The sequence below is a fragment of the Lepisosteus platostomus genome, chromosome 12 (genome assembly GCF_059453375.1).
Source record: "Lepisosteus platostomus isolate fLepPlt1 chromosome 12, fLepPlt1.hap1, whole genome shotgun sequence".
Lineage (NCBI taxonomy): Eukaryota > Metazoa > Chordata > Actinopteri > Semionotiformes > Lepisosteidae > Lepisosteus > Lepisosteus platostomus.
The window spans coordinates 42,097,437-42,321,033 of NC_142622.1; the positions used below are offsets into that span (position 1 = coordinate 42,097,437).

The 223,597-nt window shown below is 38.1% G+C and overlaps 3 protein-coding genes across 6 annotated transcripts; 2 read left to right on the forward strand and 1 right to left on the reverse strand.

Moving 5' to 3' along the window:
• The first annotated feature begins 846 nt into the window (after positions 1-846).
• Positions 847-151,144, forward strand: bbs9 (Bardet-Biedl syndrome 9). Of its 4 annotated transcripts, XM_088602053.1 has the most exons (24): positions 848-1,500; positions 1,714-1,876; positions 3,566-3,683; positions 5,117-5,267; positions 11,819-11,883; positions 12,209-12,322; positions 16,972-17,146; positions 18,903-18,987; positions 19,841-20,024; positions 23,895-24,024; positions 29,913-30,094; positions 31,891-31,967; positions 33,929-33,982; positions 34,447-34,549; positions 40,984-41,088; positions 45,294-45,308; positions 47,928-48,068; positions 48,806-48,901; positions 49,843-50,015; positions 51,303-51,455; positions 72,110-72,292; positions 80,066-80,291; positions 93,333-93,443; positions 146,516-151,144. In XM_088602053.1, exons 3-24 carry the CDS (start codon positions 3,572-3,574, stop codon positions 146,566-146,568), a joined length of 2,688 nt encoding a protein of 895 aa, XP_088458179.1. In that variant the 5' UTR covers positions 848-1,500; positions 1,714-1,876; positions 3,566-3,571; the 3' UTR covers positions 146,569-151,144. The 4 variants fall into 4 exon arrangements, with proteins under 4 accessions (XP_088458180.1, XP_088458179.1, XP_088458178.1 ...); XM_088602054.1 differs by lacking the exon at positions 1,714-1,876 and having other exon boundaries at positions 847-1,500; XM_088602052.1 differs by having other exon boundaries at positions 848-1,876.
• Positions 151,145-152,850: 1,706 nt separating this feature from the next.
• Positions 152,851-188,212, forward strand: bmper (BMP binding endothelial regulator). The gene is made up of 15 exons (XM_088602057.1): positions 152,851-154,294; positions 157,339-157,424; positions 161,195-161,294; positions 165,689-165,771; positions 170,689-170,779; positions 171,462-171,544; positions 175,262-175,361; positions 175,982-176,091; positions 177,930-178,070; positions 178,806-178,910; positions 179,688-179,733; positions 180,953-181,279; positions 181,914-182,250; positions 185,488-185,618; positions 186,985-188,212. The coding sequence occupies exons 1-15, from the start codon at positions 154,117-154,119 to the stop codon at positions 187,164-187,166; spliced, it is 2,100 nt and encodes a 699-aa protein (XP_088458183.1). The 5' UTR covers positions 152,851-154,116; the 3' UTR covers positions 187,167-188,212.
• Positions 188,213-188,739: 527 nt separating this feature from the next.
• On the reverse strand, positions 188,740-210,797 carry dpy19l1l (dpy-19-like 1, like (H. sapiens)). The gene is made up of 22 exons (XM_088602056.1): positions 210,320-210,797; positions 208,356-208,380; positions 207,878-207,965; positions 206,171-206,308; positions 205,097-205,217; positions 204,009-204,102; positions 203,634-203,691; positions 202,974-203,065; positions 202,571-202,670; positions 202,133-202,210; positions 200,822-200,908; positions 200,467-200,526; positions 200,156-200,236; positions 199,386-199,487; positions 199,072-199,143; positions 198,017-198,096; positions 197,684-197,708; positions 197,156-197,275; positions 196,492-196,666; positions 194,703-194,802; positions 193,798-193,923; positions 188,740-192,706 (listed from the first exon to the last, which is right to left on the reverse strand). Exons 1-22 carry the CDS (start codon positions 210,585-210,587, stop codon positions 192,538-192,540), a joined length of 2,259 nt encoding a protein of 752 aa, XP_088458182.1. The 5' UTR covers positions 210,588-210,797; the 3' UTR covers positions 188,740-192,537.
• Between the last annotated feature and the right edge of the window lie 12,800 nt (positions 210,798-223,597).

Here is a 223,597-nt window from a genome sequence, read left to right on the forward strand (position 1 = left end):
ACACCTGCTGAGCTTCAGTGGGTTCCCAGTTGTGAGTTGCAGGGTGATAAGGCTGCTGGCAAAATGAATGAACCACTTGGGTGCCTCTTTGGAACCTGAAACGCCCTACAAGGAAATCCACTTGCAGACCACTGCTGTTTCTGTTTCTTGTTCAGAGTAATGCGTACCTGATCAATGTGTGTATCCCGAAATCTTCGTGCACCACTATATAAACATATTCATCATTCCAGCAGGCAGAAGTCAAAATATTGCACTTAGATTCAGCCTTGTGAAGCAGTGAGCGGACGAGCAACACTACAGAGTGAATTGTAATGTAAAATAATCATTCAAATTCTGGAGATTTTAAAATCTCCAAACAAAAAGAAATAAAAAGCACAAGTTGAAATGTAAATTTAAACTGAAATAATAGACAACACATATTTTGAACAAGAGGCTACATTCTGCAGATATGAAATTAAAAAATAAATGTCGGTCCTTGAATATCAAAATCATTATTAATTATCGGTACCATTTACTAATCGCGCCCTCGGCTGTTGATTACTCAGCCTTGAACAGCCGCAATGCGGTTGTGTCACATAAACCACAGCAATATTGTTGTGTTCTGACACTAAATTGCGTTTTAAAACGAACTGACTTAAAATGAAATTCTTGGAACATACAGATATTTTTATTAATTTTTAAAAGGTTAGTGTTAAATGTTTCATAGATATTTTATTATTGGAAACATCTTGTATTTATATGTATGTAATTTGTAATAAATTGGGTTTCCCCTTAACAAATGCTACCATCTAGTGGCGAGTTCTGTTTCATGCTACAGTACGACATTCACAACATAATCTGTACTTGATTGCATACATTTTTAGTTTGAAATGTAAAATTCTCTCTGTTTGGAGCTCCATTATAGTTCACACATTTTTCACTCATCAGCGTTTGTCACTGTTTCAGGGAACCGCTTAAAAAATACGCCGTAGTTTTGCTGGGAAACGTTGCACTGGACGCTACAAAAGTCAAAACCACACGAAATCACAGGCGAAGGCGAAAACTCTCAATCATTCTAGCGGCTCGTAGCATAGGAAGAGTACCATTAGGCCTCCCGGAGACGCAGAAGACATTCACAGTGCGGCGCAAACCCTCATCCCAACTCTGAACTCCATCTCCCAGGAACCCCAGCGGCGCCAGGCGGCAACATCCGGACCTGCGCGTTGACAGCGCCCAGTTCGTTGGTGGCAGTGCCATGACAACAGCAAGATGGTCTCGCGTCCGGAGCGAAATGTGAATTTTCGTGAACGGCGTTCGTGAAACCGGAGCTGCATGCACTGTGCTTTTATACTGTACCTACCCGGATACGCAGTTTGGTTTGGGAGATCTTGCGTGCACGCCGCGTGTAGCGTTTGCTTTTGCCGAGGGCAAGAGGAGAGGAAGGACGGGCGAGAGCCTGTGGTGCTGTTGGAAGTCGGGTCCTCATTGATTCCTGGCCTCGTCCAGGTGCCCTGCTAGCAGGTAGACAGTCCCTGCCCGCTGCCATTCACTGCCGCCGCCTTGTCCTGGGTGCTGCAAAACACGTTCATTTACGGCCGAAAGACACCCGAGCGAGAGCAAACAAAAAAAAAATAAAGAAGGAGACTTTTAAACGCCGGAGTTCTGGTGCTTCTGAATAAAAAAAAAAAACACAATAAGGCGAAGATCCGACCCCCAGCATTTTTTCTTTCCCAGTGTTTTTTGTGGGCTTGCACCGTCCGGCTCGATCGCAGCTGGCTTGAGAGTTTCGTTTTGGTCTCATTTTGATGCCTGTTGGCACTTCCCAGCTGGGCACTGGTGCTGAGCCTGGCGGAGAGACGATCCTGCCCGCGGGAGAGCTGGGGTTTTCGCCGGGCAGGTATGTTGAGCTGAGAGGTACACGTTTCGTCGATTGGCTCGGACTAATGCAGATCTCGGAGGTGATCGGGCTCACCGGCAGTTTGGAAACTGAACTCAGTGTCTCAGATCATTTTAATTACTCGCGGTATAACAAGGATACGTTTCCGGCGGCAGATGCTGTTGTAAAGATGTCAGTTAATGTAGCTCACTCCGGGGTGCAGTTTAATCATATTCCTGTTATGTAACATCGCAAGCGTGTCAGATCGGGCTCTTCCTTTATTTGAGCGTCCAAAACGAATCATCAATTGCTCGTCTGAGGGGAAACGCGTTAAATCAAGTTTGATCGCTCGTTTTTTCCCCATACAGAAACTCTCAATACAGTACAGTTGATCGTGCAGCTCCGTACAGCAGTCTGCATGAAAAGTTCCTGTGTATTAATGAACATTTATGTCGTTTGTGCGGGCTTGTCACGGGCATGGAGCTGATCTGAGCGAGTCTAGACAGACTGTCGAGTAAGATTATCTTGAGAGCCCCAGGGGTGATTAAATTGACCATTTGGAAGATGGGATATTGCTCGCAGGCCAGTCTGGCTTGTTTCATCACCTGTATAGTTGGACGATGAATGCGGTTACATTTGCACCTATTCGAAATGTAACCACTGAAACCAAAGGGACTTAGCACACCGAGAGTTTAGGGAAGCCAGGTTTCTTTTTGTACAGGGGATTAGCTGTCTATTCTGCACTCGCAGCAGGAGGTATTAAGACAGAGGATGTTCTGAAACAGAACACAATCCCCAGTCACATGATACGTCTAATCACTGCGGAGATTATTCAAGATACGGGCACAGCCCATAGCGATCTGCTGCTCAGAAAGTTCTGCTGGTATAAGGCAGCGCCCGCTTTAAAAAAAAAGGCATTGGTTTCGCCGAGTAAATCGTGTGCTCAGACTGTTGATATCCAGATTCGACCCTCTCCATCGGCCGATTTCATTGGCATGCTTAGCACACGTGTTTGTCTGAAAATGTATCTGAATCATTCTATTTCTATCATGATTGCTTTCTTAATTCGGGGTTTCGCTCAGCGTGATGAACAACCACCACACCACCCAAAAGCGTTTCCGAACACTTGCACAAAAAGAACACAATCGTAGGTTCTTCCTTTCGCGGAAAAGCAGTTGTATATAGATTTTTTGGTTAATGGGCAGAGTCTTGCACTAAAACCATAGGGCTCCGGGCATGGAGAGATCATCGACTGCCTTTCTGTGTGCATTCTCCCAGGGCAGGCATTGAGCAAAACTGTAGGCAACCTGTTGAAGCCCCTGGGATGCGTTTTACCCGGGACTCTGATGTAGAAATCTGCAGTCCCAATCCCACAGGTGGTTCCTCCACAGCACAGGCACTTAGTGCTTGGTCCTGCGCTTTTACAGTATGTAAAGATAGCAGGTTCCAGCAGGATGAGGTGTGCATGATGGTGTTTTATCCTCTTCCTAGTCTTGTAGTGAAGTGATTGTGTGTAAGGTGGCATTCTCTTCATAGGTGATCGCTAGCGAGGTTCACTCACTGCCCTGCGGGAAGGTTTTCTTCTGTTGTTTTCTCCTCGCAGGTTTCCAGTTCCTTACTGTGCCCCCTGGCTGAATATTGTTGCCCTGCGATGGGAGCATCACTAGTAGTGCTGCTTCGCTGAATGAACCCTGTTTTGCCTTTAAACAGAGAAGCATGTCCCTGTTTAAAGCTCGGGAGTGGTGGTCCGCTACGCTGGGCGATGGGGACGAGTTTGACCAGGGATGTTTGTGTGTCGGAGACGTTGACAATAGTGGCAGTGGACAAGGTAAGTTCTGAAGTTCCCGTGTCTCTGAAACTCGTTTTCTCACCCATAACCGAATTTTTAGTTAAATTGGAGCAAAAACGATGCATGGCATCTTTTTGGTTTTTACCTAAAATTGAGTTTTGCTAGAGTGGTGCATAGTAAAGACCATTTTAATGGGAAATCTCCTCATCCTGACTAGCGGTAGGTGAAAACAAAAAGGGTCTGCTATGGTATTTGGAAGCCTTCTTTTACCTAGTTAAACGAAATCACTTGTTCTATGTGAGTAACACAGTGAGTTTTAAAAAAATATTCTGAAACGGAAGGTTTTGTTAAAATGCAGTCCAGCTATCGTCAAGGATGTTTTGCATTCTTTCTACTTTCTACTGTTAAAGACTGTAAGAGCACTTTTATTGAGGTACAAATATTTTCCTCTGAGATTGCAGAGAATAATTATCCAAGTATCAGCACTTATTATGAGGGGAATTGTAAACACTGATCTGGCACTGCTTTGGGTGCCTTATTCTCCTGGAGGACTTTTACTATGGAAACTCCAGACTCTGTCTCTGGAGTATTTCTTTCTACTGCTTTGAAGCTGCCTTTGTTTTACACACTAATAACTCAACTGGAGCTTGTTTATATGACAACATACGGGATATATGATCAAGGCACAATGCAAGCATAGTATTTATACTGGCATTGCTTTTTAGTATTTTAAGCCTCTTAATTACAGTCAAATTTGCTGAAAAACTTCTGTTTAATTGGCTTCTTCACTGCACAAATAGATTTAATGACATGAATTTCAAGTACAGGAACTTTAAATGGAATCATATTGCCTGAATTTTATTTTTGTGCAAGAGCAAGTTGTTGATTTTCTGTTTGAATGTTTTCTCTTTATTACACCTTTATAAATTGTTGATGTTGATTTATTTTCCTATTTTTGTAGAGGTGCCCGTTGTCTTTTGTGGAAATGACATGGGACATTTCCACAAGTAAATAGTAATAATTTCAACTAATAAAGTGCATGCACATACATATTATTTTAAAAGAAGAGAGCGTTATGGGGAATATTGTCTCATTACTGTTGCTGACAACACACAGACTGGGGCAGTGTAGTAGGGGAACTCCATCACCTGCTACTGTAAACCTTGACACTGTCACAAATCTATTGCAGTGCTGCGCTTATTGATGTGTTACAGCAGGTATTTCAGTTAATGCATTACACTACAATTGATATTACGTGTTTGTAATTATTTTATTTTAGTACATAATTACTTTGAAAATGAGCTCAAAACAACCACAAATTGCCATAGCACGCTGTCTTTGGGGGCAGTGATCAGTGTCACTTCTTATGTTACTTGGAAGGCAGTTCACTTGAAATGAATTCTCACATTTTGGTGGTAGTTGGATTCGTCCGTACGGGTTGCTCAGCGGACCTGCTGCTGTTTTCTGCACAGATAAGATTGTGGTGGGGAGCTACATGGGACTGCTGCGCGTTTTCTCCCCTCGCCCGTCCAAGCCTGGAGGAACCCTGGAGCCCGAAGAGCAGCTTCTGGAGGTGCAGCTCAGAGATCCTGTGATACAGGTGGAAGTGGGCAAATTCGTTTCGTAAGTGTTATACTGCTCCCTTTGCAAAGAAGAGAGAACTGCAGGCACATAGCGTGCAGCAGCTTTCATTGAAAGAGTATGTTCCGTAAATGCTGCTCATTTTAATATGCGTCTGCTTTTAAAATCTGATTTATTTTAAATACAATGTCTGAAAATATGTGGGGCAGCAGAGCGTAGGTGACAGATTTGTCGTGGTTACCTTCCAGCTGTTTTTGAGGAAAACGACTTTTAAACTGGGATGAGAGAGAAATTGAGGCTGTGCATATGGCCTGTTTCAGTGTTATGACTGTCACAAAATACTCTTTATAAATCCTGTGTGTAATGCTGTGCAATCTGATTGTAGAACAGCTGACAGTCGCGCAAGCAAGCAGATTATTCTCTATTTGGATCATGCTAGGTCACTGAATATTGAATGCTCACTACTACCGATTACATGTGCACTAAATATTCCATAGTAAAGATACGGAACCCCCCCAAAACAAAATTACATGGATATATTTTATTGTTTTATTCTTCAGTAATCCAGAATGTTCTGATGTTACCCATTTAGCTAATTTGTTTCATTCACATTTCAAATTCAACAGTAACCTTAAACCTCTCTAGCCTTAACAAGGTCAGACGAGTCTGAACTTTGGAAATAGTATTCCCACCTCTGAGCATGTCTGTGATTGTTCGCAGCAGAGGCATTATTGGGAAGCAATCCTCTGGGATAGGCGGAACTGTCAGGTGGCAGGATTCTGTTCCATTCCTCTTACTGGGACTGGGCAAACATGCGCCTGGCCTAGACAGAGCACGTCATCCAACACTGTGGCATAAAGGTTCAGCTTGGATAAATAGGGCATAACTGTCACATTCTCCCCTCGCAAGAAGGCTGTTGTTATATGGGTAGTATGTGTAGGGGCAGTATAAACTGGCAGCACAAAAGCATTCATGAAAATCAAGCATGAGATATTGACCTTTATGTGGTATCATGACTCGGTTCCCAGATCATGTCCTTTCATTGACTGTGTCTGGTTGTCACGTTAGAATCAAAATGGCTTTTACTGCTAAAAGTTATTTCCTGTTTCCACCAAATCATCCTCAAGATGGTGATAGAGTTGTGCTGCTTTTGTTGTTATTTCTTCTGGCCAAGGAAGTGAGCCAGTTGCAAGCACTGTAGTTTTTCAGGACACAGTAGCAGCACAGGCCTAAAGTAGTGTTTTGTTGTGCCCATACAACCAGATGCGATTAAAGGCTTTGCAGGCTCATTTCACAAATAAATGAGCAGATACATGGGTATGATCATTTTTTCCCCTGGGAAACATATAGCATTACAGATCAGATATAGTCAGGAAATTATTTTAGATGAGTATTTATAATATTTTCTTTGTTTCTTTATGAGAGTTTAAAAGCCATGCATTGCCTGCTTTGCATTCGTAGTTGACTGTGCTTGACAGTATTATGTTCTCAACAGTTTACGTACAGTACAACATATTTTTGATTCACAGTTTCTGGCCCATGTAAGACTACTTGTACTGTATGTACTCGTTATAGGGGAATACTTTAATTTTTAATTCGGCAACAGCTCACCCCTTCAACAAGGACGCCCTTATCTCTTTGTTTGTCCTCTAAATGGTTCCAAACCTTAGCACAATGTTTAATATTTGTGATGCTTAGCAATTGTGAAATAATGATTTGACCTTTTTCTCATGTAGATGCAAACAGAAAGCAAATTATGATTGGCTTCAGAAAGCATGTTTTATTCCTGTTACCCCTGTATCTGTTAATGGAACTGATATTGAAACAGTCAATGAATATAAATACTTTGGCGCTATTATTGACTTGGACTGCCAATAAGGAAGCAGAGAACCTGAGGATGCAACAAAGGTTGTATTTACTAAGGATTGTTAATGTATAAAGCATACTGTTGATGCTTTTTTTTCTAAGAGTTTTATTCATAGCTTTCTCACGTTTTGTATTCAGAGCCTTGTCCTTGCACAACAAAAATAAGTTGAACAAAATGATCAGGACTGGCGCATTCTTGGAGTTAATAACGTGTAATGGAGTGACATATTATTAATCTTGCACATAAAATCCTAGACGACCCCTCTCATTCACTCTTTTTAGAATATACTCTTCTATCCCCTGGAAGGAGGTACCAGACACCTCGTATAGAGACAAAGAGAGCATTTACTTGTTTATACATACAAGCATTAAATTGTTGAAAACTGAAAAAAATGTCTTACTGTTTTTAGACTTTTTTACAAGCTAATTAAAAACAGATAATCTCATGGTGCTGGAAAGGTTCTGATTGAGTCGTTGAGTGTTGTTTTGTATTATGGTATTGTAATGTTGTTGAATTATTGTCATATATGTAAAATGATTATGAGTTCTTGATGTGCAAGGCAAATTCCCCTAGGGGCAGTAAAGATGAATTCAGTTCAATTTAAAATGTAATCTTCCATTTTGTTCCTCCATCTCCTGCTGTAAATTACCACCACAGACCGTTTTTCCAGTCCTCTTATCTGATGATTTCCTAGTTTCGACGTTTACTGTGGTTCCAGGAATGGCTTACCCTAAATTACTGGCATTTTACCTTTTACCTCAGATAGAGACCCTCTTAAAATGTCTTTTTGAAGATTTTAAAAGAATGTTTAGTAATTGTGCCGCTGAAGCAGTTAGAGAATGTGTGAATGGATTATTAGTAATTCTGTATTTGTATGTTTTTTGTCTTCGGTTTCCCTTGTTAAAGTGAGGAGCCTGTCTTTAGATGTCCTTGGGTTTCCTTACTATTAATTTGTGGGAACTGAGACATCACAATGCAAAAATAAAGCATTAGACGAAACCTTTTTCTTTTTTACACCTTTCTGTGGCTAATTAAAAGCAAACGTTAACCTCAATCTTGTAAGAAACCTTACCTGACTGAAAAGAGCATGTGCTCTAAATGACAGTCCTATCTGTATATGTGTTAAACACTCACACGTACACACAATGATGACAAATTCACAATATCAAACAGTGCAATTCTTTTTCACTGTACTAATCTGTAATATTTACTTCTTAAGGAAGGCTTAGGTTTTGCCCTAAAGCTTTTGCCCTAGTTTGGGCATCTTCTATTCATTTGACCTTTTTCCATCTCTGAGAATAATGCTACAGCTTCCATAAATAGAAAATAATTACTCTTGAGGTACCGGTTGTATTTAAAAGTAATTTATATGATAAATAACCAATTACATCTACTGTATAACTGATATACTGAACATGTTTCCCTTCACGTTAATGGCCTGTAATTACTGAGCTTTATTAAAAAAAATAAATCTTACATTGATTTAAGATAAGCACAATAAGAGATATATAGAGAAAGGCATACAGTAAATCACCCTGATAAATTAAAGACTAGTTTCAGTCATGTATTACAATTATGGAAATGAATGCAATTTTTAACCTAATCCAAAGATCACAATCCATTGTAAGATCTAAAGCCTCATAGCTAATTCTGTTTCTTTTCTTTGGAAGTAGTCTGTCATAGTGTTCAGCCCAGTGTTTTCTGGTGAACAGGTATTTGTAAGAGTTCTGTGATTGCATAGCTGCAGTATAAAAAATAGGTGAAGACATCATAACACTTCAAATGTTGTGAAATTTCATCTAGATGTTTGTTAATTGAGCCTAAACTGGGTTGAGAATCATTAATTTTATATAAAGAAGCTTGTCCTAGTCTGCATCCTTGATTAAATCCCTTTTTAGTTTTCAGTAGAGGACCCCTTCCTTTGTTTCACTTGTTTCAGTAGTCCTCTGTGTTCACCCTATCTAAACCCTTTAGGATTGTATGTACTGAGGTCAGATGTTCCTTCAGTCTCCTTCCTCCTGGACTGAAGAGGTTTGTCCAGCTTCTTTAACCTGTCTGTATATTCCCGTTGTTCTTTTTTGAACTGCTATGTGTATGTTATCCTGAACACATGTATAATAATTTGAAGTAGGTGGGGAGCTGTGTCAGCATGCGTAGTCTGCAAAGGAACAAGTAATAGGTTTATTCCATGCTGAAAAGAGAAGAGAGAAAACGCAACGTTTTGGCCATAGAGCCTCCTTCAGGTGTGTGAACACAGAATAACCTGAACAGATCGTTCTAAAAGGAGTGTTACTAGTGCTTTGTAAACCTTGAGTACACTATAACTTCCTCTGGTATTTGAGGCTAATGTTCTTCTGTGTGCGGATCACTTCAAACTTATCGACAGAAAATTTCATTTGCCCACCTTCTTACTGCTTGATTGTCTTTCAGTAATTCCCTTACTACTCTTTGGGTTTGTTTTTCTATCACATGCAACTTAACTTTTTTACTGTCATAATCTTAATTATTGTTATAGCAGCGGGAACAGCAACAGACCTCACTCCATGGTACACCACCTCTTACCTCTTAGCACCTCTTGAGAGTTCACGCCATTTAAGATGAAGTGTTGTTTTCTGTTAACCAGTTCCTGATCCATCACTATGGATGCCTGTGTCTTTTCATATGAAAATTATGCTTTTATGATGCTCCTTCACGGCCATTGTAGCCATCTGCTCCCTTTTGTGGGGTGGTCTTCCTAGAGCCAGCAGAGAGTACCTTTTTTAAAGCAGTTTTTGTATTGTTTTGTATTTTCTTTTTTGTCTGTCTGTTAAATGTTTTTGATTGCAGTCTTAGTTTAACGCATGAATTGCATGGAAATGGAGGTAGCATTTCTTCAAAGAAGCAGACATCTTTCAATAAGGATTTCCTAAACTTTTTAAAACAAGGTGCTGTATTGTACATTTTCAAACCCAGGTCCGACATTTTCTGAGCCGGTTTAAATTTCCTTGTAACCAAAGACTAGAATGCCTTCAAAGTGATAGACGTGTGGCAAGAAACCTTCATTTTAAAAGTGCCAAACCTATGTGGAAACAGCGGATATCATGCATCTGCCAAAGTGCTTTCTGGCTTTTCCGTTTCAGAACTTTGAAAGGGCCCACTTTGACAAGGGCTTTGTCACCTAGGACAGCAGGCTGGAAAAGACATTGCAAGACGTGTTAGCGAAAGGCAAGCTTTAGTAAGCCAGGGAAATTCCAGAGCCATTAGCATAAGCGATATTTAAGAAAACAGGAAAATAGGAATTCGTACTACTAACGATATTTTCGTTTTGGAACTTGTACAGGATGTACTATGTAGTTCAGGTGGGTTCACACACCTGAAGAAGGCTCCACGGCCGAAACGTTGTGTTCTTTCTTCTTTTTTTTTCAGCATGGAATAAACCTATTACTTGTTCCTTTGCAGTATGTACTATACCATGTGGAATGTTTTTTAATTGAATGATCCTGCAGGATGGTGCTGTTTCTCTGTCACTGCTACAGAGGTTCCCCTGAAGTAAGGGGCAGTAGAGCAGGTACAGAATGTTGCTTTCATGATAAACATTGAATATATCATTAGTACAGTACTAAAGTTATTCCCTATATGAAGTTTTAATATATGAAGAAAGAAGTATTGTATTTTAAAGGTGAGGACCTTTGAAAGATTTGCACCTAAAAAGTGAATTATTTTATTTGAAGATATGTACCTACTGTAAATATTTTGATGAAAAACGATGCTACCCATTTTGTAGAACTGCTAAATTCATTTGTTGGGTCTTTTGACCAGCCTAGGTGAGCACTCAATTATAATTGTAATCATTCTAACGATAATTGGGGCTGGAGGCAGGGATGTTCCTGATGGTATACTGTAGGTTACAGATTGTCTTGAATTTCCTCTGTCTTTACTTTTCTGCGTAATAAGAATGTTTAAATAGCCTTTTAAGACAAATCTTTCTGTTAACATGGATGCTATTGAAGTCCACGTGCATCTGGCTGTTTTACAGAGATTTAATATATATACTATAACCTAGTGCTCTCATTCTAAAATAATGACAGTTAAGACTTAAGGTCTTTAGGCATTTTGACAGTGAATGTTTTTTTTTTCAATGCATTTTTGGATTGTTGTGGATTGCCAAATATCTCTTGGATTTCTGTTTGTTTGGGACTGCTTTGCAATTAAATGTTTTTAGATTTCTATGCAAAATAAAAATAAATAAAAGAAAGGTAATAGATCTTTTCACAAAGAATCCATCCTTTCTAATTGTGCTATCAAGGATATGGGGTAGACTTTACCACTGCTGTGCACTTCAGACAAAAACATGAATTGCATAAAAATAGAAATGGAAAATGAAAAAATGCAACTGATGCACATATTATTTTATTGTATCATTAAAAAATATTTTGTTGAAAAATGATTTTTTCCGTATTATACCATAAGATGGAATTCAAAAGGATGTGTACCGTCTGCACCTACACTTTGAAATTGTATGTAGAAAATGAATATAAAATAAAAATCAATAGTATAAAAAGTGTAGTAATTGCAATTTAAATCTTTACACTGAATGATTATTTTAAAGCATATGTGTAAACTGGCGTTTTATAACAATGACTTGATTTGTTGTATTGAATTATAGGGTGTGAATATCAGTAATGTGAAGGAACTCTCTTGATTCTGGTGTAGTGACCTGGACTTAAATGTGCTTTATTCTCCCCAGATGTTCAGACCTGCTTCATCTGGCTGTGTTACACCCTAGAAAATTGTCAGTCTGTGCTATTGCAGGTAAGAGCCATATAGCTCATTCTTAATAAAAATGTGTTCCTTGAAGAATCACATTTGTTTTACATGCATTCTGATTCAAATTCACTATTTCAGGCATGTCTGTATAAAAAAATCAATACGTATGTCATTGTGAGCAGATTTTGGAACCAGTTGACAGACATTTCTGACAATTTTTCAAAAACTTTAATTTGATACACAGTTTTTTAAATGTCAGCTTATTTATATAGAATATAAATTATATACTGTACCTCATTTTTAAAAATATGAATTGATATTTATCCTTTTTAAACTGTTTCATTTTTTTCTTTTCAATATGCAATTGTAGCAACTGCGGGCAATGTAGAACATGGAATCCAGTACCAGTTAAGACTTGTGTATGAACACAATCTTCAGAGAATTGCCTGCAACATGACATATGGTCCCTTTGGTGGAGTTACAGGTATGTTCATTAATAATTAATAATTGCTTACACTTATATAGCGCTTTTCTGGACACTCCACTCAAAGGGCTTTACAGGTAATGGGGATCCCCTCCACCACCACCAATGTGCAGCCCCACCTGGATGATGCAACGGCAGCCATAGTGCGCCAGAATGCTCACCACACATCAGCTCTCAGTGGGGAGGAGAGCAATGAAGCCAATTCATAGATGGGGATTATTAGGAGGCCATGATTAGTAAGGGCCAATTGGAAATTTGGCCAGGACGCCGGGGTTACACCCCTACTCTTTTCGAGAAACGCCCTGGGATTTTTAATGACCACAGAGAGTCAGGACCTCGGTTTTACGTCTCATCCGAAGGACGGCGCCTGTTTACAGTATAGTGTCCCCGTCACTATACTGGGGCATTAGGACCCACATGGACCGCAGGGTGAGCGCCCCCTGCTGGCCCCACTAACACCTCTTCCAGCAGCAACCTCAGTTTTTCCCAGGAGGTCTCCCATCCAGGTACTGTCCAGGCTCACACCTGCTGAGCTCCAGTAGGCTGCCAGTTGTGAGTTGCAGGGTGATATGGCTGCTGGCTCATAATTTCAAGCAATAGAACAGTGAGCTAAGACTTCTCAGACGCCAGTGTTTTGAAAAGGGGTCATGCATCTCCCAGTGAGGTCCTGGGAAGAGAGAAACACAACATAAACTATTTTTGACTCAAGCTGAAGACACGTTTAACACCTAAAGGTAATGCAAATACATACATGTAATAAAACATTTTTGTCTGTATTGGTATATAGTTCAATTAGTTAAATGTTAACACTCAAGACCTTGATATTAAATGGAGCTATTAGGTCTAAAGATACCACTCAATTGCATGATTTTCAGTGTACCTTCAGTGTACCAACTTTTGTGCTCAGTTTCTGGCTTTTTGTGCACCATATGCTGATACATGAATGTGAGGCAAGCAAGGGGAAATATTCCAACCCGAAGAAAGAAAACATTGCAATTTTTATAGTCAACTGCTCATTTCCAGTAACCCAGAGACATGCCGGTTTGCGTATTTATAATTTCACTTCTTTTACATGAGAATGAGGGTTTTTTGTGGAAGGTTTGTATTTTTCTGTCAGGCATGACGGGAACATGGTTTTCTGCCTGTAAGTTGAATATTTCAACAATAAAGCCTTTATTTTATGTCCTGTGCCATTTGAGTGTCAAACAGATTTTCTTTAAATAGGCTGATCTTAGTTTTGATATTACTTTTTTATTAGAAAGGATTTTAGGACTAAAGTCATTGCTTTTCTTGGATTCCAGTTACCACTCATGACAATTTTATCCTGCTAAATGATCACAGAAAAGTGGTAGATAGTAAAACTAAAGCGAAATTAATTCCAGAAATCGCAGGGCTTGAAATTAGAAACAGGTTATTATACTGTTCCATGGCCAGCTTGTTCTAAAATAAGTACAAGCTATAAATATGAAGGAAAATATTATCTCTTACTTAGCCCACACACACAGTTTGTTTAAAATGTATTGAGACGCTTAGAAAAGTTGGAACGCAGAAATAATCTTTACTGCAATTTACTAAAGTGTTCTTGAGCATTTTAATCTCAGTAGATTTTCTTTACATGAACTTTTAAATTGTCTTTCAGATGATATTTTTTACAAAATCTAATATACATGGAATTTGACTATGGAACTACCTAACATAAATTACCCATTTCTAAACAGCCTGTTATTTTGGTAGCTTTTGCGTTGACAGTATAATCCTGCTTTTATTAAATATAAAAAAAATATTATGTCAGAATGAAAGTTAAAATTGTTGTCCATTATATTTAATCATAAATTCTAAAGCGTGTTTAATGTTATACAGAATACACATCCATTTGTTATTTGCATATACAATTGAGGTTCAACACATCTCATCTTAAAAATAGCATCATTAAAATGATTGAAAACTGACATGAATTGTACTGTGTTTAAACGTACAGTAATTAAATGTACTGTACATTGTACCTAAAGTATCCAATGTAAACACAAAGAACCACAAGGTGGCAGTGTGAGCACTGCTGTGTGTAGGAATTTCTCTTGCAAAATGCTTTTGGTTACTTTTAAAATACAGTACTGTATATGCTGTATGTGAAGACAGCAAGGACGTATTCTTATACTACACAAAAACATGTATAATTCTTGTAATTATCATTTAGTGTGTAGTCACATTTAATTGATTATAATGTTTGAATTATCACTGTTGTGTTTTTAAGGATGTCACATAGGGGAGATTAGCACTTCGTAGGATGTGTAAGAGGTGGTCAGTAGACCAGGGTGTTGCAGTTGTAAGCATTATGTATAAGAGGAGACAATTAGTAAGGCGTAGTAAGACTTGTGGAGGTTAAGGTAACTACCGTCTTTGAAGCCTTTGTTATTGTTTTGTGATTTGGGGCTGCAGTCTTATTGTGGAATAACAGCTGAGCTGTCCTGACTGTTATAAAGAGGGCAGTCACAAGTTTAACTAGAGTTCAGCAGGGCCAGGGTTTGTGTTCCTTCATTGGCAGCATCTTGAATCTGGAAAACTCTTCATTATTGCCCGGTAACCACCTGGACTTCTGCGTAGTGTAACACTAGTTGGATTGGAGCTTGTGTGAAGGTCTCCTGAGCCATACTACCTCAGCTGGTGATCTTTCAGAAGTAATGCAGTTACTCTGCAATTGCAAAGTATGTGTTATATTGTAAAGTACGTTATTAACCCTGCGTATCATTATTAAATTGTTAAAAACGAAAAAGCCAAAAAAAGACCTTCTAAGGTTAAGTAAGAACAGCTCAGAAATTAGAAAATTAACAGTATTATACAGACCAATTTTTTCATTTGTTAAAGCACTGTAGAATAGCATAAAGCAGGAAAGAAATGAATTCATATGGAAAAGTGCATGTGAGGAACTACTTCATTTTAAGCACTTTAGATACTCGTTGGTTTGAAAGTATTGCTTTTTTGAAAATATTGGTTTAATATTCACAATTGGTATGAAAATAAGAAATGTTATCTTTACTTTGTTCAGTTTGTCTCATTTTGGTATTTGGCTGTTTTACTGCCACATCGATTATTAATACAGTGTATACTAATTATTAGTAGCTTTTAACTTTCCTGTGCTTTTGTGTGAGGTGAGGAAACTTAGTTAGGTTTAAGTTTCACGTGAAATGATAGTTCATAAGGGCTTGCTTAGCTACAGGGTGGCCCAGTCCAAGTCCTGATATAGCAGTGTTCTTTGTTTTAGAGGGGTTGCTGGTGGAATGCCACGACACACATTGAATGAAATCTGTCTGGTGTAATATTACATTCAATGTTATAGAATAGGGCGTTACACCATAATCAGAAGCTAGGAACGGCTGATCCCAGGGAGAGGTATCTAAGGAACCACAGATCTGTTTGATTTTGAACAAAATATCTGACCATAGGTGGCACTGATAAAAGAAGTGGATGCAGACATCTTTTAGGCCCGTCCTGTAGACAAATAAACTACCAAAACAAACTTGCAAGACCACCAATAAATAACCTGTATTTAAGGATAGGCTTTTAGAAAATTGTTTCATTCTGGACTGTGTGGCTAACTGACTTGTACTTTGCCGTTTTTCTTCTGGGATACTTTAGTACATGTGGATTAAAATACTGCTTAACATACATGTATGTTGGTTTTTAAAGGGGCATATACCTTTTTTAATTCTATTTTTTTTGTGCAATTAGCACAGCACATGAATGGGAGCTGTTCTTACAGTCAAATAGTTGGCAGTCACCTACATAGCTGAGGAAGGAAGTTTTGTGAAACATGTAAGCTTATTTGCTTTAGCTTTGTTGATGTTCAGTTTCCTTATTCAGAACCACATATCTGTGTTAACACTTAAAACCAAGAACTTTTCCTTAAATAACATTAACATGCTCATTAAGCAATAGAATCCATCTGTTATTGAACCGTCTAGAATGTATTTATGTGCACTATTGATTTTTGTACATTATTTTTATTCATCAGGCCACTCTACTTCAGTAGCATTTAGATCTAGAAACGGAATAAGAAAATATATATGTTTTATATTTTTGCATGCAAAAATACAGAAAGTATAACTCAGGACAGCAGCAAATAGTGTGATTAAAATGTGCTTGCTTTGAAAATGTTATTAGAGTGGAAATTCTTTTACAACTCTGCAAAAACACTTTTTAATGGAGTTTGATATTCATGATGCTTTCGGCATTTCGTGCATGATATCTGTGACTAGAAATATTTCTGACTGGCTCCCTGATATTCATGGCAGGGGACATTTACAGACTCCCATGTCACTTGATCTCAATCCCGCTAAAAGTGTGTTTGATTTTTACCTGTTGGGATACCAGAAATATCAATTATTCTAGGACGAGCTTTGCCTTTTTTGAGGAAGTAAAAGCATAAATTGATCAACACTAATTTGCCTGTCATGTTTCAGAGGGCATGGCATAATGTAACTTTTTCTCCTGTGCAATACTGTAAGACAAGAAAGCAGTTTCAAAGGCCCACTGAAACATTCTTTGTTCAATTTAGTCATTGGGAGCTCATTTGGAAACGATTGGGCAGCTAGGCATCTAAGAAATCACAAATCAGTATAATAAGTCAAATAAATGTGTTTTTTTTTCTTGAGGTCACCACTTTATTTGCATACAGTCCATGGATGGGATGCTGATGTTCTTCGAGCAGGAAAGCTATGTGTTTGGCAGGCTCTTGCCCGGTTTCCTTCTGCCAGGTCCGCTGAGCTACTGTGCTCGCACTGACACCTTCATCACGGTTTCCTCCACAAGACAAGTTGAGAGCTACAAGTACGTATATTCAATAGGTATTAAGAGAAAAATAAACATGATTTAAAAATATCAGAGAGCATTTGTCAGTTAATCCTTACATCATGTTTGAGGTATGTTGGTTGGGGTTTCCTTTCGTCTGTGGGACTCTGACAAGTTGCCTTTCAGTACTTTACCATCAATAGTTCTTTTTTTGTACTGTGTGGGAAACTGGTCCGAAGACTATATATTATATCATTTAATATAGCGGGACTTAGAGAGAGAGCAAAGAGGTTATTATGTCCAGTGTTATTTCCTTGCTACTTACTGTAGTAGGATCAGTTTCTTAAGATCATGTCTTTAAATACTTATGTGGTGAAGAAAATGGTTTGCCATTTTCATTTTTTAGCCAAGAACCACATCCGCAATATTTAAGATTAAACAGAAAGCAAGAAGCTAAGACGGGTAAAAATAGCGATATTGCATACTGCATAATGCAAACTCACTGTTATCATATCCTTGGATATTTCTACAGCTGAGCTTCATTAGAGACATGATAAGGGGAAAGTTTTCACTTTCTAATTAAAATTCCACTCTGATGCTTGTGTTCTCAAATTGTTTATTTTCGGAGTTGTAAATCATTGTTTTAACAATAATAAAGGTAGCGTTTTATTTAAAACACGTGGGATATCAAGATCTGTCTACCCAGATCAATATGAGGCAGCAAATCCTTAGGCTGCAATTTAAATAAGCACCATAAGATTGCTTATATAGGAACTCTGACTTGTTTTAGCCATAGATTGGCTGATCATTTAAATTCTTGGTGGATCTGCACGGCTACATCTTGAAATGGATATAGTGCAAGCAAGGGGAAGTCCAGTCCTTGGAGCATGAGGATATTCTGGTTTTCATTCCACCTCCATTTATTTTATTTTTTAAATCTGGAGCTGTTTTGATGAGTGCGTTCTTCAAGGTACATATTTCAATAAATGTACAGTGTGTAAAATTGTCTCACGTCAAAAGAAATGTGGAAAGTCTTGTTATTTATGTAACAACGGGTAACAATTATTTAAAATAAGCCATATTCTAATAAGGATATGTACACATACTGTATTTCTTACGATTAACAACATTTTTTTCTGCTGAACATTTTGAATGTAATCTCTTTAATGTGAGGTAATATGGAGTTGTAATGTATGAATGCACTGTTTCATTTATATACCTTCCATACAAATAGGGTTCTTCTGTTTCTTCTAGCAGGAAGTATTAACAGTGTTGAGTGATACTCCATTCCTATTCATACCATCCGCCATGGCACCCATCCAGTTAAATTACTTCCTGATTATGATTGTTGAAATGAAATTAAATTGCAATTTCGGTAATCATTCTATGCCTGACGTTTGAAAATCTATCCTGTGTCGAATATTTTAAGAATCCAGTTTGCACAGTATGTGCGGTGTAGCGTGGGCAAGGTGGCATGATAGTTGTGCTGCTGTCTAACAGCTCTTGTGTCCTGGGCTCATAAGAAACGAGGTTAAAAACAAGAAGAAGCCAAATGGCCCATTTCAGCCATTTGGTATTTAGTAGCTTATTAATCCTATGACCTCGTCTAGCTGTTTCCTAAATACAGAATTCTAGGATTATAAAACAGAATTTAAGCCCTTACCATCAGCCTGTTTTATATTAGCCTACTCCCACCGTTTATTATAAAGTCACAATTGTTTTGAAATGTAATTGTTATGGAGGAAACGCATTTTAAGAGTTTTGGTATTTAGAAACACATTTTTGTTCGGCACAGGTACCAAACACTTGCTGTTGCCACAGATGCTGATACCAGGAAAGAATCGGAACAGCAAAAAGTTGGCTCAGGGAAAAGACTGGTGGTAAGTGTGGCTTATAAATCTGATCAGACACTCGGGCAGGACAGCAAAGCTTTTGGCACGGAAACCTTTTATCAATGTTCTCCAGAACGTGTCTGATGCACAAATAGGAATTGTACTATAATATTTAAGATGATTTTATTAATGATTAAAATAATAACTCCTTATGGGCACTTTTAATGCAACATTATCAGCTTGTCTCCATGGATTTTTGCACTCATTTAGAAATATGCAGGTATGTGTAGCTTTGGTTCTTTATGTAAGGTACTCCCTCAGCATTTGTCCTCCAAATCAAAGATGGAATTCTTGAAAAATGTATATCGCGTACAGTGTCTACCAGATTTCCAGATGTAGTCATTTCCGCCCGTGAAAAAAGAATAAACATCAGAAAAACACCCGAGAAAGAAATGATTGGATATTGTTCTGAAGAAAAAAAACAAAAATGTCATCCTGTAATCTTTATGGAACACAGTGAAGTTATGTGTGTTATAATTGAAATTCACTTAGAATGCAAATATCACATTTAACTACATCCCCACAGTTAGTGTTATATAAATCCTCCTCTGACAGGAATTACAAGACGGCTAAAGAATTGGGCTAGGTCCTTCGGACCCTATGGTTTTCATACGCGCTGCCTGCTTGCAAGTATAATAGGCCTCTTGTGCGGCCACATTTATCAGTCTTCTTTCCTGTAGTACAGGACAGCCAGAAGGCGCCTGTTTAAATACAGTCTTCTGGAATCTCTTCTGGATCTCACCCTCTTGTGGTATTTTGGTTGGGCAATATAGATATTGCCATATATGACATATATGTAGTTAAATGCTATTTTTATTGAACCCCTTTTGTTTTTCAATAGGCAGACTGGACTCTAATGATTGGAGAACAGGCTCTGGATATATGCATTCCTTCCTTTAATCACTCAGCTTCCACAATATTTGTCTTGGGAGAGAGGAACTTATACTGTTTGAAGGACAATGGTCAGATCCTCTTCATGAAGAAACTGGAGTACAATCCAAGTTGCTTCCTTCCATATGCGTCAGGTGTGTAACACTGCATGTATTTTCAGGTGCAAGTGAAAAAAAAAACTGTTTATATCATCCTTTTCAGGTGATATAAATAAACCCAAAGAGTGTTTATTTATGAAAATGTAGGTTTTGAACTTTTCACTGTTGTTTTTAACCTCATTGAGTTGTTTATTCATTGTGCTGTGGCTCCTATTTATTTTACATTTTTGTTCCAGATTTTCTTTTCTCAGTTTGGAGTGTTCGGATTCATATTTAAGCATATCATTGATGGTAAACACATTAAAGCAAAGAGATAACAGAAATGAGAACTATTTATTACTCTTCTAATTAAGTCAGGCACTGTGCGGTAACCGTCAATAATTAACATAAATTTGAAGATCCCCTGTTATTGACTTGAATTGCTGTATGATTTTCAGCTCACAGTTTTCCATTTTAAGCCTAATAAGGTCCAGAGTTCAGTTTAAAATACCATTTTAGCCCTAATCTAGGGCTCTCTACAAAATTGTAATATTTAATTTATTAAATATCATCTATATGTTCTCTATATTGTAAGATGCCAAAGACACATCTTACATTTTTTATATACTGGGCATCAAAAAAGAAGTTGAGCACTCTATGCATGTACCTTTTTTAGCAAGATTACATTCATCAAGCAAGTTTGATCATTCATGACTGGCTATGATAAGCTGATTGATAACTGATTTTGCACGAACACTGAATCACTTCATTAGTGACAGATTTGATTGAGCGTACTGTAGGTGGTGAGATTTTTTTTTTAACTTGCTGAATGTCAAGTCTGTTAAAAATCGAGAAAAAAAGGCAGAAATATAACCATTATGCCCTGCTTATTGGGATAATACTTTTGTGTCATCGGTATGTTGGAGGCAAGACTGATTCATTGTGCCGGTGCTCACTGTCTGCATTGTTAACAGCCAGCAATTTCTAACTGCGCAAGATATTTACAGCCAAATGCCATCTGTCCATGAGAGGCCACAATCTGGGAGACCATGAGCCATTACACTTTGCTAAGTTCTGCATATAATTATGCTTCATTTTCATGATTTTCACACTGCGTTCAAAAGGGCCAGAACAACTTGCTCATGAGCAGTTTGACTGCGAGGAGGCAGCTGAACTGTCATTGTCGGTAGGTCAGGCTGAGGCATAGTGTTCTCCAATGTTCATTGCTGCATCAGAATGAGGTGGTGTGGGCAACTCTTAGTTTAATCAAGTCCCCTTCGGCGATGTTTAGGTTTCAGGCCTGTATGCTAGTTGTTGTGAACATCCATCTGTCCATTTTCTAGCGGCTACGTCTAACCAGGGTTATGGAGGAGCCCTGGCAAGCATTAGGAGCAAGGCAGGATACACCCTGGATTGGGATGCCAGACCATCGCAGGGCGCACATAAGCACAAACACGCGCACACTCACAGTAGGCCTAATTTTCTCAGAAGCCAGTTAATCCAGGTGGATCTTTAGCCCCAGAGCCACAATAATGCTCACCATTATGCCACCATGCTGCCTGTACTGCAGAATGTCCCAGTTGAGATTGAGGCAGGAGTCTGGTTTCTGCACTGCTTGTGGTTAGTTGATGGCAACCTGACTGCATGGTGCTACAGGATATTGAGTGCTTTCTGGGACATCCCTAGCTATCCTTCCTGTAGGCTTATCGTGACCTGACAAAGGTTTAGCAGGGCAACACGTGCTCACGCTGCATTTGTCACAATGGCTTTCTTCTGAGATAAGAATGTGATAGTTATGCTACAGCCAACCTCTCGCCAGACTTGAGCACCTTTGAACTTTTGCAAGATGAACTGGGACAACATATGGCATTTGAGTATTCAGAGACCGGGGAACAGGACTTGCTCATCTGGTTTCTGTGAGAGGAGTGGGCCAGAATTTCACAAGACAGCATTTTTGTATTGCCTCCAGTGGTGGTCACACGGTATTAACTTGTGACTTACACAGCAGACACCTGTTGATGACAAATGTTTATCAGCATAATAAATTTACCTATGTGATGCCTGCTCGATACAATGTCAGTATTCTTGCTACAAACAAGACAGTCCTTTTTCTGATATCCTGATACCTGTGCTTCTTATGTAGTTATATGTGCAAAGTGTATCTGATGCTCCCCATATACAGTATACTCTCACACAACAACCATTATTATTCACACCTGTTCTTGAAGGACAGTCTTTGGTTGCTGAGATTACAGAACCAATATGTGATTTTTAAAGTTTTGTTTTCAGATATACTCCTTTTTTAAAAATAATGATAAACAAATTGATTCAGACAGCTGTCCTTTTTAGCAAAATTAAAGTGAACCCTATAGAATCCAGCTATAGAATAACAAAACTGTGAAAACCATAAAGTTTAGGTTTTAATCACAGAGTATTTTAATGGTTTTAAAGTGATTTGTAACATGTGTGAATACAGGCAGTGTGATGGATTGCTTCTTCTTAGCCGTCCTTCCCCATTCATAACAGAAAACATTACGTGCAAATATTTGGAGCAAAAAAAGTAATTATTTTAGTTATAGACTTTGGTCATTGAAAGCATATTTAGAAATTGAAATGAGAAATCCCCTTCCCATAACCACAATCTGGAGGTTGCTTTAAGCGTTTTTGAGCCGCTCATGTTTGCTAAGTGCAAGTGTATTTTTACTAGTCATTCTGCGGCATTCATAATATTTAGCAGGTTCCTACAATCCCAAAAGAATGTCGCTTGCATGTCTGTCTTAGTTCTTTACAGTGAGTGATAATGACTAAGTTTATCCGCGCTTTATAATCAGGCATGTTTCTGGCAAGATCTTCTTAAGGTGCAGTGGAATTGTCAAACCTATACCATATGTCAGATAGATATTATTACCGTTTGACCACAGAAGTAGAATCAAACAAAAGATGGTGGCTCTGTAATTCCATTTTAGGCGACTTTAAAAAGTACGCTGTTCTTTTAAGTGGTATGAACAGCGGCTACCACCTGTCATTTAAAGTCACGTCAGTGTGAGCTTGCACACCAGGCCTTTAGATCTAACCACAATTGCAGGCTTTGATAACAGTACATTCGGTATCAGGTTCATGGTCTTCATTATGACGGATTGTGAAAATGTAGTTCGTTCGTGTTCCAGTGTGTCAAGCCTTACTAGAATCTGCATTAATCAACAGTACTAGACTGGGAAGGGTTTATTGGCGTGATGTATAGGTTTGTAAATGTGTGCATCACGCACACTACCAGTGGATAGCAGATAACCAAGGGCATTTCATTATTTCGTCTTTTTAAGGCTTTATACATGCTGTCTTTTTATTTTTTTAAACCTATTTGTGGGTTTTTAACTGCTTGCAAGAAGGAGGGGAGTGTAGTGTCTGATTTCCCATCATTTAACAGTGAAGGCTGACATGTACTGTACCTATCTCATGCATTTTACTTCAGTGTTTTTTTCATGGTTGTATTAAATTAATGATATCACAATGAAACAGTTTAGACTAATTAACGAGCATGGATTAACAGTAATAGACAAAATTGTGTACAAATATTTAAATCATGATATTGTTTTGCAGACTTCTTTCTCCTAACCCCCTTAATTCCCTACTGAATCAGTGGTTATTATACCGAGAGTTTTCATAACGCAGAGCTCTTCAGGAACACATCTAACTTGTCATAGCAGAATTGAATGTACAAATAAAATTACCAAGTTGGGCAGCATCATGAAGGAACTCTTTTGTAACTAAAAAAGACAAAAAAAATTATTATCTTGAGCTGCACGTGTTTTTCTCAGACATATTAATTCCATATATTGAGAACAAAGCTGATAATGCACCTCCTGTAAATATAAATGTCAGAGTTAGCAGAATTAACGCGTGTTAAGCCTGTTTGTTTTTGTGCTCCAGTCTCCGAAGGAACGACAAACAGCCTGGTTGGTAACCACAACAACATGCTGCTGGTGTATCAGGATGTGACTCTGAAATGGGCGGCCCAGCTCTCTCATGTGCCTGTAGCCATCCGAGTGGCCAACTTCCAGTGAGTAGAACACACGGCAGCCAAAATAAGTGTCACCTTGGCTGCCTACCAACTGCACTTGAGCTGCTCGTCTTTGCGAACACGCTGTAGGCCTAATTCCCTTTTGCTGCCAGGATGGAGATTAAAGGGTTATATTTCTTTTCCATGTGTCATCCAGCAGCAATCTCGATGGGACCAGGTTAGACCAAGTTTGTCTTTCCAGTAAAGGTGAAAGCATAAACTTTCAAACATATCTGGCGACTTTAGAAGTAGATTACTTGCAGTTTAGGCCGTGGAAATACCTAATCCATAAATTTGAATTTAAATTCTTTGTAAATCATCCACATGTGGATTTGTGGCTGCGTATTATAATGTACTCAGAATTACATAGTTTATGAAATACAGACTGTCCTCTGTTTGCTGCTGTTAGCTGTAGTAACGGTACTGAAGAGTTGCTTGTGCAAAATTTTCAATAACTAAAAAAGGAATTAACAGAATTTAAGCATTGCTATATGTTTAAACTGCTAACAGAGGTAGCAACATTTAGATAATGTTCAAAATTGTCAGTGCCAGCCAAGTCTTTTTATGGCCCAATTGAGGAAAATTAAAAACAAAGCAGTACTTATACTGAAGTGTATAGAAATGTGAAATAAATGTGACGTAATGCATTCACATCTTTTATGTTGCAGAATTTACTCTAAGAAACAATTATCTTAAGTATTACCTTTGTTGTTTTAAAAAATCTAATGTCAGAAATACCTCAATTCAAACCTTTTTTAAAATTGATCTCGGTGATGGTCAGTGACTTTCTCTGGTATTGATGAGACTTTAGACCACAGAACATTGAGTGCCATTCTATACAAGGTCCCAACACGCACATGGTTTTTATACCCTTCAAATGGACTGTTTATTTAGATTCTTTCTGATCTGATAACACTTACAACTAAAGGATTGGGGAAGCGAAAATTGTCTGAAGGAGATTTCTCCATTCTTGTTCTTCATGGATGAGCTATTCCTTTTCCCAGCTCTGTTTACCTTTACCCGTAATATTACTTACACTTTAAAGAGCAAATCTGTCATCGCTGGCTAAATGAGGTTTTTGTTATAGTTCAGGACGCCTTCCATTGAGCAGAGCCTGCAACTTCATCAGTTTACATCTCTTGCGAATTCCCGTCTGCCAAAACGCGACTGAAAACACAATGCTGAAAAACTGAGCATTCTGCTCCAGCCTGCATTATCTGATAGCCCTGTCGTCTCTTCATCCACGGCAAGATTAACTTAAAAACAGAGTAAGCACCTTTAGTGCTCTTGCCTTGTTTTGCTTTCAGGTACATCCCTTCTTGTGGTAAAGGAAAGCCGTGTAGGTAGTTAAACTGATGGCACCTCAGATGACCTTTCGCTAGAGACGTTTTGTGATCTTAAGCTGAAAGGGAGTTTATTTTATCACTTTTTGGTGTGAGGTTAGGTTAAACCCTTTTTTTTCATTTGTAGTTTCCAGTTTCCTTTCAGTACAGAATCCACTCCTCCAATGTAGAAAGCTCTTTTTTTTTCCAGTGATGATGATCTGAAACCTAATTCCAGGGCTCAGATTTCTTTTTCTTTTCGCCGTTATACTTACCTTGATGCTTGTCTGTATCATAGGCCTACAATACAGAAATTCATTTTAACAGCTTTAAGAAAAAATAGGAATTATGCTTATTTATACTGTTTAATAAGATTCAGTGTTGGCCCACTTATTAATAAAACCTGAAAGCCGAAAATAATGAAGTTATAATGAAGAAAGCAGAAAATACACTTTTTTTATTTTGCGTAATTTGAAAGAAAAGTAGGTTATTGTTGAATCTTCAAACAAGACTTGCAGCTTGGATATGTGAGGAACTGTAAGGCTGTGCTGCAGATAAGGATAGTCAGGGAACAGCGTGAAAATTAAGAGGAGAAATAATTGTCCATATGCAGCAGTGCAGGAAGAGGAAAGGGATAAAGAAAGGAAAGAATGTAATGTAAACTTTGGTGTGATAAGGCAAATGAAGCTCCAAACAGCTCCAGAGTGCAGCATTGGTTTATAGATTATTATGTAGTTTTATAAATGATTTACTGCACTTCTTTACAAGATTTGTCCTGGCTGGATACATGCTTTTGTTTTGCAGTCCCTGATCAGCCTTTAGTGAGGTCCTGGGGTTTGACTTAATTTCAGATCAGGGATTTATGATGTTTTTGTCAGTTTTACTTCTGTGTTTCATTGTTTGTTTGTTTTTCCAGTTTCCACTCTGCTGGGGCGCCCAGAGCCTATCCTGGCAAGCATAGTAAATTATGAATACATTAAATGTTCTCAGTTAAAACAGCTTAATTTTCATGTGGAGGGCCGGAATAGGTTTGTGTATAACAGATAAGAACACCTTTGTATAAATCATCACACAAATTCGCTGAGCAGCTATCATCATTCAGCACCAGGTTTACCACCAGAAATCAGACTCTTTGGTCTAACTATATGAAATTGGCCCAGATGGTATAGGTGACAGCACACTGAGAAAAAAGATCATGATTATTGAAATACAAGCGTGTGTTAAAGACTGTTATGAGCTGGCGCAGACTATAATAATAATAATAATAATCATATTGATATTAATATTAATATTAATAATAATAATATAATAATAATTGCTTACACTTATATAGCGCTTTTCTGGACACTCCACTCAAAGCGCTTTACAGGTAATGGGGATCCCCTCCACCACCACCAATGTGCAATGTGCATAATGTTTTTTTTAATTGATGTCCTTTTTGTTAGTAATTCCTCCAATAATGGGTACATTTAAAACATTGAATCCACGCCTCCATAATCATGGCAAATTTCTGATTAAATGGAAAACTATAAAACAAACAAACAGTAACACCTTTAGTAACAGTAACAGTTTTGCCCTTTTAATGTGGAATTTGCAGGAAAGGTAATCTGCAGTGTAACAGTGGTCAGAACTCTCAGCGGACGTTAGGACATGACTTCCACTGACACCACTGCACCTCGCAGGTAGCCATGCTAACGCATGACACTAAATTAACTCAAAATATTGGAAAAATAAATCCTGAGATACAAAAAGTAGTTGCATACAAAGTAGTTGTATGTAGTTGTACAAAGTGGTTATGACGTATTGCCGTTTATTGTTTTTGTCGGAAAGACCCAGAATGCCGTCAGTAACAACTCTCTATCCCTGACAATATTATGCCCTCTCTGGTGATAATGGCTAAAACAGCCCAGGTTTAGTCTTCAGTCATCTGGAATCAAGGCAGGGCTGACTCTTTTACACGAGGCTTTGAAACAAGGCCCACCATTCACAGCTCTCATCATGGTTTCTGCTGTAGATATCCACTGTCGTACCCATCCTCATACTCATCTGCCCTCGCGGGTGTTCATAATTCAGTTCTGCATATGGGAGTATAAGGTTGAGTGTAAAGTTGGAAAGTTACATTTATTGCAGCTTGGTGGCAGCAGTAAGTGGTTTTCAGTTTCCCATTTTGATTTCAGCCTGGTTGGAGTCCACATTTCTTGTAATTAAATATTGGGTATATGAACTGCTGGACAAGAATATAGCACATTTATTTCCCTGTTGAGTGTTAAGTTTGCTGAGAAACACTGGAGAATATTGTGTGAAAAGGCTGCCTAGATAGATGGCCAGTTGGCCAGATGGACAAGACATCTGGACTGCCTGTGTCTAGTCCCAGAAGAGAGCAGCCAGGAGCAGTGTGTAGGGCTGCCTGGTCACTCTTTTTATGACAGCAAATAAAAGTAACAGATTGATTAGTTCTGGGGGCCACAGTGTAGGAATTTGTAAGACTATAAAATTCCTTACATCTAGGGGAAAGGAAAAAAAAGGTATTTTGTAAGATACCCATATTCTGATCTGTCATAATGCATTTGCTAAAATCATCCAAGGAATTCCTCTATAGTCATAGCTATGGTTACCATACAACATCAGAGCGAAAATGTCTTTATTACTGTCACTATAGCTTTCCCTTCAATGCTATTTGATTTCAAATTTATTTGGCTTTTTCGGCTAGGACTATACCATCAGATGTTGTTTGACCCAGCTGTATAAGCAGATACAGTGTAGACCTAGATTATACTAACACGCTGCCAACAACTTTTGCCAAGTTAAATAAAAAGTAGATTGGAGGAAAGTGTGCACGCAACATACTGTAAGTTTTATAAAATACTGAAAGGAAGTCGCTTCCTAATAATACATTTGTAAGCACTTTTTGAAAACATAAAAAAAGACTTTGCAAAGATACACTCCTCACAAATTTTATAGAAAAATCATAGATTATACTAACCTATTAAGAAGATCTACTTAAGCCTTCTTAGAGTAATAAAAATTAAATGTTAAATTTTACACAGTTAAATAATATAGTAAGATTTACCTAAATTGCTGTTAAATGTTGGGTATATGGAGGTATATGGAAGATTCTAGGAGTAACAGTTACAATTGCGGACATAAGAATTTCTTTATTTAACCATCAGAATCTCAGCAATCAACTAGCCAGTGACCTAGATTCAAAGATTTTTATTATTAAAAATCTGTTATTAATACAAAGATATTACCTTTTAGAGAAATACATAGGCATTGCAACATGATGTTGATTTCTGCTGAAATACCAATTGTATATGGTCATCCATACAAGTTATTGAAAGCATCGGGAAAGTTATTGCATATAAATACCCTAAGATATGGCAGTATGGATGCTTAAAAGATGGAATGTTTTAGTGTTAAATGGAGTTCAGTCTTGCATAATGACAAATGTGACCAACACAAAATTTGTGTTGATGGATATTAATATTTCAGTACTGCCGGGGCCCACTGCTTTGTATATTTTGTGATTTTCTGACTTCCTGACGTATAAAAAAAAGTAGTAAATGAAACATAATATTCCCTATTGTGAAGAGGCCATTTAAAAAACTGATTTCTTGGGAAGGCAGTGAGCTAGCTTGTGCAGTCGTAAAAAAAAAATAATTCTGTTTTAGATTTTCGTCCACAGGTGTTTTGGTCAGCGGTATAAAAGCCCACTGCTGCTTTGGGGTCTTTGTGATGGAATTATTGCTTCTACACTCTAAGAAGACGTGGCATCTGAAGCCAATTAAAATTTTCACAGGCTTACATTGCAGTTTTTCAATGTCTTAAGCTAGTTGGTTTCAAGAGAAACCTTTATTTGAAATTTTGAAATATCTTTACTTGATACCCATGCCTAATGCGTGGCAATTAAACCTGTCCCTCACTCATTTACGATTTCATAGCAGTGTGAGTCATGCATTTGATAAATTATGGTCTTATCAGCAGTTGACTAGGTTTGAATTTAACCATTTATATCATACCAGGAAGTGGGTGATCTTTATCTTTAGATGGGCATCATTAGTTTAGACCTGAACATTCCCAAGTAAAATAAAAGAAATCCAACAAGATTAAATTGAACTACAAATAGCATGTTTAGATGGTTCTTTAGATCTTAGAGATAAGTTGTACATCACCTTACCTTAACCTCCTTATTGGCACTCTTCTTCCTGCTTTGCCGAAGTAACGAGGAACCTGAAATAAGCTGCAGCTATCACTGCTTTGCCATTTCAACCAGTTAATTATGGCTAAAAAGGGAAGACTTATAAATCTTAACATGTAATAGGTTTATTCCATGCTGAAAAAAAAGAAGAAAGAGAACACAACGTTTCGGCCGTGGAGCCTTCTTCAGGTGTCTCACACCTGAAGAAGGCTCCACGGCCGAAACGTTGTGTTCTCTTTCTTCTTTTTTTTCAGCATGGAATAAACCTATTACTTGTTCCTTTGCAGCCTACGCATGCTGACGCAGCTCCCCACCTAAATCTTAACATGGCTACTTAATCTGATGTGATTGTATCTGCTTTCTTGCAGGGACCTGAAGGGTGTGGTGGTTACCCTGAGTTCTGAAGGTCAGCTGCAGTGCTCCTACTTAGGGACAGACCCTGCTCTTTACCAGGCTCCGAAAGTGGAGGCCAGGGAAATAAACTATGAAGAAATGGATTCCGAGATGAAAGAGCTGCAAAAGATAATCAAAGAGACATCTAAGGTGCAAGGTAATTGACTTCATCCGTGGCGGTCTATCAGCATGTTTAATTTTGTAGAATTCACAGTATTCATCCACAAGTGGATTGCTAAAGGTTGTCCTAACAGAATTGCACACAACTTAGTGTTCACTTTATTTGCTTAATTAACTAGAACTGTATCTGATCTAATGGTCCTGAGAAAGGCTTTTCAGCAGGCAGAACATCTGTAGTGTTTCAGACTTTTATAAGGGCTAGCTTTCTAATACCTTTTTTGATTATTGATTAGTTCAGCCACTAATGAAATCCTAACTACAGATGCTGCATAATTAACTATTAACCTTAACTTCTCAGAAAGACTGTGTTAAAACAAATGATATCTATTCAGTAAAACTAAACTCCAAGACCTGACATATTTTCTCAACATAACATTGAGGAATTTCGTGACTAAAATTATTTCCCCTAGTTTTTCATAAACCGTTGGGATTATATTGCTGCGATACACTTTCCTGCAAAATATAACAAAATAAACCTCCCAGATGGATGGTTTTCTGTGATAATAAATCTGATACTGTGGCCCATTTATCCCATGACCATTGCCCCAGTTACACTCACTATAAGTCTGTTGACTTCACCTGTTCTGAAGCTGCAAGGTAATCCCTGTGGGGTTAAACTGTGCTAAGTATCCCAAGAAAATATTAATCACTGGTTGGTGTTAGTGTTTGGAAAAGATATTTCAAACTTCAAAGAGTGCCTAGAATAACAACTGAAATGCTGATTTGCAGCTTTGTGAACCTTGCACTGATGGTACATTACATTCGTACGAAGAATTTATTTACTCATCTGATACACAGGATGAAAGTGACTCGCTCTGTGAGAGCTGTTACAGCAGTAAGTTGTTGACTATGGAATTCTTACAGCATCGTCTTACCAGAATTACATTGTTAACAAGGCAAAACGCATTCTAGACCTCTAAAACTGTACCAGTTAGAGGTTACGATACACTCTGTTTTATTAATAAGGCATCGTCCTTCATGTGGATATGCACAATTGAAATAATGAATAGTACGGTTTACCAGAACACAGTTTTAAGGGTTGTAATATAGTGTAAGCATTGTATACAGATTGTTACATAATTATGTATTTCCCAAAATAAATGTAAATGAATGCGTATAAAGAAAGGAAACGAACTTTTGGTAATCTTCAAAGCAGTAGCTCCCATGATCGGATGTAAAACATGCACTGCTTGCTGTGGATTGCGTACGTTTTTATGGTTAATTTGATGTATCCTTATTTCTGTATGTTTTTAGAAGAGTGAGGTTTATTTCTTTTGAAACCGTACAGGGTGATGACATAAGGTTTTTGCGTCCTCTCTGCTGCTGGCTGGAGGGGAAGAATCCTTAACCATTCAGAGGGCTGAAGGATTTAATATCTGTTTTTGTAAAAAAAAAACTTGCGTAGCTCTTGAGCTTTTGCATTAAAATATGGATAGAACCTATGTCAGGTCTAGTCTTATTCATGGGTTGTTGTCCAGATGCTTCAAAATGTATTTTGCAGTCCTTCAGTTTCTACAGTATATCTCTCCCTTACTTGGATGCACTGCCTTTTCCCAGCATCCCCTTTTTATCCGCGTCTAATGCTCTAGAACTAGTGTGAAATTAGACCAAAACGTTCAGCAATAATTGCTTTGTAGTTGGGGAAGGTCCCCAGTGGTAATATTGCAGAGAGTGTAAGAGTAACAAGAAGTAACCGAAGAAAGAGTATATTCAAAATATTGTCTGGATGCACCTGAGTGCTTGTACATTATCACTTTTGCCTTTTTTTTGCAGACATTTTGCCTAAGGCTGACAAAGAAGATGATTTGACAATAACACCCTCCATCTCTATTAACATGGACACGGTGTCTGTAAGTGAACTCATTAATATCGCCGTATAAACGTGTAGAAAATTAACTTACTCACACCTGTGTTTAATTTAGAGTTCATTTTTCCAGTTCAGCTTAATTTAAAGTGAGTAAAGAATTAAAACGTGGTTTCTTTTTTTGAAAAGATTGATAGTTTTTTTCTGAAATCTGTTGTCCAAAAGGGCTGAGCTATGTAATATTTCCAAAATCAAGTTTTTCTAAGTGCATATTAACATACTACTTGTTTCAATCCCGAAATTGCCACCGTCGTGTGAAATGAATCTGTTTTTTAGGCAGATCATCATTGTTGATTTCTCTTTACTTACTGTAAAGCAAATTATACACTACAGTGTCTGCCATACGTGAGTCATAGTTTCAAGTATTTTTAATTAAATGCGGTTTATTTTAGCCTTTGGCAGACATCCAAAATCAGTTCAAACGTGTATTGGTGACATGGTTCTTTGTTTTTTAATTAAAACAACCAGACTAGTCAAACACATCCAATGTAAACTACCAGTCACAATAATATACTTTTGTGAATGTCTTACAAAGATATAATATCCCCTTAATAAATAAAAAAACATTGCCCCTTTTTCCAGATATTTCATTTTACTGGTGCACATTATATACTGGATATCAGTTTAGCGTGATCTATACTGTATATATGCAACTATATAATTGTCAAAACGTTCTTTAAAAGTAGTGTAAATTGGTGGCATGTACTGTATTTCTGCTACTCCATTCTTAGATCCACATTTGATGCATAACAGTCTAAGTGATGCTTAAGAGCCACATTTGTGCTTGACTGGCTTGTGGTATTTGAAATGTGTGCCAGCAAAATAATAAAACGTGATATAAAAATAAAAACAGGTGGCTATATGACCTACTGATGAGGTTTATACTGTATACACCTATTGATATAAATCTAGATACATTTTTTTTATTTCCTTACTTCTTACTTGATAGGGTCTGCAATAGTTTAATATAATTTGATTTCTGGAGAACAATTCTAAACACAGTTGATCCTCCTGAGAGACCAAACCACATCTTAGAACACGATCTTGTTACAATACCTCCAGCATAGGTAGCAGCCTGTTTAGTTGTACAGCCATTTAGAAAAATATGTATTCTAAATAAAGAAAATGAGCAACAACAGAATATTGATCTGTATACAGAGTTGAAATCTGACATTTTTGTAAAGAAATCTAATCATATTAAATCATTCAAATCCAGATCCCGACAAAGGTATTTAACATGACTTTGATATGTCGGTGTGAGCCCTTTAAGGCTGCGGATTTTTTCATTTCCTAGTTTGCTTGGCATTGCTTATTTTTATTCAGCTTTTATCTATTTCGAATTATCACTGCCCTGCTGTTTCAGTCAGATTAGTCTTTGAAAAGGCATTCTGATTTTCACCTGGAATACGCATTTTAAGCAGAAGCAGATTTAAGCTACACACATGCAGTATTAAGGGGCAGTGTGCCATGTAGTTGTTCTTAAATAGCCGATTTTGGTATTTGTTTTTGTAATCATCAGGACACACAAAGGTAACATGCACCCACACAATAGAATATACAAAAGAAAAACAACAGGAATACATCACATGGTGCTCTCAGGAAACTTAGGAACATAAAATTTTACGAAACAGTGCGTAACTTTGTTTCTTTTTTTATTTTGTAGCTGATTGATGGTTAGTTAATTGTCTTGGTTACCAAAACAATTGTCATTGCTTTGTCTGCTTTCCAACTTCAAATATTACCTGTAATTAGTAGTGTTCAGTACAAAGTTAGGCTTGATTGTAATAAGTTTAGAACTGTTGAAAAGTTCATACTGTAAAACATAAAGGAGTGCCAGCATAACAATGTATTCTTATTTTTTCACTGTGCAGAATATAAGAACAGGACACTGGTTTTGTGTAAGTTGTGGTTTTGCGGTTTTTGTAATGGTCATGGTTTCTTTTGCAGCAAGCTGCCATCTCTGAAATAGGAGGATTAACTGTCCCTTCTATCACAGTAAAGGTACTGTTTGTTTTTTCCTGAAAGGATTTACAGAAAGATGATTTCACATTTTCAATGGTATCACTGGTATCAGGATTTTGTTATGGTGTGAAACCCTACACATGACAAATAACACAAGCCAAAGAGCAGTGATTCTTTTTTAGATAGACATGCAGTCAAAGTATTTTAAGTCGTGGAATTACTAGTGAAAACAGAATGGCCTGCTTTCTTAGGCAAAAATGTGAATGATTAATTTATGAAAGGGAAGTCAAGCTATTAATCTTGTGCTCTGACTCTGAAATTGTTACTTTTAAAAAGTGAAAGTAGAATTGAACCACCTGTATTTCACATTTTGAAAAACAGTACCTTGCAAATCTATATGTGTAGCCAGAGCAGCTTTTTATATGACTAATTTGTGCCTAGGCGTTTGAAAATGCACAGTGTTATGTGGTAATATTTGATCCTTTTTCTTTGTGTGTGATCAGATCAAAGCGAAAAGCAGAGTGACAGTGCTGAATCCCAAACTGACAGTGTGTGTTCAGCCTCCTTTGGCAGTCACTCGGGAGCAGTTTGTTTTAGATTCAATGGGTAAGTGTTAAGTGACATGTGTCAGGGCTGTAGTACCTGCTGCAAAGCACAGAACTAAATAAGACATGTCAAAGCAATTTGAAATGCAAAATGTAATGATAGAACAGAAAGTACAGGTATTTCATATTCATCTTCTCATGCTTTTTCATTAAACTTTACTCAAAATAAGGTACAGTGCTCTGATAGTTCATGTACTGATGTACCTGAAACAGAGCAAATGAATATGTAGTGGATATGTTTCTCTGTACAAATACAGTAGATTTGTATTCTTATGGAGATAAATATATATTTAATTTTGTATATGAGAAAACACATACTGTAGTAGCTGGTTTTAGTGTGAACCTCAGTGAATTAATTTATTCCGAAAAAATTCTTAGCCTGTAAATGTATTGTTACATTATATTTGTATTGGCTACACTATTAATTAAATTAACGTGAAATTAATATCAAAGATGTGCTTATTAGATGAATGCAAGAGTTTTCAGGCCCCAGTCTTTTACCAGGACAAACCTGTCAACAGGCTAAAGCCTGTCGCAGAACAAACAAGCATTACTTTTTTTTTTTGACAATGATATATTGCTTTTTTCCTTAATAACTGGAGTCTAGATAAAGTAACAGTTGTAAATGCTCATAACATACATTTACATTTTTGTTACACAGAACTATTTATTTGAAAGTAAAGTCATATTTGTATCTTTTGGTGTTTATTTTTTCACAAAATTATTTCTCACTCTGAGTCTGCCCTGGATTGGGTTTGAGTGAACTTGTTTCTTCATGAATGCTGTCTATCAGTAGGTTGTCCAAACAACCTACTCTTTATTGGTTAGTGGAAGTACTGGTGTATTTTTCTGTGAAAACTGACTCAACACCCTCCAGAGTAAGTGCAGAATTATATTAGTTACAAGCCAAATTTTTTAAATTAACACCTAATGTTCACAAATGTTAATTTATGTTTCACTTGAGTTGAGAATATCAACTTGTTTTACAGCCTTTTAAACAAACTTTGAAGTGATTAGAATTTGGCAGACCCTCATGCACCTAACAGACACACTCTATTGCAGTGGCCAACTAAAATGGGATGTTTATTGGTTTTGTGTGCCCTCTCTTAGCTTCATACATGGCCTTCATTAGTATTAAAAAATAAAATAAAAAGTGTACATGTAAATTGTCAGAGTTCTTCAAAGAACACTATTGTACAACTTGACTAAAAAGTTTGACAAGTGTGTGGCCAGGTGTCGGTAGCAGTATCTTAGAAAGTAATTTTGATCTTCAACTGTTTATGCATTTTATCTGAAGCACAGAATATATCGTACTAGTTCAGTGAATCAGCCAGAAATCTGGCTTCGATATTTGCATCTAAAAGAAATAATCAAGTGTTCCAGCGTTTCCCTTTCCTCTGGCTTGAAATGATTTCATATCCAAGGGTTTGGAAAAGTGAGTGTGAAGTTACTAAGCCAGCTGTTTAGTAATAAACATGTTTTAAAATGCAAAGTGATCTCTCTATGCTTCTACTTAAGTAACTCAGCAGCTCAACTAAAATTAAAACTTGTAGAGATTAAAAAAATAAATAAATTTATAACCTCATTGTCTGTTTATTATAATCTGTGTCTAAATGTCCTGCCTTTCAGTAAAATCAGTTATCACAGTAACAGTAATCTACATTTTGCAAACTGGTACACATTTTCACAGGGCAAAGAATTATGTACTATATACCTCTTAAATGAGCAAAGTTGAAGATCTTTCCAATTAAAACATTTAGTTAACAACCATGTGCCTTGTTTTTTTATTTTCTTTTTTTTTTGCTTTATTGTTTAAATAGTTCAGATATATTAAAACGTCATCTCAAATAAAGCTTTTAGCTGGGAAAAGTCGCTGTTTTAAATTAGGGTTTTCTTCTTTTCAGATGGTGCCTAAACTCTTACATTCTAGATTCTGCAGTGTGTTTTTTGAGAAGGACTCATACAGGGTTGTTCATTTGAAAGACTTAATTAGTAATGCTAGAAGAAACCACAGTATGTCTGGTACCAAGTTCCATCTATCCATCTGTCTTCATCAGTGGCACATATAATACAATACTTTGTAAGATGTGCCTGAGAAAACACTTCATTCTGTCTATATTTAAACCTACATATAAACAGTTCTCACATTTACAGGTCAGGGGCCTCTTACTTATTCATAGTCATGTATGAGCAGATGTGGAGGAGAAATTGCACTTTATATACCTTTATTTTATAATCAAATATATATTTGTCTGAATATGCGTAATGTATGTGGAGGGAGTAATGTTTTTATAGACCGCTATGGTGTTAGAGACCTAAAATAAAAAAAACATTTAAGCAGATGCCAACAGCATTCATTCCTGTCTTGCCTTGAAGGTGTCATTCTCTACAGAGGTGGTTTTTTTAGTGCCACCATGTGGTTAAGCAGGAATGTTGCACTTTTTAAAGGGAGTTTCGGTGCTTCACACCCCATTACCTGAAATGATGATAAACAGTACTAGAATTACACTCAGAGCTTGGTTTATTTGTTCTGTTATATATCTGGCCTGTGGAATGTGATTCTGAAGTTCATCCTAAAGTACTAGGCATACTTCTACTGACTTGAGAGGCTGACATTAATATTGAAGAAGGTTAAAAGAGGTTGGAGACAAAGTGTTTCGTTTACGTGGGCAAAGAAAAGGAGCTTGGAAAAAGAGCTTATATTCTTTGTTTTTCTTCATTTAATGGTGTCAACCTTCAGTCCGGCTCCCAGTGAAAAAAACACGTTTCACACTGTTTATAAATGTGTAGAGGTATAAAGGTTAAAAGCTCGTTTTTATGCTTAATGTAGCTTCTATTGAAAATATGTGTCATCATGTCAGTTGAGTTGATGCAGCACAGGGAAAGGGCTGCAGGCAGTGTTGGATAGTGCTGTGCTGATATAGAAACTGACTGCCGCTGACTGTGATGAACAATTGAAGTTCACATACTTTGCTGTTAGAAACTTGCTGCACTATCATGGTTATTTGTGGGAAAAGTTGCCACAAATGCAGAAAGAACAAAATGTAAAGTGCTATCGTTTTTGTTTACTAATGTGCTGCTTTTGACTTCTCAGAGCTCTACTAGAATATAAACAGATGATCATTCTTTTCGTAGAAGTTTGTTTTTCTGAAGAACAGCGTTCATAAATATCTTTTTTTTTTCTATTTTGACCTGCTAATCTCCACTGTTTTTATTTTCAGATAAGAGTGTCTCCCCTTGGCATACTGAGGTTTTATCACTTATTTGATGAAATGTGGTTTTTCCCTTACAACTCTGCACACTAGGAGAAAAAAAATATTGGATTTAAATCAATGTTTTTTGGATGTACTCCAGAAAGCAAAGAAATTTCATGCACTATTCTTTGAGGCTCTTATTAAATTGGTTTTCTTATCCACTAATACCCATATAAACTATAAAGTATCTAACATATATATATATATTAGATAAAATCATCTCTAATGTCTGTGGTTTATTAGCAAAGTAATGTGTTAATTTGTGCAATATTATGTTTAAACAATTTTGAAAGAGCAGCCATTTACCCCTCTATAATATTCACAATCAATCAATCACAATCAATAAAAGATTACTCGTGATATACATGTATGTTTAAATTATAATTATTGATAAACTCTGTTTTCTTTGATAGCTTCTGTAAGTCTTACAGTCCTTACTCTCATGAAACTGAGAATGGAACAACACGTGTACAGAAAAATTATATTAAAACGTTAGTCTGAAGGTAGGGACTTATTGAATTGCAATGTGTATTGCTAGGAATTCTGTACAACAGTCTCTTTTGTTGTCCTTTCTGGTATTAGTTGTGATCAATAAACTGTTAATCTGAGCTAATTAAAATGTCTATTTAATTGATTGAATTATAGAAATTTGGTTCTTATCGAATGTTCTTCATAAAATTGATACACAGTTACAAAAGGTTATACCACAATATTTCTTCCATCAAATAAAGTGTTTAAAAATGTGTGCCATTTTACCATCGCAGTCCTTTAATGTGCACACGGATACAGACTGCAGATGAAAGATGAAGGTATAGCTGAAAAAGAGATGGCTATTGTCTTCTCTCTTTTAAGTGTAGAATATTGGAGGTTTTGTTATTATCTGAATTCTAAGGAGGAAAACATCACAAAGGAATCCTTCTTCTGTGTAAATTAAATGCTGGAAGTTTCTTAAGCTTGCTCCCTTCCTTGATGCTTAAACAGGGATCAATATAGCTGTGAAATCTGAAATTATTTAAATCCTGCAGAAAGATCCTCTCTCAAGACTGTACCTTAACACACTGCAACCTGCCGGCTAATCACTGGATGAACATTTCCCAGATGATATCTCATTAGGATCTGACCTTTATAGAAACCTGTACTTACTCCTCATCATTTTTACTTACATAGTTTCTTTTGGAGGGATGAGAAGCATGTCTTATTTATGGAAAACCTTTCCCCATCTGCCTTAAAAAGGATAGTGTGCATTTTAATTTGTCCTGAAATGCTTTTAAAATGACAGATGGTATGTCAGAAAACAAAATACTAAATGCAGTATAATTACCTATGGAAGCTCAGCGTCAGCACTGGTATGTCCTCTGAGATCTATGATATCTACACAGTGCCGTAGGTATTCCTTAACATTTCCTCAGGTGAAATGTGATCATAACTCATTCCCATTTGATTTAAGACAAAAGCTGGATGCACATTTTACCTTCATTGATGAGTAAATGGCATACTTCAACTCTGGGGTCAAGTCATGTGTCGTAGTGAGGCTCTTATGGTTTGTTTCACATCAATTCATTGGGTAATTTAAAGAATTTCAAACATTTATAACAAGAAGGTTAATATTAAAAGGCTCCTGAAAACTATCATAAAATCTTTTAGAAAAATCATTGTGTTTGCTTTATTTAGCATTGACAATGTGTATTTTTTGTGGCAATTAGTCTTTTTTTTCCTTTATTGTATTTTGTAACTTGGTTTTTAATGAGTAAGTTGTAGAAAAATGTCTTGACAAAGACAACACATTCAGGTTGCTCAGAGTAGAGGTCGGTGTGGTAAGTTTAACTATTTGGATTTGTGATCATGAGGTTAATATGAATGATAAGTGCAATAGTTACGAATATCTATTTGATCATCTCAACAAAAACATGCTGTTGTTCAATCCATTCATACTAAGTCATCGGGACATATTTCCTATATGTAAATTTGAGGGTGAATCTTGGTATTTGATTTCATTATTCATTAATGGCAAACACTGCAACCCATTTAACTTACCAAACTTTGTGTAAAGTTAAAGTCTCGTCTGGTAATTATAACCGTGGTTACTTCCTTCTTTATTATATTTCATTTATATGGTATAAATCGAAATGGTTGATTTGACTATTTCCATTTTCTGTGCTGTGGTTCTGATTGAGGTTTTCCTTCAGCTTCAGAATTGGCTGCTTTTCTTGAACAAAAGTGCTACGGTTTCCACTTTGACTTTTGACTCCAGACTCCAGACACTGAAGTCGAAGTGAGACGGGTTGATAGGATGTTCACAGCTCTTTTATGAGTGCAATCGGCAGCGGTTAAACACCCGAACAACATGAGACACCTATCAGCCAACTGTCCTAATAACTTTGCTTCTTCAACAGAGAAGTTTAAGCCTATCAATTTCTTTAATTGACCCAGGAGGTTAGAGCTGAATTGTTGAGCTGAGTTGTCAGTTCGTGTTTTGTTCATTATGAAATTCCCACATTAGACTTCACTGTTCCAATACTATTGGAGGGCACAGTATTGACTTCTCTCTGTAGTTTCATAACTTGTATGGAAGTCAGAAATTTCTGTCAGACCTTAAAACAATTACCCTGCCATCCCAGATCCTAGAAAATATACAACTTTGGCCGTTTTTACTAATTAAAGGAAGATTGCTCATTTTCTGATGTCTGAACTCATATTATTTAAAAATATCATTGGTTGCAAATGCTAGAAATATTTAGAGTATAATTTGCTTTGCTTTAGGATTTGTTGATTTTGTTTGAGAGTTAGATGTTATTGTGGAGGAAACCATACTTTTAACAACACCATTAAGGGGGTGGTAGTGGAAACTCTTTTGGTCTATTTGAAGCTTTTTTTAAATATATTTAAACAGTGCATTATTTCTTAAAACACAGCATGCACAGCTTTGTTGCAAGTTCCCCTTTTTATTTGTGAGAATAGGAATGGCCATCTTAATGAGAGACAGGCGTGCATGGCCATACGGGCAACAGCAGTGTTGATATGTTGAACTATGACCAGAACTCTTATGTCTGATTTTTTTAAAAAAGCTTTGGAAATATCTTAGTAATATAATTTCCATTATACAAACTATGAATACAGAATAAACTACTGTGTCTTATTGCTTTAAATGTGTCCTATAGATCACTTTACCACTGTTTTATAGGACCGGGATCATCTATTTTGGTGGTGTTTTCTGCTTTTCTGAATGGGGAGTACCCACCAGCTGATTTAGGAGGAGATGTGGCAGTTTCCTACAGCACACCTACAGGTCAGTCATGTCAAACCAACCAAATTGTTCCAGAAAATTTGTATTTTTAATGTCTTTTGCTTTTTGTTTAACCCTGGAACTTTGTCGTAGAATTCGTTTTTTTTTATACCAAGTGTAGCAATGTGTTACCCTTGAGTCCGTGGAAAATACAGAGTATGTGCGTTTTGTAATGTTTAAACCTCATTTGTTTGTCACAAAGTTTTCTGTCTGGAATTCAGGAGAATTTCACCAGTCTGCACAGCAAGTCCAGATATCAGTAGACTGAAGTAAAATTATTGGTCCCAAGGACAGCATTTGTGATGCAGCAAATCATTTTCATGGAAATCTGGTACTCATTCAACTATTACCTCAAGCTGAGCAGCACATTCTGCTTACAGTACATAAAACATTTCATGATGAACTACATACATTACAATGTGCTTAATTGGACTGGTGTACAGTATCCCCATTCAGGGCTTGGTATAGGAAACGGGAATAATACTGTTTTCAGAATGGTATACCATTAAGGTCTTTAACCCTTTAATGACAAGCACTGACTTCTTAGATAATCAGGGAAATATTGATCAACCTTATAAATGTATAACGTTCACTCAAGCAAAGCGCAAGAGATCTCATTTAAAACATGCAGTTATATGCACGGCACCATCAAGTTGGCTTTTGGAGCTCTTGGAACGTTCTGTGTTGCTGGGATGACTTACAGCCTCCTAGTACAAAGTCTTTTTTAAAATGTAAATTGAAGCATTTGTGCTATTGATTCCTTTGGAAAGTTTTAAGTGGAAATGATCCTAAATGACGTTAAATTTGGAATGTCGAAGAGTTTTTAGGCAGTGTTGTTGTTTCTCTACTCATAAGGCAAAAATGTCAAAGGGCCATTATTTTAAAATCTTTTCCCAGGTTTTAGTGCAAGGCTTCAAATTATAAAACCTTTCATATATTATATTGCACTAGTGAAGCTAAATTTATAATATTGTGTGCCATTGTGATCAACATGTTATGGAAAAGCTTTTGCTGCTCTGGGATCACACTAGAGAAGAGCAATGAGATGCATTCTGGGACTAATGGGAAAGTCCTACACTGACAGGCTCAAGGAACTGAACCTTTTTAGTGTTTTGAACAGATGAGATGATGACATGAGTATCTGAGTATTCTGAATGATCAAAGCCATTGACAAATTAATCCCTGCAGACTTCGTAAGAATGGACAGTGAAACACAAACGGAAACTGTCTAGAAGTTCATAGAAGATCTACATAGATGTAGAAGAGCATTTATAAACCTGGAACAAGAGGCACTTCTTTATCCTGCATGGGAGAGGGGAGCAAGCGGCCCAGCCAGGCTGTTGAAGCTGATACCCTGATTACCTTTGGATGAGATCCTTGGTTTGAGTAGCTGCTAACTACCAACTGGAATAGATGGGCTGAATGACCTCCTCTGGGCTGAATATAACCTTTCTGACGTTCTTAATCTAAACAAATCCGAGTCCCTCTAATTATTATACCATCGTGTGTGTAACATGAAATACAAGACAGTACAGTTTACTTGTCATTTTAATTCAGTGCTTCCTTGTATATCCTATTTTAAGTAATGACTTTGTGAGGGAAAAAAAAAAACAGAAGCACTGTTTGTATCGCCCCAGTTAATTTACTGCCTGGAAAAAAGCAAAGTGGCTTGAACAATTTAAGCTTCATTTCAAAGATATTTGGTTTGGCTTAGTGCTGAGCAGGAGACTTGAAAGAATTCCAAATTACTGACAGGTTGCTCATTATACATTTTGTTTAAAGGCAGATATAGAAATAAGTGTCAGATCTTAAGACAAGGGTGTTCAGTTGTTGTTTTTTAAAATAGTTTATTGTATTGTATTTTTACATTTTTCTGTTTCTTCCACATTCGGCTATTTCAAGTCAAGAGCCTCCTAGCTGAGATTGAATCTATAAACAACAGAAGCTAAAGGCTCATTTGTTTCTTTGCATCTAATCTCATAAAGAAGGCCTTTTTTCAACTGGTGAATATAATCAGTCATATTGACAGACTTCGAGGGTTGTGGGAGTCTGAAACAAGCTTACCCAGCCGTGTTGTTGAAGCTGATACTCTGGTTTCTTTCAAGAAACAGCTGGATGGTCTCCTTTCATTTGTATATTTTATTATGTTACGTCCTGCCTGCTCTTTCAAATGTACCCTCCCTTTCCCTAGGAATAAGGAATGATTGGTCTTTATTCCTGTAGCTGAAGGACTGGCACATAAAATTTTAACCATGGGGGTTTGGGATCAGGTTGCTTTCCTGTGATCTAGAACCAACCATAGATATTCCCACTCACGCCATTTTGTCATCCAGTGTGACGGTGTCACAGGAGTCAGTATATAAAAGATGCCTCACTGACAAATAAGTGTTGCCTAGCAAAGACTATTTTGTCTAAAATAATTTTGTAAATAACCTGGTTTCAGATACCCAGTGCTAACTCTCATACTACATTCAACCAAGCCCCTGATGTGTTGCAAAATGCACAGTCAAAACTAAGTTTAGAGGGGAAATGTCATTGGGCACTTTTGACTTTTGTACATATTGTTGATTTAGTGTTTGCTGCATTGAAGGAGACTCTCAGAAAAGGAATACGGACAATTCCTTGTTGTATATTCATGTGAGTGTCTGTATTTACACTTATCACAGGGATGAATGTAAAATGAGTAATGTTTCTACGCCATGCTGCCCGTAAACCCACTCTCTCTCTCTCCCGGATCTCTCAGCTACACTGCAGTTGACGGGAAGGGTTTTAAATCTAGGTTCTTACTGCATTTTTAATGAGGTACAGTAGTACATTGTGGGAGGAGAGGCAACCAACAGGAAAAACAAACACCTGCAGTTACAGGGGACAAGGGAATTTACACTTGATGCTTCTTTCAGATTTGATCATGGATTATTGTTAACTAGGGACATGAGGACATATTGATAAAAGTATCCATTGTGCTAAATTTTATGAGGAATGGAAATCATATATTATCATACTAATATGTACTAACTAACTTAAAAATATATTAAAGGTTTTTTACTTTTGTTTTTAACATTGAATTTGCATTTTTTGTTTCAAAAACAGGTGGGGAGATTAACTTTATGTGAATGTTTCATGAATATGACCCTATGTTTAAAACGTTGTTGGAAACAATTGTAACCCGAATTTTCCTTATTTTCTGTGTTGTTTTTATTTTATTGTGAAATTAATTTGGTGATTTAACAACAGTGAAACTTGTGTATACCATCCTCCCAGTTATTTGTACTGCAGAATTATGATACAGGTAAATTAATCACAAAGTCATATTTAAGTAGCTATGTGAGTTGATATCTGTAACCTAGAGTTTATTTTTTCAGTTACGTTTTTGCTGTAAAACACAGTCCTTTGTAATGCTTGCAAAGATTTTTGGATATGGACTTTTCGCTTATAATTGTAGATTCAACACATTCCCATAGGAGCACCGGAGTAAAATTTCCTGGAAGTCTTTAAACATAAATTTAACTGTTGTCCGAAAGTAAAGTAGTTCTTAGTCATCTTTAAGAAAGCACAGCTCACTCTCAGTTGCATTCCAGCATTAATGTGAATATATGATAACATGACTCAGTCAATATAATTTTTGGTAATTTCTCCATAATTTATTGTCCTTAAACCAATTACCATTATCATTATCACTAAGTATCATAATTCGATGAATGTTAATGAGTAACCCTCTATTTCATTTGTAGTGCAACTAGTACTCTCTGGAGGAATAATGTTAGGAGTGCAACATTTTCCATTATCTGAGTGATACTAGTTATTGTGTTTGTTTTTTTAATTCTTGAGCTTAAGTCTAACATCCAGTTAGTCTATTAAAAAAAAGCTTTGATTATCCTGTGAAGCCTACCTTCTCCTGTGATGTAGCAAGAATTGAGTAGACCATAGTGTTCAACCATTAACAACTTTTGATCTACTCTTTTAATGTTGAATCTTCTGTGAGATTACTATTTTGTCTACGTAGTAAATGTTTATAGATTCCTGGGGGCTAACGTGTAGAAGCGTAGTCAGATTTTGATTTTATATCAAAGGTCTTGAATGAAATGTGATTTAGAAACGGTACTCTTAAATAAACAGGGACAAGGGAGGAAAACTACTTTTCTTGTCCTCCTTAAGATGTTTTAATTTGACAATTTTTTGTTTCTCTTTGCACTGCTTTCATTTAACAGAGCTAAACCCCGCAGGTGAGTATGATATTATTTAACTGGTGAGAGCAGAACATTCAGAAGGGGCAGGAAGGCTGTTAAATAGGAATATTTATGTTTTATAGAAATCTGATATGTATGTAGAAAACAGATCCGAAGTGGAAGTAAAGCATTCCAGCATGCTGGCTTGCTACCAAACATCGTTGTCTGCTTCAGTTTTTAAAGATTTACTGATGCTCTGTGCAACAGGTGTCTCCTTCATGTTTTTAAAACAAACGACTCTGATACAGAAGTTAGCACATAATGTGCTTTAAAGAACATTGCAACCTAGTGATGTTACATTTAACCTAAAGAAGTTGTAACCAAGAAAATAGTGAAAGAAATAACCCATGTGCATCAGACTAATATAACTAAAACTTGTTATTTCATGTGAATTCTTGAAGTTTTGTGATTACATTTCCTTATCCTACCTCATAACTGGTGAAGGTATCACCCCTATCAGCACCACCTTAATTCTTGGACCAACTCTGATAAAAACGGGAGACTTGCTGTCTAGATAACACACTTCTGTATGCTTTTCTCAAAATAAAGGAAGAGACAGACATCTGCAGGGGTGAGCAATACTTAAAGAAAATAGTCACAGGTCACAAGTCTGGCATGTCACTGGCTAAGGAAGTCTGTCAGTATCTACAGTACTGTCAAATCATTGCAGCTGCACAGTGAGAGAGAAAAAAGGCTTTTAAAAGTGAGACCTTAATGCTAATTCTTATATAGTTGATGAGGAAAAAGAAATTTAAATTGCCATAAACCTTCAGTACTGTTATATGTCCTGGATGTAATTGCACTTCAAATGTATTTACTCTGCAGTGCACTTAGATTCTTGTGAATCCAATTGGTACAGATGTTTTACACTATTTATCATTTAGAGAAAATAAACACAAAACTTAAAATCTTAAAATGTGAGCCTTTTGTTTCTATCATTTACATATAAAACATTGTTATTTCATTTGTAGGAAATGTATAGGACAGTCCAAGTGAAAGATTTATAGCAGACCTTATCAATTCAGTCAATTCATCAAACCACCAGCTCATATAATAGAGGAGCAGCCAGGGAAATGTCTGGACAGCAGATTTATTAACAGGTTTTGTTTTCTGAAAGTGGTGCAGAAGATGCTAGGTAAAACGTTCGCCAGCTGAAAAACCTCATTCTGCATTCCAAAGATTTATTATATGACTGCTTTAATATTGTAACCCAAAGTTATTGTTGGGACATCGACAGATGGTGACATAAACCCTAGAAAGATAAAGGCTTTAGAATAGTGTTCTGTCAAAGTCTTCTTTTGTTTGGCCATGGTTATGGATTGTCTACAAGATATTTAATATTTTCTCTGTGGTACAGCTAATTTTCTTCTCTTCCTAGTTTAGGTTTAAATGACTTTATCCGTATGTTATCAACAAGGGAATCCTTCTTCACTTTGGAATTGAATAATTGAATAAGAGCACCCTCTCTTGAGCAAGTGTGTTTTGACCTAATGTGTGGTAACTGCACTAGAACTGAAAAAAAAAGTACTGTAAAACATTTGTGGCGTATCTTGTTTCTGAATATCCAATGGTGAACAGAGAGAATACAGACCTGATGATCTTTTTATGCTCAACATGTTCTGTTTCACCATTGAAGCCATATGTACACCAGAGCTGTGCTTCCGCTTGTTCTCACTGGTGACTCTAAAAACAAAAGAATACAAGAACGGCACAATTAAACACTTGTACTCTCTAAAAAAAAATAAGCACTGGCAGGTGCAGGTAGAATTTTTAATTGCTCAATTTTTCAAATTGAACCATTTTATTTTTTGGAGGGGGGTGGGGATTGTCCGCAAGGTCTTTATGATATATTTGCAACAGAGAAGCTTTGATTTTTATACACTATCATTCTTCCATGAGCCTCTCTTCTCCTTTCATATTTTTAAAAAATCGGATATGAGCTTGGCAAAGCAAACCCCTATAGTAAACGGGTTAAATTACCTAGCCAGACATAACAGGAAAGAATTAAGGAAGTGCTGGCGACCAGTACTTGCTACTGGAATAGGTCTCCTTTTTTCTTCCCGAAATGACTCTAGCAGGCCGAAAGAAGTGTATAAACCAAAGCAAAGTTGTGTTTTTCCAGTGGTCTTTTAGCAAGTTCGCCACTGTGAATCTCAGTTACTGAACCTCCTAGATAGGGTCTGGTAAAACTCCTGGAGAGCGTATTTGAGGCTCACCAGCTGAAAGGAGAGCTTTGCATGTAAAGCAGAAATGGACAATAAAACTATTAAATTATGTATCTCCAAAGCGAAAATATTCAGAGGGATGGGAATGTCTGTGTGTTTGAAATAGCTAATTGCTGTTATTAATGAGCAAAATTATGAAATCCATGCTATTTTCCTGAAATTCACCACATTCTCATTTGTTTATACATTTAATTTTAATTGTTTATGTACATTGTGACAATTTGAAAGCTTAGGTGGTCCCTTTGTCTACAATTTTTTTATCGAGTTACATTAGATGTTGTACACGATGATGTATGACATTGTAACAGTCTCTTTTGAAGGTGTGTTTTTAGATAATTAGGTTTCTCCGTTGACTTCAGTTTAGTCATTTCATTTTCTTTCCCTGTTTTAGGAGTTCCTCGGGTTGCCCAGTGTCAGTTTTCTTTGCCACTAAGGCTAGTTTCCTACCCAGCTTCTCCTTCCAAGAATGCAAATTACAAAATCACCATTGACACAAACAAGCCTCCAGTCAACCTCTCAGAAATCTTCCCAGGTAGTGTTGATTTGAATTATATGCTCAGTTTCCTTGTTACCTTCTTTTTTTATTTGATATTTTTACAAGCATTGCATTTCAATAATTAGTTTGTAATTTTAGTAGACTAAACATATAGGATGTGTACTGACATTCTTAAGCCAGTATTTGTTGCTACGTGGTGTTATTTAGGATTTAGAACAAATGGTCGTTTCTTTTAAAAAAAGAAAAGTTATATGATAGTTTGGCAACTGTGAATTTATCCATTGTTTACAGTGTGATTTTTTAAAAAAATAATTGGACATTCAAAAATGTGTTTTGATTTCTTTGGTTATTCTGTGTGTCAGCAAATATCAGGCTTAAACTCTTTCCAGATGTTGTTTTGTGAAACATTCCCATCCCTTAAAACTAATGTTAGACCTGTCCTCCAGGATTCTGTCTTTTCTGGGTTGATGATCGGGAACTGGGGATCACGTCTCGGAAAAATCTTTTGCTTGCACTTAAAAAACAAAATAGATCTGCAGCCTACACTTGTGTGGCGAGCAGTCTTAGATAAGGAGCAAAGTTGTTGTGCAGCAGTTCATTCATCGGCGTCCTTTGCCTGATGATAAATCTGAGACCGTATCTCTGTCTGACATTCTTCTTTTGAAGAAGTCTTAAAATAACATTGCAAGTGTATATCTTTTATTGTTCAGCTGTGAGTGACTGGTATGCGACTTCTAACTTGCATCTCCTGTTTTTGTTACTATATCTGAAAGATTTGGTAGAGAAATCTGACGAGGAACATGTAAATGCTCTTGGCCTCCAGTTAATAGCCGGGTCCAGAGTCACTCTGCTAGCCTCAAAAACATCTCGTGAGTATATACATATCATCATACATTTTTTTTCTCCAGAATATTGAAATCCATTTCAGGTTTTAAGGAATCATTTAGACATGATTTTAAAAATGGCCGAGTTGGAATGTGGATTGTGCAGGTGTGAAATGCATTTCCACATTATTTGGGAACAACTTAATCAACAACATTGCTAGCAGAATTTGCACAATGCACTGCAGCCTCAGTTAGCAGTCTGAAAAGGGGGAAGGGGTGTCTTTTATTACTGAATATCCATTACATTACAAATGATGTTTTTTACAGCCCTGAAACACTCTTATTATATGAGAAAAATAAATATATACACTATATATATGCTTTCCGATTGATCAATCGATTGATCAGTTCCAATCAACGTGGTCACTGGCAATTGTTCCTTTGTTTTTATTACAAATATACAAGCTCCTTATCTGATGTAACAAAAATATACTGTAAAAAAATTGCTAATTGCTAATGCAGCACCCACTGTAAGCAACAGACCTACCCCTATAAGGCACCTTTTGATATTCCTGAACTTTAATCCTATGAAGTATTTATTTTTATTTTATTTTTGTTTGTATTTGGACCAGCGTTACATCAGCTGTCTGTTACACACGTTTATTTTATGCTATGTTATTTCATATTTTTCATCTAACAGAAGTTAAAATGTTCTCTACCACTTTGGCATTGGGCACACTTGTGATCTATTCTATGCAATTAAAACATAGGAAAAGTTCATTTAATCGTGTTTGTCTTTTTCTCTGCTATGGAAAGGCACAGCATTTAAATACCTGAAATAGTTTTATTAAATTGTAGTGATACGCATTTTTAATTGTATATAGATTTAGTTTAATATGTTTTTATTTAGAATAATCACAAATAATGGTATGCAGACAATATATCTACAGTATATGCATATTTTGTTTATCTCTCATTTCCCTTAGAGCGGTACCGAATTCAGAGCGAAGCCTTTGAAGACCTCTGGCTGGTAACTAAAGATCTGGTTCGGCGCTTTGAAAAGCATTTTGCCAAGCATGGAATCAGAGACTATCGGTGTAGTTTCACTGGACCCATTCCTCTGCTGGAGTATTTTGAGACAGTAGATCGTCATTTCGAGGTTAGTGCTGCAAAAGTGTTGCAAGTTGAATTAAACTTTACTGCTGGGACCAGAGGCTTGGTTTCATCACATTGTAAACGTCCGTTTACAAAATTAGCTGAAATGTTTGCACTTTCTTTGTATACAAGATCTGCGACAAATTAATTTTGTTGACAATTGTCTGAAGAGACTTACATTTGTACCCTTGTATATAGTTTGAAATTTTACTGAAACAGTCTGAATGAAGTGTCGTGCACCAGAACAGTGCTCCATCTAGCATTTGAACCAACCCATAGCCTTTCAATTACAACTCCAGAGCCCCAGCCACTACTGTACACTGCTGCCAGTGTAATTGATAAAATCAAGGAATTAATAAAAGCAGAGATTGTTTTATGAATATAGAGCTTCACTGAAAGAACAAGTATCAATCACTTTTTTTTAGTAAGCTTGCTTCACAGAAAGGTCTGCAGTGAAATCAATATGTAAGCAATGTATAAAATATCTTTTTATGTAATTATTAAGCATGTGTGTGTAATATTTTGAAATATCTTTATATGCTGAAATATTTCAATAATCTTGTTTTTTTAAATCTCCTGTTGACTTCTTGCAGAAAGAAAGCCGCCCCCACTTTGTTTTTCACTCTTCTGATGGCCTTCTTGCTATCTTTGAATGTTTTCATACAGTTATCATAGGAATTCCTGCTTTACCAGATGTTAGATCATTGTTTTAATATTTATTTTGCAAAATAGCTACATTTTGCCTTGAGGGTCTGTGGTGGTTTTTAAAAAACCAGAGCAATGTCTTGTGATGGTTTAATCATTTTTAAGAAATGATGGTCTTTCACAGTGACATATTTCTATAACACTTTCATTTCATTTTCTGTTCCACCATTCTTCGTACACGTTTTAAAAAATCCACACAGAAGGCTTGGTATGGCATATTTCTCATTTTCTTAATCATACTTGTCCGCGAGGTGATTTAATTAACTGACGTTTCAGACACCACTGGTGAGTGAAAGAACGATGGCTGTGTATGGGCAGTTAACTCGCATGACATTACAGTGAAGGGGCCCTGACTAACGCTCTCTTCAACATGCCCCTCGCTTGTTGGCATGTCTGTGTGTGGAGGTGAAACTGAGGTGAAATTGTAATCAGACATTCCAGCTGTGGGGGAAAAAAACAACAGAAAGTCTGACTGAACTTTCTAATGAGAACGTAACTAGCCCCTTTGGTAATAAGAAGATTCACATTAGCTTCAAAAGCGATGCCTTGTTGCGTTGCTAACCCAATGAATGGCGTGCCTTTACAGTTGCGTGTGAATGCAGAGAAATATCAGGACCTCCTGGCGGAGAGAGCAGTGCAGTTCCGAGCAATTCAGCGCAGATTATTAACGCGCTTCAAGGACAAAACCCCAGCGCCCCTGCAAAACCTGGACACCTTGATGGAAGGCACCTACAGACAGGTTGGTTTCTTTCTTTCCATGTCGGAAAAGTAGCCACGCATACCTTGCTGCGCTGCATCGAGCAGGGCAGACCTGAACTTCTGAGTACTGGAGATATATTCAGCAAAAGGAGCTCATACTGATCCAAGCATCCCCCACCCAACACCAGTGCACCTGGCTTTTGTTATAAAGAATTCAGTGCCATCTCTGGATATTGTAGATTAGTCAGTGAGTGGAATGACTCACTTATGATGTACTTCAGGGTCTGATTCTTAGAATATATTATCATTATACTATAATTATACTATTATGCACTCAAAATAAAACTCTTACGTTATGTTGCTAATGGTTTTTCCCAGTGCAAGCTTTTGTAACAGAAAATCATGTGGTTAAAGCTAAAGAAAATTCATACATGCTCAGAATAATTGTTTGGACACTTAGGGCCTCATTCACTCAAAAACAAAATCAGAGTTCCATTGTGGTGTGAGGGAGATGTACAAGATAATGTGCCCTAATTAATTATGTACCACCCAGTTCATTAAGATAAAGATATTTAAAACTGACAAGAAGCTGAATACGTGATCAATGTGTGGCATAACAAGTGGGATTTAACTTGCAGTCGCTTGATAGAACAAGTTGGAAGTTGATTGAATACTGGGGTGTGTTTAAGGCATCAGCATCTGCATCTGCTAAAGTAGTCCTAAAGCAGAGACATGGAGTTCACAAGATAAACATGTTACCATAAAAGAATCTAATGCTTTAATTCAATAGGTGTCCCACTTTATTATTGTGTATAGTGTAATGTCTTGCAGAATCTGAGGAATTGGTGATATGATATGTATCATAAATAAGGTCGCTTAGCATACATAGCACAGAGTAGCAGAGCAGCGCACATGACCCAAACAATACAAAGAGCCCTGTTCACATGCATGTTTCCATCCTCTGCTTCTGTTCAGAAGAATGTACCTTCTCAACCCTCATCCTTAGGGACTGCTGTGTCTGCTGGCTTTCTTTCCAACTGGGCCTTTAATCACCAGTGCTAACTGATGCATGTAATTGATCTCCTTGCTTGTTTAGACTTTTTTCTGCATTCGGTCCTTGGTTTCAGAAGTCCTACATACAGAACATCAGACAGTCTCTCGTAAATGTGCTACTTATTTGCTCTCTTAATGCAAGATAAAAGCTCTTATTAGGTGATCGCATTATGATGAACAGTTACAGATGAGAAGGACAATGCATCAAAGACTCCCACAATGAGTGTTTTTTTTTCCTTTTGCTGAACTTCAGATTTATTATATTTCAGTTAATGTCTCAGGTATCGGAAGAGAGTCATACCAATTACAAACCAATGCTATACAATACAGCCACAACATTTTAAGAACTCAAAGAATAATTATAAACACACTTAAAACAGGTCTTTTAAGGAACCTAATTTAATTTGCCTTTGATTAAGATCTTGACTGCAGCATGCCTCAGATAATACTGTAGTTCCCTATGACCAATGTTGAGATGTGCTGACTTGGAGAATAACTTTGCCAGTAGGCTAGCAGGTCTTTGGAGCTTTGTTTGAGAGAAGCAAAAAATAGCTATGCACCTATTGAAACAATTCTGTGCTCATGTCTATGTCCTCCATCTGTTTATTGTTTAATTTGCTTTATTTGTACTTTTAATTTGAAGATTTGTAGTAACGTTCTAGATTTCTCACATTCCTGCGTATTGTGTTTGCTTCATTGGTCTAGGGGTAAGACTGTCTAGCAGATTTCTGGCTTGTAAATTGTGGATTTCTGTTTTGTGCTTCTAGTTAAGAGCTGATGTAATATTCCTATTATCAGGGTTGACTCGTGCCTGTGCCAAACTTTCTTGTATTTCACATGGTTGCTAAAACATTGGTTACCTACACATACCTAAGGAATTAATCATTTGGACCTCGTATCTGCTTTCACCTGTGCTCTCTACAACTTTGTCTAATAGCCCTCTCCTGTTTTGTAACCTTTTTTACATCTGCACATTCTTGGGACTCTTGAGTACTTTGAGTCCAAAACTCAAATTCAGAATGTCTTTAACATACAAATGTAATGTTTAGTTGTAAGAAAGCACATCTGTGAGGATTATGATTCCAGTTGTGTAGTGGTATTTTCACTGGAAATACTTCTCAATCAATGAAGAGTAATGGGATCTTCTTTGAAGTCTTCTTTTGTAAATAACTCGTTCAATATTGGACATGGATCATAAATCAACCCATTTACACTGTTAGAAAGCAAGTCAGTTTGTCTCACTCACCCATTACAGTCATTGAATCTCCTCAATTACCAGCTTGTTACCCATTTAGATGTGTGAGAAAAACCAGAGAAGTAAAGCGATCATGAGAGGCAGGATGAATTTTTTAAACAACTTATGGATTCAAATGGATTTTTTGTTTGGAACACAGTCATTTTATAGGTGTTTAATACCGTATGCATAATTTTTTATAGTTCACACATTTAGCAAAAATGTGAGGTTCTTAGCATTAGCTGCTATATCTTGAATTCTGCTTGACAGAGTCACTTAAAAGAGGCATTAACTCTCCACACATTATAAATGCAAGTACTTAACCTGCAGGTAATGGAATTTCTTCCCGAGTATTTTGTGGCTGCACCACTTTGTCAGTTCGAAGCCTTGAACATTAAAGAGCTTTCAGGGTGTTTGCATTTACTGTTGCACCAAAAAACATGATACAGTAACTTTCAAATGGTTTAACTCCGTTTGCAATTCATCGATTTAGAAGGTTTATCTCTGAAAGCAGCGTGACGGGTTCCAAGATGTGCCTTACAATTACAGGCTTCAAACTGTCCTTATCCAGCACTGCTTAACTCTGCACACATTGTTGCCACATTTTGTTTACCAATCCCTATAAAGTATTGAGTTGTAGGCTCTTACTGTTTTTCGGAGATTAAGTGTATTTTGTTACCATGTTTTTTTTTTGGTGGATGCATCTTCAGTTGTTGTCTCATGTTTGATTTAAAAAAAAAATGTTTTCATTGTCAACCTCAAATAGATTCTTGGGAGTTGACTGCTATCCTACGTACAGTGCAGAGAACTGATTACATTTTTGGAAAAAGCACTGCATTTGGGTATTGTGACTTTATTGCTAAGTCTACAGATCAGAGAAAATGGATAAGTCACAGAAAACAAATAAGATGTCACTTTGTGGTACTGGCAAATCGCTACTTGTGACTGGGGAAGATACATGCAACACCTGTTGTTCTTTGGGGACAAACTTGAGTGGTTATTGCTAACTTGTCATACAATCTGACCAGTGCGACAAAAGAAGGGAAAAGCTCTCTCTCTCTGTTCCTGTGCCATTGTCACTCTTTCTAAGTCTGTCTCTTTCTCTCTGCTACTGTGAAAGCACTGGGTAATTATTGTCAGCCACAATGGGCGGATTTAAGGGTCTGTTCATTCCACTGGACAAGTGGTTTTTGTAAAAACTAGATTCAGCAGAATGTAATTTTAGCCATCGCTTGTGGAGAAGAATAAAGATTAGGAATAGGAATGCAAAGAGAGAGTCATGTGTAACATGTCCTGTTATTAACTGGTATAACAGTAATACCACCAAAAGTTCCTCTCCCCTTTACAGATAATAGACATTATTGTTATGAAATATGATATACAGTAGTTTTGTATTGTGTCCAACTGTGTTTGTTTTACAACATTAAAACAAAAGTAATAAAGCAGAAATAATGCTAATTAATTTCGTAGTAGTTGAGTAAATCGCCAAGAAATATAACTTCATGCTAATATATAGACCAGAAATGTAAACTCAACTCAATTATTTTTTTACAGTACGCTTTTCTGAGAAAGCAGTTGTAGTATTTCTAGTGTCTGTCTGGACAAACAGAATTATAATAATGAAATCCTTTTGAATTAATGGATGTTGAGGAGTCATTTAGAAGTCTGTTTCAGAAGCAACGTAAAATACTTTTAAATGCATGACTTACACAATACCGTATAATGTATTTTGCAAAAGGTTTTCATAATGTATTGATGAATGTAATTTTAAAAGAAAGTTGTAAATATTGCATCTTTTCCAGCCATGAGCCTTGACTCATTTTAAACCTGTCAGATTAAGTTCTAGTAAATGTGTAAATTTAAAATAACTGCTAATAGTATGATCATCAGGTTACAATTGCCTAAACTCCATTTCTAACTAGAAGTGGACTAATAGGAGCCACAAGAGTTGTAGACATTATAGTTGAAAATGCCAGCATTAGATTCCCCCACATATTTCACTCTTAATTACTCATATTTCTGGCAGAACGTTAAGCAGAAATCTGGACTCTGTGTCAGACAGGAAAATCAAGTGTACTTTGTGATAATTACTGTATCTGACATAATCCCAGGGCAGTCAACTGAATGTATGAAGTTGGTCATTGAAAACTGTAAACTGGCAAAATATTAATGGATGAAGCAATATTTCATCTTCTTTATTTCCAATACATAGTATGGATTTACCTTCTGTTTTGAGTCAAAATGCTTAGGTGTTCATATTGTCTTTGAAATACAGAAATTGTATTGTAAGAAATCTTATCATGGAAGTCATCGTTTAAATGACTTAGTTTAAATGAACAATTACACCAAAACATGAATGTTGGATTGATCATTTTAAGAACTGATTGCGCAGTGTCCGTGAACTGAAGATGATGTGTTTGATTATTTCTAAAATAATATGCACTGTGCTGTTAAAGTTAATTTATAATCTCTCTTTATATTAAATATTTAATTAATATTGAAATGAGCCTTTTCTCTGCAAGTCGATTAATCTTTTTGCAATGAAAGCCTAGCCTTGAAATTAAACAAAATATTTTCAAGCTTTAGAGATTGTGCTTTTTTTGTTTAATCAGCAATGATTTTAATTTCCACCAGTATACCTCTCTCGTTACTTTTATACAGCTGTGTCGTAAGATTTCAATGCTTGACATATCAGTTCATGTAAAACAAGAATGATTTAATTATTAATTAATATTATTTAATTAATATAATTCCATTACACAATTAATAGAATTTAATTAATCATTTAGTGATCGATAATTACTGTGGGCACGAATAATGCTTTGTTTGGCAGTGAACTGCTGTGGCATTCAGGAGCTGGGGAGCATCATACTTTCATTGTACCAGCGCACAAGCTTGATTTAATTATTTAATTTCCCAACAGAAAAAGAATCTGACAGTTTTGCAGTTATTAATCATATGTCTGTTTGATGGCTGGTACAATATCTGGCACCCTTTGGAATGGCGCTGGTTTTATAATTCCCTTCTGCAGTTGTGATGCAAAATTCACATGAACAAACTTCATGCCAAGCTGCAGTCTGTGCAAGTAGTGTTGATTTTATTACTGGCCACAGCAGATTTGGTGTCAGATAAAATGCTGATTTATGATGCTTGTTGCTTGTAATTATTGACTTGATGATACTGGAATCTGTACAAGTACTTATACTGAATGCCACATTAAACTCCCATTTGTGTGAAGCCATTATAGGTAAGTCCTTATAGAAAAAAGTCAAACAAGTCATGTGATCATTCCTTTAATTTATAAATCTGTTGAGATCTAAAATGAAATTTCCCATAACAGCACTTTTAGCCAGTTATGTGCCGCTTCCCAGTTTGGTTCAAATTGGAAGTTTCTGATATTTTATTTCAGCTAAAAGTGAAGCAATAATGCTTTTATTGTTATGGTAAGGTATCCCTAGATTTTTGAGGACGTTAATTATGTACACTTTTCAACCTCAGGGTGTTTTAGGCTTATTTAAAAGAAGCAGTATTTAATTGCATTTGTATAGTTATGGCTTTGTGACTTATAATGCTTAAAAGGGAAACAATTATTCAATAAGAGGACAAAAAATGTCTGATCCATGCTTAGATTTTGCTTGATCTTTTTCTGGTTAAAGCTCACCCAAGGTTATGAATACTGAAAGTTTTCAGGTAACTAAGTCCCTTCTGTCTAAAGGTCTCTTTGATGTCCTTTAACATATTTGAACATACTTAAGAATAAATATATAATATAAAGGATGTAAGATAACAATAAATTGTCCAAATTAAGGGAATAATTATTATGAATATTGATAATATTGCATTTTAATCTAGGTAGTCAAAATGCTAGCGCAGATGGAAGGATCTCAGACTGCACAAGGGGTGGTCATGACAGTCAGTGATTAGTCAATAATTATATTGGCCTTCTGCACTGTTTGTTTGACGTTGATGTCTGACAGCTGTATCTGTTGTGCACCAATAATTTTGCTGGCTAACTTCACTACCCTGCTCAGTCTGTATTTTATTCTGTGTATTAAGGTTAGCAATCCAGCCTACAACAGGGAATGTTTGGACAGATTCAGTAAATGTTGTATAGAATAAAGTCATCGTCGTAGTACACGCATAAGGAGCAGCTTTTTCTCAAGAAAAATATGGCAAATATTTTGTTTTCCTCAAAGTTTATCTTGTAATCAACAATAATGCCAAGATCATTTCAGTTTCTTGCTCCTCAATTTGGTTTTGCATCCAACATCATTCACCTGCTTCAATCTCATTTTGGAAAATCACTGATTTCCCTATTGAAAGGATTAGAAACTGGCTTGATCAGTTTACCTCTAGTTCACATCTTTTGTTTCTTGATCATCTGTTTGTGATACCTTTACACAAAGGAAATGAACACTTTCTTTCAGCAGTAATGTCATGGGAAAGCACTAAAGCATAATACTGGTTACCATTAACCAGTAATACGGTACGTGAATTGCTTAATTATACTTATCTGTAGTATCAAATTAAGGATGAATGAGAAGGTCTTGTATATAAGCATGTGTCTTTTGTTTTGCTTTGTTTTGATTACAGTCCCACAAGATCTGTTTAGAAAATGATTTACCTTTGATCTGTAAATAGTCCGTTCACCTCATGCTGTGTATGTAAAGTCCTGTGCAAATTGTCAAAATACATATTACAAAGTTAGTTGTGTGCTCTTCTGTCAGATCTACTTGTTTTATTTCTGCACTGAATGTATAAGCTTAAGAAAGAAATGGGTCTATAAGGAAACACTGTTCTTTGACAACTTAGTCTGATGTTGCTTACTGAAAGGCTACACTGTGCTGAAAAAGGCAAGTCCTCTAACAGCTAATCAGGACTGACTGTCTTCACTGTGCTGTTCTCATCGTGTGTAGCATGGTGATAGATCAAAAGAAAAGGTTGGCTGGGGTTAACCTTAGTCATTAGGATCTTGCAGTAACTGATTTTACCAAAAATGAAAAGAAAAGATGTGAACTGGAATTGTGTAAAAACTGTTATGAAAACATGGCTATTTGACAGCATTTAGAGATCTGCTTTAAATTTCGTTTGCATGGAAGACGTGCATTAGTAATTTTAGTAACTTCGGGCTGCATTCAGTACATATTTTATTGGCACAACAAGAACAGGACACATTAAAGTGGGGAAGGTTAAATAAATCTTTCAGGATTTTAATTACTGAGGCGTAGTAGTATGGTAAGCTTAGCTTTATCGGAAATAGGCTTGTGAATATGGTCTGTTCTGTACATGGCTACATGACACATCACCAAATAATACAGTCGATGTAAAAAATGAAGTGCAGATTGATCAGCTTTTTCTCCATCTCCTGTATGAGTCACTTTTGATTCAAATCCAAGTGGTTACTATTAAGAAACAAAACAAAGGATATTAAAGATGTCGGCCCTAAGTTGACAGTCTGTGCTCAGTACTACGGTATATTAGTTGACAGGATGGTAATTTTCTTCCTTAGTTTGTGCCCTTTAACAGCTTCACTCCCAGCTGTCTGCAGGCCTTAATTTCACATGTTTTAGCAGTAGCTCCAGGGCTTCTTTTCAGTGGCTGATAATAAGGTTTGGAAGGGCGTGACATTTAATGCATCATGTAGCTGAAGAGGGGTATTTGTGTGTTAGAGAGGTCTTAGGGTTTCATTAACCTGTTTTATGCCCATTTCAGTTCCATCTGATTTCTAATGTGTCTTGGGAGGGAAATCTAAAACTAAGAAAATATTTTTTTTTTCGTTTTTGCTTTTTTTTTTTCAAACCATATATTGATTTAATGGTCCAGTAAGTCAAGTACAGTACTGCCTGTGTGATCCCTAACTCTAATTTTTTTCATTTTATATTGGTTCAAAAAATGCAAAAACGTCTTTTTTTTTTTTTACAACTTTTCGTTTTTATTGCAGATGACAATTAGCCCAGCATGGTAATTTTTGTAAATGTCAGCATTATTTAAGTAGTATAGTAGAACAGAATCACTGAAGAGTTTGCTAATTGAGAGACAACAGTTCAAGTTTCACAAAATCAAAAATAACTCTAGATGCAAATGCCTTATAGTTGAAAAACGCCCTTCAGAAGATTGTTTAGTTTAATAACTGCATATGAAGTGAAATATACATCCTGGGAAAATGAACTTCATGTCCCCTTTTTATTTATTTCATGGTGTGATAACTCCAATATAACTCTTTGTGTTAGTGTAGTTGTTGGACAATGAATTGTGGCTGCAGACAGATGTTCACTGTTGTTCATGTGTGTAACAATGGAGTCACATTTGTAGCTTGAATTGAGCATGAAATCCAACATATAGATGTGATATTTTGGGAAGTTAAACTGATTTGCCATTCATCCCAATAAACATTAATATTCTACAGAAAAAAATATAGTTTGAGAAAGCCTGATTAATCTCACTGTTGATACTGCTTAAGCTACATAAGCATTATAGGCTCATTAAATTTTTTTTAAGGTCAGTACACTCCTTATGAATTCTCATTCACGAAATAAGTTATTCACATGAAAACCTCCTTCACAGCAGCGTCAGTGATGTTCCAAATTAACTGGGCGTAGGAGGAGATGGCTTTAAATACCCTGATCGAGTTCGTTAATGGCAAATTATTACAGATTCTTTATTTGATTGACAATACCCATCCCACTCTTTAATTATGTTCCTGACCACTTTCACTGTTTTCATGTGGAGGGACAACTTGTCTTAACTGCTGGACTTCCTGTTCCATCTGCACTTGCCAGTGAACATACTGGGAAACAGTGAATTATAATACAGGTTTGCTTACCTTTACAGATTTAAAAGGCATTCTTTTCATATAGTTTTATACTGTATCTATAATGATATGTAGTTTCAGGAGAAGCCAACACTGTAGAAGCCATAAAGGAGATTGAAAGAGACATGGCCCACAATTCAAGACTGGCAAATACCTGGGCAAACTTACATTTAATGTAGACCAGTGCAGAGTGTTACTAGCAGGTAGCAGAAACATTCAGTAAACTGTAAATAAGGAAATCAAGAAGAAGATATGTATGACAATGATTTAGCCTTTTATATTGCTATAACAATTTAGTCTTACAGTAGATATTCTGGGGAAGCAACTAAAAAGGCAGAACTGCACATTGTTTGTCTTGACCAAGGATGACCAAGTATTCAAAATCCTCAAACACTCTGACACAGGCCAGAGCTTACAAATGGAAACCAAGGAAAAGTGTGTTAAAAAACTTATATTAGGAGGCTATTTTTACAGAGGAAATAAACAAGCTATCCAGCCATTTAATTGACAGTTATACTCTGGTTTCTTCCAAGAAATGGCTGAACATGGTTCTCGGATCATTTAGGGGTCTGAATGCCCTCCACAGTCATTGTACCAGAAAGATTAAACAGGATTTATTAACATCTGACATAACCAGTTTAATCTTGCCTTCCAGTATGACCTTTTTTTCCCCATCATTTCTTCATTTTCAGCTTCGGTTAAATTTAACATTTGATATGTCTACTTAAGAGATACGTTCCGTGAAGATAACATGATTAAGTTCTTTTAAGTCTCCAATTTATTAAGGATTCTATTATAAAATGGTGAATGAATTCCTCAAGTGACCTTTTGTTAAAACCTTTAAGCTCTTAAGGAAAAACCAATAGGGTTATGTTGGGCATCAATTAAAGTCACGCAGTAGCATTCTTTCAAATGTAATGTTTCACTTTATTGTGTTAAATTCCCACCAGCTATGTAGCCACAGGCAGTGTCCTCCCACTGGGGTGATTGTCGTCCTAAGGATTATCTCATTACCGGTAGCCTGTGTCCGTGAGCTTCAAGCAGCTCGGCATTTGTTGTGAGGATAATCGGAGCACAGCAGAAAGGTTGCACTGTGGGCTTATCCCATCAGGGTTCATTAATCATTTAATTAAAACCTGAAAAGGACCTTTATTGGATTCAGGGCTTCTCAGAGAGCATTTTTCAAGATATGCGTACTGAAATTTTGGTTGCGATTGTGATTTTTGTCTGCTTCCTTGAACGTTTAGAATAGTTACATCATTGTGTGAATGGGTTGGTGAAGAAGTTCTGTTTACGATTCATTTATTTCTGTTGTCAAAATAGAAACTGGTCAGTAGACTCTAAGTAAAATCCATTATTTTTGTATAAATATTGCTAGTGTAGTTTGCAACTAGTATTAGTGTTACTGTTGCCAACTTAAAGTTCCTAGTTGACAGATTTGTCTCATGCAGTGATTAAATGAAAGTGTACACTGACTCTTCAAATGAGACTTTACATTAAATTGATATTGAGTAACAATGTGTCTTTTATAGATTCATAAACAGATTCACCAACACGTTTGTATACAACAGGACATCTTTCACATAGATTACATATTTGTCACTTGTGAAGAATCATTTAGCTAGTTGATAAATATTCACAGATATTTGACTTTTAAGTGATTTCTAGTTTCACTTCAAACTAAGTTATTCTACATTTGAGTACAATTATTAAAGAAGAATGTTTTTTTTTATTAATTTCCATGATTTTTAAATGTAGTAGCGCATCAAAGGTCTTACGGTGTATAGTAAAAGATTCCTGATTTTTTTATTTTGAAAAATAATTGAGGGGGAAGAGTTTCACTACAGATTATATGTTGATTTACAGTTGGTAACTACGAATGGAAATGTATGTTCTAGATACAGTACAAGGGTGTAGGCATTGTGTTCTCCTGTAACAGAATTTACAGATTCAAAGCGAGATAATATTACATGCTTTAGAACCGATATTAATACTGAAAGCATAAGCATAGACTGTATGCACACCTGAGAAGGATCGTTCATGGGATTGAGAAAATTGTGACAGAAAATATTATAATATATAGAAATAGTGCTTCTAGTGTCAACACAGTGTGTAGTTAAACACCAGGGCAGTGGCTCTGTGGCTAAGGCCCTGAACCCCAACTGCTCCAGGGGTGCTGTACAATGGCTGACCCTGCACTATAATCCCAAGCTTCTCTCCCTGTCTGTGTGTCTCATGGAGAGCAAGCTGGGGTTTGCGAAAAGACAGATTCCTAATACAAGAAATAGTATATGGCCAATAAAGTGATCTTATCTATCTTATCTAAATTTAACTTTGAGAAATGCTATTTATTAAGCATTCCTTTCCATATATGGAATTTAATGATCATGTTCGTAGTTAGTATTCAAGAAATGTCAGTTTGGGAGAAAAAAGGCGTTCTACTTTATCATTGTTGTCAGCTCAAAATAAATTGGCTTCCAGCTGTAATAATAAATCATGACTTTTTCAAGTAATCTTTAAGTCAACATATTTTTTGCTGTAACTTTTGCAGTATAAACAAAAACATCTATGAAAAAAGAGAACAATAGATGTTTTATATACGGTTATATCTGTTTGCTATCTATAATCTCTGTATGACAAAGGTTAGGTCCTTCAGTGTGAAATGGGGTATTTTGTACTGTAACTTCTAGTTTTTTGTTCTTGTGTTCAAAGAGAACATTGAGCCTTTTCGATAAATCTATACATGTCTTGTATAATCAAATGCTTGTTTCCCATAATGGTCCATCAGTTATGAAACAATAAGGGCACTGTGCGACTCTTACAGGGTGTGATGGATTAGCATCTAAGTGTTTGTCTTGAGATCATAAGTTAAAGCTAGTGGTTAGAGAGATCATGGGCAGAACAAAGATAAACAGTAGAAGCTACTTAGTGAGCACTGTTAGTTGTGTTTGAAAAGAATGGAGTGGAAATGATAGAATTCAGGTCAGTACGTAAACACACCAATTCTGAATCCCTGTTAAACAAAATGTCAAGGACTGCTTTGTTAGGTTTACACTTTGAGTAGTCTATTAAATCGTTATATACACATACAAAATAGGCCAGAATGAGGAAGGGATTTTTCACCTAGGTTTTAGCAATTAAAGACATTCCATGGCAAATTGTTGTATGTTGTGGTTAGAAAAAACAAGTCTTTCTCCGTGTTCTAAACAGTGCTAGTTTTAAGTAGCAATAATAGGTTCATCACTGGATATTTTAACAGGTTAAACCAAACTATCCATATTTTAGCAGTAATAATAGATGCATAATTCTATTGAATCTATTTTCATCCAGTCTGGAAGTAGCCTGCTTTTTGAATTACGATAGGTTGGGAGGTGAATTAAAAATGTAGTGGCACAGTAAATTAAAGGAACTCTGTACGTTTGCTAAATTAGTAGAGGAAGCTCATATTAATTAGAGGGCTCAGGACAGAACCAGCTACTAAATATAGTAGTAGGACTACAACGTGAAATATAAATACAGTCTTTTCTTCTATCATGTAAATAGTACATATTTTATTTGTCCATTAAAGTAAAAATACAGAAATAGCTTTGTTCAATGTCTCAAAAGCATAGTATGTTAGTATCATTTACTTGCTAACAAATTGTTCCTACTACTGTTACTGTCAGTCTAAAGCATTTAACATATCTAAACAATCGTCAGATTAAAGGTTTCACAAAAGTAAGTGTATAAATAGTGAAATCGGATCCTTGCATGTGGATTTCGATCCCATTTCACCCTTCATTATTTTCCGTCATTGACTCCTTTTTTAAATTAAATAAATGTCTTTTAAGCAAGGATTTTAAAATAAGCAGAAAAAAGTAAAAAAAATAAAAATGTTGAAAGTGCTTTTTAGCAAGTTGGAAGGTTTTAAACATAATCACAAAGTATTTTTTTAAATCAGCTTTCTCTTTGTCTTTTAATTAAGCATGTATGAATAAAACTAACAAATTAGTTGGTGTTGTCCTTTAGATGAGATATTAAGCCAAGGTCCATATTAATTTGTCATTGAAGCAAAGGTACAGTATACTGATAATAGACTAAAAATATTTAACTGTTGGAGACGATTCAGCTCAAGTGACCTAAACAGCGTTGGTTTCCAAAAGCACACAAAAGAATTAAGAATTTAAATTGAATAAAATCCTAAATTAAGTTACTTATTCCATACTTGTTCTAACTTTTATGGTTAGATGTACACTAACGTGATCGAGCCCATTTGTAAAAGCTAGTTTTTGTATACAATATATTTTAATGTTTTAAAACCCTGTAGGTCACTAGAGGCATCAGCTAAAATACTACATAATAATGTTTTCATAGTTGCTTATCTTGCTTGTTTAACGTAAGAGAGTTTTATTCTAAATAGTATTACTTTGTATTTAAATAATACTTCAGGTTCTACATGATATTCTGATGATATATTTTTTGTAAAAGCCATGTAAAAAGGGTATTAAATTTTGCAGGATACTTTGTTTCAGGTCCTGGTTATGTTTGGAATCCATCAAACCCAGAAAACTTGACAAAAATGACATTGAGAGAACATATATTGTGTAATATTAAATCAGATTAAGATGCATGATTAATTTAGATGAGAAATTTAATGTTTGAATGTGGTTAGTTGATTCGTTGATACTGCTTATAAAGTATTGTTTTTAAAATGATCTGGGATATATAGCTGAGGATATTTATCTAGCATATAACCTAGTTTTTTTTTTAATTCATCACCAGCTTCCAGTTGGAAATCAGCCCTTTGTAAATCATTTTACAGTACATATGATTCTATTTTTGTTATGTGTCAATGTTATTGTGTAGTAGTTCAGGTGGGTAGCTGCGTCAGCATGCGTAGGCTGCAAAGGAACAAGTAATAGGTTTATTCCATGCCGAGAAAAAGAAGAAAGAGAACACAACGTTTCGGCCGTGGAGCCTTCTTCAGGTGTGAGGGTGTGTTATTGTGTGTCCATTAGATAAACAAATGCAAGAAAGAAAAGTTAGTTATTTTCTGATGCGTCGTAAAAAAATATGCTCTTGGAGGTTGTCTGCTGTTGCATACAAGTTGAAGCAACTTACGGTAGTTGCCAGCAATTCTGTTGTTACTGGGAAAAGTTGCCACATGTTACATTGGCTTCATGCAGTGACCTCTGTGAAGAGATTTCTGTGTTGATAATCGTCAGAACTTCTGGCTTCAGCAGTCATTTTCAGTTACTCTTTCCACAGTTTCATTTTATGCAACATTTGGTAAAAATTAGCTTTCCTGGCCCTTCTGTAATGAGCTTTTGAGTCACAAAGTCTGTCGTCACCTGTCCCTAGCTAATTTTCAATGCACTAGTGTGTTTCCACTGTGGGCAGTGGAATTGTGAGATGAAAACGTTTCATTATTGCATTAGAAACTTTTGGTACCACAGGCCAACTATTTTGGCTCTGAGGGAACAAATGGGTTGATTCTTATATTGTTTCAATAATCTTTCTGGAAACCAGGCCCACAGATGTTCAGTTCCAGCCATTGTTTTAATTTACGTAGCTTAATTGTAAACACACATCCCAGGTGGCAAGCCTCACTGGAGCTCCTCCAGGTCCAATCATAGCTGTCACATAGAAATAATTTGTAAAGAGAGCTCTCCAACAATACCACCTTGTACTTGTTATCTATAGCCATTGTTTTTGGGAGCCCCTGGATGCAAGCAGAGCTGAATTTGTAAATAACATCTGTGCCGCATGCGTCGTATCTGGGATGTATAGTGCGTGATCATTTCCACTACGGTGGAAACAGTTAGTGATCAACTGCTGATTTTATATTTGAAAGCCATTTGATGCAGATTTCGCTGACGTGTGGACACATCAAAAAGTCACTAAATTTCATTTTTTTAGGATGGTTGTTTGAGAGATCCATCTCTACTAATTGGTAGGTAGGGATGCTTGCTTTCATAGTTTGTTTTTGCTGCGCGAGACATATTAGTAGGCTAATTTTGAGATGTCATTTGCTCAGAGCTTCACATATTCTATAATGTATCTTGGTCTGTGTTGGTCATTTAGAAAAAGCACCTCCTTACAAGGCTGTTGATCATCTAATCAATCTGTATTTACTTATAAATATTTTAAGGATTGTTAAGATTCATCAGAGCTTATGACCGGTCAAAATCAACTTATGTTTTCTACGGTTTACTCCATTTTATTTACAATTGGGCTTAAGCCTATGGTTCTTTGACTAAATCTTAAGATTTTTGGAAGGTTTGCTTTAACAGGTCAGACTGCAGATCCATAAGACTCTAGTCCATCACATGGCATGCACACACACACACACACACACACACACACACACACACACACACTCACAGACTCACACCAGGGCCACGTTTCCCAGAAGCCAATTAACCTCGCAGCATGTCTTTGGACTGTGGGAGGAAACCCATACGAACACAGGGAGAATGCACAAACTCCACTAATACTGTATAGCACTCCAGGAACAGAGCCCAGGGCCCCAGTGCTGCGTGGCAGCAATGCTCAGACTGCAAATTATTTCTATAAAAATGATCAAACCAGTAACCTGGTGACTCTTTATGAAGTTGAGTTACAGTACCTTGTGTTTTATTCTTTCAGTCCCTGCTTTTTTTGGAAGCCATTTGCGAACAAACTCCAAACCTTTGATGATGCTTTTTTCCAAACTGAAGTTACAAATGTTCTGGGGGGAAAAGCACATTGTAGTTGTAAACGCACGAGCATTATACAACAGTGCATTTCTCATTCAGAGTTTTGCATGGAGTCTTAGAAAAATAGTTCACTTTCCTTAGGAAAGTTTCTTCATTGTATCGGCCTTAAAACACATTGCATTCACCTTCCACTAAGTAGTACTGTAGTATGTGAGTGAAGGCATTTTATTTGCCTTGGAAATTTCCTACACTGTCGGGCAAAAAATCAAAAGAAAAATCTTAAAACAGGAACATAGTTTATTTATCTGATGGTGTGGTTTGGAGCCTTCCACTGACTAAGATAAGTAATCACACATTGCTTATACAGGCTGCCAGATGCTATCATGACTTCACATTTTTCTGGCTTTCTCAGCATGATGGGTGATATTATAAACAGAATTGTTTCTGCCAAGCACCATCTCTTATCAGGACTTGTGGTATCTCTGCGCCTTGGGTAGAGACAAAGGCAGTTACTGTCTAGGATCACTTGCTTGGTATGGCACTGATCGTCCCCTTTGTAGTCTTCGCTGAGATACTGTTTTGCTATTTCAATATTGTCTCCACTCTGGAATGAGATAGTACAGCCTGTGATATAAGAGAACGCCACTGTCTGCCTGAGCTGATTTTCGGTAAATAAAGCAACATACTGTCAGTACAGTATAGTTGTGAGGGGCGCCTTTACTCCTGAATCTATGCCTGCTCACAGGCACTTAATTACCTACAGCACGATTCTCCACTCCAGCTACCGTTTGAACAGTGCAATATCTTAAGTTTATCTGGGAGGAAAATTGATTAATTGCAGAAATATTTAGTTGTATTATCTTATTACAATTTGGACAGAAGCCTGGACACAGGGAATTGCTTTTCAGATAAAGGAGATAAATAACGCACACTCTTTAAAACTGTTAGTAAATGCGTCAAATTTGTGTTATACCATGTTAAAACAGAGCTCCTTTTTATTCTTTTTCTGAACCGCTTAAAAGGTCAGTGTCTTTATTTAAATAAAGATTTCCCTAAAAAAAAACCAAAAGAAATGTTAAATATTTGCCAATAGGCTTGTTTTGAAGCTGTTTTTAACTATGATTCATTGATTAGGTAGAAATAATGCCTTATTTTGATTGAGAACAAAACTCATAACCTCATTCATAAGGGTACTCCCATATTCTTTTAAAGCTACAATAAATATCTACATTTAGAATCACCAGTTAAATCCTGTTAATTTACAATAACTAGTTCTTTCTTAACTCAGCTCCTTAGTGCGATAACCTTTTACTACATGGTGGGGGGATACAGACCTGTGAACAAGCTGTCTCGACACACCTGCCCGTGGAAGCAGTTCATCTTTCAATCCACACAGGCTCCACTGTGCCTTGCTGGAGAGATAATGCGAGTTTAGGAGAAGCATATCTCTCATTGACATCAAGCGCAGAGTTGCCTGATGCCGTTGTGCCAAAAACTGAAGGCTCCCTAGCCAAAAGAGCCCTATACATACCCCTAGTGGTGCTTGTCCAATTTTATGCTGCAGCTTGAAGGGTTCAGGCTACAGAGAACTAAGGGCAAGGCCCAAGCATTCTCTAGATCATAGGGCTCAGACTGTGCTCTTTACTGCTCCACCACTTTGGAGCCCACATGTCACAAAGTCTTCTGAAAGAAAAGCAGCATTTCATTCTTGCAGTCTTCTAAAACTAGCAACCTTGAATAATAATTTACAGCACTCAGCATACAAACACACATATTATAAGCACACCCCCATAAAATATTCTCAGAATTTCTTTTTATGTTTTATATAAATTTGTGATCTAGCATATGCTATGTTTCAGAAGTTAGGCTTGTAGCGATCAGTCAGAGGATTGCTTATCTTTCTCATTGTAAATGTGTCCAGGAAAGTCAAGTCAAGATCACAAGGTTAAAAATACTTTTATAGAAATAATTGTTTTATTGGAATGTGACTTATTTCATCTACTGTGATTGTATAATGGCAGTTCTCTTTGAGTGTTTATACAGCTAATGTGTTTTTGGGGAGCTTCCAGAAGCCCTGTGGTAGTAATCAGCTCTATTCACATAAACACGGTTCTTGATAAAAGTTCATGTATCATGTTGTCACCACTGAACATAGCAATGACTTTCGCAATTTTGAACACATGGACACTCGGCTCAACTTCCTGAGGGAACAAAAAGTTGTCATTTTTGCATCCATAGCTCTATTTGAAATAATGGCTTCATTTACTGCTTTCTCCATAAGTGTGTGTATTAATTCACAGTGAATTGTTAATAAAGTGTTAGTGACGGTGTAGTGTAGGACCTCAGGTGACCTGGCCTAAGTGCGTTTCAAATTTTCCAGATACATGGGACATAGCAGGAGTAGCTGAAAGGCAGGGATAACTTAACCAGAAGTAGCCATCATGCCCTGTGGAAATATTTTGTTCTACAGTATATAGAGTGGGTCTAAGGCAAGTGCAGTGACCGCTCCTCAACACCATTCATGGCAGTAACAGAGGGTGACCGGAACTGTGCTCAAGCAGAAAACATCCTGCAACGGTGGGAACTAAACGACATGCTTTTTTGTTTTGATTCTGAAATCTGAATCAGTCATTCAAAAAAGGCAGATGTAACACCGTTACTGTGTGACATATGTTATGTGATCATAAGTTAGATCTCAAATGTAATAGACATTTTAGACAGTTAGGCTTATTTATTGCTTATTGAGGGGTTATGACTGGAAAGAAAGGTGGAATTTTTTATGTTAAAGTGCCTTTGCAAAAATATCCGTCCTCTTCCAATGATGCTCTGTTTTGTTGATTTTCAAAACATTTATACAGCATTCTTAAAAATGAGTGTTTTTAATCAAAGCGTCACTGCTCAAACTGAATAATTTTGTGGGTTAAAGAAGTTATTAATGAGTTATTTAGTATTAATTGCACCAGTGTTTGATAACAGAAAAGCTGCTCTTTGCTATTTATTAATGTATACGTTTTATACTTGGTTTTCCAGGGTTCAGCTTTTAAAACAGTACGGTAACCTCAGCATATTCTTGCAGGCAGTATATTGTTGATTCAACTGAATGTGTCTTGGGAGTCTCCACCCGGGTCAGAAGAATTTCACATTAATTGGTGCCTCTCAGCCACCTTCCTTCTATCACAGTCCCCACCCTTTCTGTCAGCTTTTCCCAATTACTTCTTCCCTGTATCAGTCTGCAGGAGCCACAGAATGACGGCTTTGGGTAGACTCTTGGAACCAACTTTGAAGACATATTCTTTGGCAGCGCTAAAGAATATGGGAAGCTTTTTACACCGATTTGAATAAACATGACACAAAGTTGGGTCTGTTCCTCCATTCCTGCTAAATGTGCCTTTGTTCCTCACCTGGCATCAATCAGTCGTGTACTTATATTCATAAAAGGTCTTTTAGTGCTCTCCATTTAGTTTGGTAAACTCAGGGCTTTTATCAGTATAGAGTAGTCTTTACTAATGAATTTCTTTAGAAAATCTTAGCTTCTTCTTGGCTGTTCAGAAATTTCTGATCTATAACGTCAAGCGATTGCTTTAAGTGGCATTTATTCTCGCAATGGGTGCTGTGTCTCTCTACAGACATGGTAAGCCATGTAAGTACCTACTGAAATCTTACTAGTTATCGATCAGATATTTAATCTAGCTATGTTTATGACATTGCCACAGAGGTGTTCCCCTTTGTTTGCTTTATGATGACATCTAAACCTGCAGTCGTTGCAATTTCAAATGGGAAGTTTGAGTTTACACAATTCTAGCAAAAACAAGTTAAAAATATGTAAATCAGTTCAATTTGTAACACTTTAAAAGAAAATTCTCAATTACAGTACATACATATTCAGTCTGTTTGCTACAGCATTCTTAAATCAGGTCAGGTGTAAAAGATTACCTTTGAAAGGTCACAAAATATATAGAATGGTCAATCAAAGTGGTTTAAGTTGATTTCAGAGTAAATGCATCTGTCTTTTTAAGTTCCCACAGTCAGATATTGAATTTCAAGCCAAGCATGAAGACCAAGGAGATTTCGAAACAACGCGGGGATAAAGTGGTAGGAAAGCTCAGATCAAGAGAAGGTTACAAAAACATTTCAAAGTTTCTGATCATCATTAATAAGCGTCATGTGTGTCACACCACCTAGATACTACCTGCTTCGAGCCACCCTTCCAGTCCATCAGAAGTTGTTAGAACTGGAGCAGTTTTGCCAAGAAGAATGGGCAAAAATTACTTCATCCCACTATACAAAGCTGGCTGAATTGTATCCAGAAAAACTCAGAGCAGTAATTGCTGCCAAAGGTTCTCCCACCAAGCACTGATATAGGGCGCTGAATACTTATACAAAGTGAAACTTTATGATTGTGTGTTTTCTTTCTAGACTTTACTGAGTTTCAAAATCCTTTGTTTAGATCACTGTTTAGCTTGATCATTACAGTTTTGTATCAAGCTTATTTTAAAAAAATAATGTGTTAGAACTCTGCAAAATCTGACAGGAGGTGAAAACATTTACAAGGCACTGCAATCTGTCTTTTTCAGAAAATCGCAACAGGGTTTTTTAAAAAGGCTTTTTTTTCCATCATTGTATCGTGTCTTTTCCTGTTGATTTTTTAAATAATGGATTTTTGTCCTGGGTGATACTGCATGCTTTCTAAAAAAAAATGTTGCTAATATATTTTACAAATGAGCTGTGTGATGATGTGAATGACTTGCTGACAATGCATTGCTTGTGCTACCTTCAGAGCGTCGGAAAATCATTTTCCCTTCTGGTTACCGCCGCATAGCAAAGTTCCCCTGGGCATGTTCTCCAGATCGGGCTCCTCTTTTAGTTTGCAAAACACTGTTTTTCTTCTTGACCTGTGTATAAACATTTTATTTCTACAGGTCGTAGCCCTTGCAGATGCTACTGAAGAGAACCGAGCTGCACTCTGTCAAGCATTCACCCGGCTCAGAAGTGCCACCCACCTCATAATACTGTTGATTGGCCTGTGGCAGAATCTGGGCAAGGATCAAACAGCCATTCTGGAGTCAACCTTATTACCTCTGCTACAGGACACCCCACAACTGGTAAATGTTTTCACTGTGTTTCTCATCGAATAAACAGAAAGACAGCTACAACTAAGAGGCAGGGCTTGAATTGGACTGGTGTCTGGTACTGTTTGATTTTTGCGTAATGGCACGTCTTGTTGAGTCCCAGTACCTTTAAAACAAAAGTGATTGCCCAGTATCCTAGCTATCCTGTGGCTAAGGATCTGCGCCTGTGGCTGGAAGGTTGCCGGTTCGTATCCCGCGGCCGGCAGAGGAATCCTACTCCGTTGGGCCCCTGAGTAAAGGCCCTTAACCCCAACTGCTCCAGGGGCCCTGTATAAATGGCTGACCCTGCGCTCTGACCCCCAGCTTCTCTCTCTGTCTGTTTGTCTCAAGGAGAGCAAGTTGAGGTATTATAAAAGCACCTCCACCTGAAGAAGGCTCCACGGCCAAAACGATGTTTCTCTTTTCTTTTCCTTTTAGCATGGAATAAACCTCTACCATAATGTTCCTAATTATGATCTGTAATACTTAAAACATAAGTGTTAAAACTCAATACTAAAATATAGCTGCTATTTAATTCTGTATGTTAATACTTTGAGCTGGGTTTCTAAAGAGTTCCTGAGCTTGTTTTCCATCCAATTATTCTGGCGTTCCCGAGGTGAATTTTGAACCATTCTGAGTATGGGGATCAGTTTTTTTTTAAAGGATAAATTCATGACAAGGTGTGACAAAATTCTGTCTTCACAGTTCATAACCAGACATAGCTTCCTGTTATTTTTACCCAGCATTATAATTAATAAACAGGCCTGTTATTGTCTAAATATTTGACAAGCGTTACATTTTCTTTTAGGTTCAGTGTAAAGCACATGTTCTAGAATAATGTACAGTATTCAGTCATAAAATGTGTCACTGTTTGTATCCCTTATCTATAAAGCTAAAATTTTAGATAAGATCAGAATTTTACAGTCTCATACATTTTCTACATTTTCCTTTTAATGTTAGGCTTTTAATATAGTGCATGCAGGCTTATGCTAGGCTGTAGCTGCAAAGACTGTCATGGCATATTTAAATCCTACAGATATCCAGATTTTTGGAAGAGTTTATTTAAGAATATATCTGGTTACCTTTCTCAGAACTGGTTCCAGAGAAGCCCTATCTTTCTAGTATCTTGGTTGCCAAAGGGCCCTGGTATTAACCCTTAATGAATGGAGCCATTAGAGACTGGGCTATGTAAATAGCTGTCTGTGATTGGAGTTCCCAATTGGTGGCCCACCTTTGACCTTTGACCTAGAGCCACCTGGGCTGGGTGACCATGTCACAGCAGCGCCCCCTCCCAGTGAGTTTCTGGTATTGCAAGTGAGAACCAAACTATTTCTCAAGTTGAAGGTAAGCTCTGCACTAGGGACCTCGGAAGCATGCAGAGAACTGAAAGGCAGTGCACATGTGCCGTAAGAAGTGTGAATCCTCCTTCATCCTGTGCCATTTAATCCTAGAAGTAATGCCAATGTGATTAAAAAATGGTCATTCCTCATTGGAGGTGAGTGAAACGGGGACTATAAATATGAATTAAAATAAAATTGTATTCTAAAAGAATAACAACATACTAAAAGAATATAAAATGAACTTTTTTCAAACTTTTTTGGGTACCACCCTTTCAGTGTACAACTTTGACCTGCTGGGTTATTTCCTTGGAATGCTGAACAGAACTAGGAGAACAGATGTGTATTTATTCAGTCGGTACCAGTTAGTTCCTCTGTGGTTCTAAGGTTTCTGCTGTGATGAGCAGTGGAGCTTCTTCCCTCAGTAATGATTCATAGGGTTGCTGTGGCTCGTTGGCGGTAGGAATTACCTGCTTACCCTGACACAAAACACTTCATTTACGATCATGGATGTGGGCTCAGCTCTTGGCCTCTTGGCCTTGCCCTAACACCCTTTCCATTTGGTAATGTAAATATACAGCCAGTTCCTAATCCCCTGAAAAGCCTCTAAGTGTTTTTCTCTTTAAGAAAACTTTCTCCAGCTGGTCAGTGACAGATGAGAATCTCGGCATAACAGCTTTTCCTTTCATGCGACAGCATGATTTATTTATAAATTACCAAGGAATCCCTCTGCTTCTGTCATGTTCTGTGCTGAGTTGCACTGTGACCTCCTTGTCCAGTCAGTGAGACCCCCTTGTTAGTAATCAGCACTTTAGCTGTGGAGCAACTGTTTTGATATCCTCCTGACATGCTTGTGGACTGCAGACATTTCCAGCTCTCTTGTTCTCTAAACTGTGATGAAATATAAGCAAGTGTTCAGGAAAATGGGTGCATTCAAAGGTTCCATTTTTCCTCGATATGATTTTTTATTTTATTTCTGCTTAACTGCTGTGTTTAATTATATACAGAATATATAGTACCTACTGTACCAGATCACTGCACACATTTTCCTTTTCTGCTTTGCCTCTGAAATATCCGTGTGGCAAGCCAGTAACATTCCCCTGTTCATGTGATTATGTTTACCTGTCTTTTGAGCCTTGGATGGTACCATACCAGTCTAATCAAAAATTAGAAATGAACTAATGGGCAGTTATGATAAATATTTAAAAATTGGTTGTAGCCTTTAAATGCTGGTATTAGCAGAAATTAAATGAATGTTATCATAGAAGGACAAAAGGGAGCCTTTGAAGTTTATCTCAGGTCTAAAAAAACCCTATAGTACAAGATATCTACAGTAGGCTTGACGTTGGCATTGCTTTATTCTGTCTCATCTTTAGATACATTTTGAGGAACGTTTTTGATGCAGGCTGATACTCAGTACAGTGCGTTAATAAATAGTGACATCCCTTTTGTGACAGGTGATAAATTAGTTGGTATGAATCACAAACAGATATTATATGTAAAAAAATAAATGAAACAATCTCTATGCCTTATGAAATGTGCCTGGGGTTTGGTTTTATTTTTTGTCAGGTTAACATAACTGCCTTTTGTAGTGCTGATCCAGTGAGCAAACACTTGTGGTTGCAGAAAATCAAAAGGAATTGCACGTGACATTGCAGAGGGATCCTGTGAATTTCCCCTTCTGTCTGAGTTCTCTTTTCCCTTAGACTTTCAGGAGACAGCATTCACTTCAGCCCCCACAAACAAATAGATCCGTTTGTCTTATCCCTAGTTCCCTAGTAGCCAACAATGTAACTTTCTCAGACTCTGCAAACTGTAAAGTCATTTATCTTCCTTCAAATACTGTTTTTGACACTTTATGTTCTTACCTTTGCTAATCTCCCAAACTAAATAATTACATTTCCTTGATGGAATGTAACTCATTTAATGTTTTTTATCTGTGTCCTTGAGTCTAGGAGGAGTTTATCTTGATTATTCAAAAGTCCTTTTTCTTTTTTTTCTCCTCACCATTTTGTGTAAAACTAGCTCCAGCGTTATTTTTGATAAAGAACACAAACACCACTGTGGCTCATGTAACTCTGCATTTAATGTTTGTGAAAAAGTCAGTTTCACTGCATGATTCATATGTTAAAGAGCATGATCTATAACCTCGATTGTGTTATATGTGTGTAAAGTACTGCATCTGGCTGCAAGAAACATGTTTTAATCACATGGATTGAGATAATAGAAGTCACATGGGGACTGGTAGCACAAGTTCACAAGGCAGGTGTTTCTGTGCACAAGACCGCACACATTACTGATGAATCATAAGCAACAGTTGAGACTACAATGACAACACCCTGTCAAAAAATCTGAAAAACAGTGAAGTTCAGTTTTGTGTCATGAAGAAAGTAAACAGAGTGATGGATTTATATAAAAGTGTATTTGAGTAAATGAAGCTGGCTTGCAAGGATAATGTATTTTTACATGGTTTTACAGCTCGAGTGTTGCTATATTTTTGGTAGGGGGGTGAAGTCCTTCTTCACCCTATCCTTCTTTTTAAAAATAAAGGTTATTTCGAAGGATAGTACATTTTGGCCTACAATGTCTTGGCTTGGCTAGCCAATAGTTCCAATTTACAAAAGAAAATAATGCATATTTTGTCATAAATTTAGTAAGCACTTATCACTGGTTGTTCTGGCCAAATGTGTCCTCTAGTAAGGTGTGAGAGAGAGACATCCTGCTTTTCTTCTACCCCGAAAGGTCACACAAGCCAAGTTTACAGAGCAGGTCTGGCTACTGTCGCTGTTGCCCTGGTGAAGCTCATTAATCTACACACATGCAGAGCAGGCAAGACCACGCTTTCCTGTGTAATGTGAAGGTTGGCAGCTCTTCCCAGTCCAGCAGCTTTTAGAGTAAACAGTGTGGCATCGGGCTTAGTGGTTTCTGGTCTGTTCCCCAATAATACTGAAAGGAAGTGTCTCTTCCACCGCTGAATTCCTGTTCTCCCAGAGCCTATTTCAGTTGGATATCCTAATAACTGAATGTGGCAGACCATACGCAGTTGTACCTTTGAAAGCTGGGCCTACATTTATTTTTGTTACCTTGAGGCAATAAGACAACACTTGAAACACCCGCTGCATCTAACAGAATCTCTGATGGTAAGGAGGTGAAATGTCTGCGTCATTATCCTGTTAGAACTATTAGTGCGGAACATGATATGTCATTAATCTTTGGAAGGGGGGGGACTGAAAATACCATGAAAAGACTGTAATTAGTTTAGAACCATGCCTTTAAAATACATATATTTTGAGTCTCATTTAGCTTCCACTCCCCATTGCTTTACCTTTTCCCTATGTTCAATTACAGAATGTTTTTTTGCTGTTATGCTTTGTAGAGCTGAAGTAAGGTATTTGTGGAGAAGCAGAAAAAAACCCACTGGCGACTGCAAACTAAAAAAATTGAGGTCTTAGCTTTCCGCACTTGATAAAAGGGATTTTTTCTGAATAATCTTGTTTTTCCTAAATGTCTTCTGTCGATGTGTATCTTGTAATCTACATAAGTAACATCCTGAAAAAAACGTGCAAATAGGTGTGCGCTTTGTGTTTAGTGTAACAGCAAGTAGTGGCACGTACTCCTTTGCATTAGTTCAGTGTTTTAATGATGTCTAGTGTTACTCTCAATCTCTAATGTAAAAAAAAAAGAAACAAAAAAACAAAACAAAATAAGAGAACATAACATAATAGAGAAGATGACCAGAAAAAAATTCAAAAGGCTTTCTTGTCAGGGCTCTGGCAGAACTGTTCCAATACACAAAAACACATAGCCGGTTTTGCTGAAATTTGAGACAAAAATCCAATTGCTTTTCTCATTACTAAGGTGAAATGCTGGGCAACTTTGTTGCAGTTCTCTGTGCAGTAAAAAACACATGCCTAGCATCACCTTTTGGTGTGAAAACTGATTGTAGTCAGTTAAGGTTTGAGGAAATGAAAAAAACTTCTTTGATATGTCTCGTCTAAGTTAAGTTGAACAGAATAGTGAATTTGTGGAGAAAATTAAGGGGATACTGAATCGGATCACTGCGTACTTCAAAATGTGTGAAGGACATGCAGAACTAGTTTTTAGCTGAGTTTTAGCCTCTTATGAAGGTTAAAAGTGCATACATGTAGAGTAAGCTGTGGAAAAGTTACATTTGTTATCAAAATCTGATATGTTATAGCAATTTGAATTTTTCTCTGTTGTAAAGTTTCACAGTGGCCTCGCACCAGCCAACAAAATTCCAAAAGAATTTCTTATTCTAATGGTCACTGGGTTACCTTGGCATTTCATTGCTCTTAATATAAATGGAAATTGTTCAGGTATCTTAATTGCCAAGCAAATAGCTTCCTTTAAAATGAACTTTAGCTTTGCCAGGTATACTACACAAGTTGAATGAGCATACGTATATTGAAGAATGTGTAGTGCTGCAGTTGTATGTTTTTCAGGTGGTAGAAATGAGCTACCATGTGCGAGTAACAGATCTTTACTGTCATCGCTCAGTGTCTGTCTCCTTCTCTCTGTAAAATAATTCAGCCTCTCTTTCCTTTCCGGTAGTAAACCTTTAGAAGGTAAAGTAAGCTGCGAAAGCCGTATCATGTTGTTTTGCTTCACTCATGCTCTTGGAAGTAAAGCTCCAGTGTTTATTTAACAATACTGCAGCTCTGAGCCCACCTGCAAGAATGTATGTATGTTTTTTTGTCCTGTTTAATTGAGGAGGAGAAACACTATAAATTCCATGGATAACAGGGTGTTCTTATCAGCATCATTACCAGCTTGATTACCTGTCATTAAAGCTCGTTAAGGGCTATCTGTATGGCGGCAGGGACAGCCGTGTAGCCTGTGGTCAAATCACCTGTCAGACAGTCACGCAGCAGAGTTCAGAAGGATCCCCTTTTCGCTTCTTGTTAGCATTGTCCTCAAGCAATGCGAGACAGAATTTACTGCTCTGTGGGCTAATGTCTGGGGTGCTTTTTTTCAGAAATAAACCCTGAAGTTCAGATGTGGAGCATGTGTTACCTGTAGACCAGCAAAGTTTGAAAACCAAAAACTGTAACAGATGCAGATAAGCTTCAGCTGATCCCGTCAGAATTCCAGCCACCATTGTTTTTCATTTACAGCAATGCAGTTGAATTCTGGGCAGAAGCCCTGTATCGTTCTGTTGTCTAAAGCTGTAATATTCATATGAACAGTAATAAAAATAAGAGTGAAAGCTGGATGGAACAAGTGGAGAGAAATAACTGGAATAATCTGTGACAGGAAAATTCCTAGAAAGTTAAAATGCAAAATGTATAAGACTGTGATTAGACCTGTACTACTATATGGAGCTGAATGCTTGGCAGTTGGAAAGAGGGAAGAGAACTTGATGAGAAGAACTGAAATGAGGATGTCGAGATGGATTCTGCAGATTTCAATGAAGGATAAGATCAGAAATGAAGAAATCCGTAGACGACGTAGGGTGGTGGATGTGGTTGAGAAGATGCGAGAGGCGAGGTTACGGTGGTATGGACATATCATGAGGAGGGACGTTGAGGAAGTAACAAAGAGGGTAATGGAATCTGAGGTGGAAGGTAACAGGGGAAGAGGCAGGCCTAGAAAGAGATGGATAGATTGTGTGAGAAAAGATATGGAGGTATGTGAAGTGAGTGAGAAAGATGTGCTCGACAGAGACAAGTGGAGAAGAGCAACCAAAGCAGCTGACCCCAGGACAGTCTGGGACTAAGGCTGTGAAAAAGAAGAAGAAGAAGTAATAAAAATAAGACACAGACAACATTAGAAATGAAAGCTTTTTCTCTAGATTATTCATGCAATCATATAAATACCCTGAAGCATAGGTATATTTCTCTGTTGCTGCCTTACCTTGACCTTCTGGAAATCCTTTCTTTTTTTCCCCGTTTTTGAATTATGTAGTCAAATGTAATACTCAGACTTTACTTTTGTAGCAACTGTAATTTGCAACAGTAGTGTGGACATTAACAGGGCCGGCTCACCCTTGTCTTGGAGTGCCTCAGTTTAGCAGGTCGTATAGGTTCCCCCAAGTCATTGCACAAATTACCTGCTTAAGTGATCAAAATGAAATGTCTGTCCGTGCTACTTTTTTGTACAAGACTAAGGCTAACCTGGCTTAAAGATAGCGTTGGTTTTGAAAATATTACTAGGTCGATCCCCCAGGTTAAGGTCTGTTTCTCTAACATGCCTGTGAAGTGTTTTTTGTTGTGTTGGTGGTCTGGAAAGTGCAGTCAGCCTGGGAGGGGGCAACGTTTCGGCATACAAGTGATTTTTCCGAAACTTTTTTGCGAAACGCAGTGGTATCTGGGCTGCAGTGAAAGCTGTAGCTGTTGTGGAGAGATGCCGATCAATGACGGGATGTAGCAGGTGAGCTGATGGTTGGCTCTTCTCTCTCTGTGTTGAGCAGGGCTGGGAGGAGAGCGTGGACGCAGCGGTCTCCCACCTTCTGAGGACGTGTTTGTCCCGGAGCTCAAAGGATCAGGCTCTGAACCTTACAACTAGCCAGCTGTCCATGCCCAAAGACACCAGCAGGCTGAAGAAACACATCACACTCCTTTGTGACCGAATAGGCAAAGGTGGACGCCTCTCCCTGTCTGCTGAGTCCAATGCACAGACACCCATCGTGATGCCAGGTACGAGATAAACATGCAGTACTGTTCTCTTTTGGTTTTATTACTGAGGAGGCCTCTGTTGGCTTTTCCACCACTCACCTTTATTTTGTCTTGCATAAACAGTACTTAATCAAGGCCAGTGATATCGGGGGGGAACGGGAACCCATAAGGCACTTGTGATCCCTCGGCTTATCTGGGGAGCAGTGTTACCGCATGTCTTTGTAGATGTATTGGCCCTACCATGCACCTACTCCCATCTGAAGTGAAAAGTGGTTAAGGGACACCCCCAGGAATAAAAAAATGGATACAAATACCTCCAAGTGATACTGCAAACAGCAAAACCTGAATGTAAGTATAGTGTATATGAGGAGGGTATAATGATTGTATAATGCTCTGTGTTTTGTAACAGTAAGTTGTATTAATAGTAGAATGTGCATATTCTTTCCTTGTTAATAGTTGGTCTTTTCTCAAATGTTTGAGAGCTTCGTGAAATGATTGTACTCTAAAGATGAGGCTGAAAACGCTCTGGTAGCTTGCCTATACAAGCTTGGGCTGTAACGACCAAATGCATTTTTAGTGAAATGTTACAGTACTATGTTAGCTTAAAAACTAGCATTTAAAAAAAAAAATGTATATATTGTGCACAAGCTGTATTAAGGATCTCAACCTGAGTAGTCAACCGAACTGTTAGAAATTTATAGCATTTTGCTTTAGGTATTTTACAGTTGATTACACAAAACATTAATTTAATTGAATTTATAGTTATCTATAAACCACCTCAGAGCTTTGTTAGAATTGCCATGTGGATATTTAAATTATACAAGTGTGCAAGTAATTAAAAAAAAACACACCAACAAAGTAACTGATATTATGGAAAGAACAAAAACCAATAGACACTAGATCCTCTTTACTATCTCTAGAATTGAGTTTAAGACCCACACTTTATTTGCACCTTTCCTCATAGACATGTCTTTTCTGATTGTTGCATGAGGATTTTTTTTTCCCTGCACAAATATCTTGCTAGCAGGACCTCCTTGGCTTGGGAAAAGAAAACAAGATTAAATGACCTTGAGGACAAGTTGGCCTTAATTACTGATACACAGACTTCACTGGTGGTGCAGGGTTACACCATTTAAAATATTTGCAGTTAATGGCCTGTGACAGGGTTCACCGTTCTCTTGGGCATATAAAACGTTCTTTTTGTTTGCAGTAGGACACCTGGAGCTTTGGCGTCCAGCAGCCATTGGTGTGATGTGGAAGTCTGAGTGGTGTTAAAGATATTGCTGAAAAAATATCTCGATCCCCCTTCTCCTTAAGGGAAAAAAAACAAAGCTTTCAGGCTTCCAGACTCTGTGAGTCTCTGGCCACATGGAGATTATTTGTGAAACCCTGGGACAGCACACAGGATGCTGTGAGTCTGGGTTGTGTAATAATCTGAAGAATAAACAATGTGTGTCTAGTCCGGCAGCTGTTTGTTGCACTAGAGGGCCCTGCCTTAGTGCTTTTGTTTCTAATAACTAGAGACAGGCGTTTGATGTTTATTTTATTATACTGGATTCAATTCAAGTAAGAAGGTAATGACTGAGGTCTGGGCAGGCCGAGACTCTTTTTTTTGTTTTACTCTGAAGCCTGGAACGTTTGGAAGATTGCTGATCTTGCGCAATGAATCGGTGGGCTCTGGCTGCTGCCTCTCGGTCCAGTAGCTTGTCAGTACAACATGTCATTAGGAGATTGTGAGTCCCCAGACTACTTCCTTGACAGGACAGCGCATTGTTCTGCCGTCCCGACTAATGTGGAGAAGCGATGATTAGTGTAGTCTGAAACTCCGGCCTGTAGAGAAGAGATTTGCCGGGTGATGTCTGTGGTCACTTTGATCCGACATTTTGGTCCTTTTGAGGTCCTGACACAGCTACAAAGTGATAACATTGTACAAATAGTGAGCATCAAAAGAATTGTAACCTTGACATAATTGTCAAGAAAATTACAATCTTTTTTTGGTGGGTGCACTGACTTTCTACTGAGCCGGCATTAAATAATTATTTTTTTTATTCTAATTAATTATTTGTCATCATCAATAGGGTTGATTAACGTGGGGGGGGGTCTACTGTAAAAGCATACTACTAGAATCTAAGGCCACCTTAAGAAGCAATGCAAGTTTTACTGCAGTGCTTGCCTTGCATTGGTTTGCCAGTCATTTCTTGTTGAATTCTGTCCCCGTCATGTCATAGAGTGAGAACAAGATCGTGCCTGTTCACTTTTCTTTGAGCCGTAGATGCCATCCAAAGGCTCCTGACTCACCTCACAAATGTTCACTGGGGCTCAGATCAAGGGAATAGGGCCTTTACTGCATGGTTGGCACACTGCCATCTTGCGAGAACCCTGTTGTTACGAGAGGAACTTGTAGACATGCATTGTTCTGCTGGAATCAGGGTAAGCCCACTGTAAGGACAGCAAGTGAGGTCTCAGGAATTGATCATTCTACCTCCTTCAAGTCAGGCTGCCATCACTCTTTACAAATGAATCATTATTGGCTTGATTAGACGGGATAATTAGCTTCTCCCAGCTCTCTAGTGTCGGTGTATTGAAGAGAGCTGGAATATTTCCAGACTCCCCATGACCTGGACTGGGGATTCCTGACCTAACTGAGCGATCAGTCAGTAAAATTGAAGGCAAAACGTTCAATCAGTATCAAAGATCTTTGCATACTATTTTTATTTAAAAAATACTTGCATAGAGTGATGTTTCTGCAAGTGCTGGACATGAATAACAAAATGTGCTTATTGTTTGAGAATTGGGATGGGAGAAGGGATTTACCACTCTATTTCCATTATTTTTTAGTTTAACTTGTGCATGTGGTTTGCCAGCAATATGCACTTTTATTAAATGAAGATTTTTAAATATAAACTTTATCTGCATATAGTTTCTCTTCATTAAAGTTTCTCTTTATCTGCATAATTATGTAGAATACATTTATTTTCGGCCAGCAGCCATATCACCCTGCAGCTCTCAACTGACTACCCACTGAAACTAATCAGGATTGGGCCTGGTCAGTACCTGGATGGGAGACCTCCTGGGAAGCTAAGGTTGCTGCTGGAAGAGGTGTTAGTGGGACCAGTGGGGGGTACCCACCCTGCGGTCTGTGTGGGTCCTAATGCCCCAGTATAGTGGTGGAAACACTGTACTGCAGTGGGTGCCGTCTTTTGGATGAGACGTTAAGCCAAGGTCCTGACTCTCAGTGGTCATTAAAGATCCCCGGGTATTTCTCGATAAGAGTAGGGAGTTATCCCGGTGTCTGGGCCAAATTTCCCCCCTCGGCCTTTACCGTGGCCTCCAAATTGTCCCCTTGTATGATCAGCTTGCACCTCCTCTACGATGGACAAGCGCCCTCTCCCTGCCTTATAATAAGAAGAAACTTTATTTTATATAGCGCCTTTAAAGGTGGCTTCTCAAAGCGCTTTACAGGATGACAATAACAATAAATAAGAAGATTTCACAAGACAGGACACAATTATAATTACAACAATACAACCATAACAATAGAGGAGACCGTGGAAGGTGGTATTAAGAAGAGCAGAGGGGTGAAGAATGGAACCAGTTCAGTAAAGGCTCTTCTGAAGAAGAAGGTTTTGAGTCTGGATTTGAAGGAGTTTAGAGAAGGTGACTCTCTGATATCCTTGGGCAGAGAGTCCCAGAGTTCCTTGTGCTCGTTGCTTGCCCGGTAGGCTCCGGCTTCCCGCCACACCGTATGGTATAAAGCAGTTTGGCAAATGACCTGACACATGACATGTGACATTTGTTTTCATCATTCTGATACATTAAAACTTATCGCAAATGTTTTTATATGACCAGTTACCACATTTTTCGAATGGACATGAAGTGTTTTGGTTGGACACCAATCTATGATTATTATTTTGAAGCTGACTTTGACTAAAAGACTGCAGTCTTATGGTTTTCTCACATCAATAAGTGAGACTAACGTTTTGTTTCAAGACTCTGTATAACCACTCGTGTATGTTTTCTGAGTGCCATTCTTTTCCTTATTAAAAGATTGTGTAGAAGGTGTTGACTACGATCTTTAAGATTTTGGTCCTAGTTTAAATGATTTCAGGAATCCTCATGTTGGTCAAGGAGGGCTTGCCGTAAATAAATTACAATTATCTAAAAAATATTTAGTGCAGCACAATATAGAATAAATAAATTAGGCTAATACCTAAAGAATTACATTTTCCATTGTAGAAAAGTAGCATTCAGATATAGGACCTCAGTCACAAAATGTTCTATGCGAATAGAAGCTTATAAGCAGTAGCTAAAGGGCACATAATGAAATGCTGTATTCACACACCAGGAAGAGAAGCACCTGAAAGCCCTGCACAGGCATGCATATTCAAGTGTGAAAACACAGATGTTGAAAATCATGTTTTTTTTATATTCTTAATGCATAGTAATGTATGCAAATGATGTGAAAGCACAGAAGTAACAAGGGAACTGATTTAAACACTGTATTCACAAAATCTTTAGCAGATTCCTTACTTGCAAGCACATTTTTGTTTTTAAAAAAATCTAGTTTAATGAACTCAGATCCATATTTTAAACATCTGCTGTGCGGCATCAGTGAATGTTTTATCTGAAAATGGAGGCCCTTCTTGCACACCAGGCTTTATGAAAGGAGAGTGGGGGAAGAAAGTCCCAGAGCCCAAAGCTTGTGTACCCAGAATATTATTTTACATAAATATTAAATACCGTCCTCGTGCTCTCTTTCCAAACCTTATAGTTTATGGTACCACTGATGCCCTTTATCTTTAGGTGCTCCTTAAGATACTTAACTTCGATTATAAGCTACTGTAATGATTTTTACATGCATCTAATGGATTATCAATTATCCATTTCTATCATAGTTATTTACTTGAATGAGAGTTATTGAGCTATTTTAATAGTGATTTTTTTGTTTTCACTCTGCCATAATCATGACATCCTCTTATAGCCTTTTCTTGTCACTTTTCAGAAGCTAAACAGGACTGTGCCTGTTCAGTCCTGGGATTGGAGGCATGTAAGGAGGTTCAGGTTACTGCTAAAAATGGTGTTGATGGGCCAAGTGGTGGTACTATGGACCAGAATTTACAAACCAGTGCCCCAGTATGGTAACTGGTGACACTGTACTCTGTCCTGTCCTGTATTACCCCTCCTATGTGTAAGGAGTTTTGCGATTAAAAGTGCTGTACAAATGCCAGGCATTGTTAGAAATTGGTATATATTTATATTTATTTATTTGGTTGCTTTGCTGTCTCTGTGCTTACACCTGTCTCAGTCTTAGTTTCTTTAGATCGGTCAATAGATATTATGTAACAACATAAATTAAATACAATCGTGTTATTTAAAATTAAGGACGTTTTGAAATAAGTATAATTATCCAGGCTTGAGGATTGCTTTTATAGGATCTGGTTGCCGTGCGCATTTTTTGGTGATCATTTAATGAGTCTTTACAGTGGTAAAAGGTCTCTTTCCTATAAAAACATTTTAAGACCTATAAAAGGAATGTCTTGTATCCAAAGTGACTTTACAGGCAGTGCAGTGTTGATGAACTGCTAACCTCTGACATTATTGTGTGTCTGCTGCTTTAATAACTTTGGTTCCAGAGTTTTAAACTAGAATCAAGTGTCTGAATGGGTCATTAAGTCCTAACAAAAGAAAGAACTTGTAGGGGAGTCTGTGGATTGTGTTCTGCTTTTTCAGGTGTTTACCGTGAACTAAGCATTCCAGTTGTGGAATTCTCCTCATTCCTGTTCTTATTCCACATCTTAAAACTGGCAGTTTCTTTGTCTTTTTTATTAACACTAGCCCAAGTCCCTGTAGTGCTAAATTGAGTTGTTAATCTAGTTCATTCTTTTCAGCAATAAACATTTACAATGTGGTGCAACATTATATTTACAGCCAATGTTTTGTTGAACAATTCAGCTCTTTCTAATGTACATTGGAGATGTTTCAGCTATTCCTCACTCAACTCAATCAACTTGTACTTCAACTCATAGATGTACAGTACAGAAACATAATAATCACGTGCTTATCCCAATTATTGTACTGTGAATTCTGTGCAGCTTTATACGTCTAGACAGAATAGAAATTCTCGTTGGATTTTTTTAAAAGAGATGGCAGCAATGATATTTTAAAAACCTATGATTACACATATCTATGCATGCATCTGTTATCACAGAGCAACTTAGACCTGTGAAGGTACAAAACATAAACTACACCCTGGATAAGGTCAGCATCATTCCATTTCAGGGCACAAACAGACACACTTAAGCACACAGAGACTTTATAGAGACATCAGTTAATCTAGCCAGCATGTCGTCATGAGGTGGAGGAACCTGGAAAACAAGAAAATCCCACACGGATGCAAAGAGAACATGAAACTCCTCAGAAGGTGCCTAGACTGGAATTGAGCCCGGGACACAAGAGCAGTGAGGCAGATGCACTAGAACTGCCGCCTTCCCATGACACCCGTAATTAAATGTGTGTGTTTTTAAATCAGATCAACATTTCTGTTTATCAATGCCTGTCAGGACGGTGTCAATAAAAGTCGTGTTTGCTGTGAAAATATGTGGGTTATTAAAAAGCAATTCAACACTCAGGAATAAAGTGAAAGTAGAATTTTCTTTAACTATTGTTAAACCTTTTTAGTAATGATCTTTTCATTTCACAGCAAGCATTTGTGGAGCTATGAATATTGAATGAATTGAATGAATATTAAACACCATTTTTAAAAAAGTTTATAAATAAGACCTTCTTGTGTCCATCTTGTTGGATTTCTCCAAAGACAAGATTCTTGCATTCCTTTTTTCTCCTGATTTCTGGTGCAGCGCCAAGGTATATAGCAAATTGTATATAACGAAAGTGCTGTCAGTTTTTATGTAAACATTAATTTATTATGTACCCAATGATGTTGCTTTTTCAAGCGGGTGTAAATACAAAGTATTTATGTTTCCAACATCATGGCGGCAGATTTTTTTTTTCACAAAGTCTGTGCTGACATACAGCAGGCTCGCTTCATAAACTGTATTTTCTTTTTTAAAAAAAGGCTTGTGTGTATTTGTAGCTTTTCTTGATCTAAGGACCTATCGAGGTAAAAAAAAAAATAATTACAGGGAAACTGATCATTTTAGAGCGTCTTAGACTCCATCTTGTCCCCTCATGCTTTTTTCTTTTCAGCTTAGGCTCGGTATTTATGTGGCAGGATCCTTCACGAAACGGTTCCCTTTCAGGATGGAGAAACACAGGCTCCTTGTTTCTTGTAGGACACACTTAAGCACACTGACGGCTTAGAATATGCAGGAAAGTAATTTGGGCAGCGTTGTTCACCCAGTCCTATATGTCTCATCTATCTCGGACTTCCAAACAGTTTGTGAACTTTTATGAACTGTGAAAAAGACAGACCATGCTGTTGTTCGTTCATTAAAAACAAAACAAAACAAAACTACTGGTTAAACTAACACCATGGGACTTGCATTAGGTTATTAGACGAGACAATGTCAACAAATCACATTGTGTGTAACAGTAGCTTGGGCTTTGTATTCTTATTAAAATCTTTAAAAGTGTGTAAAACTTTATGGAACAGTACAAAAGCTTTAAGTTCTGTTCAGCTCTGTTGGAACAAAATATAACAAGTTAATTAAAAAAAACATGAAAGGATCTGATCCATCATTGTCTTCAAGGACGTCAGTCCTTAGCTGGATAACTTATTCCATTCTCTAACAACTCCTGTGTGTAAGGACGTGCCTCCTGTTCCTTGTTCTAAATGCAGTTCTACTTTATAAAGGTGAAGAAGCTTTATTAAGAATCACGAATAAGTAAAGAATACACCTTGTCTGAATTTATCAATTCACAATGTCTGAAAAGAGCAGTATCTATCAAATCCAGTTGACAAAAAATAATGATAATGACAAATCTGACTAAAAAATAACCAAAATAACCAAAAATAATAAACCCTCACACCTGAAGAAGGTTTCACAGCCGAAATGTTGTGTTTTCTCTCTTCTCTTTTCAGCATGGAATAAATCTTTACTTGTTCCTTTGCAGAATATGCATGCTGACCCAGCTTCCCACTTAAAATAATGATTACAAGAAAAATTAGATTTTTTTTTCCTTCAGGTAAAAATAAAAAGTCTTCTCATTATTTGTCTTTAATAATCAGAAATGTAAAGGAAGCAGTGGATTATCAGATGTAATTTTGTTGAAAGGACAAAGTTTGAAAGAGTGGCTAAGGTACAGTAGAAAACTATGTTCTCCTTACGTTGGTTGTCCACTTGAAATAGGACTTCAATTCATCTCTTTATCTAAAACCAGGATAACAAGTCTTGGGGATTATTACATATCATTTTGTGACCTTGTACACGCCCTGATAGCTGGTGCAGTCAAATACATCTAAACCTAGCACAGGAGTCTGTTATCATGATTGCACTTGTTTCCTGATGCAGTAATCCCACTTTATGAACCCATAGCCCTGGTCTGTTTGCCTTCCTCTTGTTTATCAGTAAATGTATGGCTGCTATTGATAATATTGTGGAAGCTGTTATGGTCTTTAATGGTGTTGAAAGGAAATGTGCTGTAAATTGAAGTAAGGCTTTTGTAAACACTGGCGAGAAAGGTTGTTTTTTTTGCAACTGCTTCCAGTGACTTTTTGAAGCACATGAATATGTAAAAGGCTATGTTCAGTGTGTTGATCAATGAAACAAACAAATATTACATTAAAATTTGCACATTGTTGGAGAGGACTTTTATCATCATCCTTCCTCCCCTGGTACAATTCCCCAGTCAGTTTCTAACAGCTGTGATCTGTACATAGAAGATGATATCATACTTGTCCCAGTGTTTCATTTGGGGGTAATACAATGGATAGGACTAGTTCTGCTGTGTAAGGTGACCTCAGCTATCTGTTAGAGGGTTGCCTATTAAAGTTAATCTTGATTGCCTTTATGATTAAGCACACTGCATTCTTTCATTTATTTCTGCGCATGACATCACTGTGAACCGATGAGAATCTTGTCTTTGTTCAATGACTTTATGAAGCTCTTTGGATTTAAAAAAAAATGCTTTCCATTCATTCCATTCCATTCATTTATGAAATGGCAGACAAAACTCTCACCGTGGCATAAAAGGTGGGTATGAATCGTGGAAGTTTGTAAATCGCTCATCATAAATCTCTCATAATTCATAATAATTGATACCACTGTATGTTTTCTGCATTTATTGTGATCCGGTTTTCTGCTTTAATACAGGATTATAACATTAATAGTTGTTACACTTGAAGTCTAAAACACGGTTTTAGAATTTTGATTAAGATGCATCTTATTAATCAAAGGATGTTAATTAACCTTTTCTTTTCTTTGTGTAATATCTATTAAATATTTTTTACTAAATTCGTAAGTAAAATATAAACCCTTTAAGCCAAGGATGTCAGGTATATCAGCCTCACATGGTTTTCATTTAAATATTTACTGAACTTCGAGTGTTTCATTTTCAGTTCTGAATGCATTTGGGAATCCAGTGTCTTACACGTTTTCAGCTGTTTCTTTTATTTGGAGAATGTGAATGCTTGAAAGGGATATATGTAATCAACTTGTCCTTTTTGCACAAATAGAGCTTGAAATTGAGAAATATAGAGAGTGTGCCACTTAAATTGTTGAAGATTTTTTTTTGTAGTTTCTCGATTGTTTTCTTTTTTATATGTAAGCATTTCCCCTCAGAGCCTCTGAGAATGACGACCGTGAGTTACAGTTGTTTTGCCTGTATGTGCGTTATTTCCTTTTGGAATTCTCACTGGATGTAGCCACTTCTGCAAATGGATCACATAGGTGTGATGACCCTGAGTCTGTCTGGTGACCCTGTCTCTTCCGGGACATGAGCTGAGGCTCCTCAGGACTAGTCCGATGAAGCATCTCATCCTCCAGGCAACTTCTCACACAGGATAAACAGGATAAGTCAAGCCACCTTGAATGATGCTTGTCCATTGCTCAAGGGGAGCGTGGTCACATCTTTCCTTGCTTTTGTTTTCAATCGGAATGTGTTTTTGAATGCAGATTTTTAGTTCTCTCCGAATGCAAACCACTGGCCATGTTTTTAATAAAGTATTTTGGTTAGATCAAGGAACAATACATTACTACTCAATCACCGAACCTGTCTTCTTACTTAAAATGTAAGTAATGCTATCTCTATGCCCTGTGACTGGTTGATGTAAACAGTTACAAGGTTGTGTTTTCATTGTGATTCAGTATATACAGCAAATGCCAAATGATTTGATTTGATATTTTTGGAATATTTCTTCTATTAAGTTGCTTATAATATTATTGTGATTAAAGTAAGGTCATCTTTTAAAAAGGAAAACAGAAAGGCCCTGAAAGCTTTTGATGTCAAGTGGGAGTGACCTGGGAATTGTCAAGAACCAGTTTTTTTGTTTTGCTCTGTTAGAATTTGGGGAATATGGGAGTTGGTTCTCTTTTTGCCCTCCAGTCTTTGTGTACTTTGGCCAGGAATGTAATGACTGTAACATTGCTTGTCCTTGGTATGGAAAGGTTGTAGATATGGCAGTGCAAGCTCCCTTAGGAATAAATATTTATGGGGCTAAAGCTTTTATTATACTTTCTGAGTGAACTACCTCGGTATTATTTTCTTTCTACTCGTGTGTAGAATGTTTTCTCTGAACGTTAATGGACCTTTAGCAGTGTAATTAGCTGTATAATAGAATAACATTTAAAATATTGCAATTTCAAATGCTTTTATTTTTTTCAGTATTTTCTGCTGTTATGCTGCAAAGATCTGTAGCCCAAGAGCACAGCCATCCTAAAATAACATAAAACAGTGTTTGATATTTTATTAGAATGGCAATAACTTTTTTATTGAAAATAGTTTGAATTTATATATGAATTGGTTTATTTACATACATGATACCACACTATAGCATGTGGAACTTTTAGTTTGCTCAGAGTGCATTTTACCTTATAAAATCCAAATGTTTTTTGTGAACAGCACTTTAGTGCAACTGTCTCTTTCTGTACTGCATCTTCCTTGATTTCTGAGCTCTTGAACAGTTTTCTCTCAGATCAGGAGAACGATAGAACTCCCTTCTCATTTTCATTCATTAAATTGGCAGCAGTGTTTTTCCCTATGTCCTGTAATTGTTTGTTTTTTTACAAATCATTTCCAATGGAATTTAATGACTGCAGTTCCCCAACCTCGGATTGCATTTTACTAAAACTAATAGGAGCTGTGTTCTGCTATGGATACATTTGCACTTTTAACCCTCTACCTACTGTACCGTAAAAAAGACCCTGAAATCTGTAAATGGAAATTCCTTCACATACTTTACCCGGCCACTATCTAATATCATTTCTGAAGCTATTTGCCATTTAGTGTACTGTGTAGATTATGATCGGTTTATCTGGGTTTTTGGAAAGAAATGCAGACTATTACTTTTTGAAGTCCCAGAGAAGCCTTGATAGGAGCTCTGCTGTTGGTGGTGTTGGTGGCCTTGCAGCGTGAGAAGAAAGTGGATGCCCTTACTTTTGGAATATTTTAGAAGTCGTATCTCCATTTTTCGTTTGCTTATCTAAAGGTTGTGGTGAACGTTTGATTGATTAGGAACTGGCAGTTCCAGAATATATGTCTGGAGAGGAGTCCCGACCCATCTTCATGAGTCCAGAGGCTACTAATTACTAATTAACTGTTGCACAATTAAAAAGGATGAGTGAGTTACTTAAACGAATTGTTGCTTGCAAATTTACGTGTAATATTTATTTTTCCTCCGCCCGCTATATATATATATTTTTATTTAGCAGAGAGAAAAAAGACTTTAATTGATAGTGATTACAGCAGAAAATCACTAACTTGGCACTGCTGATGATTTCAAGGAAAGATCAGGTATCTGTTTGATTCCTCTGCTTTTTAACATCAAAGGAACAGAAATACATCTCTGCTTTCCTCCAGTTATTTACTAAAACCAGATAATTATTGCATTTGAATATTACTGTCATCCATCGGCATTATTTATTTAACGCTTAAAATACATGCTTGTAAACTTTTGTATCATGCTGGTATCCTTTCAGAGCTGTCACAGCAGCAGTATGTTGGAGTTGGGATATATGGCTTCACTGTTGCAGTACATTCTTTAGAGCGTGGATTTGGACTGGGAACTCTGTCTACAGAAACTTCAACATTCATATACAGTCATGTGAATTTGATGTTTTATTTTGTATTTTGATAACAGAAAACTAATTAAAAATAATTTAAAAATATTTAAAACCACAACTGGATACTTAAGACCTTTTATAAAGCAAGTATTGAGTGACGTCACATTTACTTAAGATACAGTTTCCATTTTTTGGGGGGAAAAATAAACAACATTAGGGTAAATTGTGGCTCTCAAGGTCTCTCAAAGCAGAAACGGTTTTGTTTGTTTGACCTTGACACAGAAATGCTTTAAAAGGCAGTAGTTTATAAAGAGCTAACAGCATTTTCAATGAATTTCAAGAACAAGAAGTTCCTGTGCTTATGCATAGGACACCATCCACCTCTTTCCTGTCTTGCTGGTTTCTTGTACTTTTATGTTCTGAGGACTTCACCAACAAAACAAGAAAGGATCAATAATTAGACCAGTAGAAATATGTCCATTTGATCACCAATCTCCAGTGTGAGTGGCTGTATTTGGTATTTCTGGATGAATTGAAGACATAAAACACACATAGACAAGACATAAAATACACTGTCTCGATTTAAGTAGTTCCTTTCATTGGCCACTCACAGCTGAACTCTGTATCACAGCTTTCCATAACTATGTATCTTACCTTTGTTTGGATTATTAGAGGAAGGGAGAGTACAGTTGATATTTAAGAAAAAATCTTTAATTACACTAAAATATTAGGCCTGCATTTTGACATTGGCAGAATAACCTGTACCTTCAATTGTTTTTTTTTCCCCCAGAAGAAAAAGGAGTGAATGTCTCGTACAATCCAGAGTGTGGGGCTCCGTGTTCGAGATTTTAATCCTGTAACGATTGGCTGTCCCTTTCTTCAGGAGGCTGTGAACCCATCCCTGAATCTGATCTGGAGGAGGGCGCTGCAGATCAGGAGTCTGTTGCCACGTTCCCTAAACAGAGACATCTCACGAGGAAGAAAGGCAGGCAAGGTATGTCGGAGGAAATGGTAGTTATGTTATACGAGTCCTGCCATGACACCTTTCTGCGCACAGGTACTGCTAAAGCATTCCCAGCGGAGCTAGATTTGGTCAGACATCCCAAAGGAACTTTATTAACAAATGAATTGCAATATAAGAAAAATGTTGTCATATTTTGTAGGACAGATTGTTTCTACGACATGGGAAAAAAAACAATCGTAGATTGTTGATTTTGCATACTTTTAAAGGAAATAGACAACTACCTTTTAAATGAACCCATGAAATGTTTTTATTTTTTATATATATTGAGATGTTTGTCATCACCGTCACTCTCTAGCACGTTGGATTGGAGTAGTTGATGAGGTGTTGGTAACTTGTCATCTGGCATGGAAACAGGCAGGTATTCAGAGTGAAGTTTCCTGTGTCTAGATTCCAGCGGTCTAACAGGAAAGTAGGCTCACTGCTACACACAGCCACCAGGCAGCAGCCAAGGAGTTTTCTCTTTCTGTTATTATCTTCACATTTGTGCCATTTTTAAAAGACATTGAATTTTTGTTTCTGTTTTTTTCTGAGGAGTGATTGCAATTAGAGTAAGGCCCTACTTAGCTGGACACGACTCAACAGAGTGGTGGCTCTGTGGCTCAGGATCTGCGCCTGTGACTGGAAGGTTGCCGGTTCAAATCCCGCGGCCGGCAGAGGAATCCTACTCCGTTGGGCCCCTGAGCAAGGCCCTTAACCCCAACTGTTCCAGGGGCGCCGCACAATGGCAGACCCTGCGCTCTGACCCCCAGCTTCTCTCCCTGTTTGTGTGTCTGTGTCTCCATGGAGAAAAGCTGGGGTATGCGAAAGGACGAATTCCTAATGCAAGAAAATATATAGGGCTAATAAAGAAACATTATTATTATTATTATTATTATTACATTCTAAAAAAATGTTTTTCAGATGCCAATGACTTGTAAGATCTGACTTGTATTTGAAGGCACGTATGAAAGTTATAAATTGTGGGAAAAGACGCTATAGACAGTTTGTTGGTGTGAATTTCAAGTTTTTTCTCCGCGCTGGTAAAATCATCCAGGGTTTCCCAAGCAGCTCCAGTTTCACCGTTACTTTAATTTTTCTTTGTCACTCAGCTATTTGTAGAAAACGCAGACCTAATCCCCAGCCCACTTTAATTTAGCAGGTGTCCGTGTTTGTATTCCCCTCTTTTTTTTTTGTTTCTCTTTATCTTTGCAATCCTGTGTTTTCCTTTGTGGAGTTTTATCAGGGTGATTTCCATGTGGTCGTTTTAGCAGCCTCAGATTCTAGGATTAGAGCCGATCTGGAAGGAAAGATGGGGGGTTGGTATTTCTTGGTTTTTGACTTCTGGGTAAGTGAAATGCACCTGAAGTCAGACTTAAGCTGTTCCCCCTGTATTTACTTGTCTTTTAGTGTACAACAAAGCTGTGATTGACCGCTAACTAATATTGTGTGACTGAGTCCTGTGTCCTGTAATGAGACAGGTAGCAGATTGCACTTTCTCTTTTCAGTGCCATAACCATTGTTTTTGCACTTGAGCCCTGTGCTTTCGAAACATCTGTTTCTACTCTTTGAACAAGTTTCCCCTCCTCTTGCTGATTGGATCTAATAGCTAGTGAATTGCAATTTTTCCGGTCATTATCAACTGAGATTTTGGTGGAGCACTTCAAATTATTTTTAATCAAATATATTAAAAAACTGTATCCCTAAAAGGTTTGACGGTCTTGGAAAAAAGGACCCAGGCTACTTTCTTCTATAGTGACCCTTCTATTAAATTCAGAGTCGGAGAGAAATTTATTTTACAGTGTTTTAGAAAGTATGTAACTGTAGTGCTCATTCAGTTTTATTCCCAATCAATATTTGTCCTTTTTATTCACTCATATTTTTAATGTCCGTGACTAATCTCTGGTTTACGACAAATATTCATGTGTTTTTCCATCTGTCCGCTCTGTTACAGATAGCTCTTTGGTGTAAATTGAAGTTATTGCTCCAGTTTATAAATTGTTGATGGTTGATCTAGTCAGTTTCTCAGGGTACTAGCTTTTGAGAGCACTGTTGTTTTTCATCACCCTTTTTGCTAATATGCATGGCAAATTTCTGATGTATTATTTGTAAGTATCTGCCAATTTATTGGCAGATATATCCTCTGCTCTGTGGTTTCTCTACAGATTCACTGGTTGTTTGCTAATTTTGTTTGTTTCTCTTTTTATGCATAGTACAAGCACCACAGTGTATTTCACAAAATGGAGCTAAAATGTGCAGCAGCAAAAGAAAGGGTCAGCATCCTTTTGTATTCAGTAGAAGTATTATATTGCCATTGCGAAAGATGCGTGATCTCCAAACATGAGGTGTTTCTGTGGTGTATTAAAGGGCACATGCAGTATAAACCCCGCAATCTTATGTAATTGTTATCAAATGGTGTTCTCACCATTTGCCAACAGTGGAATACCAATATACCTGTGAACAATATACAGTTACGAGGCATGGCTACTCTGTGCTTAAGCGTTTGCCAGCAGGATACAACTAAAGGATTGTAGCATTCTGGTCTGCGCGATGATGCTGCATGCCAAGCAGGGCATTGGTCCAGATCACTATGCACTGTGCTGTCCAAAAGAGTCATTTCAAATTGAGACTGTTTCAAGAGTCAGGAGAAAGCAAATTGTCCCTTTTTATGATAAAGAGTTCTGCCTAGAAAATATGAAACGAATCAAATCAACAATAGCTAAAAGCATCGAAACAGCTGATCTAATACACAGTTACTCACTCTTGTTTCTTATTTCGCATCTCAGATCAGTTTGATTTGTATCTTTCTATGCCGAAGAAAAATATTCATTTAAAAAAGCTTATCATACTTCATATAACTTATCTGTATGTTTTTCACAAGAAGAAAACCCATGATGTATACTCTGTTGCTTCAGAATTAAAACTAATGTATAATGGTCACTATAACTTGGATCCTTGTGATAACACTAAGCCACTGACAAAAACATTCCACCATATCCATTATAGCAAGCAAGAAATATGGTTTGTTCAAGAATGTTGGTACATAGGGACTTAAGAAAAAGCTACAAATTAGAGGTCAGTTGGCCCATGTGGTCCCTTTGATAGGTAAGTGATCTACCTGTATGAAACTCATCCAGTCGTTTCTTAAAAAAAGACATGGATTTGGTTCCAACAGCAATGTGGGGTCGTTGGTTCCATATTCCTGCACCCCTTTGTGAAAAGAAGTGCTTCCTGTTCTTAGATTTAAATACATTTCTACACAGTCTCCACTTGTGGCCCCTGGTTCATGTGTCATTATTGATACTAAAGAAGTTTGCTGGGATGACTAAGAAGAATGTGAATACTTCAGGTCCCTTCTTAGTAGTACAAATTAGTAAGTACAGAGGTACTTAAAAGTAATAACAGTATATTGCCAGAATTTTATTTGCATGAATGCCCACATTTATGCTCAATGTGAACGGTGTATTGAGACTGAAAATATACCAAGATTCTTTGCTCTTGTTCTGTTGATGCTTCAGCATCTAGAGTTTGGCACGCTGACTGGTCCAGCAAAAATTACATTTTGCAAAGAGTTCCCAGGGCTGAATACAAGGATCTTTTGTTTGGCTTAAACGGGGGAAAAAAAAAACAACATTCAGCATCTTTCAGTGGTAGTGAGATTAGTAAATACTGAAAGTAAACCAAAAATAACTTACAAATGATGTTTGTGCAGGGAAAGTGTCAACTGAGCAGTTGTCAGTTCTTTTGACCAGACTGCTTCTCGTTCTCTTTCTAATTGCTTCCCATCCTGCCTGTGGTTTTGACAAGACTCCATTCCCCACGTGGGTCAAGATCTCTCTTTAAGTCCAAATGAAAATCATAAGACACCTAATTTGGAATGTACGTTTTGCTAGGCTTTGTGAAGGCAGCCTTGGGACACATTTTGTAGTTGTTATGAATCCCCACATGGAATAAAGAGGCCTACATCTGTTCCTGAACACTGGATACCATTGCAGAACTCCAGCACTGCCAGAGGCTCTGAAACAAAGCCCTTGGACAAGGAGATTTCAGCTGCCTCAGAGCAGATTGAAAAATTAGCACTGAATGATTGCACCCAAGATCTTTTTTCAAGTAAGTGATTAAAAGCCCTTTTGTGGAATCGTTCTCCCGCATCATAAAAAAAACACAGTTTTCTTTAAAGGCTAAGTTTTGGAAAAAACAGGATGTAGCCTTGTCAATCACAGACGTACAAAGCACATCAGACTTGCAGCTATTGTGCCTTTGGCATAAGTCCAAAAAATACACTTTGTAGTTTGTGTAGGACAGGATATATATGTTGAGTTTCCAACATATATATCATCCATTTTCAACATGAGTATATATATTGTGAACTAAGAATTCTTTTATGGGATTTCTACCGTAGCCCTTACAGTAAATATATACATTTATAAACACACATTAAATAAACAAATATTGATCACTGTATTTTCAGATTACGATTCTTAAATTGTGTTTTCTACAAAACTACATTTGGGAGTAGTCATGGTCTTGTGGGTGAAGGTAGCATATAAATATAACCGTTTCTTTGGGATAGACTGGAAAGTGCTGTACAGCTCCCCTTCTCACAGTTGACGATGTGTTGAGGACCCACCAGGTGGAATTGTTTCCTGTGAGCTGAAAGATTACAGGTTCTAATTCTGCCTTGGGTAACATCTCACACCCCTTTCATCCTGGCACCAGTGTGTACTGGGGATTGGTCTTCACTTGAGGTCCTCAGGTTAGACTGCGTTTTTCTTTGAAGATCTCTTTCTTAGTGTATTTTTTTCTTTATAATGATATCCTGTCCCATGAAAGCCTAGGTTTAGTGTAGCATTGCTATTTTTTAACTTAATATTGACATCTCTTTTATTTGGCGAGAATGTTTTCTTATGAACCAAATTCTTCTCAGAGCTTTTGATTCCTCCTTCCCCAAATAAATGCCATTGTTTGTAAACTTCCTCGGTCTGAAAAATGTCCTTTTCATTTTTAATCTGGATTCTCAGACATGGGATTGAAACTCAGTGGCTCTCTTCAGATCTCGCTCGAGCTATTTTCATTGCATCCACTTAACCTAATCGAACAAACTGTGGATCCCAGCAGGGAGGAGCTCAGTCTGCAGCAGAAGAGACAATGTGACACACTGAGGCACACCAAGGTGATTTGCACATCATAGTCTTTTTGGAAGCGCCAAGGGTAATGTGTCATTTCCCAAGATGTAATTGACAGTTTGGCTTGGTTCACACAAAAACAGGTGATGTCATGGAGATACTTGACAGCCCATCACTGTGATGACTAATGGAGCCAGAATAGTACATCCAGCCTTGCATGACAAAAATACAAACCTGATCGAGCAGCATCAACACATTGTTTTTTAAAGTTAGGGCTTAAAGAAACAAAAACAAAATGAAGGTCACCTGTCGTTCACCTTACCTACTTCATGTAGGTGAGGTGAACGACAGCTGACCTTCATTTTGTTTTGAACAATTCATTTTGAACAATAGGACAAAAGTGGCAACTTCGTGGACGTGCATTTAAAACTGAGAACATGCAGCACTTTTTTACCTTAAAAGCCTGTGAAATTATGGAATAAACTGCCCAGCCATGCTGTTGCTGCCCTGACTTCTTTCAAGAAGTGGCTGGATGAGAGCCTTGGATCAATTAACTACTACTAATTAGCTGCCTTCTGAGAGAGAATGAGGGAGAGTCAAGTGCAGTATGTGTAGATTTTTTATTCCCAGTGCAGAGATCCAGATGACCAAGTGATAGTAGATATGCAAAAAGAAAACAATTAAAATCGAGTGGCAAAGAAAATGGATTTGGGCACATCAGAGGAAATAAATAATCCTTATTATCCCAAATCATTAACCTCTCTTTAACACTTTTCCATTGTTTCACATGTAGTGAATACCTGAATACTCAATTAAAATTCAGATCAAGAAATACGTTAATGCCTTCTGTAAAATAAACGTCATAACACGTTTATTTATAGAAATGAAATCTAAAATTTCTGGTTTGCCTGTGCTTTCCTCATAGCCACGCTAACTAATTGTGTTTAAGACATGAATCTTATGTTAACTGACTAACCTTAAAGGGGTTTAAGGTCAAGGTTGCAATTTATCTTTTAAAAGCTCTCATAAAATTGTTTCTTAAGTGAATTATTGACTGATGTGTTTTTCTGGAAGACCAGCCTCTGTGAATATTGTGATAAACTGTTTATTGTCCTATAGAGGACTTTCTTAACATAAATGTCCAGTATCTTGTTAACTTTATTGTAGCAGTACCTGAGACTAACAGATGTGCCTTTTCTATATATCATGTCTATGAGAGCCTGCTATTAAATTATAAACAGGAGTTTCTTATTAATACTATCTTACTGATCTAAAATAGCTTTCAAGCAGCATAGGTCTTTACAAACTGTAATTTCATTGAAAAGCATTACTGCAGTTTAGTTCATGTGCTGCTCATGTGAAGATTAACCTATTAAAAATAAAAATACAGGGTTAGGCGGAGCAGCATTTGCTCTATAAAATGGCTTGTTTTATGTGTTTTCTTGAGTCATAATAAAAACAAGACAATACAGTAAGTGCTGGTCAGAGCTGGGAGTGAATGAAGAACTGAATGTGAGTAAACTTGAGCCTTTCTATTTTAAATTATTTGCTGTGAAGTCTATCCCTAAGTGTTAAAGCCTAGACATCAGAAATATTAGCTGCTGTTTAGTTATTTAAATGAGGACTGTCTCTGAGCAGCATTCCGTATACAGTCATCTAAACATCATCTAAAGATTTTAACCTATGAAAGAAAAGGAAACAATCCACAATTAATTATGTGTAGCAGATGACTTAAGAAGAATCAGAACTGTTTCCTTCTGTGGGATGGGTTTCAGTCTGTCTCAACATGCTTGACAGCAGCGAGTGCACTTGAAGTGGAAATTCAATAATGAATGAAAAAAGAAAAAAACATTTTATACACACCTCCCCAACATAAAAAATAATTTGGAAGGAATAACCACAAATCTGGGAGTGTAAAAGATCTTGAGCTCAGGAAGCATCTTTAATGCAGTTGAAAGGCTTCAAAAGATTCCTTGGTTGTTTACTTGTGTGCTATATCGGCAATTAAGATAAAAGCAAAAACTTTTCTTTTAGTACAGTAACTCACCACAGGCCTTTATAGATCATAGGTTTAAGTGGCTTGTCAATTTTATTTCTGTTTTTGTGGGATCTCCACTCGCAAAGTATGCCCACAGGAGCTTCAACGTGGTATTGTCTCTCAGAGGAAATAACTTGCACAGAGAACTTCCGATAGGTCTGCAAATCAACCCTTTTTTCCCCCCAAACAGCTCTGTCTATATAAAGCACTTAGTTTTTTCACTTTGTGATACATTTTTAATGATCATAAAAGTGCTCAAAAGCATGAAGTTAATTCAGCATTATTATTTTCAAAACCACCAGATAAAAGCAGAGACACGCAAGACAAGTATCATTATTATTATTATTGTTGTTGTTGTTATTGTTGATTAAGAGATGCCCTTATCCAGTGCAAGTTACAGTGTATACAGTGTTTACATTAATCTTCCTATCATACTCCCTCGTTCAAGCTAAACCAAAACCTTTGTGAAATGTAACGGTAAGGTTGTCTAATCAAATTAATGTAGATCATCAGACGTCTTTGTGCTAAAAGAGAGTTGTATTTTTGATGTTTAACTATATAATCTGGATGTTGAATTGTATGTTGGAAAATGCGAAGCTATGACAACACACTGGAATACAGTGCCTGTTATTAGGGGCCTACATTCAATTAACCAAACCCAGGCCACGTAAGGCTTTTTTTAAAAGGAAAGAAAGCAAAGTAATGCAATATCTAAAAGTCATTAGAAATTATTTTTGTAATACAGAAATAGAGAATTTTTTGTGTATCCTATTTTAGAGTCTTCTTGACATTTATATGACCTTTCTGCATATTGTACAGCAATACATATATAGTTTATCAGTAATGTATTTTGCATTTGGTCAGTAAGTTAAGAAAGATGAAAGAATTGGGGGAAATTGCTTTAAATTTAGCAAAACAAAAGAGACAATAATAGTATGAAAGGCAAAATTACAGTATGCCGTGTTTGAGAATGGTGCATGACTTTTAGCCTCATCACATTTATACATTTTATATGTAATATTTGAATATTTTTAAAATAGTCTGGACACACATGACAAATTCAGCATATATGTGTAAGAAATGTTAATTTATGCTTTTTAACAATGCTCAAATCCTTAAGTACGTCCTTTCATTTTTACAAACTTCTCACTGTGACTCTGTTCTGATGTTAATCCATCATTTTCTTCTCAGTCATTGGCAGTCTGCTTTTGCTTTTTCAAGCATGTTTGGCATCATCTTACCTTTGAAAGGAAATGTCAGAGAGATTATATCCGAGGCTCAGTACACCCCCCTTGTTTAACTCAGACCCTAGGTTTCCTGTTATTTCTCATGTAATCAATGGCCGGGACTGGTGTTAAGTGTTGAAGCAACCCTCTGGCAAGTAAGGTTGTAAGACAAGATATAATGGAGAATGTAATATTAACTTTTCCTTACAAGCTCATGTCTATCTTGAATCCTTCAGCATGTCTCCCTAGGGTATAGCTTAGATATATGAAACTGACACAGAACATTTCAGCAGACATCTTTGGTTAAAACCTTCTATTTTTAAATTTATGTACACCTTGGACTGTAAGACAATACTAATTCTGTAGGGACTTGCTAATGAGGCAAATGTAACATTACGACATCGGTGTGTTGAAACGGCTTTTTTCAAATCATAATTTAATGTGCATTTTGTTTGTAGGGAGCAGCATCAGAGCTTGTCCCTTGGGGAGATTCTGTCAGATTTCCAGACATGTCTGGAGAGTGCTGCTTATCCACTCATTTCTCTGCTTCACCTCGCCAAGAGTTGAGCCATGGGTCCTCTTTGTCAAAAAACAGTGTCTTATTGAAGAGCACACATAGTAGGTCAAAGAGTGAATGCTTGGACTGAAGAGAAAATAGTATATGGTAATGCTATCACTATCTCATTGAGCACACAGTTACATTAACTCCCAGATGACATGGTAGGCATGTGTTCCGTGTGTGTCCACTTCTCTCAGCCCACCAAACGGTAGAAAATTGCACCAGACACATTGTGGTTTTCTTCATAGAAACATGCCATAAATTTAATTATATGAATAAAGGGATTTTAGATTCAGCAAATTCCGATTGTGTTATAATTTATGAATGCTTATTTCAAGGATAGTTTTCAAGTTGTTTTTTATCACTGTAGTGATGTGCCTTTGTGATGACATAGAGACAATGAGTACAGGAATGGATGTTTATAAGTAATATAGTGGTTTTCATCGCATTAAGGATCATTATTTCATTGAGAAGTTCTCAATGAAAGCAGCCAATGTAGAATGAATTCCTACCACAGAGCTATGCAAAAGCTAGACCATTTAACTTGAACAATTGCACAACTGAACCTTCCAAAAATTCCAGTTTGTGTCATCTTGTCGTGTTGGTCTTGGTGAGGTTTTGCCTCAGTGCACATTAGACGGGAGTATGTCTAGAAATGAGAGTTTTTCGCTTCTTCTCGTTTCCTGCCTGTTCTATATGCTGCCTTTGGTAACCACATCCCAGGTGCCCTGGGGGCAGTTTGTACAGTAGGCAGGATGTCCAGAGGATGGGGTTGGATCTTTTTTCATTTTGCTTTGTCTTTAAACTGTCAAGAATGCTGGCTTTCATAAAAAAAAATCTAGCGTAACTCTCACTGATGTTTGTATATGCTCTGGTTCTTTCGTCAGGGTTTTATGTACTTGCAAATATGTGCGTATCAGACTAATGTAGGATAGAAATATGAAGGAAATGTTCCTCCTTTTATTATTGTGATGGGAAATATTTATAATGATAGATTACGATTACCAGACATGAATCAAATTATTTAAAAGTAGTAGAACTATGACGAAACACCATTGCACATTGACAGTGAATACTCTGATTTCCGTTTTTAAGCTGCCATTTTTAGAAAATTGTTTCGTGAATGCCATCTGAGGATATGATTTAAAACCCCACCAGTTAAAATTAGCACAACTGTTCTAACTAGAACACAAGAGATCCCGAGATCCCATTAGAATCAAACATTCCTGGGAACTTTGTTGTACTGAGAGAAGACTGGAAGGGAAAGTACAAGCAGCAATCTCAGTTTTTAATCTCCTGTTATTATAGAGATAAGAATAGGAGGTTTAGACATTAAAACGTATGCAAAAGGGAAACTAAGAGCTGTAATGTATTCATAATTAAAACCAGAAAGTTTTGCTTTTATAGATTATTAGATTATTTGGAATATTGATCCCTAATGCAATATTTGTATTGCTTTTATAGTTGAGGGATTAGTCTGCAACCAAATAGAAGTGTATGGTTTAAGTATTGCAATATTTCCAATAACTAAATTCTTCTTGTTTGTTCCCAAAATGTCAGCTGAGCTACAAATACATATTAATATTTTATTTGAATAAGAAATAAATGTCAGGACTTTTGAGACATTATCAATCACAGCATGATGTAACAGGCAGATAATGGTCAAACATTAAGTCTTTATCATTTTTGTCACGGATGCAAGTCTTCTTTTTCTTTTTACATAGTGTTTTTCCTCAGTTAAAAAGACATATTGGAAGAGGGGCCCTATGGAGGCAGGGATTTTTTTCCCCCCTCCAATAAAAGCCGCTTTCATTTGACAATTTTGCTTTTAACAAGAGACCTTTAATTTTGCAAGAAGGAAGTAATGAATTGTAAAGTATACTTTTTCTTCTGCTGACTGTTAACTGCGCTCTTTAAGCAGGAACATGCAGGATCTAATGTACTTAAGATGACTAACACATGTGTAACGGGAAGTTCATGGTTGACATTATTTTTCTGGAGCTGTTTATATAAAACCTTATTGACCTGGAAACTCCTGAAATTTGCATCTCATTTTAAACTGACACCTTCTGTGGTGCCGTGTCCTTTACTTTGTGCTTTCTCCCCGACACTAGTGGCTTTGTGTAGAGCAGTATTCTCTAGACACGTAGGAGGAATTTTAAAAAGTTAAATAGCCTTCAGAAAGTAATATTTTCTCATCGGGATGACCCTACTTTTAACATTTTTGGTTCGTTTATATAATGTATTGAATTTGCAAGTAATCAGATACATAAGTAGACTTCCTCCCTGCACGCCCAGTGATTTTAAACACAGCAAATTACTAGGTGTGGTGAGTTAGCTGTGATGTCATTGACTTAGAGTACCTAGATGAGCACTATCACTTTTTGTAAAACGACTTCATAGTGGTCTGTTTAATGGAATAAGTCCATAAATAAATGGAGTACTGTGACAGGTCATCTTAAGTTTGATGATTCAAGAAGGTGTTAGTTGCTGCTGAGGTGATCTGAAATGATTAACAGAAATACTGTTAAGTGCATCGTAAGGATATTCTCATAAGTGTTTCCAAAGTGTCTTCCAAAATTGTACTGATGTTTTTGCTTAATACGGACACCCTGATTTAGTGAAAGCCACTTGAGATACTTGTGTATATAACCGCAGAGTGCATCTACATAGAGCAACTGAAAAATGTTGGTTTGGCCACTACAAATCTCACATTTCTGTCACCTTTCAATTTCAGTCAAGGTCTTGTATATTGTGGATAAATAATGGTGAAAGGAGGCAAAATTGTGAATTTATCGGGGTAGGGAGAAGTCTAAATAAAAGTAAATACCTTTACAGCAGCTCATTGTGGACCATTTTAATCAGGTAAGTGATGCTTCTCCAGTGTCTGAAAACTGTGGTGTAGGCAGGTCTGAGGATCATGGTGGGTCTTGCTCATTAGGTGCAGTATACCAGTTGGTTAGGTGTGTATCAATTAAAAAATACAATCAACGTGGTTGTTGAATGAAAATCTGCAACCTTATATATACTCCTTAGCTCCCTATCCAAAAATTAAAAAATAATAGAGTCATATTACATTATTAATCATGTCATGCTTTGTATTTGAATTCAGAAGTTATCAGATTTATTTTTTCATAAATAATATATACAGTAATAAAGATGTACAGTATTTCTTGTCTATTAAAAGCATTAGCATTGATTTTCCAAACCTGAGAAATAGCATTATTCCAATGAGGTCACTTTTTCTGTACCCTGTAACTCATTCTCGCAAGGGAAGGAGCAATTCATGAGAATTCAAAGTGAATCTTGTTCAACAGATAGGATTAGATCATGCCGGCTTTTTCTGATAAATCAAATCCAGGAAGAATATTTGTTGCTGTATAAGATTGTAACCTGGCACAGATATGATACTGTATATTTCTTTTTAGTTTTCTCAAGACACCTGGAAACTAAAATGGAACAAAGGAGGGATGTATCAACTGTTTATAAACATTCTAATCTTGTCAAAACTGAACATGACAGAATATTTTGCTCTGTCGTACACAGTGTTCAGAAAAAATGAGAGGCACACTTACAATATTCACATCCCTGTAGTCTGTAAGTCCTCCTCTGGAATGGATTATACAGGCGCTGCTGCTGATGGGGGACTTTTGCCCATTCCTGCAGGCAGGCTTGTTCTAGGTTCTGTGGACACTTTGGGTTCAGCTGCCCTGATTACGTTCAAACCACAAACATTCGCTTGAGAAGACGAGAGCGTGTATTTTGCGTGCAGTGTACCATTTATTTGTCCGTTACGGTACATGCTTTGGATCATTGTCATGCCTGAATGTGAATTTTCAGCCAGGCTTGGGCTCCTTGGCAGATAGAGCCACAACCAACCAGAAGCATGTGGAGGACAGTTGCTAGTGTGCCATTCACAAAGATCTGCGATGCCGTGACGTAATGTCAGATGAAGCTGGATATAATGACTCGGCTTGTTCGAAGAGGTCGAGGGCAGGTTTGCCCATGCTCGGCCTAACCACAGCAAATGACCATTTTGAATGTAAGAAATTGAACACGTGCTTCAATTCTGGAACACTTGCTGGCCTTCTCATTTTTCATTTAAAAGTGAGAAAATCTGATGACCATTTTTTTATATTACACCTTTATATATGCTGCTTTCAAAGCCAGAGGGTATAGGTATTGTTGTTTCCTTTGCGCTCTCTTTTGCCAGTTGAGCCTTAAGGGTGGAACTGTAGTTGTTTTGAAGTGTCTTTAAAATATTAACAGCAACATTCAAATTGCTGCAACATGGAAAAAATGCATTACGCTTCCACTCACTCTTCATAGTTCATAGTTATTAGCGTCTGATTCAGCTACAAAATGGAAGTGCTCCTACACAAGTCACGAATTGTGATATTTAAATGTGTGTGCTCTTTTTTCTTTTTTCCATTTAAATTTATAGTCGCACACCTTTGGATGCTGTATTTCAAGCTTTGAGTGTTTGTTAAAAGGACAGTTACACTTGAATGCACATCAGTGCTGAAATGTATAATTGTCGTTGTCATAACTTAGAGAGATTTTTAGTTTCTAGGAGCAAGGTCTGCTAATAACTTGACGAAGCAGCAGTGCCATGAATGAGTAAATGGATTTCAGCTTCATTTACGTATGAGCAAATTGTGAATGGCAATAACCCCTACGCAAGGACGTTTTTTTTTGTCCGGAAAATGCCATGGGGTCGGAGGGGAGCAATGAGAAAATGAACACAAGACAGCTTCACTGTGAGTCGCATGGGATCCTTTAAGTGTCTTGTTCTCACAAACCTCAAATATATCCTTACGGTTTGTGTTTGGCAAAGATGATTTAAATCTGGCTTATTCTCGAAAAAACATGTCAGTAATTACTGTGGACTTGATTAGTTTCCTTCATTAGTTAATAAATCTGGGAATGGGTCCATGCAAAATACTGCACTGGAAATTAAATGGATCTGCAGGTACAAAAAAGCCTTGATAACAGTGTTGTTAGCAGATGTTTTTAATTGTGCTAATTCATTAAGGTTGATTTATACCAACTTAAATACTCCCAGAAAGGTATTCTCAACTCCTGAAGCATGCTGTTGAAACACCTTAAAAAACAACAGAAACTGAATACATGTAGCATTAAGCTAAAAATAGTGGTCTTTTTCCAGTGTAGCATCTCACACACACTAACATACAAAGGATTCAAAGATCGAAATTCAGAGGGGTTACTGTATCTTTATTTTGTTGATAGAATTTGGTCATTGAGAGACAGTATGGAGTGAAGGAATGTTTAGACTGGAAGTTATAGTAAGGAATTTTGAGGCTGCAGTAGTAGTAGATTTTATTTTAGCCCTCAGTTTTATTAATTGTAATTCATACGATATCATTTCTAGAAATAAAGTGTTTTATTTTTATTTTAAAACAGAACAATCTTTTAAATGTTCTAATTTTAAAAATGTTATTTAATTTCAGTGGCAAGTACTTTCCTGCAGTATGCATACAGAGTAATACTCAACAAAATATTTAAAGAAAACCATACATCCTTATGCACAATCTGATTCAGGTTATCACCATATCGAATATCTAATAACCTTCAGTAACTAAACAAGAACTGATCTGCTGATTCACAGGAAATGTAGCATTGATGTTTAATTGAAGTTTTCTAGTTTTTATAGGTGGAATTTTTAATGTTTTATAACTTAAATTGCTGAATTGATTTGGAACAACTTACAAATTGCCGTTCAGTACAAAAAAAGTTCATTTATTTTCTCTGTTTCTCCGTCTCTCTCTTTTTCTTTTGCCAAAGCCGTACAATCTATTACAAATCTCCTGGATGCAAAATTATAGTTTGTTTTCAAAGCTATTTGTGTGGTTGGCTTAATTGAGCTTTCTCTGCTGTTTGTAATTTTGGCTAGCCAAGATATTGCACCCCAGGTATCTCTGTCAAAGCCAGCAGCTCACTGTGGCATACATAAACACAGCTGTTCTGTTAGCCGTGAAAGATGTGCTATTTCTTTTGCCTAATGTAGGCAGATTACTATTTATAAATCCATTATTTATGATCATTCTGGGCAGTAGAAATCTTTGATCAAGAGATTCAAAAAATGAAAAGTCTTTGATACACAGGCTGTAAAACTACTGTAAAAAAGGCCACAGAAACATTTGTTATGGTGATGAAAATAGTAATTGTAATTTAATATTAATGAAGGTTTTAGTTTTGCAGCTATGCACATAATTAATGTTGATATTAAAATCCTTACTCTAATCATAACACAAAACTAATGCTACTTTCTTATTGATTTTATTGGTTGGTTTTTTAATTAGTGTGAAGGTCTTGCTTCATATGTAATTATATACCCCTGGAACATAGATACTGAAATGTCATGTACTTGACAGGCTTTTTTCCTACTAACCATCTAGACATGCTGTTGTCTTTCTGTTAACCTCAGTATGGAAGCTTTGTCTTTTGAATCATTAATCATTTTTAATTTATTTATGTAAGTCTTGTTGATTTACACTTAGTGTTTGAATTTAATTTGTATTACAAATACACAGTATACAGTATATATATATATGTTCAGGTGGGGAGCTGCGTCAGCATGTGTAGGCTGCAAAGGAACAAGTAATAGGTTTATTCCATGCTGAAAAGAGAAGAAAGAAAACACAACGTTTCGGCCGTGGAGGAGAAAGGTGAAGAAGGCTCCACGGCCGAAACGTTGTGTTTTCTTTCTTCTCTTTTCAGCATGGAATAAACCTATTACTTGTTCCTTTGCAGTATATATATATATCCTACTTAAACAAAAGTGACTGCTGGTAGGAACACAGATACTCTAACAGAGTGTGCAGTTCCTCCAAACAATGATTTCCTGCCATGACCTCTCTTGCTTTGTTTGTTAAATCCTATTTTCCTTCCTACTTTCCTGTTGACTGCAGCAGAAGCATTTTGAGGCTGTCATTGAGTGGGTCAGCAGTTCTGTGCAGGCTAAAAAGTCTTAAAGTTAACCCTTTAAGCTCCTCCAATCCCCTGTGCTCTTAGATGTGCTATTTTAGGCAGCATACCTGAGATATAAGGTACTTGACAGTTACCTAAAGTAGTTTTGTTAGTAGAGAGAGAAGTTGCATTTAGCTATCGCTGTCTTTTTGTGCGTTGTAGATCTTGCCACCTCACCTGAGAATTCCTAGCCGCTGTCTTCTGAAAAAGACCCCTACATGTCTATGAAGAAGCTTTTTTCTTATATAGTTTTTTTAATGTGTCAGATTCTCCAAGACCTATTTCACCTTTAATGAAATGAGGCACAGGGTTTATCACTTAAAACGCATAGTATCCTGTTAAGAAATAATCTGCCTTGTTTTCACATCTTTAAGAAACAGGAATAAATCATCCTTCCAACATAAGGGTCATCTTAAAATGTTATTGTACCATAGTATAAATTAGCTTTAAAGTTAATGCAGGTGTATTGCTTAGTTTGCTTTATTTTACTTTAAGACATACAGTCTAGTCAAAGACCATACTGAATAAATACACTGGAGTTCTAAATAAGTTTATTCTGTTGTCCATTATAAAGGTTAGGCACTAGTCTGACAAAAAAAGTGCCTGAAATAACTGGATTGTATCGGTTATTGTTTTTTATATATTTTTTGCTGATTTGTACGCTGGGTTTTTACAGTTGATTATACAGAGTAGTATTTTCTATTAATTGCATTAGGCGAATCTGATAATTTTATATACACAATCTTTGCTAAGAGTTGCATTTGTGCAGCGCAGTGGCATCAAATGGTTTTTTAGGAATTTTAAACAAGTTCACTGGCCTACAGTTTGGGAGTGGCTGGCTCTGAAAACCAGAGATTCTAGTGGGTGGTAATATAAATAACATAGCTTGCTTCTTTTGTGTGTTTATGTCTTTTAAACACAGCCATGGGTGCCAGAAAATACACTTGCTGACAGAGAGCAGGAAAAAGGGTTTTGGTAAAGATGTGAACGTGAAGACAACGCAGCTATTTCAGTCTGAATTGGTGTTTAATAGGAAGCTCTAAGGATGTGGTAAATAGCTCTTTTAACACATGAAGGTCGGTTTTGTTTTTTAAGGAAAAACAGTGTGTGACAGAAATAAGTATTGATTGATTTTGAAACATCTAAGCCTGGATATGTTTACAAAAGTGCCAGATTTTATTTAACTTGTAGAATTTTAGTAAGTAAAGTAGAAGTGCTGGCTTACTCTTTTAGTCCCTCAGAAACTGCATCAGTTGCATTCACTAATGTTCAATAACGACACTGTGGATCCTGCCAGAGTTTTCTGTTTGTCTTATTTCTTTGCCCATTGGTGCCTTTGGCAGCCTTAAGTCTTGGCTTTGCTGGTTCAGTGATTTCCCACCCAGGCTTGCTGTTGCAGTCAGGGTGGGGTTAAAGGATCTACTGCGGAGAGCAAGGTGACCTCAGTGCACCCTTGATTAGTTGTCTTCTTGCTCCCTGGGCTCTCAACATATACGTTAATTTGTAGAACCAGACCAATAAAGAAAAAAAAAAACAGATGACTTCCTGGTGCTAACTGAACGGATAAGTTTGAGTGGCTCAGTTTGAAGGCAGTTTCAATAACCCTTCAACAATTAACAATTGGAAAAAATGAAAATATTTGCAAAAGCACAACGTAAGTTATTATGTGCTTTTTAGGGGATGAAGGCATTCATGACAGATGAATTGGATCTCGTAGAATCCTCCACAATCACATCTAGTGAAACTTGAAGATGTTCGCCCTGACTTTGTGTCAGCCCCAACCAACGTAAGATCACGAGGGGAAAAAAATATTCAAACCTTGTGTGGTGTACTTATAATGTGGGGGCAGACTATTAGAGGTGATTGTTATCTTACCAGTGCGTAAAAGCATCGCATAATAGCTCACTTGTGACAACCTGCAGTATGGGAATAAATTAATAGGGTCTCGCAAGATTAGCCACCGGAAAACCTGACACCATGTCCCTTTCCTGAGTGTAAACATTATTTTACTGTATTTCTATAAGAAGTGTATAAAAATGCACAGACAGCTGTGAAATACCATCCACCTTCAGTGGCTTGTCGGCCGACACTACGCGGGGATCACAGCGATACACAAGATTTTTCCGTCTGTCACTCTGCCTCACATGCTCGACCTGACTGTACCATTACCTCCTGCATGATCGCGGCTGATCGCAGTCCCACTAGGCCCTTAACTGCAGTTGCCTGCTTGTGCTCTGTTACTGTATGGAACAGTATGATCTAACTTTGATGTTATGCCTTGACATTGAAGCAGCATGACATCTGCTCCCCTGTAACACAGTAGGCGAGATCCTGTGTAAATGTCAGCAAGTTAAAGGGCAGTTTAACTTAGCAAATCAGTTCATCTTAAATCAACAAGGATCTAGGCTTGGCTGAGATTTCAAACAAAAACAGTGAAGTGCCCTTGACCCCCTCTGCTACAGCCAAAAGTCATTATTGTTGCAGAAGTGAAAAAAGAAATGCAGTGCTGGTGAGTTCCGTTGTTATTGTACCGCAGTTGGTTTTAGGATTATCACATTCCACATATTGAAAAGTGAGTCAATGTCATCATTTTGTAGTATTTGCTTCTTGATATAATCTCTGGAGGACGGTGTATATTGAGCAGGGGCTCTTCCCTGTTTGAGGCTTTCAAAGGCACGTGTAAAGTGAAGCCAAATAATTGGTGTAATAATTAAGATGGAGATCGTGATTTCCTAATGATAGAAACTGTGCCCCTCAGAACAGAAGACTGACATTGTGTACTGAGCAGTATTCAAGTGTGTGTCTGGCAAAAACAAAATCCGTATGTAGATAACTATATATTGTTTCCTATATATTTTGCAGTCAGACCTGTTTCCTAGGTGTGGCTGCACATCATTTTGACAATTCTTTGCTTAAGCAATGTTAACGCAGAAACCAATCCTTTATTGCTGAATTTGAGAAAGGGCTGATTGTAAACCGGCCCAAGACAGGATGTTTAACGCAGGTGTGACATGAGCAGACTTGAATCCTCCAGGTGCAAACCCAGATTTAAGGGACTCATCGATGAGAACAGCAAAAATGAGACAGCGAGCTGAAATGCTAGATTGGAATAGAGTTGTGCGAACAGGGTCTCAAACGCAGAACATAAAAGAAGAGAAATATTTACAAAGAAACCGTTTTGCTCATACAGCTTATTTGGTTTTTAGAGCATCTGCCCATCTTAAGGGGCAACCTGACAGGACTGTTGATGTTCGTAAGTCTTTAAATAAACAGCCAGCTCAACCTTCCTCCACAAGAGCTGCATAAAGCAATGTCTGTAGCTCTGAAAATCTCCCTCACGCAGAAACATGGTAGCCTTTTCAGGGGACAATGAGCAAAACTACAAACAAAGGCTGAGATTTTGTATCAAAATTGAAACAGAAACTCTATTTAGACCAGATAAATGAACGCAGAATCACCTCCCAGATGTATTTCAATACAGTCATAGTATTGGAAGTAAACACATTCAACAGCAAATTCTCGTGCTCTAAATGATATGGTTCAGTGACTTTTTTTCAATCAAGTCTTGAATAATATCCTTATACTTGTGCAATATAGCCCTTTTCTGGACACTCCACTCAAAGCGTTTTACAGGTAGCGGGGAATCCCCTCTACCACCACCAATATGTAGCACCCTCCTGGATGATGTATTGAAGTGTTAAAGAAAGGAAATATAGCAGAGATTGTTGCTATAATAGAGCTGAGATTTAGAGACAGCATATCACCTTTGGAGAGCTGGTGCAGACATCCATGGCCCCTGAGAGAATACTGGTCTTGATGGTACCAGATTGCAGGTAGAGGCATTATTATACAAATTGTGACCAGAGCCCCTGAGCTGATACAGACATCTGCATTGGATTCCTGAACGATGGTACTGATTATACAGCTCACTTTGTTTCGTAACAAAGAAAGAGAAGGATCATATAATACAATACTCTTGAGACAGAATAAGAGATCATGGATTATTGAGCCAAAAACATATTATAGTGTGAGTAAAAGAAATACTACCGGTGATCCGAAGTTGCACGTCCAGCAAAGAGTAAACAGTAACCTCCACAAGCACCCCAAATCAGCGGCAAAGGCCACCATGATGATGAGGCCAATTAAAAGTCACAAAATCCTCCCTGGAATGAGTCACACCACCATAGAGCCTCCTAGAAGCAGGACCAAGATCTGACGATGGCAAGTTCTGAGAACCCAAAGGTAATAAGTGTGCTGTGATATAATGTTCTGTGCCATGTTGTTTAAAGTTATACAAAAGAAACCATCTCTTTTACCACGGAAATGACTAGGTAGGAAAAGAATCCTAGAGGTCTGAGGATGGAAGATCTGTGATGTTTGCAAAGTTTATTCGTGTTTCGTCTGTGGAAATGATGACAATCACATTCTGCCTGCCCCTTCCCTCCTCTCCACCTCCAAACCCAAAAGTAGAAAAGAGAAATGTAATTAATCAGTTTCTTTGTTTTCATTGACCATGCAGTTTGTCACCTCCTAGAGATCAGTTTTGCTTTCTAGTGATGTCTAGTGATGCACATCTCATATAATGTGCAATTCTCATGAATCGCTCCAACTGATGTGATAATGGAGCACAGTGTTAGGCGTCAGTGCCTCAAACAGAAATCTCAGTCTTATGGGGCCTGCAGCAGATTTAATACTATTTTTTCTGAAATAGTACAAGAAGCTGACAGTGTAAACCTGGCACTGGAAGTCGTAGAATACGTTGATGGTATCATGTTATCCCAATGTGTTAAAATCCATGTATTTAATCTGAGCAGTAAGCCAAAATTACAGTCATTTATGCTCCAGCTCAAAGACATATTCTCTCAAATATATGGTATCCCCCTTTAAAATAAGCTAAAATATCACATTTATGTTGCTGTTGCAACTTCATTTTATTTTTGTTTAATTTGCTTTATTTCTGTGCATATTTTAGAGAATTCTTAATTGGACTTTTCAGTTAGACCTTTACAAGCAAGGACAGGAAAAAAAAAACCTGTTTTTCTCCAAATCTAACCCATGATTTATTGGTGCGGTTTCCACCCTGTGTTGCCCCCAGAGACCGTGTTCCAAAGTGAAACCATTGCAGAAATTCACACTTTCCCAGTTGGTGTCCCACACTGTGAATTTCATACTAAGAATTTACTACCTTACACCCCTTGGACTTGCATATTAAAAAAAAAAAATCCTTAGGTCTCCAGTAAACTTGAAAGACGTTGGGGGATGTGTTGGAGATTCCATTCCTGCATGGGGTCCATGCTCTGAGGACAAGGGCCACATGTTATGGGATGTTCCACTTGATTTAGTGGCTGGAGCAGGGCTTGTCTCTCTGCCCTCCGTTCTAGAGCGCTTGTGTCTTGGATGGTACCTCTTTAATTCCTGTTGTGCCCTTATCCAATGCTGAGTGTTCTTTAAACATCAGACCCATAGAAGGGATTCCAGCCTGTCACAAAAGCACCAGATTGCACATTCACAGCAGGCCAGAGCCATTCCTTTCCTCAAGTGCACTGAGACTTTTTTTTTCCCTGTGGTTTATTGCCAGCTGCTTTGTATCCTCTCGATTGGCAACTCAATCCCATCCCTCGAGAGTCCTTTAAAGAGACTTATGAAAAGGTACCGTTCATTAGAAGGGATTTTGATTTTTAAAGGGCTAATTAATCATTTAATGAGCCCTGGCCTTTTTTCTCTTCAATATTGTATTCCTGATTTTGTGAAAAGAAACCGGCCTCTGGGATGTTTTATTTTACTGTCCCATTGTTTGGAGAAAGGGATTTTCTCTCTACCCCTTTTTCTGTTTCTGTAGTTGAATTCTGAAAACCTAGCTGAACTGATGTGTAGCCACCAAGCAAGAGCACATGTGAGAGTGTACAGGTATGTATTTGAAAATGGGTCTGTGTTGGGGGAAAAAAAAACATTTGGAAAAAAATCTTCAGATCTCATCCGAAAAGTGGTATTAAACTCAAGTTTTAGACCCTGCCACAGAGAGAAATATTTATTTCTTTATTTTTTACTAAGACTGTATTCCCGTATCTTTTAAACAGTGTATCTTTATAATAATACTGTACCCTTATTTTGTGAAAGTTTTTCAGTGAAATTTGTCTTACTTAATGAGCAGATGACTTACTGTCAATGAAAAAATTTGGTCAATTAAGTTTGGTGCAGTTACAGTACCTTAGTGAAAACCATCTTAAAGAGGACATCATAATCATAGGCAGTGTTTAACTTACTTTTTCCACACATTTAAATTTATAACTTCACCTCAGATAAAGCAGCTGTTTAGTCTTGATTTTCACATCAAGCCTTCACCGAGTTTATTTTTAGAACAACAAGAGCTCTTAGGGCCGACAAATTCTCTACTTGTCAAAAATTCATACGTACTGACAGAAAGATTTCAACAATGGATAAACAGTAGATAATTAGGAGTTAAACACAGCAAGAGACAGTGAATGACTTTGACAGGTGTGATTGTATCAGAGATTAATTAAAAATCCATTCCAAAGTATGATCTCAACGGAGCTAACTGCTTGCTGGGGGTGTAAATGTATATCCTATAAATAACTGATACGCTGATACGCCGATACACCAGGGCGTTTGTATTTGCAGACGAGAGAAAGAATCCCTCTTTTTTGACACTCATGCAGCCGTTATGGTCATTGTCAGGAATGTCTTATGTAAGATAGGTGGGGCGAAAGATGACAAATGATAAATGCCTTCTGTTTCTCATCCCGTGTTTTTCTTTGACTTTGGGCTGGGGAAGAAGAAGGTTAGAATAACATTGCACAATGTCTATTTTGATTCAGCAATCAGCCAGTTCTTGACTTTTGCCCTTTGGGTGAAAGGACTTAAGCAGTTTTAAAAAGCCTGTGTGAGGTATTCAGAATTTTATGCCACAGTCTGCGGTCCTTAGCCAAGCAGGGGAAGTCAGTGTTTTAAACACTATTACACCCTCTAAAGGTCAGCATTCCCAGTAGGTCGTGGGGAACAGAGGACAGTGCGGATCTTGCCTGTGGCCTACACCACTTCCTGTTTATTAATAACAGGCAGGTAAAACAGTTTCTTTTTTTCCGCACACCCGTTTCCAAAATCAACACTCAGCTCATAATCTGTATTTTGAATTTGTGAGATGTGATTTATTTTTAAAAAGCACGCAGAAGTCCAGAGCAGGTGTTGAAATCAGCATTCGGGGGTCTGGAGATGGGTAGCTATTAGCTCTGCCAGGTCAGTGAGTTGTTCTTCTGCTTTCTTTTGATTCAGTGTGTTTTCTTGGTATGAACCAGCAAAAACTCTGTTAAACTTGGAGGCACACCTTAAAAAAATGTTCCAAAGACAAGTGTTGCTTTATTTATCCATGTGGTTAGGATACCCATTTAGAAGTCTTACTGATCTTCAGAAATCCAATGTCTTTCATTGGATAAATGTACCTGTAAGTGAGATTATATGGTTTCAATGGGAAGCAGGGACCTGGAACAATTGTTTGCTTGAGGGATCACATTACATCCAGACTAAAGGTCATGGCTGTAAGATTGTACAGTGTCCTAATACTAATGCCCAGCCCCTCATCCCTTCTAACAAAAACACTTTGAAACTTCACTGGATTCTTTTCCATTCAGTTTCTGGATGAGTACCATACTTCTGTCATTAGCAATAGAAAGAATAGAATGAAACGGTCACTATAGAAAATTGCTTTATATTTAAGAAAAACCTCATGCCTTCAATGGAAACGATTAACTGACCTGGGAGACACAGTAACATATCCAGAGCTTTAGTGCCTTGTAAAGTCTGATTAAAAAAGGCACAGCACGATGGGGTTATCTTCAGTTCTGGCAGCAGCAACAGACCCAGTGGATTTGTTCCGTTCTGTGGTTTTTCTTAAGTTTTAGAGGCAGTGGCCAAGAGAGAAAACTATATCAAAGAGAGAGAAAGGTTATTTAATATGAATCTCATCACATTTGTGTTTTCTGTGCATTAAGATTAGGATCAAAACCAGATAGATGTGCAGCGTGTTATCATTCATCCTCTTGGCTGCAGTTGCAGTGGTGTAGTGTGAGGTTTCAGTCATTCTTTAGAATAACTCCTGCAAGTATGGCCAGCTTGGTTTCTGCATCTCTGCCTCTGACTGTGCTCTGCCATACTTATATAAACCTAGAAAAGCTGTATAATTGCTGTTACTGAGATAACAGGTACACAAGGTAATACTTAAGGGATTTGTATAAAGACAATAATTTTTCCAGTGTTGTTTAAAAAGGGAAATCTCAATGTTTTTTTTTAAATTCATCAATTTATTTTTCTTTTATTGAATTACTTGTGTTTGCACTTCATGAAGAGGAATGTTACAACAGGTTGTGGAGAGAATACAGAGACACATAAAGTACAGCCATGCAATCAAGTTAAAAAAAAATACACACGAAGCTGTCAAACCATACAGTATACGCATTAGTCAAAACCGTTTGAATATCCGCATTTCTGAAGCTATTCTACTTACAAGAAGCTCAAACGAACTAAGGTTACAGTAAAAGAACCAAAGCAAGTGCAGAAATTTGTATTGATCAGAATGTTTTAAGTAAGTAAGATAAATCTAAAACAGTTAAGGGAAAGTTAGAGAAAACAGATGTGTCTGTGGTTTAGAGAGGGTAGGGGCCTCCTCAACAATATCTGGCAGAGGCTCTCAATCTGAGGGTGTAATACAGCTGAAAGTAGACCTGCAGATGTCGGTCTCATAGGGATAGGAGTAACAAATAGCCCATAAGCTAGATTGATTAGTTTGGTCATCAATCGGATTTAGTTGTAACGTTCCCACAAGCTTATTCTGTAACCTCTTCTTTGGCAAGTCCTATCATTTGCGTACTTCGATCACAACCAAGAGATATTATGCTTGGTGCTACAAAATTATGGATTGCTTTCTGGAAACCGCTCCTTGTTCATTTTAGGCACTCTCATTTTGAGAAATGTGTTCTATTTAATTCATCTGAATTTTCACCAAAATGATAGTAATATAGTAGTGAAAATAATTTTATTTTAAAATAATTTGGTTCTTGGTTATTTATGTTCATTGTAAGCCTTTTTCTCCTTTTTGGTATTATTACAATACCTTTGTTTAATATGTTTCTTTACTGTATGAGGGGTCATGCATTCTCCTGTTGCACTTGATATAATATGGATGGTATCGTCTGTCTTGTACTACACAGAAAATTGATTTTTAAATCTTTCAAGTGATGTTTCACAACATAATTTAATACTTGTGGTTATTACAATATTTAATAGTTTGGAAAATTTGTCATTCAGTTACAAAACTTAAAAGCAGGGATATAATATATAAGCTGATGTGCCAAGGCATAGCCTACCTACATGTTTGACATACAGTGTTTGAAAAATCGAAATACCTACATAATTACCTCCTAATTTAAGTTTTAAATATGTATTTGTAGATTTTTAGAAAACCTGATTATAATTTTTTTTATCTCATGGATCATTCTTGTTTCAAATATTACAGACTTCTTGCAAAAGTGTTTTTTCCAAGTGTCAGCATTTTAAGTCTACTACTTAATTTTTATTTGTTCTCTGCAATGAAACCTCATAAGTCTAATTTTTAAAATGCATTTAAAAATAACAGCAAATTTGCAACCTTGTTAAACTTTGATATTCAAAAAATATTTTTACTGTAGTTATCAGAAATTACTCAATTTTCTATAGTATATAACTTATCAAAAGATTTGATCCAACTACAAAATAGTAATTCATCACTTAAACTTCCTCATAACCCTTCCACTGATATTTCAGAACTTAATTTAATACATGCATTTTTAAAATTAATAGACTTGAAAATTATCCATTCAGTTAAACAAGTAAAAAGCAGAGATGTAACATATGAGCCGATGTTCCAAGACATAACAGAAACCTGTGTCGTTCAGACAAAGAGAGCTCAGTTGGCTTGTCCCAAGAGTTTTTTACTTGGAAAGCTGCACTTCTGCAGAAAGGACCTGCAGGAAGAAATATAATGTCTTGCTGATTTCTAATCCAAGAGTATAATAATCTTTAGAAGAAAAGAAAGTCACTGTGTGTGCTGTACATTCGTTGCCTTAGATACTGTCCAGGAATCTTTCTTATTCATCTTGCACATGATAAATCGTTTTGGTTAAACTCTGTGCAGACTGAGCAAACCAGCATGGAACTAAGATGGAAAGAGTGAATTCAAGTCAGATTGTTCTTCATTAAGACGATTTGCATCAGACTGCAACACAAATTAAACACAGTTTGCTGTCTAGCATTCATTACATCGTGTGGAGGGAAGTAGGTCTATTGTGATCAATGTGAAGGATCCTAAACAAACAAAAGTGAATTGTTTTGATTTGATCAGAATCTCAGATTAAATATTCAAGCATTTTGTGAAACACATTAGATCAAAAGAACTATAGTTAACATAACGTGCATTTATAAGTATACCGATAAGCTGTAGCTACTTAGTCCTCAAAATCTTTACTTTCTTTTTCTATGATTTCAATATTAAGTTTTTGGTAAAAAATAAATACTACAAAATGGTTTATGTAGCTAAACTCTATAATTTTCCTGTTACCGGTATTAACATGCTGCATATTTTTTTTTAAAGTTAACTTACTCAATCTATACTGAAAACACTGTTACCCTAAACTAATCTAAATATTAGGCAGGTATTTTATTTTTGTTTTGGCTGCTTGTATTGTTTCATTATCTGTACACAAGTGCCTTCCAAGTTTCAATATTCCATGTTATTGGTTATGTGGTAAAGCATTCAAGTCACTGTCCTTCCAACAGAGATCGATACCTTGAGTGAGTTCGCTGCCGGAGTGAAAACAGCATAGCGTTGCCTGTCAGAGACACTGCCCACAGACCACAGGGATGTTCCCACATTTTATCTGGAAAGGATCTGCCAGATCTGCAACATTATCCCCTCAAGTGCCAAGTGCTCCACCAGATTAAGATGTAACAACACATTGGGCCAGCTTGTAACACTGATCCTAGATTGAAGCAGAAAGCACTGAGTGACCTTTGGCATAGGCGTGGAATCATTATTCTGTTAAAGTGTTAATGTGGTATGCAGCTGTCAGTGTTGCTATAACAGAAAGGACCCGGGATCTGACATTTTCTTAATTTCTTCATGCGCATTGCAGCCTGTCATAAGATGATACTCAAGTTAATCAGCATTGCATAAAGGTTTCAGTGAAACCATCGTAATCATTGCGTTTCAGAAGTGTTTCAGTATGTTAAGTAGTTTTAGCCCTACAGTATGTGTTATTTTTAAATATTTTTATTTCTCTCCTCTGTGGTCCCCTATCACTGAAGACAGGGCTGATTTAAATCGCTCTGTTTATGTTCCTGGAGGTAGCCCCTGGCATGGAGACTCAAGCCTCCTTAAATCTGGAGACCAGCTTATTCCTAAAAATAAACTCCTAGTTCTGCTCCTGGAGGAAGAGCATATTTCTCCATTTCTCCTAGTAAATTAAGAAACGTATTTCTTTCAGAAAGCATTATAAATTTCAGCATGTCCAGCAATTACAAATGCCGTGACCTTAATTGAAAAAACAGATTATAATTTCATGGTGCGAAAGTATTTCTTATTTTTATCTGCTTCCACTGCAGATAAATGCAATCATATCTGGAAGAAATTGATAACAATTGATGTTGGTTATACGTTTCATCCTTTATCGTATGCTGTTACTTAATAAATTGATTTATTAAAAATGAACTATCTTTGGAAGGCACAGTGGCGCATTGCTTAGCACTGCTGTCTCGCAATGCTGGGGCCAGTTTCTGACCTGGGCTGCTATCTATGTGGAGTTTGCATGGGTTTTCTCCAGATATCTTCTTGCAGTCCAAAAGACGTGCTAATATGTTAATTGGCTTCTGTGAAAATTGACCCTAGGCATGAGTGTGATCTATCTGTAAAATCTACTTGCTTGTGCATGTCCTGCACCAAGTGTATCTGGGTTGTTGTGGGCCCTAACCAGCAATCAGAGTCTATCTGATAATGGCTAAGTGGAGCGAAACATTTTTGGTCCCAGGTTTGAGATTTACAAATTATACTTTCATACTTGAAATTTAGATTATTGGTAGAGGAGTTTTCTTTGTGAATAATAATAGAAAAAAATATTTAATGTATTTTTTCCTAGTGCAGCGGCTTCTTGGTAGGATGTAGTATTGCTTAAATTTGGCCTATTTAGCATTTTTCACCATTCTTCTATTTAATTTCCACTCAGAACTAAATTTGTGACAGATCATTGTTTTTGAATACCCCACAGCAGTTTTGTGAGTTCAAGAAAGAATGCTTTGTAGGGGATTAATCTGACAAAATGAAAACAGGTCAGACTACAAAAGATTCATAGAATTCTCATGTATTTCTTTGCCAACTCTATCCTTATTCTTCATTATTCTTTTTTCGTTTTATAATTTATCACTTTGTTTAGTCTGTCTCCTTGGATCTGCAAGATTCATGAATTAGATCACACTTAATTTTACTGTAGCAGTAAACCTCCTTAAAAGCTGTAATAGGAAAGCAGCAGAAAAAATGCTTTTTTCATTTCTCAGCTGGACAGAATGTTTAAATTATTTTGAAACATTTGATAAACTATAAACATTTTAAATAAACAATACATTTCACAGATGTAAAAAAAACATAAATGTTATTCAAAATTACATTCAAATGCATAAATTCAGATTTGTGTGTTTTTCAGAAACCTGATTACAATTGAGTTTTTTTAATTTATGGATTATTCTTATTTTTTAAAGAATTACGAAGTAATTTTTTGCATAATAATTTGCATTAAGATGTCATAATTGTCTAATCTTTTAAATTCATTTGAAAATAAAAGCAAATGCGCAAACTTGGATATTCAAAATAATATTTTAAAAATCACCCTTTATTTCTCGAGTTCTGTATGGAAGAAATGGATAACATCAATCTCATCCACTGTCAACATCAACAATAATATAAAATTATTACTTTTTTTTAGAATATAATTGATGCCATGATTTCATCCAGCCATTTCTTGAAAAAAGGCTACCTGCTTCAGCTGCATTTCTTTGATATTCCTTTAAGCCGTTGTGTCCTCAGTTTTAAATATGCTTTCCCATAATTTCTGCTTGCTTCAGCTACTTATTTATTTATCAGAAAGGTCTGGTAACATGATTTTCAAGTACTTGGAACTAAAAATTAAGAAATGAAAGCACCAGCCCAAATATATTTGTAAAATAATAAAAAGTGTACCAAAATGAGTGGCACACGTTACAAAAAGCATAAAGCAAACTTTGGAGTGTGAGTTCTGTTTTGTTTTCTTACTGCTAGTGTGAACATGCTGCTGCTCTTTGTGGTACAAAAAGGTATGGCCCATGACATTTTAAGCAAGATGTCAGGAAGTCAAATAGGTGTGTAATCGAAGAAGGAGAAAGTTTGGAGTTTTTATGAGTGCCTGTGGAGTTGAGGGCATTTGGCCATGTTTCCCTTGTTTTTTTTCTTGGAGAGATTTCCTCACATCCCACAGAGTTCTTCCCAACTACAAAGTAATGAAAAGGTCTTCCCTGCCACAGAAGCAGAGACCTTTCCCACTTCCCCCTTGAGATGACTGGAAGGATGAGTTCTCTCAGACTGCAAGCAAATCTTTTTTCCAACATCGTAACGTACCCAATCTAGTATTTGGATCTGGGGAATCCACACATATACTCTAGAGCTTTATAGGTTCCTATAGAAACATTGAGACAGATGCTTGCCAGATGAGTAAATTAAAATTGTATAGCATTGTAGATCTTTTAAAGATATCATTAAATGCAGTTGCTTGTTTAAAATCACCTTACTGTGGCAGCTGGGAAAGAAAAAGAGTCCTGGACAGGATTACTTTTCATATCAGTAGAATAGATGTAAATATTCAATTTAATATCTCTTGTGAAAGATGTTTCTTTAATAAAAACATTCACTATGTTGGGTCTGATATTGAATCTTTGTAAGGAGTAAATGTTAGAAGAAAAGACAGAAAATGTATGACTTATTTGTCTGGAATGAACATCATTACACAAAGATTTCTATGATTAAATACTGTAGCAAAGCAATTAGTTGTAAACAATGTTTAAGAATTATTTGTGTCTTCATTAACGCTGTCATTTGAATCATTGGTACTACAAATCTCATTTGGCTTTGGCCTCAGAACTGGAATGATTTATAACATCTCTAGTGAAAAAAGGCTGCTTATAGCCAGGGACACTGCCTGAGCCCTTACAGAAGTTACCTGTAAAGTGCATATGATGATTGGTGATCACATGTGCTGCGTTTCAGTGTAGTTGGATGCAGTATTTTCTGAGAAGTCTGTGCAAGGATTTCTGAATTCCATGTTCTCAAGCTGATCAGTCATCTCAGAACATAACCACCCCCTCCCATTGTTTCAAATTCCTTACCTGGTAAAAGCATATCATTAAGTGCATATAGAAAAAATAGCTTTGAAGTTTTTTTTTTTTGTATTTTAAAATATTTTAAGTGCCCTGTATGTTATTATGTTAAAGAAAGAATTACTGACAAAACAGGTAATAGTTAAATGTTTAAAATAATTAAGTCAGTCATAACACTAGCTTGCATACCAGCAATTTATCAAAGTTAAAATCTAAAACCCTTGCTAAAAATGTAATACTGATCTATGTCACATGGTTTCTTTAAACTTCCATGATCAACTAGATGGCGGTATAATAACTTAACACTCTTTAGCTTAAAGGACAAATATTTATTAAACCATAATACTATTTGAAGTTTATTGTTTACATTGTTATAGAGATGTACATCAGACATCCCTTCTTCCTCCAATAGATCCTTAACATTTAAAACCTTAATGCACTCAGATTTCAGAAATCATACATTTCTATAAGAGTGAACAGGAATAAACTAAATAATCCTTCACAGGTGAACCCACCCTCTAAACTGCTGCTAAGAAGAGAACAGTTGGTCCCTAGCAAAAATGTCTCCAATGAATAAAGAGTGACAAGTTCTGCTTGGTAGTTGTGCAAAAGGAAAACATAAATAGTTCCACAAATGTAAAAAAACGTCTCCTTTTACTAAATTAGGGTTAGCTCCTTCATCGTTAGATACATAAGCCCATAAGAAAGGTTTCAGAAGATAGGAGGCCATTTGTGGGCCACATGAGTGCACTCATTCCCTTAGAAGGCAAGGTCAATGTTAATAACTCCCTAGTAGAACTGAGGGATCTTCTTCACCCCATGCTGCAGCGCGTTTCTTTCCTGCCGGGAGGGTTGTCTTCCAGGATGACAATGTTCCCATCCACAGAGCTCATGTGGTCTCCCAATGGTTCAGTGAGCCTGACACTGATGTTATCCATATGTCATGGCTTTCTCAGTCACCAGGTCTGAACTCAATCAAGGACTTCTGGGATATTCTGGAACGATGCCCGAGACAGTATTTCCCATCTCCATCAACCAGGCATAAGCTGGGTTTGCTTTCTCGGGGAAGAGAGCAGCCACATCCCTCCAGCAGAATTGCAGACTTTATGCCATGGCATTACAGTACACAGCCTGTACTGGCTATATTAAAACTTAAATCTTTATTACCGGTGCGATCAAGAGTTCATCAAGTGTATTTTGTTGGTCTGAGATCCAGGGTTCACTGTGAACAGTGTGACTTTGTGACTCTACCTAAAATTTCCCGAAGAACATCTGTGGTCCAGTATGTGTATTTTGGATGAGGGAGTGATGAATTGTCACTCTGTATTATTTTGTGTTATGTTTTGTAGCCCGTTTGTAGTGTTGCAACACCAGTTCATTTATTTTTCTAACACAGCCTTCTTTTTACTTTTGCTTAATTCATAAGGGCTGTTTCATATTCTAAGCAAATAAAACCTAATGATAAATTATGTAATGAAACAATTGGTATGTCCTGTCCTTTTCCAGTCCTTGGCTGCAAAGTGTGTGACTCTATAATAAATTCTGCATTGTGTATCTAATTTTTTAAACATATGGGTGTCAACCAGTTATGAGCTACAGAGCATGGCAGGCTAGACATTATGTGGACCCCAGTATAACCTCTTATCCATTTTATCATCTCTTCTTCAACCTGCTGCTTGCTCTCAGATAGTGTCACCTGTTTTTAGAGCTCACCTGTATTGTGGGAAGGATTGAACCTGTCTGTCCATCTAACTATCTTTTTTGAAACAACAGTCTCGTTTGGATGAAGACCAAATCCGTTAAAACATGCGGGGGTAAAAACAGAACGACCGAAATCACTGCTGCACAGTTTTTTTTTCCAAGTGTCCAGTTGTAACAGAAAGCTGGCATTCAGAGGAATGTTGCTTGATTTTGGCGGTTAACCACCTGAGTGCATACTGTAAGGAGTGGGTTGGGGGAACAGTTAAGAAATGTACAATATATATTTTAGTTGCTGGAGAAAGGAATGTTTTCTGATCATGTCACACATCTGTTGTCAGTCCCCTGTGAGCATGTGGTGACTGCCAAAGCGCTTTGCCAAGTGTTATTCCTTATTTTTGTAACTTGCGGGGGAACCCAAAAATTACTCTTTTCTCATTTAAAATTTTGATCTCCACAGCAAACAGCTCATCATAACACTTTCTGACAAGCAGCTCCAAAGAAGCAGCACACTATTTTGATTTCCAGCATTCCTGAAGCCCACAGAGCTAAACACAGGAATGGCAGTGGCTGAATCTCTAGAAAGTTAGAGGGCAGCATTTGTGAGAGTATGCAGCTGTTTGCATTCACAACAGAGAGAACTGTGGGCACTTCAATTATTATGTACCTGTTTGTTATGGTTTCTTTTTACGTTCTTCATGGAAATCTAGAAATATGAATATATCATTAAAAAAACAGAGTTGGAAAGTGTACCTCTAGCAGCCCAGGTCCAGATATTGAATTCATGTCTCATAGCTCTGCTGATATTTCCATTGCAACTTTATGAGTGCTGCTCTTCTGCCATGTACATTTGATCAACTTCATTTTATCCAGATCCAGGTAGTATGTCTTATATTATCCATTTGTTCTGTATAGTGTCCTTTGTAATATCATGTAATATTAATTTAAAACATTTTAAACATTCTAATTTTGCATTTTCTTTAAACTACTTTGGTTCATTCATTTTATTCAGTATTGACATTTTTTTAAAATAACATACAATTATTTGACATGATGTAGAAAAGAGCTGCACAATGGTTTTGTAAATATCAGGACAGGAGTACCTCTTAGCTTTCTAACATGAAAGGTATTTATTTTTAACTTTATGAAACTCAGATTGTCGCTGAGCTATGCCTTTTACACCTTTACAACTTCTTTGAATGAACGTAGAGTCAGGAAACAGTCCTATAGGAGAAGCTAACTAAATATGTACTACAATTGAAACTGACAACTTTTGTTATAATTATACCTTTTCAGTTGCCAGTTTTTGATAAGCACCATGTACTTCATATCAGTATGAAAGAATGAATACTGTGTGTTCTCTGTTTTACACACACTGCTAGCACCACAGAGCCCAGAGGAGTGTTAGCATTGTTTCAAAGAGAGCCACATCATTTCTTCATGCTCCTGCATAATCAGAGACACCTGGTAAATCACAGGCTGTCCTTTCGCATAGCAGGTCAGTGATGCCCAGTTCTCAAGTCCACCCAACTGCTGAGCACTGCTGAATACTGGGGTACTAGTACAGTGCAACTACCCATCGTGGCTGCCTGATGTAACCAGTGATATCCGGTCTACAGGGCTCAGCCTGCACTCTAGGTGTTTGAGAAACTATGGAGATGCCTTGCAAATCTTTTCTTAGGACCTCTGTCAAATACCTAACAACCTTAAGCTCTGTGCAGTTGTAATTCAGTCAGGTGCTTTTGGTTAGTTAATCAGTCAGTGAATACGAATTTATATTGAGCTAGTGGCTTACTGAAGGAAGTGACTGTGAAATATACAGTTGTGATAAATGTGTTTGATTTTGGAGACAGGTTTCCTCTGTCAGTAGCTGCCACACCTCATGTGTAGGCCCTTTCTTCAGAGTGGTTGACTTCAGTTCACCTTCTTTGACACGACTGAGAATTAATTGCAGGCTAAATTAAGTATAAACAGTATTTGTTTACCTAAGTTAGTTTGTACTGTAATTCTTTTTATTTTTTCAGAGAGAAAAATAATTTTCAGTGATTAGCAAGCAGCCTTTTATGAAACCTCAGCAGTGTTTGTTATCATAGTTGTTACTGCACTCTTAAGCATCTTTCACACACTCCTTTTATTGAACATAGTCACTCTGTGGTATTTGTGCTGCACTCTTCTGATGTCAGGAGTTCTCCAAGAGAAACACACACTGTAGAGGTGAGGCACAGGCTGAAGAGATTTGTGTTGAACTGCTCAAGAATATAGGGTTCAAATACAAGTAACAATGCAATACCAGGATAACATGGTGTGACCCCTTAAAACTGTAATTAATACCTCATTTCTTATATCGCGATCTTTATCTGTCAGTAGCATTTTGGTCACTTTATTTGTATACACTGTAGCAGAGATTTGTTTTCACCAGCACTGACCTTCTTGCTATGAAGGAAAAAGGAAATATCCAGCTGAGGTGGTAATGAGCAATCTTAATTAGCTTTTCTGATAATTTTTGTGATTTATATCAGTACTGGTTGAGTACTGAAATGGAGTTAGAGGGAGAGAAATTTTAACAGTGAGCAGTGCAAGCCCTAGTACACCTATAACACCACATTGGTGGTGGTGGAGGGGAGACCCCATTACCTGTAAAGCGCTTTGAGTGGAGTGTCCAGAAATGCGCTATATAAGTGTAAGCAATTATTATTATTATTATTATTATTATTATAAAGGTGAACCATTTCAAGTGGCTTTCAACAAAGGCTGAAATCACAGATTGATCACAGGTTTATTTTACACCTGGACGTTCTGTGTAAAATTGACTTTCCATTCCAGATCCCGGCCCTTGTCATCCGTAAGAATGTAGTTAACAGGATATTTTCCTCAACATAAAGACTCATTGTTGTTACAAAGTGTAAAATATGGGGTGCTTCTGTTTTTGTGCTTTTTAACCTTATGGGTTAATAGTGGGTCTGTTGCAGACTTTTTTATGTTTTTATAACACCTAAAACACAGGATCCTTTCACAGACTACTACTTGCACAAATGAACCTTGTATTGTCCATTTTTGCAGGAGAGCTTATAGTGTTGTCAAAGAAAGGCACTCTTTAAAAAATCAAGTATTCCCTCTGTATTTTGCAATACAACAAATGAAGGTTTTGATCACACTTATTAGTTTAAAAAGGCACAATCTCTGGCTTGCTGCTGGCCTCCAGAGGAAAAACAGATAAGCACCCTGGCTAGTGTGGAGTTTCTCACTTGTGGGAAATGAAACGTTCAGAGAAGACTAAGTATCGGCTAAAATATGGGATCAAAATATATACACATTTACTTGTTTAACTGTTTCTTAATCCAGCTTTGTATAACAAAATTAGATTCATCACATAATTGTCTTTTATAAGCTGTAGCTGCACGCTGCAGAGAAAGATTTGGTTGATATATTACTGTAATCAGGACTTTTATCAACTGCATACTTTATTTTTTGGCCAGGAAATCAAATCCCAGATTATTTTTCATGCCGTGATGATTTTGGGGGAAAAACACTCGACCGTTGTGAGTTTGTACAACATATTAGGAGGCATTGACACCATTTGAAATGTCGGGTTAGTTGCGCTTTTACTTTCATACTTAAGGAAACCTTCCTAAATAGATGTAATCACCTTAATGCTACAGAAAGTGCAGAACAAATTTCATAGAACCTCAGATCTGATTCTGGACACAGAAATCCTGTAGCACCCATTATTTTGCACTATGGATGGAGGAAGATGATACTTTATAAATATTGAAATAACTCATCTATTTTTAACTTTGGGAACAAAGTCAGGCAGGTATCTTTCTGTACACAGGAATGCCATTTTACCATATTTTAATTTCATTGTCATGAGAATTAGACCTACCAAGTTAATTGTTCAAAGCGTTTTATGAACAAATTAAGTTGTGAGCAAATCCGAATCTGGTTCATGTGTTGATGAAATCTATCAGGGTTCTGTTTAATCGGTGCAGCAGTTCCTGAGAAGATTGTTTTATACATGCGGCTCAGGCTGTCATCTTATCTGCCCGTTTTTTGTCATTTTTGCCATATCTCCAGCAATGCTAGGTTCAGAGTTGATCAGCTAAATGGTTCTCCGCCAGGGCCAGTTTGAAACTAGGAAGGAATAAAAGAAAAGCAAAATACCTTTACAATCTCTAGAGGCTTTTATATGTGGAAGCCTAATGGTGAGAGTTCATTTGGCATCTTGTAATGAAAGCGTCTGACTTAGGTACTGCAGACCACCATAGCAAAGACCACATGCCAGACTCTTTCACAAGTGATCCCAGAAGCTATCACATTAAATACAGGTTTCTATGTAAATGCTGATGTCTTTTCCCTGTTTTTACTGTATGTCAATTTGCTGACTAAATTAGTTTTGACCTTAACCTTCTCAATGGCTGTTCTTAAACACTGAAGCTGATAAGCTTCAGTTTTTCCCTGAAGTGTGTGTACACATCATCGCCTCACATGTAACTAACCACATGTGGAGAGTGATCCTTTCGCAGTAACATTTCAAAGTTTTGATCAGTTGTATTAAGTCGCCTCATGATCTCCTTTGAGACTAATGAGTAGTGTGTAGATGACATTTTTTACATATAAATTAAGACTGTAATCCTCTAAAATGACGGCTCATTCAAGATATCTGATCGAGTATCAGAAATCTTTGAAGTTATGAGACCACCGCGCGTAGCAGGCAAGAAAAGACACGCGGCATGGAAGAGATTTCCATGTGGGTGTGTGATATGAAATGAAAAGAAAGCGGGGAAGGATCGGAATGCAAAACAAACAAGTTTCTTGTAATGCGTTCCCATTCAGACTTCTTTGAGTTTCAAAATAAAGTATCCCGATGGAGGCTGAAGCCCTGATGTGAGAAAAAAAGATTTGAAAGCCAGTTGTGAGTGTGCAAGGCTGCTCTCAGAGCAACTGGAATGCAGACATCCACAACAAAGATTTAAATTTGTAACATATGACACTCCATATGGCAAACTAGCTATAGCTGTGAAATGTGAGTCTGAATTTAAAAAACAGTCATACCGTCAGGAGTCTTATTGTTGCTTTTGTGTTGTTTTAACTGAGTTTTAAGTTTTTTTTTTCCTTTGACTGTTTACTCTTTTTCAGCTGAGTGTGATTTATGGCCATGTGCTGCCAGATCAGGACAAACCATCCCGTTTACTCAGTTGGAATAAATAGGAGCTAATGCAGTATTTGCGCTCTTTTTCTTTCTTTTGGTAAAAAATGTAATGAATTATGATGATTAATAATCGTTCCAGATTGTGGAATATAAGACCGTTAATGGCAGCAGGACGTTCTGACATAAGAAATCAATACCTTATAACTAGAAATATTAAAGAAGACACCTACTTTAAATTGTAAAAGGTTATACCAAAAAATGAAAGCAACATTAGGTTCAGACCTGCAACATGTGCCGATAAGTAACATGCAAGGGGCTGTGTCTTCTAAATGGATCACATTCGGCTACAACGTAGCTAATGTCTGCAAGTTAGCAATTCCAATCAATTTATATCTTTCCTATAGTAAAAAATACTGTTTTTTTGTGTGGTTCAGGTGGGTAACTGCATCAGCATGCGTAGGCTGCAAAGGAACAAGTAAAGGTTTATTCCATGCTGAAAAGAGAAGAAAGAAAACAGAACGTTCGGCCGTGGAGCCTTCTTCAACACCCTCACACCCGAAGAAGGCTCCACAGCCGAAATATTGTGTTTTCTTTCTTCTCTTTTCAGAATGGAATAAACCTATTACTTATTTCTACACTGGTTTTTGCCAGTAGCCATAATCATTTATGTTTAAAACTTATTTAAACACTATAAAATACACCAGATGTAACGGGATTGAATCTCGAGAAATTCTTTATCACTCCCCGTTATGCTATAGAATTAATTCCGATGATGTTGTATGCAGTGTACATGACAGATACTGGTGTTCGTTTTCCAAATTATTATTTTTTTCAGTCGTGCCAGAAGGAAATATGAACAGGTGCATTTCATGGTTATAAATTTGAACTGCATCTTCAAAAAGGGCAACAGCAAACTTAAAAAGACTGGTGGTTTATTCAGCTCTGTTTATAAGTGAAGCATGAAAGTAGAATGTGCATCTTTCAACGGAAGAGCTGTTTGACCGAAATGAGGAGTAATCCACACGAGTCTCAGGAAAGGCACTGTCTGCTATAGGCTGGAGTCTGCGTGTGTTTGCTAGAAGTCTGATTGATATCCACAGTCAAAGTATGTGTGGTAAAGCAAAGCAGACCTTAAGATCTTCCTTGATTGAGAAAGATTAGAGACAGCTCCTTGACTTTGATGGCACCTTTTACAATAGATACGAGACGGGAGTCTGCACTGAAGTAGATGTCTGTCGTTGAGGACGCATTAAGGGAGTGTGTTGGAGATTGTTCCACTGAGGGGACTTGTGTTTCTACAGACCCTCAGACTTGACACAGGACGCAAGCACAAAAAGCAGCAGCTTGAAGACCTGCAGTCGACGGCAACGATGATGATCATCATCCTAATAAAATTTTATGAGCACTTTTCAACCGACTCCAAGTGCCGGTTTGGTGAGATATTTTTTAAGCAAGCCGAGACAGAAAGAGACCAGACGAAAACACCCTCAGCTGACTGGTTTCATTAAAATGCGAAGAGCTAAAAAAATAACAATTCTTAGGATTGTTCCCCCCCACACACACACACACTTTCCTTTATATCCTATCCTTAGCTGGAGTGTGCATCCCACAAATATGATAATTTTTTTTTTCTATGTATTTGGTCCAGTGTATTGCGAAACTGAGCTGTATGGGATTAAGGAACCATTTACAGTTCATATTAGACTATTAGTTCATATTTGTTCATCTTCACAAACGTTTATTTCTTTCGTAGTGTCCTTGTGGATTTACTTTGTATTATGTTTGTGAATAACAGTGTAATTATGAACCCAAGGCATGTCTAAATATTTATAAACATAGCTCCTTAAGTATCCTTAATTTCAATAGTACAGGCCTTAGGAATGTATGATCTTCTCTTCTATATTTTTCTGAGCAGCGTGTTTTACGGTCTGTATTCTATAGGTTTTATCATTTCATGTATAATGATTTCTTTAACAGCAGTTATAATACAGGTCAACTTTAGAGAAGTCCTTTTTCTATTGTTTACTTTGGCTTCTCTGCTTTGGTTTTCTGTTCATCTCAGCCCAGAAAAGAGTGGTTTAGTTTCCTTTCCGTGGGGCACTGATTTGGAGTTTTATTGCCAAACTCCAAGTGCAGTCCTGAGTTTCTGAGGGGTGTAAATTAACATCCCAAATAAGCACAACTGAGCCGTAAAAATGAGAGACTAACGTGGAAAATGATTCAAAAGCAGCATGATGGTTATGCATATGGTTTAAGGCAAAATTGATTTAATCGTATCGTATAATGTATGAACCAGCAAACTGTAGGTTATTCAAAGAACAGTCCGATTCTCCTGTATAAGTAACAAGTTTCAATCTGCTGTTAATTAAGTTGCCACCGTTTATTAATAATCATCTGCATTAGAGGCGGGGTTGTATTTAGGCAGTAGTCTTGCTACCTTTCCAATATCTAGTGTCACAGTAAACTGAGTTCAAGCCAGCTGCTAGATGTTCAGCAGTCAATGCTGGGCATTGTGAACAGAGTTCAAATGTTCAGTGGTGGAACTGTTCTGAAACGCTATATGTGAAATACTTTGGCAAACTAAGATCAGTGGTGCCAAACCACAACACATAATTGGTTTTAATTTTTTCCATACGGAATAACAGAAGCAGATCTTTCAGATGAGAGCATTGTGTATTTATGTATTATTATTATTTTTATGTATTATTATTATTATGCAAACACAGAATACAGCAAACGTTCCACATGTCTGTAACCTCAAATAAGCTATTATGTACATTTTATGAACATGCATTTCAATTAATACCTGGTGGTGATGTACAGGGTACCTAAAAATCAAGCTTATCCTATCAACAAATATCTAAATTCGAAGTTCGAAATCAATGTGAATAATACATTACTGTGAAAAGTAAAATATCTTCAGGTAATACATGAAATAAACAACATTAATATATATTTTTTAGTTTGTTAGCATTTGGTACATAAAAGTACCACCCTGGTCCAAACCACTTGATATCTTGTGAGATTTTAAAACCCATATTCCTGTGGCACAACAGTCTGTTCTGGTTTCAGTTAAGCCAGCCAAGGGAGATACGTGGACTAAATGATCTTTTCTCATTCATAAGATGTCTTAGATTTTTACTAAACGCACATCACCAGTCTCCACTTGTACAGAGTACATTGATACTGTGGAATTATTTATGTATAATATCTAATTTATATGGAAAATATTAATACATTAATTGCTTTAAGAGTAATTACCATTGGAAAGGATCTATTTCTGTTTGGATTTATTACAAAAAAGTGTTTTCTTCCATACATTTTAGCATTACTTTCCTGTGAATGTGGCATTTTGACTTTTTGTTTATATAACAAAAATATGATTCCAGTTGCTTTAGCTCATTCAGATTTTTAAATGTATCTAGCTATCTGGAACACTGCAGACTTATGAACGGGATAGCACAGAATCTATCCCTCACTCGCTACGTTATTGGTCTTGAATAAAGCACTGATTTTCAACGTAAATTACAAATTATGGATACATGACATTTTGACGTGATATTCTGAGTAGTGTGCTTAGTTCATACAGTATATGTAGTACATAATTTAATTTAAGACTCTTTTAAATCAACATGTCAGGATAAGTTCATTCAGGCATAAGCTGTTATTAAGAAAATTATTCATGAGCTGCACAGTGAATAATACAGAACGTCCTGAGCAAAACTGGCATTATGGCAACTTTTTAAATGAGGACAGGAATGAAATATTTTCATTTAGGAATGAAAATAAATGAACTGTTCACAAAGTAATTTATTCAGATCTACTTGCATATTTTTTTTTTCATTGATCATGAGATAGTCCGTCCAGATGTTAGAAATCTCCATTAATCTTGTTTACGGTCAGGGTTGAAACAATCAATGTGTGTGAGTTTGTGCTGCGTGTGATGGCTGGAGCTCCGTTCTGTTCCAGGGTTTGATCAAGTTCGTTCTTGGTCTCCCTCCGGGGGTAGTGATGGACTCGGCCACACTGTCTGGGATTGAAGGGGCTGGGGTCACCTCCTGTCCAGCAGAAGGTTCTTGCATGCTGAATCTGTTACTTACAGTACACATCTGTGAGTGTATATGAATCATCAGCAAAAGAAATTAATACTCCAAAATCGCAATAACTTTGTGGTATGTATGGCTTTTATAAAACCTAATCAATAGAATGCAGAGTCAAGGCACTCCTTAATCCATATAATAGTTTTCCAAGTATTGTTTCTAAATTCACTCATTAGTGAACAATCATCTTAAACAATCATGAGGTTTTGAATATGCAAGACCTCTTGACTAGGAAAATGGGTGTTTGAATTAAAGGTGGAGTAATAAGGTCACAAAGCATGCCTTTCCTGTGAAATAGCTGATCGTTTTTAGGAGAGAGAAGTCAGCAATCCGTCTGAAAAGTCAGGCGCATGTGCTGGTCACATTTGTATCTGCTTCCTCGCGCTCCTGGCAAAACCTTCAGATTTGGAAACAAGATCTGACGTTGAGCGGGGGGATGTTGTTCTTCTGAGTTGGTTTTTATGTGGTATAAAAACCTGTCTATTCTGTCAATTTGTCTGTGCTAAATTCTACCTACTTCAAAGACTATTGTGATGTGTGGAGCAGTGAGTTTACTTTTACTGTTCATCTGACCAGGTACAGCTGAAGAGTCAGTGTGGATTTGCAAAATTGTATGCGCAGTACAACTAGCTGAGAACTGCTGTCAAGAGCTGAGAAAGCTGAACAAATGATACTCAAACTAATCACTATTAAACGTCATAACAGTAGAGCTATTTTATTGTTGCAGTTATCCTACTAACTACCTAACAAGCTATGTAGGATGCATGTCTTCTTCATATTTGTAGCTTTTATGTTTATTTAAAAGATGTTTATATTCAAAACATAGCACAACGACTAATGTATAAGATTACTCCATAGATTTTAAATTAAGTACCTGTATTATTGTTTACTGTTTTACAGTGTGAAGCACAGTACTGGACAATTTGTTTTTGTAAAACTGAGCATCTTTGCAGCACTGTGGAATGACATCCAGCACAAGTCTGACTCCTGGCTTGGTCAAACAAATGAGAGGAAAACATTGATCAAGAAAATGTAGAATGTTAAACATACTGAGGAAATGTAACTTTTAGCAATGATAGTAAAAGTTTCTTAGCATTTAAGGTAATTTACATATTTTAAGTAATTATTCCTTGTCTGAATTGATGTAGACTTTAATGAATAGGCTGTACAATTTGCCCTATTATTGTTAATTAGCCTTAGTATTAGGAATAAGCCTCAAGGAACCACTTTTTCTGGAGGTGAATAATTTAAAAGGCCAATTGAGGCCAGTAACATTGTTATATAGTACCTGCTGGGTAAGGGGTGATATATCCTTTGAACTGTACATTCTTGGCTTTTACAAGACTTCTGGCGAAGGGATCTTTAAAACAGTTAATTTGCGGAGCCACACTCAGTGGTAGTGTGTTCGTTTCAGGAATTCTCTGTTGCATTTCACAAGATCCTACTGGCTGGAAGTCCTATTAAACAAAGATCTAATGACTCAGATCACTGAACTACCTTTTATGCATGATGCCAGAAAGACATGCTGGGTTTATTTTATTTTTTAATCTAATGTAAAAAGCAAACCTGTGATGTGTCTTAGCCAGTAGTGATTGTTTTCTAATAGGAATGTTGGCGCTGGGTGCAGTCTTTTAGCAAAATGTCTGACTCCCCTGCCTGTGTAGGCTTCTAATTCAAGTTTTAAAAATATGCTTTGTGCAATTTTATTAGTACAATAAAGGGTAGAAGATGAGCAACAAAAGAGAGAAATTGAAAGATTCTGAGAAAAACAAAAGAGATGTGAACTTTGTGGAGGAGCAAAGCGTGGCAAAACTATCAATTATGGAGGAGAAGCAATTCAAAGGCACCACCCACACACAAGGCTTTCATATGCCTGCAAGAGCCCCTGGGGCTAGACGTCCCACTATTTACATTCACAAGACAGGGCAGCATGGAAACGACCCCCTGTCTGCTAATGCTGCCACCAGGGGCAGTTTGGATAGTAAATGGACTGATATGTCAGTAAATACAGTACGTACATTTAAACAAACAACCCATCGGAGCAGTGTGGAAATATGTAGGAAGACCAGCACTAAGCCGTGCAAGAGCAGTGCCTGTGCTGCGTCTGCCTGCTGTCGGCACTCTTTGAATGCTCGTCTGGTTTGTGCCTAGTTGTCCGAGGCGGAGAAACGAGCGATCTGAGATGAGCGCTGCCCATGCGTTTCTCTGCACACTCCCTGACCCCCGGTCGTGTGAATAACACAAAGCCAGTGTTCTGTTACTTGTTCTTTTCAGAGAAAAGAAAAGAAGTTGTGCATCGTTGTTAGGCCGGACTGTTGTATACATGCATTTTAGCATTTGGATGTAGTAGTTGCATGCTTTCCAAAATAGAAGCCATGCTTTCTGTAATGCATCAGTTGTAGTTGGTGGATAGTTCAAAAACACAAAATGCTGCCAAAGTGATAGAAGGTAGTGAGGCAGGAGACAACGTCAGCTGGACTAGTTGCCAAGGAATCACGGGATCCAGCCAACGTAAAAGTATTATTTCTAGTTATGTAGTCGTGCGACAATACAAGATTTCTTCAAACTTTTAAGTTATTTTTAAATTGGAGGCTGATTTCAAGGAATCTGAGTTCAACTGTGTCGAATTACTCTCTGGCTTTCATGGAAGTGTTATAACATCATGCATCTTTTCCAGGAAAGAAAATGTAAATGAACTGAGTGTCTGTCTGAAGTTCCAGCTTTTTCCCACAAATGCACGCTTGCCCTAAAGCCATTTATCTTAGAAAAGTCCAGGTTTATTCTCTCATTTAGTGTTAACATTACCATTATCATTGTGACCAATAATTCAGTCAAACAATTAGAATGAAAAAGGGGTTATCTAGGGAACATTTCTGTTGTGATGATCACCGAAGACAATGCACACCAGTACCCATCGTGAGAACAATGGTGAGTGCTGTAAGTATCACTAAATGGCTGTGCACAGACAAGGAGGCCCCAGGAAATATTACCCTGTCAAAAGATGAGGTGAATTTCATCATGTAGTTCATCTGTCCAACTAATGGCAGAAGGAATCTCCAGCTTGGAGTATTTTATCAGTCCTGACTGATAGATTGACTAATTGGCCCTTCCAGAGTACTGTACAAAATGGCAAGGAAGGATATATCTTAACTAACTGCTGACAGAACTTTGGTACTGCTGACTGTTCTGGTTTTGGCACAGGATTTAGACATGAAAAGCAGGGGCCCTATTACTTACATTCCTTTGACTTTTGCGGCCATCAGAGATGAATACAAGAAAAAATAATCACTCTTTATTAATTTCATAGGGTACACCAGCAGAATGGTCTCAGTAACAAAAATGTCTCAATTATTGAAGCTCAGAAGCTTCTACATAGTTCATACTAGACTTTCCTGTACAGAAATCTTGATCGTTTTTTTTTTTTTTTTTTTTTAGCTGTGTGTAGTAGGAAAGGGAATTTATAAGATTTCATAAACCCCAGTTAAAAGTTACAAGGTGGTTACCTAGTTCCTGGAGTCATTTCTCCTCGATCACCTCTCTTAAACATTATATCCATGTTATTTTAATCCTGTTAGGATGTTAATCCTGGAAGCTGCAGCAGGTTAGATGTGGATGGGTGGCACTTGGTGGGTTATTCTGAACTGGTTACAGATGCTGATATCCTCAATTCATTGAGGCAAAACAACAGCTTCCTTCAGTGCCGGTTCTACAGTATTGGTTGAGTCAACTCTACGTAATTCTATAGAATCCAAATTGTGAGTTTAGTGAAACACGTACTTCTGTTTCTAATGTTAATCACACCCTTCCTTTAACTTCCCTTTAAAGCCTGATGGGAGGGAAACATATTTTGAAAACTTCAGAAAAGAGTTTCTTTTACTTTTTTTTCTTTTCTGTTTATAGCATTTGTTAAATATAATAAAAAACTGAATCATTTTAATCAGAGATTTTAAGACTAGCCAAACAAAAGTTATATATTGTGACCCCCAGGGCCTTTTTAAATTCTTCTGAATTCTGTCTTCTGTTTTTTTAAAAGAAGTTCACACAGAATGAATGAAAACATACGAGACTGCTAAACAGTAACACTAACATAGGCATTTGCGTATAAAAATATCGATCTTTTTTTTTAACTTTGTGTGAAACTGGTCATATGCCTAGACCAGTCCGACCAGTGCAGATGACAGAAATTCCTCAAGTGTTGAGCAATGTTGTGAGATGTCTTCAGCTTTTCAAACAGATTGCCTGGTTTACCGCAATAAAAGAGGTTCGAGACTCTGATGCAAAAATGTCTTCTCTGTGTATGTATGTACAAGCCTGACTGAAGTAATTACCTCCCCCAGATGTCCCACAGCCACACGTTGTTAAAATGCAGACTGCGCATTACCGCGCAGTAATCTGTAATATGAAGCAGACTGTGGGGAAGACACATTTTGTACCAGGGCGTAGACACCAAAAAATATCCCTCGTAACTGTGGTTAGGATCACACCCAGGTCACACCCTTACTAGCTGAGGCTGAAATGTGTACATTTCCGCAGAATTGACATACAGAAAACGTCCATTCCAGACACATTTGTTTGTTGTCGGGGTTTTTTTTTCCTGTTTATCCACTCCTTTCTATCTAGGATAAATCTTTTTTGTTTTCCGCAAAAGTCAGAAAGTATTCTTACGGGAACGAATTGTGCACCTGGATGATGATATCTCGAGTAAATTGAAATCTGATACTTACAGGGCAGATATCTAGCTATATTTTCTAAAAATATATGCATCACAAACTTTAAGAATTTCTTTTTTGTCAGCTATTTTATATTCTTTTTGTTATTTTCTTTAATTTATTTAAGTTCTGAACTGGAAGACGACGCCTGCTGTCACCAGCTTTTGCCTGTATAGGTTCTGTAGGCACTCAGATATAATCCATGTTGTTGGAAGTGTGACAGTGCGTTATCAGGGGCCACTCTCTGTTCTCCCTCTGATATGCACTGCTTTTTCTGTGGCATTTCGGTGCTAAAAGAAATCTTGAAGGACTTCTGTACGACATGTACATATATTTGTGGCTACATAATATGTGCACTGTGTAAAACATTCTTGCACTGAATTAGTGGACTGAGCTTAATACAAGCAAGTAATTAACAAGGAAAACATCTACAGATTCTGAGTTTTAAATGTACATATATTTTCTTCTTACAGAGACTAGTTTCTAGTCAAATATAAATTGGAGATTGTACTACTTTGTCCACTCCTGGATGAACCAGCAGTCAAAAAACTGTGAAAATGAAAAGCTCTACTTCAGTTTTACCTTTGATATTCTAGAAAAGGTCTTCAATTTTTTTACTACAAAAATAAATATTGGTAATACTTAGGCTACTTGCAGTGTTTAACAAAAATCATATCTTTGTGGAAGTGCTGCACTTTTGTTGTAACTAACGTCAGTTGTGATTGTCTAGGTTAGGATTTCTGTTAAAAAAACGGACCTTATGTACTGGCCAGATCATTATCCACTGGAAAAGGGATGCCAGAGGTTTTGTTTTTATTCCATCCCACAGATGCTCATATTTTCAGAGTCATGGTGACAGTTTTCTGGTGCTCTTATTGGTAAGAATTGTCATGCCATCCACTGGCCACAGAACCCCAGCTGAGTCTGCAGGGATATTCCACATCATCATCACGACCAGAGAATGTGGCTGCAGTCGAGGCTGTGGGCCAGGGGGCTGTGTTAGTTAGTCTTTGAAGCGTTTCTTTCTTAATTATACTGTATTGGGGCTTGTTGTCTCTTGCTTTGCAAACAGAACAGCATGAACCATCACCACTGCTGTAACTGGAACTGTAAACAAATGCAGAGAAAAAGGAAATGCTTCCATTTAGTCATATAAAATTTATGTTTGACAGAAGTTTTGCTGTTTTCAAGCACATGCACAGACATATATTTTGTCCTTCATTGGGCCTGAGAGAATTTGTTTTTGTCTACAGATTTATATGTACTAAACCTAATGAGTTATTACTCAGTTGTTGTATTCATCTTTCTTTTCATAAACTGCAAATGAGGCTTAAGTGATTAAAAAGCACGATCATTTATTTACTCTTCTTATTTCTACAAAAATGACCAGAATGTTATTTCTTTTGACAGGCCTTATGAAGAGTTGTCTTCAAATAACAAACGTTTTTTCACTTAAGCTAAGACATGCATATAGTGTAGTTGATGAGGTTTTTTGGATTCAACAAAATGATTTGCAGCTAAACACTGAGACTCTGGTTTCTTGTTTGTCCCCTCAACAAGACTATAAACTCTTAAGTGATAGAGCCGTCAGCCTCCTATACATCTAGACTATGGAATACTCTTAACTTTTTCGAATCCTGCCTCGTGGCTTACTTAAACCTGTATTCCTATAAATAATGTGTTGTATATTGTCTGATGCGCACTTATTTGTTTATATCTGGTTCTTTTGTTTGTATTCTTCGCATTTGCTGTACAATACTTTGAAATATGTTTTGCAACACATTTTCAAAAGCTTGTTATTTTGATGATTAATTTAGTAGTAGTATTGTTGTAAGGCCTCCGTACTGTCCAAAGAAGCTGTATTGATCATTTTAATCAATTGCTTTTTATTATTAAAACCATTGTTTTTCATGTGCTTATATGTTTTTGCAGAAATAGACACGTCCCATTGGTGATACTGTATCTCATCTTGAAATCAACTTTGTTTTCATTTAATACGATCAAACCATGGATATTTGTGCCAAAGAAAAAAACAGGGCTGGCTCTGAGGTCTTGCATCAGAGCCTTTTAAAAACGAGCTGTTCATCACACTGTGTTAAATGTTACATTATCCCCATTAGATATTTGAAATGTATTACAACTCTAGTAGTCACTGAAGGTGACAGCCTGCTTTCTACTTTTTTTTTTCCTCAGTTCACACGCTTCTCAGAGCAGTTTACCGTTTCCTGTAATGAGTTTGTCAAGGTCCTAGAAGCTGTTATATAAAAGTCATACATTTCTTATCTTACAAACACAGGCTGTATCTGGAATATAAAGTTTTAAGTGACCTTTTTATTTATCCTCAACCTTATTTGTGTGCTGTGTATTGTGTACTGTGAATACCCAATTTCCCCCTTTTCAAGTAATGGGATTTTATGGACAGATCTGAATCTGCTGCACTACTGTATTCGATTAGAGAATCCAAATGCAAGTGCAGAATTCAAAACCCATCATGAAATAGGAACACTGTACAGACTTCCAGCTAAGGAGAATGATATCACCAGAATATGCAACCTCTGAACTTGGGGACATATTCTTACTCATATTTTTATCCTTACAACAATTAGGAATATTGTTGTCATCATTGAATAAGCTGCTTTGTTTTGGATAACTGTATCTTAGAAATAATGGAGTGTTATAGTGATCAGCCATACCCCGAATCCATAGAAAAAGCATTAGAAACACACCCTTATCTCATTTTCTCAACAATACATTTTCATACACACACAAAAAATGTTGAAGTTGAGAAGCTAGATGTGAGCTGGAGATGGGAAAGATACAGAGCCCCAGCCCCAGGGCTCTGAGCTGCTGGATCGCTCTCGACAGCGTTCGAGACACAAGACAGGAAAGAGGCAGCAGGCGGGGATGCAGAGCCCTCAGGAGCTTTAGTATTTATGGCAGTATTAGCTGTGGGTAGCTGTGGTTGGGACCGCAAACCCTATTTTTGATTTAATTTGCTTGATCTTCCACAAGTGACTGGGCTTACGCTCAGTGGCTTTCGGGGATTTAAGCAAATGTTTACACAGCCGTCTTCTATTTATGCCCCTGTTATCCGGTTGAGGGGTAGACCTCTTTATTGCTCAGCGCATTGTCCTGATTTGTAAAACTTCAGGGGATGGTCAGAATGGGCGCAGAAGCCAATTACAGGTCCAGACCTCCAGAAAAGGGAGCCGTGCCTCTGTCTTGCATACTTCTTCTGTTCTTTTGGAAGTAAGCGCTTTCTTTTTTTAAGCATCTGTTCTTTTACGGTACCTTTCTCTGGCGACGGGTTTATATCTGAGGGCCACGGCCTGGTTGGTCCTTTCATACAGAGACCTGCACTCTTTCTCTCCACACCAGGGTGTTTTGGTGAGCTGATGTGAAAGACAGGAATCACACACGATAGGCGCATGTTATCTGATGTCGGCGGAAAGGACTTTATATAAAATGCAAAGAGCAAGCTTGAGTTTGGAATTGTGTCTTTGTCCCCTTGTGTGCCTCTTCTACTTGCAAGGTTTGAATGGAAGTAGAAACAAACTACTGACTGAAATCAAAGCGTGGTTTCTAAGAACCTTTATTATAAAATTGCAGATATGATCATCAAACTTTTCTGTGTTTAGGAGTTTTTGACTTTGTTCAGTATGCATGCAAACAACCAGCAACCATTTTAATGACACTTAAGAGAGTAGTTTAATGGTAATATTTCAACTGCATGGGGAATGAACATAAAACTGCCCTCATCTCAGCTACACAAATGACTATGGTGGCGTTTTGTGTGTTTGTTTATATTTTGACTGCAGTTATCGTGAGCTTAAATAGATTTCATTCTCTTGTAGACAATCAAAAGCACTGCAGAAGATCTTTGAAAAGACAATATGAACATTATCCTTGTACGATTCTTGTATGGTTCTGTTTTGGTTGTTGCTATGTTCTTAGCATTGATCTTCTTCACAACAAAGCACAACATTTTGTTTTCTTTTTAATCTCTACCCGACTACTTTTACTCCTCGTATTAGTTTATAATAGAAAGGAGTCCAACATTGAAAAATTCTAAATGTTCAATTTTGAGTGACATGCCCTTTTGTATTTTACATAATATTTTACACACTAATGGTTGAAAATAAACTCTCCATGGTTTTATTTCATTATTCCCATTGAAATATAGTTCTAGGTTGGAGTTCCAGTTTGCAGACGGTGGGTGAGAGATTATTTCTTGATCATCTAAAAAAAAAAGACAATAGAAAATCAAAATAATTGAGCTCCTTAAGTATTTCACAAATGTTTATTGTTATAACTGAGGTGAATTTGCTGTCATTGTGGCACACCTTACCAAACAGGTCTTACAGATTTCCAGTGGTTCAACAACTAATTTATTTTTCTGAATTAACTATAATCCATTAAAGTTTGGAATGATTAATAGCCTTACTGTGATTATCAATGTTTTTTTTTAAATAACGTTGGCTTAATTTTCCATGACTTTGGAACCCTATGTTGAATGGAAGTCTCAGTTTCATTCTGAAAAACATTTTTTTCTGCACTTGAATATAAGGTCTGCCTTTTCTGATTAAGTTAAACTTCCCATTGCTTTTCTGTTCACCCTAGAAATTGACTTCATTTTGTGGTTGAGATTCTTCTAACAGTGCGTTTGAAAGCATTGATTCATCGATGCGATGATTTTCATAGACTTCTGAATTTCACCTGATAACTACAGCAGAATGTAGCCCCTTACAACAGGACACGTTTCCCAGAATGGTATGGTCAATCCTGTGCATGCCAGACCATCAGCTGGTGTTAAAATGAGTTTTCTTGCCCCCTCAATACCTGCTGACAAATGAACACATTTAAGAACAGCTTGCCGAACTTTCCTCAGATGCCCACTTTGTGTAGCGTTAATCCTGCCTACATTGAAAAAAATCCATGTCCTGTGCTATCTGCAACGACAGACGGCGTGCTGGTTTTAAATGCCTGTTGTCTCTGCCTGACAGTAAGGGTTATGAATTTAGATCTGTGTATACTTGGTTGTCCATTCCCACCAAAAAGGTTCTGAGAAAATGAATTCAAGGAATATAATTCCATGCTTCCATGTGGTCTGGCTCCCAGGTTTCATTATGTAACAAAGTCTTTGCTTTTGCCACGTTCGCCAGCATCTCTCGTGGTCAAAAAGAGTCAATTGATGTAGCACAAGAAATGGAAATATAATGATAGGTGTGAGGAAGAATTGAGAATGATGGTAGCTCAGCATTTTGCATAGTTTAGTTAGTGTCAATTTAGAGCAGCTCAGTGGGGATAAAATTACTGTTGGAATCTTCGTGGATCCTATGTGATCCTTGTACTTTTTCATTGAGACGTGCGAGATTTTCCATTCAGGCTGAGTTTCTTCCTGCACGCCTCTCCTTCTCCAGCTCTGCCTCTCACACTACATGCAGTCTTCAGTCACGGAGACAGCAGTCTTCAGGACATTGCCCTCCTATTCATATGGAAAAGCTTGCTCTGCAGACGGCCCTCTTCTTACCTTATCAGTTAGGAGGATTAGTCAGGCAGGAAGAAAAGAAGGAGCTAATGGTGATGCAGAAGTCTGTTGCCCCAATATAAATTAGCAGGAACAATGAAAGCATGCTAGACAGGGAGGCAGAACAATCAGAACTGCCAGACATAAATCTGCCAAGACGTTAAGCATCTGTGGGGAGACACTTCACTGGCTTTTCAGCCTTACTGTGTACCAGCGATCACCCTTTAACCACGGCTTCGTTTAGACCTTCTGAGTCAAATATCTTGTGGGAAACACGTAGATTTCTACTATGCTGAGACCTAGAATACACTAAAAGGCATATAAACTAATGGCTTACGATTGACACTTAGAGTAACGAAGGAGTGTCCTCCACTGATTTACGTACTCCAATGATATTAATAATTGCAGTTATGTCGTGACTTTATCCCCCTTAACTAATTAAGAGGCATTGAAGGAAGATGAAGAATGCCATAAATTACTTGGAACTGGGCAATCCACACTACGGTCGTCATAGAGATATTCCCACACATGGCAGTGAATCGCTTAAGGTCTGTCCAACAATATGAACTAATAAATCAAAGATTACATCTAAGAAGGTTAATTTAGGTGAAGTATCTAGGCTCCAGTCAACACAATAGCGCTTGGATGACATGTGATACCTTACTTTGTGCTTAGTTTTTAAACCATAAATAGTTCTCTTTGTCAGTGTGTTTTTTTTTTTTTTTACAATAGTCCTGTAATCTCTACAGATGAAAACAAGTAAATTGTGCACACACAGGTGTTTTCTTAGTTAGGTCTCCCCCTTCAACAAATCAACACAAAGAATGGTGTTACACATCATTAATGTACGGGAAATGTATGGTTTTAACTATTATTTCTGATTGATTGCTGAAATTGATGGTGCTGATAGAAGCAGCCTGACAGTATACAAAGTATACTGGTCTGTGCACCAGTGTTGGGCCACTTAAATCTGATTCACAGTCAAGAGTGGGTTACGCAGATAAGGAGGGCTGTATAGACAATCAATAGGAAGAGATTTATACACAGTCAGTCAGGAATATAGATTTTGATAGAAAAAAAAAAGACATCAGGGTGTATATGCCTCTTGGGTTTTGTTAATGTGTTTCTAGCATGTTCTAATGATCTGTTGAAATGTTACTGGGTAGAAGGATCACAGGAGATTATCTTTGGTTTGACTGTAAAAGCCAAAGGCCAGACAAGACAAAGACTACATGAATTACATGCTGAAATTAAATTTAATTTTAAATTAATCTGAACTATTATCTCTGAACTATGCTGTGCAAATTCTTAACAGGAGTTAAATATTTTTTCTCTATATTCACCTTTTTATTTAATATATTAGCCTGTATGCAAGTAGCACATGAAACAGTGTGAAGGTAGTAAAAGAAATTGTCAATGTCTAGGAAACCTGCATGAATTCTGCTTAATATAATGTGCCTCATTGCAGTGAATAACACTTCGGCACTGTGTCTGCTTTCCAGATCCCACAGAGAAGACCGGAGAGGACAGTCGGACTGTGCCAGAGGATGGCTGAGGAGCTGACTGTCACTGGCTTCTCATTCCTCATTCCTCGACCAGCAGTCGAGCAAGTCTCTGGGAATGTTTCACACTTCCAAACGCATTTTGGAGAGTGGATCCACTTCAAATGCAACCACTGAATATTATTTCTGTTGTGGGTTTTTTTTTCCCCAAGTAAAATAACCAAACAACAAAAAGGTTTGCTTGAATCTTGTAAATACTGGTATCAGGACTCTGTAAGAACATTATTTGCAACGTAACCCATTCATTGTCTCGGTAATATCCCTCCTCCTGGCAGCCCAATTTAAGAAATTTTTAAATGTTAGCTCTTTTTAAATAATCTTGGATTAAACACAGCAACAAGTTACATCAATAGTGAAGTTTTTACACTGCAGTGACACACATACCACACAGTTGTTTGAGCAGAAATAGATGTGTGTCATACATGATACTATGACTTTGTAACTGAGACGCTCTCAGTTAACTTAGTTTGAAGACAGGTGTACAGGCTGTTATAATAAGTAGGGAAAAAAGGCTATGTATCTGTGTTTGAATACAGAATTGCTTTTGTTTTTGATTTTTTTTTACTTTTACTCCTACTGTATTATTTGAAACGCGTATCAATTCAGGTGTTTTCCACATAGCGAGGATGTGATTACAAATTTGTTTTTTTAATTTCCCCATTTATTCATTAGATGAAAGTACAGGTATATGGTGTTTTTCTATGTAGAGCATTAAGATAAATCAGTATGTCTGCTGATGTTAGAATACACTACAAATATAATTTGATGGCGTTTCATTTAGTAGCCTCTAGTATTAGCCAACAACAACAAAAAAGATTTCCATATCCCACTTGTTCTGTGCTGAATCTCTTGCTTTCCACTCTTCAGAGTGCTTTTGCATTCCAGTACAGTTTCTCTGTCTTTTGAAGATTAGTATTTAGGATGAAAAACAGCTGCTGCCCTTGATGCCTTTTTAAACCTCCTCTTCTAGTAATAATCTACTGAACATATAATACTTATATATAATAAACATGTACATACATTTGTATATACTGTATTGGAAGGCATTAAAAACACAACACATTACAGTACTTGTTGATTGTATTTGTCTTGCCTTTCAATGTCTAAACATATGTAAACACAAAAGAATTTAACCACACTACACTGAAATCTGGCTAGTAAATGCTGGCTTCTTCTTGATAGTCCTTCTTTGTATCTGAATTGCAAATGTGTTTTGTTTGCATCTTGTAGTTTTGAGAAAATACTGTACTTAGATGTAGAAAACAAGAAAAAATATATACTAATTGGTAACAAATCAGGCAGTATACAGTATATGCATTCCCATTGAGAAATAGCTTGGGATATTTTTCCAGAAATACTATTATATAAATACAGAAAGACTATTTTATATGTAATGCTTGTAGAGCACTAACTGTTAACAGTTTAGTAAGTACTGTAACTAAAAGCAAGTGACTTTTTTACAGTGCAGTTTTCCTAGTTAGAGGTGTCTAAACACAGCAATATTTATTATAAATAAAAGTAGTAAGATCCACACCATCAAAGAAGTCTAGAAAAATATATAAAAAAATAGTAAAAGATTTTAAATGTATTTTATTTGTCTTTAATGCTTATTAATTTACCTCACTGATCTCAAAATCCATGACCAATACTTGTAGTTTTGTTAATGCTGAAAAAATCCACCAACAAATTGAATGATATAATGGTAGCAATCTTTATTCAAGGGCTGAAAGAACAAGTTATGCTAGTCTGTATTCTTAAGGATCCTTTAGCTGAGAAAAATTAGATTGTGTTTATTAAGTATATATTAAAACCAGCGCTGGGAGCTCTGTCAGCATGCAGGGTTGTAAGAAAGCTTGCTTAGAGGTTAATTCTGTGCGTTGAATCAATTTCTTCTGGAAAATCTACTGCACTGGTGTCTCAGAATTACTGAGAAGCATTTCCATGACAAATACAGTGTTATGCTCGTGTATAAACATCCTGAATTGTTATATCTCTTTGCTAGTTGAATTACTTGTTACAAGAATTGCTGTTTTGTCTCCACTTTCTGTCCACTCTAAAAGGTCTGATTTAATGCCCACTGGTAATATATTACAGGGAATTAGGCAAGATGGCATCACTGTGATTGATTGATGTGGTATTCGTTGTGTGTTTTGTAATGTAGTAATCTGACAGTCACAGAAAACCAGCACCACACGTCCTCTGTCTTTTTTGGGACTGTCTGTAGTGAGAACTAGTGGCCGAGTTTATACTGAGTTTGGCCATTTAGATTGTTAAAGTCAGAGTGATCCAGAGCCACAATTACATGTTTCTATAAATCTGTTTAATAAAACATTGTGTCAGCATGGTAAAAATCTTAGGGACTTTAAAACTTTGATATACATGTACATTGACATTCAAGCTAGATAAAATATATTTAGATATTTTAAGATGACGCATCTTTTTGTATTAATTAAATCTCATGCTGGCGTACAAAATAGGTTTCTTTGAAAGTTGGTGTAAGCTCCTGTCTGCTAAACTCTTTTCGAGAAGTTAGAGTTACAGGGAGCATTCAGTAAAGTGAGTTAATTAAGGTACCGACAGAAAGAAAGTGCCTGTTGGTGCTCCTTCATCACACTGCTGTTGCATTCAGCCTGGCCGCACATCTAGAGCCAAAAGCAATATTATTTGTATTGAAAAAGAATAGAATTACCTAAGTGTACAGTAAGTGTGAGGAATTCTGTGTAGCTCAAAGCTCCACTTTCTAGTTGATGTATGTAGTGTTTAATTTTGTTGTTAAGTTAATAATTGCTGTCCTGAAGGTCAGCAGCAGTACAGCAAGAGTGGATAGAATACTGAATAGATTGTCTCCGTCTAGGGGTAGCAAGAACTGTTTCAGCTTTGATTGTAAAATAAATAGTTGAAAAATAAATGGGCTGTCAGGCAGAAAAAAAAATGTGTTCCATTGATGTGCGACATCAAAGCCCATTTATCCTCCAGAAAAACATCAGCCAAGCTCAGAGAATTTATTTTAGACATGTGCCCGTCTAGAATCAAACCCACAACCTCCCATTCCATAATCCATCTCTGCTAACCGCTACGCCTACATGCAGTTATTTGACGTCTTTTCAGCCAGTCATACCAGTTTCATTCATGCCCTTAACATGTGGTATCACTGAACAGTAAATGAATACTCCCCATTCTAAAATGGCTAAGAATAATATCTGGAGCCTCTTCGGACCTCCCACGTTACCTTCTGGATATTGCTCGTTTTTTTGCTGTGATTGCAACTTTGAGATGCTGAGCGAGGATGCTTCCAAAATAAGCTTTTGGAATCCGTATTAAAAATAATTTTTAAAAAATCCAAACAATATTATTTGTGCTCTGTTACCTTGAAATAATGTTCCATTTGCACTGAACTCTACCGTTCTGACCCTTTTTATTTTCTCAATGATTAAATGTGTGCAAGAGAGTTGATTTAACCCCCTTGCAACCTTAGAAGTCCTATTTTTGACCATGCTGGGGTCATGTTTATCAACTGGACTAATAATATTGGAAACGTGACACGTTGAAGTGACTTGGCTTTTAAAATAACTTCCAGATCCTCATCTGCACCCTAAACGGACTAATTAAATGTGACATGTTTGGATTTATGAGAGAGAGAAATAGCCATTTCAAACAGAAGCCTCACTGTGTGTTATGGTGAGCTGAAGTGGAGAGCATTGTTCTCCAAGCTGCTGTATCAATAATCACCGCGTGCTGACAAAAACAACATCTGAACTTGAGTTTGTGTCTTGTAAAATAATCTGGAACCAGATTAAGTCCGTTCAGTGCAGATTTCAGGAGAGTAGCATTTCACTACTACACATTCGTAAACCTTTTATATTTTTAATTTAATAAAAGCTTTTCAGATAAATTCTACCCCTGCCTTGTGTAAAACTTCAGAGGGTGTTCACAACTGTTTTCCAGGATATATGGATAAAACTAAAGAAACGTCTTTGTCTCTTCCACCTTCTCTGAGATGTACAGTATATAAATTAAACATAAATAAATGGCATTATAACTAACACTTTAGAAACATTGCTGTAAGATCTTGGGCAAAATAGCTGGTATGTATTTCACAATTTAAAGCAAAACACTAGAAATGTGGTTTAAAACCAGGTGATGAGTTTAGGGAATCTTAAAATGCTTTTTAAAACTCTTGCAGATGTTTAGTTTTGCAATGTACTCGAGTTTCTCAACAGCAGTGGTCAAATGTCTATGAATAAAGTACAAAATTTCTGATAAAAATACCTTCAGTTCAAACCATTGGTATGCTCTGTGTCATTTTCATTATTTTAAACGTACCCTTATTTACACATCACTGGGCTTAAGACCTGTTTGGCTTTTTTTTTTTTTAAATTGCCTATCTACAGTATATCTGTATTTTTAAAATGTTTTTTTAAAGCCAGTCTGTTCCATGTTGACAAACATCATTTGTTTTGGTATAATATACAGGGCTTCTGTTGTACCCTTTTTGTCAATATACCATTGTAACAGTGCCACAATGTTTAAGTACAAGACAATTTTAATAAAAGTTTGGATTAGACAAAACATCGAACAGTCTTCTTGCCACATTTCAGACATGATCAGTGATACACTTAATTCCCTCTTTTCTTTTTGTCTTCAGTTGAAATGTTATAGCTTTGTTTGATGGCTCACTGAGGAGACCCTAAATTTATTGCAATTAATAAACCTCCCAGTCAGTGCTAATACAGGTTAAAGGGGTAAAGAGTGTAAGTGGACAGGGCAGTGCAGAAGTCACTTAATGTTCCAACCTTTCACCTGTGGAGGGCAAAGTTCAGATTAATTTTAGGTTTTTAAATAAAAGTAGTTGGGCGAACTCAGCATTTATTCCTGTCTTCAGCCCTACAGATCCCAGCTCCGTTTTCACAGGAGGTGGCACTGAGGAACTGACGATAAGGACAAAAGAACTTTTTTTTTTGCCTTTTTTAAATTTCAGCCCATAGTTAGAGCTTTCCTGCGATATAGGAAATTGTGTAGATTATTGAACGTATTCTGGAAGAAGTGCAGTGAGTCACTTTTCATTGTTTTAGTCTTACATAACTGGAAAAAGAACAACGAGAACTTATGTATCCACTCTCCAAAATATTCATTTACCAGCCACAGATTATAATTTGATTATCGTAGAATTGTCTAGATACTCCGCTTTGTATGTGCCATTACTTCATTCATATGTATATTAGCTAATTAGTTCATTTTGAGGATATTTCTCAATGCAACCAATACATGATTATTAACCAATATGTCATAACTGGAGCACAAACGCATTCAGCATGAGATATGGGTTTATAAAATGAGAGCAATAAAAGAATTATGTTGGTTCACATTCAAGTGTTTCCTTTTCAATGTTTCAAACTCGGTTGAACCTGTGTAACCAAGAGCCGCAGTGTGTCTGGGAAGTAAATTAATTTGCACACAGGTGGTCATTCTGAGCTGCGTTACAATGAAATGTTGACGATGACCATGCACGTGTAAGTTCTTCTGTGTTAAAAGCCCTCAATGCAGGATGTTATCTGAACTGTATCTGCGGTATCTGCCTTCTCCACACTTGTCCATAAAGGTGCTCTTTGTCGCCATCCAGTGATCAATTGCATCTGGAATATTTTTTATGCCTATACAATTAACATACAAATTGTACCCGAACTGAATAAGATATACAATTAATAACATTTTGCTCTTAGTAGCAACTAGTGAATGCAGTAACCACGCAAAGATTCTGACGAATTGAATGCATGCTTTTTCTATTTAAAACCTCTTAAATGTAACCTTATCGTGAAAATCATCGCTTGAGTATACCGTATAGAGTTGATTATAATCCCAGTTCTCCAGTCTAGAAAATGCTGTGTAGTTATACTTTGCCTTAAAACAGAGCACGAAAGGTGGTTGATATGTACTTCAGTTGATATGGACTGTATTCACAAAAATTCAGGGGTGCTTACAGTCTATATCAAACGTTTTGAGGGGTCAACGTTTGTTTTTTAAACTAGGTTCCGAAGTGAAAATATTCTAAATCATTTTCATTAATATGTCTCCCGTGTATAAATGGCATCATGTTTGTTTTTTTTAATGGCCATAAACCAGTTCGAGACAGCGCATTAAGGCAACCACTGGGGAAATGAAACGTGTCAGAAAAGCGAAATCGTCCTATCTTACATTGTTCTAGTAATTAGCGCATATTATCTTCCGTTGGTACAGTTTACAGGTGACATTTGATCCAGATATAGTTTATTCCGGGGGACCCCGGGTAAAAGCTTCATTAAACACGCCGAATTGCTGACAATCCACCTCGTCCGGTTCAGAAAAGTGCGCTTGTGTTTCGTGACGTGGGGCTGCGGAGACGGTGGGAAAGCAGAGGCGTCCCGTGAAAAGATGAATTTGAAACGTTCAAAGGGATCGATAAGCGTGATCGGAAGACAGACACTCCTCGGCCGCAGACTTCCCAAGAACAAAACCTCCAGAGGGAAGGTGTGTGTGTGTGTGTGTGGCGCGATAACACGCAGTTTGATCTCCCCCCAGTGATCAGGAGAAGAGCTTGGGCACAGCCGTTTGTATATTGCTGGGAGATGCGTCTTCACTCCTCGCCGGCGTGTTGAACAGAAACAGTTGTGTATTCAGCCCTGCCGGAGATACGCGGCAGTCAGGAGGTGGATCTCGCCGGCGAGGGCACGGCTCCTTGCGCTGATGGGCTCATTAGGAACCAGCGGCCGGGCTGCGAGGAACGGCGGGGGAGGAGGGGGGGCGGGCGTGCTGGACGTCAAAGGAGTTGGATTATTGATCTGGCGGTAACGATTTAAATATCGAGGGGCCGATCTCTCGCTGCGAGGAGGTGGATCCCCGTGCGGCGGCGAAAGTTTAACTGGAGCCGCTCCGCTTTCACTCCTCCGATACGCGTGTGCTTGTCTTTTTTTTGGGGTGGCGAAGAGATAGAGAGAGGCTGCAGCCCTGAAAACTACGTCTGGAAGTGAAAGGGGCACCGCTGAGTCTTACCTGACCTGGTCTCTCTCTCTGTCTCTCATCGCGGAGACACATCCCCTTTCTGTGCGGGGCTGGTTGCACGGCTAATCTACACCACCGCCATCGCCTTGAGCATCTTCAGCTCTTTAAAAGCGCTTTTGCGTTCTCCTTGGTCTATGGTATCCCTGGACGTTTTTTTTTTAAAATACCACTCTTGTTTTCTTACCTCGATTGTTTTGATTTTTTTTCTCCCCCCGTCAGAACTCGTATCTTTCGAAATTTTGTGAATTGATTGATTGATTTTTTTTTTTCTGGACATGCGTTCATTGTACTGACTACCCCGGGACGCGGAATGAAGCGCTGCCGCGACCTCGCCTTGAGCTTGTGCGCTCGCCGTGCGCGGTCCGGCTGGCGGACGATGAGGCGCAGGTGATGGACGCGGGTCTCGACTCTGACACAGCTGCCCAGAGATTGTGCTGCCGGAGCTTTCGCGATCTTTTCAAAAAAACTATTATTCACCCACGATTCCGCCTGCCCAACGGGAAAGGATGTCTCTTTCTTTAATCCGGGAGCTGGACCGAACTGGGATGCTTATGAACTGCTGCCTTGGCGCTGTGGCGGTGCCGCTGCGGGCGCAGACACTCTCCGTGAGATTCACCTGCAGTCTCCTGTACATGATGTTTTTGTTGTTCCAGCTACCGCCGTCCACCTCTCAGTTTCTCATGGGTAAGCACAAGACGCCAAGCGTGAGAAAACACGGATGCTTTCTGATGTGTATTAATAGATGCATTAGGACACAGACTATATATATGTATTCTATGATGATGGTCTGCAGAAAATGTCAACTGTAACAACAACTAATTTAACACTTTTCTGTTCCTTACCGTATAATGTTAGATATTAGGTGTCAAGAGGTTCAGAAAAAAGAGTTGGCAGTCAACAATTACCTTCCTGATGTTTTCTTTATTTTGTTTCATTGGCTTTCGCTTAATTTAACGCTGTTCGTATATTCTCTGTACTCCACCCGGTGATTCCTCTGTTACAATGAGATTTGGAGATCCCTTAATATGTACGCCATAACCTATATCGTTACCTCCATCATAATTAATGAGTTTACCAGTTTTCCATTCTAGATATACGAAAATGGTCTGAAATCCTGATACTCAACATTTAATTATTGTTAGACTGCCTGCTGCACATTTTAGCAAGCACAACAAAAAAATACGCTACTATTTCTTTCGCAAGCAAACACTTGATACCCGTGTCAAGTGAAAACAATTAAAATAAAAGCGTATCCTATTAAATATCCGAGTAAGCATGGCGCTGACAAGGCATTTTAAGAATGCCTAGAATGTATTGTTAATCGCTGTTTTTGTCACTAATAAAGCTTGCGATTTATTGTGCCAACTGAACTTAATTTATGCAACCTGTTAATTAGAGAAACGATCCTGGGATGTAATTACAGGCCAAAGGCTAGTGAAGACCTCAGACATTTCTACGAAGCCCTCTACACCTCGACTGATATCTGAACGAAAAGTCCTTTCTAGGGCGAGTTGAAGTATTAAGTTTCGAAAAAGGTTTTTCTCTGTTCACCACAGGCAACGGAGACTAACGATATACATGTCTTGTAAATTGAACATTAGCCTCTGAAGCTATGGAGTCATTTCCTGGATTGATGGGAAAATGTAGCTTATGAGTGGAAATCTACGTGTGCGGGTTCCTGTCAATTGCACAGAACTTCACTTATCCGAAATCGATCGCGCTGCGGGGAGGTGGTAAAAATAAAAAATCTCTAAATTAACTCCAGCCAGCGCCTAGATTCAATCGGTCTTGCTTGTCACAAAACATCTCCGCTATAATTTTTTAGTCTCATACCCCTGAACCCCCGATCTGAGCGGACGTTTTTACAGCATTCCTCTGCCAAAACGTCGCCGTTAAGACTTGCTTAAGTGCCTTTTTCAATATCTTTTTACGCGTCTGGAGACGTACCTAACGCGCTTCAGCGCTGGGGAAATGTCTGGGATTGCCCGGTCGCACACAGGTGCTCGGTGGTGGTCGTTTCCACTGTTAGATCTAATCCCTGCAGAGCGCGGGTGATCGGCATGGTTTTAGTGAGGTGGGTCTCTTTGAGCCCTTGGAGGTGCTCACAGCTGAGCGGTCTGGGAGGACCTCTCCACAAAACCTCCAGGTCCTCTGCACGATTATCCAGCCTTCTGTTGGACTATGCCAATGGTCGTATGTGCAAATCTATGTGTGCAGGGAGGTGTCAGAAATCGTAAGAGGCAGCTTCTCTGCTCTCATTGACTGTGCAATATAAAGACAGACGGTTAGGGCATTACAGCGTTGTCTGCTGGCAGGGAAGACGATGGCAATAACCCCACTGAGCTTCTGGGGCTGTTCTCAGCCAGCCCCTGTGAAACTGCGCCTTTGCTCCCGTGCAAACGGCAGTCTGATACTGGCCTCAAGTAGACTTGTGTTGCTCATGTGTTGCTCTCTCTCTCCCTGCTTTCTGTAAGAAGCATCAGCATTAAGCCGCTCGGTTTAGCCATGACAGTTACAAGATCGGAAAATGGTAACTTCCAAACCTTGGGATCTCATTTACTTGTCAAAGCTCAGCCTGTGTCCGTGCTTACACAATTTTGTAAAGTGTAATCAGTTTTTAAGGGGGAAAAAAAAAGACTTAAAAGTAATGGAAGGTGTACTTTGACAGCAAAACAGCTTTGTCAAAACAATCGCTAATAACCCCCCTCCCCCAAAAAAAGCCTGGACATGCCCAATGGTGTCACAGGAAAGAGTATGGAATTTGGCCTTGCAGACTGCAGTGCATCCCCATGACAAACACCTGATACTGTCTTGCTGGTTTCTTCTCCAGTCTTTGCCAAGTGGTGCTGATCCAAGGAGTGGTGCACAAGAAGGATTAGCACCTGCAGACCCACATTCGGGAGCTCCCGTTCCTAAACTGTTCACTAGAGTTGACATCAGACAGGGTTGTGGGCTTGGACCGGTCCAAATGCGTTTGGTGACCTGCCAAGGTACAGAAGCTAAAGGCAAGAGCCATTCGTACCAGCAGCAAACAGACAGCGCGATGTCAGTTATGTACATCACACCCATAATCCTGCCACTAACAATGACCCTGAGATCAGAATGCCTGTGTACGACGATCCCATCTTGTAACACAATGCTGTCGCCACTACAGGTCTCTTTCAAGCTCCTGCAAATGTCTGATGGGTCAGTGCACCATCACTGCTGTTCACTATGCTCTGGGTCACGAGGAAAACGTGTCTCTCTGGGCATCAGCAGCCTTAGCTTAAATACAAAGAAGCTGTCCACATGTAACACAGTTGTGTTTTTTTGGTAAAAACCTTCCATTGGAGGGCTGCTGATTGACATGATTGCCTGATATTTTGCATTGCTTTCAGAACAGCTCACTATAAATTAGGACCAAAGATTTGATAAGAGAAATAGTACAGAATCCTATCATCATTGCGTTCAGTAGGACTATATATTTAATCTATTACTGCAGAATATATTTATGTCCTAAAGAAGAAGGAAATGTGAAAAAAAGCACTTCAGGATCTACGTGAATCAGCCCATGATGAACTTTGCCTGGAGATGATTAGGATGTAGCACTGTGGTTTTATGGCACTGATGTATAGTTCTACACTCACACTCAATCAGCGATCTGATTTTGCACATGAGTGTAAACTCGTAGACTGGGATTGGGCTATATAAACAATGAACAACAACATATTGATCTTTATCTCCCACAGGTACTGTAGCCAGCTGTGAAAATGAAGGAGAAGTCTTGGAGATCCCTAATATCACAGACAACCCCTGTATAACCTGTGTCTGTCTGGTAAGACATTTAGCTGAAAACAGTCTTTTGTGCATTATGTTTGTTTGCTTGTGTGGGCCTATTTGGGTTACTCTTCAGAAACCTTATATGTCAAGCAGTGTTTTAAAATAACAGGAAGAAGAGAAATGATTTGTGTCGAGGCCGAAAGCTTTCTTTCTGCGGCTCAGAAGAAGACAGGGAGGGTTTTTCTCTCACACCACTGTAAGGATATACTGAGGCAGACCATAAGAATGTCAGAGGTTGCAAACAAGGGCAACATTTTGTCCCGTCTCATTTGGTTGCGTGTAGCTAATTGATCCAAGAACCACATTTCACTTTACAATTTCCATATGAATCTGCCCACAAAACACTGCTCTTCATTCAGGGGTGAGGCTCCCACAGGCAGAGAGCAAGTGTGTTGTGTGTCTTGCTTGTAGACCTTCAGCTCACCATGTTTTAACGACAGTGTGCCTGACAGCTGGTCTGAAACGAAGTGGCAGCAGTAACCTTTATCCTGCGTTGCGCAAAAGAATTTTTGAAAAATAAACTTTTAAAACCTACAGCTGCAAACAAAAAATTACAAAATACGGGGCTGCTTTAAAGTCAGTAACACTGTTTTACGTTGGCAGAATAGGTCTGTGTCTCCATCTAACAGATGAGCTGCACGACATTAAGGACATGTTTTAGAATTAGTCATGACTAATTTCGTTTTGAACATCTGCTGGCGTTTTGCGTTTGACTGCAGCCCTTAAAGCGAGACACAGCAATGAAGACAGAATAATGGAGTAGCGAACTAGAGCCACTAATGTTTGTGAGCTGTGCTGTCCATTTTACCAGCAGACGTGTGCCAGCCATGTTAAGCCAGTGGTATTTGTGGGAGAGAAATTCCTGGCTGAAGAACACACAGGGTATTAAAGAGTGGCTAGGCAGGGTTACATGAATGCTTGTACAGGCAGGCAGAAAGACCGGGGGGATTATGTTAATGGAGGAATGGGATTTTCTCACTGACCACTCTGGATTATCCTTTATGGGGGTCAGTATGAGCCACTGGGCTCAATCTTGTGATTTAGATTCTCCTCGATCCAAATGATTGGGTTGGGTACGTGATTGCATGCTCAGTGACACTCGAGTGTGGAGTCCGCATATCCTGGGAAAAAACCTGTGCTCTGTTTTAGTTACAAGAAGTCAGAGGGTGAATGGGTACTGTAGGTAAAGGCTTTTAGGATGAAATTCTTTTATAGACGTCTGTTCAGTCTCAGGCAGAAGGCTGTGTTGTTTCAATCTCCTCCCTGCTGCAGCTCGAATCTCCAGATTCTCACTTTTGTTGTAAATAAATGATAATTGTGTAGCAGCACAAAGCTACACTTACACTGCTGTGAATGTGCACTGCTCAGCAGCCAGCACTAATTTGGTATCAGTGCAATACCAAATGATAGTCCAAATATAAGTGATATATGAAAACATTAATCAAAGACTAAATGTGTGTTTAAGCTTAAAATATATTGTAATATCTGGAAATGTGTATATAAGAGACAAGACCTGCCTGCCCTAAATGGAGGAGACATTGATTTGTTGTGCGAACTTAGGCTTCCCTTGAGGAAAATCAATAGGTGAAAATGAATGTTTTGCCTGAAGTGAATTTCCTCAGAGCGCTCTGGTGTCCTCCCACAGTCCGGAGACATACTGGTCGGCTCATTGGCTGCTGGGAAAACTGCCCCTGTCGTGTGTGTCCGTGTCTGTGTGTGCCCTGCGATGGACTGGTGTCCCATCTCGGGTGTTTCCTGTCTGGATGGGCCCTGGCTCTCTCCCACTGCCCTGTGTTGGATCAGGCAGTTAGAAAATGGACTGATGTGTTGATAAACACGGGATTCTTCTGAACTCTCTTCCTGGCTGTACAATAAGTGCAATATATATATATAAACATTTTGGTTGTTCGTTTGACAAATTTGTAAAATAGGATCGAATATTGCCTAGATGTGTCATTAATCTCCAACCCATTATTCTGAAATGTTCTGTCGCTCAGTGTAGTGACATTTTCAGCATGGTAGTAAAAAGTCTCAGCTGTCGCCATCTAGTGATCATTAGCCTATAATCACCATATGAGAGAACCAAGGCTGGCATGACGTGTCAGAGATGCTGATTTACTTGAAAGTCCGTTGTAGGGAATGCCTAGCGTGAGTCACTGAAGAGTAACGACCAGATTGTTTATTTGTACACCTGAACATAGTCATGTTATCTAGACATTTGAAACTTTCTATTTTTTTAATCAATCCTATTATTTAACAATGAATAAGGATGTGTGCCGTTTCAGAACTTCCGACTAAGCTGCATTTGGTCACCATGAGTTTAATGCCATTATGAAAATCGGGACAGCGGGAATGTTATTGGTATTGGATAATGTGTGAGAAGATATAATTACATTACAGTGTTTTTTAATAAAATGACACCATGATAACGTACCTTAGCAGCAGTTAATTCTGCCATATATAGAGTAATAACCAATACTGTATCTAGATAAAAATGGTAGAATTTACTTCATGCTGTTTCAGTTCTGTTTGGCATCTTTAATCAGCTGAAACAGCACCTATTGGTACTGAAGAATGAAGATTAGTTGGAGTACCGAATTCTGCCTTTTCATTTAGTTAAGGACCACATTGCATATTGTTCTGGGGGACTGAGAAACCATCTGTTAATACATCTTCTACTACATTTCTTGTTTAGAAACAGGAGCACAGCTATGCATAAACAAAAGTGCTCTCAAAAGCCATCAGTACAAAATAACGAGGCGAGCCATGGTATGCAAATGCATTGAAACAGTAGCCTGGCTATTAATCCATTGCTATGCTGTTATAGATACCTCTGCCAATGGAAAAAACACTCATCAGTGTCTCTAATATTGTGCACTAATGAATTACTTTATTGACTGCTATGTTTTTATGAAATAAAATCGATAGATAGACTTCTCATCTAACGAAAACCAATCCTTTTCTATGACACTGACCTTGACTAGGATATGATGACTGGTGTGTTGTAAACCAGAGGAGTGACGAACCCCCAGCTTACACTATTGGCTCTCTCATAAAAGATGAGGAAATCAATTCTCATCCAAGGGAAAATAGCAGAAAATAAGAAGTGAGACTTTAGCCTTTTGCTCCATGTTACTATGTGATGCTGTTAGCACTATTTTCGCCCTGAAATTGCAATCCATTGGAACAAAAGCATAAGTAGTTTCTAGGTCTGAGTTTCCTATAGTCACGCATCTCACATCTATTAATATCCTTTGTTTTTTTGGATTTGCATAGCAGTATTTTTGTAAGGTATTTAAATAACTGCAATACTGATTGCATGTCCTGAGGCAAGATCTTCCAAAACATGCTCTGGTGTTCCCTGTGTTACACAACATTGGGATTGTCTATTTACAAGCACAGCAAAACAGGAAACTTCAGATTACATGACAGAGTCCGGGTTAAATTCGGCAGTCAGAAAGGCACATCTCTCTGAAGGAGAAACAGAGAAGGCATCAGAGAGATACCACACACAACTTTTTATTTGCTTAAAAGTAACAGTAAGGACTGTGATTACATTTAGGTGAAACCTTTGGGTTTTTCAATAATATGTATTTAGTCTGGGCAAAAAAAGCTAATGAAGGAACATCACAAAGCAAAGGGATACCTCTTACAAAATACACGACTGAGACTGATGATAGAAGTCCCCCAGTAATTAAGCTTTGAGGGTTGAGAAAGGCAGATTCCTAATTATATCTCTTGATGTTTTTTTCTTGCTACATTTAGGACCAAAAAGCTGACTGTAAGCAGGAAAAGTGTCCACCAATATCCGAAGACTGCGCCCTAGTGGTGAAGCAGACGGGTGCCTGCTGTGAAAGCTGCAAAGGTAGAGTTTCGATCCACTTTACAAAATAACTTTTGGCGTTACGTTTGGTAGAGTGAGTGGTTTTCATGCTGTTCTGTGAGTTACTCTCATCCGCGTTCATGGTGGTGCATCGTGTAGAAAATAAGAAGAAAAAAAACTCAGACTCCAATACTTAAAAGTAGTTGAGCCTTTTCATGTGATCTATGCATCAGGTACATCACCTAATTTCTTGTCTGGATAGGTTTGTTTGTATGCAGCATATGAAAAAAAAACACATTTAAATACTGTGTCATGTGGTCGTTTGTCATTCAGTGATACCTCTGTGCCTACAGCTATATTTGCATGCTCGAAAGAATATTGTTTTGTGTTTTAGTCACTTCCATTTTCTGTATTTTGCCGTGAAAGAAACACTCTAGTGTGACTGTCTGCGCACGTTATGTTGAAGGTTGCAGCTAAAGGACTGATCACAGCAAGACCAGCATTTACCTTTCAGTGAGACAGGAACAGCCGTGGTAAATTGAGAAAGTGTATTCCGTCTCTGATGAGACTGAAGAAGTCTGTACTGAAACAGACTTCTGGAAAGACTCGACGTGCTCCTGCCAGTGATCTCCCAGAGGAAGCAAGCAGAGTTCACGCCCAAACACGTGCCTGCTGCTGATGAAATATCGAATGTATTGGGCTTAAGAAATGATATCCTGCAGCGTGAAATGAAGAAATTTGAACTTTCACAGAAGTGATACTCTTTGCCATAACCTGATCTGAGGAGGAGGGGGTACACAGAGGACATTGTAAGGACATGGACATGGCAAGGACATGTCCATGACATGGACATGGCAAGGACATTGTAAATATAGTTTCTGAATTCCCTGCTTTTACATTACAAACGTTGCATTAGGTTATACTCAAGTTTTATTATTTCAAACTTTACGCGATACGCCAAAAATGAGGCTTTATCAAAACCCATCAGTTGAATTCAGTTTTTTTGTCGTATGCACGAGTGCAATGAAATGCTTATTTGCATGTGTGTTCCAGTACAAAGACATTAAGGGAACTCCAAACCTAAACACAGAACAACAACAGCAGCAACAACGGGTTTAAATAACAGCCAACTTAAATAAAAGTCAGTACAAGCTGTGTGCAAACCAAAACCATGTCAAGACACTATTGAAAGTCATATGTTAAACCTTTGGAAATTAGGACATACTAGCAAATTTTATCTACAGAATAAAAGCCTGGGACATCTACAATCAAACAGGCTCTGGAAGAATGTGCTGCCCCATCAATGATATAGAGCTGAGCAGCTAATGGTGTAGATAAGGACAACAAATCAACCATCTTCACAGCAAGACTTTGGAGACTGTTTAACAGCTGAAGTGACCGTTGCTGGAGTCCAGACTCAGACGTACCCATCAAAGAGAGATTCAACCAGGCATCTGGGGAATGAATACGTTTGGGCTAAATGTCATTGGTGAGCTGCTTGACCTGTTTCTTAAAAGAGAATGATGACCGTTAACGCTAGTCACAGGGTAAAGCCAGTCTGAATGTGTTAGTACAGATACAGAGGGATGTGTTCTTTGTGGCTCCTAGAGAAAAACTGGTTACTGTATATAAAGGGAGCTGGGAGGCAAGCAGTTACTATTCCTCCATATAGTGACCAAGTCATTGAAGGATACTTCAGGGTTTCTGTAAAATTGAAATATGAAGTGTTAGTACAGCCCACCGCTGAAGTAAGATTTTCTGATATATTCCTTTGTTTTCAACAGTCATCCATCAACGGTCCCTTGTGAAACTGCCGAGTATCTCTGATCTCTAGAACTAGAGTAACAGTATTAGTTATCACTCTTTAATTTCGAAATATAATTTTTATATAACTCAATATCAAGTGTTTTCAAATACATAAAACCTATATCCTAATGTTACATGTTCCTAAAACTGAACCTGTAGTTGTGTTTTGTGTGTGATCTCTGTCAGAATGTCTTGCCTTTGGACTTGCAGAGTGACAGAGCATGGCTAGCTGTGATGCTTGTTACCCACCTGATTATCTTTAGATGACATAGAAACACTTCTGTCTCAACAAATAGACTTCTTGGCATCACAATAGATACAGAGACGGCCTGTGGTCAAACTTAAATAAAGAAGGACATGTGCATGACATCTAATTAGATAAAAATAAGCTAAAAAAATTACAGAACTATTGAACGATAGACAATCTATTTTGATGCCGTTTTGATCATGATTGCTGAATCTCCGGTGCTGTTTTCATTATAAAATATAATGTTTATTTTGTCTATTTACAGACTTTTTGTATTTTCTTAAATTTAACAAAATAACTTGGAGATAATCTATATCTATATTAAATATCTTGTCACCAGCAAGCTTTCCGTCTGTTCTTACGTGAATTCCTACCTAGTTCTGTCTTCAGCTGGAAACATAATCAAAACCTGATCTGCTTTAATGTCATGTAAACTGCCTCTGTTCCGTTTGATTTTTTTTTCCCCATTGGTTTTAGAAATGTTTTCTGATGGTAGTTTAGGGGAAAGACGACTCCAGAGAAAAAAACACAATCTGATGTATTGAAACTGAGCTTATTTGCTGTTTTTGTTGTTGAGTGACCAAGTACTTGTGTATGTGCAATTCGGATCTGATGCATGGAGTTATGAACCTTTTTAAAAGAATGTGAGTCTTTAAAGCAACAAGGATTTTCTCAAGAAATCTTTTTCATAGTGGGCAAATTGACCTTTTTTGAGATGGCCACACAGGTAAAGTCATTATGTTGATTCACATTTATGACCAACAAGGTTGATCAACGGGTATTCTATTGTGAAAGTCACAGGCACAGGTACAGTAGCATACAGGCACACCTGTAACCTGGTGCACACCTGTGGCTGTGGTAGGAAGCAATACAGGTTACAGGTGTGGTGTTGTGGGTTTTGGTCCCAGTCTTCAAGATTATGACTTTTCACTGGTCTCTGAACCTCAGACACCACTGCCACCCAGAACCTCCCAACTCATCTCACAGATGTTCGAGGGAATAAGGCCTTCACTGCATGCTTGACACAATGGCACCTTGCAAGATAGCTGTTGTTGCACGAGCTGGGTGGGGACATGAACTGTCCTGCTGCAATGATGTCACATTAGAAACAGAGAAGCAAGTGAGGTCTCACTCGAACAGTGTAAGGAGGGGGTTTTAGTGCAAGAGTTGTAAGATTTATTCTTTAGTATATCACTGTCTGCCATGTACAATACAAAAAACATTTAACCACTGTCCAAAAACCATGCACTTTATTTTTGTAAGAACATAGATGCATAGATTGAGTGATTACTGTCTCGATTTGTTAGTATATGAACACCATGTGCTTTTTACTGTACTCCTCTCTCTATTAGTTAGTAAACACTTAAAATGACAGCCGGGAGTATGAAGAATTATGTTTCATAATAACGGGGGTCTTGCAACAGAGTAAGGAAGGCAGTTTTCCAGGTAGACCTCTAAACTTTGACTTTAATTTGACCTTCAGACAGATGTTTCCTTTATTGCTGAGATATTTTGAAATGGCTTTGCCAACAGGGCTCTATTACAACTGTGGGGAAATAAAAGATAATGCAAAGAGTAAACTTTTTAAGTGAAACATTATTCTTCCACGTAAGTGCCAGCTTTTCAACACTTTTATGGTTAAATTAAAGGACGTTTTATGAGAGAGTGTGCTTTTGAAGCTGAGCTTTTTGGAGATACATCTATAAGCATAACTACTTGCTTTATTTTAATCAAGTAGAGCTTTCAACATGAACATGACCTAATATAGTAAGTTATGAACCTTGCTTTTTATTGTTTTTGATGTGTACATGTTCCTGTGCATCTGCTCTGTATGGGGGAGCAGGTTATTATATGTGAAAAACAACCTTTTTGTTTTTCATTGCAAGTGGAAAAATTCAGCGGAACTCATATTGAAAAGTAACAGATGTCCGCAAAATGATTGAGTGAGAGGAGCTTTTACTGCTGATATAAACAGTTAATTTCTAGATGAAGACTGGATTAAAAGCCTTAAAAAAGCATGCCTCCGTGTTGAAAGGACTATGAAGGTGTACCATCTTTACGGATCATTTCTGTGATGCCAGAATGGACTGACCTCGTTTCCACCTGATAGTCATGGCTGCGCCCACAGAAACATTCGCCTGAATTTAAAGTTTAACCCACCCACATTACCGACAGCTTGCCCAGGTATTTGCTCTCTTCTTAGTCAGACCCAGTCGGAAAATACTGGATTTGAAATGTGCCATTATCAGGTGCTTCATCGCCTAGCCCGATTCAGGGCCTCTGTTTGAGTGTTGATTTGTTTTTTTTCTGATTCCCGGGACTCGGAAACCAGGAAAGAGTTTGCTTTGAAGCACGCTAGTCATTTTCTCCCCCTTGTCTTTAGGTTGCCAGATCGAAGGGAGATACTACAACAGTTCCACGCAGTGGCAGGTCTCGTCTCTCTCGTGCACCACGCGCTCATGTCAGGTACCGCTTTTCTCATTACCCAGCGTGCCTCGCGCTCGCTGTCGGAACCGATCTCCGGGAAGGGCCGGCGACCGTTCCGTGAGCGAGCGAACGGGGTTGCGTCTCGTTCCTGATATTAGAATCCTGTCAGGGCAAGAGGACCCGTCTTTCTGCTGCTCTGTCCCAGGCCAGTCTGACAGTTCTCGCTAACTCTGAAGTGGGTGGGGAGCCTGCAGCTTGATTTATTGTCGAGTGCTGTTGGGAGACGGGCCAGGTAAACTTGGCAGCACGGCCTGTCCATCTGCTTGGATTAGGCTTCTCCTCCTGCGTCTCCAGTCAGGCCTCAGGATGCCGACTATCCAGGATTATATCTGACAGGGGCTGTTTTCTTCTGTTCTGGAAATGTGCTGCGCTGATCTTGAGAAGGAGGCAGATGTTAACCTGAACTGATGAAGTGATGCAGCCATGTATCACCAGGAGGAACGGCCTCCTTCCTGATTCTAGCTTTAATAAGGAGACCCATAAATTACCATTTTATGTAGTACATATGGCAAGATAAACTAAGAAACCCTGACTTAAGGGTAAAACGGGAACAGTCGCGAACTGAGAAGCTACTTATGACTCACAGACATACCTTAAGTTCTTTGAATTCGCCTCTAGGCAAATGTGATCACAAGCAAATGGATCAGTTTGAAGCTCTGTGCCAGTAGACTATGCAATGAAACATGAAATAAGTCTGAACTACTAGAAGGAGTTTCATTCCAGCCAGTTAGTCGTAGTCGTTTGACCACCTGGATTGGTGGAAAAAATTTAATAATCAAGGGACAGCGAAGGATGGCAGAAGTTGAGCAAGTCTTATTCAGAACTACCACTCAGAAATGTATTAGTTTTGGTATGGGCACATTTCCAACCACCTAGCTGTAACATAATGTCCGACTCGTTTAGGTATACATCTCAGATTTAAGAGTTGTTTAGTTTTGCATTCCAAGATTCGCTTAGGATATTCTGAAGTGAAACCATGTTGAATAATATCATGTGTGTGCCTGTCACCTGTCAGTCACACTGGAAGTTCCAGGGATGTGAGACCAGAGCCTGTGAAATCTCTTGTGTGTTTGAATTCTTGACAGAGGTGGGGTAGGGCAGTTCTAGGTGCTCAGCACAGTTCTTGTGACTCACTGCTTCATTCTCTATCTCTTGTCAGCCCTTTCCATAAATCTGGAGTGTGGTGTCTGGGGTGATACAACAGCCCATCTTGGCCACAGCAGCCAGGTTTCAAGCTTCGGTATTTTATAGTCTTGGCTGCGCAGATCTGTTGTGATGAGACTTCGGGCCTGGTAGCCCGCCAGCTGCAGAGAGGGGGGTCAGTCAGTAGAGGGAGTGGCTGCAGCTGGAGCTCTCTTAATAAGAAGCACTCCTCGGTGTCTGAAGTTTAAAGAAGGGACAGCCAAGGTCTCACTGTAATTAAATATTGAGCTGCTGTCAGCACAATTAAATGGTCTTCAGCAAAAAAAAAAAAAGGGCTTATTTACAAAAAAGAAAATGTCAGGCAATCCAAATGGCTGCAGGGGCATTGGAGTAGAAAGTGATTACAACTGAACTTTAAAGAGATCGAGCGTTTTGCTGTCTGCATGATGCGAGGTTATCAGAGCACGCAAGTGCGACACCTTAGGCCTCTACGCAGGTTAATGTTCGGGGAGTGACCAGGCCTAGTTGGTTTTTTTGTCCACCTATTATAAGTTTCTCCTGCCTTTGAGGAGCTTCGTTTCAGCTGGCTAGGCTGACTCTGAAGGTGATATTTACTGATGTGATATTTACTCAGCAATAAGAAGCAAATGAAAAGAAATTAACCGGCCCCTCCAAAATAATTATGAAGCTGTATTACCTGTTGTGTGCAAAGACTTGGGACAGTGGAGAGTTGATGAAATAATCAATAGGCATCACCCGCTGTGAGTTCATGCAATGAAATACAGTCTTCACTGACGGAAAGTTAAATCTCCAAATACTGATACACAAAAAGCACCAATATCCAGAACGCGGCGAAAAAATAATGTATATCGTGACTTTTATATACTCGTCTTTTAATCATGGACTAAAATAAGTAAAACTAACTAAAATATATTGACTCAAATATATAAAATAGATTGTATAGGTATTGTATTAATTCAAAATGTGTTTTTAGGTTTGGCATTGCATAAAACATAATTTAACAAAATGAAAAAAATGTGGAAATATATTTTATGATATATTGCTTTAAACTTTCATACATTTAAAATATAATTTCTGACAAATATATCTCAATTTATGTGTTTTTAGTACAGTATTCTTTATCAAGTGTTACATAGTGCATGGACAGTATATTACCTAATGGATTATTTTGTACAATATATGCATATAGTAGATAATAAATGTATGTTTTATAATATTTTGAATTTAAAAATATATATTTCAAACGTGTTTACCGCATATGTGATATATATATATACTATATGTGATATTTATATCCTATTAAACCCACCAGGTATTAGAAAACTGGTATTAGAATTAAACTTAATATACCAAGTTATAAAAAATTGTTTTGCAACTAATTTTGTGGGAATTTAAAAAATATATTTAAGCAACATGTAACGTATGAGAAAGTGGAATTTATAAATGCATTTCAGGGGAGAACGATATATAATGCTGTGTATTTCGTGTGTTTGAATTGTCCCCGAAAGAATGAAAAATACAGTCATTATCTGAGAGAAACATCTTTCTTGCTTAATTACTCTGCCTGCTGTGTTAATTTGTTTACCAGCGTGTTTCCATTTAAAAGAATAATCTGATGCCCAGGGAACGCTTCTTATGTTTTAGGAACTGATTGACTCCTGATAACAACGGCGGTTTTGCCTACTAGTTTATTTGTTGCAGTAAAGGTATCGTGTCAGATGTGCTACTATAATATTAATTCTTTTTAATGAAGAGTTTTTGAAAATATTTGGAAGACCATTATTTTTTAAAGTATCCTAATTTCCAAAGTACAATACAAAATTAAAATCTGTGAAAAAACTTTTTGATTAATCTGGAACTACCATTCCATGTTTTTATAACTATTCCGGAGTTTATTATAAATGAAAGAATATAGTCATAGAAGACAAACTTCAGTCGGTCTTTTATCATTTATTAAATCATGGCTGTGCTTAAGGACTGAAAGGAAGACTCGGCACCACAAGACACTTATCACTGTATTTATGCATGTTTGTTTTTAGAAACTTAAATTAACTACAACAAATGCCTAAAATTCCTATCGAGAATTAGCATATCTGCCTGCAAGACGGCACCACTCTGAAACTGCACAACTGTTCATACGGTCTACACAAAACCTGAGTTAATTGCCGAGCCCACTTGAGATGTTGTCCCCTTGGTAAGCAGGACGAATCGGTGCCTTTACATTGGTTTTACATTTCCATACTCTGCACAGAAGTAAAGTCCAACCTAGAGTGTGGTCCTCCCTGGGCTCTATTTTAGACCTTAGCGCCAGAACAGCACTAATGGTCCGTTTCCATCAGGCAAGGTGAGGATTCACTTCTGTCCCTTGTAGCTGCCTGTTGTTTCATTTCCTTCTTTCTTTAATTGGCCCCCTTGCCGATGAGTATTTTGGATTGAACTCATTATACACGAGTCTGCACGTGTTCTCAAATAATAAGAAAGTATACTGGTGGTGAGAAGGAGAATTATATTTATTTTGTATATTAAAAAAGCTAAATTAGCAGTGGTAGATGGTCTGAGGTTCTCTTTCTCTTCCTTCGACACGTTTGAAATTCCCAAATAATTCAAGGCATGCATTCTGACTTAGAGTGGAGGAGCTGAGAGTTGGAGCGTAGTTAGTATCAGCTGTATGGACATCTGAAACATTTCAGAGGAATTATGTGTGCATACACTGAGAGCATGACGACAGCATTCCTCGAACGCCCACATTTCTTTTTCAGGAGAAGGCAGCACTGCAAGTAGTCGTGTATTCAATTCAATTCACGTATCAGAATCTCAGGTGATGTACGAATTTGGAGAGAAATTGTTTTCAGGCATCTCATCTGGGTGACACACCTAAGAACTGTAAAGTGTATGTTTACAGGGAGAAAAAAAATCAAAGTTGACATAGAAAACGTTGCCCTAAGGCTATAAAAATCTGCCTCCTAGGAATGCTTTTAGTTATGAAACAGTTTATTAAGTAACTTTATAGTTACCCCACATCAGGGCAGACAGACTATAATAGAATGCTTCACCAATGAACTAGAAAACATAACACTGCTTTTTTTCTCCTTTACCAATCAAGTTAATTTTTGTTCAGAAACTCTGTTGGAACAGCTGGTTAGCATGCCGTGTAGCAGTCCAACCAGAAATAAAGACACAATCATGAAGAGTGGATATTTGAGCAGCAATTAATCACCAAAATGCTCGTCAGCTGTGTGTTCAGAAAAATAATGCATTCACGAACTAAGGGCTGGCTTCACTCATATCAGAGCCCAACTTTGAAATTAGAATACACTGAATCAAGTAGTTGAAAAGTAATTTTCTTGATTTTTTTTTTTTAAAACAAAAACCTGAAATGTTTGAAATCACATTCTGGACATCATCCGTTTATTGTGTATATGTAAGACGTATAAACCTAAATGACAGAAAATGAAGATAATGCCTTTCAAACCAGTGTCCCTAATGGCCGATGGTTTTTTTTTTTTTTTTTTTTTAATGTGTTGTAGAAACATCTGAATATTTATTTGGTTGGTTTGTTTTTGTTCCAGGTAAGAAAATCCCAAAACGAATTCCTTGTTTAAAAATAAAAGGCTTTGGTTTAGGTCTCTGCGCTTTTTGAAGTACATGCAGAACTATCTGACAGTTGTGATACTGTTGATTCCTTTCAGAAAGATAGAAGTGTGAGCTATCTTCATACTGTCTCCCCAACAGGAAGGTGTCATCACAGAATCAGAGGTGCAGTGTGTTGTGCACTGTAAGAACCCCAAAGTTCAAAAAGGACGATGCTGCCCAACATGTCCAGGTACTCTGTGAGCTGAGAACAGTGTCATTCTTTGTTGTTTGTTAAGAAAAAAGAGTTTGATGAAATCTGTATAGCAGGAATCTCCAACCCCGGTCCTTACAAGCTTCAGTCTAGAAGGTTTTGTAGGTCACTATTAAATCACCCAGTTTCTTAAGATATGGAACATTTGTGAGCAGTTAAAACAGGTGTTTTACTGAATTAAGTAAGTCAGAGATTTTGTGTCTAAAATCTAGATTCCTTTCAGGCCTCAAGCACCAGAGTTATCTTGATTACATGAGTTACTTGCTTCAGTCAAGTGTTGCTAGTCTTTAGAAACAGGTCACCAGTTAGACAAACTGAACAGGGGCTCTCCAGCACCAGGGTTGAAGGCTTCTACTCTGTAGTCTGACAACTAATAACACTTATCTGGGATTGGGAGGAAATCTTGCACCGTTTCAAGACACAGTAAAGCTTGATGCAAGATTGTATTTTACTTTACACAACCCCAAAAGAACTGCCTTACTTCATTGTCACTGCTTATTTAAATCCTGCTGGCTCTGATTAATCGTGAAGTCGCAAAAGGTTTCCCTTTCTAGCCTTCTCGGGGGAAAAAATAAGTCATAAAGGAATACAGACTAGCTACATGGGCCCCAGGTTACTCTACATGTGATCCCAGCATTCATCAGCTGTCTTTCTCTTGCAGGATGTGTCTTTGCAGGGAGGCTATATCGAGAACAGGATGAGTTCCACCCGGAAGAAAATCAATGTGTCAAATGTACTTGCACTGTGAGTAACACCGGCTGGTTTTTTTTGTCCACCCCAGTCACGTCTTGCGATCGTTTGAAATGGGACTTCCACGAGCAATGTAGATGTATGTGCAAGACTGTGTCTTACTTCAGCTGTCAAGTCTTAAAAAGACTGAGTTCCACCCCTCGCTTTCTCACAACTGGCGTGAACGTCATGAGAGATACAGGCAGGGTAACATTACACTCTCCTATTCTTTGTTTTGAAGGCCGATGTTATTTTCTATTGTGATCTTTCAATCTCTGTGCACTTTGATTTGATAAATGGTGCTCCTGTGTTGACCCGTTAACGATGAATGCAGACCTCAGTACTATCAAATGAAATGTTGTATTTTTCTAAAACCAAAAAATGAATAATTGACTTTTAGTAGACTATTTCTCATTCTCGACTATCTTTTCCACAGTTTATTGAGGCAGTAAGTCTAGACTGACTGATCCTAGCTCTTGAAAGAAATCCAGGTTTCCTTTAGCTCCTAGCACTTGACTTACTGTACAGTAGCTCCCTGTTAGAGCTTCCAAGATTGCTCGGTTGTTTAACACAGCCTCAGAGAGTACAGCTGAAGAGCAAAGCAGTTTACAAGCAGAGACATTAGTACAGCCCCATCCCCAAGTGAGTCACGACTGCCAGCAACATACTCTAAACGCATACCATCTTATACTGAGCATATATTAATATCAAGTAATAACAATAAGACGTTCAATTGAAAGGAAAACATTAGAAATATCACAAACTGAAAGAAGCAGTTCAGGACAGTTGATAGCTTATTGATCTGAAGATCTCTATTGATCCACACTCTGATAATTCTTCACGTTGAATGAGAGTTCCCCTTGTTTTCAGTCCTAAATGCAGTATAACAAATTGAAGTTACTTCCGTTCACATCAGTCTGGAGACGACGGGATTTAAAGGAGAACTGCAGTCCCATTTTCTCAGTCCAGTTATTAGATTTCGGTAATAAAATAAATTGATGATAAAAATTTACAAATTCAGAATTAAGCACAAAATCGTGAACTTTGAAAGTGCTGTATATTTGCCATCTTATCGCAAACTCGCATTCGAGTTCCCATGGATTGCGATGTGAAGTAGCCCTTCCTGCTCACTAGTCACCGTAATATCGAGCGAAAAAGTACAGGTTGTGCATCAGACATTTCACTGCGTGAATGTTCCAACATGATCTGCATGCAGAGTTAACAAGTAAGTAGTATTTGTTGGCAAAACTGTCTAGAAGTCGAGAGCAGTATCTCTATTGGATTAAAAGAGACGTATTCACAACCCTGCTTGTTTACAATTTAATTGAGCCGCTTCACCTCATCAGAAGTTCGGTTGCCTCATTCGGAATCGCAATAATGGAAATATGGCGCTGCACATACCTGGAAAGTTTTGTCTGTTTTATGAAGTAAACAGGAGGTTTTATAGGTTACTGTGTGCACTGTACTTTCATTGTGGTTTGAAATGCCCTCATCAATGTCGATTCTTTATAACCCCAAAGTATGAAAATGGCATTGTAGTTCCCCTTTAAATTTGTGCAGGGAAAACCCCACTAGCATGTCGGCACACAGCTTACGTTTGTGTTTACGACGCTATTGCGCTTATGTTTTGGGGTTATTACGTTACGGTACTTGGCAGTACGATACCTTGGCAGGTTTTTGCCATTCTCTGTTTGTTATAAAACTTGCGCAACAAGGAGCAGACGTCTCCGAGCCCTGTCCGTCTCAGTCCCTGGTTTTCTGCAGTGTAACACGCACCTTTATACTCTTATCACCTTAACAAACACTCTCAGCAACACAAACGAGTACAAAAAGAGGAGAGCACGTTTCCCAGTGATGTTCTGAGACCTTGCTGTAATAAAAATGTACTTCATTTAATTTCCCCCTTGAGCTTATTATTCACTAAACTGACAGTCCAGAAATGATGTCTTGTACCAGACATTTGACCGTGATCTACTCTGTTGTACTTGTTGTTCAAGATCCTAATTTATTTCGTACAGCACTGACAGAATTGTTTCCTTAACAAAAAGCAAACCCATGTAGTCTAGTCTCTGGTCTTTTCGCATTGTAAATTTATTACCACCACCCTTTGGTACATTTTTTTAACCCTTTCAAAAAGATGCTCAGTAACACTGTTATTTCAATAAGCAGTGCCTAGAGTTGCAAGGAGAAGGAGCAGTGTAAAACAACAGAAGAGGTTCATATTCTCAAAAGCCAGACTTAGGAAACTTCAGTTAACTTAATGTTAAGTTAACTAATGTTCTTACTCATCATTTAGTACAAGAAGGCCTGTAAAAGTAATTGGGTACTGTTATGTTTAACCTATTGTCTTTTGTATTTATAAATGAGCTGGAACATGCTGTAAGGCAACTCTGAGTTTGCCTGCTGCTCTTCTCCTCCAAGTGTATAGTGTCACTGACACTCACAGATGTCTTGTCAAACTTTTTTGTGCATCAGCTAGAAAATACATATAGATTCTCTTTTTTTATTATTTTGATTCCCAATTGTGTAAAAAGGCTATAGAATAAATTACTAACTTAGAACAAGATCGTAACATACATTCACATAAACCATAGTCCTAGTCAAGTTTCCATGATTTCTAAATTTGATTATTTTAGTAGTTAACAATCATGTTCTTTTAATAATTTAAACTGAGCACTTGCCATGCTTTTGTCATGTCCTCTCTCAAATGATTTATAGTTATTCTATTAATATATACAAATGTCCCCAATAGTCAACCCTGAGGAACCCCACTGCTGACAAGTTTCCAGATTGAAAGATTTCCATTAATGATTACCTTCTGTTTTGAATCAATTCTGTGGCCAAAACTAACTGTTCTGTTCCTTTCCCACAAATCTATACCAAAGTATATTAATCTCCGACGTATTTCTTTTTCCATTAGTTTTTAAATCAAAATATACAGCATCCATCCATCAGTTCTTGTTTTTCTAGTTTTCTCAGCCATGTCAGACATTCTGCATCTTGGAAGAGAAATCCTTTACATAAATCAAAGCTGCATGTCATTTACAAGATCTCTTTTTATTTCCTGTGGCCCAACTAAATCTGTTCTGATTGTTTCCAGATTTTTTGGTGTAATTGAAAATACAGCGATTTGTTTCCTAGCGTAGCACAAATTTAGTTGTGCATGTATTTATTTTTATTTAACTCATTCCAGTTTTTCTTAATATTGTTTTGAAAAAAAATATAGGTCATGTCTTTGTAATAATGGGGTCCTGGTCTTGCATCAGAAGAAGAGCTACTTTTCTAATAGTTTTATTTTAATTGTTTTCATTTTTGGGACATTATTTAGTAAACTGTCACCAATTTCCTTCCATACTCAATGTAAATGTACCCTCTAGTCCATTAAATGAGCCAATCTTTTCCATCTGTTCTACTGACATAACCTGGGATCCATCCTATTTTAGGTGTAAGTCATAGGTCGTCATTGCTTCTCAGCCACAAAGTGAACATCATTTTATCTTGCTTAATTCGGTCACTAACAGGAGATACGGTCTCACTCCTTGTGCTGTGCGATTATTGTTGTACGCAAGGAGTTAAAATGTCAGTTTGACTTGCATAAAACCTTGAGGTGGGCTGCAGCCTGCGTCAACTCTGTGTGAAAGTGTTTGGAGAACTGCAGTACCCTAACGGAAATTCTGTCAAGCGAGCTGGAGTCGAGGATCTTGAACGTTAAACCGCTGTGTTTCCTGTCAGGGAGGTCGGACTCTGTGCGTGAAGGAAGTGTGTCCCATTCTTTCCTGTCCCCCTCACCTCAGCCACACACCACCAGGACAGTGCTGCGCCAGGTGTCTCGGTAATTCTCTGCTCTGTGTTCAGTGTTTTCTTTTCGTTTGCACCGCGACCTTGAGTCACTTAGTCCATCTGTAACAGAATATACAGGTTTACAAAGATTACGTTATCATTTGCCAGCCTTTCATCATTTCTCTGGAAACTTGTAACCCCTGTAAAATATCGTTTTTTTTGTTTGTTTGCTCTTTGGACTCTGAAAGGTCAAACCCAAAGCACTGTAAGAGTGAAACACCCTCTACAGACATTTGATCGACATCTGGATGTTAGAATGTCAGCTGGGAAGGGGAGGTGTCAAAGTGGCCATGTTGGAAGACACAACCACTTTAGTTTTCTTCCCTGTCTTGTTGGGGGGAAACATTGAAATTAAATAATTGAAGGGGGTGGCTTGGATTAAAAAAAACCAATGATATCCAGATTGAGCAGTTTCTGATGGTTGTGCAATAGCGATTTTTCCTGAATCCGAGTTCGAGACTACAGTGGATCTGAGCAATACGGAGCTGTGCGATTCTTAACATTTAAAGTTAAGGAAGAGGCTGCCTTCAGGATTCAAGGAAATACGCCCGGTGGTTTTGTGTAGCAACTGGAATTAACCACAAATTTGTGTGTTTGCTTTGTGTGTTGTAGGTCAAAGGAACGTATTTGATCTTTCACCTGGAAGCTGCCTGTTCCACAGTGAAGTTTATGAAAACGGAGAATCCTTTAAATTTGACAACTGTACCTCATGCACCTGCAAGGTGAGATGGAATACCAGATCTCTTATTGTGCTTATCTTTTCTTTTAATTTTTCTGTCAAATGGAATATGTATTCTAAAAGATGGTGCTCCTTTTTCCAATGCTGCAAATATAAAAATATTACAAGTCTTGAATACCAAATGATTGGAGGCTATTTTGGCCTGTCTTGCTTACTTGGATATTTATACCTTGTTGAGGATCTCATCCAGATATATTCTGAAGGATCACACGGTGATATTAACACATTTGCTCCAGATACCACTGAATCTTTATTTAAAGAAGTGCTCCCTGTTTTTCGGCAGCGAATCCATTGCCTCATAATTTCCTCTTGTGGTATCAGCTGTTTAATTCATTACAGACATTCCACAGTCCATTGGCTTGATTCTGTATTTTTCGGATTTTAACTACTTGTATAAAGTCCCATTGTAATCTCCTCTGGTGAACAGAAAAGTGATTTAGTACTTTTTATTATAACTCATAAGAACATATTAAAGAAGACAAACAACAGGAGGCCATTTGCCCATCCGGTCCATTTGGATCCTATCCACCCATTTCTTGAAAGAATCAACAGTTTCAGATACCGCCACATGGCTGGGTAGCCTCTTCAATTCTTCCACAACCCTTTCGGTAAAGAAATGCCTTCTAGTTTCTGTTTTAAATGCACTTGCCTGCAGATCATTCGGAAGAATCTTTCAGGTCCCCCTGTCCCGTTCTGTCCTCAAGACTACCAAGGCTTACTTCCTTCAGCCTGTCTGTGTGGGATATCATCTGAAAGCTCTTGAATGTATCTGGTTGCTCTTCTATGGACTGATTCCAGAGCAGCAACATACTTTCTGTTACGTGGCGACCACAATTGTGCACAATATTCTAAACGAACCTCACTAGTGCTGTAAATTGTATGTAGTTATGTTAACTCTAATTGCCTCCATAACTTCGTATAACATAACGTGATTTATGTCTACGGTTACCTACCTTAGTTTCTCCTTTGTTGTGAATGCACTCCATATTTGTGGATTTGTGTCTGCATCTCAGTGACAGGTGAAGGATCTGAGTTGATGGCCTAGGAGTAACATCCTTTGTTGTTCGTTGGAATCAAAAGTAAAATACCTCATAAAAACGTATTTGTTTCATTTCATGGACTGGAAGTCACTCTAACTCTCATGATGTTATACAGCACATCTGTTGTGTGTGGGGAGAGAGGAATGCAAGACGTTTATAATGTCATAATCTGACAATCTGTTTTCCAGACCAAAAGTAAGACCGATCTGTGCGCAACATACTGTCTACAAAACCCTCCAGCTTATATTTAATCTGCCTTCTGGTTTCTGTCATCAGGCAGGTCACTTTGCTCTGGTTAGGCTTGTTTCCATTGGGTTTTTTTTACCCGAATATGGTATATTATCAGAACTGGGGATTAATTGGGGGTTTCTCTTGTGATTTACAGGAACGTTTAGAAAACGTTTAAAAATAACCAAACCGTCTGCCTGTTGCGACTGAAGATTATTTCAGTACTATAATAAAAGCAGCTGTAACTGTCAATGCCCTGTTGCACAAATTTTGTGTTGGGTGTAAAATATTTTTGAAGCGGACTGAAACTGATCACAGGTCACCGTGCAGCAGGTTCCACAGGACGAAGAAACTGGTTGGGTTGAGACAGACGATCTTCCGGGGCCTCTTTGTGTTGTGTTTGTCTCATTCCCACTGGCACCAGCAAATGTAAGGAACTAGGCGACGTGGGTCTTTGAAATGTGTGTGGAAGCAGGACAAAGGTAGAAGTTCTGCTTGCGTTCGACAAGCCTCGCGCGGCACTAATCGACCTGGCGTTGTCCTTCAATCCCAGAACTCCTCGGTGCTGTGCAGGAAGAGGTGCTCCCGGCCTGGCAGTTGTCATGGCGGCGAAGAGCAGTGCTGTGAGGAGTGTGTGTCTTATGTGAAGGTGGAGGACGTCAAATACTGCCGACTCAAGAATAAGATCTATAGGGTAAGCAGGTGTAGGCACTGCACGCACAAAGCAGACTTTTTTTTTTACCTGACCCTTTTGAGATGAATACATGTACGTGTTGGGGGCTTTCTGTACAGACTGGGAATTGGGACAGATTTCCAAGTTTTCCCCGTTGACAGACTGTCGGGCTCTTTCTGCAGAAGTATAAATGCTAACCCTAGACTAGTTATGAGACGATCTGAGTAAAGCATCCTTCATTTTGCATTCTTGAGGCAAATGCTGTTTTTCGTAACCCACAAAAAAAAAATAAACGCACGGACAAGAATTATGTCATCCAACTGCATGATAGAGAGGTTTCTATCTGCTCTGCTAATCTTTTATGCTTTAGTCCCCAAGGAACTGGTTTTGAAACATTTTAATTATTCAGTTTGGAATAAGCTGTCTGAAAGGCGTAATGATATGCTTAATTCTTCTTAAGAGAACAAAAAGAGGAGGACATTTTTAATAAGAAATCATTTTAACACCAAGGGGTCTATATTATCATGTTAAATGTTAAGGAAACATTTTTCTGAATTACCCCCTTTTTATGCGACACACACACAAAGAAATTGTGCTATGTGTATAAAAAGCACTGACTTGTCATCTAGCATACTGTGCAGCTGGAGGGCTGAATGATGATCATGAGCCACCAACCCTGTTCCAGAAATTGAAAATTGTACTGTGGTGATACAAGCTTGAGAAGTTACGTTGTGTCTTTTTGTCTGTGTCTTTCAGGAAGGCGAAATGTGGCCGTCGGTAAACTGCACTCTCTGCTCGTGCATCAAGGGAAAAATAGAGTGTCACAAGAAAGAGTGCATCCCAATTGAGAGCTGCCCAAACGTAAGTAATAATTGAATGTGTTCTTGCTTTATCAATAATATATTTATAGTATGCAATGGTCTAAACTTATTTGCTCTTAACTGTAACTATCTATAGTAACACATTTCTAGTTTGTAATGCTGACATTTCAAAAACAAAAACATTATTAATTAAACATGCATTCATAATTACCCACAAAGTGTTATGGTATATATGTAGATATATGGTATATGGTAGATGTTTCACATCTGCGCAATTTTTCTTGTGTTCTTTTTTTAGGATTTAATCATTTAAACATTCCAAAAACCACAAGTGGTTTCAAAAACTGTTTTAAATGAAGCAAGCACAGCAAAATGACCAAAGAAATAAAGAAGTACCATTACAGTGCCTTCAGCTGTAGAAACTTTGACCCAGTATTTCTTCCGGTGTCTTAAGTCAAGATCTCAACTAGCTTAGTCTTTGGGCTGTAATTGAATCAAAGCTCGGCTGAAGTTATATAGCATTCCTCCTGACAGCTTCCCTGAAACAAGTGCACTTTGATGAAAGGATGAAGAGTTACCTCATCGTGGCCACCTATATTTAGAATACAACAACCAATTATTCTTATTCACAAGCACGGAACCTCAAAGAACACAATCTCTTTGTTTGGAAGGGGACGCTGGAGGACTGGGGGTGCCCAGAGACCCAAGGTCAGCCTCTGAGGGAGGTTGAAACAAGTGGCACCCATTGACCTTTCTCTGGTTTCTAAGCTGAGTAAAGGTGATGTTCTTTAATGTCTGTAACTCTTGCTTCTCTTAGGGTAAGATTCTCAACAGGAATGGCTGCTGCCCTATTTGCACTGAAAGTGAGTAAGTTATTATTTCTTCTTATTCCTTCTTCAAAACTGCTGGTAGTGACTGTTGCCTCTTCCCTTGTGCCAAGGCTACGAAATGAGAAGCTCTTTCAGGGCTGCTACCTGTTGATTTCAGAAATAGGAAACCTGAATATTTGCTTTTCGCTTACTAGGAGTTATAAATCAGTCTTTTCATCAGTCCTGTTTGAAATATATCGAGACACATTTCTCAAAAGTATTGGTAAGGGAATGTATTTTCACATATCTTTTATGAATTTGAATTTATTTCTAGTTGAAAAGACAGGAAACAGTACTGTGTTATACCTAACATAACAACAACAACAACAACAACAACAACAACAACAACAACATTTTCTATTAATTGAATTATTTGCTATTTATTTTCTTTTTGAATTAATTAATAATAAGGTATGATTTGATTTTCTCCCCAATTTTGCACATAATCATCTTACTGCCATCTTACTGCCAAAAATATTTTTGTATTAGTTGGATGGTATTAGTAAATTATGTCAATGATAATTCCTTTTTAAAAGTCATCAGTGAATTCCTGATTAAGGTTTGCATAATTTAGCCCAATCTGAAAACAAAAGGAACAACACCCTAAAGAAAATGAGTCGCTCGTCTAAAATTAAAAATGTGTAAAGTGTAACTTCCCAGTGCTGGTGCAGCTTTAGTGTGTCCTGTTCTGTCAATCACAGGAAAAGAACATTTTTTTTAAAGAAACATGAGTAACATTTCAGCGCCCTTTAATTAACCATTCATCGGTTTGTGAAAGAAATAAATTAATAAGCTTCAAGTACTTGTTCCCCCCCCAAAAAAAAATGTGAGAAACATTGCTTTCTGCAGCTCTGGACATTTTCAAGATGATTCATTCCTGTTTTGTAATTTTTTAAAATAAAAGATCAGTAAACAATGGCTTATCTGAACAACCCTAGCTAATTTTTTAATGAGGGAGAGGTTTTTGCTGGGAGTGTATTTTAGGAGGCAATACCAATAACAAAAGATAACAACCCCACAGGGAAATAACTATGAACTGTAGTAGCGCTCGATATTTGCTTATTGTATTTCTTTTAACAGGTTTTCTGTAGCAAGTTGATTTGTCTGGTACCCTGATTTATCAGGCCAAAAGCACCTTGCATTGCTTTGATGAGGGCGCTTCCTGAAGACCGAAGACTAAATTGCCCCCCAATTGCCTCGTTTCTCTTCCCAGAACCTGGAGTGTGCACGGTGTTTGGAGACCCACACTACAACACGTTCGACGGGAGGACTTTTAACTTCCAGGGAACCTGCCAGTACGTTCTGGCCAAGGACTGCTCGGCAGCCGCGAGCTTCCGGGTGCTGGTGAAGAACGACGCCCGCAGGACGCGCTCCTTCTCCTGGACCAAGTCGGTGGAGCTGATCGCAGCGGGGGTGAGCGTCAGCCTGCACCAGCACCTCGCCGTGAGGCGGAACGGGACGCGGATAGCCCTGCCCTACGAGACGGCACAGATGCGCATCGACTTGGACGGGTACCTGCTGAAGCTGAGTACCAGCACAGGTGAGCCTCCCCACCCAGAGCAGAAACCCGCAGTCTCTAGCTGAGACGATCTCCAGCTGTCCGCATGGACAGCCCTGTTGTGTTTTTCACTTCTACATCTTTACTCGTCCTCCACAAATGTTTATTGTTCTGGCTGTTGCTATTTATTAGGGTGGTACTGGTTGAGTGCCGTCGAGTCGGGACCCTGTGGACAGTTCCCCCGTCACTATCCATAGAGTTCTCATCCGGAAGTAGATTCCCAGGCCTTTCTGCCGCCAACACCCCCCCATATTGCTGCTGCCCAGTATGGGTTATTAGAGAACCCTGCACCCGACGTCCGACGTGGGACACGAACCCACTACCCTGAGATTATGAGTCTCATGCTCTACCCACAGAACTAGTTGGGGCTTATTGATTAGGAACCGTGTTGTGATGTGCTGTCTGCATTGTGGGGTGCTATCCGCTGTACTGTGTGTGTCCCGAGAGATCGGCGCGAATAAGAGGGCCGATGTCCGTGCACGTCTGGCGATAAACTCCTCTGCTCCCACTCATACTACGTGGAACAGCCAGCAGTGGTCTTGCAGGAGCCGGGGTTCGAGAGAGCAGGGAAGGGAGCGTCCTGTGCTAACGCGTGCCGCGTCGTGGGCCTTTCCAGGGCTGGACATCACCTGGGACGGGGACAGCTTCGTGGAGGTCACGGCTGCGCCGCACCTGAAGGGCAAGCTGTGCGGCCTCTGCGGCAACTACAACGGGCACCGGCGCGACGACCTCATGGGCGGCGACGGCCTCTTCAAGTTCGACGTGGACGAGTTCGCCGAGAGCTGGCGGGTGGAGTCCAACGAGGTCTGCGGCCAGCCCCGCGGGCGGCCCTCGGCGCTCCTGTGCCCCGGTTCGGCGAAGGTGAAGTTCCGCGCCCACCGCGAGTGCCAGAAGCTGAAGGCCTGGGAGTTCCAGAGGTGCCACTCTGCCATCGACTTCGCCTCCTTCTACCGGTGAGCCACTACCGCTGCGTGCGTATCGGCATAGCCCCGAAACACGACCTGAGCGTTTTGACCCGGCCCGTAGGTGACCTCACCCCGTGAAATCCTCCTGCTTCCAGTCACGAGTGTCGGATGAGACGCGAAATCCGCTTGGGGCTTTGCCGCCGGCAGAGGAAATCAAAACAGGCAAACAAAATGGGAAAACAGCAGCCAGCGCAGCCGGTGGATAGTTTTGCTGCCTCTTTGCTGAGGAATTTGGGAATGAAATGCTTTGACAGATATAGGCTGCTGGGGAGTGGGGAAAAAAACAAAAGCACAAGCTTCACTTCTGACCTCCTTAAAAAAAAAATTTGCAGATGGGAAGGAAATCAAACCAAAAACAGATCATGAGGGCCTTGAGGAGTTACAAAACGATTCTACATGATGTTTACATTATAGGGACTTTTTAGTCCAGGAAGTCAGGAATTTCAGTACAGTGCGGTGCTGGGTTCAGAGTTGGACATTTTATTTTTCGGCTGTGCAATCCAGTCTTTACTTTGCATCATTAAAGAACTCGATTGTTTTTAAAACTATCCTGAATTATACAACAATTTGTAGGTAGCCTGATCCATTAAATTGCTTTCAGCTGATACATTAACTCTTCAATGGAGCATTCCAAACCCACCCTTCAGGCCTTTGACACTACAAATGATATTTAAAGTATGAGATAAGTTAAGTAAAAGTACAAATTAGATCAGAACATTTGGCCCACTTGCTTATTGGGTTGTATGTAGCTTTAGTGTCCTAAGAATTTCGACCTATGCCATTCCTAAAGGAAAGCATAGAGTCAGATTCAAGCCCATTAATTGAGAGATGGACAACAAAGTGTCTGCTATTTATCTATCCGGAATTGGCCTAAGCGTACTTTTTCTCTGGCTTATTGTGTTGCTGCTGACCTTGGGACGTCCCCTGTGCTGCCTTGGCTGATGTCTCTCAGCGTTTTAAAGATGTGAATCAAGTCTCCACATAGTCTTCTCAGTTCCAGGCTAAAGAAGATTCAGTTCCTTTCATCTGTTCGAGTATAACATTCCCTTCAGGACAGGCATGGTCTCTCTTCTATTGTACTGTCTCCAGAGGGATAATATTTTTCTCGAAATGTGAAAAACCTTTCATTATTCTGCCAGTTCCGCGCTAAGGGGTTAAATACTCATATCGTGTTGCTCTTATGCGCTGTTTATCTTCTGTTCTTGCGCAGTGTCTCCAAGGCATTTTCCCAGAGAGAAGCTTTAAGATGTTGGTGTTCAGTCAGCCCTTCCTTTGCGGTCTAGAAGGAAAAGCGATGAGTGGAGGTTAAAGAGCACAAAGCGAGGCAGTAACAGAGGCGCAGTAACAGACAAGCCACCCACGGCGCAGTGAGGAGCCAGACCCGGGTTCAAGGGGAAGTCTGGAAGGCAGTTTCCAGCTGCATTGTATTAATGGCCAGTCAAGGGGAGAGCAGAGTAAAGGTCAGCCAGCCAAGCAGGACTGAACCCCTGGGTCTTTTTTCATGCTGTGGTACCTGTCAAGAAAATAAACACATTTCAGAGTTCGGAATCATTTGTTTTCCCCACAACATGCCTATTGGTACAGTACCAATCCCGGTACCCCAGCTCTGTTTTATCAAATTCATTTTCAGTCATTTCCATGACTTTCTGGCCATATTGTTTCACTATATTTGAACACTGTTGTCTAAACTTTACGACACTTCCCAAGTATGTTTTTCTGTTTGGGACGTGCCTGTTCTCAACTGATGTGTCGTTGTAGTAGGATACACCAGGAAACTACCCTTGTCTCGGCCTGGCCTGTACCTCTTACTGAGCTCATTTTGTGTTGTGTGTTTACCAGCTCAGATAGCTCTAGCGTAGCAGGGCGCTGGGACAAACATGAGCCAAGAAGCTGGGAAAAGAATGATGTCAGCTGCTTATTTGAGTAACCAGTTGGTTTGTATTAAAGTGCCCTGGCATTCAGTAGTAGGATTTTGAAAAAAAAAAAAGATTTAAAAACTATCTATGCATGACAGTTAAAAACTACCTCAAGGGCAAGTTTAAATGCAACACGATTTTCAAAAATTAAAGATTGAAACAAAGAGTAAAGGAAATAAAGATACGACTGTCTTTGCTTTGTATGCAGCTTATCATATTAAGAGCCATTACAATTGCAGCAAATGCTGTGGTTACAATACTTGCTGCATTATTAATGCCTCCCAGAATTAAACTTACAATGAAACCATGTTTTGGAGAAGTTCTGTTTTTTTTAAGTAAACCGGGGAGGCCATTTTTGGACAACGCAATAAAACCCATCAAGTGTTCAGAGAGAGCCGAGGTTTGTGGAAATCATTAACCTGGACTCTGGCTCTCCGGCTGTCTTGTTTTTAAAAAAGCGAAGCCTTTCTGGAGCTGTGTTTCCATGACTGTGTCAGTGGCTGATTTCATCTCCGCTTTGTAACTGGCAGCACTCAGTCTATAAAATAAATGCTTAACTTTGGACTCTGAGCCGAAATCTTCTCAGCGTGTGTCAGACGCTATGGCATTACCTTTCCGTCTTGCTTTGCGCTGGTGAACACATTTAAGGAGAGGCCCGCAATCGCGAAGAATGGAAACAAATTCTTCAGCCTAACATGATTTATTCATTGTTCTTATGCACACCCTGCTTTTTACAAGCAAATGAATGGATTTTCACACAGGTTTAGTGCAGGCCGTGAACTCCATTACACAGACAAGCTTGCTAAGTGGTGATCTTTTCGATCATAACGTGGATGTGTTTGACTTTGACGTGTTTGATGGTTCATGTTCTGTGTCTAAGGACCATTGAAAGTTTTTTTTTTTCCATGACCGCTGTCTCCCTTTATTGTTATCTGAATTGTTGCTTGTGTTTTTATTCCCTTCATTATTGATCTTGTTTATGTTTTCTGAAGAATACCTTAAATGGATTCTACAATTAAAAACCTTAGCTGAATTGGTCGAACTCCGCTCAAGAAACTAAATGCAGTTTCTCAAACAGTGAAGTAGTATCAAGGTATTAAAGATTATTTGTATTGGTTTTTTTTTTAGTTACTGTAACCGTCCTTCATCAGACTACTTTAGAACATATAGGTCAATCTGGACAAGTTCTTTATTTTTGAATAATGTCATTTTGTTGAAAAATAAAAATAGAACTTTGCTCAATACACTCAACCCATGTTTTTGTGACCAAGTCCTGAAGCAATGTTTCTCCTGTGATTCCTCTCCTCAGGTCCTGTGTTACAGACATGTGCGAGTGCCCAGTCCACAAGAACTGCTACTGCGAATCGTTCATAGCCTACAGCCGGGCCTGTGAGAGAGAGGGCATAGTGGTGCACTGGAAACCCCAACAGAGCTGCATGGGTAAGATAGGTGCCTGCTGCTGGGTCTTTCTTGGCATCCACTACGATCGTTAGCAGCAAAACAAACCTTACAGTCCAAAAAAATCCATAATTTAGCCGATTTTAGCGAAACAAGTTAATATATATGGGTACTTTCTCTGCTCATCTCGGCACATCTTAGACCTTTTTGGTACTGCTCTCCAATAATATCAATACGAGTTGCAAGTTACCAATTTCTATTCAGTAGTTTGGTTAGAATGCGATAGAGGGAACGAATGGGTTAGAGGTTATTTGGGAGAACGTGCCCAGCTGAGAGAATGGCGCCCTGTTCTTAAGGATGAGGCTGAGTGAACCTTCCCCCCTTCAGTTTCATGAGGAATGAGCCAGGGAGCTGCTACAAGGGTGTGGATGGGGTGGTAGAAAGGGTTGTGAGAGAGATACTCAAAGGGAAGTCCACAAGGTGAGCTTTATACAGTAAGAGCTTGATATTTGTGAATTTACATCTGCAGTTTCACCTATTCATGCAAAGTTATCAGTGACCACTTTTTCCGCATTTGCTGACCCAAATCACCTCTCTACTCGGTGTGCAGTAGGGAAGTAAATGCAGGCACACATTTGCGCATCTTCATCTTGATCTACGTCGCCTGAGCTGCATCAGTCTTAGCGAAGGCACAGCTTAGTTAACAAGTTTTTGTAGCAGTGCATCATGGGTTATGCATTAATTATGCAGGAAAGCATTTTGTATTTTGTGTCGTCCCACCGTGAGAGTAAGGCCTGTGTATGGTATAGTTTATGTAGTGCTGTGAAATAAACCTTTAATATAAGCCCTCTGTAATTAACTTTATGAGAGTACAGTGGTGCTGCATTTAGAAAAGTAATAAAGACAAGATGTTAAAAGAATGAAAAAAGGAATTCTAGTACCCGGTAAGCTATAATTTCACTACAGTGATCTTGTTTCTTTACACTTGCAATAACTTTAATAATAGAGGGAAAATTCTTTACATTTACAGTATTTGGTACATTTTCTGAAACATTTAACAGTTAAAACAAAAATATGCCTGTAGAAATGGGAAAAGTAAAGGTTTATTCCATGCTGAAAAGAGAAGGAGACAAAATGGTTCGGCTGTAGAGCCTTCTTCGGGTGCCAAAACGTTGTTTCTTTCCTTCTCTTTTCAGCAAAGCTTTACTTGTTCTGCTGCAGCCTACGCCTGCTGACGCTGCTCCCTAGATCAACTATCACACAGCTGATATGTTTGATCACCGATAATTCCCAGTTTGTTCGTTTTTTTCCAGGCTTACCGGCCCACCGCATGATGGGCTCTCTCACTCTCTTTCTCTCTCCCTCCCCTCCCTCAAAAGTCTGATTCGGTGTCCTTCTGCCTTTCCAGCCACCCAGTGCAAGCACGGAGCGGTGTACGACACCTGTGGCCCGGGGTGCACCAAGACGTGTGAGAACTGGAACGAGATCGGCCCCTGTCCCAAACCTTGCGTGGCTGGGTGCCACTGTCCCGCCAACCTGGTCCTGTCCAACGGAAGGTGCATCAAGCCCACATTCTGCCCGCGCCGATGACGCTGGCTGCCCAGGGACAGGGCGGGGTGGGGGAGGGGGACGGCCCAGCAGGGGGAGTCGGTCTCTGACAGGGACAGCGAAGGGCAGGCCATCACCGGGCAGTAGACACTCCCTGTGTCTTCTTTCTTGCACTGCACACATGCCGACACTGGTGTAAGCTAGATTGTACTGGTGTTTAAGCACCCTTTACCTCATCCAAAACGGCCGCTGCTGCCAGGAGAACTGTAGCACAGTCCGGCTGCTGCTGATGTACGCCTGAAACCCGCACCCCCTCGGCCACAGCAGAAATTACACGTCATCGCCGGCTTTCAGCAGTCTCCACAGAAACGGCGGCTCGTTTTTTTTCCCCCAAGACACAACGAAAAGGAGACGTGGAACAACACCGCCCAAATCAGTTAAGATTTCAGACTCGCGGCTCAGAAGCGTTGGTGTACTGTAGCAGCACCGTGTGATGGAAACGGAGGAAAATGACCCCAGAACAGAGGGGGGTTGGGGTGCAATGCTACATATAATATAAAAAAAGAAGGACATTTATATATGAGGTATTATTAACACGGAAATTTAATATTGTGAACTAACAAAATTGTATAAAGTAATCCAAATTTCTCACTGTTGTTGCTTTGTTAATTTATATGAAGTATTATAATGTAGCAAGTAGCAGAGGCGTCAGTTTAATTTTTTTTGTAACAAATTTGATTTAAAGGGAAAATGTTTTCTGCTGGAAAGCCAGAGTGAAACTCAAATCCCATGGCCCACAAGTATTGTATGTCGAAATGTTGTAGTCTTTTCTGAGTGAAGGGTGCCGTTTTGAATTTTTCACCTATTTTGATTTAAAAATGGTGTATAGTCTCCTCATTAAGCATCTCTATTGCACATCTATATCTTGAACAATTATGATTGCTGAGGAGCTTTTAATGATTTTAAACCCTTGTGTAACGTAATCATTGGAGAAAACAGACCACATCTTTAATTGGGATTGTAAGAAGGTCTGCACTAGCCATATATTTAATGCTTGTATCAATGCAATAAACAAGACCCACACTGCAGCGGAAAGGAATGGTGTTGGTTTAATAAATCTGACGTTTTTACAAACATCTGCATTTCAACCACGAGTACAACCCACCTTCTTAAGCAAGTCTTGTTCGAGGACCATCTCTGGCCCATGTATAAGAGCATTTTTTTATGTTTCATTCTTATTCCTGTGCAATGCAGACAGTCTTTACTGATTTTGAACATATACTATTTCGCAGATTTGCTAGATTGTTTCTTTTCCTCTAAATGAGATCAAAGGGTAATACTGTGGTCCTTCTGCTTTATCATGGCTTTGCTTCACTCTCAATCTAAAAAAAGTTATACAGATATCTTAGATCTAGAAGAATGACTTGAAATATTTATCATGATGATGTCCTGTAACGCATCTGAGCTAAATAACTTTTTTCTGGCAAAATTCAAAACTTCAAAACTTCTCACTAGTGAACAGAGATTGGCGATCTTTTGCACGAGGTTATGCATTTTAAAATTAAGCAAACGTTATCCAGCACATTCCTGTATTGGAGGAAAAAACAACTCAATATGTAATAAAGAACATTTTATTTAAAAATACAGACAAAATAAGCATCATGAGCATAGAAAATTGAACAAAGTAGATTATATAATAAGTATAAACTGTAAATCCATACTGAAATGTATGATAATGCTGTTCTCATTTAAAAGATGCAACTAGTCCGCTTCACTAGGTCCATAACCTTTGCTGTGAGAAAATCCTTCATAGCACTGAGATTACTGTTCTGAACCAAAAAATGTATACAGTATTTCAATACCTCCTGCAGGTTTACACAGAGTAAAATAATAAAGAATTTCAATAAAACTGTTGCCCCCCCAAAAAAATCCTCTAAATTCGATGTTCTGTTTTACAAAAGAATACCCATGAAACATTAAGACTTTATCAAGCCACAGTTAAAACCAAAATGGCACTAGCATTATTTTTAAATGGCAGTTTAAAAATAATTTACATACACACCTTATAATTAAATTCAAACCTCCTTTCTCATTCAGCTGATCTAAAAAGTCTATGCCATATGCACTACACAAAGGGTGACAATCACAGCTGTTAAGACAGGTCAGGGTTTTAAAGTTATTCATAAACAGAAAATAAACTCAGATGCCAGTATAGTGTTTCACATTTACTGAACTGAACAACAGTTTCCATGTTAAGAAATATTTGCCACAAGAAAACACAAAAATAAAAATAAATATTCAATGCATCACAATGTCTTCATTGTCTTTTCAGAAGATCTATTTCTGAAGTTTGTATTTTTTCACCTTTTTAATAACTAACCATTCTGACTACACCAGATGAAAACTGTAATAAGGACAAGATGTGCACTTGGTCCGATACTCTGCATAAACAGTAATAATCTGACCAGTATTACTTATTTACTGCAAAAGTATAAGCATTTCATTGCACTTGTGCATATGACAAATAAATTGAACTGAACTTAACTGGTTACCAAGCAAAAGTGCAAACTGAGCAAATACTGGTCAAGTTAATCTCTTTCAGTTCAAGGGTAACCTTAAAAGTTCCTAAAGAGATTGTGTTATCGGTCATCCTAAGTGCAGAATTCCAACTGCTATTCCATGTAATTTATTAATTTAAAACCCTCGCAGAAACATTAAACCAATGTGTATAACACATCAAGATGCTGTGTTACTTCTCTATGCTTGGCTTTCTATTAGTGATCTTGAAACTCCCAGTGCTACTTCAGTGCAATTTCAAAGCAGGTCAAAACAACACTCCTCAAAACTAAGAATATTTGTTTTTGTTAACTATGTGTAAAAAACTGCAAGGAAACCTGTGACACTCAAGATTCCCAAATGCAAAATGAAGATAATATTAATATACGACTAGTTTCACAGACCAAAATTTAACATAAATGAATCTTTGTAATTGGTCGACCAGAATGTACTTAAAGAGTGACCTTAGCATTATAGGAACAGTAAATAACAATGCTACTGTAGATAACACAAAGTATCAAATTGAACTGTATTAAATAGCAATACGCAATGCTCCACAACAACTGACGTGAAAGCTAGAAAAAGATCAAATGTGAGTTTTTAAAATAAAGACTAACTTTATAAAATTCTAGAAGGACACTTCCTGAAATAGTTGAAAAAGACACCACACATTTATCTGAAGCTAGCAGTACTTATCTCCTGCCAAGTAGGTAGTGCAGCACAAGGTGATAGCTTATGTAGAAGGACTTCAAGAGTCCACAATGGCAATAGAAACTGACCAGATCCATTTTCATAATGGATATGACAGAAATAGAGAGCTATTTCTAGACACAAGGTACACCCTTGCCATTCCAAATACATTCACAGTTCCATGTTCTCATCAGTTTAAAAGATCATATGTATATTTAATATGCTTTCTAGGTAATGAAGGTAGTCTTCATGGAGATCGTCAGCTCATTTTTTATTTCCAGGATTCTCCGTTTTGGAGAATTTACCATACCCCTCGATCCCTAAGCCACGCCTGTAATGAGTGTCCCAATTTTGTTATATAAAAAACCTATTAAAGTAGCAAAAGAGCTTAGCAAATAACCTTATAATCCATCCAGTATACAAAGAATAAATGTATTCTAAAGTTTATAAATACTGAACAGGATATATTACAATACTTATAAAAACCAAGGGCACATTTATTTCCAAGTTTAATGGAATTTCTATAAAGTTATTGCTGTAATACAGGGATAGCCAAACCTGGTACTGGAGAGCTGGAACTGAACAGTTGTTTAGTTCAGTTTCTAGCAGGTAAATTGTTTAAAGACGTTCATTTACAGTAGAAATTGGAAATGAAACACTTGCAAAAACAAGACCCTTCCTGTCTCGAGTCATCCCCTTCAGATTTCGGTAAACTGCACTGTGATTCTCCCAAGACCAGGTTTGGAATAAACTGTTAAAATCTATTTCAGAAAAAATGTCTCTTTTGTATTTTCATTTTCTAAGCTTGTATATACCATACATTCATTTATAATTCTGTGTAACAATATCCAAACATGTACAGCAGGCTACAGCTGTGAATACTTTTAACAAGGCAACTGTGGATGGAGTCTTCTGGGGGTAACTACTAAGAAATATTACAATATATATATAAATATATTCAGTACGATTTTCACTCCTGCAGACACAGTAAGGTAAAAATGTTATACATTTATTGCTCCATGGTAGAGAGAGGTAATGTTTAGACCAAAGAAGTGTACTTTAGTCCCTGAATACAATTCCTAACACTTACAAATCCAGAGTATGAGGACTCATGTAGAACAGCTCCCCTCACACAAACACTTCTGTTTTAAATTGGTTCCTAGAGTGTGCCACAGGCAATAAGCACAACCGGACAGTACTAAACCTGAGGTCAAGTAACGTATGAATGGGTAATGATGACTGGAGTCTCTAGGACCTGTGTTCATGTAACTTACATGCATGACTGTCGTTGTTCAAAGTGGTTTTTCTCCAGACAAAATCCGTTATCTGATTTTTACAAGATAATCATAAAGGTTTAAACATGCATTTATAACAAGACACAACGCAGGTGTGACAAAGAAATTACTGCGACTACAGACATTCAGTGTTCCAGTGTCTTCCAACAAGGTACAGAAATGAAAACGTAAACCCTTGAAAACAACCGCTTTTAAAAACCAAACGTGGGGGTTATTGGTCAGCTTCAATATGGGAATGTGTGATATCTAAGCAAAAAGTCTCAATAGCAAAAATGACAAAAGAAAGGATTTCTGAGTTCTGAGCTGAACTGTAAATTTCCTGTACTGGTTGTTTGCCAGTGAATATGAACGTAACGGCAAGAAAAAAAAAGACAAGATATTTACTTTTTTGGTTTTGTGTTCTCTGCAATTGTTCGGGAACATGTGTCCGAATAAACACTTTCATGACTGCCCATATCGCAGAAGCCGTAGCATTTTTTTTTGTATTATTGCACAGCTTCACCTGAAGAAGCATTTTCTCAATTTTGTTATCAAAAATACAATCTAAATAGGTGACGTGCTTGTAGATGCTGTTCCCCGAATACCATAGACACCTTAAAAAATGACTAAGAGAGAATTTTGCGCCACACTGGACATGACTTTTTTTTCTACAACGGCACCTGAATATCAGCTATTAAAACCTGTCTACACAGTCAGCATACCCTGTTTGAAAACCTAAACAAAACACGAAAACATTGTAGACCTAAGGATTAATGAGCACTCCGGTTCCTGGTGAACAAACAAAGACGCATCCAATAAAAGTAACAGCAGACTTGCTGCAAGAGTGAATTCATTAATGCACCGAGCAAGACGTTTAAGCTTTTTGTCATTGGTTACCTATCTTTGGTAGTTTTAGAAACTTTGAGAACTTTATAAATATTATTCTGAAAGACCGTGATGAAGTGAGGTCTGGAATCCCTTCCTAGTAAAGTGCAGAGGGGTATCTTGCCGGCATTCCTGGGATCCTCCACATCCCAAATTTCCGGCATGCTGCAGCCCGGCCTACAAAACAGAGATGCATTTACAGCAGGTCTGAATAAAACAAAATCTGTCAAGTGTACTTAATGTACAGTAAATACAAAGTACAACTTTCAACACTGCAAGCACTATAAACCTTCTTCTGCTCTGTGCTGGTGTATCTGCTCAAGTTGCCTTTTCACTGGGATAGTGAAGAAGAAAACAAACTGAATTCGGATTCAGAACAGACTTCGGACACGCATCGTAAATCCGGCACATGGAAATCCTGCTCTGCACCGATTTATTTTACAGCCGTAACTGTGATAAATACTCAGATGTGAAATCATGCAGGGAAAAAAAAAAGAAGTAAAATCAGCCAGCGAAGCTATCCATGCCTTATGGTTTGTAACCTTATGCTTTAAATGAAGATTTGCGGTAATGAAGGGCGCACGTTCAATTTTGATACATCAATACCATTTGAGCATACCTGAACGCCCGTTTTTTTAAAAGACTTCATTTTAAAAACGATCCGTAATAATTTCAAGTGTGTAAGGGATTACTTTTAAACTAATGAGAAGGTAGGGGAAACCGCCTTTAAGAGGGAACATACTGAATTATTTTATGTAGTAACTAGACACCCCAGTATAATTATATAGTTAGTCCTCCCAATTTCCAGTTAATTTTAAAAAGCAGTCACGTCCACAAGTGAAATTTAATTAACGGATAACCTTTAAAAACTAACAACTATAGTCACACATAAAACAGAAGTTGGAAAAGAGGTCAATTTGAAAGACGTACAGTGATAGAAATAAAAGAGACATACTAAAATAACCATTAACGTTCAATTTTTTTTAACACAGGCATCTCCTTGCTTAAACTTGAGCCCTCTGTGCTGGCAGGAAAGCGCTGTTAGTTTTAAAATGTTATCAGCATATTGATTCTCTGAATGGTACGACTTACAACCTACAGTCTTACAGTTGCACCCTTTACATTAATGAACGCTGCCACAATACAGGAGTTGACACAGAAGTAAAACCGTTACAAAATGTAATGTTTACCAACACCCCACCTTAATATGGACTGTTCTAAAACTAGCACTTCTGTACAAGACATGCAGAGCGTTGAAGGCGTGTTACCTGGATCTCCTTGTACACCAGGAATCCTCCAAAATAAAATAGTCCACTCCAAGTTTCACTAAATTAGCCCTGACTTCTTCTGCAGGTTTTCGGCTGTACATTGCATATACCAGCTTTGTCCTTTGCCTGAAGAAGTCAAGAGATGCAGAAACAGAAAAAATAAATAAATTCCACGTGAACAGTGTAGTAAGGCAATAGGATTTTCTAAACAAACCTCCAATGGAACAAAAGCACTGAATGTTATTCGTTAAGTTTTAGAAACCGATAATTATTCATTTATGAAGGTTAGCATTAGGTGGTTTGCTAAAGCTTTGATTTTCATTGTAAAGTTTTTTAAATTAACAAGGCAAATACAATATCGCCTTTACAGAGGAAGGGTATCCAGTATTGCCGAGATTCAGTTCAAGTAGCAGCGAGGGCTTTTTTGAGCTCCAAAGCACTGGAATATGGTCAAAAGTATACGTGTACTGTACACTCTCTGCCCATTTACTGGACACGGGCCGTTATTCTGAGGGCAGTCTGTTGTCATGCTGTCCAGATCCATTATCCATTTATGGGACTTTGTCCATTCTTTGAGGGGGGAGTTCATTGCCTGTACAACAGATTTTGCCAGTTGTATCCAAGATCCATTCAAAGTAAGACCGTTAAAGACAGGACACACTGCATTCTTAGAAAACGTTATTTTACTACAGTTTTTCCTCAGCAATCCAGTGAAACATAAAAGACACTCCAAACTGGCATTTATTTTCAGGCGCACCAAGAAACACACATGCACACAAGAGCAGCAGAAGACATGGACTTTCAGGGGAATACGACGCTGGGGGTCAAGCTGTAAGGCAGTCTTTCATGAACGTCTAAGACAGGAACTCAGTCGACACAGAAGGCGTGATGGGCGATGCGTTTACCTCAGCCCTGCGTCTTCGTAGTGCGGGTGGTTCACGACCGGCCTCATGGCAGACAGCTTCACACTTGCCATCGTGGGCATGGCTCCAGCAAAGACTGCGTCTGAAAGCACTCTCACAGTTACTCGCGCCAGAACATGAGCTTCACAGCTGCGAGGCACCAAGTTAGCATCCCCGATCTCCTTTTTTTATCCCTTTCTCCTTCCCCCCCCTCCTTTTCTGGGAGATTGCCAGGATACATTTCACTTGCTAGAATATTGTTCTATTAATCATCATTTGTAATTCAACAAAATAGGACATATTTTTCAAGGCACTGTGTACCAACGTTCACAGGCGATGCCAAAATTAAACGTTTCCTCTTTGTAGGGCACAGAACCACATCAACCTTTAGCTTTGACAGCAACTCAGAAACCTTATAAAGTTCTCTCGATTGTCTAATTGAGGAAGACAGCATACTTTTAGAATAAAGGAGGTGGAATATGGCATTTAACTGCAGAGGGTGAATCAGTAACACCTTATGTGAAGATCTAATCCTGCAGCCTGACAACTAGTAAGTGGCTGGGTCAACTGCTATTCAATTAATTTGGCCTAGATTTACATAGGAAATTCGCCAGGAAGTGTAGGGAGCAAATTTGTTTTCCAGCAACGCTGCATTTTCGATGTGGTAGAGTCTGAAAACGTGAGCTGTTGGGGCCTTCTGGAGCATGCTAACTTGGTTTCCTATTCTGTAATTTTAGTAACAATGAGATTCATGCGGTCATAAGGGAAATACAAAAGAACTGTCTTTACTGAAGCTTCTGACTGTCCCCCGCAGAATACAGGAGTTATTCTGCAGAGCTGCAATTTACATAAACACTTCCAATTAAGCTTGAAACAGCATCTGCAATGTCTTGTTTCATAATAGCATGGTATTAAAATGCCAGTTGGAGGTACTGGTTTGTACAAATCTGCAGAAATTGGCACGCTGATCTGGCAGCAACACTATCCATGTTGCTAGATCCCTGCACATACCACTGAAAAAGCTCAAGAGGCATAAATACAGTCGAGTCTGGAGTATGATTTTGTCCAGATGAAAATAAATTCTTTGAGGTTAAACACCTGCCAGATCTCCACCATCCAGCATACCGACTTACGCTAAAAACTATACTAATGAACATGCTTGCAAGTGGAAGTTTAACTCCACGGAACAAATGTTTTATTTAATATTAACCTTACATTCCTGCATAAAATAAAAATGATGTGCAGCAATTACTGCAATATATTAATAAAATTATATTGCAGGAACTCATAGGCAGAATTTAAGTATTATTGCAGTATTAAAGGACTGCCATTTCTTTACTTTTCCAAGTCCACATGTTGCTAATTTGGGCCACCATGTTTGCGAGTGGTTTTGAAGCAGAATGACGTGATTATTGGCAGGTTGCTGAACTTTGTGGAACAACAGTATTTCAGCTCTCCATCACAGGTACGTTGATGCGCAGCAAAAATTGAATCGTTTGCAGCTCTAATGAAGTAGTATCGTCCCCCACTATAGCGGATGACAACACTTCAAAAACAGAAATACCCAAACACATGAACTCCCCCTTTTCCTGTTTCAAAGAGGACACTGTCCACCAGCACGGAGAACTGTATAACGACATTTTAATTTGAGATTTTTAGAAACTTTAGATACACTTAGCTACAAAACTACCCAATGAGCAAGACTGCCTGAATACGCCCCCTCTTTCCTGCATCTCCACCTCTTCCATCACACAATGACCTGGCATATAGCCCATGAACATTCGGCACTCACTTGACCTGCTGTTCGCTTTAATCCACTCCAGCAGCTCTTCCTGGGGCAGGTTGCTGAATTCTCCCATGATGCTCCACTGGCTCTGCAGGTTGGCCACCCCTTGAACAGCCATAATGGAAAAAATCCCAAAGACCAGCAGCTGGTGCCGGTACTTCTGTCCTGCCCAGCTGAAAAGCTGAAACGATAAAAAATGCCATCAGTGGGAAAAAAAAAAGAAGTAAAAAAAAAAAACAGTTCCCCCCCCACACTTTCCTTCAAATAAAATAAGTTAATAAAGTCATACACGTTAAAAGCAATTTAATTTCCTTTAAATTGTTTGGCCGAGGAAAGAGCCAAACAGAAATCTTCTAACTGTACTGCTGATTCTGAGGAAAACTTTGATCTGATTCTATAGATAAGAGCTATCTGGCATTGAATGCCTTTACCTCAATGCCAACCTCTATTAAACATGAAATGAAGAAATAACTAGAAGTTTATATTTCTCATGTCAAAATAAATGAATGTTTTAGGTTAAGAGTTTTTACACGTAGATTTTAAGGGTATGTAATTTTGTTGCAAACATATGGTGTGTCGTTCTCTACCCTAAACTGAACTTGAACAGTTACTTGCTCAAACACAAGTGATTAAAATACGAAGAATCTGAATGTAGTAATTCATTACTTACCTGTCGTGAACAGATTAACGAGGCCATTATACACATATGAGGTGTGAGGAACAGTTTTAACCTCATAATTAGGATTGCAAGCACAGTGAATGCAATTAGCTGTAAGAGATGGTAAACCATCTAAAAAAAAGAAGAAAACAATCATTAACAGGTAATAAGCTCAATGACTGAGCACATGTTTCTGTAAGCGTTTTAATTGCCAAAATTAAAATGACAACTCACTAAGATTCTCAAATCAGGCATATTGCCTATTGTCTAAAAGAAAATCACTCAAAGAATAACTCTTGGACTGACCAGGAGTTTATTCAAGTAATCATCAGGGTAAAGCAGGCCAAAAAGGCTGTAAAACATTATGACCACAAATGTCTGTGCTTAATTTTTCCATCTCTAAATATAAGCATGAATGATTCCATACAGAAATTAAAGATAATGTGGATGTACATCAGTGGGGACCACTCACGAGGCACTGGACAAACGTCAAACTATCACAACAAATAATGTAGCTTCAATGACATATGAATGTCTTACCTCTCCATTTGGAATTTGTGCAGTCCTGAAATAAGAAGCAGAGACTACAATGATTTCACACAGGAAGAAAAGCATCATCTCTTCAACATGCAGGATTCAATCTTTAAATAATTTCTGGTTTTAGATTAATATAAAAATGAAATTTACCTGAATAAAGTTTCGAAAAGAACAGTCTGAAATATGAAAGACCAAAGCTCACCTTATGAAAACTTTAGACGGGAATCTTTTCATCAATACCCCACGTTTGTTAATCTATAACCAGTTGAAAGCTTTTTAAAAAAAAAACTAACAACAACAATAGTCAAAAAGGGAGGTTGTAAAAAAGCTCCTTACTGATCAGCACTCTGCAGATTCATAGTCTCAGGTCGTTCAGTCTTCTGTTGTCCCAAAAACTTCCAAACTTGTTTTACCGTCTGTAAAATTAAACAATCGATAATTATAAAACATATTCTGTACAACAGATGTATACATTGCAGGGCACAGTTTTTAGTTATCCCCTTTTCTCTTTTTATTGCCCAATTCTTATAAAAATGAACCGGAGAGCAGTTATTCTCTGCCCATCCCCTCGAGCCTTCAGTTGAGGGGCTGTTGATCACCTCACTGCGGCAGCTCGCGCTGCGTCACAGAAGAGCCGTTGACACTTCCTCCGGGATGTATACCTGTCAACCCTCCCACTTCTTCAGTGTCCGCGTCCACACGATCCAGCGCGCGGAAAAAGGACTACAGCAGGCTCGGCCTCGGCCCGACAGCCTTCACCCAGCAGGTTTTCTAGGCGGCTGGGCCGGTTTGGTCTTGATCACTTAAGTAAATACGTTTGTGTGAATCCCGCCATTTAGGGACCAGTGAAAACGAAGATGGCGACGCCTTTCAGCTCTCAAAGGCCGCAGCTGGCAGGTCCAGACTTACAGTAAATGGACCAACTTACTAAATGAATCAATCACTTTTGTGTTGTAAGTCTTAACAACCCGATGATTTAAGAGTGACTTTGAAAACTGGAATGTGGCTCTCCACTTCTTATCCACTTTCTTCAAGCATGAGAAGAAAAGCAGAGGCTACAAACATCACCACCTCACGTGCGACTTCATTGGACAAATGAAGTCTTCAATATCCGAGATGGGATGAAAATTTAGAAACGTTCTGCTTCAGGACAGGGGTCGCCCAGCCTTGAAGCCCCAGCAGAGGGACAGGTACGGTTCTCATTGTCTTTTCCACCCCTGTGCCGGTTACATCCCAAAACTTCCCACGTTAAACGTTTCATGGAAGTGCCTTCCGAGACTAAACAAAAACTGAAAAAAATATGTCATCTTGATGCCATGCATTAGAAAAACAAAACGCACAACAAAGCATGTGTTTTGAAAAATAATAGCAACAATAACTATGAAACTTACATTTCCAGTAATTACAGCGAAGACTAAAAGGTTTACTGGGAACAGCAATGTTTTTATATACCGCAGTGGAGTCTGAAAAGAGAGGAACATTAAGAGCCTTTGACAAGAAAAACAGTATGGCCCAGATAAATCACAAAGAACATTTTTCATGCATTGCCATTTTTTATCATGAATGGGTTTGAAAAACATGGTAAATTACAAATAATTTTGTAATAAAATACCATAGATAAATACAGATGTTATTTAGAAATAGTCATGCGTAATTTCTCAAATATCGAAGCTATAAAAGGAATGATAAATATAAAGTTACACACCTCCTTTTCCATGAAGTCAAATTCAGCTGCACAGGTGTACATCATTGTGTCAAAATCTTTATAACTGGTAAACTTTGATTTGATCAGACTACTTATGTGTGCCTGAAGAGAAAAAGACACCATAAAAAAAACCATTAAGAATTTAAGAAATATTAAGAAAGAATATTAAGCGCAAGGAAAATTGGGATAGGCATCTAGCAAAAACAACATTCATAAGGCTTTGATGCTGAACATCCTGCTAGCGATGCAGGGAGAGCTGTACCACTGATATTCCGAGATCCTCTCTGGTTTTGAAACTCAACCAAACATCCGATAAATACAAACAGCTCAAATATCAATTCATTTATTCATTTCAAGATGTCTGAAGTACACCGGTTTCTCCCAGTGCACCCATGTCTGCTGGATTAAATTAAGTATTTTTTCCACATTTCTAATGATCAGGGCTGAAGTCTTAATGGAGGTCTAGCTTTTAACTGCTGAAAGACAACAGTAGTTGGTTGGGCAAGGTGGAACTGGAGAGCAAGCAGAGAGTTTTCAACAAAACTTTGTTTCATAATGGAAAGTGTAATTAAATTAAAAGGCTATTTTCTTTACAATACATCTAGACACAAAGCACTGACAACTGTAACCCAAAAGGGTAAAAGAGGAGTGACTTAACTTTTTACCACTGAACTCGGCCATTGTTTTGCAGCTTATACTGAAATGCTCCGGAGGATTATTGTGTTTTTTACATTGGGCTTGTAAGTCTATAGAAGTCTATGCTGTCTTACGTCATCAGCAGCTCCAAGAACTGCAGAAGCCAGACTCTTCAAAATCACCGTCGATATAAACCAGCCAAGACCTTCAGCCACCTGAGAATTAAAAGATAACTTATAAGCATATATCTATCTAAAATTAATTAAAACTTCAAATCTTGGCAATGCAAACTGACAATAATACTGACAAATCTTATTCTTTAGCCAAAAGCTTTGGCTTTACTGTTCTGTACTATGTCAGTTTAAATAACATTGGAAATGATTAAACAATTTCAACACGATTCATCTTTTTAGGATATTTTGTTACGGCACGCCGTAGAACTTACCCATGTGGCAATTCCTGGTTTGCAGTATTGAGAAATTTCTTTTTTGAGTGCAACAACACCCTGGAATAAAGAAGCTTATATTAACGGCAGAATATTTTAAAAAGGAATAACACGTTGTATATACACACACATGCATGTGTAACGCATCCTCACTGAAACAAACGCAGTGTTGTCGAAGCCTTTTCTACTTTCGAAGTCACACGGGCTTGTAACAGCACATGGATAAGTAGAACCAAAAAAAAACTGCTGGGTGAAGTTAGTGACTGCTGGGTCTGGGCTTGTTGGGGGGGGGCGATAAGTACGAGGTAAACCGGAACAGATGTTCTCACAGTAACACTTGACAGTGCCCACTCACCCAAATCGATACCAGCGAAGATGCATAAAAAGAGGTGAGAAGCATGGAATTTCCAAACATCAAAACAAAGCAAGCCAACAGCGAAACCTGGAAAGTAGAAAAAAAAAACGCAGTTAAAAAGCGTGATTTTAGGTACTTTTGTTGGCAGTGGTCTCTCTGCTAATATTGTCGGTACAAACTTGTTGTTTTTTTTTCTGGAAGGGGAGACAGCTGTTAAGAAAATCATTTGAAGGGGTTGGGTAGGTCCTGCTATTGCTTTTTCATCTGTTTGGCTGAGATATTTTCATGACATCTTGCTTTTGGAAAGACCCACAACTCAATTGTACTACGCAGCTGCTGCCACGATGTCAGCCTGAGACGCTGCTATCGATACAGAAATGTGCTTGTGCAATGTTCTGTAAAGGTCTGGTTTAGAGTCCTTTGTTGTACTAGGTACAGCACTATTTTGTGACGTTTCCTTCATGCTCTGCTTTTTTGTCACATATTTGCAGGGGTGAGGTCTAAATTGAAAATTAAAAGCAATAATTCACAAAAAACACATACTTTGTATTTATACCACTGCTCCGTTTCTACATCTTGCTAGTAAAATAAGCAAAAAATCATCTGTCGTAGAGCCAAAATAAGTCTTTAAGCTTTTATTTTTGCGTCCATATTTCATATGAATTTAACAACACCGAAAAGACTGAACCTGACCTAGGGCACTATGATCTAATGAGCAAAACATTCCAAGATAAACAGATGATGCACTTATATAAATTCACACTGCAGTTTGGATCGTTTCCCGTCTTTAAATTGCAAATATAAAATTTCAAAAATAAAAAAAAAAAGATTTATAGCCATCAGTCTATTCTAAATGCTAAGAATAAGTATGTTTTAACGTCTAATAACTTCACGCCCAAGTACATTTGTAAAATACTTCAATTATTAATAAGGTTACTTAAATAATTAAAACAAATGATTCAAATTTCCCACATCCCTTCCTATTTCCTCAGCAAATCAGCCCTTAGCACTTAGCCTTATGCCCACACAGATGAATATCCAGCCCAGATGCAGAAAGGCCTAGATTTTTCACTCAAGACACTCTCTCTATCCGTATAGTCTTGGGTTCCTAAAATCCTGACTGAGGACAAAAAAGAAAACTACCAGCTAAAAATCTGACAGAATGAACCTGTAATGTTCAGGCATACTTTAACTACCTAAGAATGCTCAGGTTGGATTTCTTCTTAAATATTTTAAACAACTGCAATAAAATAAGCAGCTAAATTAGACACAGCACTGTTATAAATGTGAGTAGGAGGAGGAACATAATACCATGTGGGTAAGCAAGAGAGACTGCAGCTTTGAAGAGACCAGATAGCCCATGATGTAGGACGCAAATAAAGAAGCAATCTGAAATGACAACAGGACATAAACGTAATCTAACAGAATTACTTTAAACACATAATTTCACCCATCAAACCTTGAATATGAAGTGCGATTTAACATGTTATTTTAAGACTCAAGTGTACTGTCTTCAGATGTGAAGTACTTTTGCAAGTTAGTTTTTAACAGACCTGCGTGTTGTAAACAGGTTTTGCATAGAACAATTTTCATATTTTTGCATCGACATTTTGAAAACAACATACTGCATCTACATTACCCATCACCACAGCTTTATTTTACTCTTCCAAAACTTCCTAGAACACTGTCCACCTTAAAAGACAGGCTAGAAGTGCAAGCCCTCTTCACACAGCCCTCTCGAGTTCTTACCTGAGTCAGCAGGACAAACTGAGCAAACTGCCAGGGGAGCATGAATAAGACATTCGAAACACCAAGTGCGACAAAAGATTTTTTTCCTGGTTTAGGAGTCCTAAAGAGGGTGAGAAGGGGAAAAAAAAAAAGATTCAAGTCTTGAAAAGCCCAGTTTGAGAAGCTGCCCCGAAGAATGTAGCTAAACTGCTGCCCTAATGACTCGGATGTATGCGGACCATTTGAATCGTGAGCCGACTGTAACGTAACCAGGAGCAAACACTGGCTATGATCTATGACGGGGCCAGCACTAGTCCGTAAAAGAGGAGAAAGAAGAAAGCACACTGTGGGAGACGTCCTGCTGAAATACAACGAGCTCGGAGGAGGGCGTGAACCCCAGCGGGTTCGGGACAGTGAGACGCACCTGAGAATGTGTGTCAGCAGCAGCATCTGGAGAACCAGGAAGGGGTAGGAGAAGCTCTCACGCAGGGGGGGCGTCCACATGACCCGGGTGCTCTGAGGGGGGGGGGACACACAGTGGAAGGTGTGAGCACAGTCTGTATCCGAAAACACGACAGCGCCGAGCGAGGGGTTGAGCTCAAACAGTCCCATCATGCAGCTTCACTAGACCAGAGAACCGGAGAAAAAAAACTTTTGGTAGATCATTTTAAGACCTACTGTACCAAGATGGTTCGGAAATCATCAATGCTTCCGCTTTTGGCTGTTTTACAATTATTCTTAGTTCTCTGCCGGTTATAATGACACACTCCTTTTACTACGTAGTGCACCATTTAGGATTTGTTTGTCAAAAGCAATCTAATTTAGACTGTACGTTTTTATGTACAGTATTTGATCTTTGTAGTCGTAGAAGTCAGTAAGAAGACGTTTAGATAAAGAATAATTAGCAAATGACCCACACAAATAAGCACACCCTACTTGGGATAACTCTGGAAAGTCTGTAAAGAAAACGGTACTTGAGCAAAATTTCCACTCTGTTCTTAGTGAAGAAGATTAATGAGGACCAACAATGGGGGTGTTTAGCTTCAACTGATCAGAGACCCCCCTATCTTCTGGTTAAACGTACCTCTCCGTGGTTAAAAAAGAAACACAGGACTGTAACGACACCACCGAGTCTGCTTCCACTGAAGGGGAAAAAAAAAGGAAAGATGAACAGCTATCTGGTTAAGAACATACATTACAAAGAAGAAAAACAACTCAGCCAAACCTGAGCAAAAAAAAAACAACAACAATAAGAAAACAGCATTAAAAATGACACTTTATATTTTCAACTCTCATCTGAATAAACTTTGTAAAAAGGTCATTTGGAATAATTTTCAAAACTACCTTTAACATAAAACCTCTCTCTCCTTGCTTTATAGATATCTTAAAGCAGATCTCACTTAGCTTCTAAAAAGACATTTCAAATAAATTGTTTATTTGACTGGGAAAATGTCCCTACCTCAGATATGTGCCGTAGATGAAAAATAAACTCATCATCACTCCATTTAGTACAAACACAAATGTAACATAGAAATAAGCCGGATCTCCCAAACCTATAAGTCAAAAGGAACATAAACAGAGAAGTGACGTTTTAGTGAAATTTCCCGCTAAGCCCCCTTCCCTAAAATAATACCATTAATTTTAGACATAATTCACATGGTGTAGAGTGCTGACAAACTTGCCGCTTTGTCACAGATCCTACTTCTGATAGTCATATCATTTTTGAATATCAGAAAACTCATTTTTATCATCAGTTTTTGAAAAATGGAAAAATTTCACTTTCAGACGCAATTAATCCACAGGGCAATCAACTTTATAACACTGACAATTCATAGACCTATGTTTTATTATTTTTTATTTTCAAGTTTTGAAGTATTGGAATACTATTATTCTGATGGTATTACAAGAACAGAAACATGGTGCAATTAAGTATTGCTTCACATCATTAGATCATTGACTCGGCAACCACTTTTTTTTACATATTTTTCTTTACCATAGCCTTGCACGTACAGCACAGCTCTGCTAATGTTATACATTCTTTCACGTGTCTTTGTGCGAGCAAAAATGAACAAAAACTTTCAGAAGAAATGACGGCATTATGGTATACTTTTTCATCTAAAACAAACATTCAAAACAGTTATTGAACATTGGAAAAGCTAGTACTGGGCAACTGTTACATACCTAAAACAAGAAATTGAACATCAATGTTCATGCAATTACTGCATGAACTGCTCACAAAATGTTTCTCAAAAAGTCTTATCCTCAAAATAAAATTTGTAGATGTTTGCACACAAAAACAAACAAGATAAAAAATTTAACTATTTCATATCCAAATTTAAAAGCCACATCTAATCAGCTTCATTATGATTTAAATGAAGCTGATTTAATATTGAGCATTTTCCTCTATAGATTTATTAAGAATTTATACATTATTTCCAAACAAATAAAGCTCATTTTGATAAAAGCAGCACTCATTATTACCCTTCTAGTATATTTAAAGAAATGCGATTTAGCTCTAAAATTAAAAAAAAAAAGCCATGTATTTACCTTCACAGCTCTCTACAGGATTCAGTCCCTCTCCTCTGTTGACTGTCCAACAGATTTTAGTTGGAAAACCAAAGAAATCCATTGTGCCTGTGTAAATCCTGTACCAGCTGGCCAAGACCACCTGCAAGAAAAAAAAGAACACACACACAAAGTCCCATTAAAGTGTGAATAAAGTACTTAAGTACACAGGACTTCTACCAAGTATAATTCCCGAGTTATAAAATAAATGAACTGTTTCAGTAAAAGACACATAAGCTTGTTATAACAATCTGTAGGACTGCAAAAGAAACCTTTTGTTCTCTTTTTTACACACTTCAGTAAACAGTGAAAGTATAAGCTCATATTTAAGACCAAAGAGCTTCTGGTTGTGCTCCTAATCAAGATCCTTGCACTGGGTGGTTGCTTTACAGTCAAGGAGCTGCAGGGCTCTGAACCTTCCCTCAACAGAAGAAACGTTACAACTTTTCTTTGACAACTCAATGAAACAAAGCCTCCCCTCTTAATTATACATCACGTTAGTACAGCTTATGTAAAACACTGAAAATAATGAGCCACATGAATCCAATTTATATTACTGTACTATACAGTATTGTATTGCCCGGACTGTCTTTTAGTGACAAGTCTTCCAATGCTGTTCTTTCAGCATGTTCACTGCTTACACCGCGTCTGTTCGATTGTTATAGACCACCGCTGGCTTTACTGGGAAGAGCCAATCACAGACAGGCAAATGGATCCATCTTCCTCACTTCTTAAATAGATACCAGACAACTCAGTTCAACACTGGATGCTGTCTTCATACATTCTGGCCAAGGTTCGGAGTTACATATTTCCCCTCAGTTGAAACAGAGATCATTTAATGACTCAGTAAATTAACAGCATTCCTTTTGATGTCATGTCTAAACAGCAAGTGCCTTCCAACAGATGGAGTCCAGAATATAGATCTAAAAACAAAGCCTCAGTTCAAGAGATGATCTAATCACCAATATCTAAAACAGTTTAAGGGAGCAACCAGGCAATATATGTTCTTAAACAAAGACTACGCTTTAACAAAAACCTTGCGAGTGAGCGACTCACCTCAGGGAACAGGTTGAACCTCTTCAGGGTGTTTATAACAAGAGGGAACTCTGTGAGCCTGTCGTTCATTATCATATACAGACCACTGAGGAATGAAGGTGCCTCAATAATAATCTTAAAATATGAATAATAAAGCCCCTGTAATGAAAAAAGTGAGATATTTCAAAGATGAAAATGAGACTTCTTTTAATGTGTGGCAGGAAAAGAATATGAATAATTGGATCATTGTGCAGGTCAGGGTGCAGACTTTATTTATTATGTTTCTTCTTGTACTGGACTCTTAAGTATGACATTAATAAAAAGAAGCAACTTGCTACATCCTACTTTGTGTGAGGTACAAAGAAACCAAAACTACACAAATCTGACTACATAACCTACTCTTTGCTGATGCCTTTATTCAAACTTCACCATTTACATATTACTGAGGAAACGTAAATCCCCATTCTCACAAAAAAGTGACTCTGTTCAGAAAAATGTAAATCTGATATATTACAGCAGACACTCAGTTTAACAGACTAGGGGGTGTGTTATTGCCGAATGACTGTTAAATCATGAAATACGTTTTTCACCCCAAAACACACTGTTATATGAGAAAACATATATCCAGAAAGGACATAGATTTATAGTATGTATATTTATACGTATAGTACATATATTTAATATATTGTTTAACAACTACAATTAACATAGTTCCTAAGTCACTGTTTATCCTCCATATACAGTACCAGCTCTTTATTTCACGTGACGTGAATACGCATCCATTAATCTTATAACTACTCTTTCCAATTCAGGGCTGTGAAGGAGTTGCAGCCTCTTCCCAGCAACCAGCGGGCACAAGGCTGTGTAACACTGGATGGGACGCCAGTCCAACGCAGGGCGCACACAGACACAAACCCACACACGTTTCCCAGAAGCCAATTCACCTACCAGTGTGTATGTGGACTACGGCGTAAACACAGGGAGAACGTGCCGTTCCAACTCCGCGCAGACAGCACCAGGATCCCGAACTGAAGCCAGGGCCTCCGTACAATGCTAACTACTGTCCCCCTGTGCCACCTTGGCATAAAGACACCGTCTAAAATTCACCGAGGCGAATCTGCCCCCCGCAGGGCCATTTTCAACCTACGTTGTATTTAATTGGACCTTGTTTTATTATTTGTGCCGTTTAAGACTTTTAGCTTTGTTTGCAGTTTGTTAGGATCCCAGTGTGTTTTAAGAGCGATTGTTTTGACGAAAAATTCGCCGCAGCATACAAAACATCCACAACGAGCAATCTGCCTACCCCTCTACCCACTGCACTACATTTTGTCCGTTATTGCAGGGAAAATACGGTTATTTCTTATTTTTACAGAAAATAATCTGCTTTAGCAACATTTTGCCCATTAAAGCCAAAGTCTCTTAAATTGAAGTTTAAGCCGGGGGTTTGCACTGTACTGCACAGTATACGCTACAAGACCTAACAACTGTGGAATAAGTGACTCCTCTCTCCAGATAAGAACTGTCTATAAATGAGAGGTCAGTCGCCTCATCCAGCTGGCTTGGTTTCAAACAAGAACTTCCTGTTCTAGTTTCAGCTTCACTTCCGTTTAGTTTCATTAATGCTTCATCAGCATAGAACAACACCGAAACAGGCCGGACAATGGTAAGAGTGTAATAAACAATGCTAATGGTGGGAAACGTAAATGAATTCAAATGTTATTTTCTTACCATTTCTGTACGAAATGCCATTTCCTTTTCCAAGGTGGAAAGATGTGAAAAATGTCTGTCATTTTCAAAGAGATTTGAAATATGGTACCTGCCCAGAAAATTAAGAGACAATGAGACTCACAGAGCTTATAGAATACGGTCAAAAGCTGCGAGAACACATTCACAGTTGCAGAGTACAGGGTTATTACAAAAAGCCGCGAACTTACGATTTTGCATTGCAATTATTAATCATTGTATTTCGCCTGGGTCAAATGAAATCACCCCAAATGCCACTTGCAACTGATGCAGGTTGATATAAAATATACTTGTGATGGACAAGTTAAAATAAACCTCCAGCAAGATAATTTGTTAAGATGCAAGTCCAGAAAAATGTAGCAGAATGCAAAATATGTGCAAAAACACTAAAGTCCTTGAATTAATGTTATCCAGTTTGCAATACTTAACGGGTACATAACAAACATGACAGTGAAGTACTTACCAGTGCAGAATGCCAGCCACAGCAGCTACAAGAAAAAGAAAAAAAGGCATCTGATAAAAGATTCAGTACATTTTTATTTCAGATATTCTATATCTTCAGATATTCGCACAGAGAAGCAACCTGGGAGCCAGGCAGCAATGCTAACCACTGCGACACTGTGATGCACCATTTTTAATGCAAGCAAAAAAAAAAATAATGAGATAAAAATCAGAAATGATAAAGCCACATGAGGTAAAAAAAAATCAAGGAGGGTTCTCATGAACCCATGATTACCACACACCTATGTACTTACTTATTTTTATTCACACACCTATGTATTTATGTTTATTTATCTTGCTTGTCTTTTGTTTTATAACTATTCTGATGTCTGTTTTGCTTGTCTTGGGCTGGACTGGTGTAACACATCAATTTCCCTACGGGATTAATAAAGTATTATCCATCTATGAGCCACCGAAGCAACGCAACATTTTAAAAAATCTGTGTGTGCCTTGTCAATTCGTCACGGGGAAGAAAGGCTATGGGTTTCTGCAAAGCTACAATGATGCCCGACATGAATCGACTTAACGAATTCCACACCTGAAAAAGGATAAGAAAAGTGTCGTTTAATATATATATGTTCTATTGATGCATAGTAAAAAAAGGAACAAGGAGAGGCTGCACTTTATCAACTTAATGCCTCTGTACCTCCTGTATATACCAATATAAACTGTACATCTAGATCTCTCCATGCTGACTTTCTGTTTTTCTTTTTTTTCCCCCACCATATTCTGCAGGTTTGGATGGATTTTTGTATTATTATTATCGACAAGTGGACCTAAAACTCTTCTACAGGCTACCCCTACGCTGCCTGGACTAAATTCAGGGTCAGGGCTCTGTGAGGAACTGTGGTTTTGATCACCATGTGCTGCTCTTCTGAGAGACGGTTATGTAAATAAGCGAAGTAGTTTTCTCATCCGGGCGAGTACACTGTGATCTTCGCTGTCCGACTGCCTTTTCTTGCAAGGAAAAAAATAAATGAAAGGTTTTATCGCGCTAGCTGTGCCAAGCAAGTGAATTGGATAGTTAACGATCAAGACATCTTTGCAAAATTACACGGCATACCATGTGCTATTTCATTGCTTTAGTAACGTAATGATTGCGCACAGTTTGGTGACGTGTTTGCTCTTGGCTGAAGCTGCTACACATTGAAAACTACAGCAAACGTCACAAACGGTCAACACGTTCAGATTTTGCATGACTTTTTTTTATCTCAGCCTTTAAAGGCTTAGGATAAATGCTCAAATCAAGAATGCCGGAAATAATATGGTATCTCTGAACTATCTACTGCCTCACCAGGTTTAAGGAACCGAAAAACAGGAAATTGTTGCTGCGGTATAATGGATACAGGGCTGAAATCATAATGGCAATAATCGCTGGGACGGGTGTCAAACAAGAAATAAAAGCACCAACCACGGTGCTCTCCCTGATTTAAATGTCCAGAGGTTGAGGGTAATGAGGGTCGTGTCACTGTCAGCACTGAGACCCTGTGTCTCCCGAGCAGGCGCTCCGTGCAATATCCACACTCAGCCAGCCTTCGTTCAGACACTGTGTCCACGACCACTCGAGACCGAGCTTGCCTTTTGAGCTGTGCTTTCTCACTTGAAACGGCCGGCTATTCCGCTGTTAACAAAGTATCAAAGCTACTCTCCCCCACACACACACGGCGTTAGCTACCTAGGTATTTGTTTTCTTCCCAAAACAAAAAAGGCGCATTCGTCTACGGTACAATGCACACTTTTCGACAATCCTGCAAAAAAAAACTCCGCCGTGCACCTTCAAAAAGAAGCAGCTAGCACGGAAGGAGAGGAGGTTTTTTTTTTTTTTTTGGGCGAGCTGAGAATGCAAACCTCATTCCCCCCTCCGAAACGACTTCTTCCATCCCCCAGTGCCGCCTCCTCCTCCTCCTCCCGGGGCGACCCCCTTACCTAAAACCAGAGCGCTCCCCATCTTGAGGAAAGCGGGCACGGTCAGGCCCAGCCGGCTGCCGATGCGGGCGGGCACGGAGAGCAGCAGTCTGCCCCTGCCCGGCGCCAGGCTGCCGGGCGCAGGAGCCGTCTTGCCCTCCCTGCCTGCCCGCCTGCCCGCCGCCTTCCCGCTGGCCGGGGCGGCCGGCGCCTGCGAACTTCTCTCCCGGTCGGACGCGCTCGGCTCCCTGCACCCCTGCCGCCGCGTCTTCACCACCATGCTCTTCATCGCCAGGAAGCGGTGCACCGAGCGGACGGGTGGAGGGGGGGGGAGAAAACAAATGATGAGAAGCGGCTGAACTCGGGAGGAGAAGGAAACGAGTGCCTGATTTATTACCCCGTTTCGGGACGCGTTCAGCAGCGCCGCTTTGCTTGTTGGACCACCTCGTCCCTCCTTGCGGGGAGGGAGGAGGAGGGAGGGGGTGCTCGCCCCCTTCTGGGGCTGCTGCGGTACTGCAGGCGCTGGTCACCATGGAGACCCATCTGTTGCGTTTAAAGGCCCAGCGCCCCTCGGATGGGGGTGCCAGGCACACACGCCGCTGGAGAAACACAAGGTTGCAAAGAGGCAGTCGTCAGTGGCCCAGTGGTTTCAGGGATCTCAGGCAGGCCGTGGTAGCGGGCTTCCGAAAAATGGCTGGGTGGCTGGTCCCATAGCTCTCCACTTCCACTTGGCGTAAAAAAAAAAAAGTGCTTTCGTGCACTTGCGGGTAGTTTCCACTTGCGCCCTCCGGCTCATGGTTCAGGAGACGTCCACTCTCTGGACTGTGTCAACGCCCCATGAAGATTTTAAACACTGCTATTATAGTCCCTTTTTTTTCAGTTTTCAAAGCTTAGCAAATGAAGTTCGGTGCCTTCAGAATGGGCCGGACGTCCCCTCAAGCCCAGTAAGGGATTTCCCTGGGCTGAGCGCAGAGCAGCCCGATATTTTTATAACCTGGTGACCTGAATTGTACACGCTATTGCTAATGAAGTCAACTAGTGCATGGCAGACTTTTAACATAACACGCCCTTGGTTTGAATGTTATGCATTTAGCTACATATCCAGACGTTTTGTTTGCCTTCTGAATTGTTCTCTCATGCTGTCTACAGAAGACGTAAATGATGCGCAAACACGTAAATCTTTTCTAAGGTTCTCCCTAAAGCGCTGCGTTTCCAATATTGTATTTATAGCTCATATTGTTTTGCCACCTTTTTGTAATACTCTGGACTGGTCTACATTAGAAGTCATCTACCAGGTGATGGCCCAGTTTTGAATTTTATTTATTCAATCTCCTTTGCTGCTGCTACGGCATTTGCCAATTTCTTCTCTTTTCAGCATGAAATAAACCTATTTCTGCAAAGGAACAAGTAATAGGTTTATTCCATGCTGAAAAAAAGAAGAAAACACAACGTTTCGCCCGTGGAGCCTTCTTCAGGTGTCTTCTTCTCCCCACTACTGAAGAAGGCTCCACGGCCGAAACGTTGTGTTTTCTTTCTTCTTTTTTTCAGCATGGAATAAACCTATTACTCGTTCCTTTGCAGCCTACGCATGCTGACGCAGCTCCCCACCTGAATTACTAAACCTATTACTTGTTCCTTTTAAAAAAGTATGTCTGTTTGACTGCATTTCTACAGATATCCCACTAGGCGCCGCTCAAGCCTAATGAGTCCCTAAACAACTACTGTAAGTAGCAAAGATTTCACTGTGTTCTGTATGAAATGGGAAAGTTCCGCTCTTTCAAAAGCTGAGTTTTGTTTGTAACAGTTGATATACTTTTCAAGCACACTAAAAGACAAACCTTTCCGAATAAATGTAAGCAAGAATTATTACGGGTGATGGGTTTGGGTTAGTTTATTGCAGCTTTGACTAGTAGTGTGAGAAGTTCAGCTTCACTCCTAACGGAAGTTTGACTAATATTTGTTTATATGAGATTATAGCCAATATTCCTACTAGCGTTGTGTCAATTACTCCAGCTTTGGAATATGCGTTCACTTTAAAATGTAAAGAATTCATAATCAGCAAATGAATGTGTGCGAAAACCTGATATTTCAATTCTAGAGTGCAATGAGTTGAGCAAACGACATAACACGCCGAAGCCAGTTTTGAAGTCCTTTTTCTCGCAAATGATATTGTCGAATGTCTATAATGGCTGAAGTGCTTTGACCACAATCATTCGCATTCTTACAGGTGATTTTCGTCATATTGCTGAAGTTTTACAGATTTCCAGAGTGGCAGAGTGAGCTGAATTGTCAAAACTATTGTGAAAACTGCAGGAGTGTTCTCGCTCTTGCCGTGATATCTTCATTAGGCGTCACAGTTGAAATTAACATTAAAGATTGTTTGTTGACTCAAACTTAAACTTATTTACTGTACATCTGAAGAAATAAATACAGCAGCAGAATATCAGAGGTATAAGGATTTTGGTGCAGCTCCTTATACTGTACGCCCCTTCTGTTGATGAAGAACTGTTAAAAGACTTAAAGTCATTAAAGTAACCTCTTGTTCTTGGATCTTTCTTCTTTTGTAAAATCTATGAGATACATACAAATACCCCTCATTCTGGCTGCTTGCCTGTCCCTCAAGTATCAATCCATGAATTTGGCGTGGCGCTGAAATTATTTTGAAGTCTGGTTTCCTTGCAAACATTTAATGATCTGCTGTCCGTACTGTACATTTGCAAAAGATGATTTGGATACCTCCGCTTTTAAATGGCCTTGATGTTTTGGGTGTCTATATCTTGTTTTCAGATCAACCCAGATTCCCAAGGCAGTGGAAAGTATCACAATCCTGAGGGATGAAAGTGCTATGGACAGTAAATGCGAGAAGGATTTGTTCTTTTCGTTTAAAAGCAGCAGGACAAAACTGATGGCTTTGCCTGAATTCCAGATGACAGCAGAGGTCACTGTGGCACCGAAAAACTTCTCCACATGGAGCTTGTTTCATCTTCCCTCTGCAATACACAGCTATGTTGCTGCTAATATTGGAATTTATCACAGGTTACAGTTTCAATATAAATTTAAAGTTCCGGGCAGATATGCAATCAAGACTCTTTTGCCTTCCTATACACCATTCCCACAGCTGACCAGCAGAAGAACAGCATCCGTATTTGAAGCTATCTGGAGCAGCTGGAAGAGTGGTGCAGTACATCCTGAGCTCATTTCCAGCCTCGGGCACCTTCTGCATCGAGTTTGCATGTTCTCCCCTTGACCTCTCAGGTTGTTGCTGGGTGCTCCGGTTTCCTAGACATGTTAATGGGCGCACCCCAAAAAAACTGTCCATCTTATACAATATGTCTCCTCTACTTTGCCCCTATTATCAGCCAGTTTAGGCTCCAGCTCAAACAGTTATGGTCTAAACAGGTATGGGAAAGCGATAGGTGACCAGGGCTGGGGTTCACTCATGCAAAAGGAAGCCTATCCCCTCATCTCAAGGAGAGCAAGTTAAAGAGATCAACTGTGGGAGACAAATCAAAAGGAAAACTGCCTTAAATCTGGGTCAGGGACCAAAACAGACGATCAGAAACATTCTGTCATGGGGGAGTGTATACGTTCACTTGGCAGAGTCAGATAAGTAGTGCATTTTGGGATTGTATGACCACTCTTCCCCAAACACGGCTTTTTCTCCGAACCGCACAGTGGACTCTTCCCACCAGCCTGCACTTGATCTCCTTTTCTTCTGCCCCAGAATCACAACACAATGAAGAGTCAAGGGCGAGAGGGAGAGGGAGAGCATGAGAAATCCGTTCCGATTCTGTGAGATTTGGAGTTTGCGTTTCCCTTCTTGTTTTGGGAAAAAAAGAAGCGAAGTAAAGAGAAGTGATTTCAGCCGAGCCGAAGTTAAGATTTCGGGCTTGTGCGCCCTGGGGTTGTGTGAGGGTTTAATGTGGTGTGGAGAGAGGAGACGACTGTGCTGTGGCCCTCAAGGGCTGAGACACTCTCACACAAGCGTGTCTCCAACCCCCTGCTCTCCCCTCTGCTCCCTGACCGTGAGGGGACAGAGAGCATGTGACCTCCACCAAGTACGATATATCATGTACCATAACACAAAGTATCGTGCAAACGTTACAAAGAGCTGTTTCATGTGCAATGTGCACCCATGCCCTGTGTGGCAATCAATACGTAAGAAAGCAGAGTCTGATTTGTTTTAAAACTGAAGGAATGCCACTATAAATCAATTTTAGGTGAAAACTGGACCGCCATAAGGGAATTTCTCAGATCTAATTTAGCAGAACTTTCAGGCAATTGAAGAACAGACATTATCTAATGGCCTGGAAGCTCATGCTAAAACTTCTATTCCACTCAGAGTCTGGATGTGTTTATAGTGACAGAAGAATTATAAGCCCAAAATTTATCTATTACTGTGGATGAATGTGGGCGTATAGTATTGACAAATATATATATATAAATGTTGAACGCACTGTTATATTTTAACTGAGCTGTTCAACTGGGGATTGATGTGTCTTTGCCAAGTTTTGAGCGGGCTATTCACAAACCAGCTTAAGCACAAAATGTGAGAAGTGTGCCTCACATTGCTGCAGGGTATTAGTTAACATGTCAGTAAAATAAGTGAAAATGAAAATTTTGTGAATTCTCACTATTGTGATCATCTGCTAAGTTTCACAATATATACTTTTTTTGTTAACAATTGACAGAAATTTGATTTCTGGTTACGTTCAAGGTATAGGAGAATATACTTTTTGACTTTAGATGTACGTGCATGGACTGTTGAAGATACAATGATATTTTTCTGCCTAGAACAAAGACCTACAGTAGTAACAATCTGAGTCAAACCTTTCAAAAGGGATAAAGAAATGTGACCACACCTTTTCTTCAATCTTGATAAAGGCTCTTTTCAGAAGGGTTAAACGGACATCAAGCAGAGAGAATTTCATGGCATCGTTGTACACCAAAACGTGTTGTGGGGACTGGGTCCTTCAGAGCATTCAAGAAGACTCTTCCTTGCAGTTCTTGAACTATTAAAATGAGTCAGAGGAGCAAGAAGGCTTATTCTGATTTATACCCTTTCCAGTGCACTTAAAATATAACACCGTGAGATTTGTTTCTTAATTTGAAAATTAGCATTTGATTTGATTTGCAACTCTTCTGTTTTGCAGATGCACAGCAGTCATCTGTCTCTGCCTATGGCCATTCAACGTGCTGTGGTTTGGTCATGCCATTGAAGATACATACAGTAGTAGAGGAAAACTTACAAGCAAGCACTGTTGGTGGTATTGCATTAGCTGAAAGAGAGCCTGGTCTCTTCTGTTTGACTTTGAAGTGGGAAGAACACGGCTCTAGTAGTGACTTCATGACAGCTTCTCATGTCTCCACAAACAAACCCTCAGGACCCTTTCCTTCAGACAGAACTGAGGGTAAAGGCCTGTTTGTTTTTCACTGCACGGGGCGTTCTTGTTATGTGCATGAACTCCACATCCATTGGAATTATCAAATACTATTGATTATGCTCCCAGTGAATCTTGTCATTTGTAAAACAGGAATGTTTTTAAATTATTGGAAATTTTCCATTTTGAGAAAGGTTCATTCCAATGTCAAATAAACTGTCCCATTGAAGAGTTATTGCCATTTTAATGCAGGGCTACTAAGAGAAAATAGACAGGATTAAAGCTTGATAACTTTGTCCTATTGAAGAGAAAAACTTCACCAATACAAGGATAAAATTGTATACTGTTCACTGAGTTAGTATTAAAACTTGTAAAAATACAGGCACCTTGCTCTTATCCTTAGGTACAAAATAGTGCATAATTGAATATTTACAGAAATCAGATGAAAATGGTGAATGAAGGATACTGATCCTTTATGTTACATTTTTCAGAATATTGCCCCTTTGATTTTGACAGACCCAACATGAATTTGTTCTGCAAAAATCTGATTGTACCAAAGAAGAAGGAGTTTTACTTTTTTGATCACCTGAGGTTGAAGGAATTAAGAAGTTCACAATAGATACACAACGTTTATTGCCCATTTTGGGTGAGGACATTATCAGGTTTTGTGTGCAAATTAATAGACAGAATTCCACAGTTTCATGAAGAAAATGTTCAAGTGTACAAGATAATAAATATACTGCACTCTGCAAAAAGCTGCATTTCTTTGTACTGTATTATGCAAATTCATCACATAGATACAAACACACAGAATGGGGCCACAGATGAGGCCTGTTCTTCTCCTGTTGAGAATGACAATGACGATATTTCTTTCATACGTGTTAAGGCTCGCAACATTTAGAACAACTTTGGTTAATTTCATAGCCTCACACATGTATCAGAATTTCCTGGCGCAGTACTTTTTTATAGAAATTCATGGGAAATGTTTTATCTGAAAATAAAGGAATTTGGTATCTGCCCAGATGCAACGCTTTCAGCATAGTTTCCTTCATGCCAAGCTGATGGTGGCATTTTTGGCATAGATAAATTCTTAGTAATAGCCTTAACCTAAAAACAAAACCCAGGAAAGATGCCCATCATCTGAGAGGTGGTGTTGTAGGAAATATTTCTGTTGTTAGCTCAGCTTGTGGCCACACTGAGAGAATTTGTTTTCTAACCAAATAAATGACTGATTCTAATGTATGTGAAAGGCATAGCATTGGACCTGGGGTGAGGTCTAGCAGACTGCTGACGTTTTGAAAACAGCGGTTTAGGAGTAACTTTCAGGCCATAAAATAGTGAAGATTCATTTGACTATCTGCTGTTAGTGAGAGGAAAGAAACACATGTTTCTAGTTTCTGTGTATCTGGTTGGTGTCCACGCTTTTTTAAGTTCTAAGAAAAACAAGCGTTGGTGTTCATTTGTTATTGTTAAGAATATCAGCAGTAACAAAGAGACAGAATTACTTTATACTTAAAATAGCAAAATACTCCCACATGAAAAAGAATGAATACCAGCATTGCATGGTACTGTAATTAAGGCATGTTTTTTCTTAAAAAATAAAAATTGTATCTCAAAGACTATTGCATAACAGTTCCAATCCAACAAAAGAATATAAATTCAAACAGCCGCAATGTGCACATTGATGCCATAGCAGCCAAATATGGTGCAGTCATATTTCACAACTACCTTTCAAAGCAACACAGATTTCCTGGGTGATTCATCACTATTCTCCAGGCAGGCAGATGCTAATATACTGAGGAGGAACTACTGTACAACTGGGGTTCAATGAATCAGACGTTCTGTGCTCTCACGAGGAGCAGAAGACACACGATGGGAAACTCAAAGCATGAATCGAGTTGGAGACGTAATAATGGTGAAGCCGATTAACACAAGCCCCCGAATGTTAATTATAATGCATCTCGGCCATGATACCAACATTAACTTTCACACCGAGTCAGAAAATTTATTGAAATTATATGATTTAACACCGAGGTGAAAGCCAGTATTAGGAGACACGAAAAGTGATCTGATAAGTAGTAAAATCAATTAACTAAGGGAAATAAGAACAGCCATTATCTTAATCTGCAAAACACAATAATGCAATAATTATCTGCACTTTAACCATCCATTATCTAAAACTAAAGGAACCCTGCTGGTATTCAGATTCATACCAAAGCATAATTTGTGAAAATTAACATGAATTTAAAGCCTAATTTTATTTAAATAATAGCAATACTTGTAATGCTCCAGATATTATCCATCAGTATTAGTGCACAAATGAGTATTAGAAGATTATTTTACTGCAAATATTTAGTCATTGTAGACTTAATACCTGTTTTTTGTTATATGCTTTCAAAAATGAGACTTCACAAAAAAACAAAACGACTGAAGGAGAATAAAAAATACAAATACAAGCTACCTATGGCCAGAGAGAAATTCTTTCATGTTGTATTCCTTTGATATTGTTTCTGCTGCCAGGGGACAATTTCATATCGGCTACATTCACACCCATTTACTTAGCAGGATATAAAAGATAACCGTATCAGGGAGGGACATATATTAATTGTGCACAAGCTGTGTCCCGCTTCTCTGACATGTTTATTACTGGGGAGAAACACATGCTGTCAATGATCACTTATTCTTAAGGTATCAGTTATCTCAACATTAAGCTCCATTAGTGTTCTAGAAACCAATTCAATTAGCTGTCTCTGAGGGTTTAGTGCCTGCCATTTATTCCCCGACTTAAACCATCAATCAGAGCAAAATGACTGTGCGGCTGTCAAGGCAAAAGGCAGAGTGAACCTATCCCCTGCCTTTATGCCACAAGGATACAAGGCACCGACACAGCTCTGCGAAGACAAGAGTGGCAGCGACAGAGGTTTAGCGGTATCTGCCTGGCATCTACGGGATCCAGCCTTCTCAAGAGATCAAGATAGCAGCGATTGAGTTTGCTCACTGAGGCACACAAAGTGGGATTACAGCCGGAGCAAGGCTGCACTGCCCCTCAATGGAACATTATCTTCTGTGGAGACACCTTGTTCTCCCTGGAAAAGGCCCTTATTAACAGCTGCTGCACTTTGTGTGTTATCTGCAGCGTTGTAACGCGCCTCCCAGTCCACTCTCCCCCCCACTCCTCCCACCTTCCTCCCCCGCCCCTTCTATTGTGGACCTTGACTTTCAAATCCCTTCGGATTTGGAGAGCAGGCACAAAAAAAAAAAAGATGCGTAACATGAGTCGGTTCAGAGGTCGCCAGCCCTGATCTTATACAAATACTGTATCTCACCACTGTAGCTCGTCAGAAAGGGGGTGAAGAGTGTTCTTTCGCCTGGTCTAAATCGAGAGCGGTAATATTATGTGCTAGGAGACGGGCAGCTGACAGGCCGTGCAAATCTAAGTTGGCCCAGTTACATGAACTGTTGCCTTTGCTCACTGGCTTCAGCTAAGTCAACAAGGAAACCAGGCAGTTGCTCCCGAGTTACTGGGAAGCCTTTCTCTAGAGCGCCACACTTGCAACATTTCCACATCAAATTCGCCATTTAAACAGATCGCGTTCTCCACAAACTACCTGAATCACAATTCTAAAGCTTGAGATGCCATTCTTAATGGGCCCATGGGGACTTATCCATTCTATTTTTTTAGAATAAAGTTCCGTTTAGCAGTAGGAAAAATGTCAACTGTATACACATTGCCTCGTTTCCAGGTGACTTTACTAAAGAAAAAAAATCAATGATGTCCAAAAAATGGTTTCATGGCAAATATCTATTATAGATTCCTTTTTGTAACAAATGCCATTGTGCAACAACTAAGTAACCGTAATACAACAGAATTTTTATTTGCGAAAATAGTTCAAAGAAAAATCCAAACGAATATCTGACCACTTTGTTCTGGTTCGTGACACTTGTATCTTTATACCATTTTTCCTAAAACAGAGAGGAAAAGTTTGGTAAATGGTAAGAGATGCCTGTATTTAATGCATTGTGATGTTCAAATAAAGTCTGCTTGGCCAAAAGAAAACATTATTTGAAACACTCTCTAAATTGCTCTAAGAAGCTCGCAACTTGCACCTTTTAACATGAAAAGTGATCTGATAAGCAGTAAAATCAATCTTTTCATTTAATTTCCTCTAGCCTGTGTATAGCCATATCTTCGTTATTTCTCTCCTCATCTGCGCCCTTGTGCTAATAAAGGAGAGGTGTTTTTTTTTTTACTTTGTTCATTTAAAAATAAAAATGGATGTGCATTTAGCTGATTGGAGTTACAGTGCTTTCAAAACACAGCTGTGATTGTAGGTCTTGTGATTGTCCCTGCTTAATGAGGAGCTTACTTTGAAGTTGGGAGACAGGTTAAGACACCTGCCACCACCCTTCGTAACGTAAAAATGAGGTCTGAACCCTGCCTTGTTTCCACTCCTCTAATCCTCATAATACCACTCCTGGCACTGATGCTTCTGCCCTTCTCTTTACAGCACTGGATAAGCTTTATTTTAAGAGAGCGGTTTTCTCCCTGAGAGTGTCAGGAGGTTGGCGCTTAACAGTTATTACGTCTAGCAGAGCTCCAGATACCAGCCGCCGGCTAGTGATTTTTCCCCTCCACACTGTCATGTTGTTGGAAGAAGTGGGAAATGTTATGGTTATTATTAATAATTTACTCATAATAACACATAACAAATTAGATTTTTACAAGGTGTTCACTGGTCAGAATCGTAATAACGAATAAATATACCCCTCGGGTTAATGTCTCCAGTAACCTTTACTGAATGTTCACCTTGTTTAAAAAAGGGCTATTGTTGAGGCTGTTACTCACACCATATATCAATTAATCATGAAACTAATCTAGTTTTGGTAAACAATTCATGTAAAGCTCTTAGCTTAATTACACGTTTCATAAATGTCATTAATTTTGAACTATCATCTGGGTTTATTGCTGCTGAGGATTTTATTACTGCTCCTAGCGCTGAATATGAATAAGAGTCACCGAAGAGTATATGCTGTTCTTTGCTTCTTTGTTCGTGGTGACAATAACGGCCTTGGAAAAGAGCTGTCTGTCTGTACTACTGACTTCCGTTCCGGTTGTAAGAGCTGTGATGAGGACATGATTGGCTTAACTCAGTGTGGAAAGATTGTTTCCTTAGGCCCTGTGTTATAATTTCCTGTCTTGTAATTATCTCTTCCACATGATTACACCAATGTGCACAGCATGCAGTCATATGATGAGCTTATTCCTCTGGACATGCCTCCTTGTCCAATCACAAGATGTGCAGCCCTCACCCTCAAAGGTTAGGTGTGAGAAATGCAAAAGGACAGTTTAAGTGAGAGCCACTGCGTGGATGACTGAACTCTTTTCATTCTACCAAACATTCAATCTGGAAGAGACGACGCTTTTCAAATCTTCAAATGCTGAGGTGAATTCTTGGAGACACGACTCCCACTGGTTCCTGTACAGATTTAATCAGCAGTTCGTTTTAAGTTTCCTTGAGCAGCAGAAATGAACTTGATCAAACACCAATCGATTACAGAAATGCAAACCACACGACAGACGAAAAAGGTTCATTTGCACCGACAGACTATGTAGTAATAGCTTTGAATTTCTGATAAAAAAAGTTGCTGGAAAGATATCAATTCAGTGGTATCGAATTAAAAGTAATGAAATGGGAACAGTCAGCTCTTGTCCTTCTAATATTGTAGAACCCTTGACCCCACGAATGGTCAGTTATCTGGTCTATCCATTTTTTAAATATTTAACTTGTTAATAAAGGCCCTAATACTTTATTAACTTTATTAAGGGTCCTAATACTCTGGCATTTACTGTTGACAACTGATTGAACTACTGAGGCATGAGAATAGCCACAAAGAGCCGTAAACCTGCACAATACCTTTATGGGGGGAAAAAACTTGAGCCTGAACAGTTTTACAGCTGCAAGTGCTGAAGAGTGACATTTTCTGAATAATTTTCTGAGTGGCTCCTGTACTTCTCATATAACCGAAAAAGGAAACATTTGGTCAGCAGAGCAGAAATTAAAAAAAAACACAATCTGGGAAAATGAATGTAGAAGGTAAACAGAAGGCAGAATTATAACAATGAGCAAGAGCGAATACGAGTGTGAACCAGGCTGTAAAACCTCAGTTCTACATATTCTGTTGGTGAGTGAAAGGTTATTCTGAGGGAAATTTAGAGAAAAAAAAAATAATGCCATTCTTGCATGTTTTTTTAATGCTAGATGAGCATTAAGTCCCATTCACTCACCTGTCCCAGAGGTGGAATCCATTGAGACTGTGGTCGGATCTTTACTCAGGTTGATATTTCACACTTTCACACGGCACTCACTTTGTCAAAATGCTTAACAGGAAGCAGGCCACGAGGAAGATCACAGTGGAGAGGAGGCCATTCGGCTTCAACCAGATGGCCGGGCAGCTTGTTCCATGCTCCCACAACCTTTTGGGTAAAGAAGTGCCTTCTCCCCTCCTTCATGTCTCGTGGTTCATTTTGATGAACGTATATGTATGAACAGTTCAGAAAAGACAGGACTAGCCAAGTCGTTAAATTATTCATTTAATGAAATATTTTGCCAAATCTATAGAATAATTAGTAATCCATTTTTGAACATGAATACTAAAAGAAATATTAATTTTCGATCTGTTCTTTTTAACGAATCATTACAGATACCGTAGGCACTTAGTACCGATATATTTATAACAAAGTAAAAACAGCATGTGAAATATTTCACATTTACAATAATATGACAAAACTGTTCATGCTGATGTGCAGTATCTGGCATCTGATTTAATTAGTATATGTCACCTTTTAGAAAGCAGAAGTGCAGTTGTGTAATTCTCACGTATACTTAAACAGTTTGTTATGATTTTGAAAGTTCATGCTCAAAATGAAGTGTGCTCAGTAAAGGCTGTATAACCAGCACTTCCAGTCATGGGTCAAGATCTGGTGGACTGCATGGAGCACTACTGATTTTTGTTTGAACCCATTTTGGGGGTTAAGCACTAAATCCTTGTCCTTCAGTTTACTGTGTCAGGAACATAGCTGGATCAATGCAGCCTTGTTATGGTATGCCATACTGTTAGGCTAGATAAGATGGCGAAATTTTAAAACCGAAGAGAGGAGACGAGGATATTGAAATTTCAGCCACTTCAGTCCTGGTTACTCACTAATTCCGAGAAATATTTTGCTAAGCCTCTTACTGACAGATATACCTGATCCAGTATTGGAGGAATCTGGAAGGCCAATTATTTTAATTAGCGTACAGTGCTGGAACTGGCCAAGACTAAATGGAAAACCCATGGTGTATGACTTCTTTTGAGCCGCTTACACACTTGAAGAAGCTTTCTGTCACCTGTCAGCACTTCCAAGTTTAATCTCTGTGATTCTGCAGGTATTATAAAATTATAAGAAAAAGTAAGGACACACCAAGCATGACAAAAAAGACGCAGTTGAGACGTTGGAAAAAATGTGGTCTATGTTTTATGTAATTTAATGACAAGGGCTTCTTTGAAGGGGTGTTTTGAAAAGAACAATATTTTGTTCAAGAGACCCATTCACTTTTTGCTCTACTATAAGAAGTATTTAGTGAAAGAGGCTCATCTCTGGACGGGGGCTGATTACCAATATTGTAACATCTATTCCGGTTGTCTCCCTTTTTAAAGGGCAAGTTAATCAAAGTATCCTTGCAATGCATTTTTTATGTGCGATGCATCCTCTAGAAACCAGTGAAAAAAGCAAGGATCTGTGTCGCATAAAGAATACCATGAGCCAAGGATGGTGACTTGTCTCCTTGTCTGCAGTCGTCTCTGATTTAATTAAGGCATGGGGACAATGTAACCCTGTCAATTACAATATTTAAGGCAGGTAGACTGAGCAGAAATA

Coding starts and splice junctions, on each gene's coding strand:
- bbs9 (XM_088602054.1), top strand. CDS start 3,572: ATGTCCCTGTTTAAAGCTCGGGAGTGGTGGTCCGCTACGCTGGGCGAT. Junction 20,025..23,894: donor CTTCCTTCCATATGCGTCAG/GTGTGTAACACT, acceptor TTTGTGCTCCAG/TCTCCGAAGGAACGACAAAC. Junction 48,902..49,842: donor GCTAGCCTCAAAAACATCTC/GTGAGTATATAC, acceptor CATTTCCCTTAG/AGCGGTACCGAATTCAGAGC.
- bmper (XM_088602057.1), top strand. CDS start 154,117: ATGTCTCTTTCTTTAATCCGGGAGCTGGACCGAACTGGGATGCTTATG. Junction 157,425..161,194: donor GTATAACCTGTGTCTGTCTG/GTAAGACATTTA, acceptor TGCTACATTTAG/GACCAAAAAGCTGACTGTAA. Junction 176,092..177,929: donor GTACCTCATGCACCTGCAAG/GTGAGATGGAAT, acceptor CTTCAATCCCAG/AACTCCTCGGTGCTGTGCAG.
- dpy19l1l (XM_088602056.1), bottom strand. CDS start 210,587: ATGAAGAGCATGGTGGTGAAGACGCGGCGGCAGGGGTGCAGGGAGCCG. Junction 203,066..203,633: donor TCTTTTTTAACCACGGAGAG/GTACGTTTAACC, acceptor CCCCCCCCTCAG/AGCACCCGGGTCATGTGGAC. Junction 199,144..199,385: donor TTGACTTCATGGAAAAGGAG/GTGTGTAACTTT, acceptor CTCTCTTTTCAG/ACTCCACTGCGGTATATAAA.